This window comes from Hippopotamus amphibius, chromosome 14, assembly GCF_030028045.1.
Source record: "Hippopotamus amphibius kiboko isolate mHipAmp2 chromosome 14, mHipAmp2.hap2, whole genome shotgun sequence".
In the NCBI taxonomy this organism is placed as follows: domain Eukaryota; kingdom Metazoa; phylum Chordata; class Mammalia; order Artiodactyla; family Hippopotamidae; genus Hippopotamus; species Hippopotamus amphibius.
The window spans coordinates 64,742,914-65,008,105 of record NC_080199.1 but is presented as its reverse complement, the minus strand read 5'-3'; the positions used below and the strand labels follow the sequence as shown (position 1 = coordinate 65,008,105).

General features: G+C 40.3%; 5 protein-coding genes and 1 pseudogene across 18 annotated transcripts; 4 read left to right on the top strand and 2 right to left on the bottom strand.

Moving 5' to 3' along the window:
* Positions 1-73,524: 73,524 nt before the first annotated feature.
* Positions 73,525-99,914, bottom strand: THSD1 (thrombospondin type 1 domain containing 1). Of its 3 annotated transcripts, XM_057707231.1 has the most exons (6): positions 99,791-99,897; positions 99,438-99,541; positions 96,734-96,872; positions 92,161-93,129; positions 80,934-81,092; positions 73,525-75,128 (listed from the first exon to the last, which is right to left on the bottom strand). In XM_057707231.1, the coding sequence occupies exons 3-6, from the start codon at positions 96,789-96,791 to the stop codon at positions 73,783-73,785; spliced, it is 2,532 nt and encodes an 843-aa protein (XP_057563214.1). In that variant the 5' UTR covers positions 96,792-96,872; positions 99,438-99,541; positions 99,791-99,897; the 3' UTR covers positions 73,525-73,782. The 3 variants fall into 3 exon arrangements, with proteins under 3 accessions (XP_057563214.1, XP_057563215.1, XP_057563216.1); XM_057707232.1 differs by lacking the exon at positions 99,438-99,541 and having other exon boundaries at positions 99,791-99,914; XM_057707233.1 differs by lacking the exon at positions 80,934-81,092.
* LOC130835923 (small ubiquitin-related modifier 2-like) lies at positions 93,140-95,262 on the top strand (annotated as a pseudogene).
* Positions 99,915-103,395: 3,481 nt separating the features above from the next.
* Positions 103,396-134,716, bottom strand: VPS36 (vacuolar protein sorting 36 homolog). Of its 3 annotated transcripts, none has more exons than XM_057707256.1 (14): positions 134,532-134,716; positions 127,508-127,576; positions 126,081-126,151; positions 122,109-122,223; positions 120,989-121,078; positions 120,177-120,263; positions 112,771-112,803; positions 112,575-112,652; positions 111,826-111,960; positions 110,406-110,471; positions 108,773-108,837; positions 108,082-108,166; positions 106,658-106,734; positions 103,396-106,574 (listed from the first exon to the last, which is right to left on the bottom strand). In XM_057707256.1, the coding sequence occupies exons 1-14, from the start codon at positions 134,625-134,627 to the stop codon at positions 106,481-106,483; spliced, it is 1,161 nt and encodes a 386-aa protein (XP_057563239.1). In that variant the 5' UTR covers positions 134,628-134,716; the 3' UTR covers positions 103,396-106,480. The 3 variants fall into 3 exon arrangements, with proteins under 3 accessions (XP_057563239.1, XP_057563242.1, XP_057563240.1); XM_057707259.1 differs by lacking the exon at positions 134,532-134,716 and adding an exon at positions 134,039-134,277; XM_057707257.1 differs by lacking the exon at positions 134,532-134,716 and adding an exon at positions 134,105-134,277.
* Positions 134,717-147,252: 12,536 nt separating this feature from the next.
* Positions 147,253-160,904, top strand: CKAP2 (cytoskeleton associated protein 2). Of its 3 annotated transcripts, none has more exons than XM_057707806.1 (9): positions 147,253-147,387; positions 148,328-148,412; positions 150,322-150,400; positions 150,526-151,394; positions 152,068-152,272; positions 153,469-153,639; positions 155,400-155,469; positions 158,538-158,793; positions 159,291-160,904. In XM_057707806.1, exons 1-9 carry the CDS (start codon positions 147,318-147,320, stop codon positions 159,544-159,546), a joined length of 2,061 nt encoding a protein of 686 aa, XP_057563789.1. In that variant the 5' UTR covers positions 147,253-147,317; the 3' UTR covers positions 159,547-160,904. The 3 variants fall into 3 exon arrangements, with proteins under 3 accessions (XP_057563789.1, XP_057563790.1, XP_057563791.1); XM_057707807.1 differs by lacking the exon at positions 147,253-147,387 and adding an exon at positions 147,575-147,687; XM_057707808.1 differs by lacking the exons at positions 147,253-147,387; positions 148,328-148,412 and adding an exon at positions 148,762-148,883.
* A 7,290-nt stretch (positions 160,905-168,194) lies between these two features.
* Positions 168,195-192,246, top strand: NEK3 (NIMA related kinase 3). Of its 7 annotated transcripts, none has more exons than XM_057707584.1 (16): positions 168,195-168,342; positions 170,296-170,466; positions 172,432-172,525; positions 172,614-172,711; positions 174,219-174,302; positions 174,870-174,937; positions 175,030-175,116; positions 177,467-177,521; positions 181,489-181,689; positions 182,075-182,147; positions 183,842-183,891; positions 187,039-187,141; positions 187,683-187,799; positions 188,070-188,204; positions 191,114-191,240; positions 191,664-192,246. In XM_057707584.1, exons 2-16 carry the CDS (start codon positions 170,350-170,352, stop codon positions 191,743-191,745), a joined length of 1,491 nt encoding a protein of 496 aa, XP_057563567.1. In that variant the 5' UTR covers positions 168,195-168,342; positions 170,296-170,349; the 3' UTR covers positions 191,746-192,246. The 7 variants fall into 7 exon arrangements, with proteins under 7 accessions (XP_057563567.1, XP_057563568.1, XP_057563569.1 ...); XM_057707585.1 differs by having other exon boundaries at positions 168,195-168,376; XM_057707586.1 differs by lacking the exon at positions 168,195-168,342 and adding an exon at positions 168,356-168,466.
* A 48-nt stretch (positions 192,247-192,294) lies between these two features.
* Positions 192,295-257,586, top strand: NEK5 (NIMA related kinase 5). Of its 2 annotated transcripts, none has more exons than XM_057707580.1 (24): positions 192,295-192,453; positions 196,266-196,404; positions 203,920-204,016; positions 213,585-213,682; positions 215,359-215,442; positions 215,528-215,598; positions 216,667-216,753; positions 218,903-218,957; positions 221,348-221,548; positions 221,626-221,707; positions 223,277-223,410; positions 225,374-225,558; positions 227,218-227,284; positions 228,108-228,224; positions 229,170-229,256; positions 230,843-230,935; positions 233,162-233,242; positions 233,474-233,542; positions 235,303-235,411; positions 240,277-240,408; positions 241,370-241,507; positions 245,795-245,893; positions 248,391-248,502; positions 255,148-257,586. In XM_057707580.1, the coding sequence occupies exons 2-24, from the start codon at positions 196,288-196,290 to the stop codon at positions 255,416-255,418; spliced, it is 2,586 nt and encodes an 861-aa protein (XP_057563563.1). In that variant the 5' UTR covers positions 192,295-192,453; positions 196,266-196,287; the 3' UTR covers positions 255,419-257,586. The 2 variants fall into 2 exon arrangements, with proteins under 2 accessions (XP_057563563.1, XP_057563564.1); XM_057707581.1 differs by lacking the exon at positions 192,295-192,453 and adding an exon at positions 194,265-194,330.
* Positions 257,587-265,192: the final 7,606 nt, after the last annotated feature.

Genomic DNA, 265,192 nt, shown 5'->3' with positions numbered 1-265,192 from the left:
ATAATATAAAGAGGACACATTTAACTTCTCTATCCATTGATAATGATAAACACCTCAATTTTTTAATTTATTTTATTTAAAAATTTTATTTAATTTTTTAGCTCTTCATTGGACTATAATTGCCTTACACTGTTGTGCCAGTTTTTGCTGTACAACAAAGTGAATCAGCTGCATCCATACATATATCCCCATATCCTCACCCTCCCCATCCCAGCCCTCTAAGTCATCACCCATCGAGTTGATCTCCCTGTGTTATGCAGCAGCTTCCCAATAGCTATCTATTTTATATTTGGTGTATATGTCAATGCTACTGTCTCACTTTGTCCCAGCTTCCCCTTTATCCCCCACCCCATGTCCTCAATTCCATTCTCTACATCTGCATCTTTATTTTTGCCCTGTCACTGGGTTCATCAGTACCATTATTTTTTTAGATTCCATATATATGAGTTAGCATACGGTATTTTTCTCTTTCTGGCTTACTTCACTCTGTATGACAGACTCTAGGTCTATCCACCTCATTATGAATAGCTCAATTTCATTCTTTTTTATTGCTGAGTAATATTCCATTGTATATATGTGCCACATCTTCTTTATCCATTGATGGGCATTTAAGTTGCTTCCATGTCCTGGCTATTGTAAATGCAATGAACATTGGGTACATGTATCCTTTTGGATTATGGTTTTCTCAGGGTATATGCCCAGTAGTGGGATTGCTGGGTCATATGGTAGTTCTAGTTTTAGTTTTTTAAGGAATCTCCATACTGTTTTCCATAGTGGCTGTACCAATTTACATTCCCACCAACAGTGCAGGAGGGTTCCCTTTTCTCCATACCCTCTCCAGCATTTACTGTTTCTAGATTTTGTGATGATGGCCATTCTGACTGGTGAAACACCCCAATTTTAAATGGGCAAAGGTAGTTTGTAAACAATGAAATACAAGTTTCATGAACAAAAAGTATAAACAAAAATAACGTCAAATGTGCACTGGAACAAACGTTGAAAAGAGCAGTGATGGCTAGTGTGGAAAGGGAGGAACTGTACACTGCATCTTGATGTGGAAAGGCATATCAAAATCAAAAGACTCACAAATATTCCTTTTGACACAGAATTTTCACTCCTGAGAATTTTTATTACAAGGAAATAAAATATATAGATTTGGTCTCAAAGTTATTTGTCATGTTTTGTAATAGTAAAAGTCATAAACAGCTTAAATGTCAAAACATATCTGACAATTTAAATAAATGACAATTTAAACATCTATACCATGAACTATTATGCAGCTGTCAAAAGGAATGTTGTAAATTTAAAAATCAGTTACGTCTAACATAGGTAGAAACTTGGGCAACAATAAAAAAATCTGAAATTAAAAAATACATAATGTTGTAGGGACTTCCCTGGTGGCAAGGGGAATCTGCCTGCCAACGCAGGGGACACAGGTTTGAGCCCTGATCCGGGAAGATCCCACATGCCACAGAGCAACAAAGCCCGTGTGCCACAGCTACTGAGCCTGTGCTCTAGAGCCTGCGTGCTGCAACTACTGAAGCCCGCAAGCCTAGAGCCTGTGCTCCGCAACAAGAGAAGCCACTGCAATGAGAAGCCCACGCACTGCAACGAAGAGTAGCCCCTGTTCCCCACAACTAGAGAAAGCCCACACGCAGCAATGAAGACCCCCCACAAAAAAAGCAGCCAAAAATAAATAAAATAAAATTGTCTTAAAAAAGAATCTAAAAATATATAATGCTGTAAATGCATGAAAATACATTCATGATATGTCACTAATAGTTATTTTTAAAACAATGTAAGTACGATACCATATCCATAAACAAAAAATTTATAAGCCTAAAGAACCTTGAAGGGGATCTATTAAAAATTAAGAATGACTATTTATGGAAGGATTTATTGCTTATCTGTATTTTCTGATTTTCCTAATAATGAACTTTTGTTGCTTTATTTTTTTGTCTTTAGTGTAAGATTTATTTATGGTGCTTTAGAGTTTTAAACACATTTACACACATATTATTCTACTTTTATTTTTAGTTTTTGATTATACAACACCCAGTAGATATTATAGACACCATTATAACCAGTTTACAGATAAATGGATCTAAAATTAAAAGTGGTTTAGTGTTTTGTCAAATATCCAGTGAATATTAGGTGCCAAAGCCAAGCACTGATTCCAAGTCTTACCCCAAATCTATTACCATCCCCGGTCTGAGACATCAGTGTCTCTCACAAAGGGGCTATTGCAAATGCCACCCAACTCTATAATTTAAAACACAAAACTAACACTTTTTGTTTGTAAGAAGAAATTCTTGCCTTGCTCAATTTTTTCAAATTTTGCCCTAGCCCTGGGCAGCCTCAGTGCAGAAAATAGAAAGCTAATTTGAAGACATACCTTTTTTGTTCGTTTCTTTTTGGCCACACTGCACGATTTGTGGGATCTTAGTTCCCTGAGCAGGGATCGAACTCATGCCCCTTGCAGTGGAAGCACAGAGTCCGAACCACTGGACCGTGAGGGAAGTCCCCATATCATTTAATTAAGTAGCAGAGTGAACTCTCCATTGACAGCCCATGATGAAAAAACACAGAAAATGGAAATTCATGGGTAATTTGAAGAATTGTATTCATTAGTCGCCCCTTTATTTTTCATGTTTTGTCTAGACACCAACAGATTGCGACGGTAACCAGTTAATTTCTTCTTTAGCACTTCTTACTCCCCAACGTTAATTAAACTCAGTGAGTGGTTAAATAACTGGCCAACTGAGAAGCAGAAGAAAAAATCTCATGAATGATCCTGCAGTCCAGACACATGGGATTTTTCAAGGAAATAGAATTGATTTACAATATTTATTAGTTTCAGGTATACAACACAGTGATTCAGTAATTTTATAGATTATATTCTACTGAAAGTTATTACAAAATCATGGCTATATTTCCTTGTGCTGTACAATATATCCGTGATGCTTATTTTATGCATAGTAGTTTGGGGGAAGGGATGAGTCAGATGCATGTGATTTTAAGAATGTGTTGTGTCCTCCTCACACATACAGAGAGCAAACCAGTGGTTACCAATGTGGAGAGGGAAGTGCGGAAGGGCAATACAGAGGTAGGAGACTAAGAGGTACAAACTATCAGCTATAAAATAAGCTACACGGATATATTTTACAACACAGGGAATACAGCCAATATTTTATAATAATTATAAATGGCATATACCCTTTAAAAATTGTGAATCACTATTTTGTACACCTGTAACATATAATATTGTACATCAACTATACTTCATTTGAAAAATTTTAATCTCCCCCAAAATAAACATCATATACAAAAAAAGAAAAAAGGAAAAAGAGGAATGTATTGTGTCCTTGCCATTGAGTCCAGGTAAAAATGCCTCCAGGTCAGTGAAATAGGAATTACTCTTGTGAAATTACTCAGAAACAAGTGAAAATTAATAAAACCCCAGTGGACAGCAAGCTGAAGAACAAGTAGCATTCTGCAATCCTCCCTTTAGCAAGAAACTCTATAATTAAATTAGTATCTACTAAGGATATTTTCACATTTTCAAACTAGAAGAACATTGACTTGTGAATATGTGGAAATATTTTTTTCAAGCATGGTACTTATATGCAAATTCAAATAGAAACATTTCTACATAACCTCCCTCCCAAACATTTTGCTATCTTTCCACAGTTCTTTTTCACCTCAGCACAAGCCCCATCTTCTAAAAGATAAGAAACCCATCAACAGCTCCCTCCCTCCAAACTTCAAACTCACTTACTACTGTGAATTGAGAAAGCCAAAGTCTTCATCACCATCATCGATCTTGGACAGCTGTTCCATTATACTTTAACCACCAACAAATGCAAAAATACATCATTAGAGATTTGCTACATGGAACAGTGATGTGGAAAACTTATTTGAAGAAAAAGAATCCCTTAAATCTAAAGGAAACATGACTTAGCTCACTGGATGACCCAATCTTACAGAAAGAGATTTAGAATCATTGTCTAGAAAACTCTGTATTCCTATGGATACTTCCAAGACTGGACTTTGCAATTCTTTCTCTGTGTTTCTCCATATGTCTCTGTCTCTCTGTCTTTCTCACACTCTCCATATGCATAGAGAGAGAGAGATTAATAATACACAGATAGCATTGACCCGATAGCAGTCCTGGATGGCACCATCATGGAAAGGGAAGATACACCAAAGTAGTCAAAGACCTTTGATGTCAATTTATTTGGGTCAGTGTGAAGGATTAAAAATATACATAGCACCAAATGACTTCAGTTTTTTTCTTTTTTTTTTGGCTGAAATTGGATATACTTGCTCTAGAACTCATAAACTGGATGAACTCTAAAAAAATGTATATGTCCATTAGTGTTTGGAACCTGGGTCTCCGTACCACCTGCTTTTCACATATTACAGATATCTTGTTTTCTCCTTCTCCTACCCGAGACGAGGACTCCTTAACTAACTGGATTTCACAAATCTCAGTATCTTCCCTTCCCCTCTCTATTTATATCTCACCTTTCATTGATGCCTCTCAAGTCACATGAGTCAGGGCTAAAGGATTAAAACATACACAGTAAGACTCCATATGTCTTATAGATGTATTTTTAAATGCAAATTAGCTATAATTACTCTGCAATTTATAATCCAGTGGCCCTAAAAATAACATTTTAATCAGTTATTTAAAACCTGGTATTCAGTTTTTCTGTAGACATGAACGTTATATGTTGGTAATGAAAATCTCAGTGGAAAAACTTAATAAATTTATGTACATTTCTTTACTCCTGAACCTAATCCCCAAGTGTAACACCATTTTGTGATTAAATTTACTTTGAATTTAGTAGGTACTCATCTCACTTGTCCTATAATTTTTTGCCTTCTCAAGACCCTACGCCACCTAGTAACACCCACAAATCATAGATGTCAAGACAAGGCAGGCGCTCCCTCCTCCCTCCAATGTGATGGTGGGTTTGGGTTTGGGGCACCAGCCTCACATGGCGGCAGAGCTCTGGAAGGTGAGGGATACCTCCGGGGTCTATCAGATCCAGTTTTTTTTGCTGACGGCTCCCCTCTGCTCTCTGTCCACGGAGACCTTCCCCTAACTCCAAATATGATTCTGTCCTCTCTTGGCCCATGCATGGGCAATCTGAGACTTTCCTACGGGTAGCGGCTGCTCCTGAGGGTAATAAACTAGACTCCCTTTTGGGGACCTCCCTGGTGGTCCAGGGGTTAAGACTCTGTGCGTCCACTGCAGGGGGTGTGGGTTTGATCCCTGGTCAGGGAACTAAGATCCTATATGCCCAGCAGCCAAATAAAAAGTACACTCCCTTTTATGACCTGTTTTTTTTTTTCCCCCAAACAGATCCAAAAAAGAAAGAAAGTGACAAATTGAGGCTGGCAAAACAAACCAACAAAGAAACAAAAACTTTAAAATGTCAAAAAAAACTTTGTATTGCTGTAGATACGCCCCAGAATAAATTTCAGAAACCTCAATATCCGCCCCCCTTACTCTATCTATATATATTTATATCTCACCTTTCATCAAAGGGTTCAACACAAATTACTTTTTCCACCTGGCTCTGGTCATAGCTAAAAGATTATAAATGCACACAGTAAGACTTCACATGTCTCCCTAGACTTATTTTTAAATGCAAGTAAGCTATGATTACACAACAATTTATAACCTTGTCCTAAAAATAACATGCTAATCAGTTATTTAAAACCTGATATCTCATTTTTCCCTGTAAATGAGGCGTTATACATTTGTAATGAAAATCTGAGTCCTGGGGCGAGTGGCGGGGGGCGGCGCGCGGGGGGAGTCATGAATCAAGTTTATAGACATTTCTTGACCCCTTCAGGAATACAATGTTCTCCTGCTCCAAAGTAAGTGTCTCTCTTTTCTTGGCCCACTTCAGTAGAACCTCATACACAGGCATTTGGATAGTTTCTTAGGGGTTTTGGCTGCATCTAAGAGTGATAAACAGATGAGTAAGAAGCATCCCTCTTTTTTTTTTTTAGAAGCATCCCTCTTATGATCTGTTTCTCTTTTATCCAACTGGATTTAAAAAAAAAAAGAAAGATACTTACATAGGCTACAGTAAAAAGATTTAGAAACAATGTCAAAGACACTCTGTTATGTCATGAATACTCCTGAAAATGAACCTCCCAAATATACCTGTTTCTCTTACTCTCACATGCACACTCTCTCTCTGCATTTATACACACAAATATATTTTTTGTTGACATCTATATTTCTATCTCACGTTTCAGTGGTAGGTCCATCAGGTCTTCCTATTGTCAATTCACTCAAAGCAGTGCTAAAGGATTAAAAAGGCACAGTCAGACACCATATAATTTTCTAGATTAAATTTCTTGGTTTAAATTAGTTTAAATTATGCTTTAACTTATAAACTAGATGACCCTTTAAAAACTGACATGTACATTGATTATTTGAAACCTGGTAAGTCATCTTTTCCAGAAATGAGGTTTTATGTATTTGTAACAAATACCTCACACCTGTCTAAAAGGTAACGACTCAAGATTTAAGTACAGTTCTTTACTACTGAATCCGAAATGTGTAACAAACTTTTGCGGTGGAATCTATTTCAAATTCAACTTCACTCTGTAGGTACCCATTTTTCTAGACCAATCTTAACTTCCAGACCACGTCTGTGCTCTGTAGGAAATAAGACTTGTCTTTCCTGCCCCTGAGATAGGGTTGAGTAGCTACAAGCCTGAGTCAGGGGCTCCATCCAATGTGATCACGGGTCTGGATTTGGGTAATCAGCCTCACATGGTGACTGATACAATTTACTATTATTCTCCTTGCTCCAGACAGGTTCTTCTCTTCCCCTGACCCACCCTAGGAGAGTCTCATACACAGGCAATCTGACAGTTTCCCTAAGAGTTTGGCTGCTAGTAACTGAGAGTTAAGACTGGGAGTAAGAAGACTCACTCTATGTCTTGTGCCTCTCTTTCTACCTCAATTCAAAAGACAAAGAACATTATACATAGAATCTTATCATGAGAGGACTTCAGAAACAGTGTCAAGGGAACTCTATATTCCCATGGGTGCTCCTAAGGGTAAACATCTCAAATCTCAACCTCTCTGAATATGTATATCATGCATGCATGTATGTATGTATGTATGTGTGTACATATTATGTATATATGTACTTATTTATTATGTCTCACTTTGCAGTGGAGGGTCCTGTAGAGGATACTGTTCTCAACTCACTCAGGGCAGTGCTAAAGGATTAAAAACAGACATAGTAAGACACTGATGACTCTAGACGTCCTTTTTAAAGTTCTAATTAGCTACAGTTACTCTTGAGCTTATATATTGGTTGAATCTTAGAAAATTCACATGTAAATCAATTATTTAGAATCCGATATTTCATTTTTCCTAGAAACAATACTTTACATGTTTCTAATAAATATTTTAGACTTCTCAGATAGACGTGTGACCAAGATGACAGAGTGGGAAGATCCTGGCTACCTCCTCCCATGGACACACCCAAATTACAACTATTTACAGAGCAACTATCAAAGAGAACAACCTGAAGACTAGCAGAAAATATTTTCTAGAACTAAAGACATGAATCATGAGCCAAGATGAGATTGTTAGGAGGGACAGAGGCATGATACAGTCAAGACCCATAAATGGGAGGTTAATTACAACTGTAGAAGTTTCCCCCATAGTGTGAGGGGTCCAAGCCCCATAGCCTGAGGGACCTGCACTGGGAAGAAAAATCTCAAATGAAGTAACCTCACACCTAAAGGAACTAGAAAAAGAAGAACAAACAAAATCCAAAGTTAATAGAAGGAAAGAAATAATAAAAATCAGAGCTGAGATAAATGAAATGGAAACCACAAATAATAGAAAGATCAATGAAACTAAGATCTGGGTCTTGGAAAAGATAAACAAAATTGATAAACCCTTAGCCAGATTCATCAAGAAGAAAAGAGGGAGCCCAAATCAATAAAATCATAAGTGAAAGAAAAGACATTACAACCAACACTAAAGAAACACAAAAGATCATAAAAGAATACAATGAACAATTATATGGCAATAAAATGAACAACCTAGAAGAAATGAATGAATTCCTAGAAATGTACACTCTCTCAACAGGAAGCAATAGAAAATATGAACAGATCTACTGCCAATAATGAAACTGAATCAGTAATTTAAAAATCTCCCAACAAACAAAAGTCCAGGACCACAGAGCTTCCCAGAGGCATTCTACCAAACATAGTTAACACCTATCCTTCTCGAACTATTACAAAATTTGAGAGGAACACTTTCAAGCTCATTCTACAAGGCCAACATCACCCTGATTCCAAAGCCAAAGACATCACAAAAAAAAAAAAACAACAAGACAATTACAGGCTAATATCTCTGATGAACATACATGCCAAAATCCTGAATAAAATATTAGCAAATCAAACTCAACAATACATTAAAATGATAATACACCATGATCAAGTGGGATTTAGCCCAGGGATTCAATGATGGTTCAATAATCACAAATTAATGTGATATACCACATTAACAAATTAAAGAATAAAAATACATAATCATCTCAATAGATGTAAAAAAATCTTTTGACAAAATTCAACATCCATTTATGATTAAAAAAAACCTCTCAGCAAAGTGTGTATAGAGGAACATACCTCAATATAATAAAGTTGTATGTGACAAAACCACAGTTAACATTATACTCAATGGTGAAAAGCTGAAAGCATTTCCTTTAAGTTGAAGAGCAAGACAAAGACGCCCATTCTCACTACTTTTATTCAACGTAACAAAGGAAGTCCTAGCCACAACACCCAGACAAAAAAAAGAAATGAAAGGCATCTAAGTTGGAAAGGAAGAAGTAAAATTGTCACTGTTTGCAGCTGACATGATTTTATATATAGAAAATCCTAAAGACATCGCCAAAAAACTATTAGAACTCATAAATTAATTCAGTAAAGTTGCATGGTTCCAAAATTAATATTTAGAAATCTGATGCATTTCTATACAGTAACAAAAAACTATCAGCAGGAGAATTTAAGAAAACAATCTCATTTACAATCGCATCAAAAAGAATAAAATACATAGGAATAAACCTAACCCAGGAGGTAAAAGACCTGTATTCGGAAAACTTTATAAGACATTGATGAAAGAAACTGAAGATTATACAAACACATGGAAAGACATACCATGCTTGTTGATTGCAAGTATTAATATTATTAAAATGACTACACTCTGCAAAACAATCTACAGATTTAATACAATCCTATCAAAATAACAATGGTAGATTTCCCAGAACCAGGACAAATAATTCTGAAATTTGTATGGAAACACATAAGACCCCAAAGAGCCAAAACAACCTTGAGAAAGAACAAAACCAGAGGTATCACAGTCCCTGATTTCAAACTATACTATAAAGCTACAGTAATCAAAACAGTATGGTACTGGCACAAAAACAGACACATAGATCAATGCAACAGAACAGAGGGCCCAGAAATAAACCCACACTTACATGGTCAATTAATCTACAACAAAGGAGGCAAGAATATTCAATGGGAAAAAGACAGCCTCTTCAATAAATGATGCTGGGAAAATTGAACAGCTACATTAAAAAGAATCAAACTGGACTACTCTCTTACAGCATATACAAAAATAAACTCAAAATGGATTAGAAATTTAAATGTAAGACCTGAAACCATAAAAATCCTAGAAGAAAACATAGGCAGTACACTCTCTGACACTGGTGTTAGCATTATTTTGGGGGGATCTGTCTCTTTAGGCAATGAAAACAAAAGGAAAAATAAACAAATGGGATTATATCAAGCTAAAAAGCTTTTGTACAGCAAAGGAAACTACTAATGTCATTGTACCAAATGGGAGAAGATATCAATGTTTGCAAACAATTTATCTGATAAGGGGTTAATATACACATGTACAAAGAACTCAAACAATTCAACATCAGAAAAGCAACCTGATTAAAAAAATGGGTAAATGACCTGAATAGACATTTTTCCAAAGAAGACCTAAAGATGACCAAGAGATGCATGAAAAGAGGCTCAACATCACTAATCATCAAGGAAATGCAAATCAAAACCATGAGGGGATATTATCTCACATCTGTCAGAATGGGTATTACTAAAAAGACAACAAGTGTTGGTGTGGATGCGAAGAAAAGGCAACCCTTATGCACTGTGGTAGAAATGTAAATTGGTGCAGCCACTATAGAAAACAGTATGAAGTTTACTCAAAAAATTAAAAATAGAACTACTATATGATCTAGCAATCCCACTTCTGAGTTTTCTCCCATAGAAAACAAAACACTAACTTCAAAACTATTTATAATAACCAAGATATGGAAGCAACATAAGTGTCCGTCGATAGATGAATTGATTAAAAAGATGTGATACACACACAGACACACACACAATGCAATATTACTGAGCCATAAAAACTCATGAAATCTTGCCATTTCTTGTAACATGGATGGACCTGGAGCATATTATGCTAAGTGAGAGAAGTCAGGCAGAGAAAGACAAATACTGTATGAATGATTTCACACATATGTGAAATCAAAGAAAGAAAACAAGTGAGAAAAACCCAACAAAACAGAAACAGACTCAGAGAAAAAGTGGGTGGTGGCTAGAAGGGAGGAGGATGGGGAGATAACTGAAATAGATGGAGTTTAAGAGGTATAAAATTCCAGTTACGGGACTTCTCTGGTGGCACAGTGGTTAAGACTCTGCACTCCCAATGCAGGGGGGACCTGGGTTCAATCCCTGGTCAGGGAACTAGATGCCACATGCATGCCACAACTAAAATTTCACATGCCACAACTAAGGAGGCCCCCTGCCGCAACTAAGACCCAGTGCAACTAAATAAATATTTTAAAAAATAATAAAATAAAATTCGTTACAAAATAAATGACTCATGGAGATGTACAGCATGACAAAAGTACTCAATAATTTTGTAATAACTTTAAATGATGACAGATGAGAACTAAACTTATCATGGTGATTATTTTGAAATGTACAGAAATATCAAATCAGTATGTTGTGCACCTAAAACCAACAGTGCTGTAGATCAATTATACTTCAGTTTTAAAAAGATATACATACATATAAATAAAAATATTTGACTTATCAAAATATTTAATGACACAAGAATTAAGCACAGTTCTTTACTACTGAACCTGACCAAATATGTAACTTTAATTTGGCCTCTTATTCCGTCTAATTTCCTGCTTCTTGAGTCCCCTTCCTCACTCCCTGACTTTCACGCATCACGATCGTCTTTCCTGGGCTTCAGATGCTCTCAAATAACTGTAGGCCTTAGTCAAGGGTTCCCTCCATATAATGGTGGGTTTGGATTTGAGGCACCAGCTTCACATGCTGGCTGAATCTTAGCTCCATTCTTTTATGTTGAGGCCGCCTCTGCTCCCTGTCCACAGCTACTATTACTTTCTCTTTACAATTTACCATTATTGTCCTTGCTCCAGACAGATTCTTCTCTTCCCCTGACCCACCCTAGGAGAGTCTCATACACAGGTAATCTGACAGTTTCCCCTAGATTTTTCCTGCTAGTAACTGAGAGTCAAGACTGGGAGTAAGAACACTCCCTCTATGTCTTGTGCCTCTTTATCCACCTCAATTCAAAAGACAAAGAATATTCCACACATAATCTTACTATGAGAGGACTTTAGAAATAGTATCAAGGGAACTCTATATTCCCATGGGTGCTCCTAAGGATGAACATCCCAAATCTCAACCTGAGTATGTATATTGTGCATGTATGTACGTACGTGTGTGTACATATTACATATATATGTATTTATTTATTATGGCTCACTTTGCAGTGGAGAGTCCTGTAGAGGATACAGTTCTCAATTCACTCAGGGCAGTGCTAAAGGATTAAAAACAGACATAGTAAGATACCACATGACTTCTAGACTTTTACTTTTTTAGTTCAAATTAGCTATAATTACTCTTTTTTTTTTTTTTTTGGCTGCACTGTGTGTCTTCGGGGATCCTAGTTCCCTGACCAGGGATTGAACCCGGGCCCTCAGCAGTGAGAGCACGGTGTCCTAACCACTGGACCGCCAGGGAATTCCCTGCTACAATTACTCTTGAACTTATAAACTGGTTGGCTCTTATGAAGTTCACATGTAAATCAGTTATTTGGAACCTGATATCTCATTTTCTTCTAAAAATGATTCTATATATATTGTAATAAATATTTTTGACCTACCAAAAAAGTTAATGAGTCAAGAATTAAGTACAGTTTTTTTTTTTTTTCAGTGTGGTACATTTATTACAATCTATGAAACAGCATGGATACATCATTATCAAAACCCATAGAAGTACAGTTCTTTACTACTGAATATGACCCAACATTGAGCAGCCTTCTGGGGTTGCATTTATTTCAAGTTCAACTTCAATTTGCAGGTATACGTCCCTCTTCCCCCACATAATTTCCTGTTTCTCAAGTCCCTTCATCATCCTCTGACTCCCACCTATTGTGGTCGTCTTTCCTGGCCCTCAGACAAGGTAGAGTAACCACAGACCTGAGGCAGGGGCCCCCTCCATGTGATGTGGGTTTGGGGTGCCAGCTTCATGTGGTGAAAAGCTCTGGAGGGTCATGGATTATCTGGGTTCTATGAACTCCATTCTTTTGCTGAAGGCTCCTCTGCTCCCTGTCCATGGCTAATTCCTCCTTGCTCCAAAAAAGTTTTTTGCCTCCCTTACCCAGTCTAGTAGAGTGTCATTCACAGAAATCAAAGGTGACAAATATTAGGATTAAAAAGACCCCCTTTATGACCTGTTCTACCTCAATTCAAAAGACAAAGAATGTTACATATAGAATCTTACCATGAGAGAACTTTAGAAACAGTATCAAGGGAAGTCTGTACTCCCATGGGTGCTCCTAAAGGTGAACATCCAAATCTCAATTGTTCTGTATATATATATTATGTACGTATGTGTGTGGGTACGTGTTACATACATATTTATTCACCATAGCTCACTTTGCATTGGAGAGTCCTTCAGAGGATGCTGTTGTCCATTCACTTGGGGCAGTGCTAAAGGAGTAAAAACAGACAGAATAAGATACTACAAGACTTCTAGACTTTCACTTTTTTAGTTCAGATTGGCTACAATTACTCTTGAATTTATAAACTGGATGGCTCTTAGAAAATTCACATGTAATGGGTTGGCCAAAAGTTTGTTCAGGTTTTTCCATAAGATGGCACAGAAAAACCCAAATGAATGTTTTGGCCAACCCAATAAATCAGTTTTTTGGAATCTGATATCTCATTTTTCCTAGAAATGATTATATATACATTTGTAATAAATACTTTTTACCTATCAAAAAAGTTAATGGCTCAAGAATGGGCTGGCTGGGCTTCCCTGGTGGCGCAGTGGTTGGGAATCTGTCTGCCACTGCAGTGGCTGTGGGTTTAAGCCCCGGTCCAGGAAGATTCCACATGCCGCAGAGCAACTAAGCCCATGGGCCATAACTACTGATCCTGTGCTCTAGAGCCCATAAGCCACAACTATTGAGTCCATGTGCCACAACTACTGAGCCCACGTGCCTAGAGCCCATGCTCTGCAACAAGAGAAGCCACCACAATAAGAAGCCTGCACACTGAAATGAAGAGTAGCCCCCGCTCTCCGCAACTACAGAAAGCCCACAAGCAGCAGCGAAAACCCAACACAGCCAATAAAAAGTAAATAAATTAAAAAAAGGAAGAATTGGCTGGTAGTTACTAGGAGGAGGAAAGATTCCTGTTATGACCCGTTCCCCTTTTATCCAATTAGATCCAAAAAAGAAAGTTACCAACAGGTGTTACAGTGAGAAGATTTAATAATATTTTTTGGTCAAAGACACTATATTGTCATGGATACTCCTAAGAAAGAATTTTAAAATTTAACCTCTTTTTCTTCCATGGTATTTATGTTTATATATGTGTCTCTACTGATATGAGTATGTAACTATATGTGTACACATGTACATATAAAACATTGATATTAATATTAATGTATATCTCACGTTTCCTTGTTGACATCCTCATAGTTTTCTGATGTCAATTCATTCAGGGCAGTGCTAAAGGATTAAAAAGATACATGGTTCACACATCACATATAATTCTAGACTTACTTTTTTTCATTTAAACACCTATAGTTACTCTACAACTCTCGAACTGGCTGATATTTAAAAATTCACATATGTATCACAAAACTGAGCCTGGTATGTCATTTTTTATTAGAAATGAGGCTTTATATAAAGTGGTAATGATTATCTTAGGCCTGTAAGTAGTGAGAGCACACTTAAAGAAAGAAGTATCCCTTTTGTGACTTGCTCCTCTTTTACCCAACTGGACCCAAAAAAGATAGTTACCTACAGATCCTACTGTGACTTGACTTAGAAACAGTGTCAAACACACTTTTACTGCCATGAACGCTCCTTGGGGTAAATTTCACAAATTTCAGCCTCTCTTTGTGTTGTATGTCTGTGTGTGAGCATGTACGGGTTTGTATTGATAGAAATATGTATATGCATGTGTATAGTATATAAGTTAGATACATCTATCCTTATTCTTTTATATCTCATACTTTGCTGGTTGCTTTCTCATACGTTTCTGATGTCACTTCATTCAGGTATGAGCAAAAGGATTTAAAAGGTACATGGTCAGACATCACATGTAGTTGACTTGATTTTTTTCATTTAAATAGCTACAATTACCATATACTTATGAGCTTGTTGATCTTTAAAAACTCACGTATATAACACTAAATTGAACCTGGTGTGTCATTTTCACTAGACATGAGACTTTATATGGCAGTAATTGCTATCTTAGGCCTGTGAAAATAGTAATGCCTCAAGTTCCTTACTATTCCCTTAATCTGAATGGTCGCAGACTTTTGTTATGGCATTTATTTCCATTTAACTTCAGTTTGCAGGTACGCATCCCTCTTACTACCTCTAAATTCTTGACTCTCAAGTCCCTCCATCACTTCCTTACTTTCACCCCTCCTGGTCATCTTTCCTGCCCCTCCCACAGGGTCAACAACTGCAGGCCTGAGGCAGTGGTGGCTTCATCCACTTCCACTACCATAGTGAGTTTGGGTTTGAGGACCCTCACATAGTGGCAGAGCTCTGGATGGTGTGGGACAGATCTAGGGTCTATTAGCTCCATTCTCTTCTGCTAAGGGCCCGTCTCTTTCTAGGCCACTGCTAGCCTTCCCCTTGTTTCCAAATAAGAACCTCTTCTCATTTGTCCCACATAATAGGTTGAATACTGTTCCAGCAAAATTCATAAGTTGAAGTCTTATCCCCTGTAACTCAGAATATGACCTCATTTAAAGTAGCATTGTTGCAGAAGTAACTAGTCAAGATGGGGTCATACTGGTTCGGGTGTGTTCCTATCCAATATGACTGGTGTCCTTATACAAAAGGAAACTTTGGACACACACACAGGAAGAATGCCATGTGAAGATGAAGGCAGAGATTGGAGCAACTGACAGCAGCTACCAGAGGCTAGGAGAGAGGCATGGGATAGATTCTTCCTCACAGCTCTTAGAAGAAACCAACCCTGCCAACATCCTGATACCAGCTTCTAGCCTTGAGGATTGAGACAAACTTCTGTTGTTTAAACCACTCAGTTTGTGATATTTTGTTACAGCAGTCCTAGCAAACTAATACAACCCATTCTAGCAGGGTCTCATACACTGGCAATCTGACAGGTTTCTAAGACTTTTGGCTACTAGTTACTCAGATAGGAATAAGTCTCCCTCTTCCGACCTGTTTCTCTTTTATCCAACTAGATCAAGAAAAGAATGTTACATACAGGACATGCCAACACTTTAGAAACAGCCTACAAGAAACTTAGTATTAAATCTCTCTTTGTGTGCTTCTTTACACATCTGCCTGCCTATCTATCTATCTATCTATCTATCTCACCTTTCACTAGTATCTTCCTTATTGGTTACAGAAATCAATTCATTCTGCTCATAACTTAAGGATTAAAATGTACATAAACATCATGCAGTTTCATAGACTTCCTTTCATTCAAATAAGCTACAATTTACTTTACAACTTATAAAAAGGTTGAACCCTAAAAAAAACATTCATGTGTAATTTGGTTACCTGGAAATAAGTATTTCATTTTACCCTAGAAATACAGCTTTATATGGTGGCAATGAAATTCCTAGGCCTGTAAAAGAATCCTTCATGGATCAAGATTTAAAAACATTTCATTAGGGACTTCCCTAGTGGCGCAGTGGTTAAGAATCTGCCTGTAAGTGCAGGGGACACAGGTTCAACCCCTGGCCCAGAAAGATTCCCACATGCCGTGGAGCAACTAAGCCCATGAGCCACAACTATTGAGCCTGTGCTCTAGAGCCCACAGGCCACAACTACTGAGCCCGTGTGCCACAACTACTGAAGCCCACACACCTAGAGCCCATGCTCTGCAACAAGAGAAGCCACTGCAATAAGAAACCCATGCACCGCAACGGAAGTGTAGCCTCCACTTTCCCAGAGAAAGCCCGCGCACGGCAACAAAGACCTAATGCAGTCCATCAATAATTTTAAAAAAATAAACTTAAAAACAAACAAAAACATTTCTTTACTCCTGAACCTAATCCCAAGGTGTAACTGGTTTTTGTGTTTGCATTTATTTCAAATTCAACTGTAGTTTGCAGGTACCTCTTACAGTATTAGAATTATTTACTAGTCACCATGCTGTACATCACATCCCCATGACTTATTTTATAACTGGAAGTTTGTACCTTTTGACTCCCTTCACCCATTTCACCCACCTCCTACCCACCCTTCACCCCCCATTTCTGGAAACCACCAACCTTCTATTTATGAGTTTTTTTTTTTTTTTTTTTACAAGTGAGATCATATGGTATTTAACTTATTTCACTTAGCACAGATATTCTCAAGGTCTATTCATGCTGTTGCCAATAGCAAGGTTTCATTCTTTTTTATGGCTGAATATATTCCATTGTATACACATACCACAACTTCTTTATCTATTCATTGGTCAATGGACATGTTGTTTCCATGTCTTGGCTACTGTAAATAATGCAATGAACTGGGGGGGTGCAAATGTCTTACTTTTTCAAGTAAGTGTTTTCTTTTTCCTCTGATAATTACCCAGAAGTAGAATTGCTGGATCACATGACAATTTTATTCTTAATTTTTTGAGAAATTTCCACAGTGTTTTCCATAGTGGCTGTAACAATTTATGTTCCCAGCAATAGCGCACAAGGGCTCCCTTTCCTCTGCATCCTTGTCAACACTTATTACTTTTTTTTATCTTTCTGACAGAGCCATTCTAACAGGCGTGAGATGATATTCCATTGTGGTTGTAAATTTTTTTAAATACTTTATTTTTTTGGAACAGGTTTAAGTTTACAGAAAAATTAAGCAGGAAATACAGGGTATCCCATACACCTTTTTCTCCCTATCAGTTTTTCCTGTCATTAATATCTTGCATTCATCCGGTACATCTGTTACAATTGATGAACCAATATTGATACATTGTCATTAACTAATGTCCATGGTTGAAACTGGTGTTCACTCTTTGTGTTGTACAGGTCTATTGATTTTGCCAAATGCATAATGTCATGTATCCATGATTATAGCAACATACTGAACTGTTGCACTGCCCTTAACATCTCCTGTGCCCTACCTATTCATCCCTCTGTCATCCCCCACCCCCCAACCCCGATCTTTCTCCTGCCTCCATAGTTTTACCTTTTCCACAGTGTCATATAGCTGGAATCACACAGCATGTAGGATTTTCAGACTGGTTTCTTTCACTTAGCACTTACACATTTAAGGTTCCTCTGTGTCTTTTACAGCTTGAGACCTCATTTCTTGTAATAGCTACATATAATGGAAAATTATTCAGCAGTCAGTTTGTTTTTCTATTCATCGACAACATCTTGGTTGCTTCCAGTTTGGGGCGATTATCAGTAAAGTTGCTAAAATATTGTGTGCAGGTTTTTGTGTAGACAAAAGTTTCCAACTCATTTGGAGCATAATTTCTGAATCATATGGTAAGACTATATTTTGCTTTGCAAGAAATTGCCAAACTGCCTTCCAGAGTGGCTACACCATTTTGCGTTATTATCAGCAGTGAATGAAATTTCCTGTTGCTCCACATCCTGACCATAACTTGGTGCTGTCAGTGTCCCAGATTTTGACCGTTTTAAGAGGTGTGCAATGAAATTCGTTTTAATTTGCAATTCCTGAGGGACATGTGATACTGAACATCTTCTCACATGCTTTCTTGCCACCTGTGTATTTTCTTTGGTGAGGTGTCTGTTCAAATCTTTCGTCTATTTTTTTAAATTGGGTAATTCATGTTCTGATGAGTTTTAAGAGTTCTTTGTATAATTTGGATAGCAGTCCTTTATCAGATGTGACTTTTGCAAATAATTTCTACTGGTCTGTGGCTGGCTTGTCTTCTCATTCTCTTAACAATGTCTTTTACAAAGAAGTTTTTAATTCAAATGAAGTTCAAGTTGTCACTTTTCTTTCATAATTTTGATTTTGGCATTGTATCTAAAAGTCATCACTAAACCAAAGGTCATCCAGGTTTTCTCCTGTGTTACCTTCTAGGAGTTTTAGAGTTTTGCATTTTACACTTAGGTCTGTGATACGATTTGAGTTAATTTTTGTGATGCATGTAAGATCTGTGCCTAGATTATTTTTTGCATGTGGATACCCAGTTACTCCAGCATGATTTGTTGAAAAAACTATCCTTTCTCCACTGTCTTACCTTTGTTCCTTCATCAAAGACTAGTTGTCTATATTTGTGTGGGCCAGTTTCTGGGCTCTCTATTCTGTTCCTTTGATCTATTTGTTTATTCTTTAACCATCACCACACTGTCTTGATTACTGTAGCTTTACACTAAGACTTAAGTTGGGTATTGCCAGTCCTCTGACTTGACTCTTCTTCAATAGTGTGTTGGCTATTCTGGGTCTTTTGCCTTCCCATATAAACTTTAGAATCAGTTTGCCAATATCCCCAAAATAACTTTCTGGGATTTTGATTCAGATGGCATTGAATCTACAGCTTGAAAGAATCAACATCTTCACAATACTGAGGCTTCCTACTCATGAACACAAAGTCTCTGCCATTTACTTAGTTCTTTAACTTCATTCATAAGAATTTTTTAGCTTTTCTCATATAGGTCTTGTACATTTTGTTGAATACTTAGGTATAAACCTATTTTAGGGGTCCTAATTTAAATGGTGCTGTGCTTTGAATTTCAAATTCCACTTGTTCATTACTGGTATATGGGAAAGTGATCAGCTTTTGTATATTAAGCAATTATACAATGTTACAGGACACACGCTTATTAGGCTCAGAAGTTGTTTTCTGTTTTTTTTTTTTTCCATTCTTTTGGATTTTCTTCCTAGACAATCATGTCATCTGTGAACAAAGACACTGAGCTGTTTCCAATCTGCATACATTGCTCATTACTATAACCCTCCTTAGGATTTACAGTATGACATTGAAAAGGAGTGATACTGGAGGGACATCCTTGCCTTGTACCTGGTCTTTGCAGATAAGCTTCAAGTTTCTCACCACTGAGTATGATGCTAGCTGGAGGGATTCTATGGCTGTTCTTTATCAAGTTGAGAACACTCCCCTCTATTCCTGGTTTGTTGAGAGTTTTGTTTGTTTTAAATCATGAATGAGTCTTCGATTTTGCCAAATGCTTTTTCTGCATCAATTTTTCTTCTTTAGCCTGTTATGACTGGTTACACTGACTGGTTTGCAAATGTTGAACTAGCCTTGCCTATCTGAGATAAATCCCACTTGGTCTGGGTATATAATTTTTTTTACATGTATTATAGGATTAAATTTGCTAATATTTTGTTTAGAATTTTTACCTCTATGTTCTGTGCTTTTATTTTTTATTTTTTTGTAATATTCTTCTCTGGTTTTGGTAATGCCGACCTCAGAATGAGTTCGAAAGTGTTCCCTGTGCTTTTATTTTCTGGAAGAGTTTAGAAAATTGACATCATTTCTTCCTTAAATGTTTGGTGGAGTTGACCAGTGAAATCATCTAGGCCTAGTGTGTTTTGGAAGGTTTAATTATTGATTCAGTTCTTTAACAGATACAGGCCTATTCAGATGATCTATTCCTCCTTGTATGAGTTTTGGTAGTATCTTTTAAAGCATTACTCCATTTAAGTTATCAAGTTTGTGGGCTTGTTCATAACATTCCTTTATTATGCTTTCAACGTCTATATGATCAGTCATGATGATCCCATTTCATTTCTGACATTGGCAATTTATGTCTTCTGTTTCTTGTTCCTGTTAGCCTGGCCAGAGAGATAAATTGTATTGATCTTTTCAAAGAACCAGCTTTTGGCTTTGTTGATTTCTCTTGTTTTGTTGCTTTCAATTTCATTGATTTCTGCTCTTTTCTTCTGCTTTTTCTAGGTTTATATTGGTCTTTTTTTCTCCTTTTGTCTCCTAAGCTGGAAGCTTACTGATTTTAGTTCTTTATTAATGTAAGCATTCAAGGCTGTAAATTTCCTGCTAAGCATTGGTTTTGCTGCGTCCTACAAATTGATAGTTTGTATTCCCATTTTCATGTAGTTGAAAATATTTTAAAATTTCTCTTGAGACTTCTACTTTGACCCACGTGTTATTGAGAAGTATGCTGTTTAACCTCCAAATACTTGGGGACTTTCAAGCTATCTTTCTGTTACAGACTTCTAGTTTAACTCCACTGTAGTCTGATGGCAAATTTTGTATGACTCTTATTCTTTTAAATTTGCTAAGGTGTGTTTTATGTCCCACAATGTGATCTACATTGGTGAATGTTTCATGTGAGCTGGAGAAGGATATACATTCTGCTCTTGTTAAGTGAGCTATCCTTTAAATGCCCATTAGATCCAGTTGATTGAAGGCGCTATTCAGTGCCCCTATATCTTTACTTTCCATAGTTTTCCCTTTCCTTCCTGCCTCAGTGTAAACCTTATCTTCCCCGTGATAAGCCAGCCACCAACAGTTCCCTCCTTTCAAACATCACACCGACTTATTCATACAAATCAAAGTTAACGTCTTTATTACCAGCACTGAGCCTGAAGAACTGTTCTATTTTACCAATAGATGCAGAAACGTATCATTAGTGATTTTCTATATGCAGTAGTGATACAATGAATTTACCTGAACAATAAGAATTCCTTGAATCTGAAATACATAGTAAACATAACAACTCACTGCATTTCCTATCTTTTTAGAAAGAACTTTAGATCATTGTCCAGAAAACTCTGCATTGCCATGGATAACCCTGAGACTAAATTTCTCCACCCCATCCCCCTGGCCCCCCACCTCCCAATATACACGCCTCACCTTTCATTGGTGGTTCCGTCACAGATTTCTGATGTCAGTTCATATGCGTCATTTCTAAGGAATTAAAAATATATGCTCAAACTCAATGATTTCATAGAGTTAATTAGTTACAAGTAGTCTTCCAGTTGTCAACTGGTTGAACTCTAAAAATCTACTTGGAAGTTAGTTATTTGACCACCAGGATTTCAACTTTCCCAAGAAATAGGGCTTTATTATAGTTGTAATGAAGACCTTAGGCCTGTCCAAGAAGCCTGACAAATCCACAAAAGTACAATCCTTTATTTCTAAGCCGAACTCTCATGTGTAACCACACTGAGGTGGCATTTCCTTCAGAAGTCAACTTTAGTCTGTATGTCTACAATCTTCCAGCCCCTTCTAATTTCCTGATTATCAAGTCCCTCCCCTGCATCCTTACTTTTCTTGTATCATATACTCCTTTTCTGTTCCTCAGTGTGGTTCAAAAAACAAGCTGGAGGCAGGGGCTCTCTGTGATGGTGGGTTTACAGTTGGGACACCAGCTTTAGAGGGTAGCAGAGCTCTGGAGGGTGAGGGCCAGAGCCGAGATCTATTAGGGCTGATCTTTTCTGCCTCTTCCTTCCTCCTCTCCTGGCCCACTCTAGCAGAGACTCACACACAGACATTCTGATAGTTTCCTAAGAGTTTGTCCACCAGTTACAAAAGGTCACAAAGAGACTATGAGTAAGGATTGTCCCACTTAGGACCTTGTCTTTTTTCCATCTAGACCCCAAAAGAAAGTTACCTATAGAAGTTTCCAGTCTCTTATGGAAGGAAATCTATTGCCAAAGCTCCCAATACCTTTCCCCATTCACATCAGTCAACTCACCCCTTGTTGTCAACGTTGTCAGAGGAGCCTAAAGAGGCATCCATAACTCTGCCAAAGAGTAAAAAAAAAAAAAAAAAAAAAAAAGTCAGACATTTTGGAAGGCAATTAGTTTCTTTTTCCTGATAGAACTCCAGGACATGAAAAGTAGAGTCATGAAGAAATATGGAAAAAAATTAACAGTTTCAGGGTACAGTGCTAGGTCCTCTGAGACAGCCTCTGGGCTGTGCATGTATGTATGAATCCACTGGAAAGAGGGGGAAAGAAGGGAGGTGTAGCACCCATTTAATGATCAGTGCTACACCCTTCTTGTTCCCCATTTTGCCAACCATTCACACTCTGGAATCAATGTGGGGAACACGAAAGATCTGAGAGTGTAGGGATGGGGAGGTGGATCCAGGTAATATCTAAAGAAGGAATACAGGGGTGGGGGGGAGAAAGAAAATGCCAGAGCAATGGATATTCCAATGCCAAGGACTAGTCCCTGGTCACCATTTGGTAGGGCAGAAACAGGTAGGTCAAGGGTGGCCTATATAACATTAAAAATTTTTTTCTGAACTGGTAGTAGAGCATGTTTAGAATGATTCCTTTTTTATTTTTCTCTGATTTCAAAAAGATATCTGGTTATATTATCCCAAATCAAGATTTCCCACCTCCAAATCACTGGCTGGGATAAATTAACCTCTACACAACTCAATTTCCTCATCTGTAAAATGAGACACATGAAAATGCACTTTGCAACTATCAGGTTCACAAAATAATGCTGAATATTCACCATTTCACAAATATTGGTTTTTAGGCAGCCTGCCTTCTTCATCAAATGTTATGCTTCAAAAACATCAGTACATGAAAACAATATAAACTGATACATATTTTAAGTTTTAAAAACACTTCAAGATTCTCAAAGTAATACACTTCCAAGGATCGGAAACTCCTTGGCACAGCTCAGCAACTGCTCCAAGACAGCAAGACAAAAATAGAAGTGACACGAATGCAGATTCTTCAGGCAGTCCAGACCAGTGAATTGGCTTTTGATAATGCCAAAACTGTCGTGAGTTTTCCAGGGGCAGTCTGGAGGGACTCAGTGGGAAACAAAAACTTAAGTTCTGTCCTTGCCTTTCTCTTGAGTTGCTTGGAGACAGTCACTGCCTTCTCAGTAGAAACCAGTAGCAACCACCCAGATGTAGTTAGGATAAAATGAGGGTAGCATCAATTAGCTGACAAAAACAGGGAAGGGCTGGAGAGCAATCTTTGGGCCTTCACTTCTCCACTTCCCCATCTCCAAAGCCCCAGGTGACAACCTACAGTGACTGCCTCCTGCAAAGCTGCCTTGCCCAGGAGCTTAAAGGTGACATACCCTGATCAGATCAGAGGATTTGCCTGGTCACAGTGTTTCATGGTTCCTGAGACTCTGTGCCTGGGCTCAACACCTCCTCTCATGTTAAACTTACTAAGAAAAGTATACCCTGGATCCCAGCTTTCAACCAGAGTGACGTTATAATACCTCACCCAAGCCATGACACTGTTGAAAGTGACAAGAATATGCTATTTAATTATGCTGAGACAACAGTCACAGACTGAGATTGTCCCCAGCAAACCTTCAGCCCTTCTCTGATACAAGTTACCAAACAGAGGGGCCAAGGGGCACAAGGAATGTAAACACAAGTCAAAGCAGACACCTAAGGAGCACAACTCCTGAAAAAGAAATACACACTGAGCAACATACACCACCTGTAGCAGAACCATCGCAACACAATGACTAAGATTTTTAGATACACAGGAGAAGCACACTTAAAAATACAAGGGAAGATGTTAGTAACATGAAATAAGACATAAGGGAAAAACCCAAGAGGAAATCTTAAGTGTAAAAGTATAATTGTTGAAATAAAGAATCCATTCACAGGACCAGGAGTAGTTTGGGTACATGTAAAAAGCAAATTAGAGTTGGATGAGACTGAGAAACCCTCCCAGAAAATAGTAGAAAAAAGAGAACATACAAAAAAAAAGCCAATTGATATGGAGGATAAAAACATATCTAACATCTGGATTATAGACATCTGAGAATGAGAAAAAAATGGAAAAGAAAAAGCTGGGGGAAAAAAGGGATACATTTCTGCAAACTAAAGAAATAGTGATCTTTTACCTTACAAACATTTAAATGGTATATACTAAGGGCCAGGCATTGTGCTGATGCTTTACAAATACTACTTCAATTGGTCCTCCTTAGATTCCTTGAGACAGTTACTATTATTTTCACCAATTCACAGATCTTGAACATTTATGTATTTCTAATATCCATCATGCTGATTTGTAAACCACTCATCTCACCAATAAAAAAATGTGTTCATGACCTTCACTGTGTTAATTAGCATCGTTTCAGGTGTTGATGGAGATGTGACAACTGAAGCCCTTGTAGTGGCCGTCCCTGGAAAATGGTCACCACCCTTGGACAGAATATCCTCCATTAGGGCAACCAGCCACCCCTAAAGGAGCAGTTTAAAGGGACCATGACTCGGCACATGCATGTTACTACCTGCACACTGCCTAAGCTGTGGTGTTTTTAAGGAAGTTACAGGCATAAAACAAGATCTTTAAATTTTGAGTTTGCCAATTTCACTTGCATAAAGTTTACATTTATTATGAAAGACGGTTCACGTGTATTCCCCATTTTACTAACCAAGGCTGAGAATTATGCTTAAAATTCAGTAAATTTGAATCTTACCACTTACCTATTTTGATGCATGAACCAGGCACATAAAGAATTCTTTAATCTCTGCATGGTTTGTTTTGGGGTTGAATTTAAGCTACAATTAATCTAAGAAAAGGAAAAGCACACATGCATTATCTAGTCAATATGTTTAACACACATACAATATCCCCCCAATTCCAAAGTCACACATAGGACTTACTAGGTACGGATTTGCATTCCCAAAGTCTTGAATCCAAACATAAGATCTGCAATACTGTGCGATCTTATTAATGCTGTGAAACATGCACTGTGTATCTGCCCTTAGTATTTTATTTATTTTAGCTCAAGAAATAGAGGAAAATGTTTTGTACGTGTTCAATAAAATTTAAGTTTAGCTCAAGTACGGAACTCTTTAAGGAGTGCCCATGTGCTACACAGGACCCAAAAAGTGAAAGAAAACCTATTTCAAGCCAATTTTACATCATCATAGTGACTTATGATATTTCCATCTGGAAATATTCTGTAAACTAAATCACAGGACTGGGAAAGCAAAGAGATGCGACCCTCAGTATTTCACAGAGCAGATTTCATGCACGAAAACTGGAAGTCACTGGAGAATGAAAGACTTTGCCAAGTACAATGCCAAGTTCACAACTAGTCATATGTCCACATGAGGGGGCCAGAAATATGTCACAAGCCCCTAAATTCTGGGCAAAGAAAAATGAAAATAGAAGACTTCCTCCCCCCCCCCCCGCCCCCCTCCCCCCCCCCCCGAAACAGATCATTTTGGGCATAAATGCTGATTCTGAGTTTGGGGCTTGGGGCCCAGGCACCTGTGAATTCCATACCTTTGAGGGATACCAGCTCACGTGCTGTGGGAGTAGGAAGCCCAGTGCTCGGAGGCTGCCGCCTCTGTTCGGAGAGCCAGGACGGCCACGGCAGAGCCAGGTGCCTGGGTGCCCCTCCCTGCACGTCCCGGATCCGCTTACCTGCAGGCAAGGCTGCTTTAGCGTAGGAGGCGGAGGTGTGGCGTCTCGGAACCGGCTGGGGCTGCGGGGCGCATTGTGTGCCTTGGATACAGCTTTTCCTAAGCGAGAGCGAGCTTTACTCAGGATCCTTGTAGCAATTTTCTCTCCTGCTGCCTTTCAGGTTAATGGCTTTTTTCCCCTTTACTCTTTTCCCCCATTCTTTCTTAATTTCCCCAAATCAAGTCCATTGAGTCAAATCTTGGCCCAGTTCCGGGCCAGTCACAAAGTTCCTGCTAGTTGGTCCTCCATCAGCCTCGTGCCCGCCACCCCTCACCCCCATGTCCCCGAGGGTGAGGGGGCTCTGCAAAGTCCCCGGGAGGGGAGGGCAACGTTAACTAGTGCTCCCCGCAGCTAAGCAAGGCAAACTCACCTGTCAACGCGGTCCAAAGACCCCACCCCCCACCCCAATCCTGTCCCTTCTTCCCATCCTTCCTCCTCCCCCCACCCTCCATCTGTCTCTCTAAAACGTTATACTCTTCTCACTCTGTGAGGGTGAAAGGGCAACATTAGCCGACATAAAGGACAGAGGACGGATGAGAGGCCCTTGGCCAGAGGCCAGGTCTTTACCTGGTGCTAACAAGCCAGTGCTAGAATAAGAACTCCGTGTCCATGGCAACACTAAACAACAGATTCCAGGTGGTCCTGAGAAGTAGCAGAGTGAAGAATACTATGAACTTGGTTCCAGGCGCTGTTTTCCTTAAAGATGGGGGAGGGGGTACAAAGATCAAAGATCCCAGGATAATAATCTCAGGGTAGACTGTCTCCCCTGTTACTTTTTCTTTTGCATCTAATGGAGGGGACGCTTCTTATATATTCTGAAGAAGGTTACATTGAGGTTTTGGGTTCCCCTTTAGATTGGAGAAAATGACCAGAGGGCTGAATTTTTTCTGGCTAATGTTAGCTTTAAGTAAAATAGGCAAGGTTGATACAAGAATGAGGGGGAAGAAAAATTCATTTTACTTGTTATCAATTCATAGAATTAAGAAGGAATTAAGTATTAGTTGTAAATTAAACACACACCCATTTTCCTGGTAGAGTAAATCTGAAAGGTGCAAACAAATACCAAACAAATGAGAATATGGAAAAAAAAGTTTTTAAATGTCAACCTTTTTTTTTTTGGCCACACGGCTTAGTTCCTCAACCAGGGATTGAACCTGGGCCATGGCAATAAACGTGTCAAGTCCTAACCACTGGACTGCCAGCAAATTCCCGAAAAAAAGTTTTTAAAATATAGGTGAAACATTAGAAGTTTTCTATGGGGAAATTACAATATAAGAACTACCCCCAAAAGAGGACTAAAGAAAAATTGGTTTGAAAGTCTGTATTAGTACATGTTAGGAAGCTGAATAAATGGTCAGTTGAAGACATGGAAAACATATTAAAGCGATATTTATTTAGTAATATGTCTGTAAAGCACTTTGCAAGTTACAAAAATGAATAAAACATGGATATGGACTTCAGTGTCAGGTTGAAACCTCAAGGTCAGACCATTTTGAAATATGCCCAGAGCATCCTACTTTCTGTGAGAAGGGCCTGCTCTAAAGAAAACTACTAGAGCCTATCTGACCTTGGGAAAGGGCAATAAGACTACCACAGCCCCCTCCAGCCTGCCTGTCTCACATAAGAGGATGACAAGAAGACTAAGAAACTCTTCTGGAGGTCACAGCCCTTGTTTCTTTATGGGTTTTAGTGTTTCGTTGAAAACTGGACTTTTAAAATAATGGAACAACTAGAAGTCAGATTTTTTCCCTTTCTCTAGGGTTTACTGTTGTTTTCTGCTTGCTAAGTGACTTTTCTGAACTCTTCTTCGTACAGTATGACCACTGAAGTCAGCTTGGTCAGCATAATGGTCGGCTAGTAATTAGAGATGCCCTCAGGTGCCTGGAACCAGGAAGCCTCTCAGCGGTTACCGTTCAAGAAAGAGAAAATGGCTCCTGGTGCCATCTTGTCTCTCCCCTTTGGCTCCTTGCGCTTAGGCCTCTGGCACCCTCTTTTCCCTTCTATGCTGCCTACCCCTCCTCTACACCCTCACTTCTTCCACACTGAGTCTCTTGCCTAACTTCCCCTTTTCTCTTAAACTACTCCCCCTTTTCCTCTGAACTTTTCAGAAACTGTCCCTTTAAAATTAAGCCCACTGAGGATCCAGAGACTAAACCCTTCATTTCTTCTGTTCTCTGAACTAAAGCTGAATTCTGAACCGTAGTCATAGATTTTTTTTCCCAAAGTAACTGAAGAACCTCACAGATTTGCTGAGGAATTTAATATTGTTACCCAAACTGATCAGCCTGGTTTCTCTGACTATGTCAGCTGGTTCACATGCTTGCCGGCGAAGGCCAGGCCCAGCACTGAATCAAACCTGCTAATCGGGACAATCCTGAAAGGTACCTAGAAACACAACCGGAAAAGTGTTACTGAACCACGTTTGTTTGCCCAACATGCAACAAGCCACATGCTGAGACACCTAAGTTCACAGCAGCGAAGGGGTTTACTCACAAGTCAGCCAAGCAACAAGATAGGAGAAAAAGTCTCAAACCTACCTCCTCTAAGGCGCGGGGCTAGGGGTATTTATGGGAGAAAACGGAGGCGTGGGGAGCGTGGGGAAAGCTGATTGGAGACAAGAAAAAGGTGAGGTGCTCTCCGTTCTGCGTCGATACACGTCAGCTACAGGTGTCTTTGCAGTACGCATGCTCAGGAAACAGTGGTCTTAGGATGCTCTGAGGGTGGAGTTTTCCGGCCCTCTGATGTCAAAAGGGCACCGAGCATGCTCAGTTGGAGGGTCGGTGGTCTTAACCAGCTGGAGCTCCAACTGGACACAGCTGACTCCAAGTTCCTGAAAAACAACTCAGGCAAACCTCTTATCGTTTAGACGACTTGAGGACCTGCACGTTTTGGTAAAAGCAATTAAAGGGAGCTTGGTCATTTCGGGTGTAATGGATCTAACTGATGATTACCTTCAGTTTTAAAACCAGCCTGCTAGTTTATATGATCAGGCTCAACGATTGCTAGGTGGCTTCATAGGGCAATTGCTACGGCTTTTCCAAAGCCTGTTGATTGGAACAAAATTCAGGTTTGCACACAAACATCTGATGAGCCTGTTCATGACTGTTACAGTCAATTTCAGAAAATTTTAAATGAAAATTCTGATCTTCCTTCAGATGTTGATTCCACCCAGGTAGCTTTTAACTCTATATTTATTTACAGGCTAAACCAGGACCTTTCCCTTCTAGTAAAAAGGACGAGGATGAAATAGGAAACATATCCACTCCAAATTTAGTTAATCTGGCAAAGCAGCACTCTTGAACGTTAGGTGAGTCACCTAAAAGAAAGACTTCCAAATTTCTTAATCTTCCACTCCAGCAACTGAAAAGCAAAACCTTCCTAGCTTCTGTGATTACTGCAGAGAGCCAGGACATTACAAATTTAAGCTCTTCAGGCACCTGCAGTCCTCTAACCAGCCTTTCCAACAGACTCTCAATTCTCAGTGATGGGGCTGGGAGGGGCTTTTCCCAATTCTCTCTCTAATTGGCTTGGAGAAACATTTCTCCAGATTGGGGCTGAATCTCTTCCAGTCCTAATGGACATCAGATTCACACCCTTGGTACTCAACCCCACCACTTTAAAGCAGCCCCTGCCTTGGGTACTAGAACAGTTCAAACAGTGGGGACCTCTAATGAACTGCAAGATGCTTCTGTCTCTGAACATATTCCCTTTTCTTTAGTCCCTTTGAAAGTCACACATCCTTTTCTCCTTAGTTCCTCCACCCCTATCCATTTATAAGGCTGAGATTTCTTAAAGAAGTATCATGCCAGAATTCCCTTCTCTCAAAAGGGAGGAATAATTTTTTTTTTTTTTTTGCCTGCACTGCGGCTTGTGGGGTCTTAGTTCCCTGACCAGGGATCGAACCCAGGTCCATGGCAGTGAAAGCCCAAGTCTTAACCACAGGACCGCCAGGGAATTCCGGGGGGAATAATTCTAGAATTTGACAGTAATCAACAAAGCAGCCAATCAAATGAATTAAATGACCCTGCGACGTCTTTTATTTCCTCTAGAGCTGAGCCTGGAAACACTGATCATTTGTCCTTATTGAATCAGCTACCACCCTCCTTACAGGCAAAATCTCCACTGGTATTGGCAAAATTCACAATGCACCTCCCATCAAGATTCAAACAGATCCCTCAAAACCTCCTCCCAGAATTAATCAATAGCCTATAAGTAAAGAAGCCCTTCAAGGCATAAAGCCCATAACAGAAGATGACAGGCTCCGGGTCTCATCATCCCTTGCACTAATCCCTGTAATACTCCTATTTCACCTGTGAGAAAACCTAAGGGAGTAGGACTTCTGAACAAGAAACAACATTATCCCGACACACCCTCGTGTATAGCTAGCATCCATTCCTACAGGAAGCACATTCTTTACTGCAACTGATTTATGCAGTGCATCCCTTAGTATTCCAGTGGATGAAACTAGCCAATACCTTTCCCCCCACTCACTTGGGAAGAAACAAATTCACCTGGACAGTAATATTTCAGAGTTTACTGAGAGTTCTACTAATTTCTTACAAATCCTGAAGGCTGGCCTGGATGATCTAAACTTCCCTAGAGGTTCCACTGCGTTGCGATATGTGGATCATCTGCTTCTCTGCTCTCCTTCTCATGTCCCTTCATGGGATGACAGCAGTCACTTGCCACTTTTAGCCTTAAAGGGACACAGGTCACTAAGGAAAAATTAGAATTTGCCCAAAACCAGTTTAGATATTCAGGGCATCTACTATGAGAAGAAGGGCTACAGGGACTTCCCTGGTGGCACAGTGGTTAAGACTCCGTGCTCCCAATGCCAGGGGCCCGGGTTCGATTCCCGCTCAGGGAACTTGATCCCACATGCATGCCACAACTAAGAGGTCACATGCCACAACTAAGGAGCCTGTGAGCCACAACAAAGATCCAGTGCAACCAAATAAATAAATATTAAAAAAAAGAAGCATCATCCATCCAAATCCTTAAAAAAAAAAAGATCCAGATAGACATCATGATGTCCTAAGTTTTCTAAAATCCAAACCTAAAATCACCAAAGCTAGTTGGTTATTGCTAAAACTAGATTCCAAATTTCCCTTTTATAGCCAAAGCTCTTTAGTATGTTTTATTAAATAATAACAACGCTGACCCAGTTTTATGGGAAGAACCAGATAACATAGCTTTCAATGCCTTGTAGGAGAGTTTGATGAACCCCTCTGCCCTTGGGCATCCCAATTACTCACTCAAAAATACAGGGCCAACCATTGACCCATACGATATTATAGCCAGCAACCGGACCCTGGGGCAAGGGGATAGCCCCCGTGCCTTGGAGCCATTACAGACACTGCCCTTTTGGCTGAGGCCACTGAGAATATTGTGGGATGCCCTTTAACCACTTATGCACCTCATGCAGTAAAAGCCCCCCTGAAGTCTCATCATACTCAATATTTCTCAGTCAGTCACCTCACCTCCTATGAAGTCCTTTCAGTAACTGCTCCTCGGATAACTCGTTTACATTGTAATAACCTTAACCCACTGCTGTTCTCCCCTCTGTCACCGACAGAGTCCCTCATGCTTGCTTGGTACGGGTGGCTCACCCTCTGAGTCCTTATGATGTTCTGCAGGCGATTCCTTTAGGTAACACTGACTTCTCATGGCTCACTGATGATCCTTATTGAAACGGTGACGATGGCAAATACTGTAGTGAATATGCCATTGAAACGCCTTTTGATGTTGTTGAGACAGCATATTTACCTATGGCTACTTTGACCCAACAGGCTGAACTATATGCTCTTACACAGGCTTGAACTTTAGCCAAGGGCAAAACTGCCAATTTTTGTACGGATAGTAAATATGCTTTCTGAAAGCTCATGAGTTTGGAATGTTGTGTAAGCAATGTGACTCCCTTAATTCCAGTGGAAATAAAAGCCCCCATATTTAGGAATTATTGGGTGCAATAATTTTACTTGCTGCTATAGCTATTAGTAAGATTCTGGAGCATTCTAAACTTGACCCTCTGGAAGCTAAAGGAAATCACCTTACTGACGTTTCTGCAAGGCATGCTGCCCTTAAAGGAACCAACAGGTGGAGAAACCTTAACAAGGCCACGAAAATGCCTTTATCACTTGTCCCGCTTGTCCTAAACATAACTCAGAGAAGCCTGTTTGTACTGCTCCTGGGCATTTCAAACTGCCTCATGGACGCTTTGAGGTCTGGCAAATGGATTCCATACAACCTCCTCTGTCTCACGTATATAAATATGTTTTAGTCATGGTCTGCATGTTTTCACACTGGACTGAAGCCTTCTCTTTGCAGACATGCTACTGCCTCTTCTGTGACTAAAGTCCTTCTGGAAAAGATTATTCCTATCTGGGGAACTCCTCAAACTTCATAGTGATCAAGGAACCCATGTTACCTATTGGGTCCTTCAAGAAGACTGTGCTATTTGGCCAGGTTTACAACACTTTCACTGCACTTGCCATCCTCAATCCTCTGATTTAGTCAAAAGCATGAATGGCATTATTAAGACTCAATTGGCAAAACCTGAGTCTTGGAGAGGCCCTCCGAATATCTTGACCACAAGCGTCACTATTGATCCTTGTAAATCTTAGATTCACCCCTATTGGAACTTATAAACTCTTACTCTTTGAAACAGTCACAGGATGCCCAATGCACTGGCTCTTGCCTCTTTAGACCCACAACTGACAAAAGGAGAGATGCACCAATATTACAAAGGCCTAATTGCTTCTATTAAAAAATAACCATGTTTTGGTAGAGCCATCTTTTCACAGTGCACTCTTGGGAGATGAAGACCTTGAGCATCAACCTTATAAACTGCAGATTTCTTCAATTGGAAAAGATACTTCCAGAAAGACTCTATTTAACCTCACTGAAAAGGCCCCATCAGGTACTACTAACCAACTGTTGTGCCACCAGACTCCAGGGAATAGACTCTTATATTCAGATGACAAACCTAAACAAAGCACCGAACCCTGACTGCACCTGCACATCATCTGGTGACCTGAAAGTAAAGATTTATTAGAATTGAAGCAGACAACATCTGAGGAGACAGCTCTCCCAAGATATCCAGCCCAGGGCTGTTGGAAGTTTGTCACCAAACTTTTGATGATGATGTAATGCTTCAGAGGCTCCCCAGTGTCTATGATCTTGATAACTTATAAACTTTAGATTAAAATTGCTTGAGACTGCTCTCTCCTATCACTCTTTGTTACTCCAACGTAACCTCAATAGGTTTCCAATCGGTACAATTTCCCTCGCACATGAGACACTACCTCCAGAAAAGGTCCTTCCTGGCACTGAGGGATAAAAAGCCACCGAAACTGGAAAACCTGACTCTTGATCAGTGATTCTTTCAAAGAAAGAGCTTGATCAAAAGGAGGAAATGTGAAGAATTAATAAACAGAAACTTCAACTAAATAGTGAGGAGACCTGAAGGGGGAGCTCTTATGCCAACGAGAAGAAGAAAGATCTCTTCTTTCCTGGCAAGGACTCAGCCAGTAAAAAGCATGAATTTTTTTTTTCCACTACAGCCTTCCCAGCTTCTGTTTCTACTCTACAAAAAGTTATCTTTCCCTTGCTGTGTGGGGATTTGCAGATCGCTTGCCATGGTTGCAGACCCTGAATTGCAAATTTCTGCTGACCCTAAATAAACTCATTTTTGCTGGAGAAATAGCTGGCAGTCTATTTTAGGTCAACGCTGTGATTGCAGGATGTTGGTTTTCAAGGCTCTTATGGAACTGAGGAGGGCATGAATAGGAATAGGGCAAGTTAGAGCACCCCAAAGCACTCCGTTCTCACCAAAATTCAGCCTGTGTTCTTGAATAAATGTTCTGCAGATTGCTGTAAGCCTCTAGTTAGTTTTCAGAGTTCTGAAAAAGTTGATTCTGACCATTTTTGCCAGTGTTCTTTTGCTTTGATGAAGAGTTTTTTGGAGGTCTCTACTTTGCCATTTTCATTGATATTACCTCCAAATGTACTTTAAAATACATTGCTAAATTCATAAGAAAGTAAGGGAAGTACTAAACACACTCACACACTAGCACTGAAACTAAAGTGGTAAACCAACACAGAAACCAGGAATGCCCCGGAAGAGTGCCCAAACCAAAAATCTAGAGCTTTGTTGGTTCACATTGCAGCTGCCTGAAGTGGGAGATAGGAGTTGAGACAAACAATAGGCTAGCTATATGCTTTGAAAAAGTAAATACATAAAAAGCTGTGAAATAAGAGGTCAAGAGAGGACTTTGAAAAGCTCTGACATGTTCCTGGAAATATAGAGTTCTGTTGGTTAACCAAGTAACAGGATTTGAACCTGACAGAGTGGGAAGCTGAATAAGATGCACACATACATCCAAGCACCCAAACTGGCTATATATTTGGTTGAAAAGATAAACTTGGAAAAATCTATATGTGGGCAAAGTGAACCAACAAGCCAATTGGTCTGTCTGCTGGCACTGGATTTAAAAACATTAGATAATCTTTGATAATTACAATGTTTTGTAACCAGCTTTATTCTCATGCTGAAATTTGAATTTATGCCATACTTGAAAATAGAACTCCATATTATCCAGAAATTCCACTCCTGGGTGTATATCCGAAGAAGACAAAAAAAATGCTAATTCAAAAAGATGCATGCATCTCAATGTTCATAGCAGCATTATTTATTATAGCCAAGATATGGAAGCAACCTAAGTGTCCATCAACAGATGAATGGATAAAGAAAATGTGGTACGTATATACAATGGGATACTACTCAGCTGTAAAAGAAAAAAATGGAATTTTGCCATTTGCAACAACATGGATAGACCTGGAGAGTATTATGCTTAGGGAAACAAGTCAGACAGAGAAAGACAAATACGATATATCACTTATATGTGGACTCTAAAACATAAAACAAACTGGTGAATACAACACAAAAGAAACAGACTCACAGATATAGAGAACAAACTAGTGGTTACCAGTGGGGAGAAATAAGTGGGGAGGGGCAAAAAGAGGTACAAACAACTACATATAAAATGAAGAAGCTACAAGGACATATTGTACAACACAGGGAACAGAGCTAATATTTTATAATTATAAGTGGAGTATAAACTTTAAAAACTGAATCACTATGTTGTACACCTGAAACATATAATATTGTACATCAACTCAAGAAAAATAAAGATATATAAAAATCTAAAAAAATAAAATAAATAAGAAATAAAATGTTGTTCGGGGAACAGCTACCAAAACATACCAAAGTTTTACGCTAAAGAAAATATTATAAAACATTATGGAGACTTTGTTGGTGGCACAGTGGTTAAGAATCTGTCTGCCAGTGCAGGGGACATGGGTTCGAGCCCTGGTCTGGGAAGATCCCACATGCCAAGAAACAACTAAGCCCGTGTGCCACAACTACTGAGCCTGCACTCTAGACCTCACGAGCTACAACTACTGAAGCCTGCGCGCCAAGAGCCTGTGCTCTGCAGCAAGTGAAGCTACTGCACTGAGAAGCCTGTGCACTGCAATGAAGAGTAGCCCCGCTCACCCTAACTAGAGAAAGCCCATGTACAGCAACGAAGACCCAACGCAGCCAAAAATACATACATAAATAAATTTATTTTTTTAAAAAAACCTTTCTTAAAAGAAGAAAAACAAAAACATTATGTTCTTAAATCCCCTTATGGAAGCATTGTAATTCATTTACCTCTTTTTTATGCTACCAGACTTTCTCCACTTTGTCAAAGTCAATGTTCTTTTATTAGCATAATATACCTTATTATAATTATACATATGTATGTATTCATAACAAAACAATACTTTTGTTAAAATATTGCTTAGTTTTTTTGTTTTAGAAAATAGTTTTTATTGAAGCATATCCTATAATAATGCTTATCATTTTATTATCAAAATTTGTCTTTATGAAAAGCCAAAATGTATCACACTTGATGAGTCCAAGAGTAGGTTATATATGGAACTTATGTAGTAACTGTATTCAGTTCTTTATTTTACTTTTTCTTTCTTTCCTCTCCCTTTTTTAATGCATATGCTTGTATAATGGTGCTTTGTTTTTATAAGAAGAATTCTCGAAAGTGGGATTACTGGATCAAAAATATGTGTATCTAAATTATGAAGCATAACAATAAAATAAAAACCCATGACCTCACATAGAAAAAAAACATTTCTAATCCTGTAGAAGGTTTTCCTCTGATCCATTCTCCTTGTCTCTCCACTGAGGTGACCACTCTTCTGAAGGTTTTTATGTTCATGTTACCCTTGCTCTTCTTTATAGTCTAGATAGATAGATATTTAAGCAATACGCCATTTAGTTATCATATTTATTTTTAAGCTTTACAAAAACGGGTATCAGGATGAAATGATATTTACCTTGGAGCACACTTTGATCACTAAAAACCTCTCAGTGAATATTAATCTAATTAAATTGCTGGTATTGTTTGCATAATTTACAAAAGTGTTATTCTATAAGATATCTAAATAACATTCTGTGCTAATAAATATCAGTGGCTCTTTGATTTAAAGGCAGTGAAATACAGGCTAAATGTAAATGTTTTCCACATTATTTTCCAGTGGCATGACACCATCCAGATATTTAGAAATAGGTTATTTCGGCAAGAAAAAAAAGTTGCTGAACTCTAGAATGTACACAGTAGACACAATTGAGAGTTTCTGAACGTGGAGAAGGAAGGATCATTTTCTATAAACGATTTTTCACAAGTGTGTTTCTTACATTCATGCATGGATGTCTTAATTGCTCTATTACCAGGTTGCTTCACTAGAGGGCAACATGAGGTGTAATAATTACTAATGCCTTCAAAAAGTAAAAACAACTCGATATCTTGAGAAGGTAATTATTTGTAGAGGAGGAACGATCACTTGTAGATGTCATTTTAAATGATGTAATCTTCCATCATATGATTTGTCATGAATTGTCAGCTCCAGGGACAAACATTTGCTTGGGGTTGACAATGAGGGGTTTACTAATTAATAACAGTTCACTGGTGAACTGAGTAGATTCCTTCCTTTATTCACCTGGTCATTTATTTTTTCATTCATTGACCAAGCATTTATCAAGCACCCAGTGTGCCCAACACTGCCAGCCACTGGGGATGTAGAAATAAAAAGGACACAATCCCAGTCCTCAAGGATCTTAAAACCTTGGTCAAGCAGGGGACATAAGTTTATAAACTATCAATTACAATACATTTGGGGCAGAACGATAGAATGAGTAACGCAAGGTTCAGTGGTGGCATCTGGAAAGAAATGGCTAGCTCTGATTGAGTAGGAAGAGATGCAGGAATGAGTTTTAAAGGGTGAATTATTCAGAGACATTCAAAGATTGAAAGAAAACTACAGCAATAATACAGACAAAACTTGGTGAAGGTCTGAACCAAATGAGTACCTGTGGGGATATTAAGGAGATGATATGGGGACTTCCCTGGTGGCGCAGTGGTTAAGAATCCGCCTGCCAATGCAGGGGACACGGGTTCGAGCCATAGTCCAGGAAGATCCCACATGCCTTGGAGCAACTAAGCTTGTGCCTCACAACTACTGAGCCTGCACTCTAGAGCCCGTGAGCCACAACTACTGTGCCCATGTGCCGCAACTAGAGCCCATGCTCCGCAACTGAGAAGCCCATGCACTGCAGCAAAGAGTAGCCCCTGCTCCCCACAACTAGAGAAAGCCCGCGTGCAGCAATGAGGACCCAACGCAGGCAAAAGAAAAAGAAAAAAAAAAAAAGATGATGTGGCCTACAAGGTGCATAGGAGGCAGAATATGTTGGACTTAGTGGCTAAATGATTGTGGGAATCAGAGGGAAGGAAGAGATTTCCTAAATCATTTAAGGCAAGTACTGTGGAGGTCAGGATAAAAATTCACCATGAGCATGAGAAATTGAAAATAATTTTCATGAAGCACCTCTATTCATATCTGAAATCACAGACTGCCTCCCCACCCTTCCCCTAGTCCTGAGATCTCACCCCATTCTCTGCTTACTCTGGCGTGTGAATTTGTTCTTCCTGCCAAATGAGTCAGTCTCAGATTTGTGCTGACATGTACTAAATTTCCTGCAAAAGTAAGAAACTAGGATGTCATATCTCTTTCTCTCCCTCTTCTTCTCCCTCTCTCTCCTTCTCTCTCTCTTTCATTCTCTCTCTCTCTCTCTCTTTCTCACACACACGCACACACACACACACACACACACGGACAAGTATGTACAAAAAAGTGTAGTGTCATTTGTAGAAAGTTACAAATTAAAAAAATAGAATAACTATTCACATAGCAGAAAAACAATCCTACACTCATACCAAACCGCAAGAAAATGCAGTCGCCACCCTTGAGTGTTTTTGAATCCTGGGATGCAAGATAGGCTTTACTATGGGTATTTACATCATGATACATGTTCATCTATTTGGAATAGTTTTCTAAGTTGTTTTTTAAGTTCTATTATTTTATGCAAAAGATTAGAAATCTAGAATTTTCGAGTTTCCAGTTTTCCTCTTAATTTCCACTGTGAACTTAGCTCTGTCTTCATTTGACACCCATATGTGTAACTTTACCCATCCCCCAACGCAGGGAGTGTTATAACATGTACTCAATGAGCGTGCGAGACTCAGCCAGATGCTCACTTGCCATGACCCTGTAAATCAGCCCTGACGGCTGCTGGAGGCAACGTGAGAGAGAAAGAGAGAAGGAAGAGAAGCCAAAGTCACAAAGAGCACCTTCCCCACAGGCAGAGTGGATCAGGTGCCAGAAAACTGAAATTAAAACTTTGGGGACTTCCCTGGTGGCGCAATGGTTAAGAATCTTCCTGCCAACGCGGGAGATATGGGTTCAATCCCTGGTCTGGGAAGATCCTACGTGCCACGGAGCAACTGAGCCCCTGTGCCACAACTACTGAATCCCACACGTGCCTAGAGCTCATGCTCTGCAACAAGAGAAGCCACCACAACGAGAAGCCTGCGCACTGCCGCAACTAGAGAAATCCTGCACACAGCAACGAAGACCCAATGCAGCCAAAAATTGAAGAAAAAAAAAAGCTTAAAAAATTCTAGCTTCCTTTTTTGAAATTTTTGTGTCTTATTTGAATAGTTGTGAAGCAGAAAGAATTTAGATGTTATATTTGAGTCTCCCAGCCTCCCTCTCCATATCTTCATCTATATCCACATCATCCCCTTACATACACTCCAATCTACTTCTCTGTCTTCTCACCCTCTGCCACCTCATGCCTGGACCATCCCTGTGGGACAATTAAAGTTAACAGAGGAGCATCGGGAGTAACCACAAGGTGATGTTGAATGACTAGAGCAAACCCAACCAGTACAAACTCCACCTACCTGTATAGTATATTTCTGAGAAAAGTGTATGAAGGGTTCAAGTCAACAGTGCTTAAGATGTAACATGAGGGACTTCCTTGGTGGTTAAGAATCCGCTTGCCAATGCAGGGGACACAGGTTCGATCCCTGCTCTGGGAAGATCCCACAGGCCACAGAGCAACTAAGCCTGTGTGCCACAACTACTGAGCCCATGTGCCACAACTACTGAAGCCTGTGCACCTAGAGCTTGTGCTCTGCAACAAGAGAAGCCACCACACTGAGAAGCCCGAGCACTGCAACGAAGAGTAGTTGCAGCAACTAGAGAAAAGCCCGTGTGCAGCAACAAAGACACAAGGCAACCAATAAATAAATAAATAAATGTATTTAAAAAAAAAAAAGATGTAACATGAGCTGGTGGAAGGAGCATGAGAGGTTTATATCCGAAGGTCTTGGTTCAGAAGGTTCCTTAGACAAGTGGTTAATTCTAGGGCTGGGGTAGGGAGAATCTAACAGAGCCTGGAAAATCTTGTGTCAGAAAGTAAGAAAGTACTCAAAACAATGACACTAACCCCACAATGGCAAGGCACGACAAAAAGATATAGGAGCCAATCTAAAGGAGGCCCCAAAGGCAAAGCTGGAACAATTTGAGTAACAAAGTAAATAATGATAATATGGGTTTATGACCCACAGAATAAAATAAATATCCATGAGGCCACACATACCTGGATCCGTGTTTATCTGTCTGTCTATGACAACATCACCACCAGGTTAACATCACAATAATAATTGACACAGGCAAGACCCACTGATGGATACCAAAATCTGTGGGTGAAAGTCTGAGGAAAATTAGGACATTAGCATAGTCTCAATGTAGCTCCACTAAAATATGCATCAGTTACAAAGGGGAAAATAATAAGTTGACAGTGGAGAAACCTGACAGATACCACTTTAACCAAGTGATCAAGGATAACATCACCAGTCATGGGACACACCAATGTTGTGTATTTTCTGATATAATGCACTGAGAAGGACACTTGCCTCTGTGGTATTCTCACCAAAAATACATAATCTCAGTCTAACTGTGGGGAAATATCAGACAAACCCCAACTGAGGCACATTCTACAAAATACTCTTCAAAAGTTTCAAGGTCATGGAAGACAGACTGAGGCACTCTCCCAGATTGGAAGAAACTAAGGAGACATAATAATTAAATGCAATGTGAGATTCTGGATTGGATCCCAGAATGACAGACAAAATGATACTAGAGGAAAAAATGATGCAATTCAAATAAGGTCTGTAGTTTAAGTATTGTATCAATATTAATTTTCTGGTTTTGATAATTGAACTGTGGTGTGTAATTGTTATCATTAGGGGGAGCTGGATGAAGGGTAGACTTGAACTCTGTGCTATTTAAAATTTTTTTTGTGTAAATGCAAAATTATTTAAAATTTAAATGTTTTATTTTTTAAGAGCTTGAGTCCAGTCTCCACTACAGCAATTATTAGTTCTGTGGCCTTTATGGGTCTCATTTTTCTTACTGAACAGAGTTAGGATGGAGAATCCCTAAGCCCATTCTAAAGAACTATAGAATTGCTTTCTTGGGACTTCCCTGGTCGCGCAGTGGTTAAGAATCCGCCTGCCAATGCAGAGGACATGGGTTCGATCCCTGGTCTGGGAAGATCCCACATGCCTCGGAGCAACTAAGCCCATGTGCCACAACTACTGAGCCTGTGCTCTAGAGCCCGCGAGCCACAACTACTGAGCACACGTACCACAACTACTGAAGCCCGAGCACCTAGAGCCCGTGCTCCGCAGCAAGAGAAGCCACCACAATGAGAAGCCCATGTACCGCAACAAAGAGTAGTCCCCACTTGCCACAACTAGAGAAAGCCCGTGTGCAGCAATGAAGACCCAATGCAGCCAAAATAAAATAAACAAATTTATTAAAAAAAAAAAAAGAATTGCTTTCTTACTCACAGTTGTTTGACTCCCTTTACTTCTGCAGACCACATGAGGCAGACTTTGCAAGGGGGAATCTTGAAAACAGTTGTGAAATGATAATTGCAGGTAATTCATCTCTGTGGTTCAAGTTTCCAATTTAAAGCAGAATGATACAGGACTGGAGAATCGTTCCCAGCTTGTTAGGGTTCAGAAGCTGCTTCAATAGAGATCATGCCAAGAAGAAACTTAGTCACCCAAAGGTATTGTTAAAGAGAGTTTTAGTCTAGAAGAAAACATACAAAAACAGAATATTAGCTGTTAAAGAGGAATTATGAGAAGCCATTTTGTCTCAAAATTTCCTTAATGTCACCATTTTCTTTTCAGAATTAAAAAATACATCTGCCAAAAAAATTTTTTTCAATGCTTGTACTTGTAATGGATAAACATATTGTTGAAACTTACCACCTCTCTAATCCCAGCATCTAGGAAGAATGTCTCAGGAGTGCTTTGGCAGTTAAAAAACAAATCAGCTTGGCAGTGTTCACTTCCCCTGATATCCTCCCACACACCCACACACGCATTTTTCTTGACCACTAGGACATTCCATGCTCTCTCCTTCCAACAGCATCCGCCTCCCTGTTCTTGTTCTCCTGTGGGCCCTTCATCCCTGAGGATACACGCATCCAATTCAAGCATGAATCTGAACTCAAGCATACAACATCTCAAACCAGGAGGGATTCCCTTTTTCTTTATACTTTCCAAGTTCAGCAAGGTCTTCTTTAGTCGCTGACAATCAGAAAATTCCATCCTCTTTATTTATCTACCTTTTTGTTTCAAAGTTTCAAAGTTCTACTACTCATCAAGGGCCTCCCTCAATTGAATAAAAACCAGCGCTCTTTAATACTTGGCCCAGTTTGATATACTTTCTAAGTGTTATAGGAAGCTGTGTTTTGTTTTGTTTAAGTTTACTGGAAATTTTCTGCAATCAAATCTCTGTAGAGTAAAAATTACCCAGAAAACTCTCTAGGAGCCCATTTAGAATTATTTACTTTCAGAAAAACTAGCAAGACCTTTTCATGGGTCTTACCCTATGTAGTTTTCACAACCATGTGATCCACAGAAAGCAGATGCTTGCAGCATTACACAGCATCCTTACAGCAATAAGGAAATTCCATGTTGGTGGTAATGGTGTTAAATCAGAGCTTGTTGGGGTTACATAACCCCTCTCGGTTGCCTGGGGCTACACCAAGTGGTTTAATAGTAGCCATCTAGAGACTTTGCTGTTGGTGCAGTGGTTAAGAATCCACCTGCCAATGCAGGGGACACAGGCTCCATCCCTGGTCCATGAAGATCCCATATATCATGGGACAACTAAGCCCATGTGCCACAACTACTGAGCCCATATGCCACAACTACTGAAGCCCTCGCGCCTAGAGCCCATGCTCAAAGAGAAGCCACTGCAATGAGAAGACTGCTCACCAGAACGATGAGCAGCCCCTGCTCACTGAAACTAGAGAAAACCTGTGTGCAGCTATGAAGACCCAATGCAGTAAATAAATAAATAAATAAATAAATAAATAAATAAATAAATTTATTTTAAAAAATAGTCGCCATATACCCAAAGGTGGCTCCTTTGCCACCAGTCCTGGTTCTACCTGGTTCTACCAAGGAGTGACTTTCATTCCTGACTGGATTAATCTGGCTATCTGAAAATTTATCCCTTCGTGCACCAAAACAAAAATATGATTTAAACTGTTCCCTATGAAATGTTCATATATTTATCCTTCTTTGCTTTCTTTTTTAAGAACTTTTATTGAGATACAGTTAACATACAATAAACTGCGTGTATTTAGAGTGTATAATTTGGTATCCCAATCTCCCAATTCATTCCCCCCCAACCCTCCCTGCTTTCCCCACTTGGTGTCCATGTGTTTGTTCTCTACATCTGGGTCTCTATTTCTGCCTTGCAAACTGGTTGATTTGTACCATTTTTCTATAGTCCGCATATATGTGTTAATATACGATACTTGTTTTTCTCTTTCTGACTCACTTCACTCTGTATGACAGTCTCTAGGTCCATCCATGTCTCTACAAATGTCCCAGTTTCACTGCTTTTTACAGCTGAGTAATATTCCATTGTATATATGTACCACATCTTTTTTATCCATTCATCTGTTGATAGACATTTAGGTTGCTTCCATGTCCTGGCTATTGTAAATAGTGCTGCAATGAACATTGGAGTGCATGTGTCTTTTTGAATTATGGTGTTCTCTGGGTATATGCCCAGCAGTGGGATTACTGGGTCATATTGGAACTCTATTTTTAGGTTTTCAAGGAACCTCCATACTGTTCTCTATAGTGGCTGTATCACTTTACATTCCCACCAACAGTGCAAGAGGGTTCCCTTTTCTCCACACCCTCTTCAGCATTTACTGTTTGTCGATTTTCTGATGATGCCCATTCTCACCGGTGTGAGGTGATAACTCATTGTAGTTCTGATTTGCATTTCTCTAATAATTAGTGATGTTGGGCAGCTTTTCATGTGCCTCTTGGCCATCCATATGTCTTCTTTGGAGAAATGCCTATTTAGGTCTTCTGCCCATTTTTTGATTGGGTTGTTTGCTTTGTTTTTTTGATATTGAGCTGCATGAACTGTTTATATATTTTGGAATTAATCCCTTGTCTGTTGATTCATTTGCAAATATTTTCTCCCATTCTGAGGGTTGTCTTTTCATCTTGCTTATAGTTTCCTTTGCTGTGCAGAAGCTTTGAAGTTTCATTAGGTCCCACTTATTTATTTTTGTTTTTATTTCCGTTACTCTAGGGGGTGAATCAAAAAAGATCTTGCTGTTATTTACATCAAAGAGTGTTCTTCCTATGTTTTCCTCTAGGAGTTTTATAGTGCCTGGCCTTACATGTAGGTCTTTAATCCATTTGGAGTTTATTTTTGTGTATGGTGTTAGGAAGTGTTCTAATTTCATTCTTTTACATGTAGCTGTCCAGTTTTCCCAGCACCACTTATTGATGAGGCTGCCTTTTCTCCATTGTATATCCTTGCCTCCTTTGTCAAATATTAGTTGACCATAGTTTATCTCTGGACTTTCTATCCTGTTCCATTGATCTCTATTTCTGTTTTTGTGCCAGTACCATACTGTCTTGATCACTGTAGCCTTGTAGTATAGCCTGAAGTCGGGAAGCCTGATTCCACCAACTCCATCTTTCCTTCTCAAGATTGCTTTGGCTATTCGGGGTCTTTTGCATTTCCATACAAATTATAAAACTTCTTGTTCTTGTTCTGTGAAAAATGCCATTGGTAATTTGATAGGCATTGCATTGAATCTGTAAATTGCTTTGGGTAGTATAGTCATTTTCACAATGTTGATTCTTCCAATCAAGAACATGGTATGTCCCTCCATCTGTTTGTGTCTTCTTTGATTTCTTTCATTAGTGTCTTATAGTTTTCTGAGTACAGGTCTTTTACCTCCTTGGTTAGGTTTATTCCCAGGTATTTTATTCTTTTTGTTGCAATGGTGAATGGGATTGTTTCCTTAATTTCTCTTTCTGATTTTTCATTGTTAGTGTATAGAAATGCAAGAGATTTCTGTGTGTTGATTTTGCATCCTGCAACTTTACCAAATTCATTGATTAGCTCAAGTAGTTTTCTGGTGGCATCTTGAGGATTTTCTATGTATAGTATCATGTCATCTGCAAACAGTGACAGTTTTACTTCTTCTTTTCCAATTTGGATTCCTTTTATTTCTTTTTCTTCTCTGATTGCTGTGGCAAGGACTTCCAAAACTATGTTGAATAGTAGTGGTGAGAGTGGACATCCTTGTCTTGTTCCTGATCTTAGAAGGAATGCTTTCAGTTTTTCACCATTGAATGATGTTTGCTGTGGGTTTGTCATATACAGCCTTTATTATGTTGAGGTAGGTTCCCTCTATGCCCACATTCTGGAGAGTTTTTATCATAAATGGGTGTTGAATTTTGTCAAGAGCTTTTTGTGCATCTATTGAGATGATCATGTGGTTTTTATCCTTCAATTTGTTAATATGGTGTATCACATTGATTGATTTGAGTATATTGAAGACTGCTTGCATTCCAGGGATAAACCCCACTTGATCATGGTGTATGATCCTTTTAATGTGTTGTTGGATTCTGTTGGCTAGTATCTTGTTGAGGATTTTTGCATCTAAATTCATCAGTGATATTGGTCTGTAGTTTTTTTGTAGTATCTTTGTCTGGTTTTGGTATCAGGGTGATGGTGGCCTCATAAAATGAGTTTTGGAGTGTTCCTTCCTCTGCAATGTTTTGGAAGAGCTTGAGAAGGATGGGTGTTAGCTCTTCTCTAAATGTTTGATAAAATTCACCTGTGAATCCATCTGGTCCTGGACTTTTGTTTGTTGGGAGATTTTTAATCACAGGTTCAATTTCATTACTTGCGATTGGCCTGTTCATATTATCTATTTCTTCCTGATTCAGTCTTGGAAGGTTATACCTTTCTAAGAACTTGTCCATTTCCCCCAGGTTGTCCATTTTATTGGCATATTGTTGCTTGCAGTAGTCTCTTATAGTGCTTATTTCTGCAGTGTCTGTTTTAACTTCTCCTGTTTCATTTCTAATTTTATTGATTTAAGTCTTCTCCCTCTTTTTCTTGATGAGTCTTGCTAGAAGTTTATCTGCTTTATTTACCTTCTCAAAGAACCAGCTTTTAGTTTTATTGATTTTTGCTATTGTTTCCTTTGTCTCTATTTCATTTATTTCTGCTCTGATCTTTATGATTTCTCTCCATCTACTAACTTTGGGTTTTGTTTGCTCTTCTTTCTCTAGTTTCTTTAGGTGTAAGGTTAGATTGTTTATTTGGGAATTTTCTTGTTTCTTGAGGTAGGATTGTATTGCTATAAATTTCCCTCTTAGAACTGCCTTTGCTGCATCCCATAGGTTTTGGATCATTGTGTTTTCATTGTCATTTGTCTCTAGGTATTTTTTGATTTCCTCTTTGATTTCTTCGGTGATCTGTTGGTTATTTAGTAGCATATTGTTTAGCCTCCATGTGTTTGTGTTTTTTACAGTTTTTTTCCTGTAATTGATTTCTAATCTCATAGCATTGTGGTTGGAAAAGATGCTTGATACAATTTCAATTTTCTTGAATTTACCAACGTTTGATTTATGACCCAAAATATGATCTATCCTGGAGAATGTTCCATGTGCACTTGAGAAGAAAGTGTAATCTGCTGTTTTTGGATGTAATGTCCTATAGATATCTATTAAATCAAGCTGATTTACTGTGTCATTTAAAGCTTGTGTTTCCTTATTAATTTTCTGTGTGGATGATCTGTCCATTGGTGTACGTGGTGTGTTAAATTCCCCCACTATGATTGTGTTGCTGTTGATTTCCTCTTTCATAGTTGTTAGCATTTGCCTTATGTATTGAGGTGCTCCTATATTGGGTGCATATATATTTATAATTGTTATCTCTTCTTGGATTGATCCCTCGATCTTTATGTAGTGTCCTTTCTTGTCCCTTGTAACATTTTTTATTTTAAAGTCTATTTTATCTGATATGAGTATTGCTACTCCAGCTTTCTTTTGATTTCCATTTGCATAGAATATCTTTTTCTATCCCCTCACTTTCAGTTTGTATGTGTCCCTAGGTCTGAAGTGGGTTTCTTGGAGACAGCATATATATGGGTCTTGTTTTTGTATCCATTCAGCCCGTCTGTGTCTTTCGGTTGGTGCATTTAGTCTATTTACATTCAAGGTAATTATCGATATGTATGTTCCTATTACCATTTTCTTAATTGTTTTGATTGTGTTTCTGTAGGTCCTTTTCTTCTCTTATGTTTCCCACTTAGGGAAGTTCCTTTAGCATTTGTTGTAGGGCTGGTTTGGTGGTGCTGAATTCTCTTAGCTGTTGCTTGTCTGTAAAGCTTTTGATGTCTCCATTGAATCTGAATGAGATCCTTGCTGGGCAGAGTATTCCTGGTTATAGGTTCTTCCCTTTCATCACTTGAAATATATCATGCCACTCCCTTCTGGCTTGCAGAGTTTCTGCTGAGAAATCAGCTGTTACCCTTATGGGAGTTCCCTTGTATGTTATTTGTTGTTTTTCCCTTGTTGCTTTTAATAAATTTTCTCTGTCTTTAATTTTTGTCAGTTTGACTACTACATGTCTTGGCATGTTTCTCCTTGGGTTTATCCTGCCTGGGATTCTCTGCGCTTCCTGCACTTGGGTAGATGTTTCCTTTCCCATGTTAGGGAAGTTTTCAACTATAATCTCTTCCAATATTTTCTTGGGTCCTTTCTCTCTCTCTTCCCCTTCTGGGACCCCTATAATGTGAATGTTGGTGCATTTAACATTGTCCCAGAGGTCTCTTAGGCTGTCTTCAGTTCTTTCCATTCTTTTTTCTATATTCTTTTCCACATCAGTGATACTCACCATTCTGTCTTCCAGCTCACTTATTTGCCCTTCTGCCTCAGTTAATCTGCTATTGGTTCCTTCTAGTGTATTTGTCATTTCAGTTATTGTGTTGCATATCTCTGTTTGTTCTTTAATTCCTCTAGGTCTTTGGCAAACTTTTCTTGCAACTTTTAGATCTTTGCATCCAGTCTTTTTTCAAAGTCCTGGATCATCTTCACCATCATTATTCTGACTTCTTTTTCTGGAAGGGTGCCTATCTCCTCTTCATTTAGTTGTTTTTCTGGGGTCTTAGCTTGCCCCTTCATCTGGTGCAAAGTCTTTTGCTTTTCATTTTCTCTACCTTTCTGTGGCTGTGGTTTTAAGTTCCAGAAGATGAAATACTACTGATACTGCTTGATTCTGCTGTCTGCCCTCGTGTGGAAGAAGCTATCTAGGAGGTTCATGGGTGCTTTCTGATGGGAGGGACTGATGGTGGGTAGGGCTGGGTGGGCAGAGCTCTGTAAAACTTTAATCAGCTTGTCTGCCAGTGGGTGGGGCTGTGTTCCTATCTTGTTTGTTGTTTGGCCTGAGGCTACCTAGCACTGGAGCTTACAGGCTCTTTCGTGGCGCTAATGGCAGACTCTGGGAGGGCTCATGCCAATGAGCACTTCCCAGAACCCCTGCCACCAGTGCCCATGTCTCCTTGGTGAGCCACAGCTGCCCCCCACCTCTGCAGGCAACCCTCCAACACCAGCAGGTAGGTCTGGTTCAGTCTCCTATGGGGTCACTGCTCCTTCCCCCTGGGTCCTGGTGAGCACCCTTTTTTGTGTGCCCTCCAAGAGTGGAGTCTCTGTTTCCCCCAGGCCTGTGGAGGTCCTGCAATCAAATCCCACTGGCTTTCAAAGTCTGATTCTCTTTAGATCCCTCCTCCCATTGCTGGATCCCCAGGTTGGGAAACCTGACGTGGGGCTCAGAACCCTCAGTTTAGTGGGTGGACTTCTGCAGTATAACTGTTCTCCAGCTTGTGAGTTACCCACCCAGCATTTATGGGATTTGATTTTAATGTGATAGCGCCCCTCCTACTGTCTCATTGCGGCTTCTCCTTTGTCTCTGGGTGTGGGGTGTCTTTTTTGGTGAGTTCCAGTGTCTTTCTGTTGATGATTGTTCAGCAGTTAGTTGTAATTCCAGTGCTCTTGCAAGAGGGAGTGAGCGCATGTCCTCCTACTCCACCATCTTGATCCTCTCTCTATCCTTCTTTGCTTTTAAAATAGAATATACTGCATGTGAGTTAACATTTCTGGATGAACCTATTATAAAACATGATGCCCTATGGCTAAGGAAATGTATAGTATAGTCTGATTTTGTTTCAATTATTCCACGTTCACACTCTTTTTGGATTCTTAGGCCATACCTTTTTTTTTTTTTTTTTTTTGACTATGTCATGCTGGCATGCAGAATCCTAGTTCCCTGACCAGGGATGGAACTCGCAGCCCCTGCAGTAGAAGTGCAGAGTCTTAACCACTGGACCACTAGAGAAGTCCCATCTTAGGTCACACTTTTAGTTTTTCTTTTTCCCCTTCATTGTCAGGGTGTCACTATTACAAGTGTGCCTTCCAGTGTACTTTTCAGCTATTTCTAATCTGATGTAGGTGTGGGGATGGGATGTCTGGAGTCATAATGCCACATGTAAAATAAGTCTATAGGTCTGGAGGAAGGCCTGATAACCTTTCACATTACTAACGTACATGTGATTTGAGTGTGATTCAGAAGAGATAAAACAAGCTAGAAAGAAAATAAAATGAAGCATTGGACTCGATTATTGAAAAGTTTCTTTGCTAAATTACAGAAATAGATGATTGCATTGTTCTTTAATTATGGTGTATTTCATACACAATAAAATGCACATATTTTCAGTGTATAGTTTGATGTTTTGACAAATGTATATACCTGTGCAACCCCATTACTCAAAGCAAGACAGAGCATTTCCATCACCCCCAGAAGTTCCTCTGTGCCCTTTAAATGCCCTTCCCCCCGGCCACACACCCCCAAAGACAACGGTTGTTCTCATTGCTGTTGCTAGAGTACTTATTTGCCTGCCCTTGAACTTTACATAAATGGAATCATACAATATAGCCTCTTTGATGTCTGGCTTCTTTTGTTTAATATAATATTTTGGAGGTTCAAGCTGTTGCATGTATTAGTGGCTTATTCTTTTTTATTGTTGAGTAGTAGTCCATTACACAAATAAAGCTTAATCTGTTCATTCTTCTGTTGATGAAATTTGGTTTGTTTCCAGCTTGGTTCTATTATGAATAGAGCCCTATAAATATTTAAGTATAAGTCATTTGTGAACATATGTTTTTATTTCTCTTGGGTAAATATCTAAGAGTGGAATTTTTTTAATAGGCTCAATCTTACTACTTGTTTTTATAATGACTTGCATATACATAGTCATTTTTTAAATGTTAATAACTGGCCTTTAATTTTTAGAGTTAATCTATAAACAAAGCAAGTGAAATGTAGCTATAGTTACAGAAGAAAGAAAAGAATGAAGAAAAGAGCATGGTAGATAAAAGGAACAGCACGTGCAAAGGCCCTTAGGAGGAAAACAGTTGATGTATTTGAGGAGCTGAGTGAAAGCCACGTGGCTGGAGCGTATAATGTTTGAAGGGAATAGTATTGGGTTAGCCAAAATATTCCTTCAGTTTTTAAGTAAAAATAAAAGGTTTTTCATTTTCACCAAGAACTTTATTGAACGTGTCCACCCTTTTGTTTCACTACCTTCTGCCATTTTTTAGGCAACTTCATGATTCCATCTTCCCAAAACTTTTTATCTTTTTGAGCAAAGAACTGTTCCAGGTGCCTTTTACAGTCTTCCAGGGAATTGAAATGTTTCCCCTTAAGAGAATTTTGTGAAGACTGAAATAAATGGAAATCCAAAGGTGCAATGTCTCATGAATACGGCAGATGAATCAGAACTTCCCAGCCAAGCTGTTGCAGTTTTTGCCTGGTCATCAAAGAAACATGCAGTCTTGCGTTATCCTGATGGAAGATTATGCGTTTTCTGTTGACTAATTCTGGATAGTTTCCGCTGAGTGCTGCTTTCAGTTGGTTTAACTGGGAGCAGTACTTGGAATTAATCATTTGGTTTTCCAGAAGGAGCTCATAATCGAGGACTCCCGTCCAATCCCACCACATATACATCACCTTCTTTGGATGAAGACTGGCCCTTGGTGTGGTTGGTGGTGGTTCATTTCACTTACCCCTTGATCTCTTCCGTTCCACATTGTTGTACAGTATCCACTTTTCATCGCCGGTCACAATTTGCTTTAAAAACAATGTTTTCATTACGTTTAAGTATAGAATCACACGCGGAAATACGGTCAGGAAGGTTTTTTTCTCTGAACTTATGTGGAACTCAAACATCAAAGCGATTCACATAACCAAGCTAGTGCAAATGATTTCCAATGCTTGATTTGGATATTTTGAGTATGTCGGCTATCTCCCGAGTGGTATAACGTCAGTTGCTCTCAATTAACGTCGATTTGATTGCTATCAACTTCAACTGGTCTACTCGACTGGGGAGCATCATCCAGCCAGAAACCTCCAGCATGAAACCTCGCAAACCGTTTTTGACACGTTCGACCAGTCACAGCACCTTCTCCATACACTGTCCAAATCTTTTTTTGCGTTTCAGTTGCGTTTTTACCTTTCTTGAAATAATAAAGCATAATATGCTGAAAATGTTGCTTTTTTCTCCCATCTTCAATATTAAAAAGGCTACACAAAAATTCACCAATTTTCACAATTTTTTTTAATGCATGCTGATATGAAAGCTGTCACAATACAATCTCACAAAATTGTTTTGAATGAAGTTAAAGACAATTAAGCACTACTAGAGCCATCTTACAGGAAAAACTGAATGAAACTTTTGGCCTTCTCAATAGTAGGAGGCGAGGCTGGTGAGAATGGCAGGGGTCAGATTATGCAGGGTTTAGTAGGCTGCATTAAGCATGCTAGATTTGAGAATCCCCTGGTGGTCCAGGGCTTAGGACACCACACTTTCACTGCCGAGGGGACAGGGAACAAAGATCCCACAAGCTGCTCGGGGAAAAAAAAATGCTAGATTTTATCTTAAGATAAGTGTATCCAACTAATAATTTTAGGAGGCCAAATAACATTGTCCATTGTTTCAGGGGAGGAGATGGAAGTAAATAAAGAAAGAAGTGGACAAAGCTCCTGAGTAAAGTTTGGAGAGATGGGCATGGCTTTAATCAGGCTAGAGATGGAGAAACATGGGCTTATTTGAGACATTTTGGAAACAGAATTTGAACTCATGGCATCTATCAAATGAATTTCTATGTTAAAAAAAAATGGAGCCAAATTTCAAGAAAATTTCCAAGCACTATTTTTGAAATCTTAAATTTTTGTGTGGCCTGATCTTCTGTGAGTCATTAAAGGTATGGCCAGGACAGCTAAAAAAATGAGACTAAGTGAAAAGGTACCTAAAAAAGCAAAGAATGGGATAGAAAAAGAGATTACTCATTTAATTTCAAGTATTAGGAAGGCAGTCCTAAAACACAGAAGTAGGATGTCAGTGAATGATACCTCATTGTAGCCCAGTCTCATTAAGTTTTCTAAAAGGATGGGCTCAGAGGCCCACTTCTTTTGGGTTCACATATGCCTCTTTGATGAAATAGGGAAACATCCAAGCCCTTTACTACACAGTGGTGTAGAAATGATGCTTTCCCCAAAATACTTTTCATAACATGAATGTTCACATCTGAAATCACTTTGAAATACATTTTTTTTTCAGTGAAAATTGGTCAGGCAGAGAAAGACAAATACTATACAATATCACTTATATGTGGAATCTAAAAGACCTGAACTCATAGAAACAGACTAGAATGGTGATTAATGATTAATGATTCACCCAGGGGCTGAAGGGTGGGGAAAAAAGGAGATGTTGGTTAAAAGGTACAAACTACCAGTTACAGGATGAATAAGTTCTGGGGATCTAAGGTACAGCATGGTGATTATAGTTAATAACACTCTATTATATACTTGACAGTTGCTAAGAAAGTACATCATAAACGTTGTCACAACAAAAAAGAATTGATAATTATGTGATGTGATGCAGATGTTAGCTAATTATATGGTGGTGATCATTTTGGAATGTGTTTCAAATCAACACTTGTACGTCTGAAACTTACACAATGTTATATATCAATTATATTTCAATAAAGCTGGAAAAAATAATAAAACATTGATTTCACTGGACTCATCCAATTGGGATCTACCAGGGGCAGTGCCAAAGAATAGTAGAAGGAAGCTTTAGTCACCCCATAATCTCCTACACTGACCCCTTCAAAGCTCCCCCAAAATATATGATCTAAAGAATAAGATACGTGCTCTACAAATGAACCTCCAGACCTATCTGCTAACCCCACCGTGTTAGTTTTCTAGGGCTGCTGTAATAAGCTCCCACAAACTAAATGCCTTAAAACAACAGAAATTTATTCTCTCACAGTCCTGGAGGCCAGAAGTCTGAAATCAAGATGTTGGTGATGGTGGATTCCTTCTGGACTTTCTGGGGGAGAGTCTGCCCCAAGCACCTCGCCTAGCTGGTGGCTGCGGCAATTCTTAGTGTTCCTTGGCTTGTAGATGCATCACTACAGTCTCTGCCTTCATCTTCACCTGGGTTTCCCTTCTGTGTCTCTCTGTTCTTCTCCTTTCCTGTTCCTTATAAGGTCATTCATCATTGGATTCAGGGTGCACCTTAAATTCAGGATAATCTCATCTTGAGATCCTTAATTTAATTACTATACATCTGCAAAAAGCCTACTTCAATGTAAGGTCACATTCACCTTGTGACCTTACATGAGAGTAAGATATGGGGCTAGGACTGGGGCAGATCTTTTGGGAACCACAATTCAACCCACTGTACCCACCTTCTAATCTGATTGCTGCTTCTAAATCTCTCCTAGAGAAATTCCGGAGAAGCCTCTGAGTCTATCCTAGTTCTCACCTACAGTTCACCAAAAACAATAAAAATAACTACCAACTAATGAGTATTTACCAGTGATAAGCACTATATATGTATATCTCTATATGAAAAGAGCATTTATATTTTAAATTAATCATTGTTAAAGTCATACTTGTACATAAATTTTAAAAAGCAAATCGTACTATAAGACTTCCAATGAAGAACAGAATCCCGTGTTTCACCCTTCTCTAGTGCCATCCTGTTCCCCAGAGGAAACTACCTCAGTTCATTTAAATTTCTTCTAATATTTACATCCAAAATTATAAATAAAATCCTTATGCTCCTATTTCTTGATTTTTCTATTTCAGACAGCAACTAACTTCCTATAATAGACAAAGAGAATTCAGCCTCACTTCCTTCATTTCTTTCTCCCTTCCTCATTGGATGTATGACAATTTTGTTCACTGCTGAGCCAAAGAGTACGATGATCCTGATGTTTTTTCTTGTGCAACTTTTGTTTTCCCTGGAGTTGTAGTCTTGTTTTAGTTTTCAATGTATTTACTATTGTTATTTCCAAACTCTCAAAATCATTGCAAAATCTCTCTTAATGTTATTTTTGTCGTGGTCAAATGCACCAGATGATCTATCAATTCCGCTCTGGGGGAATGGGGGGACTTTTCTCAGAGCTGCTCCAGTCAAGGCCTTGTGCACAGTTGTCCTGGCACTTCCCTTCTGCGTCTATTGGGAATTCCTTCTGTGTCTCTTCTATATTGGAGTCCTCATTTTCTGCCCTTTGTGTATTCCTTTATCCTGGTTTACTTGCCCATTTCATAAAGCACACTATGCAGTAACTTCTTGAGAAAGAAGACCCAGGAAGTAAAACTTTTTAGATCTTTCATGTCTGAAAATGTCTCGATGGATATTTAATTTGATACAGAATACTTCATTGGAAAACCTTTTTCCTCTATATTTTCAACGAGGTGTTTCATTGTCTTAACTTCAGAGCTGCAGTTAAGAAGTCTAATTCTGAGTCTACATCTGCCCCAACACATTTTTTAGCCCGTCTCTCTGTTTTTAGCCCTTATGCTTCACCCTTGCTCTCCATGGTGTTTGATGCTGTCAAAGCCTGAGATTTCCCAGTGTTCTCTGGAGCAAATTGGGTTCTTCTTTTCTGGCATCCCTTTCCTCGGGCACTTAGGTTCAGCTTTCAGTTTACCATGCCAATGACTACCCCTCCATCCAGGGGTGACCATGAAAATACTTAACCACTAGGAGGGCATGAGCACTGAATGGACACTGCTTATAACCAATAGGGTCAATACTAGTGTGGACTGGTGAGTACCATTTAAATATCTGCTCTGCCTCCAACCGACTTTTTTTTCCCAACCTCTGATAACATCTTTTTGTTAACTGTTGTCTCCTTCCCATTCTGCTTGTCCTTAAATGTATACGCCTTACTGTATTCCTTTACTATCATTTGGTGGGATTTCAGCATGAGTAGAAATAGATGCATGTATTTAAAATCTACGTTTAGCAAAAAGTCTACAAGATGTTCTATTCCGTTATTACATTCAATCCTTACGCCAACCTTATGTGAAAGGTATTTTTAGCTTCACCTAACATAAGGAAACCAAGGTACAAATATGTTTACAACTCCTACTCAAGGTTGGGTGGATAATTAGTATGGAACGAGATTCAAATCAGTTGCTCTGGTTCCAAAGTCCATGCTCTTGCCTCCCAAAGAGCAGGCATCTCCCAAAGTCCATGGATGTAATTTCTATAGTTCTCTTTCCATATGAGTATGCTTTCCGCAACCTTCTGCTAGTTTTGTGTTTTTCAAAAGTAGATCAGCTGTCCACCTGTATCAGAAGCATGTGGATTCCTGGGGTCCAGCCTGGATCTACTGTATCTCAATCTCAAGGAGGCTAGGGATTGGGATTTGCACTTTAAACTAGTTCCCCAGAAGATTATGATTTGCAGACATTTTGAGAAGCATTGCACTGGTTAATGTACCTCTCTGCAAAGCAGTAATGACCACCATTCCTTACTAGCCTGAATCCCTTTTGCTGCTGGGTGATGTATTTATGTATTGATGAGTCCAAGCTGTTTCATAGTAATATTAGAGAAGAGCATCTCAGATAACTGAGGCGCAATACTGAGGAGTAAACATTCAGAGTCACTTCTCTCAGTATAAAATATCTTAAAATGCTGCTACCAAAAAATCTATGTACACTGCAACAGAAAGCATATTTTTAAAAGCTAGACTGGGATAAAAATAGTAAGAGGACCAGAAAGGACTAGAAAACAAATGCAAAGGATAAGCTAATGTTCGCACTAATCCTGCTGGCTGGAACATCCCAGGGAGCCAGTAGATACAGCCTGAGGGCTGAGCAGGTGGGAGTCAGACTGTACCCCACACAAAGTCAGGCTGGGTGAATGAACCAACTAGGTCACCCACCACACTAATGTTAGTCATGAATCTGTTATGAGGAAATGTTATGAATAAATCTGCTGTGAGCTTTTCTGGGGGTAAGCATCCCTCAGATACCACTCCAGAAGCCACACATCAGAGAGGTAGATCTAACACTGCGGTTAATAGTGAGAGCTCTGGAGGAAATGGCCAGAGTACGATCATGACTCCATCACTTTCTCAATGTGAACTTGGACAAGCTCTTGAACCTCCCTGGGTCTCAGGTCCCTGCCTGGAGACAAACAGCTCACAAAGTTGGTGTAAAGATTAAATTATTTAGTACACGTTAAGGGCTTTCACCAATGCCTCACACGTAGCAAGCTCCCAACAAATATTAGCTGGGTTAGATGACATACACTGGTTCCTATAGCAAATGCCAAACAGACTAGCCTCTTTGGACTTAACCTTTAAATGTCCAAATCATACCCAGGTAGCTCTAATGTTGAAATATACAAACAGTGGTCCCAGTTTCTGGTACAAACATTGGCAAGTTGTTTCTTTAACATCCTGGAACTCTAAGTATAAATAGCTTCCTAGAAATGTAACCCCACATGTTAGTTTCAAGGCCTAGTTTATTCCAACTTGGCTTAGTCTCTCCTTCCTGTCCTCTTTTCTCATCTACTGCCATTGGCCCATCACTGCCGGAGACACTGCCTCAGGAGGGCTTCTAGTCCATCCAAAACTCAATCGTTCCCTGGTCCTGCTGCTGCTATTTTTTTTACCAGCTCAGCTTTTCTTTTTTTAATACTCTCAGAGTTTCTGCTTTGCCAAGCCCGTATGACTTCCACCTACAGTCAATAAGCAGCTGTTTTTATAGTCACCACACCCTCTCGAACTCCAGAAAATAGTCAAATTCTGTGAAAGTAAATTTTGCACTTTAAAATTGTTTTTAGATGGGGAAAAAAAGCCTCCTCTTTCACTTAAATTGTGTCTTATGGGATGAGTAATAAAATTTAAACTAGTCATAGAACTTTGGATAGGTTATCCTAGCACCATAAATAGATCCTGTTTTCTACCCACGAATCACTCACTGATGTTCCAGGCTAGAAAGGAACACGCCAAAATTAAAAGTGGTGTAAGGGATCTGGGACATCTTTTTCCTTCTTCAAAAGCTTCCTTTAGTCTTAAATCAGATTTTAAATACGTGGAAATTAAGTTAAAATTACTCATTAATGACTTTCCCCTTTTGATTAATATAACTTTCAAACAATCATTATTCATGAATATCACCTCTTTTCATCGTCAGAATAAATTGGTTTTTAAAAAGGTAGGTCAAGCAAACATCCTTGTCATAATGTTATTTTTTTTACAGTTGTGAGCAAGGAACCCATAGCAAGTTTCTGCTACCTCTCTCTCTCTTTTTTTTTTTTTTTTTGGTGGTGTAGCGCAGCATGTGGGATCTTAGTTCCCCGACCAACCAGGGATCAAACCCCACCCCCTTGCATTGGAAGGGTGGAGTCTTAACCACTGGACCAGCAGGGGAGTCCCTACCTCTCATATCTTAGAAGAAATTTTTCCTGTAATATCTCAGACTTGAAACTTAAATTTTTTTCTGTCATGCTAGAACCAAAGTTTAATATAGTGAATGAAGGGTCATGTTACTGATTAAGAACACAGCACAAACACATCATAAGAATTGTGTTTTAATAACACGTGGCTCAAAACCAAAGCCAAAGTCCAACCTCCATCAAATACTGTTCTGCCTTAATTTGCTGGAACAAAGAAGTTTCAATTGGAAAACATTCTCTGGGGGGACTGTGCTAGGAGGCTAGGAACATCTGGACTCAGCAATGGTCAGACAGAAACAGATGGTGACTTCACGGAAGGAGAGCTACAGCTCTTCCACTGCTAAGAGCGGCTCATCCCATGTTTTCTCCTCTTTATTTTCCTAATAATAATCAACAATTAGGAAAACAAGAAAATTGTTTAGATGTATCCATCTAATCATCTTCCAGCGATATCTGACAGTCCTAGAACCAATCAAAGAAACTGTACACGTGTATCACAGATGCCATGTAATCAAACGCTGCACATCAATCAAAATCTCAATAAAGGGACTTCCCTGGTGGCGCAGTGGTTAAGAACCCGCCTGTCAATTCAGGGGACACGGGTCTGATCCCTGGTCCGGGAAGATCTCACATGCCGCGGAGCAACTAAGCCCGTGTACCACAACTACTGAACCTGTACTCTAGAGCCTGTGAGCCACAGCTACTGAGCCTACATGCCACAACTACTGAAGCCCATGCACCTAGAGCCCTTGCTCTGCAATAAGAGAAGCCACCGCAGTGAGAAGCCTGCGCACCACAACGGAGAGTAGCCCCTGCTCGCTGCAACTAGAGAAAGCCTGTGCACAGCAATGAAGACCCAATGGAGCCAAAAGTCAATAAATAAATGAATACATAAATAAATATATTAAAAATATCAATAAAGGTCATATCATTGTCTTTACCTCAAAAACATTTCATTGGATTTTGCATACAGACTAGCGCTGAATTTGCTGTCTCCCACCACCCGCACCCCTGCCCCCTTAAATAGAAGGGAAATAGCTACAACATAGTTTATTGTATATGTATATAGGAACTTCGGAGCTAGACTGCTGGCTTAGCACGTTCACTAATTGTACCCTCGGGCAAACAAGTTATCTTCTTTGTACCTCACTTTCTTCCTCTGTGAAATGGCATAATACCTTATAGAGTTGACATATTAAATGCATTAACACATGTAAGCAGTTAGAATAATACCAGCACATAGTAGGCGCTGAATAAATGTTAGCTATTTTTATTTTATTCTAATCTCACAGCAAACTTTCCTTCAGGCTGATCGTTTGCAGATTATAAAATTACCACTCTTCTTTTCAGTGCTCCAAAATGACAGGAAATCATGTGTTGCCTTGGGGACCCATGGGAAGGATATGGTATTGGGTACAGAAGATTGTTCCTGGCCACAGTGACAGTTGTGCACGCTTGAGCAAGTCCTTACTCTCTGAGCCTCCTGTGGCCACACAAATTCAGCGAGACAGCATACATCTACGCACCTAAGCTGCTGCATGGAACACACACAATAAGTGCTTATTGCAAAAACTGCATATCTGTAAGATCCTCTGGGAAATTACTCATAACAAGCCCTTCTTTTCAAAGTGTTTCCACAAGTTGCAGCAGTCAACAAAGCTCTTAAGAGAAATTATATAAAGAAACAATGCCTGTAAGTTCTGAAAGCTTGGTTAAACCAATTTTGAAGACTAAATTCTAATGTTAGGCCAGTTTGGTGCCCAAAGGTCTCTGGTTTCTGCTTCCTGTGAGCCTGGGGTTCCTGCCTTCAGGAGTCTCATGCATTCTGTAAATGAGTGAAATAAGATCACAGGGAGTGTTAGCAACTGTGGAAAAGTGAATTATATTGGCCCCACCAAAAAAAGATTCTAATTCAGACATTTCGTCCAAAACTCACCTATAGGCTGAAGCCAAACCTTAGGCAAGCAGACACCAGCTTTTGGTTTTGCTTTTCAGTTGGTATACCGAACAGAGTGAAGTTGGCGTTAACCGGTATTTAGTCTTATTTGTGGTTTTATGCAGTTCTTTGCTAAACTTCTCGTACTAAATTCCTAGATGTTTACTCAGGATTGGCCTTCCTCCTCCTCCATTGTCCAGCAAGGATGCTAACACCATATACGTGTTGCAGCTGTCAGCAGCAAGACATTACTAAGGAAGATGTCAAGCTGCTCCGGGAAGCCCATTAAAACCGTATCCAGTGGAGTAACTGTGGACTCATTCAACAGGAATTTGTAGAGCACCTACTCCAAGCATGGCCACACATCACATAGGCATCTAGGCAGGTTTTCCTATTTTTCAGCCTTGATTTTACTCAAAGGATTTAGATTTAGTAAGTCATGTCATCAGTTTCCTTTCCTATTCCTTTAGATAAAACAGCACCTTCCATTTATTAGAGCAAAACCTTCTGTTGTGGTGGTGGTTATTTACAAATAAAATCACAGCAAATCTGCTTCTAATCTTGCCATTTCTGAGCTTGCCTGAAAGCTGCTCTGAGCTCCACTGAAGTCGCCTCAACCAGTACATATGAAGCACCAGACACTCTACTCAACCACACCTGAGGGTTACAAGGCTTTTGCCCTTCTGGAGTTTACAATCTAAAATAACCACTTGTGACTGTGGTAGGTACAAAATGGATACACAGAATTGTAATTGCCCTACAGAAACAGATGAAATATAGAGGTGATTTTAAAATGGTAAAGCTTATAAATTGATTGTCACAGCAGAGTTATTGGGATGCCATGTAAACACGAGTGATTAAAAAGTTTCAGTGAAAAAGGGCAAAGGCCTTGAAAGTAGAGTGATTTTTACTGGAGTCTGTTTCGGTCTAGTAGAGGTAAAAGCCAGACTGCAATGAATTGAAGAGTGAATGGGGAGAGGAAGAAAAGAGCTGATAAAAGAGAAGGAAATGGAGTAAATAACTCCTCCAGGAAGCCTGATGCAATCAGGGAAGGGATGTGATCCTTAGCACAGGTAGAAGGGACAGGGAAAAAAGTAGACTAAGAAGAGTCTGGAAAGAGATAGTTTTGTAGGTTGGAGGCCAGGAAGCAGGGCTGTGAGACTGTACAACTCCAGAGGACACGGTTCACGTTGTAGACCGTGGGAGTACTGTGCCCTGGAGTTGTGAAACTGGGTGTTCCCATCTCACTCCTTCCATTAACTCTATTTTTGCTCTGAATTAAGAAGCAAGAACATCTATTTTCGATAGAGGGAGCACAGGGATATCATGATGGGTTTTCTCTGGTTGCAGCAAGACAATAAAGAAACAAACATGTAAAATCTATCAAAGAGCTGATGTCAGAAATGGAGATGGAAGTGGAGTCTAGGGACAAGCCAAATGGTGGCCAAGGGACACTGAGAGCTCAGAGGATAGCTGGACCACACACTGCACCCTTCACTCACATCATCTTACTCAATATCATCAACAGTCCAGCAAGAAGAGATTATTCTTCCTTTACGGGTGAGAAAACTAAAGTCCACAACAGTGAAGTTCATGCACAAGCTCACGCAGCTGGGGATGGCAGAGCCAAGATTCCAGAGACAATGAACCTTCCCCTACAAGCGCTGCTTGAGACACAGAGGAATAGTATATACGATCCCTGCTCCCAGCTCTCACATACTATAGGGAACAAAAGCATATGAATAACTATAAAGCAATGAGATGAATGCAAAACTGGTTTATGAGCGAAGTACTGTGGGAATACAGGCTTGTAAATTCTCCCAGGTGGCTATATATTCACGGTCGGCAGGGAGGGAGAGTGGGAATAAAGTCTCATGATGATACAGTGAGTATCCTTCCCTGGCCCTTTATTTTAAAATATGCAGCCAACATTTATCATTTAGAATTAGCAATTTCTTAAGTTTATATGTAGTTGGTTATTATGAGCCTTATTTGCAGATTTTAAAAGTAGAGACAAACACATTTAAAGTTAAGTACTTTAAGATACTAAAACTTTTATATTTTGTGCAAGGAATGAGAGAAAAAAATATGTGTAATAAATAATGTTTGCATAAAGAAACACTGGCAGGACAAGCATATGAGATGTTTAATATCACTAATAGGTAGGCAAATGCAAATCAAAACCACACTGAGATATCACTTCCCACTCATTAGAATGGCTACTATTTAAAAATAATAAGAACAAGTGTTTGTGAGGACGTGGAGAAATTGGAACTCTTGTGCACATTGTTGGTGGAAATATAAAATGGTGCAGCATTTATGGAAAACAGTATGGCAGGTCCTAAAAAAATTAAACATAGAATTACCATGTAATCCAGCAATTCCACTTTTGGGTTTACACTCAAAAGAACTGAGAGCAGGGTCTTGAAGAAATATTTGCACACCTATGTTTATAGCAATGTTATTCACAAATAGCCAAGAGCTGGAAGCAATCCAACATCCATCAACTGTTGAAAAGTTAGACAAAATGTGGTATATTCGTACAATGGGACATTATGCAGCCTTAGAAAGGAAGGAAATTCTGACATGCTACAACGTGGATGAACCTTGAAGACATAATGTTAAGTAAAATAAGCCAGTCACAAAAAGACAAATATTGTATGATTCCACTTACATGAGGCACCTAGAGTAGGTAAATTCATAGAGACAGAAAACAGAATGGTGGTCTCCAGGGGCTAGGGGGATGGAGAACAAGGGGTTGTTGTTTAACAGGTACAGAGTTTTCAGTTTTGCAAGATGAAAAAGTTCTAAAGATCGGTTGCACAACAATGTGAATATACTTAACGTTACCGAAAGGTACAGTTTAAAATGGTTAAGATGGTAAATTTTATGTTAGAGGTATTTTAACACAATTTTTGAGAATCTGAATCAAAATAGCATGTGAGCTCATGATTTTTAAAAATATATGTCCTAGCACTATCCTTTGAAAGGGCCAGAAGCAATAGCACCCTTGATCTTGTTTTTTTTTTTAAATTAATGTTTATTGGAGTATAGTTGCTTTACAATGTTGTTAGGTTTTTGATCTTGGTTTTTAAATTCTATTTCCCACCAAAAGGAACCAGAACTCCTCAGAGTAATGACTGATGTCAATCTTGGGCAGAGAAACCCAAGTTGAGTCCAAACATCTTATTGTGCCAAAAAAGCAAGAAAGCTCTAAGACTAGCGGGTAAAAAACAAGGTCCTCCTGTATAGCACAGGGAACTATATTCAATATCCTGTGATAAACCATAATGGGAAAGAATATGAAAAATAACATATGTGTATAACTGAATCACTTTGCTGTGCAGTAAAAATTAACACATTATAAATCAACTACACTTCAACAGAATAAATTAAAGAAAAAAAAGACTACTGAGATGTGCATAGAGGACAGAGAAGCCAGTCTGAAGAGGTTCCCACTGGACAGATCCAAACAATCTGGACATTAAAAAGAATAGCTGATTATAAAATATTAAAATTTTAAAATTCCATGAATTTATGGAGAGAGAAATTGTTACACCAACGCCTTACTCTAAAATTTGATATTTAATGAGGAAGAGTTGGGCATTTATCCCACCTTTTTGTAAGGTCCTGTAGTTTATTCCCAGTGGATGAGGGGAAGCTCTGCAGAAAAACTCATTTAATAAATGTGGAAAGAATAATAGAAACAGCAACGTGAAATATTCTTCAGTTTCGACTTGGAGGTTTTATGCCTTAAATGAAATAGTATACCGTTTCTTGTTCTCTCAAAACTTTTACATCTTGTAAGTGGACAAACATCAAACAAGTGTAACTACAGAAATCAAAGCAATAAATAATTGAATCTATGTTTTCATAAACAAGAAAGAATTTATAATAAATGTCAATGGTCTGCATAAAACTCACAGGAAAACATACCAAGAAGAAAAAGGGGACTGGAGTTGGTCATCAGCTTGTCATTCCTAATTAGCACCAATTCCCTTAACCACTTCATTCATTCTTGCAAAGATAAGTGCTTTTAAATGGAAAATATGCCTTAAAGAATGAACGTGGCTTTTAGCAATCACCCTTCATAACGGTGTAATTTTTGATACATTAAATAAAAGTCCTCATTACAATCATCTGGAAAAAATAAAAGATTTTACCCTTTACTTTGTCCTAAATGTAAAGGAAATTACAAAGGAATAAAGTTTGCCATTCAAGAGTTAAAAAAAAAAAAAAGAATAGACACAGAAAATCATTTTGCTACCTCCAAAAAATTGGCTGATTCAGGCAAAGACTATAAATGGAATCTACAACCATTAGGGGGACTTGCCTGGTGGCGCAGTGGTTAAGAATCCGGCTGCCAATGCAGGGGACATGGGTTTGAGCCCTGCTCCAGGAAGATCTCACATGCCGAGGAACAACTAAGCCTGTGTACCACAACTACTGAGCCTGCACTCTACAGCCCGTGTGCCGCAACTACTGACGCCTGTGTGCCTAGAGCCCGTGATCTGCAACAGAGAAGCCACCACAATGAGAAGCCCACGCACTGCACGGAAGACTAGCCCCCACTCACTGCAACTAGAGAAAGCCCATGTGCAGCAACGAAGACCCAATGCAGCCAGTAAATTAATTAATTAATTAAAGAAATAAAACTATTGGGTAAGATGTGGGGGAACAAGGTATTCACACAGTGCCAATGCATCACCCACAGATTACTTACTAATTGCAGAGAGACACATCAATAACTGCAAAGAGTCTGAGAAAGTCCTATTTGCAGACTGATGAGTTAGCCTTCATGAGCTCACAGTGCATGAGCATTTTGTGCTGGCTCCCCCAAATCCACAAGGCAACGTGAAGAGCACCAGATGACACCTGCACACAGTGGGTTGTGTAACAGTGAAAGAACCTTGAGCTTAGGGAAGCCTAATCTTTTATACTGGATTATATGCATGTCTGCCCTTGGCTGCAGAGAGACACTCTCTACCTCACGAGGCTGTTTGCTATCCAAAATTCCTTGAAAAGACAGCCCAGGAGAAAGAAAAGGAAGAGGGCATTCAGTGCCTCGCTCACAAGTTGTGCAGAAACGTGAGACCCATGAAGAACTATCTCCCCATACACACTTACAGTGGGAGAGCTGGCCATTGCCACCTTCATCAAGTGTTTAAATGCAGCATCGCTAATATGAGACACCTGTGCCTCCTGCTGAGCTGCAACACAAGGCACCCAAACACCCTAGAAGTCTTCGAATTGAATCTAAGCCAGGCTTTAGACACAACTTGCAAGTTACAAAAAATATAGGGAAGGAGGAACAAATTACCACCATCAGAAGGCAATCAGACAAATCTACATTTGACAGGACAACTGGCAAAGTCAGTGTCATTCTTTTAAGGGTAGGTGGAGAGACAATCTAGGACAAAAGAAGATACAATCAAATGCAATGCAAGAACTGCGACTGGATTCTGAATCAGAAAAAGACATTTGTGGGACAACTGGGGAAATCTGACATGGACTGGATATTATTTTGGGGAATTGGTTTTTAGGTGTGATAATAATATGGGTTTTGTAGAAGAATGTCCTTATTGTTAGAAGATACATTCTGAAGGGTCATGTATATCTGCAACGTATTTTTAAATTGTTTAGCAACACACAACACATACACAAACACACACACACATACACCCACACTCGACTGAACTACAGGAAATTATTTATATTCAACTATTTTCTATTACAATTTCATATGGTTCAACCTAATAAACAGATTAGAGGATATCTCCCAAAACTTGAAGCAAAAATATGTAAAATATGGAAGTATAAAACACACACACAGATACACACGATCAGTCCAGAGCGGGGCCCAAAAAGAGGGAAACAGCAATTCCAGGAAGAGCAGGGAAGACTGAGGGGAGAAAGATACCAAAGAAATAACACGATGAAACTTTCCAAAACGAAAGATGTGAGCTTTCAATTAAAAAGGGTCTCCTATGTTTTGATCTCGGGAAATGGAAAAAGCCCACCCTTCATTTGGAAGATGTAGAATAAGTTATACAGAAGAGGTCCTAAGAGCTGCCCTGGGATTGGGGAATACCAGATTCTACAAGAAACAATCACAGTGGCATTAGATTTCTCCTTAGTTACACTAGAAGCACAGGTATACTTGCTTCAGAATTCAGGGGAAAAATGGTTTTCAATCTGGGAAATCCATACTTAGTCAAATTACTTGTGAAGGCAAAACGAAGACTTTTTAAGACTTTTTTGCAAATACTCAAAGCTTCCTTGCCATAGACCTTTTCTTGAGAAGTTATTTGAGTGTGTGCTCCACAAGCAAAACAACAAAATGATGTGAGGAAGACACAGAATTCAGGAAACAGCAGAGCTGACCAAGAACATCTACTGTTTGGGTGACTTAGCCACCAGCTCATATTTGGACAACAACAAGGTTCCAGGATAAAAAGGAATCTCATAGGACACAGAGTTGGAAGAACTTGAAGATACACTCTAGGCAAATACCCCATGGAAAGAAAAGCAACTGAAATTTTTTTAAAAAACACTCTATAAGAAATTCCCAATACAAATAATTTATCAAGTTATAAGAGCAAATCAATGGGCTTCAAAAAGGAAAAAAAAAAAAGATTCCAAGCAATAGATAGAATGGACACAGATGTCCTCTTTCAACAAGAAAACACTAGGAAAATAAAAAAATCAAACTAACCATGATTTTGCGCAGTCGAGCGGCACGGGGTTGTGACAATGATGGCAGAGAAGGAAACACACTTCTTGTCTCTGTTGTGAAGGAAAGTTTTCATAAACAAATTAGCATTAATGCTGTTTATTGGTTACTGTCTGTCAGACTCTCATGTAAGGACAAACTGAAGAAGACTTAACTGTGGTTACAGAATGGAATGTATTGATAAATGTACTCAGCCATGGACATCTAAGAGTTAAGAGTACAGCTTGATGAAAAGTTTGGAGGTAGAAGCAGAGGTGGGGAGTCTAGGAGAAGGAGCTCAGATACGCTCTTTTCACAAAATGGAAAGCCAAGAGATGCTGTCTGTATTTGGGAGAGCTGAAAACAAAAGTTTAAGGAAATTAAAGTTGCAAAAGTGAACAATAAGCTAAAAATAGGGATGTAACTATTGTGTGTGGGGGGGTGATATTAAGATGAAGCTTTATCTGTCATCGCTAGAGTCAATAAGTAATGTCATAAAATGGTAGCTCCATCATATTTACACAGTTGGAGAGCTTCAGCAGGAGACTCAAGAGCCAGGAAGATGAAAGTGGTTGCCCTTGCAAAGCGGGACTGGGGCTGGGAAATAAAGAGCAAGGAACCATTGCTTCTTGTTGTAAATCCTCCTGTACTATTTGTCATTCTTTTTTTAACTCTGACAAAACCAAACCAAACATAACAATCATACCTTACAGGATTATGGTGAAGGTCAGGGATAATCCGTTACTAATGCCCGGAAATTTAATCGGTGAGCCGTCTTGTAGCTGTTATTAGGAGGATTTGCTCCTGGTGTTATTACCGGACCTCCAACCTCCCCCACCCTAGATTTTTTCCTTCCTTGGGGATTGGATGGCTCCAAACCCCAGCTGCCCTGTCACGTCTACTGTTCCTGCAGCACTCCCGCTGCAAGAATGGTCCCGCAGTGCCCACCTCTACTCCGGATGCCACCTCCGCTGCCGGGGTGGCTGCTCCATCCCGTGGTTATAGCTGTTGTCAGTTTCTCCCTCAACTGCTGTCCAAACACATCAAGCTGCATCTTATTGTTATATATCAATTCCTATAAATTTATTTTATCAGTTCAAAGCCATGCACTTAAAAACTTAATTTTAGCACACAATCATATAAATACTCAATTAAAAATATAGCTCATAATATACAACAGCCTGTAGCAGCTTTTGCTATTTCTGAGCTTTACACCATATGACTGCTTTAAAAATACTCTCTTTACAGAGCAATATATGCTCATTATAGAACATTTGAAAGAATAGACATAATTCCTCTTCATCAGCTTGGGATACTAGCAGAAATCCCATTTTGTTAAAATTAGATGACTCTGAGTCCCCACACCACTTCTTTTCTATCATCTATCTACCTATCATCTATCTATATCTATCATCATCTATCATCTATCTATCATCTATATCTATATTTATTTATTTTATTGGCCGCATTGGGTCTTCGTTGTTACCTGCGGGCTTTTCTCTAGTTGTGGCAAGCGGTGGCTACTCTTCGGCGTAGTGCGTGGGCTTCTCATTGCAGTGGCTTCTCTTGTTGCAAAGCACAGGCTCTAGTTGCACGGGCTTCAGCAGTTGTGGTGCGTGGGCTTAGTTGCTCTGCTGCAGACGGGATCTACCCAGCCCAGGGATCAAACCCGTGTCCCCTGCAGTGGCAGGCAGATTCTTAACCACTGTGCCACAAGGGAAGTCCCCCCTACACCACTTCTACAGAGGCGGTCATTCTTTTCTCTGAATCCTTTGGCCGGAAATACCTTCCAACCCTGCAGGGATGCTTACACCGCCTCTTCCTGAGGTGTCATTCTGGCCAGGAATCTGGAAGTCATCCTAAACTCCTCTTTCCTCTTCATTCTTCAGATCTGCTCAACACTAGGTCCGTGGAGAAATTAAGTACTTCACCCGGGTCACACAGCATTTGGTGGGTGGGCCTTAGGAGCCAAAATCTAGCGTTTATGAGGCTTGCGCTAAAGCATGCTATTCTTATGTTCCGGGGGAGGCACAGGTGGGGGCTCCATGGAGGATCTGGAGAGAATCAACTCTCCCCCATTTCCCCTTCCCTCCCCAAAAACTGTCTCTCGGCATCATTGCTGTCATACAGCTACTAAGTGTCAAAGGCAGGATGCACTCCGGTGAATTTTTATGTCAAACTGTTATCTTTTATTTTTTTCAAAAATTAATGAAATTTTCAAGTATTCAGAAAAGTTAAAAGAATAGTACAGTAACATTTACATATCCACCACCAGACTTCAACCACTGTTAACATTTGCCATACTTGTTTCATTCATCTATTGATCTATCTGTTGAATATTGTATCATTTCCAAGAGTTCCTTTCCATTTTCTGACGCTTCCTTTTTGTAGCACCATGTTCTTGTTTGATACATGTAATAATATCATTTTACATCTCTTGAGTGATAAGTAAGTCATTTTGTAGGGTGTTTATTTGACTCTTCTTATATTCCCTGAACTATATGTTTCTTCTGGGGTCAGTTTTTCTTTTTTTTTTTCTCTTCTTTCTCATACTGCAGGCTTTTCCCAAATGTTTGGGGATTCCGGTTGTCAGGCTATTCTTAAGAATGAGATAGGAGAAAGGCTGAGTAGGACGCTCAGCACATGTGTGGAACTTGCTGATTGGCAGGCTTCAACTTAGGGTCAATCGTCCAAGATGTGATTGCCAGGCTGAGGCCTCTCAAATGCCAGAATGTAGGTGGCTTTGTGCCAGGGTACCAACAACTGCAGCTGCCCAAATTTTCTCAGAGAGCTCCTTCACTGTCTTTAGAAAAGGCCCCTTTGGTCACTGGCTGGTTGGTTGGTTGGTTTTGGTTTTGTCTGTGGTTGAACATCTAGTTGCTGGGGGCTTCTGGCACCAGAGTTGAGGAGTAGGGATGGCAGATGATCATGTTGTACAGCGATCTTCACTCTCTTCCATCTTCTCTTCACTTCAATAACTTCTCTGAGTCCCCAACCTCAGCAAGGTTCTAGCACAGAGGGAGGCTCCCCTGTCTTCTGCAAGACCCTCCAAGCACATCCTGGGCTACTTTTTCCACTCAGTGTTCTTCCACGTGCTCTGTCTTCCAGAAATCTATTGAAATTGCTTAGTCTCCTGTTCTCTCTTGCTCAGGTCCCCATCTTGAACCTTTAGTAGCAAGGATAGGGATGATTATTATTTTACACTTGAAAAACAGAGGCTCATGTGATTGACTTGCCCAAGATCACACAGCTAGAAAGGGAAGGGCCAGGGTTAAACTCATATGCTTTTGACTATGCCAAATACTTTTGTCCAAACCATGACTCAGCTGGTATGACTTGGAGAAACAAGCTCTTACATAATACAATGCATTATGTATCAATATGCTGTCATCTGTGTATAAAAATGACTCAGAAACTGCCCAGGATAAAAACTGCGCAACACCATTTTACAAGTTACATGTCTAGAATAAAATGATAAATCATCAAAGTTGTAAAACAGCAGTGTTATATTTTGTGGGTCAGGTTGGAGTGGAACAGAGCTTGAGGAGAGAACGTTGGTAGGAAGGGCTAGTCATGCTTTGGGCAGTTGTGGCTTGGCACGCTGAGTGCCCTCGGCTCTGTGAAATAAATCCATTTTAAACGTCACATCTGGAGAGCAACTGACCCAATGAGGTGGTGCGGACTCCGGGCAGTGGGGTGAACAGAAGACTTGCTAGGAAGACAGGGCACCCCATCCACGTGGAAGCCACTCTCTCATACACGCAATACTTATTAACTACTGGGTACAGAAACTGCAGAAGACTCAGCGATACCTTCACCTTCAGCCAGGGTATTATCCCCAAAAGATAAGGATTTCTTCATTTTTTGGATACGTCTAGAAATTAAAAACCCCACATATCTCACGGGAACACATCCCATTCATAATGGTTTAAGATTTCAAGTGTTATACTGAATTGTCCTGGTTCAGCCACAAATATAGTTTAAGGGCTTCTGAATAGCTGGTCATTTATTCAAGAAATCTTTATTGAGCACCTACTTAATGGCAGCCACTGGGGCAAGGACCTCGTAACATGCTGATGAGAAATAGGAGATTGTTTCTAAGGAATTTAACCACTTATCCGCCAAAGACAATGCTGACAACCCACTTTTCTCTTTCTCAGAGACGGAGACCAAATCCACTTAACTTTGTTTTTTTTTTAATCTTTTTTTTATTTTTTAATTTTTTTAAGCTCTTTATTGGAATATAATTGCTTTACACTTTTGTGCCAGTTTCTGCTGTACAACAAAGTGAACAGCTTTATTTATACACATAGCCCCATATCCCCTCCCTCCCGAAACTCCTTCCCACCCTCCCTATCCCAGCCCTCTAAGTCATCATCCATCATCGAGCTGATCTCCCTGTGTTATGCAGCCCCTTCCCACTAGCTATTTTACATTTGGTAGTGTATCTATGTCAATGCTACTCTCTCACTCTGTCCCTTAACTCTGAAATATAGAGACTGACAGAAAACTGGGCTAGGTAGATGGTGAACATATTATATGCTGGTATTAATTCACTGTGACATTAATTTAGATGCATGATATACAGGGGAAGAATGTAATTTAACAGAAGCTTTCTGTTCATCGTGTTTTTCTCTAATTTTCACATTACCCATAGCTGTTTTTGTCTCAGTCTGATAAAAACATTTTTTTTTGGAAATTCATTGTGGAGTCTGGAAGAAGCAAGCATACCCTCTGTCAAAGGTTGACACACAAGCCTGTGAACTTGGGAAGAGAACAGAGCTTTTTAGTAAGGACAAAGGAAAGGGAGATTAAAAAGTCTGATTTCCTCTTCTTTCTATCAGTTGTCAGACACCATTGAATAATCAAGTCCTCCTGTTCCTGAAAGGTAGACAGCTATTACTAAAGCATTTCCAAAGGGAAATATATTTTAGTTCTCAATAATAATAGAACAGATGAAGTGGTGATGCAACAAAATAATATAAACTTTTAAAAGCACAGTATTTGCACTGTGATTTCCCCCCCATCTAATTCCACTTTTTCTAATGGTCCCTGAAACCTCGCCAGCAGGCTGACGGCCTGATAAGCTCTAAAAGGAAGAAGGAAAACACAGCCTAAAAGGCGGGGTGGGTGTGGCAGCTAAGAGAGGTCATGGTGAACGAGAAAGAAAGTGCAGCTACTCAAGTGTATGCTGATAAGGTGTCAAGTTCAAGGTCTGAAAGGAAGTGCACCAGATTGCAGCGTCCACATGATACCTGATGACAAACCGCCGGTGACGGAGCCCAACCTCTAAGGTTCTTTTTGTGTGTGTGTAGCCCTCACTTTCAAACAAAGCAAGCTGCAAGACCAGTCCTCACACCAGGCAGCAGAAAGCTTCCCTCCTTTGGGAAAAGCTAGTAAAGGCATCTCTCTATGCCCTCTCACTGCAAAAAGGGCCAGCTTTCTCCAGAAGTTTCTGCTGTTGGAGAAGACTCACAAAGCCTGTGAGGGCACAGGGCAAAGAGTACAGCAATTAGAATTAAAATATGAGTCCATGTCTATTCAACCCTGCAGGAGTTAATTTCCTTCCCAAGCCTCAAATTCTTTATCTGTAAAATGTGATAGGCAGATTGAATCAGAAAACATAAGTGATTCTAAATTTCTAAAAGACTTTTCTTGGTACTTCCCTGGTGGTCCGGTGGCTAAGACTCTGCGCTCCTAATGCAGGGGGCCTGGGATCGGTCCCTAGTCAGGCAACTAGATCACACATGCCACAACTCAAGATCCCTCACACAGCAATGAAGATTCCAAGTATCACATCTAAGACCCGGCACAGCCAAAAGAATAAATAAATATTAAAAAAAAAAAAAAAAAAAAAAGGAAAAGACTTCTCTATTTCCCTCTTTCTTCCAATTACAAAAGCCCAAGCAGTAAAATTCTAATAATCCAGCCTACCTGCTCTCCATATACTTGAGATTAATTCACGTACTTTTTAAATAACATACTTCTGGCCCCAGGCTGGAAGCCCTGCCTCCACTTAAGGTATTGTTTTAAACCAAAGTTTACAGTGTCTGTTGGTGGCCCAAACCCTCTCTCTCTACCCTTTCTCCTCCCCCACCCTGAGGTCCCTGGGACTCAGTAGAGGCCCGCGGCCCTACCTATCCCTCCTCTGCTCTTGCCCAGCCTGGGGGAAGGAAAGAAGGCAGAAGGCAGGAGGTGTGCAGCCCTCAGCACCCCGAGGAGTTCTCATCGCCTGGTGATGTGGGCTCAGGAGCCCTCTTACCCATCCTGGGCTGTTTCCTAGGGGTTCTCCAGATCCCTCTCCAGAACCAAGCCCCCCATCACACTGGGAGTGTGGATTCCAGCAAAGGAGCTGGGAAAAAAGTGAGACTTTCCATAGGCCCCCTATGGCGGGACCCCAACTGAAGGCCAAGGACTGGGTGTGCTGGATGCTTATGACACCCCAGCCCAAGCCCCTTTGCTAAGAAGACTCCCTGGACTATTTCCCAAGAAACCCCCATATACATCCCTTTACAAGGCACCCCTCCCCTACGTACTCCCTACCTGTGTTCTGTTTGACCAGCAAAGAAACAGTAAATGTCCTCCATTAAAAAAAAAAAATTCACACACCAGTTTCAGAATGATACTCCTGGGGTCTTGGCCGCCGACTTGGTCCAGGAGCACCCAGTCAGCATCCTGATGCCAGGCAGTATCCTGACAAGCATCCACTGCCCAGGATGCTTCCAGCTGATGCTCTCCACGGAGACAACATCCTCCTTTCCACACTGTTTACTTTTTGCTCAGAACAGTGATGGACAGATGGATAGATCTTCATTTGACTCACTACCTGAACAATCAGCTTCTTATATTCCTTCTCCAAAGCAGAATTAACTCACACAAAGTTTGTGTTGAGTCCCCGGCACTCTTTCTTGCATAAAAATCAGTTAAGATATCAGCCAACTCTGGCCTGAAAGTTTTTCTGGAATATCTTGTGGTATCACCATTGCTAGATAGCCTAGGGACACTCATAATTGACTTAATCAGCCAAATATGAAACCTCTTCAATTCTGCCCATGCAGGAGTCAAATTCTGAAGGATTTATAACAACAAATTACAATTCAGGGTTGTGTTCGTGAGCTTCCTTTGTTCCAGCCCTTCTTATAGTTGAGACTTTCAGATTTGTTTCAAGTTGGAAACTGCCAGTGAAGCATTCATAGCATTTCACACTCACAAGTCGCATCTTGTCATTTTTCATATTCACACGAGAGACCAAGCCCTATTTCACTCTTGTTTAAATTTTATTATCATAATTAGTAGTAATAAGCCAAAAGAAATAGGGTAACGAAGGGAAAAGTTCAGGATAAATAACGTCTTCCTTAAGAATTAAAACACACGTGCACACTTCCGTGAGTTACCACCTCCCCACATCCTGTCCTGCTGGACAAACAGTTACACAAAACAGTCCACAGTGCAATGTGAGCAGCTGATACCCTGAGCTGGGCAAAGGACCCCAGCTGTGTGAAGTCTCAGGCTGATCTCGGTCTAGATGACCAGCTTCTCCACGCTCAGGGTACTTGTGGTTTCATCTTCTTCATTTGACCCAAAATATCCCGGGAGGTCCAGCATCCTCTGCTCAGCCTCAGTGAGGCCAAATGATGTATTGTCGTAGAAGGCGAACTCTGGGTGGGCCGGGAAGCTCTGACACTTGTCTTTTCTACATTGAGAAGGGCTCAGGGGACTGACCCTCTGGTAGCTGTCTTTGGGGGCCGGGGGGGAGGGCTGCTTCCTTGAGACGCTCCTGTGACTGGGGGACGGTCCCCTCCGGGCCCGGGGAGGCTCCGTTCTCTCACCTCCCGCCACGATTCCTGCCTGGCGATCCCCCAGATCTGGTTTCCTCGCGGGCTGCCCCAAGGTGTGGGGTTTAGGGAGAGGGCTTAGCGGACCACTGGTTCCCCCTGCCCCTGGGCAATGGTCCCGTTTCTCCGGACACAGGGCAGCGCCTCGACTCGGAGGCCGGACTCGCTCCCCGGCCTGGTCCCACGTCCGGGTCCGGGAGCTGTAGGCGGGGGCCTGCCGCGGGGTGAGGGTGGACAGGCTCCGCTCCCGGAACGGCCGGGCCTGCCTGGCCTCGTGGAAGCTCGCCGTCCTCCGGAAATGGGAACCCCGGGGGTGGCTCCTCATCTGTGACTTGCGGACCAGGGCCTGGCTGGGGCTGATGGCGCAGCTGGCCGGCGAGAGCGGGTGGTCCAGCCGGGAGGGGGGCCTGTCCCCGGCGCTGACCGCGGGCGGCGGCTCCAGGAACGGGGATTTGATGCGGAACTTGCCGGCCGCGGCCTCCTCGGGGCTCTCGGAGCCTCCGGGGGGCGCGGCGGCGTCGATGGCGGTGTCCGTCAGGGGGCTCTGGGACACATGGTACACCTTGGTGGTCTCGGTCAGGCCCTTCTTTTTCATCTCCTTCAGCTGCTGCTGGGCCAGGCGGTAGCTGAACAGGGGCGGGATGATCTTCTGGGCGTTGGACTGGAAGCTCTCGCTGCCCGAGGCCTCGTCGTCGGGGGGCCCGGGCACGCTCCGCCGGTAGGTTAGAGGGATGCCCGGGTCCCCGGGGCTCCCCACCGGCCCGTCGCCTGCATCCGAGAAGCTGCCGTGCGGCTCGCTCAGCTCGCAGATGTTCTCCTCGTCCGAGTTCTTGCGGCAGCCGGGCGCGTGCAGGGAGTTGTGGCGGGCGGGGGTGCTGCACTTGGGGGCGCGGCCCAGCTTCCGCCACAGCGTGATGAGCACGGTGGCCACGATGATGAACATGCACAGGGATATCCCTGTGACCGTCACGACGTTGTTGGACTTCACGGGAGCCTGGGGCTGGAGAGGAGACGGACTGGATGGCTGGAAAGCTACAAAAAAGAAAAAAGAAAAAGGAGGAACAAATGCATTCTCTAGCATCGTTTTCCTCTGCGCGGGTCTCAGGTCTCTGGGTAGCTCGCTCTAATTAGGTAGCAGTTAAAGAAGTAACATAAACAAGGACTAGGATTTCTGGTCTTACATATATATTTATGCCGGAAGCCAAACTAAAAAACAGAGACCCGTGGCAGTGAGGGGAGCAGATGAGCCACCGTCAAGGTGACTCCTGGGCTCCTGCTCACACTTGTTCCCAGTTTCCTACATAGACGCCTCAGGAGGAACGCTTCAAGGCAAAGTCAAGGTTTTTCACTTAAGGTAAGGTAAACATGGGATAGTGATGGTTTAATGTACCTTTGAGATGCACCTCGGAAAATTCTTGCCACGTATAACACGTGAAATGCAAAACAATTTAGGCAGGTTGTAGCTAAGCCTGCAAATCTCAAGAGAAATTAATTGGTAAAAATAATCTTTTTGGCAGTACAACTCCCTCTTCCCTTCCAATATCTGGGAAGTGCCTTTCCTAGGTGTTGAAGCCTCTGCTTTCTCGCTCTTGTTTTCTCAGCTGTTCACTCCCCCTCCTGCCTTCCACTTCTTCCTTGCTCTCTCAAACTGGGGCGTCTCACAGTCATCAAAATGTTTTACCGAGACTCAGACGCCACCTGGGGCCTCAGCCTGTACTGCCACTGAGGTGCCTGGGAACCTGAGACCACCCGGTGCCACCAGGCCTCACCCCTCTTTCCTCCTTGGTCACTGTTCACCACTTGAGCCCTTCCAGTCACCTGTCCTGCATCTCTTTTTCCCAGAGTCTTATCCCCACCAGGTCCGTGTGTCATCTCCTGGACCCATCCTCCCACTGCTCCCCCTCCCCTTCCCACAGCACCCCGTGGGACACCGAACACCAAACGCCTCACGATCCAGAAACTTGCCACAAAACACTCTGTTCGTCTCCTTGCCTGACCTGAGGACGGGCCGTCCTGCAGGGCACAGCTTCCCCCGCCCACTCTGAGTGGAAGCATTACTGGAAGCAGACCAACAGCAGGGCGTGTTCCCCAGCCTCCTCATTCCTGGCTGCCATGGCAACCAACTCTTTCAGGTCCACGTAGAAGTTCTATTCTTCTGACGCCCATGCGGTCCATCCAGACCACTCCCTACCCCTCCCTTGACATCCAGACCACTCCCTACGCCTCCCTTGACACCGTCACCTCCTCACCTCAGGGCAGCCATCAGCCACTAGCACCTGGGTCCAGTCTTCCTCGCCATCCCCTAGCTGGGACCATTCACAGCCCTCCCAACTTGTCATACCGTCCCACTGTCTGCAGCTGCTCCTCTTCTGAAATCTTAAACTTCAGAGCCCACTCCCTGGCTGTATCCTCCCCTCCGCTCACTCATCGCTCCTACACAGCTTATTCAACCTCACGGCAACGTCTGATTCTCCAACCCCTCCATTTTCTCCCCATCCGCCAGCCACCTTTGCCCTCACTTCTCTCCCTACACCCAGGACCCTTCACTTAAACCCTTCTCCTGCCAATAATCTCAACTCTCTGACCTCAAATACTGAGCTGTGTCCTTTCCCCTACTCGGAAGCAAAAATCCGTTTTCCAAGAAAAATCCAGACATGTGGATTAGTAGCTGCTGCGCCCAGGCCCAGAGCTCTGGTGGAGAAGATAAGGCACCATGCAGGCCAGTACCTTTGCATACAGATAGCACCAAACCTGACTGCCCACAAATCCTTCTGTGGGTTCCTAAGCAAGTCTCTCTTCCATCCCCTGCAATACAGCTTCAAAGTTTCACCACTAATGCTCTTCCTCAGCTGTTTGCTAGATCACAAAAATTAGAAGCTATCAAGCAAGTACATCCCCCAGCTTCTTCCGCCATCCTCTCCTCGCCCATAAACTCAGCAGCAGCCACACCTCTGTTTACCTCTCCCTCCAGGGACTTAGTGGGAGAAGTGTCTTCCCATAAAGATGACTCCACCAAGTGCTTTCTAGGCCACGCTTCTCCAGGATCATCATCCCTCTGCACCAATTATCTCCAGCTTCTCCTCTGTGCAGCTCCAGACATACACTCAAGCTCTTCGCACTTTACAGAGAACTTTCTTGAACCCTCTGACTACTGCTATAGCCATATCTTGCTCCTTGTCTTCCCAGCCAAACCTACAGAAAGAGGGGTCCACATGTGCTGACTCACTGCTTCCACCTCGTCACCTCTGGCTCCTACACCTGCCCCCTGGGTTTCAAGTGAAGCAGCTCCTAACGAGGTCATTAATGAGCTGGCAGTCAAATGCAAAGGACATCTGTCCTGATATTCCTTGAGCTTTGCCGCATCGGCTGCTGTCTGACCCTTCCTGTAACTTTTTCTCTTCTTGGTTTCAACGATTATCTACTTAGGAGAGAGGAACATGGACTTCGGAGCCAGGGAGAGCCAGATCCCATCCTGGCTCCACGAGCTTGCTCTCCCCAGCGACATCCCACCAACACCTCCACGTGCTCAGGACTCACCATCTTCCCCCAGAACCTGCTCTGATATTGTCTGATCTCACGGGAATGGCGCCGGCGTCCATGCAGTTGCCAGGGCTGGAATCCTAGGTCTCACCTGTGATGCTCCCCTCTCCACACTCGCCACATCCCGAGTCGCTGAATCCTCTGCGTCCCCGCTGTCAGTGCTCCCTTTGCCCCCTGGGTCACCGCACAACTCTAAACAGGCCTCACTGCTGCCACTCCTGCAGCTTCTCATTCACACTCCACACTACCGCCCAGAGATCCCTCTACAACACAGGGCCAACCTTCAAGGGCCCTCAGCATCTGGCCCCTGCCTACCTGTCCAGACTCAGTTGGTGACTCCCCCGCCCCCACTTTTGGCTGTGTTGTGCAGCTTGTGGGATCTTAGTTCCCTCACGGGGATTGAACCCGGCCCTCGGCAGTGAAAGCACCAAGTCCTAACCGCTGAGCTGCCAGGGAATTCCCCTGTCCAGCCTCATTTTTATCACTCCCCTCGACACTCTATCCTCCAGCCACATCAAACTATTGCTTGCTGCCTGGGTTTCTTAATATGCCATCGTCTTTCAAGCTTTTATCCATTGCTCCCTTTGCTAAAATTCCCTTTGTCACCTAGTTCACCGGGTAACACCTATTCGACGCTCAAACTTCTGCTCAAAAATCACCTCCTCCAGGAACAGAAGTGTTCCCAGCATGGACTGTCACAAGCTTCCATACCAAGCTGTGGATACCTTTCTATTGCACTGTACCCTACACCTGCTTATGTGTCTGCTGAGCTACTATATCGTAAGCCCCTTCCAGACAGAGATCTGGCTTATCTATATACTCCCAACCCCAGTCAATAACTGGCATAGAGTTGGTACTCAATTAATGTTATATTCATTAACTGATTCATTATTAAAAAGGTAATAGCAAAATGATCAGCACCCCATCAGATGGAACGTGGCTGCAACGGCAACTGGATCCTCCCACTCTTTGTGTTGAAGAAGATGGACCAAATTAACGTAGACCTTCACTCAAGACCTTGGCATAAAAATGTCCTTTCAAAGCCAAACAAAACTCTAGACTCTCAACCAAGTGAAAACAGTCGCATGATGAAAGACTTGTTTCCTGACTGATCACGTCTTCGTCCGCAGGGGCTGCTCCGTCAGTGGGTAGCAGCGTCACAAATGTTCATTACAGACCCCTTAGCTGTTACCTTTGACTCTGGTTGGAACCCTTCAAAACCACAGCTGGAGAAAAGCCCCAAAGCTGCTGACCTCACCCATCTCTGCCTCATCTCGTCTTTCCTCTTTTCCTTGACGTGAAGGAGACTTCCTGAAGCTAAGCAGCCTGCAAACAGATCTTTACATTTCCAAGGAGTGGAAAACAGGCTGAATCGGAAAAAAGAGAACAGTTGGAAGAAATAGTCATTTTTATCCACGTAAGCTTTTATCCGAGGACCACTTACAGTAGAAGCAGGGGTGCCTATAGCACTTAGCCTTTCTTATAATGGACAAATTTCCAGTTTCCACCCAGGATTAAAGAGATTAAGATGCCAGAACATGAATTAATGCCACACAGCCGCAAAAACGGACTGCTAATTCCAGGATGCTTTTAGAAAGCGAGACTGGCCTGTACGTAGAGGCAAAGTATTCAAGATAGGTAACTTAGTGTGAAGTCAGATTTAGTCCCCTGTTTTCTAGCTTTACAGTCTTGGGCAGGTGATTTACCCTCTCTCTCTGCTACAAAGTCCTCACCTGTATGTGGAGATAACGATGTACTGACTTCATACGTGCAAGGCACTTAGAAAAATGCCTGCCAGCAGCAAGCTCTCAAGATCTGAGGCCAGCGTAAGAGTCCTTGCCTCGTAGAGTTATTGTGAGCTTTGAGTGAGATGATGTAATAAATGGTTCATATTGTTGTCCCTTCTAAAGGTGCAGTAGAAGCCAGGGGCAGTTGATTTTTAATTCATTTACTTATTACAGAACTCTAGATGAAAGATCTTAACACAACACGCCATCCCAGAATGGAGAGGAAGAAGTTAGACACAAGGAAGGAGCTGTGGAGAGTGAAGGGGACATAGAAAGAAAAAGGCAGATGGAGAAGAGAGCCTTAGAAGACAGTATGAGACACAACTGGAGAAAGAATGGATTCAGGGTGGGGCCCAGGGCTGATGAAAGAAGAGGGCAGGCTGGGGCTGGAAGGACAGCCGGGGTCTGAGCTTGTAAGAGGAAAATCACAGAAGAGAGAGTGTCCTCAGGATGCTGGAATAAAGGGAACAAGGCCTACAGCTCTGGCTGGAAAGAGGAGACAGCAAGGATTTTGGAAGGTCACAGGTGGGGACGCTGGCCAAGGTGCTGCCAGGTGCCAGTGGTTTGGGGCTACAAGGTGCTCTGAGACCAAATACAGAAAAAACACCTAACTCCTCCAGATTCCCAAGGGACAAGGAACCAGGGATGATTTTCAACGTGGAACTGCAGAGTGGAAAAAGTCAGGACAGAAGGACTTCACTTAAGGGCCAGGACCCCAGCAAAGGCCAGCCAGCTAAACGGGGAGCTGGCTGTGTCTCAGAAGCGGGGATGGTGTGTGGGGAGAGCAAGGACTTTCTCTTACTTTAACCTGCGGCAAATGCACGGGATTCAGCTCTGTAAGCAGCAGCAAACCCAACCGAGTGACCTGAGCATCCACCGTAGACCATCCACCATCACATACTCACTGAGCACCTACCGCTGTGGGCCTTCAAGATGCTCAGAGGCTGAAGGAAGGGCCAGTCCCCAGGGGATGGCAAGATGAAATCCCCCACCTTCTCCTCCCTGGTGAGGGGGCGGGGGGTAAAGGATAAACACAGGGCCCTTCAGGGGATAAGACAGGGTGTCTTGCCCCATTTTGGACAAACAATGGTCCATATGGTTCCCTGTGGCTTCTCGGAGATGAGGAGGAGAAAAACAATTCTTTAAAATGTTTTCCCACAATTTTGTTTGGGAGATGTAAAGGAGGGAGAAACAACAACAACAAAGCTTGTGAAGACATGATCATCGCTCCCATTTTTTGTATTTTTAAACATGACTTCATGTGTCTGAATCTTTCGTTTAGACCAAGGTCCTTGCCATTTCCCCATCTTCGACAGGGTTAAGTCCCCTGTCATCTCCCTGGCAAGACAGCCCCTGTGTAGACACACTGACGGGCAGAGAGTCCGTCCTGCCAGCAGCAGCGGTGACAGAGCGTTGAGTCCACTCCTGAACTCACGCTTGGCGACGTCGGGCAGGCCTGGGTTCAGCAGTCCCTCCGGGGAGAGGCTCACGAAGGAGGAAGGATACCTACCGGCGCAGTCCTCCAGGGAACACGGGGAACTCTCCGAGGACACTCCAGGGCAGCCAGGTCGGGAGGGGGACGAGGTCAGGCACAGGCGGCGACGCTCTCTGACACCGTCCCCACACGTGGCGCTACACTGGCTCCACGGCTGCCACAGTCCCCAAGTTTCTGCAAGGACATGAGCCAGGCTTTTAATGCTAGCTCACTCGAGAATCAGAATGTAACTGCACCCAAATGAAGCAGCAAAACTCAAATCTCAGGCCTTGAAAAGCCAGGAAAGAGGAGCATTCCCAAAGATGTGGAAAGCTGGACCGCTGCTGCTCCCCTTACAACAAAGGAAAGCTGTATAATCTACAAAATATCAACCTTTCTAGAACCCTTCAGAGAGCTAAGGTCACAGGGCAACCAAATGGCCTGAATTATAAGGAAAGACAGACTCCTCCGAGGAAAGCCAGGATGCAAACATTGCTTCCGGGGGCAGATGCCAGGCCTCAAACAAGCTGGTGAAAAGAAGTCATCTAAAAAATGTAATGACCCGCCAGCAGCCAGGTGTGGGCAAGCATGAGAACACAGCACCCCTGGGAGCCACACTAGCCAAGGGGAATTTGTACCCGCTTGCAGCTCCTCTCCACGGAGCTCACCAGCTGTTCACAAGGAAGACTGAGGGCGGGCACAAGACCAGAGAGAGCCTCCCTCGTGGTGGAGGCCAAGGAGGGGAGGAGCAGCATTGTGGGAAAGACACAAGGAGGAAAAACCTCACCCAGATCTCACTCCCCATCTGCTCTAGCCACAAAAGCCCCAACCACTGGGGATAGGGCAGAAAACCCTGTTACTCTAATAGCACCAGCTGAGACCTAGTGCTGCCAGGGAATGGAAAAAGAAGAAAATGCTTCACCCCTAGAGAGCAGCAGAAAAGATCCTGGGCCAAGACTATCTGAGGGCTCCTACCACGAGCGAGGGGTAGGATTGTCCCAAAGGCCCCATCCCTGAGACTCAGAGGCACAGCACTGGCCCAAGACTAAGGCTGAACCAGAACTAGAAGATGCTCTCCCTCTCCCATCACCTAACACCCACTCTGCTCCGGGCTAGCAATTCCCAAGTATCAAATAACAAGAGTCTACTGCTGGGGGAGAGGCAAGAGTGACCAGGAAGCCTCTCTGATGTGTAGGCTCAGGCCTGAAGTTGAGGGTGCAACAGAAGTATGGAGAAAAACCCTCTGGCAACCCAATTCCTACCCTAAACACAAAGTAACATGACAAAATTTTGAACTCGACCACGCACTGAGGACAGCCATAGTGACAGCAAAAACTCAAACGCAGCTCAATTCTTTACTATAGTGACCCGATCTGCACACTAAAGACCTAGCAAAAAATAGGGTGTGCCCATTTCCAGGCATAAATGCTATTTATCAGTGTCTATAGTTCTAATAAAATGTCCAACTTTCAACCAAAAATTATGAGACACACAAAGAAGAAAAAAAGGACCTATTATATAGCACAGGGAACTATATTTAATCTTATAATAACCTATAATGGAAAAGAATCTGAAAAAGCATATATATATATGTATAACTGAATCACTCTGCTGTACACCTGAAACTATCACAACACTAAATCAACTGTGCTTCAATTTTTTAAAAAAGCAAGAAAAAACCACTAAAACATCAAAGTAATTAAGATAACCAGACTCAGATGTGACCCAGATATTGGAACTCTCAGAGAGAATGATAATAAACCTATGATTAATATGTTAAAGATTTTAGTGGAAAAAGTCAACAAGATGCACAAACAGATGAAAAACTTCATCAGAGAATTGTAAACAAAAAGAATTCAATGGACTGCAAGAAACAAGCAGCATGGCAACAGAGATGAAGGAGGCCTCCTGGAGGCACAGCAGTAGACACGACACAGCTGATGAAAGAAGCAGTGACTCTGAATACTGCAGGTCAAGAGAAACTACCCACACTGAGATACACGGAGGGAAAAAAAGAGTGAACAAAACAGAATACCCGAGAGCTGTGGGACAATATCAAACAGTCTCTCATACATATAACTAGAATTCCAGAAGAAGAAAACAAGAACAGAATAATGTCCAAGAATGCTCCAAAATTCATGAAGGACACCTAACTACACCCAAGATGCTCAGAAAATATGAAGCAGTGTAAATACAAAAAAAGTAAACAAACGTAAAAGTTAAACACATTACACTCAAACTGCTAGAAACTAAAAACAAATAAAACTTTGAAGGCTGTGGTGGGGGGCGGGGCTAGGTGGAAATACATCACATACAGAAGAATAAAGATGAGAAGCACAGCACACATCTCATCATGCAAGCCAGAGATAATGGAGTTACATCTCTAGATTACTGAAGAAAAAAAACTACCAATCCCAAATTCCATATTCAGTGAAAATATCTTTCAAAAATGAAGGAGAAATAAACACTTTTTCCGACCATGAAAATTAACATAGTTAATTACCAACAGACATTTACTATAAGAAATGTTAAAAGAAAATCCTCCAGGCGGAAGGAAAATGATACCAGACAAAAACCTGCATCTAAAGAAATGAAGTGTGCTAGAAATAGCATTTATAGCAGTAAAGATAAAATTACTTATTTTTAAGTGCTCTAAAATATAATTGATGGTCTAAAGCAAAATAGTAGCAATATATTATGTGTTTATAGCATATGTAAAGTAAAAGGTATAATAATCATTCGAAGAATGGGAGGAATGAATTGGGATTGTACTGTTATAAGGTCCTTACACTATACGTGAAGCAAGATATCTGAAGGTAGATTGAGAGTAATTAAAGATGTATACTGTAGACTCTAGGGCAATCACTAAAAAATGTTTTAAGGTATAAATTTTTTATGATTGACTTTAACCACACCATAAAAAGTGTTTTAATTTATCCAAAAGAAGATAGAAAAAAAGAGAAAAAAGAAAAAAGAGATGGAAAAAATATAAAACTGTCAAAATGGTAGATCTTAATCTAATCATGTAATGATTACCCTAAATATAAAATAATCTAAACACCAACTAAAAAACAGAGATTGTGAGACTGGATAAACAAACATGACCCAGGGACTTCCCTGGTGGTCAAATGGTTAGGACTCCGAGCTTCTACTGCAGAGGGCACAGGTTTGATACCTGGTCAGGGAAGTAAGATCCTGCATGCCATGGGACACAGCCAAAAAACCAAAACCAAGAACAAAAAAGCATGACCCAACTATATGCTGTTTAAAAGAAACTCACTTTAAATATAAATAAATAGGTTAAAAGTAAAAGGATGGGAGAAGTTATACCCGGTGAACATTAATCAAAAGAAAACTGAGTGGCTGCATTAATATCAAAGTAGACTGCAGAACAGGGAGTGTTACCAGGGATAAAAGGGGATGTTACATAACGATAAAACGGTCAATTCAGCAAGGAGACTTAACAGCCCTGATAGGGATGTGCCTAACACCAGAGCTTCAAAGTACACACAAAACACCACAGTCACTATTGACTGACCAATGCAAACTTCTCTTCCAAGCATATATGTAATCACTGCCAGATAGAATTAAATAATCGCCTATAAATAATTATCCTAAGTCCCTTCCCTATCAGCACCCATCCAATCCCCAGATCTATCAGGTCACGCCCACACTAGGCACCAAAATATCCTCTGCATAAAAGTCTCTCTTCATCATGACAAAAACTTGTAATGCAGTCAAGGGTATACACAAAGCACCACGAAAACATAAGGAGAACATGTGAGGCAGATAGATTCTCAGGTGAGCCAAGTGGTGCAATCTTTGGAGTGAGTCATGGAATATGACTTCTCCACAGCAATTAAAGTCTTGGATTTTCACAAGGGTGGGAGCATTACAAACCGGTATCCTGGACCAACGTCAACTGAGGTGTGGTAATTATGTTCCATGAGGAGGTCCAACCGAACACAATACTGGTTCTGTGCCTCCCAGATCACACTGCAGCTCTTCAGGTGGCAGAACAACAAGCCAGCTTTGTCCCTGAGCTTCAGAGCTGTTCAGACACTAAGCTCCCAGTGCTCGTAAAGCTTTGGGAATCTCACACTAAGTCTCTCTCAGTTAAAGTATTGTGATTTATTTTCGAAAAATCGACTGGGAATTCCACCACTGTGAAATCTAAATTGAAAATTAAAGTCAATACATAGTTTATCCTTCTCTTGTGCTCATATTTAAGACCACAAAAGGTAGAATGACAAGAGCTAAGAATCCTTTTGTAATTCTTTCTTAATTCTTCTTTTTCTTTACATAGATATTATTTAAATACATAAAGTCACTTGTCAAACTAAAAACAAAAATTCCATTAGTGGGCAGCAGGGAAAAAAAAGTCAAAGTTTTGAGAAAAGCATGAGTCTTAATGTCAAAAATCTCATTTTGAAATGTGTTTTTTTTTTCTTTGAAAGTAAAAATCATGGCTGGTAGGATCAACAATTAAAAAAATAAACATTTAAACTAAGTTTTAGGTTCTTTTATTCCAAACCAAATTAATTGAATAGAAAACAAATGAAATCACTCAAATAAAGCAATGAACAAATTTAATGAGGCAAAATATTGAAAATACCTTAAATAACTCTATTTGTTCCCTGAAGATTTCTGTCAATAACTTTGAGGAAAATACTTGGCAAAACGGGAACTCACTGGATAGCTCTAGTTCACGTGCTAGAAATGAAGAGTAAGGTGACCAATATTCTAAACAGTCTTACTTCATGAATGAAAGGCGGTTTTGTTTTGTCCTGTTTAGATGTCCGTACATGTACTCACACTATGTAACAAACCTGTCTGACAAGGATAAATGCCTTTCAGATCACTCTAGACGACATTAATTCTGAAAGCGCAAAATGTGTCTGGCACAGGAAAAGGGAGATTTGTTTCCACTCCCAAGAATATTTGAAGGAACACAGAGTGTGAAATACTCACATCTGCAGGATATTTTGCTCAAGAGACTAAACAAAACACGCTTATAAGGGAATTCTATCGCCGCAGTGGGAGCCCCGGCACCTGGATGAGCAGTTCGGATTTTCTGTGCCCAGCTCAGGCTCCTTCACATTAGACCAATATGCTTATGCCTGGGCCAGTGGGCTCCAAAGGGGTTACGCGTCTTACGAGACGGGTGGGCGGCACAAGAGGAACCAATGAGATGGGGAGGAAAATAGTGGAACTTTTTCAATCTAAAATTTCATATTGTTTAATATCTAGGTTGATAGATGATTATATGGGAGGCAGCATGGACTAGTGAGAATAGCAAATACTCAAGCCAGTCTAACCACCAATAGTGGGTAAGCCACCAACCTTGGAAAAGTCACTTAACCTTTCTGTGCCTCCATTTCTTTGCCTATAAAATTGACAATGAAATAAACCTAACTCATAGGGTTATTATAAGGATTAAATGGGTTAATATTCATGAAGCACTTAGAACAGTTCTTGGTGCAAAGTAATCACTATATAAATGTTATTATGTCAGAAGGTCACATACAGTATGTCAGCTATTCTAAAAAAAAATCCCAAAGGAAGAGCAGGAGTTCCACCAGGTGGAAGAGTTTACTGGTTCATTCACCTTCAGAGAAGTGTGGAGTATTAAAAAGCATCCAAGGGCCTGTTTATATTAAATTACATTTTGTGATTCTAGGTAAACTAAGTGGGCAGATGGCTTAAAAAGATTCTGGCAAATAATTAAAGATGATACAATAATTAAGCACCTGCAAATAAGAAGAAAATGACAGGATGACAGTGCTCCTATTCTGGGTAAAAAGCTCTTGTTCAGTCACATTGTGAAGGAAAGATAAGACCATCCAATCAGAGAAAAAAGGCCAGCAAATTTAAATTATCAAGAAAATTACGTGTTAAATACATACAATTTTTACTTGTCAAAAAAACTAAGTAAAAAAAAACTATATGACTATGAGTTTATACTCTCTTGTCATTAATTCTCAACTTTGCCCTAAATATAGATCTTGCATTGAAATACAGAGTCCATTATGCCTTATATGACACCCTTGGGACAGATGAGTTCAGAATTTAGAACTTCTCAATTGAGATTTTTGCATTTTATTACAGCACCTGTGCCAGGTATTACTATCACTTCCCTAGCAGCATCTCATAATCACACACATTAACATTTCTGCAGAGACACACATAAGCATTCACACTAAGTAGGATAAACGAAGATCAAAAATAATCACTTCTGACATTATCTTTTTGCTGTAAATTAGTATTTACGTCTTTAAGGTCCTAAGACATGTTTGGAAAAAGAGACAAACATATCAAACCGGTTATTCCCTTTTCAAAAGGAACTAATGAGAAATTCATTGTGAGTCAGTGAGTCACACCTCATGGTAGGTTCAATGGGGTCCCTGAATGATGCCATTTGGCAAAAAAAAAAAAAAAAAAAAAGACAGTCTTTACTGGTCGGAGCTGTCCATTTAAATGGAAAATGAAAAGAACTTGATTTAGTCATAAACTTTTATGCTAAAAACACAAAGGCACTGAGTTTCCCAACACGAGCATACATTTCACTGACCAGCCAAACAGAGCCCCTGCTGGGCGGCCACACGGAGAATGTGGGGTCTCCAGGAACGTTTAGCCCCTCGAGGTACTGTTTCCAGCCCTACTGCCCAGTGGTGTCCAGTTGCGGCAGAGCCGCAGGGAGCCCTGAGCACCCTCAGCCTGGACACAGAGCTCCACTCCCTGTTCTGCCCCTTCCCAGGGTCCTCCCCCTGCGGCTGGAGGAGTCAGCGGGAAGCCCCCCAGGCTGGGAGAACCAACACGGACGCCTCCTGCGCCCAAGGTCTTTCATCAAGTGGCCCCAATTCCTTTACTCCCCTTGGTTTGTTTCCACTAAATTCAGTCAATTAGAATTTTTTCCCCTCTTAACAGTAACTTCTTTTGAAAAGGGAGCATATCTTGAATGATTAAATTAGTTTAACATAATTGTTTTTCCACTGATACCTAGCTGAGACCTGTCACATCAGAGTGCAGTTTTCACTTGAATACACATGTACTGAGTACCTGTTAATGCGCCGGGTGTACGAAGCCAGGTGTACAAATAAGGATCACAAATAGCTTCATGGCAGCACGAGTCGGCTTTTGTCACCAAATGAGCTTCTCTAATATGGGGGCGGGGTGGGGGGGAAACGTGGGGAGAAAGACACTGAACAAGCAATGTCAGAAGTGACAAATGCCATTAAAGAGACGCTAAGGATGCTGGGCCCGTGCACAGCGGGCGTTTACCTAGTCTGGGGTCGAGGAAGAGTCACGCAAGGAGGCTTGGACAGGTTGATGATAACCAAGTGAAGGTGGGAGGCGGGTTGCCCAGTCTCCAGCCCACTGATGGTGACTGCGGTGTGCGGTGGCGGGCACCCCGGCCACAGAGGGCCCTGTGCATGCTCACCTTCATAAGAGGGAGGAGTCAAGTGAAGTGATGGACAAGTTCTAAGCAAGTGAACAGCCTCAGTTGACCTGACTTTTCAACAATCCCTCTCTGGCTGCCTTGAGGGAAGGAAGTGGATGTGGGGGGGGGGGGGGGTCTGCTGCAAGAGGCCAGGTGGGAGGATAAACCAGGCGGTGTTGGTGGAAATGGAGAGATGTGCAGAGATTGAGACAGAGATTTTTTTGAGGAGATACAATCCATAGGACCTGGTGACTTATTTACAGGAGGTGAAGAAGAGGAATGCTCTTGGATTTGGAGTTTGAACAATGAGATGGGTGGAGTCCTGCACTGAGAACAGGTTTAGGGGGTAAGGTGATGAGTCCCATCCCAGATATGCTCCTTTTGAGGGGCCTGGGAGACTCTTGGGGGGGTGGGGCTGGCGACAGCTGTTCAGCACTTGGGTGCAGGGGAGAGATGCCAGTCTGGGGCCATCAGCGTCAGGACAATCATCACCTAGTGCGTGAAGAATAAAAAACACAGAGGTTCTAGGACACGAAGCAGACGTCCAACTAGGCTTAAGGGGTGCGACGGGGTGGTGGAACCGGCCAGCAAAGGAGACCCGGAAGGAACCGCCAGGGAGGTCGCAGGTAAACAGGCAAGTGTGATGCTGCCGAATCAAGGTCAACGAAGATACGGATGATAGGTGCCCCCAAATTTTGCGGCCTGGAAGTCCTTCGCTGCCTGCTTTAGTGAGAGCATTTTCAGGAGAGGGGTCTGGGTTTGGAGTGGGTTGAAAATTGAATGGGGGCGAGGAAATAAACCCCAAACTACAGGTGGCTTTTTCAAGAACCAGGGCTATCAAAGGAAGCCGAGAGAAAGGGGGTGTGTTCTTGGGGGAGAAGCAGGGGATGAGGGGTGATTTTGTTTTGTTTCTAGATGAGAGAATTAAGTACACTTCAAAGTTGATAGGAATGCGCTGGTAAAGACGGGACAGTTAGAGACGGAGGAGAGAGGGGAATCACGAGTAACAGAAAGTTCCTGAGAGAGCATAGGAGCAGCGACCCACCATGGAGGGGAGGGTTGACCTTGTGCTGGAGGAATGACACTGCCTCCCTGGGGACAACAAAGGAGAGGAAGAGGATGGGACGGCTGCCCGCAGGCTTGCGGATATTTTGGCGGGAGGGTGAGGGAGCTCGCCCCTGATGGCTTCCAGCTGCTCTGTGTGGCAGACGAGCAGCTCTGAGAGTTAGGCAGGGGTGGGGGTGAGGTCCCAGGAGAGCAGAGGAGGCCTGCAAGAGCTGCTGCGGGGAAGAGAAGCACAGTGAGTGGCATGGTGGGTGGCACGGGGGGGCCCAGCTGGGGTGGAGGCACACCCACCACGTGGCCCCGGTCTGCCTGGGTGCCGTGGGTGGCTGGCAGATGGCTGGATCCACGCCGAGCCAGGGTGTGGCCTGACGGGTGCATCAGAAGGACAACAGGGTAGAGGCGGAAGGACAACAGGGCAGAGACGTTTAGGGTACCGGTAGGAGAGTGATTAAAGGGATGGGCCACGGAATCTAGGCTGGAGAGAGAGGTAAGCGCAAGCAGGGAAGCGGCCACTGGTGGGGAGAGAGTCAGAGGAGAGACTTCTAAGGAGATGGAGTGAGTGACTTTGGAGCAAGAAACACATGGGGCACGGAAGATGCTCAGAGGCTTGGGCCGTCAGGGAGCCGGGCTTAGCGGGGATGTAGATAAGAGCACGTGTAGGGGATCAGGACAATCTCTGCCAGATTAACCTCTTGCCAAGACCAGGCTTGCACCCAGGAAAAGGGAAAGAGAAGCAAAAAGGAGCCTGGGGCATGGATGGAATTGTAATAACCCCACTTCTTTGTGATTAGGGAGCATATTATGCAAAGAATTCAAAATGTAAAGAAGTTTTTAGAAATCTTGCTTTGAACGCTCACTAAAGAGGCTTCATTCTTTTTTTTTTTTTTTTTTTTTTTTTTGGCTTCATTCTTATAATGAAGGAGGTAAGAGGAAAGAGACATGCTTGAGGACTTTCTAGAGGAAGTGAAAAGCTACTAAGGACAGTTTGGGATTCAGCTTTGAATTCTGACCATACCTGCCATGGACTTGCCATATGATGTAATAATATAATTTTTAAATACATGTAAAAAAATGAAATTAGAACACTCTCTAACACCATACACAAAAATAAACTCAAAATGGATTTTAAAGACCTAAATGTAAGACCGGATACTTATAAAACTCTTAGAGGAAAACATAGCTAGAACACTCCTTGACATAAATTGCAGCAATATCTTTTTGGATCCACCTCCTAGAGTAATGAAAATAAAAACAAAAATAAACAAATGGGACCAAATTAACTTAAAAGCTTTTGCACAGCAAAGGAAACCACAAACAAAACAAAAAAACAACCCACAGAATGGGAGAAAATATCTGCAAATGAAGTGACCGGCTCTAAAATACACAAACAGCTCATGCAGCTCAATATCAAAAAAATGAACAATCCAATAAAAAAAATGGGCAGATCTAAATAGACATTTCTCCAAAGAAGACATACAGATGGCCAAAAACCACATGAAAAGATGCTCTACATCACTAATTACTAGAGAAATGCAAATAAAAACTACAATGAGGTTATCGCCTCACACCAGTCAGCATGGCCATCATCAAAAAATTTACAAACAATAAATGCTGGAGAGGGTATGGAGAAAAGGGAACCCTCCTACACTATTGGTGGGAATGTAAAGTGGTACAACCACTATGGAGAACAGTATAGAAGCTTCCTAAAAAACTAAAAACAGAACTACCATGTGACCCAGCAATCCCACTCCTGGGCATATATCCAGAGAAAACCATAATTCAAAAAGATACATGTACCGGAATGTTCATTGCAGCACTATTTACAATAGCCAAGACATGGAAGCAACCTAAACGTATACTGACAGAGGAATGGATAAAGAAGATGTGGCACATACATACAATGGAATATTATTCAGCCATAAAAAAGAATGAAATAATGCCTTTGTAGCAACATGGATGGGCCCAGAAATTATACTAAATGAAGTCAGAGAAAGATAAATATCATATGATATCACTTATATGCAGAATCTAAAATATGATACAAACGAACTTATTTACAAAACAGAAACAGACTCATAGACTTTGAAAACAAACGTATGGTTACCAAAGGGGAAAGCTCAGGGTTGGGGAGAGATAAATTAGGAGTTTGGGATTAATATATATACCCTACTATATATAAAATAGATAATCAACAAGGACCTACTGTATATGTATAGCACAGGAAACTCTACTCAATATTCTGTAATAACCGATATGAGAAAAGAATCTGAAAAAGAATGGATATATGTATATGTATAACCGAATTATTTTGCTGTACACTTGAAACACAATATTGTAAATCAACTATACTTCAATATAAAATAAGAATTAAAAAACAAACATAAAAAAATACAAAGTTTTAATAGCTGACGTTTATCAGTGCTTCCTACCTGCCGAGCACTGTGCTAAGAACTGTACATGCTGATTTCGCTCAATTCTTACAACTCTCTGGAGTAGATACTCTTATTATCCCCACTTTATTGATGGGGAAACTGAGACTGGAGCAGTTAGTTAGCAGTGAGCTGGGTATGCTTGCCAGTACTCTTCATTTTTCAGAGAAGGATGCTAATGCCATTTAGGACCTTATGAGGAGTGAACCATGAAAGTGATGGGACAGTTCATAGAAAATCAAGTTCATCTACATTCAAAGTAATCATTTTGATTGCATGAAGGTACCAATTTGACTTAAACATTTTGTTTTAAAATCTCAATACCAACCTATATTTCTCTGAATTAGCATGCACTCCTTCTCCTTTGCAGAAAACTGGCTTCTGCCTGAAACGCCGAAGTCAAAGCAGTATTTATTCCTCCCCATGTCAAACAAAGTGCAGTTGAACACTGTTCTCCTCTCTCCCAAGGTCAGGCTGTTTTCAGCCAGCCGAATGGTCCTCTCCCCGGGGCGTCTGGGGGCTTCCTTGAAGACAGCGATCACCCCTTGGACGAAGATGCATGGCGGGGGCAGCACCATCACCTCCACTCCGGACTCGCATGTGAGCTCTGGCGCCATCACCAGTTTGTATCCAAATTTCTGGGCCAGGTCCATGGGGCCTGTGGATGTAATGACCGAGCCTCGGCCGCCGAGCAGCTTCAGCACCACGGTGACATAGGCTTTCGGCCCCACGGGCGCGCAGCCAAACTCAACCCACTGGCCTTGAGCGAGTTCCGCCCTCTTACTGGCCCTTATCTCCAGCGGCTGGCCCAGACTCGTTCTTGCCTCGGGAAGGCTGTTGGTGAAGATGGCATCAACCACGATGTCGGGCTTGTCCACGGGGAACCGGCACAGCGGCTGACTGGTAAACAGGCCCACCTGGAAGGTGCCTTCAGCCGCCTTGGATGTCCTGTTCAGGTCAACGTGGAAGACGGGCCATTCCACCTTCAGAAAGGCGCTCCTCTCCCACCGGGGGACGGGAGGGCTGCTGTTGGTCGCTTCCAGGGTCATCATGAACCAGTAGTTGCCAGCCTCTCTGAAGTAGAAACACTCAAACTCGAAGGTCCCCTGGGACTGGTTGGTCTGGAGGTGTTTGGTGGTAACAGTCTGATTGGTGTGAGCCTCCAACAGCAGCACAGAGACATTCCTCAGGGTCCCATTGGCACCACCGAAATACTGGAAATCCACAGACACTGTTCTGTTGCTTAGCGCTACGTGGCCTGGCTCCCCCAGGAGGAGATATTCGGCTTCTCCAAGAACTGAAAGGAAATGGTCAGAGTGGGTTTTAAAAAGGAACATCTGAGCAGCACTACCGGTGACACTGATGAAAACAGCATTGAGAGAAGTTTGCACCGAGCCAAGGATGATGTACGAGGATGCTGAGTGCTGACCCTGGGAGCTGGGTTCTGATCTGCTTCCATTCTAAAGTGGCTCTGTTCCCTCATCTCCATCCTTCATGGTTGTGTTTAAAATAGTGAATTAGTGATACACACCCTGAGTTCACAACAGTCAACAACGTAATCTATCAGCGATGAAAACCTATAAAGCAAGAGTAACAGCTGACAATTCCCTAGATAAAAATCTAAACTTCACTCTTCTCACTTTAGTCGTATTTTAGTGTTTAGGCATTTGGGAGAAACAGATTTACAGAGACCTGAGAGAAAGCCTGATTTAGATGATACAATACACAGTGCTCTACCTTACTTAACATGGAAGACTCTAAATATACAATTGACCCTTGAACAACAGGGGTTTGAACTGCACGGGTCCACTTACACACGGATTTGTTTCAATAGGAAATACTATAGTACTAGACAATCTGTGGTTGGTTGAATCCGCAGATACACACAGCAGATATGGAGGGATGGCAGATACAGAGGGCCGTCTATAAACTATACCTGTGCAGAAGATCAGAGCCCTTAAACCCTGTGTTGTCCAACGTTCAACCGTACTTGTAAGCTATTCTTTTCTGACATTCAAGACAAGTGCTTGAGCCTTTTCACCAGTAAAGCATTTTCACCAGTGCCTTTCCTTTGTATAAGGCAGAAATTTTTAGATAAATGAGAAATGTTGACACTATCCTGCATGGGTTAACCAAGGGGTAGACTGAACATTTACGGAACAGCTAAGCTTGTCCTTGGCAATTTTAATGACATTACAGTAACTGCTATTGGCCTAGATGAGATAGATGATTACTGACCCACAAATATCACTCTGTTAGGATCAATCATATCTTTTTTTAAAAAGAGATCCATGTGAGCAGCTGAAGTGAAGAGTGGAAAGAGAACAGACACACAAGAATCCTTGTTTCTATTTTGAACCCTATCCAAATGCATATCAAAGGAGACAATTTGGCAATGCAACAATCAGCGGGCCTGTGGCTAGGGTAAGAAACAGTTTAGATTTAAGGAACTGCAGTGCCCATTGGTTTGAAAAACAACATGTGTAAGTGTGAATTTAGGAGTCTTCTTATATATACACGATAATACAGCATAATGTTATATTAATAATAATAATGTATACATATCACATATGTCCAAAAGACTCAATGTGTTGTCTGGGTTGGTAGTCTTTAAATATAACTTTACATATATATCAGTCAATGATTATAAGAATCAGTACATGAAAATATGGGCCCATAAAGGTTTGTTTGTTTTAATTAGCTCAGCACTTCACCCATTTCTTATTTAAGGTGAGGTGAGATAAATTGTATAAAACTTGTAAACAAGGTCCTACTGTACAACACAGGGAACTATATCCAATCTCCTGGAATGAACCATAATGGAGAGGAATATTAAAAAAAAGAATGTATATACGTGTAAGGCTGAGTCACTTTGTTGTATAGCAGGGATTGGCACAGCATTGTGAATCAACTATACTTCATAAAAAAAAAAAAAACTTGGATAGACCTGAATGCTTATTCATCACTTGTTTGAAAACCATAATAGGATAAAGTTCTTTTTTTTTTTTCTTCTCATTTCGTCAGTATAGAAATTGAGGGACACTCCCTTTTCGATGGAGACAACTCAAAGTTGAGGAAGGTGGTTGCTTTTGCTGCAGCTTGTGTGCTGGTTCACAGCTGACCTGGAACCTTTTTGTGAACAGGTAGATGAAGGACCTCCAGTGCTCACCGTAGCCCCAGGAAGGAGTCAGGACTGAGAACAAAGTTCATATGCATTTGAATCTGATGGTGCAGAATGGTTCTGTTTTGCATTTTAAGACTGACAGGCACACTGCACTTCATTAACTAATGAAAGCCTGTTGTCAAAGAGGTGGATCAGATTCTGATTTGATGGGTACCCAGTCAGTGAGACACACATGCCCCTTTGGAAAGGGAGGGAAAAGACACAATGGATGGGTTCCAACAGCAGCAGACAGAAGGTGTGTACTGAAGAGGCAACGTGCTGCTTTACTCTCAAGCTCTTGTTTTTACGGGCAAGAAGACATTCTCATTTAGAAAACTACGATTTGGTTGTACCACATCCTGACTACTGCAGTATAGTTTTCTCTATTCTTTCATTTCCTCTCTCCCATTCCTTTATTGTATTTAATGGAACTGGTGTCTCAATATAAGCATGTTTCTTTAAAAAAAAAAAAAAAACTAATTGGTAATGGTAAATTTTTATCAATATCACATGGAGAAGGAAAAAAACCCAGATCTATGAAAATACCTCCTTTTTCAGGAACAGCCTTTGCACTCAATTTCTATGCTCTATTTTATGCTCAACCAACTTTTTTTATATTCCAATAAGATAGTTTGCTCTCAACAATAACAATCATCCTTGCAGACTGTTTATGAAAACAGAATTTTATGGAAAATTTTGATGTCTTTACCATTATGAAGCAAAAGTACCCTTTCATAATTTTTTGTATGAGGCTGTTATATGTAGAGCAATCTCTTTTTAAGTAGGGATAAAGGACTTTAAAAGAAATGAATCCCAGATTGGTTTTCTGCAAATCAAGTGTCTTCTTGTTTAAATAAACTTCTTGGAAAATGAAAGACTCAGAGAGGAGATTCACTGGACAAAAGGAACTGTACACGCTCTGGTCCATCTAACTGATATTACACGAGCCAGGATTCTCTCTTCGATGATAATTTCTTCATCAATTTGAAAACAATTTCCATGCTCATACCATCAACGGCTTAGATGTCTGAAATATTTGAAAATCATCAAAAGAAATCCAGTGGGTATTCATGTCATATAGTTGAATCTATTGGTTCAGTAGCTGCATAAAACTCTCTGAGAAATGAATTTCTAGTTGAATCAAAGTGAATGAAGAAAACTAACTCAAGCACCTACTATGTGCTCAGACATTCAAGGAGTTTCACATTCTTGAGTTTATTTTCTCATCATAACAACCCTGTGAAGTCAATATTATTGCTGAGGTTGAAAGAGATTTAGAAACTAGCTGAAATCACACAATGGCAAGGATTCGGATTTCTTCCGAAGATATTCCAGCAGCAAACTCTATTGTCAAGTCAAATCTCATGTAGAACCCCAATATATAAAACATCACTTTGTGTGTGTGTGTGTGTGTGAGAGAGCGAGAGAGTGGGAGATGTTTAAATGTATAATATTGAAATAATAGGAAATCAGTAAAAGAGAACTCAGGCAGCATGTTTATCTCCCATTTGTGAAATGAAAGTGAGCTGGTTTTTTATATCTAAAGTGAAATTTGAATTAAATAATGCACAACCTTAAGAGAACCCAGGGTTGCAAGCATCACAGTTTAAAAGGCACTGCACTGTAGTCCCTGACCTGCCTCCTTCATGTAGGGGCATCTACATCCATGCATTTATAAACCTCCCATTTATGTTTCTTCATTGGTACCCACAGCATTAAGTACACTCACAACACTCACCATAGTCACAGAGCACCACCAACAGTAGATTCGAAAAGTCCTTCAACATTTGTTTCATTCTGATCAGCAAAATCCCAGGTCTTTGGTCTCCTCATGTCCTTTCTCACATCCAAATTGTGAATTTTTTTTTCAAAAACACCTGTAATTAGAACCTCAAAAAAATGCTGATTCTGTTCAATGTGATTCATAGAACAGTAACCCTGAGATGACAAAACCATTCGAAGAAGTCAAACTTCCTAGTTAATACTGAAAAGAAAACAGCAAGGACATTACTGTTCCCCCAGGGAAATGATCTGTAATGTACTTGTGCCTTTCCTTCCATCACAGCTCACCTGCTGAGAACATTCAGGTCTGCTCAACACCAAGACTATCTCTGCGAAACACCAAGTCTCTTATCTTTATAGCAGATGCTTAAGTGGAGAGTTGGTTGTTCTTTGCTTAATTTCATCAAAGCTCATAGCCAACCTGGAGAAAATAACTTCACACGTTTATATGCTTGGCATATCACATTAATCAATCGACTAAAATTGTGCCAAACTTTCATTTTGCATCGTGCCCTGTAGACGTGACTTGCTGCCACAAATGGGTTTATTAACACTGTCCTTCTTGCACAATCAGTGTGTTATCTGGATTGCATCATTTCTTAATGCCTAGCAGCTATATCAAAACTATCAAACCTTAAAAAAAAGAGAAGATACACAGATTATTGCAATTAAGTGTGAATTCCATGTGATCCTGACTTCCCTTGGTTAGGGCACTCTAAAGAGAAAACAGGTAAATAACAGCCATCATCTTTGTCAGCCTTCCGATACTTGTTGCTGCAGGCTGGCATGCATCAGGAGATGATTTCATGCAGCAATCTTCCCAGACCACCTAGGAGGGCAGGGAAGACCTTGATGGCCTGTGGTTCAGAATGATTTGTGGGAAGAGGCACTTACTTTGATATAAACAGACTATTAGACAACAAAATAAGATGCAGGGCATTTAAGAGCCAGTTTTTTTTCATACTTGAGTCTAGGAAACTATAGGGTACTAAACATAACCAAATATATATTTTCTTAGTGTTTACATTCCCCCCATTCTCCACAGTTAATCTATTTTTAATAAGTATATTATATTCCAAATATATGTATGTCACATCCCTTTGGATAAGACAGAAATTAAGGGAATTAAGAGGACTGATTGAAATAATAAAAAATTCAATAGAAAGGAAATTGCTGTGTCTCTATTAGTTTTTTTTTTTCTGTAGGAGTTGCCTGAACAAAGGAAATGCTGTACTTCCTCAAAGAGAAGCAGAGATATGAAGTGTAATTATGCTGATCAGCAGCGCTCCCACCCTCCGCAACAAAAAAAGAAAATTCAGTTTTGTTGGAATTAGGCACAGATTTGACCCAGTCCTTTCCTTGAACGTGAATTGGGAAACTTGGCTACAGACAGCAGGTGAGCATCATCGACTCTCCCCGGCAAAGCATGGGTGCTTAGGGCAATTAAAATGCTTCCTTTAAGGCACTGATACTCAGTAACCAAAGTAAGGAGAAGCAAGCACCCCCGGCCCCGCCAAAGCTGAACTGGCTTCTCCCAAATCGCTTGCTTCCCCATGACAACCGCGTTTTTTTTTTAAAGAGGTCCTTAATGACAACTGATTTTGTGATTATACCACATTTTCTTTCTTCTGAAAAAGACCAGTAAAACGGAATAGTGATAATCTATATTTAGAGCTACATGGAAATGGAATTATAAAATAATCCAGGCTACCTGAAAATCGGCTGGTTTACTTTATAAGCCATAATATGGTTTGCATAATATGGATTTTTTCAATGTTCTCGAGCTTCTGAAAATAAATGCTGGTTTTTGTCTGTTTTTTAACTAGCCCAACTAATAATTTGAAGATGTTAACAGAGCACCCCAGAATGGAATAGAATTCTGGGTAAAAAAGCATTTTTGTTAAGAAAATAGCATGTTTCCTTAATTTTTTTTTAAACCTTGCTTATTTTCTTCCAACACGTGTTCCCAACACTACGACTGGCTGCCTAACAATGTCTGGCTTGAGAATCATGTTGAGAAAACAAGAACTTAGGTATACGTTATACACATTCTTTAAAACTTCTATATAACACTCACATCCATAAACGTTTATAGACAAATTCTAAGTGTATCAACTAGAGGGAAGGGGCAAGTTGTGAATATTCTCAGTGGCTAATGGCATCACACCAAGCTCAGATCCAATTTTTTTTTTTTTTTTTTTGCTGAAATCAGCTAAGATAAACGCTCTGTATACCCTAGTGTCTTCATAGCTGCAGAAAAAGAAACTGAATTACGTTAAAGTTCATGGAACCAATGAAAGAATAAAAGGAAAAACAAAAAGAGCAAAGTGATCTTGTCCCTTCTGACAAACATGTACACGCTTGTGTGTATATCTAATAATAAAATTAATTAGGAGGAAATCCCTAATTCCAAAACAGCTCGTCTAAACAGGCTGTATTTACATATTCGGGCGAGTGGCGGTGCCTGGTCCCACGAGTTGGCTACAGCTTCCCCACATCGACTCAGCCCTCCCCAGGCCCGCAAGTCAAGTCCACACGTGGAAATCTAAGGTGCCTGCGTCCCCAGCACAAAGTCCTCTTAAAATGAGCACCGTTTTAAAAGACACATATTTCATACTGCTTACATCCCAGAAAGGATTTATTTGTGGAAGAAAGCAAACCTGGTCTGAAACGCAGAGCATCCCAGGCGCTGTTTTTCAAGGACCCCAGCTATTCGGACTCAACACTCATCCATCTACCGTCAGCCTCGGCCCCTCGGCCACACCTGCGTCAGGAGAGCGCTGGGTTCAGGCTGAAGTCGGGACTCCGAGATGCGGAGACGACACTTTTCAACGCGTGTCCCTGGCGGCTGAGCACCAGGGAGCGAGCGAAGGGGACCGGGCGCGTGGAGGGAACGGCACCGTCCACCTGCGCTTTCCGGCGGCGGGGAGGGTGGGGCGGCAGGGCCCCGGGGGCCACCGGAGACCCCGCGGCAGGGGCGCCCGCCGGGTCGCTTCCGGAGGGCTCTTCTTACCTCTGGGACCGGCGGGAGAGGTGGCGAGGCGGCGAGTGGCCTCAGGGGCGGCGAGGCAGCGCGCCGAGCATCCCGCGTCCCGGGACTGCGCCCCGGCCCGCCGCGCGCCGCTCCCGCAGCCCCGCCCGGGCCCGCCCCCGACGGCGCGGGGAGGGCGGTACCCGGCGGGCGGGGGCGGGGGGAGCCTCCCGGAGCCAGCGAGGCCCGCCCCGCCCGCTCTGGGCAGCGCATCCTTTCCTGCCCGCGCCCGGCTGGTCCGCTGCTGGACAGGAAACCCGGCAGGAAACGCGCGGCAGGCCGGGGCCTGCGGGGAGGGGGCGAGGACCCCCAACCACGCACACCCACTGCCCGCAGACGGGAGCCGGGTTTAAGGGCGAGCCGGGCAGTCACCCGGCATTTCCGATCCAATCACTTCTGCCCCCTCCGCCCCCTTGTCATTGTCTTCTGGGGGACCACGAGTCAGTCACTGAAGTGGTATCACCGGTGGGCTGTAAACTTTGTTTCCCACATGTCATTGAAGAGTTTCAAAGAGAACAGTTACGTAAAGTGCATCTTCGTTTTTCTTTCTCAGGAGCCAGAAGTTGTTAATTAAAAGTAACTTTTTAAAAACTCTAACCGGAAGTGTTAAAGTTGTGTGTTTAAAAGAATAGGAGAGGATGGAGGTCCACCTTAACAGCCATGCTTGTTTCTGAATAGGCTGCAATGCGCCATACAGTTTACCATTAACATACCAATGTGTGGTAACAGAAATCTTAGCACAGATTTGGTGGCCCCTGGAGAGCAGGTGATTGGAAAGCGGCCCCGGGAAACTTTGGGAGATGGGAGATACTTTCTCTTGGTTGGGGTGTGAATTACATGGATTTTTTATGCATTCCTCAGAACATCCAGCTTAAGATCTGTGCATTTCACTGTTTGTAAAATCTATCCCAGTTTTTAACTCTTATAAATATATCGTTTGCAGGTCCTTGAATCTATCACTTAATCTTTTAAAAAGTAGCACAATTATTCAATTATCAGAGCTATCAGACGTTATCAGAGGTACCAAATTTGCAAAGTACCCACCTTGTCAAATAATTAATGCTAGCACTACTGATTAAATCCAGCCAAAGTTTCAAAAACGGCTTTGTGGTGTGAACTGAAAAAAATACACAACACGAGAGTTAAGTTTTATTTGCAGCAAAGTGAGGACTAACGCCCAGGATTCACCTCTCAGATAGCCCTGAAGAACTGCTCGGAAGAGGTTGGGCGGGAGGTCGCTACATATGTGATTTGGGTGAGGGGATGCTGCAACCCGGCACACGTGTTGGCAGAGGCTGGCTGCTAGTCCCTGGGCGCAGAGGTCTCTAGTGATTTTAGTGCTTTTCTAGATATAAGATGCAGGAAATTGAGTTTATAAAATCTTCTCCTGAAAATACCTATCTGAAGGCTTGTTCTGCCTGTTTTTCCTTGGGCAGAGTGCCTCATTCCTGATCTCCACCCTGAACTCCTTTTAGGGTGTGCTGAAGGTCAGTGAGTGCAGGGGCTAGTGACCTAATCCTTGTAGAGGCAGGTGTCAAGTGACAGTTTTTAGTTGGCAAAGGTCATCATCCAATTTCAGTCTCAGAATTATCTAGTCCAGTCTATTCAACTCAAGTTACAACTCCTTTTAAATACATGCCACAGGCCCTGCCATTTTTGGTTTTGAAAGCAAAAGCTCACATTAAAGGTGGGAGTTAGATACAGCCCTGCCTCTGTAGCCTTGGGCAAGTACTTAATCCCTCCTTTCCTCCACTGTAAAAGGCATCTAATAATAGGTATACTGAAGTTTTGTGGTGATTGAGTGAAACGTATAGAAAGCAACTTGTTCCGTGCTGATCTTTCAGACACACTCTTCCTAGAAACCCACTTTGCCAAAATCCAGGTGCAAGTGCCTGGATCAATGTGCTTAGTCATTTTTTAAATAAGAGCTTTATTGAGATGCTCTGTCATTTTTGCTTTAATTAGAATTCTTGCCAAACTGTATTACTGTTTACTGGATGGTTAAGATGGTTTAATCCTTTCTAAAAGAAGGCAACAGAGATGTGAAGAAAAAAAGCTTTCAAAGGAACAGTCGTGTGGTCTTGGCTGTACTGAGCTAAAACAAGCTGGCTGACAAGATATCCTGAGTTTTTCTGAGTAACTGGTCTAGGGATCTTTTGCAAATTGTGTAAAATATATCCACTATCTCAACAACACCCTTTATATAAATGGGGAGATTTTCACCCCCTAGATAATACTCTGAGAGACAAGCTTTAACTGACTTGTGATTACTGAAACACAAGGAGGAACACAAATGACCCAGTTTTCACCGTGTGATAACCAGGTTTAACATGTGTGTTAACCTGACTTTTCTGGAGTGCTTCCCACATCATGGATAGGGCCAGTGCATGGAATTTGAGTAAGACAGCGTATCTCAGACAGGCTGAGCCTGGATAAGTCTGGATAAGAAGCCTCTTGGGAATGGGGTAAAGGACAGACTTAGGTTTCAGATGCAACTCATGACACATAATTCAAAACCCACTCAATTTATTTAATACTTAACTAGGAATCTCCCATGTACAATCACTGACCTAGGCCAGTGGGGATTCCAAAGAAGTGTTATATGATATTCCTTGAACTTAAAGAAACCCAATTGCTCTGTTTTCTTACGGCATCAGGATAACAGAGAACAAGACAAAAGACAGCCAAGTATATGGCAGAGACAGTAACTCTTTTTTTTTTTTGGGGGGGGGGGGGTACACCAGGTTCAATCATCTGTTTTTATACAGACAGTAACTCTTAATGGAGTTTAGGAATAGAAGAGTTGTGTCCTGGAAACAGATTTTTCTAGCACAGGTGGGATTGAGCAGAGGATGGTTTTGATTATTGGGGATGGGGGCGGATGGGCGGGAGGAAATAAACTGAGGTCTGCACCAGGACAGTGTGCCCCAGGAACGGGAAGGGGCAGACCTCCCGCTGCTCCCTGACCCAATGCCTGCCCCTGACCCTCTCGTGGTTCTTGTGACCTGCGTGGACCAGCTCTTCCTCTCCCACGAGGCCTTCCTAGACCCTCCTCCGTCAGAACCGAAGGTCCCTCCCTCTGTCCTCCAAGCACGGTACCTGTGCCCTTTCCACGGCACACACTTTGTCTCATCGTCAGTTAAGGTTGCTGCATGTCTATTTCCCAACAAGGCCACCCTCTTAAAGGCAGGGGCCCATCTGATTCACTTATGTATCCCCTAGTGGCCCACAGTTCCTCATACAAAGTCAACAGGTATTCAAAAACATTTCTTTTTATTGAATTGAATGGGAGATAAAGTTGGGTAAAGTGAAGCCAAACGATAAACAGGCACACGCACTGGAGGGTGTCCATTCTGCAGACATTTACTGAATGCTTGTTGTGTGCCAGGCCTGGTTCTAGGCTCTGAGGACTCACCCATGAACAAAGCAGATAAAATTCCCTGCCCCTGGGGAGCTTACACTTAAGATCTATCATGAGGGATGATATTAGCAATACATTTACATAAATTCAACCATACGTATCAGCAAAGTGAAAAAAAGAAAAAAAGACACATTTCAATAGTTTCATTATTGATACTACAAAAGTCTACTGTTGATATGTAGTTTTTTAATTATATATTTTTACTTACTATATTCATAAAATATTCATACCCATGTATCACTCTACAGGCATTCTAATTGTAAGGTTAGATAGAGAACTTCATTAGCAGTTTCAGAGATTTTCAAGGATCATTTTGAGTATGCTGGATTCCATCCCGCACACAGCCCTTGAAACCCACCCACCTTATGAGTTGTGACTCTACTGTACCAAAATGGAAACTCGGAGGTTGTTGGGCAAAGGAGAACCATTTTAAGTATCTGAGCATGAGAATGATGACATGATAAATCCATATGTGATCGGTTTAGTCTGGTAACAGGGAACGAGAGATAGTATGTTCCCATACATACACACGGTCAATCAACAGTGGAATTCATGTCAAGAATTAAAACAAAAACAAAAACAGAAAAACCAAAACACAGTTTGTGAGCCATTTCCCATTCTTTTAAAACAACTAACATAGTAAGAGCTTGAGGTCATAAATATTTATAGTCAACTCTTGATTATAAAATCTAAAAGAAAATCTTAACACATGGGCTTATTCTGACTACAGGGTTATCATTTTCATATATTTTTCAGAGTATTTAAAAAGAACACCAAGTTAAGAAAAATCCTTTTTAAATTTTGCAATAATTTTACTCTATATACATTAATACCAATCATTGAACCCTGAAAATATTCTTCACTTGTACAATGTAAGAAACTTTTTGACAGTATGTGACTAGAAATATTCCATTACCATAAAGCTACAAACAGATTTATGCTCCTAAGAGAAGTTAGAAAAGCAAAAATAACATTGTAACAATGATAAGCACCAAGACACAACTTTGTTTGCACTTAGGGCCTGACTGGTTGTATTTAAACATAACCTCTACCAACAAAGTACCAACATGACACCTTATTTGGCAAAAACAAAACAAAATGGAAAGGATTAAAATATACGTACAGAGGTCTGGAAACAGTGAAGAATGCCCACTTTAAAACAATAAAATCAATCATACCTGTTTTTTAAGTTAATGTGACATTTGCAAAATATATCCATGTCACTTTTATTCCTCTGTAGTTCACTTTATACAATTCAGGCTGCTCCATTTTTGTTAGTGTGCTGTCACACTAGTGTAATTAAATATGCTGAATTACAGGAGTTTGTTGTCATGAATCCAGACCATTAGAGCTGGGTCCAGTAGCTCAAACAATCTTAGTTGCAACTCATTCCAACTAGCGAAGCAGATTATTCATCTGCGTAGTTTTTAAAAATCTTAGCCAGATGAGATGCCGTGTGTGTGCGCGCGTGTGTGTGTGTACGCATAAAAGTCTGCCAGAGCAGTGTGAGAGTGAGTGCATCCCAGAGAGAGGAGTGACATACAAACAACCGTATACAATGGCCCGAAAGACCTGGGCAGCCAGACACTGAAGTTCCCCCCAAACAAACCTGAGGCTGAGTGATGGGGGGATTAAGGGATCTGTCATCACAACAGGAATCAATGACAGGTCTGGAAAACGAAGACCTAGGCAGGACGTCCCGGCCAGCACATTCCTGTGACACTGGCGGATGTGAAGCAGCGACAGGGATCAGGCAGGGATCGCAGGGATCGGGGACTGACTCTGGCTGCACTTGGAGGGATTCCCTGGGTCTGCAGCTGAGGATCCCTGGACCTTCCCCAAAGTGCATTTGCAGTGGCCCTGGCAGTGGCCCTCCACCTCTTCGCAAGGACGTCTCAGGGATCCCAGAGTCCGAGCCTGCGCATCCCCACCTCCCGGTCTCAAGGAGTCTCTCAATATAGGTACTATCCCTTCTAGAGGCCTGGCCAAAACCCATCACTACCTTCCACTGCCAACTCAGTCTCAGAAAGGGGCTCTCCTTCTGTCCCTGTGGGGTCCCTGAGTTTGAGGTAATGCCAATGTACCGTATGATGTGTAGCAGTAATAAAGTCAGGCAGTCCACTGGAAAACTCAAGCAATCTAGATTCAATATTAGCCGGTTTTTGTTATCTCAGTAATACTTTTTAGTGAGATAGTTTCTCCACACAACTTATAATGTGTGCGGTAAAGGAAAAAAAATATTGCTAGAATATGATAGAAAGATTTTTAAAAGTTCAGCATTGAAATTCCTTCTTAAGGGAAGGAAAAGGAGACATATTATGTGTCCACTCTCTGTTTTCCCATCCTTGGCTTTGAGGTAAAAGAGCACCAAGGTTCCTATAAAGCTAGTTAGAGGTTCTCCCAGCCCCTCCACCCACACAACGATCCTAGGGAAATCCTGAACCGTCTACTTCCCAAATCTGTAACTGTATCTCTGGGCATGTCTATACAGCTCTTAAATTCACTTTCAAAATCCACTGCATTTTTAAAACAAAATGACATAGTTGCGTTCTTTAAATGCCAGCCATGAAATCATCACTTAAAAAAAAAGAAAAGAAACTAGTCAGATTATATATGTGTAAGTCAAATAAAATTCTCTCTTTTTTTAAGGTGCTTTATTTGGTCTGCTGAAGACATGCCTATGGCTGCTTCTAAAAGCCCTTAGGAAGAGCCTCAGATGATGTCCTGTAGTTGGGTATTTTGCTCCAATGCTGTCAGGTTCTTAAACGATGCTGTAGGTATAAATTGTTTCATCAACACCCCCCCCCCCCCGCAAATGTGCACTCTAAATGCAGACGAAAACTTCATTTATAATTCAGTGAACTTTAGTCACACCAAAATAATGATCTAACCTGTCCAAACATGCAACTTTTCTCTCTCTTCCCCCATGAACTAAATTCTCTTCTTTAAAAAATTGGTCAGATTTGAAGATCAAGTTAAAATCCACCATATTTCAAGTTAAACTTGGAGGCTTTCTATACAACTGTAGCATGATTTAGAATTCATATTGGCATTCTTCTTTCTGTATTTTCCTATATTTATCCTAAAGATGCTTCCTGGATCATAATATTTATGGAGAAATTAAAAGGGTTTTATATTATACTGTGAAGTTCCAGTAAATTCTCAGTTTATCAGGGTTTACCCTTAGCTCAATGTCATACAACCTCTACATGATGCAAGTATATGGATAAGTTATTTCAAATACAAAACTCTTAGCTCTGTGTCATAAATAAATTTGGGTAAAACCGCAAGCCTTCCACTGAATCATCTCGGCAAAGATGGCCCATCTTCTCAGCAAGCAGCAGCCTAGGAGTCCAAGGGAAAAAACATCATCATCCACTCATTCAGAAGCACAAACGACAGCTGTGAGGAGCAGAGACCTTGCTTACCTTTCTTTAGCCAGGAGGACAGACATTCCCACAAGCTTGGCAAACTCTTCTGATGTGAGAGACCCCTTTTCTGAAACCTAATAGAAACACACAGCAAGAAAAAATGTGATCATTTAGGCCACCTAGGTACTAACCTGGGAAGAATATCTACCAGTATACTTGGGAAATAATTTACTGAATTTTCTACTAAAATCCAAAGACTGTTCACTCTAGAACTAAATCTTCTTCACTAATATGTAAGTCTATAAAAGTTGAAGGACCCAGAACAAACACAGTAAAGGTTAAAACATCAGGAAACTCTGCATGTGTAATAAAGGCACCGTACTAATGCCTAAAAAGAACTATTCCATAGTCTGAAAAGGAACATACAACAAATTCTAACTGAGTACATAGTACATGCTCCAGTGAAGGACTCTTATACATAGGATTAGTTTTAAATATGTGATAGAAGTATCTATAGCCTTGGAAATCTCGAGTTTAAAATAAGATGTAGGGGCTTCCTAGGTGGCGCAATGGTTAAGAATCCACCTGCCAATGCAGAGGTCACGGGTTCGATCCCAGCTCCAGGAAGATCCCACATGCCGCGGAGCAACTAAGCCCGTGTGCCAAAAAAAAAAAAAAAAAAACTAAAATAAGATGTATATCAGGACTTCCCTGGTGGCGCAGTGGTTAAGGATCCACCTGCCAATGCAGGGGACCCGGGTTCGATCCCTGCCCCAGGAAGATCCCACATGCTGCGGAGCAACTAAAGCCCGTGCGCCACAACTATTTTTTTTGTTTTGTTTTGTTTTTTTTTGGCACAAGGGCTTAGTTGCTCCATGGCATGTGGGATCTTCCTGGAGCAGGGATTGAACCTATGTCCCCTGCATTGGCAGGCGGATTCTTAACCGCTGAGCCACCTAGGAAGCCCTGCACCACAACTATTGAGCCTGTGCTTTCGAGCTTGTGAGCCACAACTATTGAGCCCATGTGCTGCAACTACTGAAGCCCACGTGCCTAGAGCCTGTGCTCTGCAACAACAGAAGCCACGGCAATGAGGAGCCCGCGCACCACAACGAAGAGTAGCCCCCACTCACTGCAACTAAAAGAAAGCCCGCGCACAGCAAAAAAGACCCAACACAGCCAATAAAATAAATAATTTAAATTAAATTAAAAAAAAAAGAAAGAGAGCCAGCACCTCACTCATTCTAACTCCCCTTACTTATAAGATGTTATGAGTGTTGGCAAGTTTCAAAGACCCTCAAAGTATAAATGTGATGAATAGTTATTCATTGTTAATGATAAACTGTTTTCAATTGGGTCTGTGAATGTTACTTTTTAGTAAAGTTGAATTCAAAAGGAAATCCTGTTTCTCAAGTTGCTAAGCATTGGGATCTTTGGGTGGCAAGATCTAACGATGGAGGGAGGAAACCGGGTCCCCATACCGTCTCCAAAGCTGAGGCCACCATTTCCTCCTCTTTGTGGGACTGAAGTTCAATTACCATGACGCCGCTGTCAAACACTCGGAGCCTAAAAATTGCAGATGGCAGAACAAAGCCGTGAATATCTGGGATCTTGGGCTCGTGAGGAGGCACAAATATTTTTTACTTTCATTTCTGCCCAGGTCTGAGGGCAATATTAACACAAAACAACATTTCAAATATAATGACCATGGGTAACTAAGGCATAACTAAAAAGCTCATGAATAAGCAGTTAATGAAATTCTGAACTATATAATCCACGTGCTAAATAAAATTTGCCTGGCTCCTTTTTTTTAAACCTGAGGATAAGGAAAATACAATTCACAGCTGAATGTTTGTACTTCCAAGTTCCAGCAACTGAGACAAAATGTGTAAGGGCAGAGGGGCTGGCCACCGTGACCTCGGGGGAGGAGTCCACATTCTCACCTCCCTGCCCCAGCGGCAAGTCCGACGAACAGCCCCGCACAGCCCTGATAAGGATGGAAGCTGGTGCCCGTGGTGCCAGGTGAATTCTGCCCACGTGTGATATAAACTTCAAGAGGGGCGATGTATATGCTGGCTCACCACCCAGGGCGGCAGACCTGCAGGGCTGTCCTGTTTACCCAGGGCGGAATCAGGGCTACAGTCGGCAAACTTCCTGCGGAAGTTCCTTTACCTGAGAGGTAATTTCAGTGCTTCTAGCATCTTGCAGGCATTCACTAAATCTTCCGGTGACAGCAACTAGTGGGGAAAAAATTCCAGTTTACCAGTTTACAGTGCAAATGAATAGAGTGACGCTATATAATTATAACGACCACTAAAACAGAACAAAGAAATTGTAAAATTATCCTGTATCAAGGATTTTAGGTGGCCTAATCACTACAAGGCAAAAAGGATTAAGAAGCAAAGACTTCTGTTCATTGAAGCAGTGCTAGCCACGGAAATATAACACAAGTCATATAGATAATTTAAAATCTTCTAGTAGCCACATTAAAAAATATAAACAAAGTGGGGAAAGTGGGGGTGGGGTGAATTGGGAGATTGGGACTGCCATATATACATTACTAATAAGAAAAAAATATCAAATTGTACATTTTAAATATATGCAGTTTATTGTATGTCAATTGTACCTCAATAAAAGATCTTAAAAAAATAAACAGGTGAAATTAATTTTAATGCATATATTTTATTCAACCCAATAGATCCAAAAATTCGCCATATAAATGATATTAAAATCATTGAGATAGTTAACATGTCTTTATTCTGTACTAAGTCTTCTAAATCCGATGTGTAATTTACACTTACAGCACATCTCAATTTGGACTAACTACATTTCAAGTTCACAGTCATCACATGGAGCTAGCTAGTGGCTACCCTTCCGGACCATGTGGCCTTGAAGAATCAGCCATGCGTGGTGGGGACCAGCACAGCTGAGAGTCACATAGAATGGCTCCGGAGCCAGCCAGCCTGGGTCCCAGTCCCTGGCAAACCACTGTCTACAGGTGTGGCTGTGGTCAAGTTATTTAATCTTTCTAAGCCTCAGTGCTCTCATCCCCTAATCATCCCCCAGATGGGGACAGTAAAAGTAGCTACCTCACTGAGTTACCGGGAGGATAAATGGATAACACGTGGTGGATAGTAGGCACCCACTGGTGGTGGTTATGATGACTGTTCAAATAAAAACACAGAGCAGAGCCCTGACTCTCAGGACCAGGGTGAGCGCTGCAGAGACGTGTGTGAGTTGTCTGCGTGGGGGTGACTGCTGATGCCACAGAACTGTGTTCTACTTCAAAGGCACAGAGAGTGCACAGACAGACCCTTGGAGGCCAAGGACATCTGGGTGTGAACAGGCAGTGAGAGCTGAAGTATAGCCGCTGCTGGTTCTAAGCCAAAGGAGCAGGGCAGCTTTCCCTCTGTATTACCTACAGGCCACCTGAGTCCAACCAGGTTCACTCCGAACAGCTAACTATCGCAGAGAAAGGGCATCACGCACAACCTTGTTCATCACAATACAAACACAGACCGTCAGAGCTGTAAGGTATCATTCAGTCCAAACCCTATGTTAAAGGTAAAAAAACCTGAGTCTCAGAGAGGTTAAGGAAGCTACTCAAGGTCATTCAGCAAAATAAGGAAGAGAGTCTACCTCCTAGACCCCAGGGCAGTATTCTTTTCACCGTACCACACTGCTTCTCAAAGTAGTTTTGATAGTCACAACCCTTCCTCAAATTGTATTCACTGTAGGGGAAATTTGTATTAGATCAAGAAAGTCTATATTTAGCTAAAAGAACATCTAAATATTCTATTCTTACTTCCATTCCTCGAGCTCGGTTTACTAAACAGTACACCTCCGTGAGTGACATTATTCCCCCTCGTTCCTGTTAAAATATAAAATAAAAAGAAGCATTATAATTAGGACCAGTTAGCGTTTCTTAACAGAAATCATAATCAGAGTGAAATCAGAAATCATAAAATCTCTTAAGAAGCTTTTGAAAACTATATTTTACACACAGGGAACCTATTCAGATACCACGAGGCACTTCAAATTCCCTATTCAGACTTTAATGTCATTATTACTGTTTTAACATTTACTTAAATGAAAAGAGGGGTTGTACACCATGTTTCAAAAAGTGCATTTAAATGTTTTAAGTTATTTCAGCTAATAACTGAAGAAATTATAGAATTAAATAACGATACCACCATTCTGCAACCCCTAATGAAGTAAGGATTGTCAGCGGCTATTAACATCACAAAAAAAAGACCATCAGGTATTATGTACCTCCTGATGGAAACACTCAACACCCTCTCTGTGATATTCTTGTCAGAAAAAAAAGAAGAACTTCTAGATATAAATACCCATTTACGGGACATAGGACAGGGAAGCAAGGGGACTTACAAGTTAGCAAAATCCAGACTCTGAGACACTCTATAAGATAAACTACTAATTTCTTCAGTAAATAAACTGTATGGTGGAAAAAATATACAATTTATTGTATGGGAGAAGGGAAAACCCATAGAATTAAAAAAAAACAGAAAAACCTTGAGAAAGAAATCAAACATTTGCAATATATCCTGGTTTGAACAAATCAACTGTAAGAGAAAATGTGAACACTGACTAGATATCTGATAATATTAAAAAATTATTTAAAAATTTTTAGGGGTGAAGTGGGATTATAATTACATTTAAAGGCTTCTTTATCACTATAATTACTGAAATGTTTACAGATAAAGTGATATGATATCTGGGATTTGCTTTAAAATAATTTTGAGTGGAGGCTGGCTTACAGATGAAGCTGGATGTGGGCATATAGGGATTCATGACATTATTCTATTTTGTCATATGTTTGAAATATTTCTTAATACAAATGTTTTAATAAAGTTTTGATTGCCTGAATAATGTTAGACTAGAAGATGAAACTACATTATGAAATTATTAATGGTATACAATATACAAAAATGTCTAAATATATACAGATTATATATTTCCTTTTAAAAATAAGAGATAAGAAAAAGTTCATATCAAATAGATTTAGATATCTGAAATGGAAACTAAAAGCAATTTAGAATATTACTGACAAAGAATTACTGAACTAGTTTAATATTACCAGAAGGAAAAATAACATGTTGGTTGAATAGTAACCATATCACAGAAGGAGTTATGCTCTTAAGACTGCTAATGAACAGAAATAATTTTAACACAATTTAAAGAGACCATTTAGGTTTTGTTTTTACCTCCAAAGGCGCCTGCAACATTCCAGCCAGCTGTTTGGCCAGCTGCATGTGGTACTGTGTGCCCGAGCCGTAGGTTTCCCTGGTAACCGGGTTGGCTATTCCCATGCTTAGCAAATAGGATTTAAACCTGATGGTCTATAATGAGAGGAGAAAATACACAAAGACTATACAGAATTAGTCTCCACACCCAACATCTGAAATCCTTTCATCAAACAATCAGTTCTACTCCATTATTTCTATATCTACCCATCTCTTCTACTGTGTTTCTATGCTGTGAACTATGAGAGTGGATTTCTAGTACTTCCCTGCATAAATCGAACTATTCTTCTCCTCCTATCTTAGTATCTCATGCTCCATTTCCCCCACAAGTTTGGTGGCAGAGGAGACTTAGAAAACAACTATGTTCTGTTTAATGCCAACCAAGTGATATAACTGAAAACTTAGGAAAATGACTGTGACCAGAGTGTAGACAAATTAACTGAAACATATCAAAGTTAGGGGTATGTTAAAAACAACCACTTCTTACACATTGCAATACCTCTGTTTTCTACACTCCATGAAAAGGTACTGAAATATCCTTTAATCCTGCTAGAACTAACAGTTTTTACGGTTGGCTTTTTCTTTAGCACTTTCGTATATCCTCAAGTCCTAAAAGAAATCAAACACTACATTTAGAAAAAACCATGAGAATGTCCTTGCGTTATTTGTGTAACCTAGTTTCTAATGCCTTAAAAAACAAACCTATTTACCTCGTCTTCTGTGATGTCACCTTGCTTGTCTTTAATCTTATTAGCAATGGATTTTGATAACTCCACCATTTCCTTAGCCTGTCAAGAGAACAGTAAAAGATCGAAAAGAAATAATGTCTCCAAAGTGTCTAGCAAAATATATTTTCAAAAGTGTATCGTGACTGGTATGAATTTAATAGATGTAAATGACATATACCTTGATCATGAGTTTGCTGAGGTCTTCGAAGGCCTGAAACGAGAAATGAGCTTTTGTTGGAATCTGCCTAAAGAATTTAGAAGTTTTTAAGCAATGAGGCACTCTATTTTCTTCCCTATGATAAAAATGTATGAAATTTTCTTACAAATGTCTATTTATTTATAGGAATATTTATACAAAGTCAATTTACCTTACTATAGGAATAAACCATAAAATTTCCAAAACAAACTGCAAAAAACAACTTTTCAAATTTTCAAAGAGAAAACAGTTATTGACTATACAAACAAAAGGTGACATAAGGAATAGTTCAGAAAATATTATTTACTGTTCTTTCACACAAGTAAGAAAATTTGTTACTGGTTTTTCCAAAACCATTTTCAGATAGGACGTCAAGAATCAAAGGTGCTGTAAAGCTTTCCTGGCTGAAAATGGCAACATGCAGGTAGCTGCAGGAATACTTCTGTGGGCCCAACCATTTTGGCTTTAATAGCAAATGTGATTTAACTGAAACCGTATACACCTCAGCCTCTGAATATGATACAGATTATACTTGTAGCCTTGACTAGAGTGGCTATCACAAAAGAAAAACATTCAAACACCACCAAAACATATCTAAATAAAACCATCAACTGTTTAATTTACTACAATGAACCTCCACTTCAAAGGCCTCTTCAAACCTGATCAGACATTTATAATTCGTATATTTCAAATTACCAAAAATACATTTCCAGTGCAGAGTATCACCTGCCTAACTGATGTGCACAGATGTTATTTTTTAAAACCAATTAAGCAACTTATTAATTGAAAAGTCTTTCAATCCGTACAGAACAGTGGTCAATAGGTTCTGATGGTCTGGTGCCCATCTTAACTCTGTGCAGGAAAGCATCCCCCATCTGCAAAAGGATTTTGCTAAAAGAATAGAGTGTTGTGTACAATCCTTATGGCCAACTCACTGGGCTACTACCGAAAACAAAGGGGAACGAATGTGCACACACCTAACAGGAATTTCCTCAGATAAACAAAAGGCTTAAACACTGGATTCTTATCAGCAGCAGCCAGCAGATGCAGGAAGCCTTTTGTGGGAAACTCTGGGCACCAGCTCTGAAACGAAGGCAATTCTAACATTTAAAATGGAGGGCAAATCACACACCAACCTCATTCTCAAAATTAAAATGCAGACACTTTACACGCTTAGACATCCAAAATGTTTAACTAGATTTCTTTTACCTACGTGTAAAGAAAACTAGCAAGGCAGCACTTTTAAATTTTAGATGGCAAATCACTTTATTTACTGTCTTATATTTTCATGGAAAAAGTTGCTAAGAGTAACAGTGAGTCTACACAGGATACATAAATTAGCCCTTATTGCTTACAGTCCATAAAAAATAAATACAAATATTTTAGTGCCTTGGACGAAGTGTCCATGAAATATTTTAAATAATTATAAAACATAAACAAAAGCTTCCTCAATTCTATTTCTACTATTATTCTACAATTTTGTATTAGCCAACTATCCAAATAAATGGGTGGAGAAACTACCTACAAAAAAGGTAAAGCAATATATGTACAAATGCAAAACACATGCACGTGCCTATCCTGTTATTTTTATCTGCCAGTTTTATAGAACCTTCTATCCCTCTACCTCGTCCACAAATTTCCACGCCAAGTGTGGAAAAAAAACGGCACCTGCTTTAAAAGCATGGGGTACTCTCTTAAGCCTATTTACAGCATTTATTTTGTACTGATTTTCAGTCATTACTTTGGTGATTAGCTTTGGTAACTATTAAATCATTCTTGAATTTTCTGTTTCAATATTCTTCATTCTGTACTTTGCACATTCCGTTCCCTCGGCCTGGATCCTCTCATCCCTACTGGTCATCTGCTAGTGCCTGCTCGACTTTCAGGCCCTGACTTCCATTACTTCTGCTAATAAGTCCTCTCTGACCCCCTCAGGAGTCAGGGGCCAGGCTCTGTGTCCCTGCTGCAGCCACCATTTCCTTCTAACATGGCATTTTTCACCCTGTAGAGCGCCTGCTTGCCTGCCTGTCTGGCGCACCACAAAGCAGAGAGAAAGGACCATCTGCTGAATACATCAATGACCTGCATGGAGCCCAATGCTTGTTACACTCTTTTGATCTATGTGACTCCATGAAAATTACATTGAAACAGAATAACATTTCATAAATTAAGAAAAACGTCATTTTGCACACCAAGTTAGTGTGGCAGCATTCAGTAAAAGGTATACAAATAATGAAAAATTAGCTCATTGCTCCACGCCATCTCCAAAAGTGTCATACAGAAGGATGACCACAAGAGTCGCTGAAAGAGGACAGTGACAGCACCTCCTTCTGGGTGGCAGAGCGGCTGTGACATAGCAGACCCCACTCGTCTGCAAATCATAACTGTGGTTCCAATTCTAGTCACTAGCCCTGAGACGACTCCTTCTCTGGATGGTAAGACTCCCTCTAATGCTACGATGCTGGAATCCTATGGGAATAAAGGATTCTGGGAAGGTAGCGGCAGTGGCAGCATCGTTTTTGAATCTCTCCAAATCCTGACACAAAAATGGGGCAACTAGATCTCAAAACCAAGGAACCACAGGCAGCATATGCTAAAAAACTAAGTGACAAGATATCACAAAAACCCCAAGATACAAGCAAGTGGAGACAAACCACCGAGAGCCACAAGACCTGCAAGATACAAGCACTGAGGCCGGAGAGAGAAAAGGGAGGCGACAGAGCAACAGACAGATCTGAGAATAAGAGACCCCAAAAGAGCCAACAGGAGTCACTAGAAAGCAGATGGGCCAACTTGAGGACAGTAACTGAAACGAGGAGGGCTTTGCCCACTTCAGCAGTGGGTGGGTACAAGGGGTCCTCACGGAGGGCTGAAGCAGCCTACAAACTCTTGAAAGTGGCCCTCCAGGCTTCCCTTCCAGGACGGCAGCCCACGAGGGGGAGAAACTACTGAGAGAGGAATCAGAAACTGAGCAAGGCAGGGATAACAGAGGAAGGGGAAATGGTCCAGCTGAAAACAGCGGATGGGTACGGGGCCAGGAAATCACGGACAGTAAGCCACCTCCCTCTGTCACACTGCATGAACACAGCAGCAGAGTGAGCTCACGGAGGAAGAAAAGCCGCCTTGAACTAGGCCTTCCTCTACAAGTTCAGGAAAACTAATTTCACACAAAAATTAGCAAGAGTAAAGTATCAAGGTCAAATCCCACACAAAGTTATTGTAAGAAAAAAAGATCAGGAGCAGAATAACATCGTAGACAATGAAAGCACGTCAGAAAGACATGTTCATAGATCAGATGAAAAGTTTACCTTTTATTTCAAAATGAGCTAGTAGATGTTAATAAAATGACAGAAGCTGTGAAAGGACAATATAAATCAGAAATGAGGTGACAGGACTCAGGAAAGAATCTTTTAAATCATTTTTGAAATAAAGACTATACTAGATAAACACAAGAGGAATAAACACAACAGATAATATCTTAAGAGAAACAACAGGTGAAAAAGAGGAAATTTTTCTAAAATAAAAAAAAAAGAAACGAAAAAGATTAAAAGGGTTTGAAAGAGAGTCGCAAAGAGTGAAAACAGGCAGCAAAGCCGCAACATACAGCTACTAGGAGTCTCAGAAGAAAAAAAAAAAAATCAAAGCAATTATTGAAAATTATAGAAAAACTGCCTTGAAATTAAAAGAATGCGTTTCTGACACCAAATACTGAAAGCATACTGTGTACCCAAGAGTAGCAATCCAGAATGAACAACACGTAGACATTCAGGTGAAATTACACAGCTTTATTTAAAAAAAACAATCCTCCAGGCCTCCAGGAAAAACAGCAAGGGGCATCAAAGAAGGGAGAAGACTAGGCTGTCACCACTCTGGCAGCAGTACTTCACGCCAGACGAAAAGCTGAAAGCCACATATGGAAGGCACTCAGGGAAGAAAGCGTGAGCCTAGGATTATAAACCCAGCAAAACTGACCTGTATGTGTAAGGAATACAAAGATGCCAGAACTCAGGGAATATTGTTCCCTTGAGCACTTTCTGAAAAATCTACCAGAGGATTTCCCTGGTGGCGCAGTAGTTAAAGAGTCTCCCTGCCAATGCAGGGAACACGCGTTCGATCCCTGGTCTGGGAAGATCCCACATGCTTCAGGGCAACTGAACCTGTACACCACAACTACTAAGCCCGCGCTCTAGGGCCTGCGAGCCACAACTACTGAGACCATGTGCCGCAACTCCTGAGCCTGCATGCTGCAACTATTGAAGCCTGCGTGCCTAGAGCCCGTGCTCTGCACAAGAGAAGCCACCACACTGAGAAGCCCACGAACTGCAACGAAGAGTAGCCCCTGCTCGAAGCAACTAGAGAAAGCCTGTGTGCAGCAATGAAGACCCATCACAGCCAAAAAAAAAAAATCTACTAGAGACTGAGCTTCAGACAACCAAAATGAAGAGAGGGAGGTGAATGTAAGGACTGGTGGTATCACACACACAGTCATTTGTAAGAATGAGACTAAACGGCTCATTCTAGACAGCTAGAGGGGAAAGAGGGTACATGGTGGCTGAATGCTCAGATACTACAGATACAGCCACCTATGTTTTACATATGGGAAGAAAGGGGAGAACATATACAAAAAAATCCTTGTTAACTGTTTTAGTAATTATTTGCTACTGAAGTCCTGAATTTGAATAGAAGGCATCAGTATGACCTCATGAGGCACTTTTTAAAAAAAAAAAGCAAAACACCAAAACCAAACCAAACCAAAACACCCTACCTCTCTCCACTGAAAAAGCCTAGAAACAGAGATCAACCCAAGAGGGATGCAAATTCCTAGCAGGCAGATTGTGGTTTTGAAATACCACTTCCCACTGAAAGAAACCAAAGCTTCTCAGATAATGGTTGATTCCAGATCCGGAGCAGTAAATATATTAAGACGGTCCTGGAACTTCTGTCACACCAGACAGTAAGGAAGCCTTCTGTGACGCCAGACAGGTCACATCAAAACCACTCAGGAGCCAACCTGAAGAGGCTACCACTGGCCAAAGATGGGACAATTTGAGCTTCACCCAGGATAAGAATTGCAACTGACTGACATCATCAAGTATGTAAAAATGTATCAATTCATAATAATACGTGAAAAATCCTAATTAGTCACCTTGGGAGAATGATAAGGAACAGATTTATCAACCTGATGATAAAGGAAAGGGTGCCTGCTCTGCCTTCCCTCTAGGAACTGTATCACTGAGTAGCCAAGCAGTAATGAAGGGAAGCATCTCTTTTAAAAGTGTCCCAACTAATAAATGAAAAATAAGTCACAGAGTATCACCATCTGCAACCACCAATGACCCAAAGATCTACGCACTGAACACTGACAGCCGCTAAGGCGATAAAAAGAGACGTGATGAAGGAACACAGTGTCACCTCTAGTCTCAACAAAGGGCTCAGACACGAGTCTGATCAAGCCTCTGGATCCAGCTGTGAAGGTGCAGGAAACACAAACGACTGAGGAACACACACAACTTTACCATAAACATGCGGTCAGCAGAACCTAGACCACGGCACTGAACAGGTCTAATGCCCTTGGTCCCTCGACAATAATCCATATTCAACCAGTGGGCCCAGGTGCAGCTGTTATGATGGTTACTTTATGTGTCAACTTGGCCAGATGGTGGGGTGCCCAGATATCTGACCAAGCGTTATTCCGCGTGTGTCTGTGAGGCGTTTCCACATGAGGTGAGCGTTTGAATCTGTGGACTGAGCTAAGCAGACTGCCCCCCTGAATGTGGGTGGGCCTCATCCAGCCCACTGAGGGCCTCACGGAAGAAAAAGTTCTCTGCCTGACTGCTGAGCTGAGACAGCAGTCTTATCCTGCCCTTGGACCAGGACTTAACACCACCAGTGCTCCTGGTTCTCAGGCCTTCAGACTCCAGTTAGCATTTCTATCACCAGCTTCCTTGGGTCACCAGCTGGCAGGTCCCCACTATCACGTGCAACAATTCTTTATAATAAATCTCACTGTGTATATGTAGGAAAATATAGATGTATGGATACCTGTATCTATATAGGTAGATATAGATATCAGCATATCTATATCTATGTATTGATATCTATATCTATCTATATATTGATATCTATCTTTTGGATATCTATATATAGATATAAAAGATCTATGAAAGATATCCACAGCTGTATCCAAAAGAACATATCTCTTGGACTTCCTAGGTGGCGCAGTGGTTAAGAATCCACCTGCCAATGCAGGGGACACGGGTTCGAGCCCTGCTCTGGGAAGATTCCACATGCCATGGAGCAACTAAGCCCGTGTGCCACAACTATTGAGCCCATGTGCCACAACTATTGAAGCCCAAGCACCTAGGGCCCATGCTCCACAACAAGAGAAGCCACTACAATGAGGAGCCTGCGCACCACAATGAAGAGTAGCCCCCACTCACAGCAACTAGAGAAAGCCCGTGTGCAGCAATGAAGACCAAACACAGCCAATAAATAAATTAAATAAATAGATAAATAAATTTATTTATTAAAAAAAAAGAATATATCTCTTATTGGTTGTTTCTCTGGAGAACCTTGACTAATACAGGTATTCAGTAACTACAGTTTAGACTTTGATTGAGATAAGTCTTTGAAATTCTATGAACAGCACTAACCAATGGAATTTTACTTATAAACTACTATAAAAACTAAAAAACTGCTTCACAGAATCATTTCATAAAAACCAAGACCATTTTCATATAAACATGGGAAAGCAGATGATACGTTTAGATGTGTTAACTAAATGCCAAATCTAATGCATAACTCATTTTCTTAACTAGAGTTCTTTCCCCTTCACTTGAATTTCCTCATAAATGATGAGGTTTCAGAAACACTGTAAAGTACAAGCCCAGGGGTGCTCTCCTAGGAGAAGTGATGAGCTGGTTTGAGGCCGTCTTACTACCTTCTGTGCCTGGTCCCCGAGTGGTCATCAGCATAAAACTATGTGGTGTCCAGTCAGAGTCAAGGGCCACAGAACAGCGTTCTCCCCTCAACCTCAGTCAATCAAACGTCCAAAATAATTATACAAAGGACCTTGAATTCATTAGGAGTATCCTCCGATCAATTCCATCTAGACTTTAAAATTTACACACAATAATTCATGATGTTTTCTAACATCACAGAAAACAAATCTGCATTTTTTTTTTTTTTATTCCTTTCTGGTTTTTAAAACACATTTGGGCTAAATTATGCCAACCTGAAGTAGACCCTTACATGGAATAAGAGACTGTGTGGTTTCAGGCAAACTAAATACATTCCAATACACAGAATGGAGCTGGTCCCAGCTGTATCCAAAAGAATAAGCAAGATAGCTGAAAAAGACAGCTGACCTGAGCTTGTGTAAGAATTACCTCAGAAATGTTTTTGTCGGTTTCTTTTCTTTTTTCTTCCAGTTTCCTTTCAATACCTACAATCCCTACAGCCCTTATTCTTCCTGGCTGAAAAACAAAAGTAGAAAATAAATGTCCAAAATAGGAAGGACACAATCTTTTGTAACCCACCACATTGTGTTTTCAATGGCGGGAGAGGACCCACAAAGAACCCAAGGAAAACAGCACACAATTACATCTGGTTTCCTTTCAAAACATTTGTCGGTTTATTGCCACACATAATGACCTTCAAATCATTATAAAGAAAAACTGAACATAACAACAGATGGTATATTTTACTCTGTATTTTAGATATAAATTAAATTTCCTCTTCGTTTTCTTCTTTGGCAAGCTATTATATATGTATCAGATATTTAACATGGTCTCAAATGTGCAAAAAAAGTTAAAATTCTGGTACTTGACAGTTACTATATAAGCTACTTTTACACACTTGAGTGTCTGTCCACAGTTGGTGGTTAATTAGACTGGCCTTGAAAATGTCACCCAGTGGTACTGTCTGTTCTCTCAGATGCCACGCTAATTATAAAGAACAGAATGCAGGAAGGGGAGTCTAGCTTCTGCCACCCCGAAATTACCCTGGTAAGTAGTCATGTGTTATTACCAAGGGTCTACTGTCTATAGAGCACTAAATAAGGTTCTGTGAAAATCAGTTTTTAATTAGAATATCATTCTTTTGTTTCTGGCAAGATTTATAAACACAGAACTCTTTCCCCTTAATGAAGATGCAAGTACAGAGCTAAAAATACTGGATTAGGAAACAGTTGAAAAAATACCTGGGGTCCTCGATTTGTTTGTAATGACTGCGAAACTGGCATATTCTCCCATCTTCTCTGTGTCATTTCCTCTGATAAACGCCTGTAAAACTGTTATGCACATACATACACTTTAAGTGAGTCAGTCAGGCTGTGGCATCCTGGTACAGATCATTACTTAACATCTCTTTTGTTGAAAGGTCTGTTCGGTCATTTGCAACAAGCCTAGAATTCTCAGAGACATCAAAGGAAATCAAAGGAAGTTCTTTTCTTGGATCAACTTCAGAAAGCACAAAGGAAAGAAAAAAAAAAAAAAGAAGCAACTGACCTTCTACATAAAGTGAACTATTCTCAACAAAGAGATGAGTGACAATGAAATAAATAGACTTAACTTTAAACAATCCTGCGTACGTGCATTGTTTTCAATCTATAGCGAAATAGACACAGTGCCAAGAAAAATACACAACCATTATCCATGAAGGAAGCAGAGAATAATTTGGCTAGTTGAAATGTGAGGCCAGATATTAGGGCCAAAACATGCCCACGCTCACAAAAAAATCAACTATATTCTTCAACTACAGTGAGAATGACTTCAGTTAGTCACTTAAGTTTGCCCAGCACCTGCTGCGCGAGGAACACTGGGTCAGGTGCTATATAGAAAAAGAACATAAATAATTTATGATCTCGATGGGGAGATAAACACACACCTATAAATGCCTAAAGAATGCTTACATAGCAACTTATTAATCAGAACATATACACTATGATACTATGGAATAAGAACCTAATCAGGCTGGTGAACTTTCAGATTCCGAGGCGGTTAAACATTTCACTGCATTATATACTCTGTCCCTTTATACAAATGCTAGCACTGAACACTTAACTGGTAGCCTAATGCCATGACTTAGCCTACTTCCAACCTCCACTCTTCCCTATGACCACATCCTCCCTGCTTCCCATTCCCACTGAAACCTAAACTTCACATTCTCCACTGATAAGGCTTGATATCATAAACATTTTATTGTAAAAATATGGTGAAAACTGGTATGTTGAACAATATTGCCTTCCATCCTATTAACAAACAACAAAAATACACACAAGCACACATTTCTAGTCTGATTGCATTCATAAAGAAACTGACCTCAATCTGGCCGTGTTCTTTGAAGGAGAGTTTGATGTAGGAGTTCTTACTACTCTGGAATGGGCCAGGTTCTTTGCTAGAAGGAGCTGGGTGAAGATGAACCACTATTTTGGCACTAAAGAAAGAGCAAATGTAATGTACTTAATTGTCTTTTAAAAATCACTAATTCTATTTTCATAACTTTTAATATATTTCAGGCCACTTTTAAAATTCATGTAGAGGGACTTCCCTGGTGGCGCAGTGGTTAAGAATCTGCCTGCCAATGCAGGGGACACAGGTTCGATCCATGGGCTGGGAAGATCCCACATGCCACAGAGCAACTAAGCCCGTGTGCCACAACTACTGAAGCCCGAGCACGTAGAGCCCGTGCTCTGCAACAAGAGAAGCCACCACAATGAGAAACCCGTGCACCACAATGAAGAGTAGCCCCCTAGTTGCTGCAACTAGAAAAAGCCCACTCAGAGCAGCAAAGACCCAACACAGCCAATAAATAAATACATAAATAAATAAATTTAAGAAAAAATCATGTAGAAACAAAGAACATCCTAAAAGGAATCCTTTTAAAATCTGTATCAATTCAGTATTAATGAACCTTTCAAAAATATCTCTATTTAAAATTTATCAGCTATGAACCAAAAAATTCAACTTACTAACTCAACAGACTAAATAAAAATGGGGGTTTAGGAAATACGTTCAAAATAAATTTGCAAAATTTGCAGTAGTTTGTGATATTGGTTTATGACTAGGTTTTCCATCTACAGAGTCATCCCCAAAGGTTACCAGGTGGCGTATAGTTTCTGCCAAACCATACAGCCTTATTCATTTGAAAACAAAATGTGAAAACTTATCTGTGTCAAACTGGCCAGATGACATTTTATTAAAACTCCATCCAAAACTAACATTATGCAGTGTCATTTTTGGAAAATGCCACTCAATCAGCAGCATGATCAAGAGAGATATCCTACAGCAAAACACCTCTTAAAATGCTGCTGCTCTAGAATCACAAACTACCATGATCTTTACGACTACTGTTATCTTCTATGCCATTAACAACACCACTCTGTTCAGTTTCATGTCTTGTTTTTTTCCCAACCAGCTCCATAAACAATCTTCTATGAATATTAGTAAAACCAAAAAACTCAAAGTATGTTGCATACCTAGTTAGAGCTTTTTCTTTATGACCCCATTAGAGACACACTTACTACTCAATATTACTTTGTTCAGGCCCATATACTTGCCTAAATATCACCCTAAAATTGAAATGCCATGTGTGGGGCCTCCTTGATGTAACAAACACTTTGGTTAGTGAACTGGGGCCAGGCTTGTAGGCACCCTGCATTGGTTCCTTGGTGATGAACATCTTTAAGTGAGGTAAGCAAATAAAACCGTGTAAGCAGAATCACGGGACTGTTTGAAATGAACTGTCAGGTAAACAACAAAACTATGACAATTAAGATCAGGTGACTGAGCAAAAGCACCATACAATCTTTAAAACTAAAAAACCTGAGCCCCAACTATCAGAATTTGTCAAAGAAAACCCAATGGAAAGCTAAAAGATGATACAAAATGATGTTTAAACATCCCAAAGTCAGCATAAAAAGATCCATGCTAATTTTTTCATATATGCACTTCCTGGGTGATTCAAGTACCATAGTTCACCAAGTTGAAAATCCATCAATTCAAAGAAGCATCTTGGGTTACAAGGTGGAAATGCACGTGTATCTTTGACTCAATGAGATATGGTAATTTTGGGAGGGAGGAGCTGGGAACTAAAGAGAATATTTGAGAAAAGTTAACCTGGAATATTACTGAACTCCTCCTCACTGGAGATATTTAAAAATAAGACACTAATATGAAGGTAAATATTTAACTATGTTTGTTACAGAGTTTAGATTTCCTTGAAATACAGCAGAGAAAAAGTCAAATGATCTGGAACACACTTAAAGTTTTTAGAACTTAATAAGAACCTATGGTATATAGCACAGGGAACTCTGATTGATATTCTGTAAAAACCAAAATGGAAAGAATGTGAAAAAGAATAGACACAAGTATATGCATAACTGAATCACTACGCTGTACACCTGAAACTAACACAACACTGTTAATCAACTATACTCCAATATAAAATTAAATTAAATTTAAAAGGAGAACTTAATAAGAAAAGCAATATATACGAATACTGAATCACAACATTGTATACCTGAAACTAACGTAATGTTGTATTGTCAATCATACCAAAAAAAAAAAAAAAACTCAATATGATGGAGAAAAGTGACAAGGTGGAAAATTTAAATCAGAGAAATATCTTAATATTTCTAAAAGTCTATGCCTTGTTAATCTTTTCAAAATTTGATTAGTTTTTTTTCTGTCAAATAAGCAATCTTTTACACTAGCTTCAACATTATAATTAAGGATGCATTGCACTTCCAGGGAAGTTTAATATTTGTTTCACTTCTATTGAAGGATCTAACTACATTAAAGCTGAAGATAAGCCCATGTGGAAAACAAGCCCTTATCGGCAGTATTTGTTCATAAGTTGCCCTTGATTACAGGCACATAAAGTATAAAGCCAAGATGTTTCATATATGTGAATAAACAGAAACATTTTAACCTGTAGCTTTAAACTAGGGTAAGAACATCTGGTTGACCTGGGGCAGTCCTATTTTACGCTTGCCTGGTCTAACTATAAGCAGTGTCCCCTCTGACTCTAACAAATGTTCCAGTTTGGACAGTAACCCCTGTGATACGCCATTCAACACTGATATCTGAAAAAGTCGAAGTTGAGAAACTTTATGGTCAACTAGAAACAGGAGCAAAGTCCAGGTATTTTTCTCAGATGGGTCATTTCCAATTTTAAGTACTGAATGATAGCTACACAGACACACAAAAGCTAATGTCTAGGGACTTCTCTGGTGGTCCAGTGGTTAGGACTCCACATTTTCATTGCCGGGGGCCTGGGTTTGATCCCTAGTTGGGGAACTAAGATCCTGCATGTCACGGCCAAAAAAAAAAAAAAGTAAATGTCTGTGGAGATATAGAGATATATACAGTGACAACTGGTCCACACTCCTTCATTATGACTCGAGGCTATTACAGAAACCTTAGTACTTGATTCGTGCTTTAAGAATGACTTCCATTTATTCTTCTTTTTTTTTTTTTAACATAGATATCTTCCCCCAGATTTGAGCTATAATTGAAATGCAACACTGTATAAGTTTAAGGTGTAGAACATAATGATTTCATGAAGTGACAGCCACAGTAAGTTTAGTGAATATGCAATACAAAATTAAAGAAATAGAAAAAAATTTTGTTCTTTGTGCTGGGAACTCAAGATTTACTCTCTTGACAACTTTCACATATGATGTACAGCAGTGTTAATTACATTTACCATGTTATACATCACATCCCTATTATTTATCTTGTTATTATTGGAAGTTTGTGCCTTTTGACCACCTTCATCCAATTTTCCCTTCCCTCTCCACACCCCACCTCTGTCAACCACAAATCTGATCTCTTTTTCCATGAGTCTGTTTGGTAGTTTTTGAAGTGTAATTGACCTACAACACTATGTTAGTTTCTGTTACACAACAGAGTGATTCAGTATTTCTATACATTTAAAAATGATCCCCTGATAAGCCTAGTTACCATCTGTCACCATACAAAGCTATTACTTAGTGACTGACTATATTCCCCACATTGTACCTTTCACACGCATGACTCATTAATTTTGTAACTGGAAGTTAGCGCCTCTTAATCTCCCTCACCTATTTCTCTCCTCCCCCAGGACAATACCTTCTTAGCAGAGCTCTGACCAACCACTGTTACTCACAAAGCCCCAGACACAAGCATCAGACTCACCGGCATGCATGCAGCCACAGCCACAACTGACTGAGCAATGACTCAACCAAGTGAACAAGGACAGCTTGACTGCAAGCGCTTTTGTGAACAGAGATTGTAATATACAGACCTTACCTTTTCCCGATTCCAGCTGCCTGTTCTTCAATGAACACGATTTGGGAAAGAGGAACGGCCATGCAGCATTCCTGGGAGGGAACCAAGACCCATCAGAAATCCTTGATGTACAGATTTAATGGGGTGCCACATACCTTTAAGGTGCTTAGTAATTAAAACAATAAAAAGTAATAATGTTATTTTATTCCTTAAATAAACAAGGAAAAATTGAATGAAAACAATACTGTGGTAGCATTATGCTGTGTGGAAGAACATAGGTTTAAAATCAGCTGCAACTACCTTTGTTTTTACAGGAGGTACATCTTTTAAACAGCAGTATTCACATGAAAAATTTTTACATATAGTATATTCTCATACAGAAAACAGAAACTAGAACAGATAAAACAACCTTAAAGAGTGTGTTATACGGCTGATTTTTCCTCTTTATAATTTTCTACACTTCACTCACTCACCCACAATTAATTTTTAACAGAAAATACTAATGTGGCTTCCCTTTATTAGTATGTCTGATTTTTAAAATTATTACAAATGATTGGCATTTAATAGGTCTAAGGATTTCAATGTTAGCTCCTTTACATGATAATCAAAAAAATTATAGTAAGGTTAATTTAATTTATAAACATACGGTTTAAGGACACCTAACCCTGCAGAAAAGATTTGTTTCTTGAAGGTATTTCTTTAAAAAGAATTAGGCAACATTACCAGTTGTAAGGCATGCATCATCAACAAGGCCAATATCACCACTAATGGGAAAAAAAATTGGATCTTGGGGGGCAAAAAGAGTCAGAGTTTGCAGCAGTTCGTGACCTTTCAAAGAGCCTCAGTACAGTATACAGTTTATCTGTGGAATTAAAATTTCATGGGGGAGGGGGTTAGCAGTTATAAAAAGAACGTAGAAGAGATTCCTTCTTTTACTGGCAACACAAAAATTTACACACAGATAGACACACACACACATTCAAGTTAAAGCTCTTTGGAATAAAGATATCAGGTCTATACATATAACTGAGTCCTCTCTTCCCAGAAATGCAAAGAAAACAAGGGAGTCTCTCCTCTTGCTGAGTGACTGAGAGGCAGTTCCTCTCAATATCTAAGTAGAAGCGTGCATTTTTCATCAGACCTCCTGACTCTCAACAACAATCAGGATCAGATTCGTGCTTAAAAACCAGGAGTCGCCAAAAAAAAAAAAACCAGAGTCGCCATGACTCTCTGTACAGTAACTACGGACTGTTCTGGGGCTGAATGAAGGACCAGACCCTAACTCCTCTATCTGTACCCCATTCAGAGAGACCGCATGGGACACACTCTTCTGACATGTGAAAATGAAATTTTATCGCATCCATTTTTAGTTTTGCCAAAAAGAAAAAAGAAAGAAGAAAAAATCAGTGACATAAAACCGAGAACAGATACAAAAAACTTGATCTTACATGATTTTTCTGATCTCTCCAAATTAGACGGTGTGTACTAAGAAGGAGGGTCCCAGCATCAAATTTTATCTAGAAAAACAAGATCATCACAAAATATTAATAACATATCACTCAATGTGGTCCAGGTTTTCTTCCCCATGAATTGCACAACAGTAAGTCAATCACATAAACAAACATTTTAGAATTAGGGTTTATCACAAGTTAAAGAGAAGCAATGCCACACGCTTCATAAGCTTCAGTAAAACTGGGAAAAAAGTGCAAACGACCCAGCTATGTAACAATAGGGAAGTGGTTAAATCAAGTGTGATACATTCATACTATGAATTCCATGCAGGGGTTAAAAAGAATAATGAGGTAGAGCTGTAGGAACTATCACGGAACTCGAAGACACAAGTTGATGGGGAAGAAAGCAACTGCATATAATGTAATCAGATAGACACAGATAAACTCCATATCCCTCAAACTAGATGTGAGATATATCTATAGATAGATAGACAGATGTGTGTATATATACATATAAGCAGTAGAAAAAGGTCTAATGGAATACTCAATGATCTGTTAACAATGGTTATCTCAGAAAATGTGTGAGGGAATAGGAGAAAGAGAAACAAAGGACCCTTTTTCAAAACTATACACCTCACTATTGAGTGAATTTTTACCATGAGATTGAATTTGTGTAAAACACTCATATAACTTTTCAAATGATTTTTTAAATAACAAGAAAATGCAGAAAAAGACACAAACACATGAAAATAAGTGTGGATAGAGATTCAATCAATGGCACTGGGACACCTGGGTTGCCCGGTGGGGGCTGGGGGGGGGGGGAGGGGAACAAAGTAAGATTTATACTTAACACATTGTACCAAAATAAATTCTGGATAGGTCAAATATTTGAGTTAAAAATTTATGAAAGAACTAGAAAAAAATTACAAGAAAAAATTTTAAATCACTTGAGTGGAGAAAGTCTTTCCAAGAAAAACATCAAACTCATTAGCATTAGAGGAAAAGACTGATCAATTCCCCTCCACATACACGCATGCACACAAATTCTTCCTGGCAAGAACCACCAAGGGCAAAGATGGCAGACTGGGAAAAATAATTGTAACTCACGTCAGAGACAAATATATACGTCTCCTTAATATATAAAGTACTTTTACAAATCAATAAGAAAATAGCCTATAATCCATTAGATAAATGGGCAAAGACTGTTAACAGAAAGTTCACAGAAAGACTCTCAAACACATTAATTGATGCCCAACCTCACTGATAATAAGAAAAAGGCATATTAAGAGAACATCAAGGAACTTCCCTGGTGGTGCAGTGTTAAGAATCCGCCTGCCAATGCAGGGGCCATGGGTTCGATCCCTGGTCCGGGAAGATCCCACATGCCACAGAGCAACTAAGCCCTCGAGCCACAACTACTGAGCCCATGTGCTGCAACTACTGAAGACCATGCGCCTAGAACCGTGCAATGAGAAGTCCAAGCACTGCAACGAGGAGTAGCCCCTACTCTCCACAACTAAAGCCTGTGTGCAGCAACAAAGACCGAACACAGCCTAAAATAAGTTAAAAAAAAGAGAGAGATCAAGATACACCTTTTATTCATGAGATTGGCACAGGTCCAAAAGTTTGATAACACTGTGCTACTGATGTGTTGGGGAAATAAGCATTTGCACACACCATTGGAGGGACAACTGCTATGGAGGGCAGTATATTATCATCTGTCAAAAACATAAATACACAAATCATTTGATTCAATCAATGCCCTTCTGGGAATTTATCCCACAGAAGAATTCCCACAGGTGCACAACAATATGCTACTAGGTTACTCATTGTTATTTTTTAAAAGCAAAGGATAGGAAACAATTTAAATGTCCATCAACAGGGAAATGCACATCCAAATAAGGAAAGACAACTTAGTCACTAAAAAGAATGAGGAGACTCTTTGCGTATTTACTGTATTTGATAAAATCTAAGATGCCATCAATTGTAAGATACATCCAGCTCCCAGAGTTGTTAAAATGGGGGGTGGGGGTGGGGGCGGGGGGACGTGCATTTAGAATTATTGAAATATGGTAAATTCTCCACAGAGATTAAGTGATAAAAACAAGTTTCAGAACTCTGTGTGCACAGTATATTACATTTATATTTTAAAAAGTAAAGAAACAATGTATTTTATGCAAACACCTGTGTATGACACAAATACAACTCTCTAGAATGAAGCACTGGTGACTTCTGAGCGGACTGGATGACAAAGAGACGCAGATGGGAGGGAGACTTCTAAATTTCTGTGGGTTTTGATTTTTTATCATGGGATTGTGTCGTGCAAATTATATAAATGTTAAAATGTTTTTTAAAACCATAACACAATCACAGAAATGCCAGCTAGGTCTTTAGAAGCAAAGCTTTAACCCTCATAATCTGTTATTATGCACTGGAAATTATATATATAAGCAATTTTTAGAGTTGGAACCCAAAAGATTGAAAAGTCAAGCCCCTTCATTTCCGTTAAAAACGAAATACATTCAAACCTTCTCTTCACTCTAATTATTAAAGAGTAGAATTTGCCATAGGGCAGGATGTGCTCATACCCTTTTGAGGAGTAATGAATTATTTCAAAAGTTATAAGGTTGGTCCAATTCATAAAACAGAAACTCAAAGGAAAGCATTTTAGTGAGGGTCCAGATTATTACAAATAATAATCCTTTTGAGTTTAAAATAATGTGGCTAAAAATGTGTATCAAGTAAATAACCAATTAGAACATTATTGTATATCATTCTTAAGTAAAAATATTCATAAATGTAATTATGTATGCACTTGACAGTATATTACAAGATACTCATGATATTAATATAGGAAAAAAGATTTCAAAATAGCATACATAGCACAGTTACACACACACACATACACACGCACCGGCACAATCACACACACAGGATGTGCTAAGTGACTATTTATGGGTAAAGGATTACTGATTATTTCAAGTTTCTTCTTTTGGCTTACCCATATTTAACAACTTTATTACTTGTCTAATAAAAAAAAGGAATTTGTTACAGGCAAACATAACTTCATGCAACTCCGAGATGCATATAAATTCTTTTGTTAAATCAAACATGAGCAGAAACACTTTGTCAAAAAAGTCCTTTTATAATACTTAACCAATACTTCTTTATGTGAGCTTTAAGTATTATTTTCTAAGAGTAACATCTGACTGTATTACTAATATCTTAATATTAGTACGTTTAAATGATGTGGTTAATAAGCTTTAATGGGAGGAAACCTGCTGAACCACCTGGCTGAAGACACTCCGTGAGGGATTCTCCCACCAAGCACTTCAGCCTCTCAGAAAAAAGGCTTAGGAGTTCCATGCTTTCCTCTGCATCTGAAGTAACACATATACCCTCCTGGCATGTAACTCGGTCTGGTTACAAATGTTTTGGTTAATGTTGTGTACGCAAAACCAAATAATTGAGTTTAAGCTGTTCTAAAAATCTCTTTTTTGCCAATGAGTAAGATTTCACTTTTTCAGAAGCAAGTATTTTGTCAGCTTGAGAGTACCTGATGCGACGTCACACAGCATAACTACCTAATTGTCCTGGTTAGGAAACTAGATGTCACCTGACTGAAATCCAAGCATGAGGATGTGAGTTTAAAGCTGAAGCCAGAGGACACTCCATCACTATGTGGATGAACAACGTGCACAGGGACAGCGCTGCTGCTCTCGGTGAAGATGTTGTGTAATCGTTCCCTTCAGGGACGCCAAGGGATTATGAGCTCAACCGGACGGACAAGTGTAGGCTTGGTTTGCTTCTGCCACTCAGAGCTAGAACAATTTCAACTACTTAAAAGTTAGTAGTTAAAATAACTTAAGGCACTCACTGAACAAGCTCTTACTATTTTGTTTTCATGTAACATTTCTCTGTTATAAAATATGCTGTTGAAAATCTGGAAAATTGTTTTCTTAAATATAAAAAAGAAAATGAAATCACTCATAATCAGACCAGGCAGGGTGTGTGGATATAATCTTAAAATAAAATGAGGCCATGATATTTATAGTTTTATAACCTGCTTTGTTCACTTAGCAGCCTATGGTTAGCCACGCCTCATGCTGATGAGGACATGTCGTATTTAACCAGTCCCTATGGTGGACATTCAGATCGCTCCCAATTTTCCCCTATACTACATAATAATACATAGTACACACATAATACTGCTGAGATGCACAGCCTCATTCATTACGTTTTTATGCATCTCTGATTATCTCCCACGGGCAAATTCCTAAAAGTGAAAGAGCCAGCTGAAAGAAAATACACATTTTCTAAATTTTCTAGTATAAGTGGGCAACTTGCCACTTTACACACAGCTTACATTACTTTTTAAATTAGCTGAGGCTACGGACGCTTCTGTGAATTGAAACAAATGAGCTGTCTACACTGCTTATAAGAACAACACATTATCGCGTCATAAGGGGCCCATGAAAACATGCCTGTATAAACAAGCAAGAAGCACCTGGGCGGTGGAAAGAGCAATGGTCTGGCTCCACCCATTACTAACTGTGTGACCTTGGACAGGTCACAGTTTTCTCAACCACCTATGGAGGTTATCTGTGTCCTCATCTTCAGAGGATGTTCCATAAACATACACAGAACATACACATTACGCTACAGAAAGGGTCTGGCACTGGCGGCTGCTGTATTGGTGAAGGGCTTCAGCACAGTGAACAAAGCACAGGCTCTGAGATAGAGACTGAACTCCTGGCTCTTCTGATAACTAACTCAGAGGATCTCAGGGCAACTCACGTTGTCTCTGAGAGTTCTTTTCTCACTCAGTAAAATACCCACCTCATGTGCCCACTGAGAGGATTAAATTACATAAAGCTCCTGGCACACAGGAGGTACTCTGCTTATTCAAGGTTTCGATTGTTTGTTTGTTGTAATGTATTTCACACCCATGATGAGCCAGAAGATACTAGGATGAGTAGGGGGAGTCCACTGGTCTTAGCCCTGTGCCCGCTGGCCTGGGGAACGTGCTGTGTGAAGAGCTGAGAAGGCTGAGTGGTCTGCACTGCAGTGCTGAGACCAAGGCAGCCAGTGAGAGATTCTGAAAGGGCACCTGCTCAGATCCGGAGGCCGATGTGCAGCTTCCTGGAGTCCTCAGACCACGCGAGGTCTGGATGCCTTCCAGCAAAGGGAGGAAGCCAGGACACAAGACTTCCCCCAGGAATCAGTCCGACCCTCAGTCACACTAGGGACAGCTCAGCAAGGGACTGAGTAGATCCAGCCCAGGGACCACAGTGTGGAGCAGCCTTGCCTCAGGGCTCTGCTTTGATTTCAAGACACCTACACCCCTCCTGCACCACCCCCAGCTTGCAGAACAGTTAAGAACTCTTGACTAACCACAAGGACCCACTGCATAGTACGGGGAACGATATTCAATATCTTGCAATAGCCTATAATGGAAAACCATCTGAAAAAGGACATATGTATATATATGTACAACTGAACCACTCTGCTGTACACCTGAAAGTAACACCACATTGTAAATCAACTATACTTCAATAAAAAGAGACGGTTATAAAAAAAAGAATTCCTGATGAGATAGAAGGGTCTCAACTAAGTTTTTCCCATGACTCTTTTCTTAATCTTCTTATACCTATACCTACTTGTCTGCTAAAACAAGCAAAAAAAATTAACATAAAATAAAGGAAAAACTAGACTTTGCTGGTTCAGCAGTGGTTTTTCATATCCGGGTACTAATGGTTTTGATTTTGTACTGTTTTGAAGATACCACAGTCATATTATGTGCCAGCCAACGTGTCCCTAATTTGCATATTGGAATTCACAGAACAACAGAATGTGAGGATTGGCAAAAGCGTGTTTGAAAACCGTTCCTGAGGGTAGGGGCCAAGCTCCATGCCCCTGAGGGAGGGGAGGTTGATTAAGCTTCCCATTCTCCACAGTTCCAAAGATGTAACCTCGGCTTACAAAACCAAAAACATTTAGCTTGTCACTCCAACCCAAAGGTGCAAACCCAATTTGAGATCAGCTTCATAAAAGTACTGAAGCAGTAAACAGAGTTAAGGCCAAGAAAATGATTTAAGAAAAAGATCTTGACTCTATAATGGAAACATGGAAAAATGCCCTCCGGCAGGCAGGCAGGCAGGGCACCTGGGTCCCCCCATGGCTGCGCGACCCCCGCCCTCCACTGCCTAGAAGGCCTCCAGGCGGCCTCGGGCTTCTGTAAAGCACAGACAGGAAAAGCTCCGGGTCCAGCCACGTGTGCGCAAGTACAGGAGGAAATTTCGCTACCGAAACTGCAAAGGAAGGAGAGGTAGCAAGTGAGAACTTCTGGAACCTAAAAAATGCTGGTGAGTAAATGGATTTCCACCTCTTTTTTTGTTTTCCCTGATTCCAGCTTATATATTTCATCCAGAACAGGATGAGAATTTGCAGTCTGGCGGAAGTCTCCAGCGAATGCTAATATTTCTGTGAAATACAGATACCGTTCCTCCTTTCTCTTTGCAAACACACCTCCTCCCAAGGCTCGGGTCACCAGGCACGGCCTACTGACATCGCTCGGCCAACGATCAGACTTGCCTTCTGATGTCCCTCCCGGACGACAACCAACCAGGACACGGAGCCTACGGGCCGAGGCGTCCCAGAAGAGGCCGGCTCCTCTTTTCGGAAATCCTTTCGGAGACTCCCCCCGCCACCCCGTCCCGCTGCGGCCGGGACCGCCTCATCCCTCCGGCTCCGCCAGGTGCCGGCGACCGAGGCCACGCCCGGCTCGGGAGCGCGGGACGCGGCGGCCTCGGGACAGAGGCGGACCCGGCCCGCCCGCCGCGCGCCCGCCGCGATCGGGGAGCGCAGCCAGGGTCCCCGGCGCGCCGCGCCCTCCGGGAGCCGTTCCCCAGTCGGGCCGGGGCCGGGGCCGGGCGCCGGGCGGGCGGGGACGGCGCCGAGCGGCGAGGCCGGGCCGGGAAGCCGGGGTGGCGGAGCGAGGCCGGGCCGGCCGCCGCCCTACCTTCTCCTCGCCGTCGTAGACGCGCACGCCGCGCTGCTGGATCACCAGCGTCTCGTTGATCTCCAGGAGGCCGCTGGTCCACACGAAGCGGTCCATGGCCGCCGCCCGGCCGGCCTCCGCCGCTCGCCCGCCCGCCTGCGCTGGCGCTCCGGGGGGCGGCGAGCCGAGCGCCGGGCAGCCTGCGGCGCCCCCTGGTGGCGGGCGGGGCGGAGGCCGGCAGGGAGGGAGCGGTCCGTCCGGGGCGCCCTGGGGAACGCGCGCGGCGCCCCGGGGGCGCCCGGCGACGTGGAGACGTGCTTGGCGCGCCCCCTGGCGGTCCGTCGGGGCACAGAAGGGATGGCACCCCATCCTTTGTCCAGCTTGGGCACAAACCTGGAGCTTACAAGGGACTTTGAGGGAGCCCAGACCGCAGCTTGGACTTCCTTACTGTGTCTTATTCCTGCATATGTGCCATTTTCTTGTCAGGGCCCATGTTCATTAAAGCCTGTAAATGATAACTTTTTAATTTCCAAATGAATATTTATGGCCTGAATTGTTTCCACACAGCTTCAATCATTATGTACTATTTTGTGCCCCTCTTTTTTCCCATTAAAATCATTTTCACTTAAACACTTCCAGTATTAACATGGACCTCATGAATTTACTCTAGACAATATTTCAGGATATAGATCTCTTGTAATGTACCTGTGGGTCAGCCCCCACAGAAGGGGCCCTGGCTGCCACTCCCACCTGCTGGGCCTCCGCTGCTCTCCCTTTCATGTCTTTATATATTTTGCATTATAAATGGAGCACCTATATTTGTACGTCTACAACTGATATGTATTTTCCCCTTTAGGATATTTTCTTAGAGTGTCTTCCCAAAGTAGAATGACTGCTTTAAAGAATTTGAACACAATTTAGAGAGCCTGCTACATGTTGGGGACTTATTTAGCCAGGAAGCAGTCCTACCAGCAAATTGTTCTTAACCCAGGCCAAGTTTCCCTGGCTATAGCAGACATTATCATTTTTCTTATTTTTTGCCACTTGACCATTTATCCTTCTTTCTTTTTTTTTTTTTATTTGCTGATGAGGCTATTTCTCAATACTTTTTAATCGAAAGAAAATCACCGTCCTGAAGGATGGCTAACAACATACGAAGTTGGACAGCCTCCACTCAAGAGCAGGGGTATACTCATTTAGACCAAAGTAACATAGGTCAGGGGAGGAAGGGGTGCAGAGAAGGAGATGAAGAAGGAGCTGCTGGTGAGGTAGGAAGGCAACCAGGAGGGTGTGGAGTCCTGGAAGCCAAGTGAAGGGGTGATACAGGGAGAAGAAAAGCTAGGCTGTGACAATTCCACTGATGGGTCAGGTGCTGCTTTTCCCAGGTGGATGTACTGGTGGCCTTGGCAAGAGTGGTCCAATGGGGTGGTGGAAGAAAAAGCCTTCATGGACTGACTTTAAAATAGAAAAAGAGAGAAAAAAGAAAAAAAAAGAAAAATCAAAAAAAAAGAGAAAAAGAGAGACTTCCCTGGTGGCACAGTGGTTAAGAATCCGCCTGCCAATACAGGGGTCACGGGTTCGATCCCTGGTCTGTGGAAGATCCCATATGCCGTGGAGCAACTAAGCCTGTGAGCCACAACTACTGAGCCTGTGCTCTAGGGCCCATGTGCTACAACTACTGAGCCCACATGCTGCAGTTACTAAAGCCCGTGCACCTAGAGCCCGTGCTCCGCAAGAAGAGAAGCCACTGCAATAAGCCCGCACACCACAACAAAGAGTAGCCCTTGCTCGCCACAACTAGAGCACGCAGCAACGAAGACCCAACACAGCCAATAAATAAAAATAAAAAGAGAAAAAAGAGGAGAGAACTTATAGACAGGGTACAGACAACCCTTTTGAGAAATTCTGCTGCAAAGGAGAGCAAAGAAATGGTTTGGTTTCTTTGCCCAGAAACACAAGGGGAAGTGAGGTTGTGAGAGAGTACAGTGGGTTTCTTTGTTTTTAAGGTGGAAGAAATAATATGTGGAGCTGCGATTGAAGGCAAAAAATTGACAAGATATGAGAGTGGGGGAGACTTGATTGGGCGAAGTCCTTGAATGAGAGAAAATGCACAATCTATGTAGTCTTATAACTACAACAAAAATCCCATTACATACTTAAAAAAGGTCATAATGTGGAATAAATTTAAATAGCAATAATAGTAATATATATACTGCTTGTTTTAAACATTTTACCGTTCTTACAAAAGAATTTTGTAATATTTTAGAAGGGTAATAAAATACTTACACTTTCAATCAAAAACGAAAGAGTGTCCTTTGGTAAGTGTTGTTGGAAAGCTGAACAGCCACATGTAAATCAATGAAGCTAGAACACTCCCTCACACTATACACAAAAATAAACTCAAAGTGGCTTAAAGACTTAAATATAAGACATGACACCATAAAACTCCTAGAAGTGAACGTAGGCAAAGCATTCTCTGACATAAATTGTAGCACTGTTTTCTTAGGTCAGGCTCCCAAGGCAATAGAAATAAAAGCAAAAATAAACAAATGGGACCTAATCAAACTTATAAGCTTTTGCACAGCAACGGAAAGCATGAACAAAACCAAAAGACAACCTACAGACTGGGAGAAAATATTTGCAAATGATGCGACCGACAAGGGCTTAATTTGCAAAATATACAAACAACTCATACAACTCAATAACAAAAACAAACAACCCAATCAAAAAAAAAAAAAGCACAGAAGACTTAAATAGATTTTTCTCCAAAGAAGACATAAAGATGGCCAATAGGCACATGAAAAGATACTCAACATCGCTTACTATCAGAGAAAAGCAAATCAAAACTACAATGAGGTTAGCAGCAACATGGATGGACCTCGAGATCATCACAGTAAGTGAAGTAAGTCAGAAAGAGAAAGACAAATACCATGAGATGTCACTTATATGTGGAATCTAAAATATGATGCAAATGAGCTTATCTATGAAACAGAAACAGACTTATAGATATAGAGTCTATATTTATGGTTGCCAAAGGAGGAGAGGTGGGGGAGGGATGGATTGGGAGTTTGGTATTAGCAGATGCAAACATTATATATAGAACAGATAAACAACAAGGTCCTACTGTGTAGCACAGGGAAATATATTCAATGTCTGGTAATAAACCATAACTGAAAAGAATATGAAAAAGCATTTTTTAAAAACTATAATGAGGTATCACCTCACACTGATCAGAATGGCCATCATCAAAAAGTCTACAAGCAATAAATGCTGGAGAGGGTGCGGAGAAAAGGGAACCCTCCTATACTGCTGGTGGGAATGTAAATTGGTGCGGCCACTATGGAAAATAGTATGGAGGTTCCTTAAAAAACTGAAAATAGAGCTATCACATAATCTAGCAATCCAAGTCCTGGGCATATATCCAGAGAAAACTCTAATTCGAAAAGATACGTGCATCCCGCCCCGCCCCGCCCCGCCCCAGTGTTCATTGCAACACTGCTTACAATAGCCAAGGCATGGAAGCAACCTAAATATCCATCGACAGAGAAATGGATAAAGAAGATGTGGTACATATATACAATGGGATATTACTCAGCCATTATTTATTTATTTATTTACTTTTGGTGCATGGGCTTAGCTGCTCCGCAGCGTGTGGGATCTTCCTGGAGCAGGGATTGAACTCATGTCCTCTGCATTGGCAGGCAGATTCCCAACCACTGCACCACCTAGGAAGCCCTACTCAGCCATTAAAAAGAATGAAATAATGCCATTTGCAGCAACATGGATGGACCTAAAGATTATCATAGTAAGTGAAGTAAGTCAGAAAGAGAAAGACAAATACCATGTGATATCACTTGTATGTGGAATCTAAAATATGATGCAAAGGAACTTATTTACAAAACAGAAACAGATTCACAGACATAGAAAACAAAGTTAGAGTTACCAAAGGGGAAAGTGGAGCCAGGGTGGGGGGATAAATTAGGAGTTTGGGATTAACAGATACAAACTATTATATATAAAATAAAAAATAAGATCCTACTGTATAGCATAGGGACAATATTTAATATCTCATAATAACCTATAATGGAAAAGAATATGAAATATATATATGGATATATGCAAGCATAGGTAAAACTGAATCACTTTGCTGTACACCAGAAACTAACACAACACTGTAAATCAACTGTACTTCAATTAAAAACAACAACAAAAAGAGTTTCAACATCACTATTAATCAGAGAAATGCAAACCAAAACAGCAATGAGATATCATCTCACACCTGCCAGAATGACTATTATCAAAAAGAACAAATAACGAGTGTTGGTAAGGATGTGCAGAAAAGGGAACCCTCGTGCACTATTGGCAGGAATGTAAATTGCTGCCACTGCTATGGAAAACAGTATGGAGGCTCCTCAAAAATTAAAGATAGAACTACTATATGATCCAACAATTTCACTTCCAGCTATTTATCTGGGAAAAAAGCAAGACACTAATTCAAAAAGATACCTGCACCCCCAAGTTTATTGCAGCGTTGTTTACAATAGCTAAAATGGAAACAACTTAAGTGTCCATCAATGGATGAATGGATAAAGAAAATGTGGCGTATAATACACACACACAGTGCAATATTATATGGTCATAAAAAGAATGAAATTTTGCCATTTGCAGCAACATGGATGGACCTTGAAGGCATTACATAAGTGAAATAAGTCAGACAGAGAAAGACAAACACTGTATGATCTCATTTATATATGGAACCCACCCCAAAACATAGAGACAACAGATTAGTGGTTGCCAGAGGTGGGGGGGGGGTGGTGTTGAGGGTGGGCAAAATGGGTGAAGGGAGTCAAAAAATACAAACTGCCAGTTATAAAATAAATGTCATGGGGACAGCATGGTGACTATAATTAATAATATTATATTGCATATTTGAAAGCTGCTAGGAGAGTAAATCTTAAAAGTCCTCATCCCATGAAAAAAATTTTGTAATGGTGTATGGTGACTGATATTGACTAGACTTCTTGTGGTGATCATTTTGCAACATATGCAAATATCAAATCATTATGTTGTACATCTAAAACTAATATAATGTTATATGTCAGTTGTACTTCCATTGTTTTAAATGTTAAACCAAAAACCAAAACAAGGAATTCCCTGGCCAACCAGTGGTCAGGACTCCAAGTTTCCACTGTAGGGGGTGGGGTTCCATCCTTGGTAAGGGAACGAAGATCCTGCCTGCTGTGAGGTACAGCCAAAAAAGAAAGAAAGAAAGAAGGAAGGAAGAAAGGAAGGAAGGAAGGAGGGAAGGAAGGGGAAAGAAAGAGAGAGAGAGAGAGGGAAAGGAGGGAAGGGAGGAAGTAAGAAAAGGAAGGAAGGGAGGAAGGGAGGAAAGAAGGAAGGAAGAAAGGAAACAAAGAAGGAAAGCAAAGAAAGAGAAAAAGAGAGAGAGAAAGAAAAAAAGAAAGAAAGAAAAGAAAGAAAAAGAGAGAGAGAAAAAGAAAGAAAGAAAGAGAAGAAAGAAAGGGAAAGAAAGAAGGAAGGAAAGAAGGAAAGAAAGAGAGAGGAATCCAGTGCCTTGTTTGCTCTTCATTTTTCTTGACACCTGAGCTACTGGGTGAAGTAAATGCTTTTCATTCGGCCTCAACAGAACAGAAGTAATGTCCATTTCTTAAAAGGCAAAAAAAATAAGTAATAGTACGGATGTTGTATCTGAGTGGATCAAAAACAAGTAACACATTCCAGACGTGATGTTGAAAAGATACTTTCAAAGCTTGCAGGATAATGAACATCTTCAAACAGTTGCTCAGATACTGGCCAAAGAGCATCCTGCATCAATGACCACATCATTGGGATGTCAAGGCCCTTACGTGCCACAATCTCTGCGTCTTACTTTGAAATTCCTTCATTTTTTTGTGGGTCTCTCAGAGAAACCCATCTGTGTGGAAATAAACCGAATCTAAGAGATCCTCTATATTGAAATGGCAATAGACCTTTTCTCTGTAACCTTTTCTGAAAGAAGAGATGATAAAAAGTGAATGTTAGAAATTGCTCACCTTGGTAACTAGAAAGTAGACTAATTAAACAAAATGCCCTCTGATAAAAGTTTTATTTGGGGAGTTTGGGAATTAAGAACAATAACAATGATTTCCTCGAAATTTCCTTCACTCTGTATACACTTGAGCCAACAGAACCCTAGAGTAAAACAAATGCTAAGACTTTTCCCTCTTTTCTCAGGTTCATGCCTGCTTCTCCAACTGGCAAAAACTAAGCCCATTCATTCAAGCTTAGCAACCTGGAGCTCCTTTGGTTTTCTATTTGTAAAAATAAACTTCTGTCATTAAAAAAATAAAAGACATTAAGCATCTTAGTATATAAACCTTATCTAGCCCAGATCATTTCTTGATGCCCTTCCCAGTGATAAATTCTAGATCTGAGTTTCAGGAAGATACATTTTGACCCAATATAACCAAATGCTTTATCCTACTTGGAAATTCCAAGATGAGAAAGGGCTGCCTCTGAGAGCCATCAATTCCTTTTCAGGCTGTGTGCAAGCACTGGCTGCGTGGTCACTTACTTGAGACTCTAGAAATGATACAAACTCAAATTGAACGTGTGATTCTTATAAAAGATGTTTTGCAAAGCCCTGTACAAATGAATGTGAATTAATTGCAGTGGATGTTTGAAGACTATATATGTTCAAATTAACCCCAGAAAAGGATTTTTAAAACCCCCAAATGAGAAAGTTATCAAAGAGTTTCAAAAAAACAAAAACAGAAAACATTTCAGGACCCAACAGTTTCACAGGTGAGTTCTTTTAAACCTTGACAGAACAAATAACTATTTTAGCACTTAACTTTTCCAGAGCACAAAAAAAGGAAAGTTTCCAAATTCCTTTTGTGAAGCCAGAAAAACACTAACACCAAAACTCAACAAAATTACTATAAGAAAGTATATGAAAACAGCCACATTAATATGAATGCAAAAGCTTATATTAAAATATTAGCAAAAATAAATAAACAATATTAAAAGAATGGTATAGCACACTCCAAGTGCAGTTTATCCAAGGAGGACAATACAATTCAATATCAGGAAATCTATTATTAAAATTTAATCCATTGATAGATCACAGAAGAAAATTAAATGATCATCAAAGAAACAGTAAAAGACATTTGTTGAAATTCAACATCTATCCCTAATTAAAAAAAAAAAAATCTTAGGAATAGGCAAATACTTAACACATTGAGAATCTTGTCCAAAAATGCAATTGAGCAAAATTTCCTTCCTTCCTTTCTCTCTTTTGGGTTCTTTTATTTTTTAGGCATAATTTATGTACAATAAAACATACCAGTTTTTAAATATGCAATTTGATGAGTTTTGACTACCATTACATATACAGTCATAATTTAGAGAATATTATCATCACCCCTAAAAGTTTCCTCGGGCCCTTTGTATTCAACCTCCTCCCCCCCCAACTTCCTGGCCTCTAAGAACCACTGATCTGCTTTCTGTCACAACTGTTTTGCCTTTTCTAGAATTTCATGTAAACGAAATCATAAGGTCTGTAGTCCTTTGCATCTGGCTCCTTAAATGTAATGCCATGCTTTTGAGATGCATCCACTGTGAGACAGAAAATATATATTGGTCTCTGCCCCCAGTTCCTGGCACAGAACTCCCGAAACCTTTGTAAATTCCTTAGTGATGAGAGCACTAGGAGCATCTCTTGCTCTCATGAGGCGACTCTGGGTGGGCTCCTGGATGGCTCCTGGTTGGGGGCCGACCACCAGGACAACCAAGCCCTGATTAGCAGCTTGGAATTTTCAGCCCCCATCCCCACCCCTAAGACATGCTGGGACCTGGTACCCTCTACCAGAATGCTTGCACTTGCACCTGAACAAGGGTCTCCTCCAGCAACAGAATACAAAGAAACTAAAATAACTGCACGCATGCCCAGTTGGGGGCAATTATGAACAATAAGATTAGAAAAGTCACGAACCTACTGCCATTTCCAATGTACCCAGAGCAAAAGCAGGGCACTGCCCATGATCCTCGCACACAGCACCACCAAGGGGGTGGGCAGACCACCGAACCTATGCCTCCTGCCCCACGCACTGATCCACTCCTACCCTCACCCCATTTAAAGAACCAGCTTGTGCTTCTTCGGGGAACAAGCAAGAGTATCTGTTTCTTGTTTTCACTCCCTCGTGCTGCAGCATGAGTCCCAATAAAAGCTTACCTGAATTTCTCATCTGGCCTCATGAATTTCTATTGATTAAAGAGTCCAAGGTCCCAGTTCTCTAGAGAAAGGAGAGGGGCTAGAAATAAGAGTTAATAATTGCTCATGCCTACATGAAGAAGCCTCCACAAAATCCCAATAATAAGGCATTTGGAGCGCTTCCAGGCTGGTGAGCACATCCACGTGAGGAGGGTGCTGCACCCCAACTCCACAGGGACAGAAGCTCCTGTGCTTGGGACCCTCCCAGACCTCGCCCCCTGCATCACTTCATCTGCCTGTTCCTCTTATCCTCTATCACGTCTTTTAATAACCTGGTAAAGATAAGTTAGTGTTTCTCTGAGTTCTGTGAGCCACGCTAGCAAATTAATTGAACCCCAGGAGGGGGTCACTGGAACCTCCAATCTTTAATCGGTTGGTCAGAAGCACAGGTGATAACCTGGGCTTGTGACTGGCGTCTGAAGTGTGGGCAGTGGCAGCAGTCTTGTGGGATGGGGCCCTTAACCTGTAGGAGATGACACTAACTCCAGGTAGGTAATATTAAGAATTGAGTTAAATTATAGGACACCCAGCTGGTGTCACAGGGAAGTGCTTGTTGTGGGGGAAAAACCTCCAAATATTTGGTGACCAGAAGTATCAGAAGCGAAATGTTTTGTGTTAAAGGATACACACTGGAAAGAAACTAGAGAAAAAAGAAAGTAGAGAAGGACTGGGTTTTTCTGCACGTAGGAAGGAAAAAACTGAGTTTTCCTATTTTATCCATCTTGTTGTTTACCGGTATTTCGTTCCTTTTGATTGCTGAGTAGCGGTCTATTGTACGGCTATGTCAGAAGTTGTTTAACCATTTATCGGTTGATGGAGATTTTGGTTATTTTCTGCTTAGGTCTGTTATGAATAAAGCTGCTATAAACATTCATGTACATTTGTTTTCATTTCTCTTGAGCAAATACCCAAAGATGGTAATTGCTGGATCATATAGTAAATGCATGTTAAACTTTATAAGAAACTGCCCAACTGTTTTCTTCAGTAGCTGTACACTTTTTGTATTAGTACCAGCAGTGTATGAGAGTTCCAGTTCCTTGCAAAACCCTGGTAATTCGTCATTTTAGTGGATGCATAGTGAGTTGTATTTCATTATGATTTTATTTATTTATTTTACTTTATTTATTTTTGGCCCCACCCAAGCAGGGATTGAAACCGGACCATGGCAGTGAAAGCCCAGAATTCTAACCACTACACCACCAGGGAACTTCCTCATTGTGATTTTAATTGCATCTTCCTTTTTTTTCCCTCTCTCTGTCTCTTTTTTTTAATATTTTGGCCTCGCCGCCCAGCATATGGGATCTTAATTCCCCAACCAGCGATCACACTTGTGCCCCCTGCATTAGAAGGGTGGTGTCTTAACCACACCCGGGAAGTCCCTGCATCTTCCTGATGACCAATGATGTTAGGCATCTTTCCATGTGCTTGTCTTCAGTTTCTATATCTTGTGAAGTGCAATATTTTTGCATGTTTAAATAATTAAGTTGTCAGAGTTCTTACATATTCTAGATAAAAGTCCTTTATAAAATGTTTTGCAAATATTTTCTTTAACTCTGTAGCTTACTTTGCAGTTTTCTAAAGAGTCTTTTGAAGAGCAAAAAGTCCTTTGATGAAATCCAGTGTATTGTTTCATCGTTCATGTTGTCTCCTGTTTAAGTCCCTAAGATTTTCTCCTATGTTTTCTTCTAGGTGTTTTATAGTTTGGGTTCTTTCGTTTAGGTCTAGTTCTATTTTGAGGTTTATTTCGGTTTGTTTTGCAGGTTTTTTTTTCTGTACAAGGGCTGAGGTAAAGGTCATGGTTAATATTTTGTATGTGGATATCCAGATGTCCCAGCACAATTTGTTGAAAAGATCATTCCTCTCATGCATCAAGTTGTCTTAAGAAACTTTGTAGAAAATCAATTGGTCACAGAGGCTTGAATATATTTCTGGAATCTCAATCGTATTCCAGTGATTTTTTTGGGGGGGGGTCTTCCCTTACAGCAACACTACACTGTCTTGATACACTGTGGCTTCATAATACATCTTGAAATCAGGTAAGTGTTAGTCCTCCAACTTTTTTGTTTCACAATTGTTTGCCTCTCCAGATCTTGTGCATTTCCATTTGAATTTTAGAATCCAACTGTCAATTTCTATAGAAATGTCTTCTAGGATTTTGACTGGGGTGGGAATAAACAGATCAACTTGGAGAGAATGCACATCTTACAATACAGGATCTTCTGATCCATAAGCATACTAATATCTCTCCATTTATTTAGGATTTATTTCTCTTCACAATATTTTGTACTTTTGCATAGAATGTTTTGCCAGAACCTCCTAGCTTCTGAATCCAACAGTTCCTTCCAGTCCCAATCATACCAAACCTCTTCAGTGGTCAACCCTGGACCATCCCTCTTTCTTGAGGCTCTCTCTGCCCTGGACTTTGCGTCCTTGTCTTCCTTCTATTCCTTGGATTATCCCACCCTTTCCTCTCACAATAGCTCTCCCAGTTTCACATGACCACAGGAAGAATAACCGAAGCTGATCATTGATACCTCAGGTGGCTACGGTTTCATGGTCGGCTGTGGTTGGCAGAGACCCGTTCTGGAAGGAAGTCTTCTCTTTGGATCTTTTAGAAAATGATCTGCCTTCTCTCCAACAATTGTGGGATGATGATATTTTTAAAGTGTCTTTAAAAGATACTAGTCTTGGAATGGGTGAGTCTGGAGATTAGAGGAGAATTACCATGTTGGAAAACCTCACCATCTCAGCCTATTGAGATCTGCCACAGTTTCCTTTTAGTAACTTTGTTGTTTTTTTAACCACTCCCACTTTTAAAAATACTGAAATTCGCATAACATAAAATGAAAGTGAACAGTTCAGTGGCATTGATACATTCACAATGTTGTACAACCATTACCTCTACTTAGTTTCGAAACATTTCCATCACTCCAAAGTAAAGCCCCATACCTGTTAAGTGGTCTCTCCCCATTCCCCTCTAACCACAGTCCCTGGCAGCCCCCAAACTGTGTTGTGTCTCTATGGATTTATCTATTCTGGATATTTCATGTAAATGGAATCATACCATGTGTGTGACCTGTTGTGGCTGGCTTCTTTCAATTAGCATAATGCTATGGAAGTTCTTGAGTTACTTTTTAACTGTTCTATTTTGTTAAACTGTTCTCCATGGCTTAATGGGAATCCCTGGTTACCCAAGCTGTCTGATAAAACTTTAGTAAATAATCGACAATATTCACAGTAGTATCTAAACAGCAGTGATGTCTTAGGGATGGTCATGGGTGCTATTTGGTTGCTGGTTCTTAAGTGTAGAACCATAAGTGTAGAAACTTAAGGCCTTAAGTGCAGGCAAAGTTACACTAAATAATGGGACACCTCATCAAGAAAAGAAAACTATAGAATATCCCAGACTAACTTAGCAAGATGCTAGCATAAAATGCCTGACAGAAAAAGCAGAGAAAGATAGGAAAAACTGACCACAGTAGAGAGCCATCTGTGGAGGCCCCCACACATGGGCAGAGGAGATAGAAATTGCATCTTACCGTCTCTGTCTCCACATTTCAAACCTGGCTGAAGCAGTCCAGCCAACTCTAGCTTCAGTGATCAAGCAAGGCAGAGAAATGGTATGATCCCTGCGCCTAAAACCAGAAAGGCACAGCCCAGAACTCTCCCTATTTCTCCCCCCACCATCACCCACAAAACCATCTACCTCTGAATTATTTCACTTTGTCTTATCCATTGGGTATTCGCGAGGGTTTTATGAAGGTAATATTTTTAGATGACTGTAAGATTACGGCAGCACACAAACGTACAAACACAAAATGTCTACAACAAATGCTGATTTTTACCTTCACAGGATTATAAAAGAAAGGTCTATCCCCATTTTAGCCCTTTCTCTTTCTCTTCTTTTTCTCATCTGGTAGTATAGAGGAAAGTAGACCCAAATTTCAGTTCCTCTTTGCAATCTGTGCAAAAGTGGACAAATGACTTCTGAGCGTGTCCCCTTATCTGTGAACCAGGAGATGATATCTTCCCACTTCAGAGCTGTGATGCGGCAATGGAGTAATATTTGTGAACGGGAAATACACATGCTCTCGGTACAGCAGTGGGTGCTTAAAATCCTCCTCCTCGGTGAACCCGCCAAACAACACTTTTCTCCTCTGCCTTCCTCAATGCGCTGTGAGCGTGTAAATACGAGGCCTATCTGCTACAGAGCAGGGACTCAGCACTCCCACTCCTCCCACGTAGCCAAGTCCAGGACCAACCGCGCTGCTTAGGTTTGAAAACCTAGGGATGCAGTCCAGCGCGGTTCTAACAGAACTGGGCGGGCGCCGGCCCCGCCCCTGCAACCGCAGCGCAGGCCCCGCCCCCTCAACCGCAGAGCAGGTCCCGCCCCCCTGCGCCCATTGGCCCATTCAATTCACGCCGGGCACCAATGGGCGGAGGCGGCGGGCGAGCAGTGTAAGGCAGAGCCCGGCACGCCTCGCGGCAGAGTGCTGCGGTTCCGTCCGAGGCTCGCTTCCCGGCCCCGAGCTGCGATGAGCACCCCCGCCGTGCCCGAGGACCTGCAGCTGCCTCCGAGTCAGAGGGCCCGGTCCGCGTTCAGAGGTGAGGGCCGCGGAGGCGGGAGCGGCGCGCGCCGGCGGGCGGATCGTCTGCCAGAGGGACCGGGGCGGCCGCCGGGGGTGGTGGGGACGGGCAAGGCCGTCAGGGCCTTGGGTCCGCAGACCAGCTGCCGCCCCGTCCAGTCGTTCGAGAAGCCTTGGATGGTGTGCTCGGCCTCTCGCGGCCGCCTTCTCGGCGTCTGTGAAACGGACGGTCCGAGCGGTGCCCGCCCCGTGGTGTGAATGGGCGGCGTGGACGCCTCGCGCGCGGTTGCGACTCGGCGGTGGCGGAGACGGGCCTACGGTGAGGGGATCCGTTTAGCCGGGGGTGGGGGTGGGGGAGGGGGTGTGTGCGGGGCTCCGGCTGGGGATGCGAGTTCGGGACCAGGGCCCGCGGGGGCGGGGCCGCGTCTGCGCTGGGAGCTGACTGCGCCTGCGCGGGGCACTCCCGCCTCCCGCGCGGAGAGTTAGTTTCTGGAGGGACGGGTGTGTTCATCCGATGCTTCGTATGTAACACTTGTCGGCTTGGCCTTTATAGAAATCTAGGGTTGGCCGTGTCGTCAGAAATCATAGGTGTTTCTTGTCCTACGCATGGGAAAACAAGAAAATTCTCACCCAATTCTGGTGTCTCATCTCTACCGTTTACCTTCTTAAAGCTTGGCTTTCAGGAACTGTATTGTTGAAAATGATGTTCTCCAGACTTTTCACCTTCAGACAGTAGAGAATGTGATTCTTGTACAGAGTGGTTATGGGGCCCTAGTTATAGTAACAGTCATTTTAAGATGTGATTATTTTTCAAAGGCAGTAGTGATTTGGGAAATTTTCTGTTATATACAAGATGTAATCTCAGGTAGAACATTTTTCGAAGTTAAACCTTCATTTAGTAGGTATTTTACTTGATGTTATTGTAGCTGATGTTGACCTGTGGCTCTTTTGTTATTTAGAGCAAAGAAGACAAAAACTCAAGGAGCACCTGTTAAAAAGAAAAACTTTTTTTGCACACAAACAGGAAAATCAGATATTATCCAGGTGAGCTCAAATTTTTTTCACTTCACATCTGTCAAATTATATAAGTGCTATCCAGTAAAGATGTAATGTAAGCCATATGTGTAATTTAAAATTTTCTAGTAGCCACATTCTGAAAGTTCTGTTTTTAAATATGAAATGAACTTTAATAACATTTTATTTAATCCAGTATTTTATTTGGTATTTCTTTATATTAGGTACTCTACTTATTGATATATTTTGTCTTGATGAATGCTTCATACCCTTCCCCAGGGTATGAAGCTCAGATTCTGCTTATATTTAGGAGATAGAGCCGGCAGGCCTTGGTGATGGATTAGATATGGGATGTAAAAGAAAAAATAGAATTGAAGATGATCCTGAATGTCCAAGGTTAAAGGAGGCTAAAGAGATATGACACCTAAACTCACTACCTGACCCTTATGCAGTATTTAATAGTGGAAGGCAAAATGCTATAAAGGACATTATGCTATAAAGGTCAGTTTTCAACTATGAACAATAGATTAAAGTGGTAAATCAAGGTAAACTTACGAATTTGACTACTGTTCTGTGGTTATGTAACAGAAAATTCCTCTTTTAGGAAATAAACATTGAAGTATTTAAGGGTAAAGAGCCATCATGTATGTAACTTAACTTGAAAGGTTCAGGTAAAAAGCTGTATATACTCCACACATAGACATGTTCAGAAACAGTGCAGTTGATAATGCATGTGGGTAAAATGTTAACAACAGGCGAATCTGGGTAGAGAGTATATGAGTATTCTTTGAATTATTTATAATTTTGCAACTTAATATAAGTTTGGCATTGTTTCCAAATTAAATTTTTTTTTAAATTTATCTTACATTAATTAGTTGCTTTACTTTAGAATAACCTTTTTCTTTCACAAATCCCAATTTTTTGTTTAAGACAAAAAGATGGTCCTAGACTTTTGATTTGAATAACTGAGTTGATAGTGATACCATGTACTGAGATGGGAAGCCTGAGGGAGGAATGAGAGAATCCAGAATTCTGTTCTGACCACGTTAAGTTTGAGGTAGCAGTAAGACATCCAAGTGGGGATGCCAAATAGTGATGTCTCAAGTTCAAGGGTAAGAATGGGACTAGAGATAGAAACTTGGGAGTTGTCAGTGTGTAGATGGTATTTATTTAAAACCTTGGGGTAGAATGAGATTACTAGAGAGAAAGCAACGAGAACATTAATTCAAATAAGACAGTGACTCTCAACTACTTATTTAAATAAGGGATCCAACTGGGTCATGGGGTTTAGAGGATTCTTATACACGATGGGAAGAAAAGAACATTCTAAACTCAACTATAGAGATATCAAATTTCATTGACTCTAAAACATAGCTTTAAAAAAAATGTATGTTTTGTTCACATTTTTACATCTCTGAACTTGAAATCTGCCTTAGAATCAAAAGCATGTCTAATTGACCCTTTTTTTCCCCTCTGTTCATGGAATACAGAATCACTTGCTAAGAGGTTCTCACAGCCTGTACTAACCAGCCTATATCTGTAAAAAGGAGTTTAGGCTTAATTCTTGAAAAAGTTTTTGCTTTGGAAATATACTCTAAATGCAATGCCATCTAGAAACTACAACCCACCTTAATTAACAAATTAAATTGTGAGCATGTGTAGAAATTTTTGGATTTCTTTTAGGAGAGCTATTTTTTTCAATGTAAGTCTGGTGCTGAGTACTTAAAACTAACCAAAGAAAGTGTTGCTTAATAAAGATTTTTGAAGACTTGTTTGAATGACTAGAGAATGGCTTAGAGAAAAGTTTTGTTTAGGACAAATAAATCTCTGCTCAGTTCTTGCCTCAATTTAAAACTACTAAGTCAGATAATCGTTATATCCCCATACCTCCCCGCAAAAAGGAACCGTCCTTGGTACAGATTTTTTTTTTTTTTTAAAGTGGTAGAGACCAGAGAGTGAAGACATCTGAAGGCCAGATCCAAGAAGAGACAAAAGCTCTGAAACTTAAGACAAAGATGGTAAGATATGGAATAGCCCTCATAAACCGTCCCTTTTCCTTCATTCCTAAAGAAGTTTTTTTCCTAAACTATTTCTGAAAGAAATGAGTTCTGAAATACTGATTTGTCTTAAATAACTCTTTTAGGCTGATAAAGAGAATGTCGGTAGACCTACTGGGATCAAAAATAATATAACAATGGAAAAAAACTGTATTCCTTTAAAACCTTCTAATGAATTAACCAATTCAACTATAACAATTGATCCACTTAATTTTGAGGATAATAATGAAACTCTGCCATTGTTACCAATTAAAGATGACCCCCAAAGTCAACATATGACATTAAGCCAAGCATTTCACCTTAAAAACAATAGTAAAAAGAAACAAATGACTACAGAAAAACCAAAGCAAGATGCTAACATGCCCAAGAAACCTGTGCTTGGATCTTATCGTGGCCAGATTGTTCAGTCTAAGATTAATTCCTTTAGAAAACCTCTACAAGTCAGAGATGAGAGTTCTGCAACAACAAAGAAACTTTCAGCTACTGTCTCTAAAGCCACAAAGCCTCAGCCTGTAGGTGCCAGTAGTGTAACAGTGAAAAGTGATAGAGCGTCACATATGACAACAGCCACTAAATTTGTGGGCACTACATCTCAGAGCAGTCAACTTGTGCGACCTCCTATTAGAAGTCAGCAGAGTAACACCCAGGACGCCATGAAACAAGGCATCAGTAGGGCGTCTGCCAATGTTACAGTTCGGAAGGGGCCTCGAGATAAAGAACTATTACAATTAGATACAGTTTCATCTAGTGTCAAAACCAGTTCTTCTCAGGACATAAAAAGAAATAAGACACTATCAAGAAGCATGACATCTGAAATGGTAGCCAGGCCTGCTTCGTCTTCTAATACTAAACTGATAGAAAAGTCCAAAAGCATTGACCTGCGCAGACATACCATGGTGAAAGCAGCTGTTGACAGTAGATGGACTCAGCCCAAGGAAACTGCAGAGGAGAGAAAGTAAGTAGATGTAAATGTATTAGCTTAATTTTCAGTAGGGTGCCATTTGTGAATTTGGTTTATCATTTCCTTGAATATATTAGAGTTTTTGTATGTGGATTCTCTTCAGTCATATGCAAATTAATTTAAGCAGATTTTTACCATGCAGTGCAGTAACTTTATGTCCTAAGTTACTGTACCTGAGGGACTTCTCTGGCGGTCCAGTGGTTGACTTCGCCTTCCAGAGGGATGCGGGTTTGATCCCTGGTCAGGGAGCTAAGATCCCCACATGCCTCTCGGCCAGAAAATCAAAACATTAAAAAAAAACCAGAAGCAATATTGTAACAAATTCAATAAAGACTTTAAAAATGGTCCACATCAAAAAAAACTTAAAAAAAAAAGTTATTGTACTTACATATGTTTAATTAGGTTGTTTTATGTGATCTAAGTTAAAATACTTAACAAAATTGGGAAATACTTTATAACCTCTCCATTTAAAAGTTCATTCTTGGGTCTCTGAGCATATCATTAACATTGCTGGGTTCCATAATTCTTTTTCTTCAAGCTGGTGAACTATGTGTGTGCCACTAGTGTACAATTAAAAGATTTGAAATGTGTTTTTAACTTTCACTCTGTCTGACGGCATTCTGTCGTCAGTATTACAGTAATGTTTATATGCTGCTTCTAACTGTAGAGCTCGTCTGAATGAGTGGAAAGCTGGCAAAGGAAGAGCACTGAAAAGGCCTCCGAGCGCAGTGGTCACCCAGCCTGAGCCCCAAGCACAAAATGAAAAACCAGTTGGGTCCTTCTGGACTACCATGGCAGAAGAAGACGAACAACGATTGTTTACTGAAAAAGTAAACAAGACAGTTTCTGAATGCCTAAACCTGATTGATGAGGTAGAGTCTTTATCTTATATTTGTGTAGTAGTTTATAGTTTGCAAATTACCTTCATCAGCAATATCTCATTAAATTATATTGTCAATCTTTTTTGACCAATTGTGTGAGCAGTGTTATGGAGACAATGTTAACTGTGAGATTGTTTCTCTTTAGCTTTTAATGGAGTACATTCTTATTGAGTTCATGTAAATATATCAAAGGGATACTTAGATTTTTTCAGTTGAGTTATAAATATTGTATTCGTCTAAGATGCTAATATAGAGTGGGCTGGGGGTAGATATTCACTCTGATATTTCTGTTTTTCACATTCATCCAACATATTCACACATTTTTTCCACTCATTCCATACTTTACTAGACTAGCAACACAAATTATTATCACAGATTATATTTAACTAAAATAGTTACAAACAAATTCTCATTAATCTAAAGCAATATCATCGTGGTCTTGAACTGTAGAATTTTATAATTTGGACCAGAACTCCTATGGGTGTGATAATCAGCTTCAGAATGTGTTTTTTATTTCCTGACTTCTCCTGAAGCTTGCTTTGGTCACTCACTAGTATCTAAGATCTGTAGGAGGACTGAATGTACAGAGCGTGGTTTCAAACCTTTCTCTAGAGCATCTTTCAACTTTTTGTGGTTCTGACGACCAGTGAAAATTATAGTCAGGGAAACTGACTCTATTCTTATTTCTGTTCTGCTGGGGTTTTTTATTGAATTTTTCTGCCCTACTACTTAACTATATATAGCTCTTAATTACATAAACCATCATAGGTTCATTTTACTCTTACTATCAAAACTTGACAAAGACAATTGAAGAAAAAACTTGCAAGCTATTCTCATAAGCATTTGGTAGACGCAAAAATTCTAAATGAAGTATTAACAAATAGAATCTCATAATATATAAGAGGATGAACACCAAGGTCAAGTAGAGTGTTAGTGATTTTTTTACTGATATTTTTCTCAACTAGTATTTCTTTTTCCTTTGCGTCTGACTTTTGACAGATATGCTTGCTTCTTGCTGGCCATTTAGAGTAAGTCTGGGGTGAGGAGGATGATGGTGAATATTTTCTGAGTAATTTTCTACCAACCTTTTCTTTCTTTATCACTGACTTTGATTATGGTAAGTTTACTGAATTGTTCATAGTTTGTAGGCTAAATGACATCACTCAGTTTATTTCTTGCTATTTTAGGGATGTCCAAAAGAAGAAGTATTGGTTACACTGAATGACCTGATTAAAAATATTCCAGATGCCAAAAAACTTGTTAAATATTGGATATGCCTTGCACGCATTGAACCAGTCACAAGTCCTATCGAAAATATTATCGCAATTTATGAGAAGGCCATTCTGGCAGGAGCTCAGGTGAGATTAAAACTTACTGTCTTTATTTTTATAGTGTAAATAATTCATAATTATTTTGCAACACATCACCAGATAACTTGATAAACTGTGGTTATATATGTGGCAGTAATGAATTTTTTAAAGGCCACAAGAATTGCACATTAAAAAGGCTGTTTCTCAACCTTTTAAAAACTTGCTCATGGACTAGGGATAATCAGACCTTAGAAAATGGGGATATAAGCTGAAATATGCATTTCATGAGAAATATTTTATTACTGTGAGAAACATTTTAGCACAATTTGTCATTTTATACATTCTCTAGTTGAGAAGTCTACTGGGAGACTGAATTTTCAGTATTAAAATGTAGTTATTGAACAGAAGCAAATGGAATTAAATTAACTTTTAAAATGTTAGCCAGCTCTGCTAGCTTGGTGAGAGAACTCTCTTTCACTTTAGGAGTATATCTTTATGGACTCACAGTTATATGCCATGTGCTTGGTCCAGTCACATATAGAAAATGGCAATAAATTAATTTCTCTGACATTATTACCACCATAGTGGTTTGATATCACACCTGTCACCTCTTCCTAGTGTGCTGCTACCAAAAAACGCCCTGGGTATAGAATAAATTGTATCTTGAGGGGTTTTTTTGATTTGATTGGTTTTTTTGTTTTTATGGACAGATATTCCTGAAATGTATTTCCTTCTGATCAAGTTTCTCAGAAACGCATTCTTGGAAATTGCTTACAAAGTTTTTTTTTAATTTTCTTTTTAGCCTTTCATTAAGAAAGGTCTGTATCCTTTAGTATCAGCAAAGGATACTAAAGGATCTTTCACCTGAACCAAAAATCAAATATTCAGCAGATATTCTCTCTATGGCTGTTACGTGTAAAAACACTTTGTTGAAGGGTTATCGTATTTGACATAATCTCACCTGGAAGAGACTGTCAGGTCCCTACTACACTGAACTAGAAGGGACATTACTTACGGCAGCTTATGAAAGTATGGCTAGGATGCAAAACTAGAGCCAGGTGTTCACAGAGAAAGCAGTAGTGTAAAGAGAAAGATGTGAGACCAGAACAGATATTGGAAAACAAGGATCAAAATTAGCCAAGAAAATTGAAAGCCAGATGGGTGAGTAGTTCAGGACTAAGTTCTAGAATTAAGAATATGAGCCTGAGCTTCCGTTTTGTATAATATTTTGAATATATTGCATTAGCAGGCATTGTGGTTCAAAGGAACATAGTAAGTACTTATAATATCTGACACATAATGAATGCTTACTAAACTGTTGAATTTTGAAATGAATGAAATATTAGGCTGATCAACCTTGAACTCTTCAGAGATGCATTTAATAGCACATGAAACAAAAATAACCATCGACTTGGATGGAGGAGAAAAGGAAGAAGCTAATATAAATTTAGAGTTAACTTAATATAAGCAGCTCTTTGATAGATATTAATAGTCTTAATTTGCTACTTGTTCATTCATTTTGTTCGTATCAGGCAATCAGTAATACTTACCATAGGCATAAGAAAAATTACAGGGAAATTTTTTAAACTGGTGAAATTCTGTCCTTTAAGTTCATTTTTATTTGGAAAAGACAGTCATTTTTTTTCAATTTGAGTGGCAGAATAAGTGTTCTGAGAGAAATGGTCCAGCTTTATTTTAAAATATGAAATTTAATCACTGGTTTTAATATTTTCAACTTGGACAACCTAGTTAATATCTGAAAATATAAAACTTATATGGGTCTGCTTTCTTCATTAAAAAAAATTAAGCCTATTGAAGAGATGCGACATGCGATTGTTGACATTCTGACAGTAAAGAGCCTAGAAAAAGTTAAAGTTGGTAAGTGAATTTCTTTTGTTTCCTTCAAGTGAATTGCGATTTGTTTCTTTGCTGAATTATTTTTTCTTTTATCTTTTTAAACTTTTCAAATATCTAAGTTGTTTCTTTCCTCATACTTCTGTTGATGTACTTCTGAAATCCATTGGCTTTACATAGCATAAATAATTTTAAAATAGGAGGTCTGGTTCAAAATCCAAATTTGTTATCACGTGTCTGTGAAAGTTACCTTAGCTCTCTAGGCCTTAATTTCCTGTCTTAAAAATGAGGCAGTTTGACTAGATGATCTCTAAAGACTTTTTAATTCAACAGAGAATATTTTATTTATGCTTGCTGTTATTATGCCCCAGTGGAACATACAGAAGATGTATAAGATCCGATCTTACTGACTGTATTTAATGAAGGAGCTTAAGAGGGAATGGTCAGGGAGACAGGAGGAAACACGAGGAAAGACGAGTATACCACAAACCAAAGGAGGAGGAAGGTTTAAGAGTAGTCCAACCCATTGTAATGGATAAAGGGGGTCAAAAAATATAAACTACCATTTATAAAATAAATAAGTCCTGAGGATGCAAAGTACAGCATGGTGACTGTAGATAATATACTGTATTGCATATCTGAAAGTTGCTGCGAGAGTAAATCTTAAAACTCCTCATCGCAAGAAAAAAATTTGTAACTGTGTATGGGGACAGATGTTATTTCACAATGTACTGTCATCATTTCATGATATATACAAATATCAAATCATGTTGTACACTTGAAGCTAATATATGTCGATTATACCTCAATTAAATTTTAAAAAGAATAACCCAATCCTGTGTCTTTGTGCTAAAGACAGTGAAGTGGAAATAAGAATTTCATAAATAGAGCCTTCTTCCTCATAATTCTCACTGGCTCTAGAGATATGTAGAAAGAGAAAACCAGTATTTAAATCAGATTCAGTTATCGTACCTTTTTTTTTTCCTTAATAGAATAACACCAGTTAGTGGAATCTTTCCAGGTGATGGAATATTTGTCTTTAGATGGAAAAAGAAATGCTGTCCATAAACTCTTGGCTTTCGAAATGTATAATTATAAATTCTAGGTATACAATTTGTTTTATAGATTAAAATTATTTGTAAATAGCAAAAAACATCATTGGGAAATAATAAGAGAGATAAGTACTACTTGGTTGTCTCTCAGATACCTCAATCCCACTAATCCAAACTTGACTGCATCATTTTTCCCTAAACCTTATCCTTCATTTGGTTCCCTATCTCAGTGAGCGACACTGTCGAGTTCTCCAAGCCAGAAATCTTGGGGTTGTATTTCACTCTCTCTTTCCCACCCCTGTTCCCTAGCTAATCAAATTCAGTTTAACTTCCTAAACGTCTCTTAAAATCCGTCCTCTTGTCTCCATCCTTACTCGCATTACTATAGTCACGATCACTGACAGCTCTTACCTGGACTACAACAATGCTTTCCTTATGTAGTTTCCTGCTTTTCTACTCTGGCTCCAATCTGTTCTCAAGACTGCAGCCAAAATGTCCTGTCACTCATCTGCTTAGATTCCTGATCCCAGCCTCTTGTCACTCCCTGTCTTCCGCATCCCTGATTTCTTTCTTTACTTTTTTTTTATCGCCCAGAAGGGGCTATACTCTCTCTTGCCTCTGGATCTCTCCAAGCCAGTCTTCTACTTTTAACCAAATTCCTATTTATCCTTTAGAGTGCAGTTCACATGTCACTTCCTTGAAGTAGTCTTCCCTGATGTCTACCTTTCCTCTTCACCCAACTAGATGAGATGCCCTGTTTTGTGCTTGCTGGTTTTCTCTGTGCAGTATTTTATGCACTTGATTGCTTGTTTGTCTGGTCTTTCAGACTCTAAACTCTGTTGTCAAGGACTGGGTCTGATCCTCCTCACCACTGCAGCCCCAGTGCTACTGCAAAAATATTTGTTGAATTAAGGAATCGATATTCCCTCACTTCAACTTCTCACTAAACCACATTCACTTTATCATGTAAATAAAATCATCACTTAGTAAAAATCTCTATCAATAGGTTGATAGAGATTCTAAAAAAATGAAATAGATTCTAAAAAAAAAAGGAAAAAAAATTCTAATAATTTCCTAATAATCAAATTTAAAGGTTTTTTCAGCTCACTGGATTACCAGGATGTCTCACAAGTATTTCACATCTAACATGTTTTATTTGGAACTCTTTGTTTTCCTTCACTGCTTCCCCATATCACCATCTCTTCCTCCCAAAAAAGAGAAAAAATCTTCCTCTATTATTAAAGACTCCTAAGCAAGAAATTTTAGAAGGAATGTCCCTAACACACATCCACACTCCTTCAGACCTTCACATGCATTCAAGTCCTGACTCAGGAATAACACCAAAATTGGGCCCTTCCTTCTCCATGTCCACCTCTACCACCTTGCTCAGGCTGTGATAACAGCTCTGTCTTCTTACCATCACAGATCATTACTTTTTAATTCCCTGCCATTCTAAAGCATTCTCTTTAGCAACCAGATCTAATTGTATCTATCTCTCCAGTGAATTTTTTTAACCAAAACTTCATACCTGTCTGAACTCATCACCTCCCTCCCACATGTTGTCTTAATAGATCACTGTCTTTTAAGCTTCATACCAAGATTGTCTTCTTTTGTCTTGTATTCATTTTTCAAGATCCTGCCTAAAAGTCATTTGTGAAGCCTTCCGTTGCCATCTCCCTGTCCCTCAAGCAAAGTCAGTTATTTCTTTTTATGGGTTCCTATCACCCTTTGTTTTTACCTAAATTACAGCATTTTCTTCATTTTATAATATTTTAAAGCATGTCTCTTCCACGGAAGGTGAACTTCTTAAAGGATGGGGATGATTTCCTTCTTACATTTGTATCTATAATCCCTGACATATAGGAGAGAGTAAGTATTTGTTAAGTAAGTGTTAGCAGTATTTGCTTAGAAAAAGTAATGGTTAGGAGACAGCAGTTTGGTTCTATTGTTTTGAAAATCTAGCCAACTATAAATAACTTTGTCTTCTGATCTTGTTCTTTAATTTGACCAAAAGCTTAATCTATAAATCTATTTCTATAGGAGAAAATATTGAGGAGGCATGTGCAACCAAGGAACAAATCCAAGAAGCCAACACTGATGAAATAGGTGTTAATCTAAGGTCAGAAAAACCAGAAATGGAAAATAAGCATCCTAGAAATGTGGTATTTCAAGATTGTGAAAAAGAGCAAGATGGCAAAACAGAAGATCCACCCGGTGATGTTAAAACCCTCAATACAGAAACTAGGGCAGGTTGCTTAATTAAATATAATGTGTCTACTACTCCATACTTGCAAAGGTAAACTTTTAAAGTGTAATGTGTTGTGATTTGTTTTTATGCTTAGGGATAATGCATGTGGTATTTTTAAATCTTTAAGATAGCTTCCAATTAGAACTATTTGTTAATAGAAAGGTTTCAAACAAATAAAATGTGATTGGAACATTTTGCCTTTTAAATACTGTATTTTCTTTGCTGTTCCTTAAATATTGACATTCTAAAAAAGAAAAACTTTTACATCATTTTACTTTAACCTCTGTATATTAATAACAGTGGGCTTTGGAATTGAGCAATTAGCCAGTTCTACAGATATTCAAGTATCTCTTGTGTGCAAGTTGTAACAACAAATAGAGAAATGAAAAAGTTCCTTACTTCAAGGAACTTGCAGGACATCTTTCTGTAGGACGAGCAGTCACATGATTGTAATCTACAAGTTATAGTATGATAAATAGTGTAAAAGTGAAAACGTTAACATGCTTTTTTAACTCTGGGAATAATTTTGTGGGGTTCTTTTTTAGTGTAAAAAAGAAGATGCAATTTGATGAAACAAATTCTGCATTTAAAGAGCTAAAGTTTCTAACACCAGTTAGACGTTCTCAACGTCTTCAAGAGAAGACTTCTAAGTTGCCAGATATGTTAAAAGACCATTATCCTTGTGTGTCTTCATTGGAACAGTTAACAGAGTTGGGAAGTGAAACTGACGCCTTTGTGTGCCGCCCCAATGCAGCCCTGTGCCGCATGTTCTTGGAGACTGACACGACAGAAGAGAAGTGAAGCTCTGATAAGGAGTGGGGTTGTGTTATTCAGAGGGTGTTTGGTTGGTTGGTTGGTGGTGGCTTTGTTGAAGCTCTGATAAGGAGTGGGGTTGTATTATTCCGAGAGCAGTTGGTTGGTTGGTTGGTTGGTTGTGGCTTTGTATGTCCATTAGGTCAGGAGTTGCCAAGTACCTAAGTATTCACAGCAGTCAGCACTTCTGCTGATGTTCACTCTATAGCAGGTGTTGCCTTCTGTGTGTTGGAAAGCTAATTCTACTTTGTTGATCTCAACCTGTCTCTAAGACAGGTAAATTTTGTCACGACAGAGTGAGCTTGCTTTGTCAGCCAATTCTGGTAGCCCAAGCTGCTGTCCTCTCCTGCATCTCTGGGGCTCTGCCCCTGGTTCTGCATTGTCACTCTCCAGCAATGCCAGTGAGTCTGCACCTGTGGTCTCTTGGTCTGTTTCTTGTTTATTATAGCCGAGGTCACCAAGAGGGATAGTTAACTAAATACTCCATTTCTAAGAGAAGATACTTTGTGGTAAGAAAGAAAATGTGCCAAAGCTAGCGGGTATTCAGAACTTTAAATCTGAGTTCCTTTCTACGTTCCTTTTGTAGCTTACTATCTAAAATGTTAAAATTTTTAACTTCCATCCCTTCATTTGATATACTTTATAGACTATTAGAATGGAGTTAGAGAAGGAATATATAATATTTCATAAATGTCATTCTCGTTTAGGTAGTATTTCTAAAACAACTAATACTTAAAATTGATTTCTTCCCTGTAATGTAAAAACTTCACTGTTAAATCATGTCTCCTAAAACATGATAGTCATACACAGTAAGTAGTTCTTGTCTCCCCACACATAAATACCACCAGTAAAATTGTTTTGTAAGTCTCTGAACTAATACTTAAATGGCAGACATCCTTTACCAACTCTACAGTTTCAAGTAAGGATTTAGTTATTATAAAAGATTAATTTTAAAATGCATGATATGAACATGGTTGAAAATCACATATTTATGTTATTAATTCTATTTGTATAATAGTGCCAGTCTTTGCTCTATTTATTATCTTATGTTCTAGAGAGTAGGATTTTTATTCCTTTTAAACTGTGTACCTAGTATGTATACAATAAATGAAAATATATAACGATATTGCAGTGACATTTCTTTCAACAAATATAAAATGTGATTTAACCACAGTGAATAAATTTGAACCTTGCCTTTGAAATACATTACAGTGGGATTGGACTTTAGGTTTTTCAGCACTTAAAATAAGCATGTGCTTAATCTACTTATATAAAAATTAAAAAACTAATTTTTTTTGTACTTTGTATGAATGTCGCAAAATATGCCATTTTGAAATAAACTTCAAGCTGGCCTATACTCTCAGCTTTATATCATTCATACCGTGTGTTCATTAGGCCATATACCATAGCTTGAAACCTCTCAGTGAAAGAGAGCTTGAGAAAAATTGTTCTGTTTGGACAGGTTTCACAGAGTGGGTTTTTTTGTTTTTTTCCTCCTCAGCTGAGGGAAAATCTACCTAAACAGTCATAGTTCTAACACTTAGAGACTTAGGCGTAACTCCTTTTCAGTTACTTAAGAACAGTTAGCATGTGTCTGACCTAGGTGTTTTCTGAGCTAAATCTCTCCAAGAATGTGATGGGTGGTGCATGGAGCCTTGAAATCCAACAGACCTACATTCAAAAGCTCTCCTGCTACCTTCTCTTAAAAGTTATATGACCATGGAGAAGCTATGTAGTTGAAGCTCTTTCTGAAGGGTGAAGTGAAGATACATCCCCTTTGGTCATTCTGTATCATTTTTATCTGCCTGTCCCCTCTGTTTGAAGGCCAGAATGGGCGCCTGACTCAAGTTGGACTGTCAGACTCCTTTCCATAGGTGTTTGGAATCAGGACTGAGAGTCAGTCTTTTCCATATAGTTGGACCTGGAAAATGTAAATAGGCACTGGGTGACATGAAGGTTGGGGAGCAAAGGTCACCAGAGAGAACAGTGAAGTAACCAGAGAAAAGCAGGGGCTCCTGCCTGGGGTTTTTGATAGCCTGTCAGTTGTATATCCAAATATATTCTTGTTAAAATCAAATACAGATAAAGCAAAACTCCTCTACTCCAATGCCACTACCCTTCATAAATGTAACACAAGTATGGTAACCTTCCCAATCCTTTTCTGTACATTTACCACACGTACACAGATACAAATACATATAAACGTGTGCGTGTGAATTTTGTTTTGCTTTGTTGGATATAAATACCATACCTGATATATGGTTCTGCAGGTCATTTCTAAGTCACAGGAACTCTTCATTGACATGGATCAATACATTAGTTAAGACTACATGGGAGTTTAGTAAATGGTAAAATTTACATTTCAAAATGGTAGAGAAAAGAAGCTGTGAGTCAGTTACCTATCCATCTTGAGAACAACAAATTTCAATCTCTATACCACTTGTGGAAATTAATTGCGGTAGAATAGATGGTTAAATTTAAGTAAGTATATTAGAAGGAAATGTGAAATACGTTTTTTCCTTAGGACAGGGAGGGCTTTCTTAAGCAAGACACTTTTATAAAATGTCTTTAACATTGAAGGGTGTGGCAAGAGCTCATAGAGTTTAGCAGCAGGATGAGTTCCACCTTTGGGAATGAGTGTGAGACATTCAGGAGCCAGACCATTTACCACACTTGAGATTTTCAGAATTCTGTGAGAAAATGGACTCTGATGCTAGAATTCTATGCCCAAGCTAATAATTCAAGTTTGAGGGCATTTTCAAAACAGGCAAAGATTCATTTTACTGCTCATGATCTTATCTGAAAGTATCCCTAGGGGTTTTATTCCAGTGAAATAAAAATTAAATCTTAAGATTTAAAAGAATCATTAAGCACACCAAATCAAAAAACAGTGAAATCCACATAATTGTAGATTACAAAACATTATATAAAATGAAAATACTCCAATGATTTCAACAGGAGAGGTGTCAAGGAGAAAAAAGAATAGAAGCTAATTACCTTGCTAACAAACTCGTCATGTATGGGTGCAGCATACAGAAATTCATATTTACTCTCACCATCTAGTAGGCATTTAATTGTTGAAAATATAAAATGTAGGTAAGACTCAGCAATTCCATCCCTAAGTATCAAGGAGAAATGAAAACATGCCCCACAAAGGCTGTACACAAAGATGTTTGTAATAGTCTTACGTGAGCCCCAACCTGGAAACAACACAAAAGCTCATCAACTGGTAAATGAGAAAACATCGTATGCTATATCCACTCAAAGGAAATTAAGCAAAAGAAAACAGACATTAAGAAAAAGGAACTATCTAATAAACACCGCAACACAGATGAACCTCAAAGACATACTAAGTAAAAAGTGAGACACAAAATTACATACTATATGATTCCATTTATGTGAAATTCTAGAAAAGATAAAACTTCACATATTGACAAAGCAGGTCAGTGGTTACCTGGGGCCAGAGGTTGGGGTAGGGGACTGACTGCAAAAGGACAAGAGTGGAGTTTTTGGAAAAATGGAAATGTTCCATATGTTAATGGTAGTTACACAGCTATGCTTTGGCCAAAACTCACCGATGTGTCCATTTAAAATGTATTTTATTATATGTGAAATATATCCCAAAAGAGTATAGCATTAAGATCCTTATCTCAAAAAAAAAGAATATGTAACTCCAATCACTGTGGTAGGGTGGGGGCGCTGTGTGTGATGGGGTTTTCAACTCCAGAGTTAACCACACAGGGCCAGATGCCCGAGGAACCCCAGCCCCCCCAGCCCCCTGGCCCAAGTGCCGGATGTGGCTGAGTGAGCTCTCAGGTGACTGCAGCTCCCAGCCTTCACGCTGCCCTAGCTGATGCCAAGTGGAGCCGATTCTCAATCTGACCTATTCTCTTCCTTTGTGTCAGTGTTTTCAGAAGTATAGAAGTTTCACACCTGCTTGAAACTGTCTTTGTAGCCTCCCTCATTTCTGAATACATGGCTTCTGGTGAAAGTATGCTATGACCTAACTCACCTGATAAACAAGGTGAAGCTTATAAAATTAGGACAATCCTTTTTTCTCTATCAATAAGGCCTGGAGTTTAAAACTGTTATCTCATTAGGAACTCAGGAAAATTAACTTTGAGATTCAAAGGTCATTGAGCATCATGTCTGTTTAATATTTTGAAAATGTTTGTTGTATCTACACGGCTTCTCGGGACAGAAAGTAGACTCTAATCACCTCTTACTTGCTTATGCTACACCATACTCTGCAAAGCGAGAGGTGCTGTCTGCAAATGCCTACTATGTTGTTATCACCTAAAGACCATTACTTTTCCTAGACTTATGGTGGTGATCATTTTGCAATGTATAGAAATATCAAATCAGTACGTTGTGCACCAGGAACTAATGTGTTGTAGGTCAACTGTACTTCAACAAACAAACAAACCAACCTATAGAAAAAGTTCAGATTGTGGTTATTTGAGGCGCGGGGCAGGAGGGGGAATTTGATGACGGTGGTCAAAAGGTACAAACTTCCAGTTATAAGATAAGTACTAGGGATGTAATGTACATGGTAAATATAACTAACACTGCTGTGTGTTTATAGGAAAGCTGTTATGAGAGTAAATTGTAAGTGTTCACATCACAAGGAAAAAATTTTTTTTTTTTTCATTTTGCATCTGTGTGAGATGATGCACGTTCACTAAACGTATTGTGGTCATCGCTTCATAAGGTGAGTCAAATCATCATGCTGTCCACCTTAAACTTATACTCTGCTGTATGTCAACTATATCTCCGTAAAACTGGAAGAAAATAAAAAGACCATTACTTTTCCACCTTCTTTTGAGGCTCAGAGCATCCAGCTGGATTGGTGGTTCTCAATCAGGGCCTGTTCTGCACCAGTTCTCCCCACCCCTCCTCCCATCCTGGGCCATTTTCAGTATCTGAAGACAGTTTAGGTTGTCACAACTGAGGGAAGGGGGTACTGCTAGCATCTGGCTGGTAGAGACCAGAGGTAACTGCTAAACAACCTACAAAGCACAAGGCAACCACCCTCTCCCCCACCCCCATAACAAAGAATTATCCAGCCCAAACTGTCGACAGGGCTGAGGGTGAGAAACCCTGAACTAGATTACCAGCTCCTCCCTCCCTGTTAATGCCATCCGATGACCTCACCTCTCATTCCAATGAACTGTGCCTCTCACTTCAGCAACTGACTCCTAGGTGGCAACACAGACTTAGGCTTGCAAAGAACTGCGCCAGCTCTGAAATCTTCAGACCATGGTCCTGTTCTCTTCTCAACTCCTCTCCCGTCAGCTGTCTCGCTCGCTCCCGCCATGGTGGTTCTTTGACTTCATTCAGACTTCTAGTCCGCCATCGTGACCATCTAGGCCAGCACTAGAAGTAGAAACATATTGCAAGTTACATATGTAACTTAAAATATTCTAGTATTTTTAAAAAGTTAAAAGAAACAGGTACAATTAAATTTCATGATGTTTTATTCAAAATATCAGTTCAAAATTCCCTGGCAGTCCAGTGGTTAGGACTCCATGCTTTCACTGCCAAGGGAGTGGGTTTAATCCCTGGTTGGGGAACTAAGATCCTGCAAGCTGAGCAGTGTGGCCAGAAAAAAAAAATCAGTTCAGCATTAACTTTTAATCAATATACAAAATGATTAACGATATATTTTACTTTTTTGGGTCTTTTACTTTTTTTTTACATTGGCATAAATAAATGCAATTAAATTTTGAGCATTACTCTTTCATCTAATGATCTTGCCAAATCCATTTATTAACTCTAAAGCTTGTAGATTACTTTTCACACATAAAATCTTATTTGTGAATAATGGCAATAATATTTCTTTCATTCTAAAATGTATGTCTTTTATTTCTTTCTCTTATCTTATTGAGCTAGTTAAAATCTCCAGTAGAGTACGAATGGGCTGGCAAGAATCCTCGCCTTATTCCCAACCACTGGGGCGGGCTCTGTGGCCAGCCATCACCACCTGATTTTTTCTTTTCTTTTCTTTAATATTTATTTATTTGGCTACGCCTGGTCTTAGTTGTTGCATGTGGGATCTTTGTTGTGGCATAAGGGATATTTAATTGCAGCATATGAACTCTAAGTTGAGGCATGTGGGATCTAATTCCCTGACTAGGGATTGAACCCGGGCCCCCCGCATTGGAAACTCAGAGTCTTAGCCACTGGACCAACAGGGAAGCCCCTGATTTTATTTTCTTAAGTGCTGGGGCATTTTGAAATTCTGTGTGTATTTTACACTTATAGCACATTTCCATTTGTACAAGCAGCCACTTTTCACGTGCTCCGTAGCCACACGCATCTAGTGCGTACATACTGGATGGTGCCATTGCAGACTTCACTTCCTTCACAGGGATATTCGATCTAGATACCAAGGTGTGTCTTGTCCATCTCCTTATATCAGCACCTTAACTCCCTCATCCTAGCACACTTCTGTTACCTACATAACCCCCAATTTGGGATTAATCCAAATTTCTCACTCCTAGAGATGACTACACAGTCATGGATTAGAATCACCTCTGAGCTGCTCTATCACCTTTGCCCATATAAGCTGCTTCTTGTATTCTGAAAACAGTAATCAAAACCTCACTACTCAGAACATAGAACTAATAAACTAATACAAAAATCTTGATTTAAAAAAAAACCTTCCTCTTCAAGACTTCCATATGCTATAGATGACTTAATTTTCTATTTTATAGAGAAAATGGAGGCTTTCAAGATTCCATCTCCTTCTTTAATATTATCTACATCCATCCACATGTTTATTTCCTCTTCCGGTCTCAGAAGCAAATCTGTCTGTCCCTCATCTAGTCCCAGGCTAATCATCTTCCTGGGCTCTAAAAGCCATCAGCTAGACCTTCCTGGGGAATTCCCTGGTGGTCCAGTGGTTAGGACTCAGTGCTTTCACTGCAGAGGGCCTGGGTTCAATCCCTGGTCCTGGAAACTAAGATCCTGCAAGCCATGTGGCACAGTCAAAAATAAAATGAAAAACAAAAACACACTGGATCAACTAGACCTTCCTGGCTCCCCTCTCCCTAGCATTTTCAGCCTCTCTTTCCTTTCATTGGTTTATTAATCCCTCAACATATAACTACAATTTCCCCATTAATAAAATACTCTCATAATCTTGTGCGTCCCTGTACCCACGGTTATCACCCTTTCTCCTTCTCTTCAAGGCTAAGTATCTTGAAAGTATCCTACACTCCTTGATTCTTCTCACCATCCCCCACCTCAGCTACTATAATCTGGGTTCTTCCTCATCCCATCATGGAGATACTTTCTTCAAGATTACCTATGACCTTTTTTTTTTTTACAAATTTATTTATTTATTTTATTGGCCGTGTTGGGTCTTTTTTGCTGTGCACGGGCTTTCTTTTAGCTGCGGCGAACAGGGGCTACTCTTCGTTGTGATGCGCGGGCTCCTCATTGCCGTGGCTTCTCTTGTTACGGAGCATGCGCTCTAGGCGCGTGGGCTTCAGTAGTTGCAGGGCTCAATAGTTGTGGCTCATGGGCTCTAAAGCACAGACTCAATAGTTGTGGCACACAGGCTTAGTTGCTCCGCGGCATGTGGGATTTTCCTGGAGCAGGGATCGAACCCACGTCCCCTGTACTGGCAGGTGGATTCTTAACCACTGCGCCACCTAGGACGCCCCACCTATGACCTTCTGTTGCTAAATCCAATAGACTCTCTTCAGACTCTGTAATTGTGTCAGCTTTTTCAGACTGTTTATCACTGCAACGTCTCTGACATTATTGTAGTACAGTGGTTGAGTTAGACTCTGCCGCCAAACTGCCTGGTTTCTAATTCTACTTCTACCACGTATTAGCTGTGGGACCTGAGGCAAAGAACTTAACGTCTCTGTGCCTCAGAGATAATAATTGTACCTACCTTTAGGGTTGTTTTGATGATTAAATGAGTTGATAGCTAATACTTTAGTGCTATTCTATGCACTTTACATGTTAAACTCACTTAAAAGCAGTGCTGGGACTTCGCTGGTGGCGCAGTGGTTAAGAATCCGCCTGCCAATACAGGGGACACAGGAAGATTCCACATGCTGTGGAGCAACTAACCCTGTGCACCACAATTACTGAGCCTGCGAGCCACAACTACTGAGCCTGCAAGCCACAACTACTGAGCCCACGTGCCACAACTTCCGAAGCCCGGGCGCCTAGAGCCTGTGCTCCACAAGAGAAGTCACCGCAATGAGAAGCCCCCGAACCGCAAGGAAGAGTAGCCCCTGCTTGCTGCAACTAGAGAAAGCCCACACGCAGCAATGAAGACCCAACACAGCCAAAAATAAATAAAATTAATTAATTTAAAAAACCCAAAAAACAGTGCTTAGCCCCTCATAATTTGTATATGTTATCTATAATAACAGCCAGATTATTATAACAGACAGGTGTAGCCATCTCTGGGGGACCACTGATCTGCCCTCCACACTTGCCCAAGTTCACACAATTGCTAAGCAGACTGCTGTGCCCATGAAACTTATCTACACGGGCTGCTCGCGTAAACGTGAGACAGAACTTACCTTAGGGGAAGGATACTTTCCCTCAATATTGTTGGCCTATGTGTTCCGGAGCGATGTGGAACAGCACTTTGAAGAGGCGCCCTTCGTAGGCCCGGCCACCCCTAGAACAGCGCCTCCCGCCCGACCCGGGAAGCTTCCTTCGCCCGCAACCCGAGAGACGACCCGCCGGCCCGCCTCCCGGAAATGCTCCGGGCTCCGGGACGCAGGAGCCGACTGGGGTCGCGGGGGGAAGCGGGTGAGCGGTGCGGCCCGGCAGGCAGCTTCCGTGGGTGCGAGCGCGGCGGGCGCGGGGCCGGGGGGTGGGGGGCGGCCACCCGCCGGCGGGGCTGCGAGGCGGAGCGAGGATCGGGCCCCGCCAGGTGCGGTCACCGCGCGCACTTTCTGAGCTGCATCCTGCGTTTACATTTGCAAATCACTTTATTAGCTTCTGATCAGCGTAGGCCTGCGAAGGGACGCTTTTGTCATCTTCAGAGCATGTGCAGGTCTTTTAATAAGCTTAGGGGTGTCATGAGTAGCGGGAAAACGTGGACAGAAAGGACCAAATGTGGTCTTAGGCTAAGAAAAGTCAGTGGTTGCTCTTGGTTACCAGTTACTGTGGGTTCACAGAATAAATTCCCTAAGTAAAAAAAAAAAAAAAAAGAATAAAAATATGGGGTAACTAGGCCTCCTTGTCAAATCGTGGAATGCCTGGGGTCAGTTAGAATAGCTGCAAAGAACTTTTCTTTTCAGGTCATATACTGAAAGACCTAACTGTCCTTGAAAAGCATTGTTTTTGAAGACCATGCATCTGATTTGGTTATATGGAGAAGTTATTTCTAGAGTTTCCTGGTGATTCTAGAGAGACAGGAATACAAACGGTGGCTAAAAACTCTAGGTTTTGGTTTGTGATTTTTGCTTTACCTGCCGTACTCTCTGGGACCTCATAATTATTATGTGATTTTTGTGAAAATAAAACACTACAAGTTTTGTGAAAGTCAGGTAAACTCGTTCCACTGTTTTTTCTGGAATGAAAAAAAAAAAGAGCATCACCTTTCTAAGGTTTAATAATAATAATAGCTGCCGTTTATTCAGGGCCCCCTAGATACCAGGCAAAGTGTTAGGAACTTTATATTCATTCTCTCTGATGTATTAAGAGATCCCGTGAGCTGCTTCATCCAGGAAATATAAAAGGGAGACTGAAGTTCAAGGACTCTGTTATCACGTTTTCTAAGTCCCAGGCATCTCCAACTCAGCATGTTCTCTAAAGTGCGCCTGTCTCCCTTCCTCATACCTTTCCCCACCCCACCCTACCCCACTTCCACCACCTGAAAAATCAAACCAAAAAAACCAGGCATGCAACCATCATACCTTTCCTTTTTCTCAGGGAATGGTATCAATATTCACCCAGTGTACACCAGAAACCTGAGTCTACCTTGTCCCCTTCTCCCTACTTGTCCCCCATAAATCTGTCACCAAAAATCTTGCCAGTTCTTTCTACATGTTCCTTCCCATTGTCTTCATCCCCGTTGCCACCACCCTATTCCATTCCGTCATCATATTCCTGACTTTTCTGCGGTAGGAGTGCTGCCCTGGCCCTCCTCCCCTCTCCCCTGTCTGGTCCATTGCTCTGCAGCCAGCATGAGTAATTTTTCTAAGATGTAAATTTGCTCTCTTGGTTAAAACCCTTCAGAGACAACCTGTTAATTACCCCAGGATAAAATCCAGCAACCTGAGCTTTGCTAACAGTGACCTTCAGACAAGGCCCAGTCTGCCTTACCAGCTTGTACGTCCTCTTTCAGTTCCTTGAATTGAAACCATCTCTTTTGCTCTTAACTATGTGATTCCCTCTACCTCCATCACCCTTCCCTCCTCTTTGCCTAGATATCATCCATTCATCTTTCAGGCTTCAGCCTAAGTGTCATCTTCCTAACTCCCCAGGATACCTCTGCTGTGGGCCAGCATGACTCTCCCTGTAAGACTCGCCAGCCTGCATTCATTGAGGTCTGTGGTCCTCTCTGCTTTGGAGTGTGATGGCCGGGGCCATGAGAGATTTGTTCAGGATTATAAAACCTGGCGAGGATGCTCTGTGTCCACCCCTTGAATGAATAAAGGAATAAGTCATCCTATCATGGTGATTAGAGCTACCTTGAATTAATTCTGCCTTTTGAAAATAAATTTAATTCTCCATTGTTTCTGTCTTTGAATCTAGGTTGGGAGAGCCGGTGGTGACTGCAGGAGTGGAGCCTATGCGCAGGTGCCCAGCATGGATGGCTACACGGTCCTGAGAGTGATCGGGGAGGGCTCCTTTGGCAGAGCCCTTTTGGTTCAGCAGGAGAGCAGTAATCGGATGTTTGCTATGAAAGAAATAAGGCTTCCCAAGGTGACAGCAAAGCAATTAGCTCATGTTGAAAGTGTACATGTAATTTGTATAGGAAAATGAGTTCTTTTTTTTTTTTGGGTAGGTAAGAAGTTTATTTAGAGAGAAACACACTCTGCAGACAGAGTGTGGGCCATCTCAGAAGGGGAGAAAGGCCAGAAGATAAGTTCTTGAGATGTAACATGGAACTGCTCCTCTGTGCAAAAGATTTAATGGGTTGATTCATTAGCTTTACAAGATCTTGATATATCGTTTGTGGTTCTTAGAATATTGTAATTAACAAAAAACAATCAAGGTTTGGGTGGTGATTGCTGTTTATTTTCTCTCAATGTGAATAATTTGTAATGATTTCCAATTTTGCATACCTGAGGGTGTAGGGAAGCGGCCCCAAAGCAACTCAGGTGCCATATTAATGGAAAAAGGAACATCAGCATACGATGAAGAGCTGAGACCTCAAATGCTAACCTTTGGTATCAGGGAACCTATTCTGTGGATTAGTTTATAGGTTTCATTTCTCTGTAAGATGAGGAAGGTGCTGATTTATCTGTACAGTTGACCCTCGAACAACACAGATTTGACTGCTGCGGGTCCACGTAGATTTTTTTCACTAGTAAATACTACAGTGCTGTGCGATCAGAAGTTGGTTGAATCTGTGGATGCAGAACCGAGGATATAGAGGAACCGCATATATGGAGGGACAGCTGTAAGTTGTACTTGGAATTTCAACTGCATGGAGTCAGTGCCTCTAACCTTGTTCAAGGATCAAATTGTTTATCACTGTGTCAGGGGAAAGAAACCATGCTATGGAGGCTGTTAATAATGTTTTTTTAAAATTAATTCAGTAATTTATTTCTCGGCTGTGTTGCGTTTTCGTTGCTGCACATGGGCTTTGTCTAGTTGTGGTGAGCGGGGGCTACTCTTCGTTGTGGTGCGAGGGCTCCTCATTGCCGTGGCTTCTCACGTTGCAGAGCACAGGCTCTAGGCATGTGGGCTTCAGTCGCTGCGGCACATGCGCTCAATAATTGTGGCTCACGGGCTCTAGAGCGCCGCCTCCGTAGTTGTGGCGCTTGGGCTTAGATGCTTCTTGGCATATGGGATCCTCCTGGATCAGGGCTCGAACCTGTGTGCCCTGCATTGGCAGGCAGATTCTCAACCACTGCGCCACCTAGGAAGTCCCTACTTAATAATGTTTTGACCAATTTTTAAAAAATACATTCTCAGAGTGAGTATTTTTTTTTCCCCACTGCATTCTTGCTCTTGTTTAGTGATTCTCAGAGTGGCGTGGGCATCAGAATCACCTGGAGGGCTTCTTAAACAGATTGCTGAGTCTCACCGCTGAGTTTTTGGTGGCGTAGTTCCCGGTAGGCCTGTGAATTTGCATTTTTAAGACGTTCCCAGTTGGTGCTGATGCTGCTCGCCTGAGCCCCCTTGGACTAGTACATAATCCACTGCAGTTTCTTCGTTGTAAGAGGAGGCATTCAAGATTTCATCCTCATAGAGTGAGTTAGGGGATAAACAGTTTGGGAAACTTTTATTTTGCGTATGGTCTTTGTCCATCCTTGCTGCTGTAATACAAGAGTATATGTATTTTTATCTAAACCAGTGGGCTGATAAAGTGATGCAGACAGTAAAAACATGAAAGCCCTAGTGTTTCTTTAAGGAGTTACTGTGGCTGATGGTGTACTGGCTCTGCAAGTCGGGTGATTTCCAGGCTGATGTTAGAACTAGCTTACATTCCATACTTGTGAGGGTGCAAGAGGTCAGCTTAAGTACGCAAAATACATATAGCCAGAGTTGAAAAATCCCCACATGGGTTCTCGTGGAGTTTGATAAACTCAAGTTTGGTCAAAGAACAGTGCTGTAAAATTGTGTCTAGCATTGAAATATCATAGAAACTACTATAATATCGTTTTACTATCAGTTTTAAAATGAAGTATTACATTTACACTTATTTAAATCTTCTTCTAGTCTTTCTCTGACACACAGAATTCTAGGAAGGAGGCTGTTCTGTTAGCCAAAATGAAACACCCCAATATTGTTGCCTTTAAGGAATCATTTGAAGGTAAATATGAATTTCCCCCAATACCTGCATTTCCGAATTTGATGCGTGGCCACTGGGGCCTTCTTAAAGAGTCTTACATTTGTTCTAGCCGAAGGACATCTGTATATTGTGATGGAATATTGTGATGGAGGGGACCTGATGCAGAAGATTAAACATCAGAAAGGAAAGCTGTTTCCTGAAGATGTGGTAAGAGACCAACTTATATGTTTCCTTCAAGGTTTGGAAGCAACTTTTGTCATAGAATTTGTATAAGTTAAAATATAAACATTGCTGACTGTTTACCTGACTAGTTAGAAATGACTCATTTCTATATGAGGGGTGCTGCTTAGTGTGTCATCAGGAGGTGGTGGTCTGAGATGTTTTGGGGAAGTAAAGTAGATATAAGTTTGTAAAATATCAAGGAATAGCACTTCCTCGTTTAGAAGAATTTCAAAATTATATTGTTCATCACACTGTACTAGATATTTAAAATTGTTACTTTTCGTATTGGAATTTTAGAAGGCAGATGGATTTCTTTTGTATTTCTAAATCATCTGAAGAATGAAGCCTGCATTTCTGTTTTTCGAGAAACCTATTCTCAGTCTTTTTCCTGTTTAGCATATTCCCTTAAAATGCTTATTGCCTTTTTAATGGAAAGTTGCATATTAAATATTATTGGAATGAATTGACTAAGGAAAATATTTAAATAAACAGCATTACTGGGGCTTAGTTTGATATAGGGTATAACATGTTTTGAGATTATATTACTATAGGTATTTTTCATTTAGAAGTTGTATTGTTGGGACTTCCCTGGTCGCACAGTGGTTAAGAATCCACCTGCCAATGCAGGGGACACAGGTTTGATCCCTGGTCCAGGAAGATCCCACAGACCACGGAGCAACTAAGCCCACGTGCCACAACTACTGAGCCCGGGCACCTAGAGCCTGTGCTCCATAAGAGAAGCCTCCGCAATGAGAAGCCCATGCACTGCAATAAAGACCCAAACACAGCCCCAAATATAATAATAATAATAATAATAATAATAATAATAATAATAATGAAATAAATTTAGTTAAAATTAAAAAAAAAGGAAGTTGTGTTGTTAAGAATATGGGTTCCATTGTAGGAGGTCAGCCTTGGCTTCAAAGGATTGTTGGTAATGCAATGAAATCTTTTAATGTTAACATGAATATTCTGAAAAAGTGAACAAAAATCTGATGCAATGATTATACTGTAAACAGTTATAGCATATTCATTTCTAAATAGTGACTACTTTTATATGTGTATTTAAGAAATATTATTGGTTAAATACAAGAAAAATATAGTGGGAGTTTTATTAAAATAAATTGTTGGGGATTCCTTGGCAGTCCAGTCATTAGGACTGCACGCTTTCACTGGCCCAGGTTCGATCCCTGGTCGGGGAAATGAAGATCCCACAAGCTCTGTGGCATGGCCAAAAAAGTAAATAAATAAGTAAATAAGTTGTTATTTGGATCATACATAAGATGATGACACGTTGGGATTGATTCACAGCTTTTCTGAATTTCTCCAGGCAACACTGAATCTTAATTGAACTATGTAATTTTTAGGAGTTCTGTACTTACATGATGTAAAACCCAGGTCAGCTAAGGCCTGAAGATGATTCTTTGGAATTTTGGGTTACCACGAACCAGTTATTGCATTCTTACAGATTTGCATGCTTTTCTCCTTACAGATACTTAATTGGTTTACACAAATGTGCCTTGGAGTAAATCACATTCACAAGAAACGTGTCTTACACAGAGATATCAAGTCCAAGGTAAGTGGAATACATTTTGGGCCTAAAAAAAAAAAAATTGAAAACTATTTCATTCAGTCTTTTTTCTGTGTTATTCTATTTCCTTTGGGGGCATTTTTATCTAGTTCAGAAATATTTCTCAATGCAATATTTATACTAGCCAAATAAGGTACTACTTGAGAACGGGTCAGTAAATCTCTTTAGTAGTGTATGTTAACATGTTCCAGCTCTCTTAGTGATGCTTCCTAAGACCACATGTTCTCAGATGGAAAATGGTTGAGACCAGGGCCTGCCACCTGGAGTTCCCCTGACACAGGTTCCCCAGTCGGTGGATCAGGGTCTGCTGATACAATCTGAAGCTCCCCTGTTAGATTTCTAAGCAGGCATCCTGAATTCCCAAGCAGGGGAGTGTAGCTGTCCAGAGGGTATCGTGTCTTTCTATGTTCCATTCGAGGACTCGGCTGTCAGCACTTCTACTCTTCATCTCCATCAGCAGCAGGCTTTGAAAGACAGCTTCTCCCGGAGCTCTCTGCCTTATTATATTTGAATGAGGGCAGATGTAATCTGAGCGCTTCTTTTTCAATGCAGAATGTCTTCCTCACCCAAAATGGAAAAGTAAAGCTGGGTGATTTTGGATCTGCCCGCCTTCTCTCCAGGTACGTATGTCTCTTCCGTAGCGGTGACAGTAGTCAAAACACCATTATTCAGAAGCGCTGTGTAATCATTCTGTGTCTCTTTGTGGTTTCAGTCCCATGGCGTTTGCTTGTACATATGTGGGAACGCCTTATTATGTGCCCCCGGAAATTTGGGAAAACACGCCTTATAACAATAAAAGGTAAGTGATGTGTGTAGTTGGTGCAGGGGTGACAGTTTGGTGACAGGCATTGTAGCCTACAGATGAAGTTTGGTGTTTTTTTTTTAAAATCTATCTGAAAGCCGTGTAGAATTTAAATTCCCAGGCCTCTAGATGAAAGTCATAATTTTCCAGTTGTTTTAATCAGAGCTGAGAGGAGCTACATGTAAATGCTGAGAGAAAGGCTAGTCATTTCTGGGGACAGTATGAATTATATTATTGCTTCTTAAACTTTGCTCCTCCCGACTTTAAAAATCCCAAAGCGCAGGTTATAGCCATACCAGTTAAATCTGAATGTCTGCGGGTGGGAAGAGGGCATCAGTAATTTTCTAGGATCACCAGGTGATGCCCACGTGCAGCAGAATTTGGAAACCACTGGATCATGTCATTGAGTTGACATTTACAGGACTAGATAAGAAGCACTTTGACTGATAGGTACATTGATTATCGGAAGATAGTATGAAGTCCGTATGACTTAAAACATCTTTTTTTTCTGAATATAAGTAATATGTGCGCGTTGATGGAGTGGGTGGGCAGGGGAAGGATTGGGAATGTAGAGATATACAAGAATGGAAATAGCAATCACCCACTTTTACACAACTGCTGATAACAATTTGGGTTTTTTCCCATCCATTCTCTTTTACCCCTAAACTTAGTTTATATACTCTATATACAATTTAATATCCTGCTTTTTTTTTACTTTATATATATATATATTTTTTAATAAATTTGTTTATTTATTCTCTGTGTTGGGTCTTCATTGCTGCACGCGGGCTTTCTCTAGTTACAGAGAGTGGGGGCTACTCTTTGTTGCAGTGCTCGAGCTTCTCATTGGGTGGCTTCTCTTGTTGCGGAGCACAGGCTCTAGGCGTTGGGGTTTCAGTAGCTGCGGCACTCGGGCTCAGTAGTTGTGGTGCATGGGCTTAGTTCCTCCGTGGCATGTGGGGTCTTCCTGGACCAGGGCTTGAACCCGTGTTCCCTGCATTGGCAGGCGGATTCTTAACCACTGCACCACCAGGGAAGCCTCACTTTATGTTATTTGATGTTCATTTCACCCCATATTTACAGTCTTCATAATTATTGTTAATGATTGCATAATATCTTAATACATGGCACTTCCAAAACTTCTTTCACATTCCTCTGTTGTTGGCCTTATGATATGTTGCCAGTTTTCAGTATCCTGAACAGTACTGTGACTAATGTGCCTTTTGTGCGTAAATATGTCTTTGTTGTCTATCACATTCTGGGTATGAATTCCTAGTAGTAGAAACACCTAAAAGCTTTTGTTAGATTCTGTCAAGTTGCTTTCTGAAAAGGGTACGATAAGCCATGCTAAGTAGGCTCCTTTAAGAGTAAAATTGACTGAATTGGAGACAAAACAGCTATGAAGGGACTTCTGGGACAACTGGGGAAATCTGAGTTTGGACAAAATATTAGATAGTAGTACTGAATTAAAATTAAATCTCTTGGATGTGATAATGGTGTTGTGTTCATGAGGGAGGGTGTCCTTGCTCTTAGGAGGTACTTGGTGATGTGCTTAGGGGTGAAGCGTTTGATCCTGCAGCCTTTCTTTCAGGAGGTTCAGATCTAGATGGAAGAGAGGACAGCAGGCCAGCGTGGCAAATGCTAACGACTGGGGGACCCAGGAAGGAGCGTGTGGGCATTTACAACTTTTCTGTAGGTTTCAAACTTTAAAAAATTAAAAGTTAGGGGAAACAGTTGATAAAAAAAGAAAAAAAAAAAACCCTTAGTTAAAATGAAAATAGTTGACAGCTAGGTGGTGAGAATGATGGAGGAAAGTGGAGGTGCTTAGTTTGAAGAAGGATGTGTATATAGGGCAGACAATAGAACTCTTTGCTGAACTTTGAAGAGCTCTTTTGTGGAAGAATAGGAACGCCGTCCCTTAGAGCCAGCCAGCCGGCCAGCACAGAGAGCTGTCCATCAGGAGATGTGACCAAAGGCCTGGTGTTGTGCCCAGACAGTCTGGGTGGAGGCTGTTCTGGATGACATCTAAAGCCCTTCTTCCAGCTGTGGTTATCTGAGTCCACGGATTTTCTTGCACCAAGTATTGATACTACTGAAGTGATACCTGAACCAGGATTTGGAGGGACAGGGGTTGGGGAGCAGGCAGTTTTTTTGTGAACATTACTATTAGTAAGTATCTAAGTGTTAGACCAAAATTTCTGTATATTTTATTTCAATAACTAAGAAATACTTGCTATGTCTGTTCTTATTAAAGGTAATTTTTTATTTTTTGTATTGAAACACACACATATTTTCGTATGATAACTCATAACCCACTCATCATTACGTTGTTTCTTTATGCTTCCAGCGATATCTGGTCCTTGGGATGCATTCTCTATGAGCTCTGTACCCTGAAGCATCCAGTGAGTATGGCATGTGAAATGGGAAAGGCAGCTTCTGGGCTGAGTCCTAAGTAATGTACCAGATTTCAGTTGGTGGCTTGCTTCCCTAAGATGAATTCATGATAAGATTTTCATATGTTTCCATTGCTGTCATCTTTGCCTTGAGCTACTTTTGTAGCATATAGTAATAGGAAATTTCCATGATTTAGTATTTATAGTTCTATATTTAGCTTGCCTCCCCTCTCCCCCCTTCCTTCTTTTGTGGCTATTCTTAATTTTTCTTTTTATTTTGGTAAAATATATATAACATAAAATGTGCCATTTTAACAATTTTTAAATGTACAATTCAGTGGCATTAATTATTTCACAGGGTTATACAACCATCACTACTATCTATTTGCAAAACTTTTCCATCACCAAAATAGAAACTCTGTACCCATTAGTAACTTCCCATCCCCCTCTCCCTCTGGCCCCGGTAACCTTTAATCTGCTTTTTACTTCTGTGAACTTGCATATTCTAGATATTTCATATATGTGAAATTATACCATATTTTCCCTTTTGTATCTGGCTTATTGCACTTAGCATAATGTTTTTTGTTGTTATTTTTTATAAATTTATTTATTTATTGGCTGTGTTGGGTCTCCGTTGCTGCACATGAAATTTCTCTAGTTATGGTGAGCAGGGGCTATTCTTTTTGTTGGGGTGTGCAGGCTTCTCTTTGTGGTGGCTTCTCTTGTTGCAGAGCACGGGCTGTAGGTGCACAGGCTTCAGTAGTTGTGACACACTGGCTTAGTAGTTGTGGTTCGAGGGCTTAGTAGTTGTGGTGCACAGGCTTAGTTGCCACCAAGGAAGTCCCAGCATAATGTTTTTAAAGTTCATCCATGTGGTAGCATGTGTCTGAATTTCATTCCTTTTTACGACTTAATAACATCCCGTTCTGTGTTTATACCACATTTTGTTTATCCATTCATCTGTTGTTGGACATTCGGGTTGTTTCCACATTTTAGTTATTGTGAATAGTGCTGCTGTGAACATGGGTGTATAAGTATCTGTTAGAATCCCTGTTTTCAACTTTTGGGGTGTATACCTGGGAATGAAATTGCTGGGTCACATGGTGACTGCATGGTTAGCTTTTGGAGGACCTGCCAAACTGTTTTCCAGAGTGGCTGCAGCATGTTTATACTTATCTTGTTATCAGTTAGATTTCACTTATTCCAGTTTCTTCTTTAACTGAAATATCATGAGAAAAATAGACTTTGCTCTATACTATATATTTTTGAAAGATATTTTCAAAATAGTTTAACACAAAAAGAGGTTAAATCACTTGCCCTGCTTGTTTAGCCATTGTTTATTACACGGAACTAATAATTAGTGCTGATCCCTAGTAAGTGTTAGCTTTGCATAGAAATAAATTCTGTTCTGGGACTTCCCTGGTGGCGCAGTGGTTAAGACTGGAGCTCCCAATGCAGGGGGCCCAGGTTCGATCCCTGGTCAGGGAACTAGATCCCACATGCATGCTGCAACCAAGAGTTTGCATGCCACAACTAAGAAGCTGGTGAATCTCAACTAAGGAGTATGCCTGCCGCAACTAAAAAGACCCGGCACAGCAAAAAATAAATAAATTTTTCTAAAAATTAAAAAAAACATAGTAAATTCTGTTCTTTGGCCACAGATTCGAACTTGGCTCTAGCAAGCATTTTCACAGATGTGCTTGAGAGCATGTAGTGCTCATGAGAGTGAGTGAGTAAGAAAACCCTTCTTCACCACTAGGTGAAAGTAACTCAAATGGAAAGATTGTGCTGTTCATGAGAGGTCGGTTTTCTTGTATATAAGTGGCTGATAATACCATCTGCTTATTTAGGACAATGTGGGAAACTTGAAAAAATTCTGATGCCTAGGCCCAGGCCAGACTAATTGAATTAAAATCTCAGAGGGTGTCCTGGACATTAGTGTATTTTGTTTTTGTTTTTGCATTGAATGTGTATTCATTTGGGGGCATTTAAAAAATTTTTTTTCCTCCCAGTTTTACTGAGCTATAATTGACTGTAACACTTTAAATTTAAGGTGTACAGCGTGATGATTTGACTCACATACATCATGAAATGATTATCATAGTAAGTTTAGTGAACATCCATCCTTTTATATAGATACAAAATAAAAGAAAAAACAAAAAGTATTTTTTCCTTGTGCTAAGAACTCTTAGGATTTACTCGCCTAACAGCTTTCATATACGTATAACACACAACAGTGTTAACTATATTAATCATGGTGTACATTACACCCCTAGCACTTGTTTATCTTACAACTGGAAGTTTGTACCTTTTGACCACCTTCATCCACTTCCTCTTTCCCCTGCCCTCAGCCTCTGGTAACCACAAATCTAATCTCTCTTTCTATGAGTTTGTTTGCTTTTTTTTTTTTTTTGGGCACACGGGCTTAGTTGCTCCGCGGCATGTGGGATCTTCCTGGAGCTGGGATTGAACCCGTGACCTCTGCATTGGCAGGCGGATTCTTAACCACTGCGCCACCTAGGAAGCCCCCGAGTTTGTTTGTTTTTGAAGTATAATTGACCTACAACACTATGTTTGTTTCTAGGACGTTAGTGTTTTTAAAATCGGTGATTCTTAACCACTGCGCCACCAGGGAAGTCCTAAAATCGGTGATTCTAATGTGTAGCCCAAGTGCAGAAGCGCTGTTGTGTACAAATAAAATTATTTTTTAAACTCCAGTATCTTATTTTTGATTATCTTCTTTATTTCTCTAATTTTGCCTTTTTCATAAACATTCATATACATGTTCTTATTTTTTCTAGCAGGAATAAATATTAAGGGGTATTCAGTGCTCTGAACATTTGGCACACAGTCTGCTCCTGTGTCTGCTTTAAAAAGGCAAATGTAGTTCTCAAACCTTTAGAAAACGCAGAAACTCAATATAATGGTTAGAAAGCCTGAGACAAAGCACATTCAGTCTTAGTTTTTATTACCTGAATTTTTCCTTTGCCATATGTTTTTTTCTTTTATTATATGCGGATTTTTCCTTTTTCATATCTTCACTTGTGTGTGTTAATTAGGGTAATGCACCTCCAAGGCAGAATGCCAGTGTTCTTATATAAGTATTACCAAGGCTGACACCTAATGTTAATTGCAGTATGTTTATTATACAATGAAAACTTTTAAAATGTTATTCTGGTATGTCATTTTATATCCCACTCTATTACTTGTCAAACTGTAATAACTACTTTGATGACGTGAAAGGTGAAAAGGACTTTGCAGTAGAAGTTTGAAATGGGAGAAGTCTAACGTGCATCTTGTCAGGGAGCAGGCCTGGGGATTTCTGAGGAGGAGGGAAGCAAGGAAACATTACACTTGTTATAAACCTTAGTATCATTTGACTTTTTAAAAAGCCATATGTATGTATTACTTTGATTTTTTAAAATATATTAAAAATGTGTATCTGTAAAAACATTGATTTGTGTAATAAAGTACCCAAAGCAGGCCTTGATGGTGAGACTTCCTCCAGATGGGAACATCTTTTACTATTTATGTTTATCTTTTTCCTGAACAACCGTAAGATTTTAGAATAGTACCGGGGTGAGGGAGGTGGGGTGGGAGTTTGGGACTAGCAGATGGAAACTATTACATTTGAATAAACAACAAGGGAACTACATTCAATATCCTATGATAAAACCATAACGGAAAAGAATGTGTATATATGTATGTATAACTGAATAATTTTGCCATATAGCAGAAATTAACACATGTAAAAATCAACTATACTTCAAGAAAATAATTTTTTTGAAAATGCAAAAAAAAAAGTATGATTAGTTTAAAAAAAAAAAAGGATTACAGAATAGTACCTTAACTACACCTCTAGGGAGAAAAATGTCTAAAATTAAAGCAATTCATATGAATTCAGGTCAGCTGGTATTTACTTATTTCCAATTCTCTTTCCTTGTATCTGCTTTTACAGTTCAGTTTTGCTTTTTAGTTTCAGGCAAATAGTTGGAAAAGTCTTATCCTCAAAATATGTCAGGGGTCCATGAGCCCACTGCCATCCCGTTATTCCTATGAACTTCAGCATCTGATCAAGCAGATGTTTAAAAAGAATCCCTCACATCGCCCTTCAGCTACAACACTTCTCTCCAGAGGCTCTTTAGCCCGGCTCATCCAGAAGTGCTTACCCCCAGAGGTATGTTACGTGTGAGACTGACTGTGAACGGTTTTCCAGGAGTTTGTTATCTTCTAAACACAGTTACGTGTTATACATGCCTGTAAAAATTCAAATAATGCAGACTTGTATGAAAAAATAAAAAGTTGAAACTTCTTTCCCTCCTCTTCTTCTTTCCACGATGCTAATCCCAAAATACAATCACGGACATAGGTTGCATTATCCTTCCAGATCTTTCTGGACATATGTAAATGTCTGTCTATCTGTCTAAATTACGTGGATCTTTCAAATGGCATTTTGCTTTTCAGCTTTATTACTGTGGGGAAGGTCATTCATAATTTAATGACATTATGGCAGTATCTAAAGAAAACTGTCTTTCACATCTTTAAATTCTCTAAATTTTCAGATCATCACAGAATATGGTGAACAGGTATTAGAAGAAACTAAAAAATCTCTGCATAGTACACCAAGAAAAAGGGGTAAGAATTTTGAAAAGCTTATTTTTTAAGCGTGCTCTTAAAATATAACAAAAAGGAAAAATAATTTTCAAGTTATTAGACATGATTTCCAGAGATACTCCTCAAATCAAAATTTTCTTCTTGTTCCTTCAGACATAATTCTGTACCGAATCTTAAACATTTAGTCTGCCAAGGTCAAAAAAAAGCCTAGTTTGGAGATTTGAATGATGTAAAGATTATTCTCTGTTTCATTATTAGAACCACATATTTACTCTAGTTTGTTTTGGGTCAGGTAGAGGCCTTCTGTGGGCTCATCTAGGAATCTAACCATGAAAATATAATATAGAAACCATGTCCCTAAGAACCATCTTATAAACAAAACTTTTTTAATGGAATCTTTTTAAAAGTTGGAACTATCCACATAATAGCTGCACAAAATTTCCATACGTCTATAGTCAATCCTGAGTACATTTCAAATGTGATTTATTGTCTCTTTGTAAGTTGTCATCTCAATTTTTTCAAAGCTATTTTCATTCCTTTTCATTTGTCATCAGTGACTAACATCTTTCATCTGAAGAAATCTGACAACGACCAGAATAACGGAGAAGAATTAAGATGTGTAGAAGATTACCCACTGTAGGGACATGTTGTATAGTTGATTTACAATGTGTTAGTTTCAAAAAAAAAAAAAAATTTTTTTCTAAACGATGCTATTTTCTTAAAGTTAAATTTTAAATGTTACGTTTGTAAGCGTGTAAACCCTTTTAGCGATGTAAGTTCCCTCTCTCTTACAATTCAGCTTTTTTTTCGTTACTTAAGACGTAGTCAGTTACCTTTGCTTCAGTGGTTTTTGTGTTGATTTTATTTTACATACTGTTTCATAGCTTCTGTTCACATCCCAGGGTAGTGGGAAATTAGTTTTAAAATGCTGGGCAACAACGACAACAAAAACCATCTAAGAAAACTTTCAAGGTAATGTAGTTTCAAGATAGGAAAGTGTAGTTTTACAGTTTCTAAAAAAAAGAGGAGTCAGCCAGTGGGGAGGGGCCACCGTAACAGGAGCACGCGTTTGGTGGCATCTCTGTCGAGTATGTAGATGGTGAGACCAGAACAATGAAAGCTGTATGAGGGCAGGGACCGTGTCTAATTTGCTCACTGTTGTGTTCTCAGTGTCTTTCATCATAGATGCGCAATAGTAATTGTTTAAAATGCTGAGTGAATGAGGAACATGGACCCCAGGCTCTGGCAGAGGAAAATCAAGCAGGAGCCACCCTCACCCAAGGGATGAGTTGCCGGGGTTCCCCTGACTGCCGGCTGGCTCCTTGTCAGGGAACAAGCAGCTGACTTCTTGGGAGGGATACCTATTCCACCTGCTGTCAGAGCTGTCAGGAAAAGCACAGGCTGGGTAGCCAGCTTGTGCTAAAGGTGGTAATGACCAAGAATACAGAACATCTTTCCTCCTGGTGCCTAAGTGGGTTGGCATAAGTGAATAGAGATGTCTTAACTTCCAGATGTTAATGTTTAGGATAAAACAGCAGAAATAGCCTCTTTTAATAGCTGAGGTGTATTATTAGGCTATTAAAGCTTGATGTCACTATACGGGCTAATGCTTTGGTTCTTTGACTTTAAAAACTTCATTTGTCTTTATTTGTCTCTCAAGCTTTATGCAAATCACAATTGAAGCCTTTATTTCTACCCTCTCTTTTCTCTTTAAGCAGACCCCAGTAGAATCGGGATAGCTTTGGAAAATGAAGCAAGCACAGTGGTAAGTGCTTTGAAGTTAAATTTCTAAAACCATTTACTGGGTACCTGACATCATTGGGTGCTGTGAGATATTTGGAAGACTGTTGCCTGGTTCCTGGGTTCAGGAGTTTTTCGTCTTTGAGCCTGTCTAGTAACTGGCAACTGTCCTCTGCACTGGCAGTCGAGCCACTTTATTTTATTTTTTTAATTTTTATTTTTTTGTCTGTGTTGCATGGCTTATAGGAGCATAGTTCCGGACAAGGGATTGAACCCGGCCCTTGGCCATGAGAACACTGAGTCCTAACCACAGGACTGCCAGGAAATTCCCCAAGCCACTTTAGATCAGCATTTTTTTTTTCCATTTCTAATCATTGATGACAAGCGTTTTCAATATAGATGTGAGCGAACTTAGCCCTGCTTACAGGCATGAAAGTCTTGTTTTTTTGTGGTAAAATATATATAACATACAATTTATTATTTCAGCAATTTTTAAGCATAGAGTTTAATGGCAGTAATTACATTCACAATACTTTTTCATGGAATTCCCTAGTGGTCCAGTGGTTAGGACTCTGAACTTCCACTGCAGGAGGTATGGGTTCGATCCCTGGTCAGGAAACTAAGATCCCACATGCCTTGCAGTGTGGCCCAAAAAAACCCCCAAAAAACAAAAAACAATAATTTTTCATTACCCCAATCAGAAACCCATTAAACAACAACTGCCCATTCCTCCGCAGCCCCTGGTAATCACTATTCTGCTTTCTATCGCTATGAATTTGCCTATTCTAGATATTTCAAATAAGCGGAATCACACAATATTTATCCTTTTTTGTCTGGCATCTTTTGCTTAGCTTTATATTTTCAAGGTTCATCCATGTTTTAGCCTGTATCAGAATTTCCTTCCTTTTTACGGCTAGATAATATGTAGCTCACTGGTTTGATCTTGACATTTTTCTGTTCAAAAACTTTTAGTGCCTCCCCATTATCCCACGAATCAAGTGGACATTTTTCAGCCTGGCATTCAAGGTCCTGTTTGTCTCATTTGGCCATAGGCAGCTGTGCCCTTTGACATGATAGCTGCAATTAAGTCACGAATAGTAACAGCCAATCCACTTCCCAGTGTTGCCACACCCTTCTCAGCCACTCGTGTCTTATTATTTTTTTTTTAAATAAATTTATTTATTTATTTATTTTATTGGCTGTGTTGGGTTTTTTTTTGCTGTGCGCCGGCTGTCTTTAGTTGCGGGGAGTGGGGGCTACTCTTCGCTGTGGTGCACGGGCTCCTCGTTGCTGTGGTTTCTCTTGTTGTGGAGCACAGGCTCTAGGCGCATGGGCTTCAGTAGTTGCAGCACATGGGCTCGATAGTTGTGGCTCACAGGCTCTAAAGTGCAGGCTCAATAGTTGTGGCACACGGGCTTAGTTGCTCTGCGGCATGTGGGATCTTCCTGGAGCAGGGATCGAACCTGTGTCCCCTGCATTGGCAGGCGGATTCTTAACCACTGCGCCACCAGGGAAGCCCACTCATGTCTTATTAATAATTTTTTTCTTTCTTCATCATTTTAATCAACCTTTTAACTCCCAAAGGAAAAGATGTAGTAACAACAAATGATTCTGTTTATGGAATGTACTAGTAATTAAACTTGTAAATTTTTTGAATGAACCTTAGGTTGTAAATAAGTAACACCGCCCCCCGTTATGTTACTACGAATGGAATATATTCTGCCCCTATCCTTTTGCCCCATCCTTTTTTTCTTTGCGTAGTAATATCTGTTTATTTGCAGCTTTATTGAGGCCTAATTTATATGCAATAAAATTTACTCATTTTTAGCATGCAGTTTGATGAATTTTGGTAATTTTATACAGTCACATAACCACCACCACAGCCAAGGTATAGAAATCCCATCCCCCCGGTCAAAAATGCATTTAATGCACCTAATCTACCAAACATCCTAGCTTAGCCTAGCCCATCTTACGCGTGCTCAGAACACTTACATTAGCCCCCAGTTGGGCAAAATCATCGAATACAAAGCCTATTTTATAATAAAGTGTTGAATATCTAATGTAATGTATTGAATACTGTTCTGAAAGTGAAAAAAGAGAAGTTGCCTGGGTATAGAATGGCTGTAAGTGTATTGGCTGTTTCCTGTCGTGATCACATGGCTGAGTGGGAGCTTCAGCTCTCTGCCACCGCACAGCATCACAAGAGGGTATTGTTCAGCATATTGCTAGCCAGGGACAAGATCAACAATCAAAAAACATTTTTTTAAGTTTAAAAAAAACCAGCTTTATTGAGATATAATTTAAAAATTCACATGCTGTTGAAACTGAGGACTCCTGGGTACAAATGCTTTTCCGTGTTCTCTGGGTTTTTTGTTTTGTTTTGTTTTTTTCCTGTGTCCCAGGTAACTTTTCAGTCCTATGCACTGTTTTATTCTTTTTTTTTTTTTAAGCTCTCTTTTTGGAGTAAAATTGCTTTACACTGTTGTGCCAGTCCCTGCTGTACAACAAAGTGAATCAGCTATATTTATACATATATCCCCATATCCCCTCCCTCCCGCGACTCCTTCCCACCGTCCCTATCTCACCCCTCTAAGTCATCACCAGTTATCGAGTTGATCTCCCTGTGTTATGCAGCAGCTTCCCACTAGCTATATCTATTTTACATTTGGTGGTGTATGTATGTCTGTCAACATTCAAAATTTGAAATATGATTTCTGTTGAATGTGTATCACTTTCACACCATCTTAAGTTGAAAAATCATGTCGAACCATCGTAATTTGAGAACCATCTGTATAGTAACTTTATAAAATATTTCAGTTTGACATTTCCAGCATGAAAAGCCCAATATAGCAAATCATACTGAAATTTTTCATTGCTCATTTCCTCTGCAAAGACCTCTCAAATATCTCTATCATTTTTATATATCCTCTTCATATTTGCAATGATTGATTTTAATGGCTATTAAGGTATATCACTTAATATACATATATGGTTTTTAATATGCACATATGATGTATATGGCTATTAATATACATGTATGTATGGGGTTCTATGGTTATTAATGTTTAACTGATTGATCTTTAAAGTTAAAATAGCTCTTTGCCTACTTGTTTACTTTTTTTTGGTAGCACTTCAAGCATTACTTAATGTTTTTTTAAAATTTCTTTTAAAGCAAAGGGAAGAACAAGGTGGAAAGTATAGCCACACTGACTTAGAAAGCATTAATAAAAATGCAGTTGAAAGTGCATTAAGGAGAGTAAGCAGAGAAGAGAAAGGTAAGTTATTCAAATTCTAATCACTGTATAAGTGGGGAACTGGGGAATATACAAGGAATGACAGTTTCCACCTTACTAGGTTGTAGGTATCACGAGCAAGTAGACAGGCAGATTTCTGTTTGCTCATCCAGTAATTTATGTAATGTTACAGGAATATTTTAGTTACCTATTAAAAAAAAAGAGAAAATCGTGTTTAATAAGAGGCTTCAGAAAAAACAGTATTTGTTGTGTTCTCCGCCATAAAAAACGTGGCAGATGGCATGTACCTAAGTCCTCTTGGGGCTTTATTCTTGTACGTCGTATAATATGTGAGTATCTACATAGTATTTTAAAAACTCACTTTAATGATTAGCTTAGCTTTACCTTTTCACTTGAATTTCTTTTTCATTCCCTTTACTACTTAGACTCCAAAGAGCATTGTTAGATCTGAGTTTGAAAGAGACAAGAAATACTTCTGTACTGTTGTTAGAGAAATACGTGTGTGCATATAGATGAATAAGTAAAAGAATATGCTCAGCAATTCTTCTTTACACTTTAAAAGCCAGTTCAGCAGGTCGTCTCAGGCGACAGTGGGAGAAAAATGTATCCAGTACAGCTCTTACAGCTTTGGAAAATGCATCCTTACTCACCTCCAGTATAACGGCAGAGGACAATAGAGGTTAGTAGTCAGATTGATTTCTATTATTTTATTATAGAACATTCTCTAATAGTTGTTTAATGAGCTACAGTTTTTTTTTGTTTTTGTTTTTTAAATGTCACTCTGTGAAGGATACTTGGTTGTCACATGTCAGAGTGCTGCTCGTACAGGCGAGTGAAATAGATTTGGGTAGAGTTAAATATAATTAGCTTTGCTTGAAATATGATCTGGAAGATATATACTGAAAATCTTTTTTACTTGGCATTAATTTTTTTATCTTTTCCCAACTAGGTGGTTCTGTAATAAAGTACACTGAAAATAATACCCGTAAGCAGTGGCTCAGAGAGACTCCTGAGACCTTATTGAACATCCTTAAGAATGCTGACCTCAGCTTGGCCTTTCAAACATACACAATATATAGACCAGGTGACTCACGTCTGTTACGTAACTGTGGAAACCCTTTGATTTTTTTGAAATAATTGTGGTAAAATATACATACTATAAAATTTACTATTTTAACCATTTTTAAGTGTGCAGTTCAGGAGCATTAAATACTTTCACACTGTGCAGCCATCACCATGGTCCATCTTCAGAACTTTTCCCATCTTCCAGAATGGAAACTCTGAATCCATTAGATCTTAACTGCCTATTCCCCCCTCCCAGAAACCCTTTGATCTAAAGTTATAAAATAATTCATAGCATTATTATTATTTTTTTTTTTCATTGGTTGTGTTGGGTCTTCGTTACTGTGAGCGGGCTTTCTCTAGTTGTGGCGAGCGGGGGCCACTCTTCATTGTGGTGTGCAGGCTTCTCATTGCAGTGGCTTCTCTTGTTGTGGCTCACGGGCTCTAGAGCGCAGGCTCAGTAGTTGTGGCACACGGGCTTAGTGGCTCCGCGGCATGTGGGTTCTTCCCAGACCAGGGATCGAACCGGTGTCCCCTTCATTGGCAGGCAGATTCTTAACCACTGTGCTACCAGGGAAGCCCCCATAGCATTACTGATCAAATAAATACTGGTCAATAACAAATAAAGTTATAAAATAATTCATAACATTTCTTGAATCTTTTCTAGTCAGTCTGAAGCTATAATTAAAATTTCACCTAAGGCTTCATTCCTTCTGTTTGCTCACCTGTTTGCTTATTTTAATAATCACGTGACCACTTTGAAGACTGGCCCACTTTTACCGTGCAAACACACCCTGCTTAGTGACTCTGTAGTTCAGACTTTATCCTGGTAAACTGTGAGGAACGTCAAGATTTCTTTGGCTCTGTACTTGAATTCTGTTATGTTGAATAGAACACAAAAATGATGAACAATTAGGATTTGATTTTTTTTTATTGTTGCTACAGAGATTTTTCAGTAAAATTATATGACATCATCTTTTAAGATACTATCCTTAGGAATCTAGGCCAAAGGACTGCATTGAGGGTGTGTATGTGTGAGTGCATGTGTGTATAACTTTGATAATTCAGTTACTAAAGCCATCTTGCGTGGTTTAAGATCTAAGATAAATTATGCCAAGTACAGCATGTCGTGGTGTGGCAAGTCTTGACTGTATGTATTGTAACAGATCTAGCTGTTTATTTCATCAGTATTGATTGAGTGCCTAACATATGCTAAGTTAAGATTTAAAAAAAAAGAATAAAACATAATTCCTTCCCTGGGAGAGTTTATCATTTGGGAGACCAGCACCCAAGCAGAGAATTGTCGAGCTGTGCATCACGTGTCTCATGGAGCTGTGTGCAGACAGTTATGGGTACCTAGGTGGGTGCATGGGAGGCAGGTGTTAAGGAAGGTTAGTGATGGTGACTTTTGTTTTAGCAATTATAGGTCCTGAATTTTGTTTCTGGTCCATTGATCAAGTTTTTGTCATTTTGGGAAAGTCACAGTTTAAAAAATATGTCATAGCTCTATTGTGCAAGGATTTTTTTTTAATTTACTTATTTATTTACTTATTTATTGGCTGCATTGGGTCTTTGTTGCTGCACACAGGGTTTCTCTAGTTGCAGTGAGCGGGGGCTACTCTTTGTTGCGATGCACCGGCTTCTCATTGCTGTGGCTTCTCTTGTTGCCGAGCACAGGCTCTAGGTGCGCAGGCTTCAGTAGTTATAGCACATGGACTCAACAGTTGTGGCTTGCAGGTTCTAGAGCACAGGCTCAGTAGTTGTGGCGCATGGGCTTAGTTGCTCTGTGGCATATGGGATCTTCCTGGCCCAGGGATCGAACCCGTGTCTCCTACATTGGCAGGCAGATTCTTAACCACTGCGTCACCAGGGAAGTCCTGTGTAGGTTATAAAGATTTAACCTACGTTTTTATGTGAGGTTATTGTTTTGTAAGCAAAAATCTGAAAGTAATTACCATCTGGAAAAAGTTTTAAAAGTATGCATGTGGTCTTAATTCCCTAATTTTCTTCCCCTCTGTTGGGAAAACTTGGGGAGAGGGAAGATCACAAAGGAGAAACAAGTAACTGTCACCCAGCTGTCCAAAGACAACTTTTAATGCTTTAATATAGGTTCATATATTTGATGGTTTTAATTTTAATTTTCTGGATTTTGTCTTTTGAAGGAAGTGCTATTTAAAAATTTAATACACATACTGGTGCTTACTGGGCCTGTTTTTTTTATTTTATTTTATTTTATTACTTTTTTATTACTATTATTTTTTATTTTGGCTGCACTAGGTCTTCATCACGGTGCGCAGGCTCTTCATTGTGGTGCGTGAGCTTCTCTAGCTGTGGCCCACAGGCTTAGTTGCCCTGCAGCATGTGGGATCTTAGTTCCCCGACCAGGGATCGAACCCCCATCCCCTGCACTGGAAGGTGGATTCTTTTCTTTTTTAATAAATTTATTTATTTATTGGCTGTGTTGGGTCTTTCTTGCTGTGAATGGGCTTTCTCTAGTTGCAGAGATCAGGGGCTACTCTCCCATTGTGGCGCACAGGCTTCTCATTGTGGTGGCTTCTCTTGTTGTGGCTCACAGTCTCTAGAGTGCAGGTTCAGTAGTTGTGGCACATGGACTTAGTTGCTCCTCTGCATGTGGGATCTTCCCGGCTCAAACCCGTGTCCCCTGCATTGGCAGGCAGATTCTTAACCACTTCGCCACCAGGGTAGTCCCTGGAAGGTGGATTCTTAACCACTGGACCACCAGGGAAGTCCCACTGGACCTGTTTTATGCCAGAATCATGCTGGGTAATGCAGGGAGACACTACAAAAAAATACAGAGCATAGCATTGTCTTCAGTTAGCCAACAAACTTTTGAAGGCATTCAGTGCAACATGCACAAAATAAGTAAATACTGCTTAACTTGGCATAATTTCTGTTAATATTCCTCTGAAGGTGCAGAAGGGTTCTTGAAAGGCCCCCTGTCTGAGGAAACGGAAGCATCAGACGATGTTGACGGAGGTCACGATTCTGTCATTTTGGATCCAGAGAGACTTGAACCTGGACTGGATGAGGAGGATACGTACGTGCTGTACCCAGATAGCTGGCGTGTGTGCGAGTGTCATTTAAATTGTACCTTAATGATTTCTGGTTTAGTAGGAGCTGACTATATTACTTTACATCATAAGTGAATGTTTATATCTTGATCTTTTGTCTGGCATGGGTAATGTGTTATGGTATTATCACAGAATTCCTGACTGGGCTGTGTGTTTATAATTGTTCAGCTTGGACTTATACTTTTTTCATATACTAGATTTTTATATTAAAAAAGTGATAGAAACAGTGATAGAAGTGATCCTTTGCAAGGCTAACCATTTCTCTCTGTTAAGTTGCCTTATGGAGCTCATTTTTTGAAAATGTCAGTATTACTCTGCTTTGAACCCATCAACACATATTTACTGTGCTCCTTAAATGGAAGCCTAATATCCAGATTGTTTTTTCACAGGGACTTTGAGGAAGATGACAGCTCTGACTGGGTATCAGAACTGAAGCAGCGAGCTGGCTGGCAAGGAGTGTCTGATGGATAACGCCTAAGGAAATGTTCCTTAGTCACACTGAGGGGATGTTTAACATGAGGAATTGATATTTGGATAATAATTAGCTTGTGGGATATATAATTTCCTTTGGAAGCAGAATGCAGAGAGGGAAGCTGTGAATATTTAACATTATTCCTGGTCCGTATAATAAGGTATAAAAAATTTAGAATCCCTATGAGTTTTTGAATTCAAAGGAAAAGGCATAGCAGGATGGGTACGAGGTTTGGGCTTTGCAGTCAGAACAGAAATTGAATGCTACTGCCTGCTGCTTATGTGATTGTGGGAAATTACCTAACCTCTTTGAGCCCGAATCTCCTCAGCTACAAAATGAGGATAACAGTGCCTACCTTACAGGGATGCTGAGCTTAAACCATTACGGCAGCCCATGATGCTGTTATTTGCATTGTTATGATTTATGCTTATTCCTTTGTAGTTCTTTTTATATCTCCTAAAGGTCTGAGGATCTAAATATATTTAATTATAACATAATAATGTGTGTGATTTTTCAATAAGACCTATCTCTGGGTAGCACGCAATCATTTTCAGTGATCACCAGCTACCAGCTGTCCTACAATACAGCCCCTCACAGGATGCACAAAGGAGCGCAGACTGGAGGATCAGCCACGGGAAGAGTGGGGTGAGCTACAGATCTGGTCAGAAGTTGGTGGTCCAGTGTATGAGGAAGGCATGGGGCCAAAGGTGAGGAGTCCATAGAAAGCAGAGTGTTGTGGAACTCATGGTAGGGGCGGGACCCCTACACTTATGGGTCACCATGACACACATATGCCGGCGCCTGTCATTTAATGCTGAGATGCTTTAGTGAAGGGAGAATATTTTACGAAAGAAACTGGCTCTTCCAAGGGATCCCACAGGGGCAGGTGTGGGAACAGTACAAGCCTGGCCTGGTATAGGGCCACTTTTAACAAACTTCTAATTCCATTTACTTACACGAATGACGTTTTTCAGCACTAACAGCTTTAAAAGAGAGAGAGAGATTTAAAAAAAAAAAAAGGTTTGATGAAATAAAATTATTTTAAAGCAGGACAAGAAATTTTGTAAACAGAGAATTTTCTCTCTGGCGGTTTGGACCACTACCCCTTTTTAGTGTGCATTGAGCGTGTGCATTACACATTAGCTAGGTCCTGGTAGAAGACAGAAATGCCTGCTGATCAAAAAACAATAAACAAATCCCCTCCTCCCCCCTCCCCAACAGCAGTTTTCTCTTGGTGTCAGCAAGGTAACTCCTTAGGGGATAGCATTTCTTTCTTAATCCTATAAGGGGTCATGATGACCTATGATTTACCTTGCTGGACTATGTAAACTGTCAATATGTTACCTCGATGTATAACCCTTTGTCTTGAAAACTTCCATAACTGTGCTTTGACCTCTAAGGGGTGGAACAATCCTCAGAGCTTTCTGAAAGACTGTCTCCTGGGTTATAATCCTCAAATAAAATTCTCCATTTCTTTCCTAGATTGACTATTGATTAATTTTTCATGGACAGAATCAATGTTGAACTTTGTCTCTTCCAGCAAAAAGTTAGCGTTCATCTGTGGATACTAATTGAGCTAACTGGGGGGGAGGAAGAGGAAAGCCCATTCAGCTCTTTAAGAGATGAATTTCCAATACAATTTTAGTTTTTATATTTAATATCAGTTCATGATTTATTTAGATCAATTGTGTACTACTAATTTTAATGAATTTTTAGAAGCCTATGATTAACAAATAGAAATTCATTTCCATTTATATGATAGGGTGATCAGTAAGGATTTTTGAGTCATGAAAAACATTATGAATGGAGATAGGAGTTCAAGGAGAGAAAGGAATGATGTAAACTTTCACATTCTTAAAGGAGAGATTACTTTTTTTTTTAAGTAGATGATGGTGTGTTTTAAATTGCCGTGGTATTTAGATTCCATTGGTTATGTTTTACTTATGTCAGTATTTATAATTGCTGGAAATTACATCCTTTCAGCTACTTAAACATGTAATGAAACGTTTCAGACGGCAGCTTGATGTGCAGTGGGAACGAGGAATGGGTGGGGGGGCGATGGGGAGATGGTGAGAGAGCGTGTTTGCAGGCCACTGGGTAGCAGCCAGTTTTGTAAGAGGACCCCATAGGAGGCCGCTAGCTGTGGCCAAAAGAGCAGGGCTCCATTCCAGTCTCCATCTCTTGACGGTTTTTGAGACCTTGCAGGAGAAGCTCTTCCTGTCTCAGTCCAGCTCAGTTGTAAAACTGGGCAGCTACTACCTGGCTCGGTTGTTGCAAAGAGTAAAGATAATATATGCAAAGCCTCTGGTACACAAAAAAGGGGAGCGGAATGCTTGTCGCGTGTTAGCCCAGGAGTCGCGACCTAAGGTCACGGAGGTGACGCGGCCAGGCCCCCAAACTCCCCGGCCGGCCCCCACCCCTCTTCCGGGTTGGACTGTGTGGACCGGCCCTCTCGCCGCTCGGGCCCCGCGCCCCGCCCGCCTTTCCTCGTGCGGCTCCTCCCCGGCCGCCGGGAGGCTCGGAGGCCCGGGGAACCCGGACCCACCCGGGACGCTTCTCTCGCCCCGCGGCGCCGGCGGAGCAGGTATGCTGCGGGCGGGGCTCTCAGTCCAAACCCGGAGCTGCCCCCAGGGCTCCGGGAGCCCCGGGGAAAGGGTAGAGCCCCCTCCCGGGAAGACGCGAACTGCACAGGAGCTGTCTCGGGTCCCGCGCCGCGTCGGTCTCCATGGCAACGCGCGGCGCACCCCGCGCCTGGCCCTCGTGGGAGTCCTGCCGCGCTCCCGCCGGCCGCCTCCCGGAGTGTTCCTAAGGGAGGAGGATTTTCTCCAAAACTTAGGGGCTTCCACCCGCTGCTGCCACCTGGGAGGAGCGTCGGGCTCCCTCAGTTCCCGGTGCCCTCGAGCTCCGATTCCGCAGGCGCCTGCCTCAAAACCGGGCCCTCTGGTGTCCCCAGCCTTCCCTGGCTGCGGAGCTGGCTCCCGGCCCCATCCCACCTAATCGCCCCCGCTTCCTGCACTGACACAAATTACTCAAAGACATAACCTGCCTGCTCGCTCAGTTTTTAAAAATCAGCATGGTGCCCTACCTGTAGTATTGCATATAATGAGGAAATGCAATGGGGCAGTTTACCCAAAGTCCCGGAGGCTGGCGGCTGGCCGAGGGCCGCCCGGCCGCGGCCACATAGCTTTCAGAATGATGGGAGGTGGTCGGAGGCAAGTGCTGGGCCGCCAGGACCCCCCGAAGACCGTTCAGAAACAACCCCACTGGGAATTACTGGCCCGTTTTTTGCCCATGGGCTATTGAGGGTGTACCTGTGTTACAAGCGCCGTGTTTCCAAAGAAATAGTAGAGGGGAAGGGACCACACCGTTTACTAACTCCGGGGAATTTACCCTTCCCGTCTCGGGAAGTCAGGACCCTGGGCTGAGGGTGACAAACCCAAATCAAAGGAACTTAAGCGCCAAAGGGAATGTTAGACCTTTTCACTGGAGAGTCTGACTGGGTAGGTCTTGGGTGGGGCCCTAGTACCCTCTGGCCTACACAGCCTCCTGCCATCCCGAATCTTATCAGACAAATCTAAATAGCACAGTGACTTTCTTTATTATAAAGTCTATATTTCAGTCTGTAAATGCTTGGTACTACTACACTCGAAGAAGTAGTGAAGTAGCAGGGAGTCCTTATCAGGACAGCTGCAAACTTTTAGGTCTGGGCTACCAGGAGCCGCAAGACCAGTGGGGGAAGTGATTTTCCAAAACGGTGAACAGTTCCTGGTAAAGTTCTGAACAAGGTGCAGCCAAGCCTTGATTTACATGTAGCTGCATTCCTCGAAAATTCAGTGTTAATTAAAACTGTGCAAAATATGCTTTGCCTTTAGATGTAAAATAGTTTGGTTGTAGCCGCAGATAATTATAAACGGATTTTTCCACGCACCTTAAGGTTGTAAGGCAGCTGAATAATCCTTTACTGTGCGGGACCGTCCCCTAGCATCGCAGAATCTTAGTATCTCAGATTCCAATGACTTCTAAAAGCCGTGGTGCTCTGCCTCTCCATCTCTGAGAACAGAGAAAAACTCCGTAAGTTTGCAAAATGTCCCCTAGGGGGCAGTAACTCCCCACTGAGAAAGGCTGGACCGCACCAGCAGAAGGACGTTCCTGCTTCCCAGAGGTGCCAAGACGGGGATATTATATTTTTCATTCTCAGGACAAACTTGACAAACAGGTGTTGTTATTTCCATTTTAGAAATCGGGAAAGCGAGGTCTTACGAAGTGGAGTGACTTGCCCAAGACCACAGCACTAGAGTCTGTCAAAGCTCAGCTGCAGCCCAAGTCTAACCCCGGAGCCGGCTAAGCTCTGCCTCACTTTGGTTGTTACCTGTGGCCACAAGGAAAGTTGTTTGATTCTGTCTTGGCGAAATTAGAAGGAAGGTTTTAGCAAAATGTGTCCTCTTACATTTTACTGGTCAGTTTTCTTTGTTCGTGTTTATGAAAAGTGTGCAATAAGATTTCAATGCTCTCATTTCAGGTAACTCCATGCGTTGGAGACGATGGATAAATATACCGTGATTAAGGCCATTGGAGAAGGTGCCTTTGGGAAAGCATACTTGGCCAAAGGGAAGTCAGATAGCGAGCACTGTGTTATAAAAGAGATCAATTTTGAAAAGGTAAAGTGAAGAAGCTAAAATTCTCATTCATTTTCAGTGGTATATTCAGCTGACTTTTAATCCAGTTTGTCAAGGAAACATCTTTTTTTTTAACAAGTGCAAGTCGACTTTTGTTTGTTCAGTCTTCTAAGTCCCTTGTCCAAACAGCAACCAGTGACCTTATTTTCATTTTCATTTTTAAATTTTATTTAATTATATTTTTGGCCACACTGTGCAGCATGCTGGATCTTAGTTCCCCCACCAGGAATCAGACCCATGCTCCCCTGCAGGGGAAGCAGGGAGTCTTAACCACTGGACCACCAGGGAAGTCCCCAATGATCTTATTTTAAAAAAAAAGGAAAGGAAAGAAAGAAAAAAAGGAAAAGAAAAAAAGCTGTTATCGCCCTGGCTCCTATGCTACTCCTTACAGTGATAACATCTTTTTTCAAAATATCTTAAGGCCCTTCTATGAGATAGTCCCTCCTTCGTTGCTCTGACTCCTCTGTTTTGCCCTAGGGTGATACACTTCCTCTGACTGTCTCTCCAAATTCAGATCACCTCCACAAGCAGACTTTCCCCAAACATCCTAGCTAAGGTAGCTCCCTGATTTCAGTCACTTCTTATCACACCATCCTGGTTTATTTTCTTAGTAGCATTTGTATTGATCTGGAATTACTCTGTGCACTTATCTCTTGTCTGTCTCCTCCAGCACGCAGAACCATGCCGGCACATAATAGATGCTCAAAAATATTTGAGTGCATTGAAGGAATGGAGGAAAACCATATGTTATTATTAGTCTAATGGCTTTGGAGAATAATTGAATATATTTATTTTCGGAGGAATCATTTATGCTAAATTCCCCTTGGTCAGTGTTTATGTCACCCTCTCTAGTGGTTGTGTTCGTTTCAAATAGATGGGGATAACAGTGTCCATTATGGGCTAGAATACATTTTAAGGCAAGTCTCACTGGTTGCCTTCTAGAGGATTTATAAGTGAGGGGAGCAGAAAAACTTCCATACAAAATGGGTGCAAAATGGACAAATCAAGTTGCACTATGTGAATGTACTTATTGCCACTGAACTGTACACTTAAAAATGGTTAAATGGTATAAATTTTATGTTGTGTATGTTTTACCATAATTTTTTAAAACTGAGAAATAGAAAATTCCCTGGTGGTCCAGTGGTTAGGCCCCTGAGCTTTCACTGCAGAGGCCAGGGTTCAATCCCTAGTGGGGGAACTAAGATCCCACAAGCCGAGCAGTGCGGCAAAAAAAAAAAAAAAAAAAAGAAAGAAAAAGAAAAAATAGGGACTTCCTTGCAGGTCCAGTGGTTAACACTCTGTGCTTCTAAAGCAGGGGGTGCAGGTTTGATCCCTGGTCAGGGAACTAAGATCCCACATGCCACGTGGCCAAAAAATAAAAAGTAAAAAAAATTTGGGAAAAAATAAAAGGACTTCCCAAACTTACATTGAAACTCAGGTGTAGATGTTCAGTGTCTGGGAGAATGCTTTATTTAGCAATGTAGGTCCCTTTCCATGGATGCATGGCATACTTCTGCTAATGTCCTCTTATTTTCGTGGCCTATCAGACCTTCCTTCCACGACATCATTCTGCTCACTCTCTTTTGTTTATCCAACTGCTAATTCCCGGGCCTCTCTGTCCCCTCACCCTCCATATGTCCCTGACCACCTGTCCTTTGCCGACTCTCTTCTTTCTCTATACTGTTACTGACAGTTACCTCACTTCAGTCTTTACCACTAAACAGATCACTCTTTTTTTAAATTAATTTATTTATTGGCTGTGTTGGGTCTTCATTGCTGCGTACAGACAGGCTTTCTCTAGTTGCGGTGAGCGGGGGCTACTCTTTGTTGTGGTGCACAGGTTCTAGGCGCACAGGCTTCAGTAGTTGTGGCTCGTGGGCTCTAGAGCACAGGCTCAGTAGTTGTGGTGCATGGGCTTAGTTGCTCCGTGGCATGTGGGATCTTCCCGGCCCAGGGCTCGAACCCATTTCCCCTGCATTGGCAGGCAGATTCTTAACCACTGCACCACCAGGGAAGTTCCTCCATTGACTCCTTCTCTCCCTTGAATTTGTTTCATTCCTTTCATCAGCACCTTGGGTTACTTGCATCACTTCAGTACCTTTCTCATGGCTCCAGCTCTCATATAACAAAATCTTGGGAATTCTCCCTTTAGGCCCCCAAACTTTCACTGGGACAGAAGTCATAAAAGAAAAGATGGCTAGATACATTGTCATCTTTGACAAAGAGCTGTCATGAATAAATGGAAAGAAAACTGGCATAATGCCAAAAATACTTGCAAGTATTGACTAAAGTGTGCTAGCCTTTTTTTTTTTTTTCCTGGCCCCTCCATCCATGTGGCTTGCAAGATCTTAGTTCCTCGAACAGGGATCAAACCCAGGTCCTTGGCAGTGAGAGCAGAGTCCTAACCACTAGACAGGCCAGGAATTCCCTGTGCTAGCCTTTGATAAATCTTAAAAAGATAAAAAAAATTATAACTGAAGAAGTCATCATACACAAATTTCAAACCTGTTAGAAAACTAAGAAAAGTAAAATAAATCTATTGGTTTATACCACTTTTGCTTATACAATTGGAAAGGACTGAAAAGAGTATAAAAGTGGTGGAAGTGGGCACACTCTTACTCTGCTGAAAGGAAGGTAAATCATCCTGAAGGGAATTTATCAATACATATCAAAGCCTTAGAAGGATCCATGCCCTGTTTGTATTACTGGTGAGGAGTAAGGTCTGAGATATGTTGTAAAGATGAAAAAATTAGGCCACAAAAGTTATGTGTATATATCTGTGTACTGTTAATGTTACACACACACACACACACACACACACACACACACACACAACATTAACAGTGGTTACTGCTGATTGGTGGGATTTCACCTCTATCATTTCTTTCTGCATTGTCAGAATTTTTAATATGCAGCATATGTTATGTTTTTAAAATTAAGAATTGTATTATTTGTATAAGCAGAAAAAGCTATCTTCCTCTTGAAAAAGAAAAGAAAAGAAAGTATGCATCCTAGGATCCAGTAGTTCTACTTTTGGGATTTTATTCCAAGGAAACACCCAGAAATGTGCAGACAGCGAACAACCTAAATGTCCAGTAGTTGGGGATTGGTGAAGTAATTTGTGAAAAACTGAGCAGTTAGTCAAAATCATGTTGTAGACAAAAGTTATGATATGTGTGGGAAATACAACTTTTGCTACTTAAAAAGACGGTATGTGTAGAATGATGCAATCTTTGTAAAGTATACGTATTATCTCTCTATAGATGTATGTATATTCCCACACATATATTCACATGCATACAGGGAGGACATACTAGAGTGTTATTATCTAGGTGGAATGTGGGATTATGAGTAATTTTTGCCTTGTGCTTTTATATCATTTCACTCTTCAGATTAGTTTTGACACCGCTCTTGGATTTGTTCCCAAATTCCATTTTCAACCTCCCCTTCACATACTCTTCTTTTTTTCCACATACAAATCCTTCCCACTCCAGCCTCTGCTCGACCAAGGGGCTCTTTCTTCCAAGTTCTTTGCCTGCCCATCTCCAAGTATCAAGATCCCACTTACTCACGGCTGAGCCTCAGGATTCCTTCCCACTCTAAGTAATCTCTCTTGCTCTGTAAACGCCATAGCTTTTTATCCGTACTGCTGTTATGGTGCTGATTGCTTTCTACTTTGCTGTGCTTTAGCTGTTTGTTTTGTGCCTTCTCCTTTTTATTAAACTGTGTGTTCTGTGCAGGCAGAATCCGTGCCTTTTTCATCTTGGTATTCCACACAGCAGCTAAGAAGGCTTTGCACCAGTAGCGGTTCAATAAATCCTTCTTGGATAAATAATTCAATGCATAGATACTTGCAGGTCTTCCAGCTCTGTTGTTTAGCTGGTACATACTTAGGAATTATAAAACCATTTAAATTCTAAGTAAAGAAAAATTTACGTGGGAGGTGAATCCTCTATGAAAATATATATTAATGCATTTCCTGGCATCTCTCCCATTCTTTAGTATAGATAAGAAAAAATTGATTGTATATTTCTAATACAGCACAGATTTTTTGCATCCTTTTACCCTAGTCTCCATGCCATAAATAAGTAGAATTTATAATAGGCCTTGGTATTGTTACTCTCTTGTATCTCTTTATGTTATCAAATTTGCCTAGCAATATCTACATCACAGTATTAACATTTATTACTTCTTTCTTTCTTTCTGCTCTAATGTAGTTTTTCATTACTTCTTATCTAGAAATTTACATTTCTTCTCAGCTCTCCAACACCTCTACAGAAAGCCAACTCTAGACTCCAGAACTTAAATCACTTATTTTCTTACAGGTACCAAAAAGCTATATATTTTCTCTCATCATCCTACTGTTATCAAACAAAACATATTCTTTTATTTCTTGCCTTCAGAAATGCATTGTATCTTTTCTTCATTATAAAAATTAAGCTGTTCACCGAAGAAATTTTGAAAAAACTGCAGGGAAAAATAAGACAATTTAGAGGAAAATAAAAATCACTTATAACCTCTCTCTTCATCACTATTAATGTTATGGTGAACTTCTCTCCAGGCTATTTGTAATGCATAAATGTAGCTGATAAGTTATTAGAATATATTAGAATGATTAATGTCATGGTGGATATACTCTTTTACAGCAGCTTTTTACCCTTAGAATATTGTGCATATTTTCTCATGTCATCCCATGTTTTCATATAATAAAATGTTCTCACATGATAACATTAAATATTTACAGTAATAGTGAGTGCCTAGTGTACATCATGTTATCCCAGATGTTTTACATATATTAATCTATTTAATCCTCTCAACAACCCTAAAAGTAAGATCTCATTACCCTCACTGTTGAGGGGAAAGGGCTGAGGCTCAGTGAGTTTAAGTAATTTGCTCAATGGTGCACAGTGACCAGCAAATCCTTCTAACTCTCTCTCCCCGCTCTTTCTGCTATAACACAGTGCTTCACTGGATTTTTGAGGGCTGCATAGTGTGATGTTAGATTAAAAGTACAATAACTTATTTTCTATTTTCAGATAATTATGTTGTTTGGGGTTTTTTTGCTATGATTAAATAACATGTAACACGTAGAATGAGTCATTTTTCTCAAACAAACTGTGTGTATATGTTTACTTGTATGTGCATTAAATAAAAAGGTCTAACAATTAACAGGAATTACTCCTAAGGAGTAGGAATTCATGGGATGGGTGGGGAGGAAAAGGGGACATTTTACTTTCATCTTATTCACTTCTATCTGGCTTAAAATATTTTTTTCAAATCGCAAGTGTATATTATTAATGAAAAACTAATAAACACTGTAATGAAGGCTTTTGTATGAGAACGCTTGGGTACGTTTCTGATTATTTTCTTTGGATAAATTTCTAGAAGAATTAGTAAATTAAATATAGGAGCATGTTAAAGTCTCTTATTAGAGATTGTAAAATTGTTTTCCTAGAAAGATTTTAGCAATTTATTTACTTATACCAGAAGTATAAGTGCCATTTTGCTGCTTTCTCATTAACTGTGGGTATTAACATTAAATTCTGTTTTAATCTTTGTTCTTTTGATTATTGAGTGAGATTGAATATTTTTTTCTGTTTCTGAGCTATTTTTAATTTCTTTTATTTTTTGAGAATTGCCTAGTCATGTATTTTCCCATATTTCTATTGGCATATTTGCCTTTTTTTCTTATTGATTTGCCAGAACGCCTTATATATTATAAACACAAAAATCTTTGTCATACATATATTGCCAGTATATACCTCAGTATAACAGTACAGTTATCTACCTATGTTTGTCTTTCAATCTTGTTCATAATAGTCTTTGGGGGAAAAAAATAGTAGTTATAAAGTAGTTAAGTAGCTAAGTCTATCCATCTGGTAGGTGTAATTCAGGTATTTTTATTTTGAAACTCATATGTACCAATTATGCAACTTAAATTGTGAGGGGGGAGAGCTACTGAAGTTTAGAAGACAAATAACTTACTGAAGGATACATAGCTAGGAGGCCGTAAAGAGAATGTTGATTTTCAAAAAAATTCTCACATCTAAATGAGGGTGAGAAATTTGGGGACTCACACATTATGTGTGGGCCAGATGTTGAAGATCATTATAGAGGGAATGGTGGAGAGGACCAGTGATGCATGGAGGCAAGAAGAGTGGGGCAGCTGGGCCAGCAGTCAGTGTAGAAATGACCAAGTGTCAAGAATGAGGAAGTAAAAGTGGAGATGAGGTGTGGTCACTGCAAACAGCACCAAAACATTTGAACAATATTGTCCATAGATGATTAATAGAATAATAAGAAAATACAACAGGGAATGAGGGGAGGAGAGAAACAGGTGAGGCAGGTTAAGGGGTACAAACCTCCAGCTGCAAAATAAATGCATTATGGGTATGAAACATACAGTGTGGGGAACATGGTCAGTAATTGCGTAACATCTTCCTATGGTGACGCATGGTGACTAGACCTAGTGATCACTTTGAAATGCATAGAAACTTTAAGTCACTATGTTGTGTGATGGAAACTGACATAGTGTTGTAGGTCAATTTTACTTCAAAAACAACCTAGAAAAAAAGATCAGAATTGTGATTACTGGAGGTGGGTGACATGGGGAGGGAGAATTGGAGGAAGATGGTCAAAAAGTACAAACTTCCAATTATAAGGTAAATAAGTACTAGGGATGTCATGTACAACATGATACGTATAATTAACACTGCTGATGTTACATATGAAAGTCGTTATGAGAGTAAATCCTAGGAGTTCTCATTACAAGGAAAAAATGTTCTTTCTATTTCTTTAATTTTGTGTCTATATGAGATGATGAATGTTCACTAAACTTATTGTGCTAATCATTTCATGGTGTATGTGAGTCAAGTCATTATGCTGTACACCTTAAATGTATACAGTGTTGTATGTCAATTATATCTCAATAAAACTGGAAGGAAACGCAATAATAAAGGCAAATTAATTAGTTTTTAAAAAAGAAAAGAAAATCCATGAAGTCTAAAATGAAATCATGAGAGACAAATTTTATTTGAAATGAAAAATGTAGTAATCGTAACACAAAACTTTACTGGTCTGATTTATGTGATATATGACATTTAATTTTTTTAGATTTCATTTGTTTCTTCTCAGCAGTGATTGCTGCTGGAACACTGCATTTTTTTTTACAAATTCTTTTGGTGCTGAAAGATAAATATTAAAATAACTTTCCTCCACATGACTAAATAATTAACACAGCACATCAAACCAACTAAACTTTTAATACAGCAGAACTTCAGCAGAAATACTTATTTTCTTGTTTCTGATTGCCACTGACTACATATAGGACACTCTGCTAATTCTAGAAATGTCATTTTCTGCCGTTGAGAGATCAGTTTCAGAAGTGCCATTAAAAGCCAGTGAAATCCTGCAGAATTTTCGATGACAGTAAGCAGAAAGCATGTTCTTGAAAGCAAATTATCTTCACAGACTACTCTGTCTCTTAATATAATTTAGATGCCCATCCAAGAAAAAGAAGCTTCAAAGAAAGAAGTCATTCTTCTGGCAAAGATGAAACATCCCAACATTGTAACCTTCTTCAGTTCATTTCAAGGTTTGACTTTCTCATATTCTTAAAGTATTTTAATAGTGTCGGCATGGAGGCTTCTATATAAGATATGTTCCTGAGAAATTAAACTCTGTAACTGGACTCATTTTCCCATTTACTTAAATTGTAATTTGAGACATCATTTTTATTTCTTCTCTGATGAGTTTTTGTAAACAGCTTTCCTAAATTTTCTCAAGTTTTCCCACCCGTCTTTACTTCTTTCTCCCTCAAATAGTTAATGATGGGTGTATTAGCTTTGCTGCAGTAAGAAATTTCAGTGACCTACAAGAATACCATCTGTGTCTCACTCACATTACATGTTGGCTGTGATTAGCTGGTTTTTTAAAATTTTTTAATTAAAAAAACAATTTTTTTTTGGCCTCACCACACGGCTTGTGGGATCTTAGTTCCCCGACCAGTGATCAAACCCCAGGCCCACGGCTGTGAAAGCGCCAAGTCCTAACCACTGGACCGTCAGGGAATTCCCAGGCAGGGTCTTTAAGTTTGGGGTCCGGGTTGAAGGAGCAGCTCAGATAAGGATCAGGCTGTTCTCCTGAACAAGAGAAAAGAGCAGGACACAGAGCCCACCATGCCCTCACTCTCGGAGCCCTGGTGGGATGTGCCGTGTTTCCTACTTTCTTCATGTGCTCGTGTTCTGGGTGCAGAGCAGCCTTGCAGCCAAGGAGAACGGTGGTGGGGGGAGGGGTACACTCTGCTTCTGTGAGTCCTTATACGTCCTGGCGCAATGGGTGAGGCTGTACAGTCCTCTTACAGAGAGGCAGCAGACAGCCACACACCACGGCCAAGCAAAGGGCCAGAAAAGAGGGGAAAAACATCAAGGAAGCAATTCCCCTTCCCCGTGTGCCTGAATACAACATTTCTTCTGCCTCCATCCATCACTTGACTCCAAAGGTTAGAAAAACAAAACAAAACACTAAAAACACCATAAAAGGAGCGTTGGTCATTCATTCACTTAACAAATATTTACCGAGTGCTTACTATATGCATTTTTTCTAGGTGCCAGGAATATGGCAGTGAACAAACAAAATAGGTAAAAATTCCTGTCCTTGTGGCTCTTACATTATAGTGGGAAGAGACCGACAATAAACACATACGCAGGACGTCAGGTGTTTGAAAGGCTGTGACAGGGCTGTATGTGTCCACAGTTCACCGTGGGGCACCCCCATCGCAGCAAGCGGCGCGAGGGGTGGGGTGCTTGAATTCATGGAATAGGTCGGAAGTAGTTCATGGAGTAGGAATGTTACCTAGATGCCTTCAAGCACTGTCAAGGATATAAAAATCAGTATATAAATTTTAAATCTATGTTTTCAACTTTTACATTGTGCAGGGCACTGTGTTTCTTACAAATCAAAACCACTGCCTTCAAACTAGCTTTCTGTGTTTCTTACGAATTAAAACTGGATATGGTCTTTCAAAGAGCTCTCGGGACACTTCCAAGGTCTCTCTTGGAGTTGAGAGTGTATGTGAGCAGGGAATTGAGTTGTATGGAGCAACTTTTTTGCATAAATGGTTTTATTTTATTTTATTTTTTTCATCTTTGTTGGAGTATAATTGCTCTACAATGTTGTGTCAGCTTCTGCTGTACAAGGTGAATCAGCTATATGTATACATATATCCCCATCTCCCCTCCCTCCTGAGCCTCCCTCTCACCCTCCCTATCACACCCAACTTTTTAAAAAATTTATTTGTTTATTTATTTATTATTGGCTGCATTGGGTCTTCGTTGCTGCGCAGGCTTTCTCTAGTTGTGGCAAGCGAGGGCTACTCTTTACTGCGGTTTCTCTTGTTGCAGAGCACAGGCTCTAAGCACACAGGCTTCAGTAGTTGCAGCACATGGGCTCAGTGGTTGTGGCACACGGGCTTAGTTGCTCCGTGGCATGTGGGATCTTCCCAGACCAGGGATCGAACCCATGTCCCCTGCATTGGCAGATGGATCCTTAACCACTGTGCCACCAGGGAAGTCCCACACCCAACTTTTAAGGGGCAGCTGCTGAATAGGTGCCCTCCATTCCTGTTCATTGATTCGTCACAGTGATGCTGTAGGACAGTCTTCCTTTTCCTCCTCCTGTGGGTTATTACTGTGGCTCCCTCTGTCTGGTAAGTCCTGCTCACTGTCAGGCCTTCTCTGAGATCACGGTTCAAGTTATAGCCCCCTTTACTGATCTCGCCAGCACTTTTGTACAGCGTGTGTGTCTATTCATATACACTGTTAGGAACGGGTCTAACGTTTGTCTCCCTTTAAGATAGTAAACGTAACAAATTCTTTTGCTCACCACTTGTTCCTTGGCCTCTGGCACGTAGTCAGTGCTCATACACATAGTGGGTGTTGAATGATTGCCTGGACTGGACCATTTAGGAGAGTGGAGTATGTCTTTTTTTTTTTTTAAATTATCTTTCCGGCCACACGGCATGCAGAATCTTAGTTCCCCAACCAGGGATGGAACTCGTGCCCTCTGCAGTGGAAGCATGAGTCTTGACTACTGGACCACCAGGGAAGTCCCTGGAGTATGTCTTTACACCATGCGAAATGGATATTTGAGGATGGTTTACACTGGACACGATTATAAAATTAGAGGTTATTTTTTACAGTATAAATAACCCTCACTAACTTTATTTATGTTGTAAGCTTAAACTTTCTTTTGAGGGCCTTTTCCTTTTTTTAAGTAGAGCACCTCTGTGTTTAGGGAAACTAGAGCTATTGTGATCCCTTTGAGTTTGCCTGGCAGTTTGTTGGGACCTGAAACACTGCTCTTATCTGAAAGCCTCAGAGGTTCTTGCAACACCTGACTGTAGAGAATGTGGGGGAAAAGCCTTTGTTTACCCTCAAACAGCTCATCTCTGAACAGAAGAACCATGGCTCTAGTTCATTAATTGTTTGTCTATAGAAAGTAAAAGTTTTTATAAGTTTGAAGCAACATGAGAAAAATAAGGAGGATGTGGTAAGATTTTTCCTAAGGCTAAATTAATTCCACTTAAATTCCTTCAGTACATTCTTTATCACGTACCAGTAATATGCTAGGCATGCTCTAGGTCTCGGGAGCAAATCAGTGACCAAAAGAGGCTCACACCTCTGCACTGCTGTTTTCTGTTGCTGTATAATCAGCGAACGTGAATTTAGTACCTTAAACAGGCACCCACTCATCCTCTCCCAATCCCTCTAGATCCCCAGGGCTGGGCTGAGCTGGATTCTCTGCACAGGGTCTCACATAGTTGAAATCAAGATGTCAGCTGTGTCTGCGACCTCATCTGAGGCCCAGAGTTCTCTTCCAGGCTTATTCAGGTTGTTGGCAGATTTCATTGACTGCAATTGTAGGACTGAGGTGTCTGCTTTCTTGCTGGCTCTTAACTGGGGATGGTTGTCTGTTTCTAGAGACCAACCTCCCTTCCCGGCCATGTGACTCCTTCAATAGGCCCTCTGTAGCGTGGAATGTCTCACTTCTGTTTCTGATTTCCAGGCCCAGGTTTAAGTGGCTCTTGTGATTAGGTCAAGCCCAGATGTATAATCTCTTTCTCTATTAACTCAAAGTCAGCTGTTTAGTAACTTTATGTCAGCAAATCCCCTTTGCCATGTAACATAATCACAGGAGCGATAGCCCATATTTACAGGTTGCGCTCTCGCTCGAGGGGAGAGAGGTCACAGGGTGTGTGCATGAGGCCCATCTGAGAGTTCTGCCTGCTCTACAGCTGTGGACTTTACATTCCAGGGCTAAAGTGTGGGGAGAGAGACAATAAATGCAAACATAACTCATAAGTACAGCATATGCAGGTTAGAAGGTGATAAGTACTGTGGGAAAATAAACGAGGGTGAGGCAGGAGTGGAGGGAAGGATTTTAAATAGGGTGGTCAGGACGGGCCTTGCTGTGAAAGTGACCTTTGAGCAAAGACTTGAAGAGTCCTGCTAACATCTGGAGAAGAGCTTCCCAAGCAAGGAGGAATAGCCGCTGCAGAAGGCCTGATGTGTTGAAGGACTAGCCAGGAGGCTTCGGGGAAAGGCGATGATCTGCTGTGGGCCCGTGAGCATCTCTGCAGGTTTTTGCTGGATATGCCACGCCCTGACCGAGAGCAGCCTTGTGTACTGCTCACTGTAAAAGCAGTCGATTCCTCAAGTGCAGTGTTCCCCTCCTGTAGTGTAGCCACTGCGTGCACAGGTGTCCATCTAGGCTCTGTGGATTTGGGGGACACAGAACGAGCACATGAACGTCTGACAACTGCTTTTGCCAAGCGTAATAAAGTCCTTAGCCTCCGGCCCGGGAATCTCGTGTCTTCTGCCAGCATCCGTGACATAGTCACAGGCTGGTAAGTAGGGCAGCATCTCACACCCGTGGCAGAACTCTGCCAGAAGCCTGTGTGGGTGCAGTGCAGTGAGCAAGGGGGTTTAGCAGAAGATATTCTTTATGCTGAGTCTGCATCCCTCCTGGATTTGGCGCTAAAATGCTGTTATAAGGGATAGTGGATGGTATCTCATTTCATCAAGTCTAGAGGCCATTGGTTGTAAGATACACTATTAAGTGCTAATTAAAAGGAAAGATACTGCCCATTAGACTATGACACTATGCTTGCTGATCGCAATTTTTATTTTATATGTATTAAAAGAGCTCTTTTAGACTTCTTTAAACCTAGTTTTGCTTTCTGTTACTCTTGTGCATTCATAAAAAGGGAAATATGAGCAAATTAAATTGGTTAAGATGGTCTAAAAATTAATGAGGCCAGGGACACATAGTTTTTCGAGGCAGAAGCCTGGTGTCTCTCTCTTTGCCTGGCAAAGCAATAAAGCTATCCTTTTCTACTTCACTCCCCCCCGCCAAAAAAAAAAATAATGAAGCTGTGATGACATCAAGACTGCTGGGCCCATAGCCACCAACTGGAAGATGCCAATGTCTGTAAGACATAATTCTGATTTTTTTAAGTCCATTTTAGAATGAATTTTCATTATAGTAATTGTTCTTTAAATGTCAGAATTCGGCAAGAAAAAAGGTTGCAAGTCTGAAGTTAGTGCCCTGAATAGTTTTGAAAGGTCAGTGACCCATGAGCTTTATAGTTTCAGAAACTCTTGCCCTGTAGGGTGCTGTGCCCTTCCTTTTGGGACTATTCTCTTTTCTCCTTTCTGCATTTTAAAATATTATACATGCTTGAGACTAAACACAAATCTCACCCCAAACCTAAAGTGATCTCTCTCTTGGAGACTTTCCTGGCAGCCCGGTGGTTAAGACTCTGCACTTCTACAGCAAGGGGTGCAGGTCTGATCTCTGGTCAGGGAACTAAGATCCTGCAAGCTGCACCTGACCTGACATATGTTAATTAAAAATAAAAATAAATTAAAAAAATAAAGTGATCTCTCCCACCTCTGCTCTGAGTACTTCTGAACTCTTACTGGCCATTTCACTTGTGTGGCATTTGTAATAAGCTGTGTGATAATGTTAGTGTATATTCTTGATTTCCCTCAATGTGATTGGAAGTTCTGTGAAGACAAGAATTGTTTCTTATGGCTTTTCCCCTTCCTAAAGTTCTTAATTTTTTTAAACAGATGGAAAATTTGAGAACACAAATGACCTTTCCAGACAGTTCTAACCCCATTAAATATGAAATTAACAGTGGCTAAGAGAGGGGAAAAGGCATATTTAGAGCCAAATGATGCTTATCGACACTAATACTTCCTTCAAGATGGTTTGGTCATGATTAATCCTGAGTCAATGAATTTCTTCCACTGAAAGCCAGTGTGAGGCCGAGTGAGTTGGAGGCTAGTGGAAGGGAAGTAAAATGGAACCCTTTTTCCTTAGTTTCCTTATTCAAGTTCCCCCATGGTTTTGAAATTGTTATCCCTTCATTGCTGTGGCAGCCCTTTCAATGACTGAGCTAAGACAAGTATTAACTCTTCCAAAAGTGATACAGTCCTGAAAGTAACTGATCTCTAGGTAATCAGGGTGTGTCAGGAAACATCTCAAAAACCTTCCTGTAAGAATATACAATGAAGAAAAGACACTCTTTTCAGTAAGTGGTGCTTGGGAAAACTGGACATGTAAAAGAATGAATTTAGAATACCCACTAACACAAAAATAAACTCAAAAAAGATTAAAGACCTAAATGTAAGGCTGGATACTATAAAACTCAGAGGAAAACATAGGCAGAACACTCTCTGACATAAATCACAGCAAGATCTTTTTTGATCCACCTCCTAGAGTAATGAAAATAAAAACAAAAATCAACAAAGGGGACCTAATTAAATTTAAAAGCTTTTGCACAGCAAAGGAAACCATAAACAAAACGAAAAGACAACCCTCAGAATGGGAGAAAATATTTGCAAATGAAGTGACCAACAAGGGATTAATCTCCAAAATATACAAACAGCACATGCAGCTCAATATCAAAAAAACAAACAACCCAATAAAAAGGTGGGCAGAAGATCTAAATAGACGTTTCTCTGAAGAAGACATACAGATGGCCAAAAAGCACATGAAAAGCTGCTCAACATCACTAATTATTAGAGAAATGCAAATCAAAACTACAATGAGATATCACCTCACACTGATAAGAATGGCCATCATCAAAAAATTTACAAGCAATAAATGCTGGAGAGGGTGTGGAGAAAAGGGAACCCTCCTACACTGTTGGTGGGAATGTACATTGGTACAGCCACTATGGAGAACAGTATGGGGAGTCCTTAAAAAACTAAAAATAGAGCTACCATATGATCCAGCAATCCCACTCCTGGGCATATATCCAAGAAGACTAAAATTCAAAAAGATATATGCACCCCACTGTTAATTGTAGCACTATTTACAGTAACCAGGACATGGAAGCAACCTAAATGTCCATCGACAAAGGAATGGATAAAGAAGATATGGTACATATATACAATGGAATATTACTCAGCCATAAAAAAGAATGAAATAATGCCATTTGCAGCAACATGGATGGACCTAGAGATTATCATACTAAGTGAAGTCAGACAGAAAAAGACAAATATCATATGATATTGCTTATATGTGGAATCTAAAATAATGATATAAATGAACTTATTTACAAAACAGAAATAGAGTCACAGATGTAGAAAACAAACATGGTTACTGGGGGGAAAGAAGGGGAGAGATAAATTGGGAGATTGGGATTGACATATACACACTGCTATATAAAATAGATAACTAATAAGGACCTTCTGTGTAGCAAAGGGAACTCTACTCAGTACTCCATAATGGCCTATATGGGAAAAGAATCTAAAAAAGAGTAGATATATATATATATGTATAACTGATTCAGTTTGCTGTACACCTGAAACTAACATAACGTTGTAAATCAACTATACTCCAATAAAAATTTTTTTTAAACTCAACGAAACAAACAAAAACAAAAAACAAAGCCCTTCCTGGACACTCCAGTCTTTTCTACATGGCCTCTTGTTCTCTCTGCCCGAGTGTGTGCAGACTTCTATCGTAGCTCTTCTCACATATATTGACTGATGCCCCGTCACCTCCTTATTCAGGAAGGATAGTTTATTTGCTTTTTATTCCTAGCACAGCTTTCCTTAGCATGTCTTCAATAAAAGTTTGTTGATGAGTGAGTGACTCTGTCCCTTTAAGAGGGGAGGAGGACCAATGGAAGGGTTCTGTGAAAGAAGGGCTCAGTTTGTGAATTGGAAGCAACCGAGGGCAGTTGCTGTCAGGTTGCTGATAGCCCCTTTAAAGTTGGCTTAAGTTGGGCTTCCTAAATGGTGCAGTGGTTAAGAATCTGCCTGCCAATGCAGAGGTCACAGGTTCGATCCCAACTCCAGGAAGATCCCACATGCCGTGGAACAACTAAGCCCGTGTGCCAAAAAAAAAGTTGGCTTAAGCTACTTGAAAGAAAGAGGTAGCAAATGATAGATATTTGGCAAGAGATTCCAACCTTTAATGGATACTTAATAATTACAGGGCAAAATACTGGAAAAATTAACACTTGCTGATAACCCTGATTTTGTGCGATCATTTTGGGTTCCTTAGATGTTTTTATGAAACCACTCAACAAACCTTTGTGAAGCCCCTTCCATGTGCCAGGTACAGGGAAGACGAAAGAACCAAGTGTGGAGTCCGTCTTCAGGGAACCCACAAACTAGTGGGAGAAACAGGCTAGTTAGGAGAAGCCCTTATTCTAACAAGAACACAGATGGTAGCTGTTGAAGATGGTTGAAGAAGAAAGCCGAGTAAGCAGGAAATCATACAAACCTTTAAAAAATATCTTTATTGGATTATAATTGCTTTACAATGTGGTGTTAGTTTCTGCTATACAACAAAATGAATCAGCTATATGTGTACCTATATCCCCTCCCTCATGAGCCTCCCTTCCACTCTCCCCATCCCACCCCTCTAGGTCCTCACAGGGCACCATGCTGGGCTCCCTGTGCTATATCGCAGTGTCTCACTAGCTATCTATTTTACACGTGGTAGGGTACATACGTCAATGCTACTCTCTCAGTTCATCCCACCTTCCCCTTCCCCCCCGTGCATACAAACTTATTTTAATCTATAAATACGCAATCATTTGCCAAACTTTTGATATAAAACCAAGGCTTTTTCTCTGATTACGAGTCCACTGATTGGAGTTCAGAATATTCTTTCTTACACAGGCTCCCCCATCCCCAATTTATAATTTCCGATTTCTTTTCTTTAGAGTGGAGTCAGAGTTTACAGATACTCTCTGTGTACAATCCTTTGAAAGCTTCCCTGTTATTTTCCTCTTGTTCCACCCAACATTTAGGTCAAAGACTTTTTTTTTTTTAGCTACTCAGTTTTATATGTAGTTTTTGTAGAAACAGCCACATCTTCCTTTTCCCATTCATCTTTCATCAATTTGTATAATAATTACAATAGCAAGTATAATCACATAAACAGATTTGGGAATGAACACAGTGATCTTGGTAAGAATCAGTGGGAGCAGACGTACCTGGGCAGAGATGAGTCCAGTAGCCACCAGGGTAACCTTGAGCGGGCATCGGTCATGGAGAGAGCCCATCAATCTCGTGAGTAGGTCAGGCAGAGGTCAGTTAGAAGAGTGTCTACTGTACTCAACAACACGGTTGAATAAACCCCATATAAATAAAAGTTTATGCCCAAATTCAAGGGTGTATTAATTCTTCCTGAGGTGTTGAAAAAGATTCACAGCTGCTGTTTTATAGCAGATTTCCAATCTCCAGCATGAATATATTCATAATAATTGCTCACATTCATTGAACTCTCATTATGGGCAGGTATTGTTTTAAATATGTGACATGGATTAACTCATTGAAGAGATTAAATGAGGAAAGGCAACAATCCCAAGAGGAGCTTCTATACTATTATCTCCATCTTACAGATGAGATAATGAGGTGCAGAGAAATTAAAATAACTTGCTCAGAGTCACAGGGCTAAGACATTTAAGTGGTGAAGTGGGATCAGAGCCCAGTCCATCTTGATCCTACAGCCAGAGTTTTAAACTCTTATGTACTGCATTTTTCTGTTATATTCTCCATTTCCTTGAACTTAAAGGCAAATAATTAGTAAATATTTGAAACCCATCCAGCACCGAATGATGCCTTTTCTTATAGAGAACAACAGGCTGTTTATTGTGATGGAGTATTGTGATGGAGGGGATCTCATGAAAAGGATCAAAAGACAACGCGGAGTGTTATTTAGTGAAGATCAGGTAAAAACTCTTCTAATTTGCCTCTTAATTTATATTGGGTGGATTAAATGTATAATGTCATAAGTAACAGACTGTGTTTATATGAAGCATGGTTTGTGGAAGAGAAATTCAAACTATAAAATAATGGATCAGTATTCTTGATAGATCTAGCCTAGAACATATTTGCAATTGAACTTAAATCTAATCTCTTTTTGAAAGTGAACTTTGCTTGAGAGAGGACAGTGTCTTATTTTTGGACAATCTCATGTAGGATGACCCTGAGATAAATCTTCACGGTGGGCGGGGGGAAAAAAGTGAATGTGGATGTTCCTTAGCCATTTAAAATGTGATGTATTTATAGCTTCACTCTTCTTCCTTTTATGATTGGGTACTCTGTTTTAAAATAGCTATCCCACTTTACTAGGAAGGATTGAAGCCTTTCTTAGCAATGGCTATTTAATTTCATTGGATATTAAGAGAGAGGAGAGAAAAGGTGAAGAATAATGGCCTCAATTCTCATTTTTTCTTTGCACAAACATGTTTCTTCTATACTCTGAGTTTCCTCTGATACCCTCTTGGGAGTTGTCCTCATGAAGGGGACAGGTGTGTGTGGAGGGGGACGAATTGGACTCAAGGCCTGTATGATTGGTGGGAAAGGCCATGGCCTCAAACAGGGCACAGGAGTGGCCCACCTCTTTCTTTAGGCCATTTGTTTCTTTGTTCTCTTGTAGCTTTTAAGAGCATCAGGCCCAAATAATTTTCTCCTAGAGTTAAAATTGAATGTTGTGAATATATGAATGATGAAAGAATCAGTATCTCTAACCTCTGTAAATTTAGTCAAGCATTCTTCCTCTGCTCATTTACATTATATATTAAATTCTATATTTGTAGAAACCCTCCTTTCTTCCTATCTAGGTATTATTTTGCCACATTTAATAAAAATACTTTTCTCTACACAATTTTGAATTGCATTTACTGCTGCTGGGAAAGAACCAAATTATAACTGAATCTTAGAATCTGGAATATAGCTTTTTTTCCTATTGTTTTATTCTCTCTGTAATATGTGGCAGATAAAGAATCACTGAAATTTTAGAATCGTTTAAATAAGTCTCTATAGGCATAGAACACAGTGTAATTAAGAGGCTCATGGCCAGTTAAGATAAACTCATAGCTAAAAAATAAAATTTAGCTTTAGAAGTTTAAAAGTAAAATATTTCTTAGTTTTATATTATATGCATGTATATTGGTAGTTCATTAAAATTTTTAATAACCACATCAGATTCTCAGTTTCTTCCTCTTTCTCTCTTTGCCCTTGACACCCTCTTCCACTGAAAAGGAAAAAGCAGTGGCACCAGGGTTATCAGGAAACAGAGCTGCTTGTCTGCTATCCTGATGTAGTTAGCAACCCAATGTTAAGAAAAAAGAAAATCACATCTTGCCTCCATCTCTTCCTTGCTTCTGTTTACCATTTTCTGTGTGCGGTGTTCCTTTTCATACCAACACATTTGGATTGCCTTTTCATACCTCCATTTGTCCAGCTATAAAAAGCAAATAGTATGATAAGGTGGTATATCTATTAGCTTCATTCATCTACCACACACACAAATATGTTATTTCTCTCTTCTTGCACGTTACCTTGAAGAAGTTTCAACGATCACCAGACTCCTCACCGGTTTTGTTTTATGTTCCCTCTACAGATTCTGAGTTGGTTTGTACAGATTTCTCTAGGACTGAAACATATTCATGACAGGAAGATCTTACACAGGGACATAAAAACACAGGTAACAGCTCAGAGACAAAAATCAAGGCAGGACAGATCTTTCATTTTCTTGAAATATCTCCAACAAGCATTTTCTCCACTTACAGAACATTTTTCTTAGCAAGAATGGAATGGTTGCAAAGCTTGGGGACTTTGGTATTGCAAGAGTCCTGAACAAGTAAGTACCTTTTAAAAACATTTTTCTTTCTGTTTGTAACAGCCAAAATATGTATTTTTAGGTATCATGAATTAAGAAGATATTAAGAGCTTGGTTTCCCAAGAATTTTAGGTAATTGTTTATATGAGTGTATTAAAGCATTCAGATGGTACTTTGAGATTAAAATTTGCAAGATAAATCTTGGTGTAACAGAGGAATGGTGGCAATATTGTATAGTGTGATATAAACTGATCAAATGAGATATGACTGAAATGTGTATAAAGCTAGTGAGCAGTTTGTGAAACAGGCAAACTCACACATGCTGGGAGGAGAATATTGACACAACTGTTTTGGAAGACAGTTTGGTGATGCTAAACACCAAGAGATTTTTAAATGTTCTATTTCTGAGACTTTATTCTAAGGAAATAATGTGAAGTTTGGAATAATTTAAAAGCCTAATAATTGGGAAATGGTTAAATTTTATAAAACTTGGTACAGCCATGTACCTGAATATTATATAGCCCTAACATTTATGATTTTGAAGACTTCTTCATAATGCAAGAATAAATTTTGTTCTATTAAATTAAAAAAAAGGAAATCTGAATTTCAAATACACTATGATCACAGCTATGTGGAAAATATACATGGAAAAAAGACAAGAGGGAAATATATCAGAATTTTAACACTATTGTTTTGGGGTGGTAAGATTCTGAGCAATTTTTTCTTCTTCATTCACTTTCATGTTTTCAAAATTTTAAATCATGAGATTCCATTACTTTAGTTATTGGAAAGAGGGAAGTCTTTACATGTGAGAGTTTTGCAATATAATGATGGTACCTCTTCATGCAATCTTTAAGCCATAAATTTTTTTTTAATGTGCAGATTTTGGGGAGGTGAATTATAAGCTTAAAAATCAATAAATTTTATTACTATATTATTAATATACAATGTTTTGCTTTATTTTAGTATGTGAATACATCACATTTTGTGTGTCTGTTTTTATACTTTTTTCTTGCATGTATGTGTATGTCTTAAGCCTTTTCTTACTTCAATAATACATTGTGTTATTTTATTATTTAATTTTGCTAGTACCATGGAACTTGCTAGAACTTGTGTTGGAACCCCTTACTACTTGTCCCCAGAGATCTGTCAGAATAAACCCTACAATAATAAAACGTGAGTTGCTGACTTTTGGTTTGAAAGTCACAGTAAAATCTGATGGATTCTTTTTTTTTTAATACATTTATTTATTTATTTACTTATTTTTGGCTGTAGTGGGTCTTCATTGCTGCGCTCGGGTTTTCTCTAGTTGTGGTGAGCAGGGGCTACCCTTCATCATGGTGTGCGGGCTTCTCATTGCGGTGGCTTCTGTTGCAGGGGAGCTCAGGCTCTAGGTGCGCGGCCTTCAGTAGTTGTGGCACTTGGGCTCAGTAGTTGTGGTGTACGGGCTTAGCTCTGTGGCATGTGGGATATTCCTGGACCAGGGATCGAACCCATGTCCCTTGCACTGACAGGTGGATTCTTAACCACTACACCACCAGGGAGGTCCCCAATGGATTCTTTCTTATGTGCTTTTGTAATTTCATTTTCTTCACCTGTGAAACGAGAATCCCAGTGACTGTCTCTGACCATTTCAGTGCTCTCTGAAGCTTTTGAACTTATTTAGAAAAACGATATTTCTCTTCATTTGAAGATGCAAGTGATAGGAAGAATAACATTGAAAACTGCAGTCACTGTGATATCCATCTTTGCATTTGATTCTCGTGTTTTCTAAGCACTGTTTAGCCTATTGCAGGAAAATGTTGTAGATGGGGCAGGTAGAAGACAGAGCACTGGTTTAGGAGCCAGGAATCCTAATCTTGGCTTGGTCAGCAACTTGACCAAGTCAGTCCATCTCTGCGGGCCTCAGTTCCCCTACCTGCAACAAAGGCAGTGTTGGATAGGTAATCGTTAAGGCATCTTCCGCTTTTATGTATGTGGTTACCAGAGCCTACTGTCAGGAGTAATATTAATATACACAGTGATAAAAGATGAAGATGAGGTCGCTTTTACTTTCATAGGAGGAGGAAAATTTTTCACTTTTCAAAGCTGTCTGCCAGTTGAACCCGTTGGATTCAAAGGAAGACTGAGTTCCTTTGTGGAGTTGTCTGTTTAGGAAAATACCCAAGGTCTATTTGGCTGTTTGACTTTGAAAGAAAGGGAAAAGCCCTAAAAAAAGAGTGGTAAACATTTCTCCACATAGTAAAAGAACAGGCATTTTTGGGAGACATCTTCTGACCTAGAGAAGGGGTTTGGCCTCAAGCTGAGCAAGAGTGCAGCTAGTGTAGCTGGGTGGAAAGTCAAGGCTGAGGTCAAGGCTGACCAGAGCTGAGCAGTGCTGCAGAGAGAGACCCCTGGCCCAACAGCATTGCTTTGTTTCCTTGCACTGCTTTTTAAGGATTTGAGTCAACATTTAAATATGCTGATTCGATGCTTTCAATAATTGGAAGATCCTAGCAATAATTGTAATGAAACCAGATTCGTTTGTCTGGTGTACAGCAAGCCAAGTGCTGAGACACCAAGGTTTGCAACAGAGAAAGGGTTTTTTACAAGGCAGCCAAGTGAGGAGACTGGAGTACAAGTCTTAGAGCTGCTTCCTGGAAGGCGAGGGGCTTGAGATATTTATGGGTGGTCTTAGGCATAGTTTTAGGTGTGGGGAAAGAGGATTGGAGGTAGGGAAGAGGTGAAGTAATTGGTATACATATCTGAGTTGCATGCTTCTTCATAGGATGCATGTTCAATAATGGAGGTGTCTAGCATTACCTGAGGGTGGTGTTTCTGGCCCTCTGAGGTCAAAAAGTCATTCACTGGACACCTGCACAGGGCCAGTTTTAGCACATTTTTTCAAGTTCATTGAGTACCAGATGATCTGTTGATCACTTACTCTAACTTTGGTTCTGTCAATAGCCTTGAGTAGGATATTCCTTTCTAAATCAACCAAATGTTACCCTTTAAATCAAACAAATCCATGTCTGAGTTTTGCCTCCCTCTCCAAATTGCTCAAAATTCCATACATACACACGTTTTCTTCTAGCTCATCACATGAAGTAAATATCAAGCCATCAGATTGTAGCAAAGCTTGTATACTGTTTCTCTGCTCAGATTCTGACAAACTACAAATTTTCCCTCTAGTCTGAGTAAGAGTTGATAATGTACTGAAAGCATTTGTGAAAACTGGTCAACCTATATAAAATTGTAAAGATACACAAATGTAATGCACTATAGATAAAGATTTTAATGGAGAATTATTGATATTTTTTGGCATGTCAACTCTTATCATTCCCAGGGATATTTGGTCTCTTGGCTGTGTCTTATATGAGCTCTGTACACTCAGACATCCGGTAAGTATATGAATCATCAGATTAATCTGGAATTATTGAAAACTGTATACATGAAATTAACCTCTGAGAGAAAAAGTTTAATGTTTGGTTTTATTAGATTGTTAAAAATTATACGGACAAGCTATTAACAAGAATGATAGCTCCATACATACCAACATGGAAACATGTCCAAGCTATATTATAAAGTACAAAATCCAAGTTGGAGAATAGTACCATTAGCATATTTCCATTAAAAATAAGTTGTGCATGAATATATTGTACATAATCAGCAAAGGGAAAAGGTGCACGGAGCAAAGACTATAGGAAATCAGGCACAAGCTTCCAAGAGCCTTTTCCAGTAAAGTCACACAGGATGCACTGATTTCTCCAGCAACAAGTTGTGACGATATATGTGAAATGTTATCTATTAGGGAAGCTCATTCGAGACCCAGTGTCCAGGGCTTTTGTTGGGACTGGTCTTGTAGGCACCTCTGCCTAGCATGTACCAAGCTTCCAGATTCCCAGGAAGAAAGTCAGTATTCAGCATAAACCATGTTGTTTGCAAAGTGTGGGTAAAAAAAGAGCTACTCTGAACATTCTGGGAATGGTAGGAACTTTCCTGAAATCTAAGTTCCCAGATGCCAGCCAAGGGCCAATGTAAGCAGGCCTTTCTAAGGATAGCAGTCTTAGACCGTCTATGTTAATTCTTTTGTACACAGCTGTTTTATTGTTATTGTTATTATTATTATTGTCAAAGGTCACACAGCTAGGAAGTGTCTGACCAAAACCTGATCTTTTCTGCCACACCATTCTGCCCAATATTATCATTATGTGTAAATAATGATGATTTTATACGAGGGTTAGTCAAAACTTATCTGCACTCTGGACGTAGAATTTACTTTAAATAACTTTTAGAAAAGACAAATACATAATTTTTCAACATTATCTCCTTGCTTTTCAATACACTTTGTCCATCTGTCAACAAGCTTTCATATTCCCTCATTAAAAAATGTTTTAGGCTGAGCTGTGAGCCACGAATGCACCACTGTCTTCACTTGTTTATCAGAAGTGAATCTTCGTCCTTGTAGGGCTGCTTTCAGGGGACCAAACAGGTGAAAGTCCAATGGAGCAAGACCAGGACTATAGGGAGGTTGTTTTAACACCTCAAAACGAAGTTTTTGCAGAGTGTCGACAGTGTGGGCAGAAGTGTGTGGACATGCATTGTCATGCAAGATCACAACGTCCTTGGATAGCAGTCCTCTGAGTTTAATTCGAAGTTTAGGCCTCAGCACAAACTTTTCGAAACCTAAGTCTGTCGTGGATTATTTCATTGGCAGAGCCATGGCTGATTTGCAAATGATTTGCCACATAATCCACTGTCCCTCATCTATTCAACAGAATCATTTCACATGTATGCTCAATGTTGTCATCAGCCATGGACGTGGATGGGCGTCGAGCTCCTTCTTGGTGGCTAACACTTGTGTGACATTCCTTGAAATTTTCTGTCCATTCATACACACTTCTTTGCGACAAAACATTTTCTCCATACTGCACACAAAGTCTTCAGTACATAACGGTGCCAGGTACACCCTCAGACCACAAAAAATGGATCACTGCATGCTGCTCTTGTTTCATGCAAATCACAAGTGGGGCATCCATTTTTGCTCACAGCGCAGTTACAAATGAACTGATGTAACACGTTCACACCTGCACAGCAGTGACTGGGGAGACAGTAGCCTTGAACGGAAAGCTCTGATAAGACAGTGCAGCCAACAGAAAGTTTAATATAACCAGAGTGCAGATAATTTTTGACTCACCCTTGTACAATGGAAGATTTTCTGGTTTATGAAGAAATTTTGAGGAAATGGTTTCTGTTACGTTCATTTAAAAAGAAAAATGTAAAATTTCATATAGTTATGATCTCAACTTTGTAAAATAAATATTATTTTTAAAAAGACTAGAAGGGGGAATTCCCTGGTGGTCCAGTAGTTAAGACTGCTTTCACTGCTGAGGGCTTGGGTTCGATCCCTGGTCAGGGAACTAAGATCCCACATGCCATGAGGCACGGCCTAAAAAAAAAAAAAGACTAGAAGGAAATATACCTCTGGATGGTGAAATTGTATGTATTTTCCCCATGTATAATTTCCTGTACCTTCCAGCTTTTTAGAATGAGTAAATTTTTTGATAATAAGAAAAGAAAAACCTGAAAAAACCCTTGTTTTAAGTAATATGACATCTCATTGAATAACTGCCTACAGTATCTACTCATGAAAGATTAGTTGATGGAAACAATTCAGGGTGGACCATAGTGCTTCTAATTAAAGTTTTAAAACATTTATTTCTTGATATTACTTTAAATATTAGCATTGAATTTTTCTCTGATTAAGTATCATTATTCCTTGTCCTTTCAGTTTGAGGGTAACAACTTACACCAGCTGATTCTGAAGATTTGTCAAGCTCATGTTCCCCCAATATCTCCAAGGTTTTCCCATGATCTACAGTCCTTAATAGCCCAGCTCTTTGAAGTATCTCCCCAAGATCGACCATCCATTAATTCCATCTTGAAAAGGCCTTTTTTGGAGAATCTTATTGCCAAATACTTGACTCCTGAGGTGAGTTTTGAGGTGGTTCTGTTTGGATTTTGACAGAGATTTTGGCTAGCAGGTCCTGATGCACTGTTTGATTTTAGGTCATTCAGGAAGAGTTCAATCACACCCTCTTACATAAAGCGAGAGCATCTGCTTCTCGACCTGCTGGGAAGGTAGTCCCAGGTAAGAATGATTTAAGCATGCGATCAAAAAACATTTATTACATGTGTCTCACGCAGTGATTTATAATATACAGCTGACAACATTAGCAGGGAAATTCCTCCAAATATATTGAACGTGGACATTTAAAAAACTTGAGCAGTCTAAGCAGGAGAAACATCACCTTGTCGAGTGATGTGTGGGCATGCCTGTATGTCTAGTTCATGAGTGACCTGGAGAAGTCACCTCCTCTCCTCTCATCAATCGGGACAACTTGATGAAGCAGTGGATTTGCTGATAAAGAGTTGCTCAAAGAGGGGCTTCCTAGGTGGCGCAGTGGTTAAGAATCCGCCTGCCAATGCAGGGGACACAGGTTCGATCCCCTGCTCCAGGAAGATCCCACATGCCACAGAGCAACTAAGCCCGTGTGCCAAAAAAAAAAAAGAGTTACTCGAAGAGGTAGAATCCACACTTAACTTTTGTGTAGGGAAGGGATAGTCAGAGAAGGTTCAGAGACAGACATGAAATCATGAGATGAAGCCTATTTTTTTGAAATAGAGAGAATGGACTGGCGATTAAGAGTTCTCTTGCAGAGGCCCATTGGAGCTAAAGTTAGGATCTTGGACCTAAATGGTGACAGTGGGAGAACCATTACTATGTGACCCCCAAAGAAAGCAGCTGATACTTTATGCTAATGATAAATGGAGAAGCAGTTGTAGTGGTGGTGTCAGGAATCAGCTGATGAAATACTCTGTGTGTATGTGTGTGTGAGTGAGAAAGAGAGAGACACAGAGACAGAAAGACAGACATTAAAGAAGAGAAAAATTATGAATTCAATTTTATTGTGAAATAAGAGCAGCAGGATTTTTAGCCAGAACTAAATGTGTCAACTTCAAGGATGAAGAGTAGACAATCTCTCCAAGGAACCAGTGATAGGGGAGTATTATCCACTGTGATGGAGGAACTAAAATTGAGGAAGGTTATGAAGGGAAAATGAATGAATGATTCTGCCATGTTTAATTTGGTTTGGGATGGTTCTATATTGGTCTAGATTGAGAGTGTTTAGGAAGTAGGTAAGTAGAGGATGAGAGAAAGTGTATTGTCTCCATTTCTAATATAGAACAGATAGGAAAACAAGAACACATTTTGAAGGTGACAAATGCAAATATATTAGAAGACCCACTCATCCATTTCAAACAACAATGCGACGTGAATGCTGTAGTCTGAAAACCCAAGCTCTGATGACTCCATTTAATTACTTATAGTTAAGTTAATCTAGTTAATAACTTAATTACTAAGTATGCCGTTATATGATGCATATTGTTTCTGTAAATGTTAATAACTAAATTTTTGGAAAGTAGCGTTCTATGTTATTGGAAATATGTAAAGGAACTCTGCAAAAATGGTTTCCTCCATTCAAAGAAAATGTGTAGTAATTTTCCATCAGCACCTCTCTCCATGGGTATAAATGTCTCTGGTTAAAGTGAAGTTATTGTGTTATAAAATGCTCCTTATGCTTATACTCTCACAAGTGTAATATGAAAGATGTGGACATGTTTTTAAAGTGAAGTTGTTTTATTTTGGTTAAATAAGATCCTAAAATACAGAAAGTGAGATTCCAGGGAAAGTGCCTACCAAGATCAAGGATATCCGTGCCAATTAAAAGGAAGGACACATTATATAGAAATGAATGGAGACCACCAGCTGGCGCCCAGAAGCCCATGTCTGTAAGTCACGCTAAACACTTCCTCTGGTTTTTTTAAGTGGATGGTATAGTCTACAGAACTACTTGTACCTGTTTATGAGGTACAAGGTCATTACTTTGGGATACACTAGTTTTGTACTTGTAATAAAATTCTGTAATGAGCATTATAGTGATACTTCATGGGACAACTTCTTGTTATATATTTTTTAATAATGCTGTATTTTCTTATAGGTATTCTATACATTAGTTTTAGTTTTCTTTTTATAATTCAAATCCTTTTTATTTCTTTAAATAAATAAGGCTTTTCTATATAGGACATGTGAGTAGCATAATGGCAGAAAACATGCATTTCATACCCTTAATTTGATGTTATCTATAATTGAGAAATTTTTATTATATAATCATTGATTTTTTTCCCCAGAGTTTCTTTATGGTAGTTATTTGAATCCACTTCAGCAGAATGTCAAAACTTTTAGTTCATGCTAGTGAAATGCTTCTGGTACATAAAAAGGGCTATTGTATTTTTATTGAAGAATTGTATTTTTTTTAATTAATTAAATTTTTGGCTGCGTTGGGTCTTCGTTGCTACGTGTGGGCTTTTTTCTAGTTGCATCGAGCGGGGGCTACTCTTTGTTGTGGAGTGCAGGCTTCTCAGTACGGTGGCTTCTCTTGTTGTGGAGCACAGGCCCTAGAGCTCACAGACTTCAGTAGTTGCAGCATGCTGCGTCAGTAGCTGTGGCTCATGGGCTCTAGAATGCAGGCTCCGTAGTTGTGGTGTACAGGCTTAGTTGCTCCACGGCATGTGGGATCTTCCCAGACCAGAGCTCAAATCCATGTTCTCTGCATTGGCAGGCGGATTCTTAACCAATGCGTCACCAAGGAGGTCTCTCAAAGATTTTTTAAATAAATATATAATTTATGTTTAGACTGAGAAGCCAAATTTTATCCATTTACTTTAGTATTTGAATAGACCTATATATATAAATGTGCCATTTTTGTAAGTTAAAGATGGTCAAATATTTACATTCCATATGGTTCAATCTAATATATATATGTTATATATATATAACATTCATATGTATCACATGGCACTAAAAAGAACAAAGAATATAGTGTGTTACATCTTTACAGTGAGGAAATTTCAGTTTTAACCATTTGTTTGGTTATTCATATTTCCAGTTACCAGTTCTAGGCCTTTCCAAATGTTTGATCTTCTTTTTCTCTTTCGTTAGCGACTGTTAAGTGGGCAGCATGGTCACCATAGATTGACTTTACTTTGCTCTTTAGCAGCAGGGTCTTGACAGGTTTTCATGTGCTAATTTGGTCTGATTCTTGTCTTCCAGCTCATGGCCTCCACTAACGCTAAGATAGTTTGTTTCCGGTTCCCCTCCTCTTACTCCTTTCTGGTTGGGAAGGCAGGTGAGGGGTAGCTTGGGATGGTCATAGGCTGGTCGCAGCTATTACTTGACTTTGTTTGCATGGGAAGAATGCCTCTGAGTGATTCAGCATCCTCTTTCCTTCCAGTCATGTTGCCATTTTGTATTTAGTACATTTATCAGAACCTAAACATGTTGCAAATCCCCAAATCTGCGAGTTGCACAATAAAGGACAGTATTCTTGCATAAACTATAGTAAGGTATAAGTAAATTTATGAAAAATAGGAAATAATAATGCTGAGTTTAGTTTCAGATCTGGGGTTGGATAGATACTCACTCGCTAAGTATTTTTGATACACTAGCCATGAAGTATGCATGATTCACATTCACACCTTAACAAAACTATAAACTACTGCCCTACAGTACTTAGACTTCTAAAACATTTCTCAGTTCTAGGATTTGGAGTTTCTAAGATTACTCAATAACAAGTTTAGAGCAAAAACAACAAGATATCTTCAATGCCTTAGTTATGGTCACACTCAAACTGTCAATTATTATAGATTTTCATCATGTATTTTTGAAAAATCTCTCTTCTTTTTAATCCTTCAGATAAAAATGGTAGAAAGGCCCCAACTTGCAGCCGTATGTGGACACTATGATCAGTATTATGCTCGACTTGACTTGTTGCGGAAGAGAGCCCATGGACCACATTACCACCGTGTTCCTCAAAAAGACACCGGAGTCGAGGAGAATTATAGTCAGGAAGAAAGCCACAGCCCATCCCCAGGTCAATGGTAAGGTCATAGACTACTTAAACTTTGGTTCTCTGAAGATAGCTTGCTATATCAACGTTTCTTCTGAAGTCCTTCCAAATTCTCCTAAAAAAAATCCAGGAAGAACTTCCATACTGTTCATTTAAAACACTGAATTCACAGTTCCCTTGACCCTTTTGCATCTCAAGTTCGATGCGGCTAATCTTATTCATGTAGCCATTTGACTGTGGGCACAGCTTCACACTCGAATTTTAAATCTTTTTTTCTAGTAAAATCCACTATCTGGGAGTGATGAAAATAGTTGTATGTGTATCATTTGCCAAATATTAATAATAATATTAATCAATAATAATTGAATTGTAATTAAATTATAATTTGAGACATACTGAAAAGTGAGATATATTTCATTTAGCATTTATATTTTGGGATTTTTCAGAGTATGGATGTATTAGAAAGAAAATAATATAATTATGGTGTACTTTCGAAAAGTTTACTCCATAACAAATTTCTGCAGATCTATAATACTTTTTATGGTTTCTTTCACACTGAAGTCAGTGTTCTCTGTTCAGAATGATGGACACCCATCCACAGCCCTGAAGACCTAAGTCTGAGAGTCATTTTTCAGAAACGCTTTTGCCATCACGTTTTTTCTTTGTGTTGGGAATTTGCTAACTTTTGGTGTCTGTGGTTGTTTATTGTTGAAATTTTGGACAAACAATGAAACACTTTCACAGAACTTATCTCTTCTAATCCTCATATCAACCCCTGTGAGACTGGTATTGTGTCCCTTTTACAGATGAGGAACTAAGGTCCAAAGACTTCAACTAGCTTTTCATATTTCTAAATGGCTGATTCATTAACCTGACTCTTCATAAACTAGGGACCGCTCATCCTGATGTGCCTAAAGGAGTTATTTCTGAAATGGCAGGTCTGTCTTTGGAGCCCAAGAAGTTGCTAGAATCCCAAAGAACTTTATCACCTACATCATACTATGATCTGAAATGTGGTAGTTTTTGTTTAGCAATCAGTGATTGCAGGAATTCTTGTAGGAAATTCTACAAAAAAGGATAAATATCTAGAACATAGGTACAAACCTGAAAATGGTTTGACTAGAATTGACTGGAATTGTGCTGGAAAAATACCTACACATTGTGAGAGATGGCCAAAGCCTCGTTTCTTTATTCATTGAGCCTTTGTGTGCCTGCGTGAGGAGCAGAGGTGAAGGGAGGGGCTCCGGTCGTGCTCCAAGGAGCTCAGAGTATCCTGCAGGAAACAAACAAGCAGCCATCAGTCCAATCAGGGTGACAAGGCTATAGATCAGATACCTGCACGCAGCATGAGAAGATCCCGGTATGGGCTTTTTCTTTTTCCCTTAGACAGTTATAGACTATGGGTGGACTGATTCCTGCCCTGAAGAAAAATCATTGTATCAGAATATTTTTCAGTTTTATCCTCTCCTGTATCCTCAGTTTTTACTGTTCTCTTTACCTCCCTTTCTTCTTGATTTCAAAGATATCTTCTTTTCCAATGTACACATTCTGTAACTTTGAATTACTTCTTGAACTTGGAACATCACAGGTGAATTGTGAGTCTCATTACAAAGCTGAAAATTCACTTGTCAGATTGATGCCTATGCTGAGTTAAAATTTCTACTCAAGCTGAACGTTTGTATTTCCTAAGCCTTGCTGAATACCTTCAGAGGAAATGTGAAGCTCAACAATATAAGCTGAAAGTGGAAAAGCAATTGGTAAGTAAAATAACAAATATAAGAGGCCATCAGGAATTTTCTAATGATTTCTCTGTTCACAAATATTCATGGATCCTTAAGTCAAAGTTCATTCCACACAGATTAAGACGGTTCTCTACTTTCTCCAGTTTTTAATAGCTAAAGGAGAATAATGGGAATAGGCTCCAGTTAGGGTCTGGGAAGCCTGATCCCTTCCCTGGCTCCATCACTTGCTGTGTGACCTTAGGCGGGACATGCAACCTCTCTGAACCTCAATTTCCTTTTCTATAAAAGCTGTAGATGGGCTTCAAGGACCCTTTCAGTGCTGCAATTCTTTGATTCTATTAGAATTCTACACATTTTTAAAAAGAGACTATTGTATTTTATTTGAAATTAAAGTTAGCCTTTACCCTTAAGTATGGTATCAGAATTCTGGGGCTGAGAAAAATTAGGTACACCTCCTATTTGTAGCACTCTTATTTTGAACTGCTCAAAAGCTCAAGTTCTCTTCCCCTACCTAATCTCATGCTCCAGGGGTTGTTAAACTTTTACAGAACTTTGATTCCACAATTATAATTTAGCAGTTCAGAAAATGAATCTAGGTGTCTGACATGGTAGTGTAAAATATTGATTGTTTAGAACAAATGACACAAATTTTTTTTTTTTTACTTTTTAAATGTTTCACACTTAAGCTAAGAAAATTCTACTGCTTGCTCTAAAAAAAAAACTCCCAGATACTGAGATTGATGATATAATTATTGTTCAAAGGATAAGATCAAGGTCAAATTGTAAGGTGTTTCCAAAATGCAAGTACACTTTATAAGTTATTTCATTCTAATAATAGGGTCTTTGTCCATCTTCTGCTGAGCCACATCACAACCAGAGACAAAAGCTAAGAAGTGATGCAGAAGAGCTTGGGTTCCAGGCGCTGCAGTTCAGGAGGAACGAAATGAAGGAACAGGTTAAAAACTGTCTGCTTCCAGGGGTCCCGTTGTACTTCTCTCATCTTTTGTTAACTGTAATAGGGTGTTGCTTTTAGCATCTGCGGTGCACCTGAGAGAGCGTGTTACACAAACACTTGCTGGACACAAGGGTGTGATGCACCATGCTGGGGTTCAGGCAGACAGAGATATGTATTTCACCATCTCAGAGAATGCAGTGTAGCTGATTCATAAGACTTTTTACCTCGGATTGATAAAGTAACTGTCCATCCTGGACATTTTTGAAATTTGTATTAGTTCCCTAGGGCTGCCTTACAACAAACTGGGTGGTTTAAAACAATAGAAATTTATTGTCTCACAATTCTGGAGGCTTGAAGTCCAAAGTCAGGGTGTCAGCAGGGCCATGCTCCCTCTGAAACCTGGAGGGGAATCCTTCTTTGCCTCTTGCTAGCTCCCAGTGGTTGGTCCGAGCCCTTCAGACTCCCTGGCTTGCAGCGCCACAACTCCAGTCTCTGCCACTGGACGTGGCCTCCTCCCGGTGTGGCTTGACAGAGCACCAGGCATACGCATCAGGGACCCCCTCTGCCCCAGTGTGACCACATTTTAGCTTAACTGCTCACATCTGCAATGACACTGTCTCCAAATAAGATCACATTCTGAGGTCCTGGGTCTTATGACTTCAGCTTATCTTTTTTGGGGGGATGAAATTCAACCTATAACAGGATTACATATAAAGTAATTGTATGTCAGTAATGCATTTGGGGTTATATATCAAAATGAGGTTGTCCCAGGAGACCGTATCCTCACCAGGGGGAGGTACCACAGCCAAAGTGTAAATCACATGATCATTTTCAGGAACGACAGCTTTTCCCTTACTATACATCACACATTTTTAAAATCGTAGGCTGTCTGGAGATTATTCTGTCAAGTTCACAAACATTTAACATTTTGGGATTGGATTCCAGGAATATTGGAAGCAGTTAGAGGAAATACGCCAACAGTACCACAACGACATGAAGGAAATTAGAAGGAAGATGGGGTGTGAACTGAAGGTAAATAAATTCATTCTTCTAAAGGGAATGTTGCTCTATTGATTCAGAGCTAACTAAACTAAGCAGGTATTACAAGTAATGATCTTCTCATCAAAAGGATAAGCTTTATCGTGCAAACTTTTTTTTTTTAAATAGGAAAGCTGTCAGATTTAATGGAAGCCTCGCTTTATTATGGTTTACTTAAGGCTACCCAAGGTGAGGGGGCTGAAAGTCTCAGTTAAGAGTGGCTGTTATTAAAAATACTGGTTGATTATCTTCCCCATGAATCAGTCAATAAGTATTGACCGAGCAGCTACTTTACTCCAGGACTGGATTAGAAGCAGGAAGAAAGTTCATGCCCGTAAGGTAGGAAAAGAGAAGCGTATTTATTGAATTCAGCTCTATTGGAATAGTCTCATATGCAGGGGAAAGATTCGAAAGTCCATATAAGGCAACATTTGAGTGCAGCAGAGTTGATTTTTTAAAAATCCCTTAAAGGCTCCACATTGGAAACTCATTCTTCCAATCCTGAGATCATTGCTTTTTCAGTAGAGCTCCAGATGAGATAGCTGGCCTGTGTCTGCAGACCACATTGCATGAAAAACACATGCATGTTTAAACACTAGAAACACCCTCAGCGCTCCGAAATGCTCCTTCTATGAGAGGCTGGTGGGCACCAAGTCCCACCGAGGACACAGCTGACCTCCCCTCTCACACACATTTGAACTACACACTCATTGCATAGCACCACCCACACTACTGAAATTGATCTCCCTCTCTCCCCCACCCCTGAGTGCACACAGATGAACTAATATAGGTGAAATGAGCATACAGTGCAATTCACTTGCATGTACTGGGCTCTGAACTAGAGCTTTCACATACATATCTCCTTTACTCCCCGTAACAGGGAAAGTAAATAACTCATCCATAGTCACTTAGATATGACAAGGCAGACTAAATAAATATCTGATTCTAAACCTGCACTCTTTCTAGCATAGACATGTCTACTCATAAATAGCTGGAAAGGTAAGACACACACGTATGAAGCAATGATCGAATGAGGCTGAATCCGGTTAAGCCTGGTGAGCGCACAGGAGTGAGGATGAGCAGGTTGAGTGAGTGGAGGGTTTTCCTGGAAGAAGAGAGATGGGGCCCAAACTGGGTCTGAGGGGAAGAGCAGAATTTGGAGAGGCAGAGCTAAGGAGGAGGGCATCTGAAGGAACCACGCCAAGCTTCAGGCCTGGATGACGTGGGAGGGGGCAGGCTGGACGCGCTTCTCCCCAGGGCAGAGGTCTCGTCAATGGTGGGGAGCCTCGTGTCATCGTCAGCCCTGTTTTTAAGGCAGGTCTGCGATGGGAAGCCTGCATCCAGGAAAGATGGACGGCAGACTTTTCTAGAGAGACCAGGAAAGAAGCACTTGGGGGATACTGAGGGCGGCCACAGAGAAAAGAAGCCATAAGAGAGCTCTCTCCAGCCACCCCCGCTGATCCTCCCGTGGCCAGTGTCCTCACTAGATCCCATTCAGGTCTAGCGGCCGAGGTTCAGAAAGTGGCCTTCAGAACGGACACAAAACCAATCTTGTTGACTGTGTATAATTTGCATTGAAGGAGGACTCAAAAATAACTCATAAAACGTATTTGGTGAAGAAGTGTGACCTGCCTGTCCACCAAGAGGCACCCGAGGAAGGAGCACCTGTGCAGGTGATGGTTGTTGTTAGACGGTGCTGTGTTTCCCAGTGCGTTTACTCCAGCCCCGTGTTCCTGCCCCTCCCTGTGCAGTAGAATCTTGTGGGAAAGTTGTAAAAAACTGAAACAAGGGAATTCCCTCCTGGTCCAGTGGTTAGGATTCCTCACTTTCACGACAGGGGGCTCAGGTTCGATCCCTGGTGGGGGAACTAAGATCCCTCATGCCCTGCTGTGTGGCCAAAATACGAAAACAAAGACCAAAAACCCGCTCAAACACCACCTGGGCTCAGCCCCAAACGGCCTGGGGTGGGGCCCGGGCATCCCGTTTTCAAGAGCTGGCTGGTGAGTTAGTGCAGACAAGTTTGAGAACTGCTCCCGGGAGCGGTCTCTGATGGTGTCTGAGTCTGAGTCTCAAACTCAGACACATAGGTCTGTGAACCTGACAGTTAATTCCTCTGATGTTTCAAACTTACCTTTTTGGCATTAATAGGGAACTGGGCAGAGCTAAATTATCAAATGGCTCTCAAAAGACTTTTCTCCTGGGAGGTCTTTCCCCTTCACCGTCAAGGTACCCCAAGGGCTTGATTGAGGGTAGGTGAAGGCTATTGAGTGAAGGCTGAACAGCCTCCCTGCGTGTTTTGCTTTGTGAAAACCTGGGGAGCTTCACAAGAGGCGGTGCCAAGAGCTCTAAAGTGGACTCAGGTTGAATTTTCCACCCAGTGGGGTGGATGCGGCTTAGAGGTCTAACACCGCATTTTAAGGGAAATAGAAAGCAATATGACACTTCTCGTGCAATTGAGACAACCAGACTACACAATCACGTAAGACAACCAACCTCACAAGTGTAAGTAAGACACAGAAGTCACAGTCTTGTTTCAGACTGTGTAATATTGCAAGGCAGGAAAACACCCTTCCCAGGGCTGCAGGGCAAACAGCCAGTAACAATTCAAACTGACAGACAGGGTGTGTGAAGTGCATGCCGAGGGTGTGGTACACAGACGAGGCAGTAATTAACCCTTAGGGGGAGATGACAGGGACAGAATGTAAAATAGTGGGGAGAAAACAGCATTTACACACACACACACGGGAAGCTCATAAGTTTCTGGTTCGGAAGGAATAGTGCATTTCACCAAGATGGGGAAGAGTGGAGCAGGTGTGGGGGGCAGGGCAGACTCAAGAGGACCACTTTGGATGTGTTGAGTCAGGAAGATCTGAGGGGTCACATCCCTGCTTCGCCGCTTTGCCCTGCGGCTCGCTCCACCTGACCTGCACGAGCCAAGGTCCAACCCCATTCCAGGGCTGAAAGCAAACGCCCTATAGGCTTTCCCTGCGTTACTCTCATGCCCCATTCATTTTCTACGCTATTACCCTATTTTATTTTTTTGATAGCATTTAACACCTCCTGAAATTATGTCGTTTATTACCTATCATACTCCAGTAAGAGTGTGAGTCCTGTGTCAGCAGGGACCTTCTGGTCAGGTTCTGCACCAACCCATTGTGTGAGACCGTGTCTGGCCCGTAGTGGATGCTCAGTATGAAACTGTGGAATGAATATTAAGGTGCAGATGGTACCAAAGAGGCAGCCGAGTATGTGAGTGCAAAGCTCAGAGGGGAAGAAAGATCAAACCCGAAGAAACACGTTTAAGAGTCACTGCGTAAAAATAGCAGTTAAATCCATGGCAATTACTAAGACCCCTGTGTATTAAGGAAGAGAGGGGCCGAAGGCCCAGGACTGAACCCTGAGAAAGCTCAGGATTTAAAGTTCACCTCTTGACCGTTTCTTTGAAATTCTTGTCGGTACTTTTACAATCTTCTTCTCTTCCTCCTTCAAATTGCTCGTCAATGTTGAGAGCCCTTTCTTCCTTTATACTATCATGAGCTGTGCCCTTTTTTTGTTTTCCTGATTAAGATCATAAGCCTCTTGATGGAAGGATCTTGTACGTTCTTGAATTAGGTTGTACTGGACTGGAGAGATAAACATTATCACATTATAGCATTTTACCCATTGCAACTCAGTGTTAAATGTATTAATATTTCACGTTAATGGACACTGTGCCCAAGTTCTTAGTGGACTTTTGTTAACTTTCCTTTGCAAAAGCTATGTTTTCATTCTCAAATCAATCATCAGATTCATCTGAGAAATCAACTAATGCAAACAGACCCTCCTGTGAATTCAGGGGTTGTGAAAATATAATTGCTCAAAATTAAATGCTAGATTTTAATTTTTCTCTAAATTTTCAGGATATTGAAAGAAACTTGGAACAAATTATACTTCCGAACATAAAGGAAAATAAAATTCCAGAACAAAAACATAAAGCGAAGGTAATAAACATTTTGTCTTAAAGTTTCATATTAAAAATCTGGCTGGGGGGTCTGCACCTTGCAATCTGGGTTGCCTGTAGAATTTCACCCCCTACTATTTTATGGAATTGCCTTATTTTGTGATGTTAGACTAATGGTTTTAAGCATCTGTAATGTCAAATTGGGAGTTGTAATTTTAAGGTTTTTATTGGATTGCAAAACTGAGATTTTTTTTTTCTTGCTTTCTTCTAGAGAGGGGTAAAGTTTGAAATTAATTTAGACAAATGTGTTTCTGATGAAAACACCCTCCAAGAGGAAGAGGTATGCCATTAGGTAAACTTCTATTAGTAGGGATGAGAAAATGAGTGTCTTAATAGCATGTTTCATGAAATTTTCCCCTAGAGGTAGGGAGAATTTTCTAAAATCTTCCTAGGAGGATCTCTGGTGTTTAGACAAGTCTTCCAAAATATTTTTTATCCTTCCATTCTTTTTTAAATTGAGATGATTCCTATAGATGGATTATTCCATTTAAATTTATTTTTCTATTGTAAAGGAGCTATTTTCCTCATAATAGTACTCTTAAATTATAGCCAGTTAAAGTAGAAGACATAATATATAGTCAATAACTAATACACTCACCTAAAAAATACATAAATGAGCAGGTATCCTGAAATCATGTACATTTATTTTAGATCTTGATTAGTTACTGATAACTTGGTACCAGTCTTTGGGTAAATCTCAGTTATGCACTTGGGCTCACATTAAAACAGCAATAAATGCATGAATACAATAAACTCAAACCTCATGTTATTACTTGATTTCAACATCTTTTTTAATCCCATTTTTTACCAGAGCTGCTAACAAATATCAAAATTAAATGATTCGTGCTTCCATTTCACCTTCTCCAAATTTGTCTTTTAAATTACCAAAAGTTAAGTATGAATATGTGTATATCTACCTATCTATATATATTAATTATATACTCAATTTCTTTCATCTTTTTAATTGGCTTAAAACTTTTTTAATGTTGTCATTTATTTCAGATTTGTGTGTGTACGTGTGGTAAAGGATTTTCTTTTTTTAAAATAGACTCATGTTTTAGAGCAGTTTTAGGTTCATGGCAAAATTTAGCAGAAGGTGCAGAGATTTCCCATATAGCTCCTGCCCCGCAGCACATGCAGTCTGCCCTACCATCAACATCCCCCACCAGAGTGGAACATTCATTACAATGGATTACCTACACTGACACATCTTAATCACCCAAAGTCCATAGATTGCGTTAGGGTTCACTCATTCTGTGGGTTTTGACGAATGTATAACTACATGTACCCATCATCATAGAATCACACAGAGTATTTTCACTGCCCTAAAAATCCTCTGGGCTCCACCTATCTTTGAGATGTTTATTAGCCTTTTGCTACCTAAAGACTTCAGTAGAGTGGTGGTAGTTAGCGCTCACTTGTAACCACTAGGCCTCTAAGTGCCCCGGAGCTGGGGGCCTGGGTCTGGGTTGGAACGTGAGGACTGCTCCATCCACGGTGCTTCTGTGAAGCGAGGCGCCGAAGTTGGCCTGCTAGAAAAAAAGAGTGGTGTCCAACAAGTTTTATCTACCAGTCTGTTCATCCTTTGTTATTCTCTGCTTTGATGTGCTTGAAACAGAGTGATCATTTTAATATTAATTATGGAATATTAGGAGCAGTTTTAGGGACCCGACTGGGGATGTTAAAGCTTAAAGCAGGGCTTGGATGAGCTAACCTTGACAGTCCCGGAGAGTGGACTTGCAGGAGCATAAGGCTGAAGGCAGGAAGTGGCATCAGATTAGCCGCCACCTGATCAGTGCTTGTCGGTGTCGACAGGGAGGAGAAACGCACACACTCCTGTTCCTGTTTTGTCCCAACCTAGTTCCAGTTGTAAAACCCTACTGATTCAGGTAATAAACATACATTGAACGTGGGTGAATACATACTCACCACATACCTTGGTGAATGTTATTCCTGGGAACACGAAATAATTCTCAAACCCCACCCCCACCCCCCCCAAATATGGTTTATTTCTCATGAAACACCATGAAATTGCTTTAGGCAATGGATATACTGAATGAAACTTTGACCTTTGAGGACGGCAGGAAGTTTAAGGAATATACATGTATAAAGGAGCTTGAAAAGTCTACAGACCAAGCATCTGAAGCAGGTATGTGTCCCTTCAAAGCTGCAGATGAGAAGGAACCGTTCTATTGGCAATCCACCTCCAATTATCTCCTACTGGTCTCCGCGATTCGGCTGTCCCCGGTACCCCACCGCTCCCAGAACTGGGCGGAGACCTGACCTTTCTGACTCCGCCCACCCAGGGGTCACACCCCCTGAGACCCACCCTCTTCTCTGCTCTGCACTCTCTCCCGAGGGGGCAGACCCACCTGCTCCCTCAGCTTCAGCTCCTCCCGGCCAGCAGCGCCACACCACCCATCTTTCTCAGGATCGCTTGGATGGCTCCATGGACAACTCCCACCAGCATCTCAGACTCGGCGTGTCTACAGTCCAGCTTCTGAGCCCTTCCTTCCCAAGGAGCCTTTATTTCGGGTGATGCCCTCACGAGGCTGACAGTCCTGCTGTCACGCCCGGATGGTTTCTACTCTGAGATGTCCCTGAGTTTTCCTCCCCCTCTTCATTGCCTCTGCCCTGTCCTGTCTCAGCGGTGCGCGTGGTAGGAAACGCACGGGCTTTGCAGACGGTATAGAGAGTTTGAATCCCAGCTGGTGCTGCAACTTTCTGATTGTGCGACCTTTCACAAGTTACTTCGAATCTCTGAGTCTCAGTTTCCTCTTGGGAATGAGGATAATAATACTTGCCACACAGGGTTATCGTGAGGGCTAAAGTGAAAGTCGATATATTAGGTGCTGAATTTAATATATGCTGTTCCCTTAATTTTCCCTTGCCTTCCCCTCACTGAATTGCCTTAGTCTCCTATGTATCCCCCCCATTTCTCTAGCATTTCCCCTTCATTCTCTAAATAATTGCTACAGTTATCTTGACATATTATTATCCTACTCAAATTTTGTTTCGATAATGCCCATAGGATACAGTCTGCTGCACATAGTATCACATTTAACGCTGGGTGGCCTGATCCTGCGGTGACCCCCCCTTTCCTGCCCCATCACCCCCTCTCTCCTTGCCTGGATGATGGGATCCACACAGCCTGCTGGAGCCCGTCTTCCCTTGCAGCTGTGGGAGCATCCACATACCCTGGCTCGACTCAGCTCCCTCTTCCTAGAATCATACACTTTGCCTCACTTCCACCTGGAAAAATCTCTATTCAATTCAGCAGGCATCTTGTGGAGAATCTCCCTTCTGCCAGACTGTGAGGTGGGAGGGACCTCAAAGATGAATGAATCCTGGGTCTGCCTCAAAATCATAGACTCGTGAGCCACAGAAAGGAGGCACAAAACATGCTTTATGAGACCCCCATACTACATTGTTAGAGTGCCAGCTGGCTGGAGAGTCGGGACGGTGGGGGGCAATACCTTCTCCTACAGAGCTTGGCCTGCAAGGGAGCTTGGGCTTTATCCTACGTGATGACTTTAAATCAAAGGGAATTAAATGCTATTTGTAATGGAGAAAGAGCATGCTGGCTGTCATGTGAAGGATGCTTGGAGGGGCAGGACTGAGGGCCAGGGACTGGTCCAGGTGGAAAATGACAGGTGCACAGGCCAGGGCAATGCAGTGAGAGTAGACACCAGGTGTGAGTCGCAGAGTGTGGGGGTTGAGGAAGAGAAGAAGGTCAAGGACGCTCCTAGTCTTCTAATTCAGATGGACGAGGCTATCACCAGCCAAATAGGTGCATACAACATGCAGGGGGAGGTCAGTAGAGATCATGGTTTAAATTTGGAGCATATTGAATTTAGGTCTTTCTGAGCATCAGCTGGAGGTGTTTAGAAAATGCTAACTGAGAAAGACCAAAGCTCTGGGGCAAATTAGGGCTTCCTTAGCATATGCACAATATTTCAACCTTGGTGGTGGTGGAAAACACCTAGGCAGAGGGACTGGAGTGAGAAGGAAATGGAGCTTAGGACAAGCCCTAGTATTGTTTAGACAAGTTTTGGGAGAATCAGGAGAGTGAAGCCAAAGAAGGAAAGTTCTAGAAGGAGGCTCAGGGCTTGGCAGCATCAGCTGGAAGAAGAAGGCCAAGTGAGGCAGATTGAATAACAACCTGCAGGGTTTGATTATCAAGGGCCCTCAATGGCCTCAATGAAGGCGTTTGCAATGAAAAGGATGAAATCAAAGGTTAGTCTTTGCATTAATATGCTGGGAAGAGGAGAGAGTGGATTGTAAATCTCGAAAGACATGGCTGCCATTTTTTAGATTTAAAAAAACCCTTCGTTAGTTTGATACTGAAAATGGTCTATTAATTTTTCAAAATTTTATTTATTGGCTGCATTGGGTCTTCATTGCTGCATGGGGGCTTTCTCTAGTTGCAGAGAGCATAGGCTACACTTTGCTGCAGTGCTCAGGCTTCTTATTGCGGTGGCTTCACTTGTTGCGGAGCACGGGCTCTAGGTGTGCGGGCTTCAGTAGTTGCGGCATGCAGGCTCAGCAGTTGTGGCTCACAGGCATGTGGGATCTTCTGGGACCAGGGCTTGAACCTGTGTCCCCTGCATTGGCAGGCAGATTCTTAACCACTGTGCCACCAGGGAAGTCCCCAGTCTCTTAATTTAAACTGGGCTCCTGTAATTACTATTCAGGCTGAACAGCTTCCCATATGTTTACTGACATCTGTATTCCTCTTGTGAATTATGTGCTCACATCTTTATCCATTTTTCTACTGAAAATGGCGTGTTTGTTTTTTTCTTTATAAGATTCATGTAAATTGAAACTTTGCCTGAAATACGTATTGCAAATAGTTTCCCCAGTTGGTCTTTAGATCTCATTTACAGTAACAACAGCAAATATGTGTGTGTGTGTGTGTGTGTGTGTGTGTGTACATATAACTTGGGAATAAACTTTACAAGAATTGTGCAGAGCATATGAAGGAAACTATAAAACTTTACTGGGGTATTTAAAGACTTCGAATGAATGTAGAGAAATAACACTGTTATATGTTGGAAATATTCATTCCAAATAAATATATGGGTTTTTGGCAACTTCAATCAAAAGAACAATAGGATTTTTTCCTGGTGTGAGATGATTGTGGCAGATTACAGAATCTTGGAGATTCTTAACTAGCCAAAAATTTTATTTATTTTTTTTTTATAAATTTATTTATTGACTGTGTCGGGTCTTTGTTGCTGCACGTGGGCTTTCTCTAGTTGTGATGAGCTACTCTTCGTTGTGGTGCTCAAGCTTCTTATTGCAGTGGCTTTTCTTGTTGTGGAGCACAGGCTGTAAACGCACAGTCTCAGTAGTTGTGGCTTGCAGGCTTAGTTGCTTCGAGGCATGTGGGATCTTCCCAGATCAAGGCTCGAACCCATGTCCCCTGCATTGGCAGGCAGATTCTTAACCACTGCACCACCAGGGGAGTCCCCAAAAATTTTAGAAAAGAAGAACATTAAGGGGGCACTTGCTCTTCCAAATATCAAATTATATAAGTTACAGTCACTAAAACAATATAATACTAGCACCAGAATTTAAAAATTAATGAAAAAAGAGATAGTTTAGAAACAAACTCTAGTATGTATTGTAATTTAGCATATACTAAAAGTCACATCATAAGTCCATGGGAAAAGAAAGAATTACTCTAGAAAGAAGTAAATGCTCTAGGACAAATTGGTGAAAAATTGGGGGGAAATTGTGAAATCAGACCCTATATAATGATACAACAAAAGAAAATTCCAAAATGAAATCAAAGAGTTTATACGTTAAAAAAATGAAGTTATATATTAGAAAATAAAGGGAAAGAAAATATTCGTGGTTTTTTTTTGGACAGGGAAGAATTAGCTATTCAAAATACATAGGAAAAAAAATCACAGAATAAATTAGTAATAGATTCAACTTTAACAATGAAAGTCTTTGGTAAGAAAATAATACTAGACCCTAGAATTGTCATTTTCAATAGTTTACTTAGGGAAACTAATTATAAATTCAAAAAAATTAACTACAAATGAGTTTATTAAAGTGCTGTCTATAATAGTAAAACTATTCTAGCAATTTAAAAATCAAAGCAAAAAAGAATTAAATTATAATACATCCATGAAACAGAATACCATGTTTGCTTTAAAATGATGGTATAGAACAATATTTAATAATCCAGATATGATATGTTGCTAATTGAAAAGAACAAGTTATAAAAGGGTATGTAGTATTTGGCCCATTTTTTGTTTCAAAATGAAGCAGAAACTATATGCAGGAAGGAAAATTTGAAATTTTAATAATCTCTGGACAGTGGGATTGTGGTAATTTTTGTTTTCTTCTCCTACTTATCTGGTGTCCAAATTTCCTATAATGAAACATAGTAATAAAGAAAGTAACACAAGTTAATATTTCTTTAGCATGAAATATATTGGCTAGTCAATCAAATGTTAATAATAAAAGTGAAACAATTTTAAACCTGCTTATAATTTCAGTCTTATAAGTTATGATCTATGTCTTAGTCAATTCAGGCCACTGTAACAAAATACCATAAACTGGGTGGCGTATAAACAACATTTATTTCTCACAGTCCTGGAGGCTGGAAAGTCCAAGATCATGATGCTGACAGATTCAGGGTCTGGTGAGGGCCTGATTCCATCTTTTTGCTGTGTCCTCACTTAGCAGAAAAGATGAGGGAGCTCTCTGAGGTCTGTTTCATAAGAGCATTAATCCTATTCATCAGGTTCCACCCTCATGACCTAATCACCTCCCACAGCCCCTCCCCTTAATACCATCACATTGGGCACTAAGTTTCAATATATGAATTTGGGGGGCACGCAAACATTCAGTCCATAGCGATCTGTAATAGAATAAGGGTGGTGATTTACTCTGTTTTTGAATGTACCAGCTGAGACTCCAGGTTTCCTAAGAACTGCTTGGCGCAATTAGTCACACTTTGGCTGCTTTGAGATTAACAAGTTATTTCCTTATAACCAGAGTTGTTCATTCCGGATGCTGCTGCCGCCGCAGAGAACAGGAGACAGTGGGATGCTGGGCCTCCTCAGACTCTGCTACAAGTGATGTCTGCAGCTGACGTCACCTGCGCCAGCTGCTGCACCGTGCCTGAGGGTGAGGCTGACATCAGTGGCATAAATCGTCAGCACGAGCAGAGCCAGGCCCCAGAGGCAGCTGTGTTCATCCCAGATGCTAGCGCACACCCTGACCTGACAGTGCTCAGTTTTCAGTACAATCCCTATAGATTTGTATTAAATACCTTTCAAAGATATTGATTTCTCCCCTACCTCTGCAGAGACTTGCCTACTGATTATTCTAGACAATTGACCCCTGTAGCTATGAGAATGTAAAGGAGGGGCAGGTGGCTTCATTTACCTTCCCGTGCTAGCCCAATAACTCCCTTGCATTTTCTTGGAGGGTGGTTTTTTTCATAACACCAGAACTGAAATATTAGCCATCCCACAAGATTTAGAGCATCAGTGCAAAGATAAATATTAAATCGCTTTGTAAGCCCACATGCTATTTCCACGTTAGGAGTGTTTAGGATATGATGATATTTTCAAACTAAAATCTTTCGTTTACATTTGAGCTTCTGGCATAGTCTTTCCTTAGCAGAGAGTCCCAGCAGGGGGAGAGCTAAAGTTTATACCCATCTTATAACTGAAGTCTGTAAGTATAGCACTGAAATTAGTAATTAAAAGTGTGTGAATTGACCCATATTTATACTATTACAAAATACATCGAATATCATCAAATTTACAAGAAAGGGCTTGCAAGCATAATACACCTTAATCCATCCTAAGCTAATAAGACAGTAAGGGGGGAAGCCTAATTTAAAATAAATAGAACAGAAATGTCAACACACCAAATAGCCAGTTGACACAGCAAAAAATGACTCTCCTGCCCAATAGCTATGTGACAGTAATATTGTCACTAAACTTTTCTGTATCCAGCTTCCTTACTAATAAAATGAGGGGTGGGATTAGGTTATCTCCAAGGATCTCACATTCTGTGATTTTGTAAAAACTCAGATAAAGAAGCATTTTTATTTTCAATAATCCAGCCTCCTTTTCAGACAGCCGAGTGACTGGGATTGAAGGCGGTCCAGAAAACAGGAAACAGTGGCGGCACAAAATGCCGGGAACTTTAATGAGTGTTTTGGCAGCAGCACGTCTAACCAGCAGCTCACTTTCTGCCAGTGATGCACAATTGGGTATGTAGTTTACTTTTCAGAACATAACCAGTCCCCTGTGGAATTTTGTCAGACATGTAAATACAGAAGGGGATAGGAGAAAGAATTGGGGGCGTGTCTAAGCCTTTTCAGAAGCTGATTTGCTTTGTCCAAGCCTGTCCCAAATGCCATTAACAGAAGACTGGAACTTCTGAGAAAGCTAGGATAATTTTCTGTAATGTGATCGGTTGACAAGTGATGAAGAGTTAGGTAGGAGGGACCAGTGGCTTTGTACATGAGGAGCTACCACTTAGTGCTACCTGACAGAGTCCGTTTTTTCTGACAGCTGTTCAGCAGACTCAATTACTATCCTGTGGGCAATAAAATACACCTTAATGTAGTTTTGTTTTGTTTTTTTTGGCTTTGGGTTTTTTTTTTTTTCTTTTCTCCAGTTTTTGGCAAGATTATGCTGGTGTTGACTTTAAGGGAAACCAACCGTTATTTTCTAACGTTCGAGGGAATTCATACCACAGTGGGGATTTGGTCCTTCATCAGGTGTGCAGGTGTGAACTGCTACGAGGAAAGCCATTTGGGGCAGGCAGGTATCAAACAAAGAGCACCTGTGCAGGGGCAAGGTTTCGGGCCTGGGGTTGCAGAGATGTGAGGCCTGGGTACAAGCCTGACAGTGGTGGAGGCGGATGCGTGCTTACGTAGTTAAAGAACAACACTGAGAATAATGCCAGAGATCGTACCTGACTGTTTCTGGAGAGTGAGTCTGCCAGTTTGTAAAGCACAAGAAAAGAGGAATCTTTGTGCAAGGTGAGTCTTAAAGAATGGACAGCATTTTATTGAGGAAAGAACATTCCAGGTAGGGAGGACTTGCAGATCCACAAGCCTGGGAGACTAAAAAGGACGGAATGACTAAAACCTAGGCACAGTAGAAGGGGCCAGAGTCCCTGCGTAGATGAAGTCCTTCAGTAGTATTATTTATCTCAGCTGCCATACTTTAAAAACTCCAGGTAGGGGTGGGGGGTGGGGAGGGAGAGAGAGAAAATGCTTCCCTGTCTTCAAGGCTCTCTTTCTAGTACCTTCAAACCACAGACTGCAGTGTGAGTGCTCCCTGCCCTTCTATCCTGGGATAAAAGGATGGGGCTGGGGCCAGTGAGGAGGCAACTTTGGGCTGGCCTGACTTGGCTCAGAGGCCAAGGGCTGGGGCCCCAGGCCAGGTAGGAGGGGGGCGCCCATCTTTCAGGACACCGTGATGGTGACATGCTGGTGGCTATGATGTGTCTTCTTGCATTTGCTCCTGTGATTCTTGGAGAGAGTCACAGAAAACGTCATTTGATCTTGCATGCCAAATTAATTCATTCGTGAACTTACTGCATTTTCGCATGGATGGCTTTACATTAGGCATATATGAATAATTTATCTGACAAGTGGGATTAAACATTGGAACTTGCCTCCAAGGGTGACATCCAAAAGGCAAAAGTGTCGGTGTTTTCTTTTGTAACCTGCTAAGTGTGCAGGTGTCTGCTCCCGCCCCAGCCGTGCTTCCTTTGCTCTTTCAGCCTCTAACTCTGTTGTTGGCCTCACCTCTCCTTTCCTATCCCTGTAGCAAGCTTGACTTCCTGCCTCTGGTCATCTCTTCTTTCTTTAGCTCTCCCTCTGCACCCCTGCCAGAAAATCCTAAAAAGGACCAAGCCTCTTCTCTGCTTCAAATCCTGCAAAAGATTCTCCCTAACCCTCAGGATGAAATCCAGACTCTGCAGACTCTAAGTGCCCCTCGCAATGCCAGAGCTGCTAGCACTTCTCCATCAGCAAATATTCCTCCCTTGGTTTGGAACACACGCCTTCCTCCCTTTGCCAAGGTAATTTCTCCTGTAAAATTTCACTCTGATGCAACCTCTCACCCATTTCTGATGTTTTCTCAGCAATTACCCTTCCCTCCCTCCTTTCCCCTGCACTGCCGGCCAGGGCTTTGCAAAAGTGTCCGAAATATAGGAGATTCTTTTTTTTTTTTAAACATTTATTTTTTTATTTTGACTGCACTGGGACTTAGCTGCGGCACATGAGATCTTCATTGTGGAATGTGTACTCTTTAGTGGCAGCATGTGGACTCTTAGTTGCGGCATGTATGTGGGATCTAGTTCCCCTACCAGGGATCGAACCCAGGCCCCCTGCATTGGGACCACGGAGTCTTACCCACAGGACCACCAGGGAAGTCCCTATAGAAGATCCTTAATCAGTTAATAATTTGAATGAATGAGTGGAAGAGCCTGTAACTTGATTGATATGCTTCCCTTTAATCCAAAAAATTCTAATAAGCTTTCTGGAAATCCTCAGGTTTGTTGACTGTCTCTCTGTCTTTTCTCTGTTACCTGCCTCTGAATTTCACATTCAGTCGCACACTCAAATTGGTTCACACTCAAATATTGGTTAAATGCATGAAAGACATTTCCTTATTATACTTACCATTTAAATTCAGGCCATAAAATGATGTGGTAGCGATTTTATTTGAAATTTTAGTAATCGCTATGAAAAACCTGGATCTCAATTAAACTGCTGCATGTGTACCATTGACAAGGAACCACTGTTTTTTGTTTTTGTTTTGTTTTTTTTTTTTGGCCGTGCTCTGCAGCATGTGGGGATCGAACTGCACCCTCTGCGTGGAAGCTGGAGTCTTAACACTGGACCGCCAGGAAGTCCCCCAGGAACCACTGTTTTAAATGCCTGAGAAAACATCAGGGCACGTCTCCCTTGCATTTTTCTAAGTTTGGTTTCCCTGCTTAATATCCCACAAGACACTGTACTTCTCTGATCATAAAGTTCACTTTAATGTCCTGTTTAATATCTTTTTTCCTCACTAGACTATAAGCTTCTGAGAGCTTTGTCTTGATCACCACCCCACCCAGCCTCTCCATCCCTAGTGCCTCGTATAACGCCCAGAACTTAGTAGGTGACCTTGTCTTTCTGAACGATACAGCCATCGCACGTTTTTACTATCGCTTTATGTAAAGGCATGGGATTGCCAATATTTGTATTGCTATCAAGTTGGATAAGGAAAGTACAACATTAAAATTATTTTTACAGCTCTATAGAGTCTTTGTAAAGACTTTCTGCATGTATACATTTTAGTAACTTCGATTACAGGTGTAATAGACACAATTTATAAAGGCATTTAAGGATTTGTTGTCATACATGTAAGCACAATTCATATAACATTCGCCAGTAGCTTAAATATCCAGCTCCTTGAAAATAAATTCCTTTGGTTCTTCTAGCTCTGAATTCAATTTAAAAACAAGGGTTTATCAAGTACATGTTTAATTTGTCCTAATTTTAAAAAGTTTAAAATAGCAAGACTTTATAAAATCCTTTTAACTGAATCTTACTAGTAAGAGATACACTTTTTTAATGAGGACAAGTATTTTTTTTTTACATGTGCATAATTAATTCCGGTCAGTAATTTTGTTTACACTTTAACCATTCCAAGGGCATCCTTGGTGGAAAGGTAACCTCTATTTTCCTTCTGTAGGTTTTCAGGCCACATAGTTGCCTTGATAACATCATAGTGGCACATCCTGATAACAGCTGATTTACATTTCTATAGTTAGCCTTTCATTCTTTCTTCTATCCTGTTAAACAAAAATAAGAGCTTCCTACAATTGTCTTCCTAAGACAGGAAAATAAAAATTATCAGATTCCCACACCAAGAGGAGTACTCTGGCTGCTTTTAATTAACCAGACTACCTCATAGATGAGACATGTCAGTCTACTTCATTTATTTAATACACTTTAGGAAGTAATGTCGGCTATGATTTGGGATGAAATGTGTTGATTAAAAATAGGTAAATAAATAAAAATAGGTAAATAATTACAGTGCGGTGAAATTTCTACTTGTTGGAATGTACATGTGTAGTCATGTAATAGTTTACCAAAAAATAAATAGTCACACTCTGCTTTTAATTCCACCTTTGGAGGAAAGTTCCTATTTCTAATCCCACTTGTTTACAGAGGGTAGGGATTTTTTTTCCTAGAGACAAAGTGAAATACTTTTTGACACCTAGGAACCAGATGGTTGCAGAGTTTGGGTGGGAAAGGTAGATTACAAACATGAGAACAGTCCTTCACTCTTCCCTGTATCCATGCCCTTTGCAGTATGACTTTGCAGCTCCTCCATCATTAAATGCTTTTTTCCCTTTTCCCTTGAGTCTTGGCTGGCCTTACAATTTGCTTAGGCCAGTAGAATGCAACAGAAGTGATGGTGTGCCAAACTGGAGTTTTTAAGGAGCTTCTGCTATTTCTTTTGGGTCCTGTCCATGTCTCAACTAGCTCCAGATGCCGAGCTGGAAAATGAGGGACCATGTGGAACAGAGAGACACGTCATCCCAGGTGAAGCCATCCTAGACCCACCAGTCTCCAGGTGGCCAGGCAAGTGACTGCAGGTGCCATGAAGGGCTCAGCTGAGACCAGAAGAGCCGATTTTGAGCCCAGCCCAAATCACCCAACTGCACAACTGTGACCTATGTAAATGGTTACTGTTGTAAGCCACTAAGTTATGAGGTGGTTTGTTATTCTGGAAAAGTTAACTATTGTAGACATACTTAGCAAAATTCCTAAAGTGGTAGTTGAAAGTAGGCTAGCTCTACATAATTTTATAGCCAACTTAAGAAACCAGGATTTTTAATTCGTTGTGAATTCTTTTAGTTATTTTGTGGATTCTTTTAAGAAAATCTGTCTCAACAATGTTCTTGATTGCACCAAGGTTGAAATTTTGTAGGGAAAAAACCAGACATCACTGAGAAGCATATGAAAAGAGGCTCAACATCACTAGTCATCAGGGAAATTTAAATCAAAACCACAAAGAGATATCATCTCACACTCATTAGGACGGCCACCATCAAAAAGCAGAAAATAACAAGGATGTGGAATAATTGGAACACTTATGCACCACCGGTAGGATTGTAAAATAGTGCAGCCATTATGGAAAATGGTATGCAGTTTCCTTAAAAAATTTCTAAATGAAACTACCTGATCCAGCAATCCCACTTCTGGGTATATATCCAAAAAAATTGAAAACAGGATCTCAAAGAGATGTTTTTGCACATCGATATTCAATGTACCTTTATTTACAACGTGGAAGCAACCTAAATGTTCATCAGTGGATGAATGGATAAAGAAAATGTGGTATATACATACAATAGATTATTATTCGGTGTTAAAGAAAGAAATCCTGTCACAAGCTACAACATGGATGAACCTTGAGGACATTATGCTAGGTGAAATGAGCAAGTCACAAAAGATAAATACTGCATGATTCCACTTAGGTGAGGTATCTAATGTAGTCAAACTCTTAGAGAGTAGAATGGTGGTTTCCAGGGGCTGGGGAGAGGGGGAAATAGGGAGTTGTTCAATAGGAGCAGAGTTTCAGTCATTCAAGTTGAAAAAGTTCTAGAGCTCTGTTGTATAGCGATGTACGTATAGTTAACAGCACTGTGCTATACACTTGGAAATTGTTGAGGGTAAATTTATGTTTTGTTTTTTTACAACAACAACAAAAAAACAAACAAAAACTCTCAGACATCTTTGACTCAAAAAGCAATTCAGAATTCCTTGATTGTCTCATGAATTGTTTTATTACAGTCTCTTTGAATCCGAATCTAAAAAAGTTTGATTGATATGTTAAAAAAAAACAACCCAGAGGAGTAATACTCTGAAAATGAGGAATTTTAGTTATAGCTTATGCAATTTGTTTCACTTAAATTTTCATTTTTATGAGTATGCAGGAGTGATATAAGATTTAAAATGTATGCTTAGGAAGGACTAAAAGAGTTCTTATAGTAATCTATATTTATAAAATATAAATTCTAAGGGCTAAGAAAACATTATGCCATTTTATTGGGAACATTTTCTTTGCTATTGGTGTGTAAAATAAGTGCATCTTATAATCACTGGAACCTTAGAGTTGTTGAGGGGATGCTGCTTTCTATAAAGAAATGGAATATTGTACTATCTTCGGTCTGATATTTTTTCCCCAAGAGAAAAAAAGTACATTAAAAAAAAATTTTAGGGGCTTCCTAGGTGGCGCAGTGGTTAAGAATCCGCCTGCCAATGCAGAGGTCACGGGTTCGATCCCAGCTCCAGGAAGATCCCACATGCCGTGGAGCAACTAAGCCCGTGTGCCAAAAAAAAAAAAAAAAAAAAATTTTAAAGTCTGTCTTACCTCATTCTTTTTTTTAATGTTTGCAAAGTATTCAACAGTATGTGGGCTTTATTTGAAATCACGAGTCAAGTTTTTTTTTTGTTTTATTTTGTTTTTGCCGTGCCATGCGGCTTGTGGGATCTTAGTTCCCCAACCAGAGATCAAACTCACACCCTTGGCAGTGAAGGCATGGAGTCCTAACCATTGGACTGCCAGGGAATTTCCCAAAAAGTACATTTTAAATAACAACAATAAATTCACTCCCTCACCTCCACCCTCACCGAAAAAGATAAAGTTGTGGGTGTATGCTTTGGGTTTTCTCTGCAGACATCTATGATTAACTGCAACCATAAGCTGATTACTGTGTATAAAAACCGTGAGGAATAAGGGAGGTCCAATAATGTTGGCAAGTCTTAAGTTTTTACAATACAAGATTTTCTTAAATGTTCTACAGTCAAAACATCTACCCCCAAAGTGGGATAATTTTGTCTCGTCATCTTTCAGCCTGATTCCCCTCACTTCTTTTTCTTGTCTTGTGTTGCCTACTACCTTCAGTACAGTGTGGAATAGTTGGTATCAGTTGTCGTTTGTCTAGTCTCTGTTTTAATGGAAATTATTCAAAGGTTTTACCATTATGGTTGATGTTCAATACAGAATTTTTGGTGTATTCCCCTCATGAGGTCTATAGGCTGAGATGCTTTACTCTCTCCTTCTGTCATTTAACAGTGGGAACATTAAAACAGTGGCTTCCTAAAGAAGATGAGGGGAAGGTAGACGTGTCCTCTGACACTGAAGTAGATGGAGAACAACCAGCACCAAGATCTGATGATGATGATACGTAAGTAGATCATACCCAGATGCCTAAATGACGTACTGGATATAGTAAAAACGGTAAAAAGTTAAAATGCTGTTCTTGAGGCATAGAAGATAGCCTCAAAGACCCAACTAAGGAGACCAAGTTTTCCTATATACATGGGTTTGTCTCTGGGCTCTCCATTCTTTTCCAATGGCTTTGTTTTCCCTTTCTGCATGAGTGATATTCTGTCTTAATTCCTGTGGCTTTATTGTACCTTTTGATATCTGGTATGGCTAGTCCTCATACCTTCTTCTAGTCTCCATGTCATTTTCTTCGAAATTATCTTAGCAATTGTTGCTTTTTACACAACATATACATCCTTGCTTTCTCTTGTAAAGTGTCATGAAAAACTTTGTTGGGATTTTGATGAGAATGACATTACATTTGTAGATTAATTTATGGGAATTGACATCTTTGTGATTATAAATCTTAACATCCGTGAATATAGTATAGCTCTCTATCTGTTTATGCCTTTTAAAATATTCTTCAGTATTTTTGTAGTTTTCTTCATGATATAGAAGAAAACTACAAAACTACACTTAACTTTTTTGTTGTTGTTGCCATTACTAATGGGGTCATTTTTCTCCTACTGTGTTTTCAACTTGGCTACTGCTAGTGTATGGAACACTCTTGATGCTGTATCCTGTAACTTCACTGAACTCTCTTGTTAGTTCTAAAATTTGGAGTCCTTTGAAGTTTAAAATTTTTATTATAATTTACTTTTTAATAGATAATGTATTCACATGGTTCCAAATTCAAAAGGTACACTCCTTTCATAGTCTTCCTGCTATCTCTTTACCTCTGCCACACAATTCCCCTCCCCAGTCAACAAATCCAGTCTGCTTCTTGTGCATACTTCTCCTGAGAAATTCCATTAAAATGCAAGTGAATCTGTATATCTTGGTATATGTGTATTCCTTTTCTTTTTTATAGAAACAGTTTCATAGTGTAGATACTAACCTGCAACTTCCTTTTATCACTTAACAGTGTATCTTGAGTACATATCATAATATACAGATAGTAGTATCTAGAGAGTTTAAATTCCAAGAACAGCAAAGTGTTGGGTCAAAGAGTATGTACGTTTGTAATTGGATAGGGTCAAATTGTCCCTCACAGAGGTTACACCTATGAACACTTCCACTGACAGGGTATGGTAGTGCCTGTTTCCTTGTACGTTTCCTTGCTCAGTGTGTTACCAAACGTACAGATTGTTGCACAGTTGATAGATTTAAAAATGACATTTCAGGTTAATTTTAATTAGCATTTCTTTTAAGAGTAAAGTTGCCTTTCCATATGCTTAAGATCCATCTTTATTTCCTCCTTTGGGAAAACAGTTTTATTTATAGGCTTAGTCATTTAAAAACTTTAGGCTATCAACATTGTGTTGATTTGGGGAACTTTTTATATTTTGGGGAAATTAGTCTTTTATCTGTAATATGTTTCAATAATATTGTCCCCAGTTTTTTGTTTGCTTTTTGATTGTATTTATAGTGACTTGTGCCATGTGGAAATTTCTTACTTTTGTCTACTTGGATTTATCAATTATTTCATAAAAAAGAATACTACATTTTTGTGTGTATTTGCATCCAATCCCTATTCTTTCTAGTCTAATTATTGTATTATAAACATGTTGTTTATGGTATAGGTTATTGTTTGGGGGGCTTTCCTTTTTCAGAATTTTCCTGTCTAGTCTTGTTTGTCATTCCATGGGAACATTAGAATCAACCTGCCTAGCAAATGAAGGAAGGAGGGAGGGAGAAGAGAATTTTTTCATCCTTCTTCCTTTTCCTCCTGGTCTCTATTATTGGGTTTTTGTTTGTTTGTTTATATATGTATGTACTTATTTATTTATTTTGCTGCATGGGGTATTGTTGCAGCATGTGGGATCTTTTGTTGCTGTGCACGGGCTTCTCTCCAGTTGTGGTGCGTGGGTTTTCTCTCTCTAGTTGTGGCACGTGGGCTCTGTAGTTGTGGCACGAGGGCGCCAGAGTGCATGGGCTCTGTAGTTTTCAGCACACAGGATCTCTAGTTGAGGTGCACGAGCTCAGTAGTTGTGGCATGCAGGCTTAGTTGCCCCACAGCATGTGGGATCTTAGTTCCCCTACCAGGGAGCGAACCTGTGTCCCCTGCATTGGAAGGCAGATTCTTTACCACTGAACCACCAGGGAAGTCTCAGGTCTGTAGTATTGTTGATGAGAAGTCTGTTATCATCTAATTGTTTTTCCTTTATAGATATGCTAACTCTCTCCCTAGTACTTTCATAACTTACTTTTTCTCTTTCATTCTTTTTTTAAAAATAAATATATTTATTTATTTTATCGGCTCTGTTGGGTCTTTTTTTGCTGTGCGTGGGCTTTCTTTTAGCTGCAGTGAGTGGGGGCTACTCTTCGTTGTGGTGCGCAGGCTCCTCACTGCCATGGCTTCTCTTGTTGCGGAGCATGGGCTCTAGGCGTGTGGGCTTCAGTAGTTGCAGCACATGGGCTCAATAGTTGTGGCTCACGGGCTCTAAAGCACAGGCTCAGTAGTTGTAGCACACGGGCTTAGTTGCTCCGCGGCATGTGGGATCTTCCTGGAGCAGGGATCGAACCCGTGTCCCCTGCATTGGCAGGCAGATTCTTAACCACTGCACCACCTAGGAAGCCCTCTCTTTCATTCTTATGTTTTGCTATGATATCTCTAAGTCTGGATTTATCTTTTATCCTGCTTGGTTCACTTTGTTCTGAGAACTCATCACTTTCTTTTGTTCTGGATAGTTTTTACCTATTATTTCTTCAAATATCGCTTTTCTTACTCCCTCCATTTTGGTTCTCCAATTAGATATATTTTAGAGCTTCTCAATCTGTTCCCAATAACACCTAGTTGTACTTTCATACTTTTTATTCTCTGTTTCAATCTAGGAGAACTCTTGCATACTGTTTTCCAGTTCTCTCTGGGTATCATCTATTAGGTTTTTAACTTAAATTATTACATATTTCCTAATATTTATAATTATTCTTATATTTATATGTTCTTGTTTCATTATTGCATAATTACTTCTTATAATTTAAAAACATTTTAAAATGGATGCTGTGCTTTCTCTTGTTAAGCATACTTTAAGGGCTTTCTTAAACTCCTCTGTTGATGCAAATAATCAATAACCTATAAAGGACTTCCCTGGTGGCGCAGTGGTTAAGAATCCGCCTGCCAATGCAGGGTACATAGGTTCAATCCCTAGTCTTGGAAGATCCCACATGCGGTGGAGCAACTAGGCCTGTGCACCACAACTACTGATCCTGCGCTCTACAGCCTTTGTGACTGAGCCCATGTGTTGCACCTGCTGAAGCCCTCATGCTCTAAGACCTGAGTGCTGCCACTACTGAGCCTGTGCTCCACAACAAGGGAAGCCCACACACTGCAACGAAGAGCAGCCCCGACTCACCACAACTAGAGAAAGCCCATGTGCAGCAATGAAGACCCAATGCAGCAAAAAATAAAAAAATAAAATAAATAAAATCTATAATAAAGAATAGAAGAGGTTTTAGTCAAGCCAAACTGAGGACTGTATAGCCTAGGAGTGCAGTCTCCATCAAGGAAGAAGAAAGCCCTCTGGAGAAGCATGATTTTCAGCACAGTTTTATATCTTGTCAGAACAACGAACAAATATCAAACATGACAAGGGTACGTTCCTTCAGGGCTTCAAAAGAGACAGATTAGCACATGCACAGCAAGTCAGCGTGACCTTGGAGTCTGGGAAAGAAACATCATCTTTGAAGGAGTAAGCACTGGTGTCATAGGAATGGGGGTCATTTATCCCTGTCTTCAGAGCTGATACTTTTTAATGGTTAAAGCAGATGTACAATGCATGTTTAGCTGTAAGACAGGCTGTTCCAGTTGGTATAAAGTACAGGGCAAATCATGTATAAGCCAGAATAGCTTCCCCATACCCCAATATGTAAAAATTTCTTCTATCACCTCCATAACAACAATTTCCTCTGGAGTTAGTTCATGGTCCAACTTAAAAAAAAAATTTGTTGCCCACCTTGCTTACCATTAGATTTATTCTTCTGTTTTGGAATTTTATTTTGTGGGCTCATTTTGTTTTGAAGGGTTTTTTTTGGTTTTATTTTTAAAATTTTCTTCCCTCCTTACCTGTCTCTGTGCACCTTCTACATATCTGACAGGTTTCTGTTTTCTTCATTGGGTTCCCCTCCATTCTTCCTAGATGGAGCCCTTGAAGAGCTGCTCTTCAGTGCAAGGATGGGCGAGGAAAAAAGCTCAGTAATGTGGCTTGTCTGTCTTGGCTCAATCTCTGTGAGAAAATTTCTTCCTGAGAAATGTAACACCATGGATTTGCCTTCACTCAGACTTGGAGTTTGAATTTACAATACTTGGATGGTCTAGAAACATGTACATTGAGAAATTAACACTAAAATAGCAGTAAAAGATTGTAATACTCTGGGATCTCTAGAAGAAATAAGTGTAAAACACTCTGGAGGGATAGCCTCAATCCAGGCTACGTTGAATTTCTCACTAAAGCACTGCTGAAGATGAGCTCACAATTAAAGATTAAATCCATTATGAGAGACAGCAAGCACAACAAATAACTGAATTAGGTCATAAACAACTTCAGATAATTTTATCTTATGAATATTTAATATTTGTATGGTAATAACTATTGTATATTTAAACATTTTAAAATAAGAAAACGAGAAAAAAAGCAAATCTATCAAAAAGAACAGGAAGATTTGATAATCAACCAATAGAACTTCTGGAAGTGAAAAAAACTTCCAATAGAAATTAAAATTTGACAGTTTAAAAACATAATAGAGGGGGGAGTCGAGGGAGGGAGGGAATACCGGGATATGTGCATAAAAACAGATGACTGAACTTGGTGTACCCCCCCAAAAAATAATAAATAAATAAAATTAAAAAAAAAAATAAACCACTAAACAATTAAAAAAAAAAAAAGAAACAGTTAATGAAGGAATTAGTAACTCAAATATAGATCTGAGGGGGAAAAATGATGGAAAACATGAAAGAGGCATTAAGAGGCCTGAAGGTCCAGCGTACATCTAAAAGGAGTTCCAGAAGAAAAGAAGAGGCGAAAAGCAATATTCAAAGAAATTATAGCTGTGAACTTTTTTTTATAATTATTGAAAGCCATGAATCATGATATCTAGGAAATAAAAGAATAATCAAGCAGGATCAATGAAAAGAAATTCACATGGACTACTACTGTTTAAGTTGTAGAGGAACAGAGACAAAGGCAAGATCTTGTGTAAGCACATATCTGAGTAATAGCAGCTTGGCACATGGGAGGTGTAATTACTGGTTCACCCCAAACTGATGATCTCCAATTTTCGTGGCGTCCTCTGTGATATCTAGCAATGCTGTGCCTGGTCATCTTCCTTCCAAACCCTCAGCTGTGCACACTCGTCCCCATTCACCTTGCTCTCATCACGTGCCCTGCCTTCTGCTTCACAGAGGTAGTGATTTGTTGGTGGAATCACCTCTGTTGTGTAGATCCACGAATTCTCTGTATACACATGCGTCCTTGACTCCTCTCTCCCTATCTTCCTTCTCAGAGGAAAACGGTCTCCCTTCCTGTTGAAAGCCCCTCCTTATGCAGGTGCTCTAAATCCCAGCCTTTCCTCAGTGATATTGCTGCTATCAATTAATCTACCATTCTTCTGTATTTTCAAAGTCTATTACTTCTTTTCTCTCAGCATATAAACATGCCCAAATCGCTGCCAAATTGAAAAATAGCAAAAAACCACTCCCTTATGTTCTCAGGATAACACTGCCCTTTCAGAGCGGGGCGCCCATCAGAAGAGTTTAGCTCATTGTCCCTTTTTTTTTTTACCTCCAATTTCTTTCTGGATCCACCTCATGATGGTTGGGGCCGCAGAGAACTCTGAAATATTCCTGCAAAGGTCATCTGTTACCTTGAAACTGTCAAGTCCAATGATCATTTCTCAGTCTTCATCCCTTGTGGCTGCTCCCTCTCTCTGGAAATTCTCTGCTCCCTTTGCTTCCATGATGAATATTCTTGTTTCATACCAGCTCCTCCTTGGTCTCTTTCCCTTGCCTCTTAAATACCCATGATCTTTGAGATAGTTTTCTTGGTCTTTTCCCTTGTCTTCTAAATGCATCCGCGTTGCAGTCTTAGATACAATTTCAATTCCTGGTCCTACTAATAAATAGCTGTGAGACCTTGGGCACTTGTTTTTTTAAACCTCTCTGAGCCCAGCTTCTTATATAAATTGATGACAATGTCCACCTCAAGTGTCGTTATTAGTAGATGAAATATAATATGTGTAAAGTGCTCCAGGGCGGTGACTGGGCTCAATATATGGCAGCCATTTTATTCTTTTTTTTCCCTCTTCTCTCTAATAGATGGGTATGAATAAATATAATAAAGGTTGTCGAACATAAGTCCAACTACACAGAATACTGATCCTCCCAACATTGGTTGTTTATCATCCTTAGAAAAACCAGGCTGATATGATAAACAATTTATTACCTGGTTGAAAGAGGAACTTTAAAATTGGTCAAGTGGGGGTGGGACATGAGAAGGGACATTAATTTCCACATGTATTCATTGGTGTTTTATATCACCAAGTTGACTTTTACTGTTTATTATTTCAGAAATTTTGAAGAATCTGAAGATGAGTTGAGAAATGAAGTAGTAGGATCCCTGGAAAAACTGGCTACTTCCAAAGAGGCAGAAAAAAGAGAAGAGGCTTCCGGTTCCTCTAAGGATGCTGACAACTTAGAAGAAAACGAGGGAATAGGCATGAAGAAATATGCAGAATTAAATGATGGTCTGGAGACTGTTTCTCCTCCAGCTGATGACAAAATTTGTATTGTGGATGAAGACCAGAAAACATCAACCACCAGTCAAAATATGCAAGTGTGATTATTGAACTTTTTCTTAATAAGTTGATATCTATTAACTATAGTTAATAGATATAGTAATAGTTTCTAGTTAATAGTTATAGCATCTATTAACAAAGTGTCTCTTTGGGTACAAGTCATAAATATTCATTTATTGTAATGGTTTTCCAGTAATCCCAAGGCTTTATTAGTTTTTCTCTCAATTTAGACAATAGGATTAACTTTTGAGTGTAGCAATTAATATTTTTACTTTAACATTTCTATTAAGAAATCCTTCGGGTAGTATATGTGGTTGGCAGAGTAATGTGGCTGCCCCCAACCCTACACACACCCAAAGATGTGAATGTATTTTTGCGTGGCAAAGGGGAATTAAGGTTGCAGATGGAATTAAGGTAGTTAATCAGTTGACCTTAAAATAGGGAGGTTATCTTGGATTATTCAGGTGGGCTCAATGTAAGCACAACAGTCTTTGAAAATGGAAGAGGGAGGGAGAAGAGAGAACCAGAGAGGTGGCAGCTGAGAAGGATTCAGCTTGATGCTGCTGGCTTTGAAGATGAAGGAAGAGGTCACAAGCCAAGGAGTGCAGGCAGCCTCTGGGAGCCAGGAAGGGCAGGGAAACGGATCCACCTCTAAAGCCTGCCAAAGGAATGCAGCTCTGCCAATGCCTTGATTTTGGTCTAGTGAAATCCACTGTAGACTTCTGACCTACGGAACTGTAAGATAATTTTTTGTTGTTTTAACTAAGTTTGCAGTCATTTGTCGTTAGTGATAGAAAACGAATACAATATACAAACTAACTCATTTAAAATAATGAATCTGTCATTTTATAAAACCATGGTTTTGAAATTTCTTAAGGTATAATGAATATGATTTTTTTGAAGCTAATGTTGACACTTACAGGAGTAAGGTAATTGAGCAAGGAAAGGAACACAGCATGCCAGTTATGTACCACATAATCTTCTTGTTGTTTCATTGAATTATTCGCTAATAGTTTCAAATGTATAGATTAGAAACTTCTGGAAGGCAGGGACTATATCTGGCCTTTATTTCTTATGATGGTCTTTTTATACATAGTGCTTAGCACCATGCCAGAAATGCTTCTTAATTGAATAGGTAGATACTAATACAATTTCCTCATTAAGACTGTAAGTTCTTTGAGGCAGGAAACTAGACTTAAACTTTTTTGTGTTAATTATACCAATCCCAGTGTTGAACCTGTGCCTGGAGCTTAGTAGATATTCGTTGATTTACTGTATCTGCTGTTAGGAAGGACAGAGTGCTTATATCTAAGTGGTAGAATTCGGCCTGAAATATCTGGTCTGTAATGAAAATAAAACTAAAATGGCAGATTGATATACTGCTGAACCAAGAAAACAAAGATGAGGAGGGGTTGGTTATTATTCCTAAGGTCTGCTTAGTATTTACATCTGGTAGAATATTATTACATGTGGGGAATGCAAGTATCAGGATTTCCCTAACTGGGATGTGGCCAGCCTTTTATGCCTTTATTTTCCTGGTGACGTGTGAGAGACTGTTCTTCCAACTTGGTGTATAGGTACATTCTACTCTTTTAGGGCTCAGTATGGTCACACCATGAGGCTAAGAAACTTTAACAATTTCTCACCCATTATGTTAATTTCAGACTAGGTAACACATAATCCTGAGGGATTGAAGCATCTAATTCTACAGCTCTTTTAGTGGTCAGTGCATGCATGTTTACTTTACTTTCAGGACATTATCTGGTTCAGGCATTGAATCTGCTGGTGTCATCCTCATTCTAAACAGTATTTGAAAGCATGGAAAATGAAACACGATTCCTGGAAAATCCCAAAGATCCGAAGACCACACACAGGAAAAAAAAAAAAGGAATGAATGTTTAAGGTCAATGTTTAAGGATAAACATATCAGGCTGGCTCCAATGACAAGATGCTTCGCTAAAATCTCCTTTAGGTAACAGCCACCCACCCTTATCGTTCGTTCTAAGATTTTGAGTTCTTTGCTTGTAAGTTAGAAAGTATTCACCGTGATAAGTGTGCATAGCTGCAAGGTTTTACAAGCTGCTCCAGCCCAATGCACCTTACCCATCTTACATGCACCATTACCTGAATCATGTTCCTGCCGCCCAGTTCTGATTACTTTACTTCTTAAAGTTTTAGGCTTGGTTACATCTGTTAAATTGAAACTATTGATCACAGCTGCATATGTCTTTTCAATAAATTCTGTTAGAAAAATCATGTGTTTTGGTAACTATGTATGATATCTGTCAGCTTGATCATTCTTTAAAGGGTATCAAGAAGTGTGTCAACCCTTAACTCCCCTTCTTAGTGTCTTGTAACAGTTACGTATGATTTAAGGGACCACACAGCACTAGAGTATTGGAAGTGATGCTTCTCCAAAGCCAAGGGTGGCTTTAATTAGGATGGGGAAAGAGGATAAGAGTTATAATGGGAGAGGTAAGGCAAATCACATGGGCATAATTTGATTCTAGAAATTTGCATAGCTTCTTGTGGTTTAACGGAACTTTTAAAAAAAATTTTATTGGAGTATAGTTCATTTACAATGTTGTGTTAGTTTCTGCTGTACAGCAAAGTGAATTAGTTACACATATACATATATCTACTCTTTTTCAGATTCTTTTCCCATATAGGTCATTACAGAGTATTGAACAGAGTTCCCTGTGCTATACAGTAGGTTCTTATTAGTTAGTTAGCTATTTTATACATAGTAGTGGAGGAAGTAACTTTTTCATTGTACCCATTAACAGATTTAGCAGAAACACTTTCACTTATTTATTCATATCATAGTTCTGGAGTCTAGGGTATATTTACATAATTAAATACACAAATATTCTGAAAGCACTGAGAATCACACTGGCCCCTATCCCATAATTTTGTCTAGAATATAACTTTGTAGAATACCCTGAAAAACTATTAAAGTGTATGAAGCTCTGCAGTATTTTATATGTCTGAAATACTCACTTAAAAATATCTATTAAATTTGACAACCTATTCTTCTTGGGTACAAGAGGCAAGACAGTTTTGTTTTGCCTTTAAAAACGTTTTTTCTTTCTTTAAAGAAAAAAAAGGTCTTGGCATGTGGAGCTTGGGAATATTAGCACTAGATAATAAATAATTCAGAATTGGGAAACTACATGAGGGGTATAAAGGCACCATACTGGGAAAAGATAATAAAACCACTTCTTTAGATCATATTTAGATACAAATAGATTTTGTATCTATTAAATTTAAATCATATTTAGATACAAATAACTATTATACAAAGTAGTAATTATCACAACTGGAAATCAGAATGTGAATCACCACTGCTGTGGGTTCAAAACAGCATGTCTGGACCACTCAAAAGCAATATCTTATAGAAATTAATAGTCACTCAATTTCTCCAGGCAGACAGTAGATGACATATTGCTTTGACACTCTTCATGAAATCAAGTATTCAGAAACAAACATTTAATACCACATTACAAACACTGAAAGGAAACATATATGCAAATTTTCTAATGATATGTGTGTGATAAATGAAAATCGTTTTGAAGAAACGAGCTTAAAAAATGTTTTGTGGAATTTCAGAACCCTTTCTTCCTTTACCACATCCTCTACTTCTGCTCTGTCCATTTCAATGTCTTTATCTTTAGCCCCATGATTTTCTCTGGGTAGATGGACAGGCTGAGGGGGCGACGGTAATGCATCTTACCTCAAAGGCTAGCTACAAGATAGGAAAAAGCACTGGCTGGGAGTCAGAACCCCCGGGGTGGTAATCCGGATTTTGTCATTAAACAGCTTTGTGATGCTGACAGAATCGAAGTTCTTTACATTGTTCCTGTCTGTAAAGTTCAAAATAAGAGAAAACGGGACTAAAGAATTTGTAGGGCTCCTTCCAGCTCTAATTTCCACCAGTTTTTCTTTTCTAAATTGAATACGCTCCAGCACAAAGCTACTGTGGTGTGTCAGAACATCCTGGGACTCTGTTTTGGTCCTTTTTGATCTGATGACGGAAGATGGCCTGCAGACGAATCAACAGTGCAACTGGAAGCATATAATGAAGCTGGCTGGACTGATGAACGGACGAGAGGAGACTGGAAAGGAAAAATGTACCTCTTTCCCATGCCCCTTAACACAAAGATGTATCAGACTGTGAAGGAGGTCAGTTTACTGAACTGGAAGGAACTGATTACGTATGCAGAAAATGCCAAAAGTTGTAGTCTCAACAGCCACATCTGCACATGTGTATATTCACTTTTCCATGCTAGTTACTCAGGCTAGGAGTCCTGTTAAATTACAGTGATTCCTAGTTACCGGCTTAGTAACAAGAATCTACATAGGATCCTAGTGCATTGACACAGACAGGATTCCAGAAGACGTTTACTACACATTGTTCCCTTCAATTAAAGTAACTTTTATAATTTTCAAAGTACTTTCACACACTTTCTGTGTTCCATGTTTTCATTGCAACTATACAAGGCGGTGAGGACAGCCATTACCACCTCCAGGTTACAGAGGGAAGCTAAGACTCAGAAAGATTAGGGAGCAGCTTTAGTGTCAAAAGGTCAGATGTTTGTAAATGATGAAGCTGAGCTCAGGCCCAGCTATTCTACCTGTTAGCCCAGTGCTCTTTTCAAAATGCCACCTTGTGATCTTACAATGCCTGATGCTGATTAGACACCACGTGGATGGGTCTGAATATTATACCCTCAATATCAGAGAAACAGCTTATCTTGTGTTCTGACTCAGACCTCTTGAATGACTTCAAAAAGCTGACTTCCAGCCTTTGGAATGTGAAAATGTTAAGGGATAATGAGAGGCCCATAAAAATGTAGATAGCACTGAACAGAAAACGATCTTCACAAATACCCAGTTAAGGAAAGGATTACTGGCAGTACCCTGGTCTCTACACGCCCACGCACACCACGGAGCAATCACAGTCAGCCTGTTTTGACTACATGCTTTTAGAACATGATTAAGTCCACTTAAAGTTTTTGTTCTTTTAAGAGGATCATTAGATTATATTCAAAAAGTTTATCCACAATATTGTTTGACTTTAAATGTGTTCCAGAATTTTTCTGTGTTCCAAAAATGTCAAAACAATTCTAAAGTACTAATCAATTATCAATCATCCATTTTTTTTTTCAAAATTTCCTTTTTCCTAAAAGGAAATTCTTTTTCCTGGTTTCTAAAGTAAAGTGATTTGACAAATAGGATTTTTAAAATATGGATTATACCAGTAGAAGAATCAAGATGGTGGAGTAGGAGGACGTGCACTCACTCCCTCTTGCAAGAGCACTGGAATTACAACTAACTGCTGAACAACCATTGACAGAAAGACACTGGAACTCACCAAAAATAACCACCCCACATCCAGAGACAAAGCAGAAGCCGCAATGAAGTGGTAGGAGGGGCGCAATCGCATTAAAATCAAATTCCATAAATGCTGGGCAGGTGACTCACAAGCTGGAGAACATTTATATTGCAGAAGTCCTGAGGATTCTGAGCCCCATGTCAGGCTTCCTAACCTGGGGGTCCAGCAATGGGAGGAGGAATCCCCAGAGAATCAGACTTTGAAAGCCAGCAGGATTTGATTGCAGGACCTCCACAGGACTGGGGGAAATGGAGACTCCACTCTTGGAGGGCACACAAAAAAGTGTGCTCACCAGGACCCAGGGGGAAGGAGCAGTGACCCCATAGGAGACTGAACCAGACCTACCTACTGGTGTTGGAGGGTTGCCTGCGGATGTGGGGGGCAGCTGTGGCTCACTGAGGAGACGGGGGCACTGGCAGCAGGGGTTCTGAGAAGTGCTCATTGGCGTGAGCCCTCCTAGAGTCCACCACTAGCCCCACCAAAGAGCCTGTAAGCTCCAGTGCTGGGTTGCCTCAGGCCAAACGACCACCAGGGTGGGAACACAGCCCCACCCATTGGCAGACAAGCAGATTAAAGTGTCACTGAGCTCCACCCACCAAATCAGATTAAAGTTTTACTGAGCTCCACCCACCCAGCCCAACCCACCATCAGTCCCTCCCTTCAGGAAGCACCCAGGAGTCTCCTAGACAGCTTCCTCCACAAGAGGGCAGATAGCAGAATCAAGCAGTATCAGCAGTATTTCAACTTGTGAAACTGAAAATCACAACCACAGAAAGACAGAGAAAATGAAAAGGCAAAAGACTTTGTACCAGTTGAAGGGACAAGATAAAACACCAGAAAAACAACTAAATGAAGAGGAGACAGGCACTCTTCCAGAAAAAGAATTCAGAATAATGATGGTGAAGATGATCCAGGACTTTGAAAAAAGACTGGATGCAAAGATCGAGAAGTTGCAAGAAAAGTTTACCAAAGACCTAGAAGAATTAAAGAGCAAACAAACAGAGATATGCAACACAATAACTGAAATGAAAAATACACTAGAAGGAACCAATAGCAGATTAACTGAGGCAGAAGGACGAATAAGTGACCTGGAAGACAGAATGGTGATAATCACTGATGTGGAAAAGAATAAAGAAAAAAGAATGAAAAGAACCGAAGACAGCCTAAGAGACCTCTGGGACAATGTTAAATGCACCAACATTCGCATTATAGGGGTCCCAGAAGGAGAAGAGAGAGAGAAAGGACCCGAGAAAATACTGGAAGAGATTATAGTTGAAAATTTCCCTAACATGGGAAAGGAAATAGCTACCCAAGTCCAGGAAGCGCAGAGTCCCAGGCAGGATAAACCCAAGGAGAAACACGCCAAGACATAATAGTAGTCAAACTGACAAAAATTAAAGACAGAGAAAAGTTATTAAAAGCAACAAGGGAAAAATGACAAATAACATACAAGGGAACTCCCATCAAGTTAACAGCTGATTTATCAGCAGAAACTCTACAAGCCAGAAGGGAGTGGCATAATATATTTCAAGTGATGACAGGGAAGAACCTACAACCTAGAATACTCTACCCAGCAAGGATCTCATTCAGATTTGATGGAGACATCAAAAGCTTTACAGACAAGCAACAGCTAAGAGAATTCAGCACCACCAAACCAGCATTACAACAAATGCTAAAGGAACTTCTCTAAGCGGGAAACATAAGAGAAGAAAAGGAACTACAGAAACAAAAACAAAACAATTAAGAAAATGGTAATAGGAACATACATATCAATAATTACCTTGAATGTAAATGGACTAAATGCACCAACCAAAAGACACAGACTGGCTGAATGGATACAAAAACAAGACCCATATATATGCTGTCTCCAAGAGACCCACTTCAGACCTAGGGACACATACAGACTGAAAGTGAGGGGATAGAAGAAGATATTCCATGCAAATGGAAATCAAAAGAAAGCTGGAGTAGCGATACCCATATCAGATAAAACAGACTTTAAATAAAAAATGTTACAAGGGACAAGAAAGGACACTACATATAGATTGAGGGATCCATCCAAGAAGAAGAGATAACAATTATAAATATATATGCACCCAATATAGGAGCACCTCAATACATAAGGCAAATGCTAACAACTATGAAAGAGGAAATCAACAGTAACACAATAGTGGGGGACTTTAACACCCCACTTACACCAATGGACAGATCATCCAGACAGAAAATTAATAAGGAAACACAAGCTTTAAATGACACAATAAATCAGCTGGATTTAATAGATATCTATAGGACATTACATCCAAAAACAGCAGATTACACATTCTTCTCAAGTGCACATGGAACATTCTCCAGGATAGATCACATTTTGGGTCATAAATCAAGCCTTGGTAAATTCAAGAAAATTGAAATCGTATCAAGCATCTTTTCTGACCACAACGCTATGAGATTAGAAATCAATTACAGGAAAAAAACTGTAAAAAACACAAACACATGGAGGCTAAACAATACACTACTAAATAACCAAGAGATCACTGAAGAAATCAAAGAGGAAATCAAAAAATACCTAGAGACAAATGACAATGAAAACACAACGCTCCAAAACCTATGGAATGCAGCAAAGGCAGTTCTAAGAGGGAAGTTTATAGTGATACAATTCTACCTCAAGAAACAAGAAAGTTCCCAAATAAACAATCTAACCTTACACCTAAAGAAACTAGAGAAAGAAGAGCAAACAAAACCCAAAGTGAGTAGACGGAGAGAAATCATAAAGATCAGAGCAGAAATAAATGAAATAGAGACAAAGAAAACAATAGCAAAAATCAATAAAACTAAAGTTGGTTCTTTGAGAAGATAAATAAAATTGATAAACCTCTAGCAAGACTCATCAAGAAAAAGAGGGAGAGGACTCAAATCAATAAAATTAGAAATGAAACAGGAGAAGTTACAATGGACACTGCAGAAATAAAAAGCACCATAAGAGATTACTACAAGCAACTATATGCCAATAAAATGGACAACCTGGATGAAATGGACAGATTCTTAGAAAGGTATAATCTTCCAGGACTGAATCAGGAAGACATAGAAAATATGAACAGACCAATCACAAGTAATGAAATTGAACCTGTGATTGAAAATCTCCCAACAAACAAAAGTCCAGGACCAGATGGTTCCACAGGTGAATTTTATCAAACATTTAGAAAAGAGCTAACACCCATCCTTCTCAAACTCTTCCAAAACATTGCAGAGGGAGGAACACTCCCAAACTCATTTTATGAAGCCACCATTACCCTGATACCAAAACCAGACAAAGATACTACAAAAAAACTACAGACCAATATCACTGATGAATTTAGATGCAAAAATCCTCCACAAAATACTAGCCAACAGAATCCAACAACACATTAAAAGGATCATACACCATGATCAAGTGGGGTTTATCCCTGGAATGCAAGGATTCTTTAATATACACAAATCAATCAATGTGATACACCATATTAACAAACTGAAGGATAAAAACCACATGATCATCTCAATAGATGCACAAAAAGCTCTTGACAAAATTCAACACCCATTTATGATAAAAACTCTCCAGAAGGTGGGCACAGAGGGAACCTAAAGGCCATATATGACAAACCCACAGCAAACATCATTCTCAATGGTGAAAAACTGGAAGCATTCCCTCTAAGATCAGGAACAAGACAAGGATGTGCACTCTCACCACTACTATTCAACATAGTTTTGGAAGTCCTTGCCTGCCACAGCAATCAGAGAAGAAAAAGAAATAAAAGGAATCCAAATTGGAAAAGAAGAAGTAAAACTGTCACTGTTTGCAGATGACATGATACTATACATAGAAAATCCTAAAGATGCCACCAGAAAACTACTTGAGCGAATCAATGAATTTGGTAAAGTTGCAGGATACAAAATTAACACACAGAAATCTCTTGCATTTCTATACACCAACAATGAAAGATCAGAAAGAGAAATTAAGGAAACAATCCCATTCACCATTGCAACAAAAAGAATAAAATACCTAGGAATAAACCTAACCAAGGAGGTAAAAGACCTGTACTCAGAAAACTATAAGACACTCATGAAAGAAATCAAAGATGACACAAACAGATGGAGGGACATACCATGTTCTTGGATTGGAAGAATCAACATTGTGAAAATGACTATACTACCCAAAGCAATTTACAGATTCAATGCAATCCTGATCAAATTACCAATGGCAATTTTCACAGAACTAGAACAAGAAATTTTACAATTTGTATGGAAACGCAAAAGACCCCAAATAGCCAAAGCAATCTTGAGAAGGAAAGACGGAGTTGGTGGAATCAGGCTTCCTGACTTCAGGCTATACTACAAGGCTACAGTGATCAAGACAGTATGGTACTGGCACAAAAACAGAAATATAGATCAATGG

Coding starts and splice junctions, on each gene's coding strand:
- THSD1 (XM_057707232.1), bottom strand. CDS start 96,791: ATGAAACAAATGTTGAAGGACTTTTCGAATCTACTGTTGGTGGTGCTC. Junction 93,130..96,733: donor GGTGGTGCTCTGTGACTATG/GTGAGTGTTGTG, acceptor ATTTCCTTTCAG/TTCTTGGAGAAGCCGAATAT. Junction 81,093..92,160: donor GCTAATTCAGAGAAATATAG/GTTGGTATTGAG, acceptor ATGTCCTTGCAG/AAACTTGGGGACTGTGGCAG.
- VPS36 (XM_057707256.1), bottom strand. CDS start 134,627: ATGGACCGCTTCGTGTGGACCAGCGGCCTCCTGGAGATCAACGAGACG. Junction 120,264..120,988: donor AAACAAATCGAGGACCCCAG/GTATTTTTTCAA, acceptor TTTGTTTTTCAG/CCAGGAAGAATAAGGGCTGT. Junction 110,472..111,825: donor TGTTGCAGGCGCCTTTGGAG/GTAAAAACAAAA, acceptor ATATTTTAACAG/GAACGAGGGGGAATAATGTC.
- CKAP2 (XM_057707806.1), top strand. CDS start 147,318: ATGAGCACCCCCGCCGTGCCCGAGGACCTGCAGCTGCCTCCGAGTCAG. Junction 148,413..150,321: donor GAAAATCAGATATTATCCAG/GTGAGCTCAAAT, acceptor TTTTTTTTAAAG/TGGTAGAGACCAGAGAGTGA. Junction 155,470..158,537: donor CCTAGAAAAAGTTAAAGTTG/GTAAGTGAATTT, acceptor CTATTTCTATAG/GAGAAAATATTGAGGAGGCA.
- NEK3 (XM_057707582.1), top strand. CDS start 170,188: ATGAATAAAGGAATAAGTCATCCTATCATG. Junction 172,526..172,613: donor CTTTAAGGAATCATTTGAAG/GTAAATATGAAT, acceptor CATTTGTTCTAG/CCGAAGGACATCTGTATATT. Junction 175,117..177,466: donor ACGCCTTATAACAATAAAAG/GTAAGTGATGTG, acceptor TTATGCTTCCAG/CGATATCTGGTCCTTGGGAT.
- NEK5 (XM_057707580.1), top strand. CDS start 196,288: ATGGATAAATATACCGTGATTAAGGCCATTGGAGAAGGTGCCTTTGGG. Junction 215,599..216,666: donor ATTGCAAGAGTCCTGAACAA/GTAAGTACCTTT, acceptor TAATTTTGCTAG/TACCATGGAACTTGCTAGAA. Junction 221,549..221,625: donor CCAAATACTTGACTCCTGAG/GTGAGTTTTGAG, acceptor GTTTGATTTTAG/GTCATTCAGGAAGAGTTCAA.